At 35.8% G+C, this 288,358-nt stretch overlaps 3 protein-coding genes across 7 annotated transcripts in view; 2 read left to right on the top strand and 1 right to left on the bottom strand.

Moving 5' to 3' along the window:
- The window catches only part of LOC149790264 (uncharacterized), an 85,208-nt gene extending 5,520 nt beyond the window's left edge, over positions 1–79,688 (top strand). The window contains exons 3-17 of one of the 4 annotated variants that reach the window (XM_089972310.1): positions 27,027–27,168; positions 29,626–29,793; positions 31,579–31,663; positions 35,535–35,671; positions 37,080–37,183; positions 37,767–37,931; positions 41,171–41,416; positions 44,996–45,079; positions 50,067–50,164; positions 55,367–55,675; positions 57,214–57,265; positions 57,971–58,072; positions 61,610–61,938; positions 65,366–65,501; positions 69,008–79,688. In XM_089972310.1, coding sequence (XP_089828436.1) covers positions 27,027–27,168; positions 29,626–29,793; positions 31,579–31,663; positions 35,535–35,671; positions 37,080–37,183; positions 37,767–37,931; positions 41,171–41,416; positions 44,996–45,079; positions 50,067–50,164; positions 55,367–55,675; positions 57,214–57,265; positions 57,971–58,072; positions 61,610–61,938; positions 65,366–65,501; positions 69,008–69,394 — 2,544 coding nt within the window. In that variant the 3' untranslated portion in view covers positions 69,395–79,688. Of the gene's footprint in view, positions 1–27,026; positions 27,169–29,625; positions 29,794–31,578; positions 31,664–35,534; positions 35,672–37,079; positions 37,184–37,766; positions 37,932–41,170; positions 41,417–44,995; positions 45,089–50,066; positions 50,165–55,303; positions 55,676–57,213; positions 57,266–57,970; positions 58,073–61,609; positions 61,939–65,365; positions 65,502–69,007 lie in introns of all 4 variants that reach the window. The other 3 variants (XM_089972307.1, XM_089972308.1, XM_089972306.1) reach the window with 3 other exon arrangements.
- Positions 79,689–106,217: 26,529 nt separating this feature from the next.
- LOC149790263 (spermatogenesis-associated serine-rich protein 2-like) lies at positions 106,218–260,567 on the top strand. 2 transcript variants are annotated; one of them, XM_089972305.1, is made up of 16 exons: positions 106,218–106,544; positions 176,760–176,839; positions 182,368–182,476; positions 195,533–195,576; positions 200,196–200,337; positions 207,522–207,761; positions 212,652–212,744; positions 221,771–221,900; positions 224,973–225,031; positions 227,994–228,103; positions 229,306–229,386; positions 230,915–230,936; positions 234,831–234,956; positions 236,503–236,594; positions 238,109–238,202; positions 241,669–260,567. In XM_089972305.1, the coding sequence occupies exons 2-16, from the start codon at positions 176,804–176,806 to the stop codon at positions 242,013–242,015; spliced, it is 1,725 nt and encodes a 574-aa protein (XP_089828431.1). In that variant the 5' UTR covers positions 106,218–106,544; positions 176,760–176,803; the 3' UTR covers positions 242,016–260,567. The 2 variants fall into 2 exon arrangements, with proteins under 2 accessions (XP_089828431.1, XP_089828430.1); XM_089972304.1 differs by lacking the exon at positions 106,218–106,544 and adding an exon at positions 132,950–133,068.
- A 7,214-nt stretch (positions 260,568–267,781) lies between these two features.
- On the bottom strand, positions 267,782–285,561 carry LOC149790262 (eukaryotic translation initiation factor eIF1-like). The gene is made up of 4 exons (XM_089972303.1): positions 285,387–285,561; positions 280,121–280,287; positions 271,813–271,944; positions 267,782–268,074 (listed from the first exon to the last, which is right to left on the bottom strand). Exons 1-4 carry the CDS (start codon positions 285,421–285,423, stop codon positions 268,060–268,062), a joined length of 351 nt encoding a protein of 116 aa, XP_089828429.1. The 5' UTR covers positions 285,424–285,561; the 3' UTR covers positions 267,782–268,059.
- Positions 285,562–288,358: the final 2,797 nt, after the last annotated feature.

Genomic DNA, 288,358 nt, shown 5'->3' with positions numbered 1-288,358 from the left:
TGAGATGTCCACTTTGTTGTTGTTGACATTTCTGGTAATGGAGATAACCTTACAAGGCATTATTTCTTAATCTATCTTTCGTCGGATTTTTGGCCGCTCGCTTGTAATTAATATATTTACAAAGACTGACATCTGTGTGTGGATTGTAAGTAAAATTCCTCTTCTTTTCAGTCAGAATTAAATCCGTTTGAACACCCCTTCGTTAAATTTCTGATGCTTGTGTGGAAGGCAGCATCATGCTGCTATCAAAAGTGTAAAAAGTATTAATAATAAAAAACATCTTACTTATTGGTTTATTCAATAGGCAGGGAGGAACAAAATAGACCTAACGATGGCCAATTCCTTTTTAAAAATGTGCCCAGATAAAATGGTTTGCTGAAATTCAAAGGAAACAGATTCCCTTTGAATCATTGAGTGTTATGAAACATGCTCAGCAAATTAAAAAAATATCGGTCTAGATTATGCATCACAATTATTTGATGTTCCCGCCACAATAAGAAATGGGCATTTGTTTGGTTCTTCAAAGCTGTCCTTGGCGGTAACTTCTATAACACATGCACCCTTCATCAAAGAAAGCAGACTACAATCTTCAGTAAAAACTTTTTTTAAAAGGAAGTCTATACCAAACTTAAATAAAAGTAATGGAACAAGAAACACGTTTCAAAACACATGCTTTTGCCCCAACTTCCCCTAAAATTAAATGGTTTCTGCCTAATAAAGACTTGACTTCAGTGGATGTTCTGCAGGATCAAAGTAGTGGCTAATGTAAACACTGTAATAAAATATTAGCATCAGAAGATAATGTTAGTTTCAGCTTGGAAAAGGCGTGTTCCCATTAAACAAATTCATCTGACTCGTTGCATTGTATTTAACAGCTCCAATTATGGTCTTGTCATTAATAGCGCAAGTTTTTCCCTAATTAATCAGACCTCAGTGTATTGCTGAAATTAACAATAAGGCAGAAAATTTTCAAAATCTTAGATGCCCATGCTCAGAGATTTTAATTCCCAACAAATACACAGCATTCTGCTTGGATATCTTCACGTGTATCCAATTATTTGTTCATTCTTGTAAGGGAAAAAAATATAAAAACTATTCTTATCATCATAGAAAAGGTTGTATGGAAAGGATGTCAATAAAGTAATCGTTATAAATCGATCTAATTCTTATAATTATTTCGATGCAAATGTAAAATATGTAGTTTTGCGATTGTGACTGTTGTAGTGTTTGGCAAGCGAGCCCCCCAAGAAAACTTAAACATGCAAACTAATTTCTTTGAATAGTTTTTGCCGTGTTCTTTTATGTAGTTTATCCCCTTTGTAGTTTGTCACTGTGGTCAATTGAATAAAATGTGATACCATGTAATTTTTCTTTTAATTCGTTATCAGATTAATTAGGATCAATAACCCAAGTCACATTGTTAATGATGGGACCATAATTGGCACTGTTAAGCGAAATACACAAGATCCGATGGCTTCTAACTCACCTTTCCGAGGCAGAATTTGACTTCATCTTCTCATGCTAATATTTTATGACTGTGTTTACAATGGTCATTGCTTTGATTCTATAGAACATCTGCTGCAGTCAAGTCTTTATTAGGGAATGGCAAAAACCGAATGCTGACTGTTGATAACCAAAACTTACTAGCCCATCAGACTATTAACATTATGAACGTTACTAGTCCAACAGGAAATCTACTAGCCTCGGGCGAGTGGACTACCGCTAATTTCGAGGCTAGTCTAATGAATATTTGCATTTTCCAACGTGACTGGAACACGTTACTGTACCGTGAAAGTTTTCTTTTTTGCAGGGAAACAGTTTATGCTTACAAACACTACCAGCAGCTGTTTAAAATGCTAACGTTTACCAACTTGTGATGTACTGAAAAGTAAATGTGCTTTGTAATTTTTACGCGAGTTTGCTATGCGTTTCCACCGAATCAGTCTTTAATTTCATTGTGACTTGAACAGTCGATTATAGTAAGGTTGCTGTTGTAGATTTAACACCATTTCTAAGCACAAGATATACTATACATGGTGGCCAGTATAAATTCTGTGTAGGAAACACTCAGAAAGAACCACTGACCTATGAGAACCTAGTGGCAAGCTTTCTCACATACCCACATTGGTTAAACTCGACTTTAACCCACACAAACAGAGGTGAGATGGCAGTGTGCGCTTTATACCACCTGGGACCCCCTGAAATACAGTAGGATAAAAGCATCTAAGATTATGCTGAGCAGAAAATATGACACATTAATGTTTAGAAATTAAAGTTCTGAATTTGGCAATGGAATTGATAACAATCGCATGGGTTGAGTTGCATTAATTATAAGTTTTCAAATCAGGTCAAAATGTACATGCTTATTAAAATGTAATTGCATTATTTCACCAGATAAACAACCATTGTCCTTTAAAATGTGTAGAAATGTTCAGGTTAATTATTGATTAAATTGCAGTGATTTCTTTCTCTCAAATCTACATTCAGAGACGTTGCAAAAGTGCAGATTTTTCCATGATAAGATATTACATTTTTGCATTGACAATTTCTTTTGAATTCCTTTATTTACTGCTAGATTTTCTGGTCAAAAATATCTGTATTTGAAATATTAGAGGCTGGAAGGAGAAATGCTACTCCGTTGAGTTTAGTAAGAGATTTCATTATATGCTGATAAAATTTTGAGATAGAGGATAAAAGTAACATGAGGATTGTTTGCTAAACATCAGGGTTACAGCAGACTTCTCTTTTTTTTTCTCTCAGACAATTTCAAAGGGTATCGGAAGCTTGACAGTGCAGTTTGTCCTGCAGTGAAATATTTCCTTATCATACATGTACCAGAAATCCATGTTTGCAATTTATGGTTTACAAACTGCATTGAACAGAGTGAATTCGAATGTGTACAAGGTCACACAAGGGCTATATACTTTTACAATTGATAACTCCTATGATTTTGTTGCTGTTGGTTTACTACAGAAATATTTTTGAAGTAAGGAGGAATACTTGGAGAATACCGATAATTTATCTCCTGTATAGTCGTAAATCAAACAAAGCCAATTTTTTAAAATAAATTTTATTTAGAAACGCCCAGGGGACAATGTTGATCATGACACATGGTAGCATTTGTTTAAGTGAGCATGCAGTGTATACATTTAGTCTGTGATAAATAGACAAACATCACAAATACTCTGGAGGAATGTGTTTGTCAAGATCAAAAATTCAAAATGCTTTATACAATAATGTTTCATGCTTTTTTTAGGCATTATGTATTTGTTAATATTGTAGTTTCAGAATTAATTTGGGGGGGGGACTTTTTAAGGCAGCATGTATAAGGTTGTTGCATGCCATAGTCAAATCCCTGTCTCACTGGTCACAGCTGTATCAATGGAAAATGTGACATCATGACCTGTTTCCGCATCAGGACTGTTAAATTTAAACCATATTTTAACAAAATTTGACATCATTAATAGATCGTGTGTTACATACCTGTCTAGCCCCACTTGTCAAGGTCATAGTAAGGAAAATGCTGCTCCGGTCTTCTTGTCCTGGCTGTAGTTTTATAATTTCATAAAAATTTTAATTTGCCTGTCTATATATTGGGACTGGATGCTGTGCTTCTATTTTAAAATTAAAGAAAGCGGTATCCAGTAGCTTTTGAAGAAGAAAAAAACGAAATAATTTCATCATATTATACCATATGCACTTGGCTTACATGTTGACTCAAACTGTAAACTGCGCAGACCCAGATCAGCTGTTGCATAATATACTGGCAAATCTGAGTTGTGTGTGATTTTTTTTCTTTCTGTGAGTAATCGGTAGAACACAATGTGGACCCAGATCTGCCTGCTTATACAATTGCATATCCGGGTATATATGGCTTGCAGTTGCACTTGTCTATTAAGTACTACAGAGCTATATGGTCCATCACATTGTAAAGTAACACCCTCATGTCAAACTTGCCGATAAGAGAAATCCAGAAACTTGTTTACAACTTCAAAAGTGCATGATACATGTATATATATAAATGAAATGTTACCTGTATAACAGATAATAAGCAGATGGTGTGCCATTTTATAACATAACATGACCTGGTGTATCGCATACAGGTACCAATCTCAAAATAATAAATCTTTACATGAGAAATGCCTTAAGATGGTTTACAGTGCAGCATCGAGGAGGCATTGTGCCAGAAAACACATGCAGAACATAAACTAAATGATTTTACTTTGAATACTCCAAAAGGTTACTCAAGACCCCTAAATTGTTGTTTAATTATGTATAGGGGATACAGTAGTGTTTTCACAATGTTATGTCAGGAAGTAGAAAAAAAACCTTCAAATGGCTTCTCAAAAATGTAATGTTACTAAATAGACAGAAAGCATTGTTTCATCAACAATGGCACTATTAATAACAAGAGAAACGCATCTAATTATCTCAAAACGGCCTTCACACAATTTAAGTAAAATTGACAGAAAATGGTGCGTCTGTCACTTTCTTCACGGATTGTGATGATCACATTTTCATAATAGTATATACATGTTACAGACAATTGCACAAGTGTGATTATGATTTTTCCCACCATGATGCAGCATCACCTTCCATTTGTCCTCGGGTGAATTTTACAATTCATGGATCTGTCAGATCGATAAACTGCTGGCCAGATTTATATTTTGATTATGGTAAAGACTTACAGTTTTATATTGCTGAACCCCACAAAAATCTTTGTTCATTTTTTCATTTTTTTAAAAAATGGAAATTGCATCAGGTTATGTCTCTATCAGAATGCAATTACAGTAATGTTTGGTGGCTTGTGATAGGATTGGGGTCAGGAATTAGGCTTCAAGGGAGACAACTCTTATCAAGAATTTGATTATGTGCCATTTGACAGTTGTTGTTCTTGGCTTGTGGAACATTATTATCATGTGCTGACTGTTCTTAAAGACTTGCACTAATTCCGTTCCAATAGTAAACCTATACAAACACCATGATATTAAAAATTCAAACCTATATTTATCAAAATAGATGAAACCTGGATGTCAGCTTGTGTGGAGAGAAAAGGATATGAGCCTTGGAATTTTGGGGACCTACACGTGTTTGAAACATGTGCTTTCAATTCCACACTAAAGAGTTGGGTGCTAATTTCAGGAATAAGTGTTCCAAACTCGAGACAGTTCAAGGACTGAAATTCCATCAATAAAATGATGTCTATAAAATAAAAACCATTTACAACAAGAATAAGCTCTCAAAAGATTCTTTTTCCTAAAAGTAATTCGTGTTATTAACCAATCCTGGCCAGCCAAACCCATATATACTCTATTTTATGTTCACCCATTTCTATGCTGTTTCCCATTTTTCCATACAATTAGCACCATGTGTCCTTAAAGCCACTCCTTGAATTGTTTTAGAAAAAAAAGTACACCTGCATACTAATACATTTATTAATTGTTTATGGGGCCCCGAGTGGTCTAAAGTGCTCTCCTTTACGGATCACTGCCATCTCACCTGTCCGGGTGGGTTCGAGTCTCGAATTCAGCCAATGTGGGTATGTGAGAAAGCTTACCAGTAGCTTCTCATGGGTCGGTGGTTCTTTCCGTGGTTTTTCCTGGGGTCTTCCTCCACCATTAATACAGGCCGTCATGTATAGCCTATCGTGTGCTGAATAATGGCATTAAACCCTACAACAACAACGACAACAACATTAATTGTTTATAAATCCCACTTAAGTGTATAACAAGCAGTTGATTATTACAGTGTTTCAGAGAAAATACCAAACTTGTCCAGTACCTTGTCATGGGTTTGGATTTCAATGTGTTTTCTTTAATCCCATTTCTTGGCACATTCACGATTTTTCTTTCCTTCCTTTTTTTCAAATCTAGTTGACGAGTTATAGTACTTGGGAGACGAAAGAATGGTGCTGTATTGGGGATGGTAGTGAGGGGCACAAGTATCATAAATTTAATTTGCACAACAATTGTAAAAAATAAATTTTAAAAATTGGATAATTTTGTGGAATTATATGCTTTAGATCAATTGTTAATGAGGCAGCCGTAGGGGAAACACTGGCAGCTAAAGTCTTGAAAAATGAGTTAAAAACCGGAGTAGCCATTTCCACAGTTGGCTATTTCCGCTTATTGTTGCAGTGTCATTTTGAAAGAACCATGAATGCCATCTGCAGAACAATGTACGTATCAGTTTATGGAACAGTATACATATCAGTTTGTAACGATAAGGAGATTTACTGCACAATCCAATCCAAATGCAAATTTATTGCCTTTGTGTAATAGGATTATAAAATTAATAATTCAGGTCCATGATGTCTGAGCCATTTTATACAGCATTCCGTTATGAAATGTAACTTCTTGAGATAAAACATCGTCAGTGACAGGTAGTAAAATTTACTGTCTACCAGCAGTTTGGGAAAGCTGCGCAATTTTTATAAGACAAATAAAAGCTGTACAATTGTCTCCATTTAATACTCTTGAAAACACAATTCCCGACTTGGATAAATGTGTGTAATTTTGGTCCAAATGAACATAAATGAAAGGAAACAATAGATGAAAGCAATGATCACAATATATGAATGAATTTTATGAGCTGCTAACTAAAAACATAAATGCAACACAAGTAAAACACAAATCCCAAAGGAACAAAATGCCAGTCAGGGTTACCTTTTCTTGATGTGTCATGATGTCCAGTGTCACTAGCCTTGGTGCAAGTGCTGGTGATAATCAATAATTTGTGCATAAATCAATAAAACCATTTTGATTTAATGGGATGACAGTTGTTTTACTTTGATACACTTAATTGCCTTTAGTCAGTATAGCCTTTGGCGTGTAGTTTATATCTATTCCAATGAAATGCATCATTAAACTTACCTTGTATATGATACATTTGTCAGAATTGAACTCATGAAATGTCGTACAGTATATTTGATGCAGATTTGTCCCCAGTGAAATGACTAAATAAATCGACTTTATGTATTGCACATTTTTTTCCTCAAATTGAATAATGTTAAAATTGCACTCCAATTTAATTTTAAGCATCTAGTCCAAAGCTGTTAGTGTATTGCTGTAATCGTAATTGCTTGATTAATTATAGTCCATTCCAGCAATAAAAACAGTGCTATTGGGACTCCTTCCAATATAAACAGTGCTATTGGGACTCATTCCAATATAAACAGTGCTATTGGGACCCATCTGCCAATATAAACTATAATTTTGGGGCAAGTTTCATGTCTGTTTGAAATGATAATACTTGCTTCATTTAAAAACTGTCAAATAGAGTCATGTGATTAATGCACCACTAAGCTGTTTAAAGAACTTTGAAAGCCATGATTAAATCCTTGATGAATTGATGTTGTAAGCTTGCTGAATGTTTTTAAAAAATGCAATTATTGTGTAGTTATTCTCGTATCAGTTTCATGGTTTTGTGAATGTTTTTTTTTTTTTTACCAGTACTCTATATTATTGATTGGGCAAGGAATTTGTTTTCACACAAGACTCTGTCTCTATTAAGTAAGTAGTTGGTAGTAAACCTGCAAAGAAAATTTGAACCCTTTCCCTTCTCTCTCTCTCTCTCTTTCCCTCCCTCCCTCCTCCTTCTCTCCCCCACCCCATCCCAATGGATTTACAGAAGTTGTTCCAAAAAGCGGGAAGTATAAATTTACTGCTTAGAAAAAACTGTACCACATTTTTTCAATGGAGGCCACTACAGTAATTGTATCCTTGCTGATAGGTGTCATTAGATGGAGTTATATGCAAGACCAATTAGGAATAGTTTTTTTTATGTGCGTGTGAAAAGGCATCTTTTATAGTGCGGGCTACTCAAACCTAAGGCCAGTTTCAGTGTGTACCTGTAGATTTAACATACAGTGTTTTATATTATTGTTGAATCCAGTTAAAGAATATACATTTTATCAGATTTTTTTTTTGCTCGCAGGATTCATCGGTCAAAAATTATTTCCTTTTGCATTTTTTTAAATTAGGTTTGATAGGTGTTTTATATATATAATGATTAATATATATAATTTTGGAGGGTGGGCATAGCTGCCAACTGTCCCATTTTTTTCCTTATTTTTGGACCTGAATACGGGTCTATGCTTTATTTTGCAAACAATGTTGTTTTTTTTTTTTTTTTTTTAAAAATTATGTTAAACAATTCCTTGCAATTTTCAGTTTAAATCGGGCACTCGGCTCCATTCTAATAGAAATGTATCGCAATACAGTTCTACAGTATGATTATTTCCTTCGAAATCGAGGCTACAATGCCTGTCATTATCTGCCATATTGGATTTTGCAAACAGTTACCGCTGTCACTGTATCTTATCTTCGTAATATTCAACTTCTAACCATTTTAAATAGGAAAGCAGACTATTCAGAATTTTCTCCAGGAAAGACAAGAAAACAGAACTGGAAGGACAATTGTGCCATCTTGTTTAGATTTGTGAAGCCATCTTGTAAAGGAGAAAACTCTACGTTTTGCAAATTGTGTAATGTGATTTCGCTATTGGACATGGGGGTGCTCATGAAATAAAGAGCATGAAAAAGCTAATAAACATCAGCTTGTTGCATCATCATACACAACTCAGCCTGAACTTAGGACGTATATAAATTCTTGCAGTCGGACATCCAGAGAGAACCTTGATGTAATTTGATCGGAATTTCTTTTGGAAATTAACCTTCTTCTTTCAGTTACTAGTGTTGCTGGCGATTTATTTCGCACACGTTTTTCAGATAGTAAAATAGCAAAGGATTACTTGTATGCTAGAACAAAAACAGTTCAATAAGAAAATCACACAGAATTGAGATCATCAATGAAAGATGATACATTCAAATTGATATTGATTGGGGGGAAAATGTGGTGTGGAAAAGGCTACTATAAAAAGTCTGTGAGTGTGTTGCACTCTTGCACCTTCTGAATGGGCACCCAGATGGAACATGGTACAACACATGTATCTTTGACATTAAATAATTATGTAAAGCACTGTCCTACTTTACTGATGGTTGTATATGTTGTAAATAGTTGCACATGCATTAAAAAGTTTAAAATCAGTACAGTAGTCCCCCTCTTATAAGGCCACCGCCAATGCAGCAGGGAAGTGGCCTTATAATGCGGGTGGCCTTTCTAGATGGGGATGACAAATGCGAATAGTAAATACATATGAAAAAAGTCACAAGTACATTTAATTTTAAATATTTAATATTTTAATTAAAAAATCACATGCATGATGTGAAATAAATGTAAAACAAACTTTGTCATCATTTGCAAAAGAATGCTATGAATAACCATTGCTACAGTTTTAAAACTGTCTTTTTAATTATGTTACAGTTCACATCATGTCACTTTGTTGGTAACAATCTAAAAAACAAACCAGTCTCATCACATTAAAAATATCCTTGCTGTCATATCCCCTGCATATATCGTTTAGTCTTTTGTTCCAATCTTCGACAACTTCATTATTAACATCAGCTGATTTGCCGCTAATGACAGAACACTTGATATTGTGTCACACTTGAAATCTGTGCAACCATCCGTTACTTTGGGTAAAGTCGTCATATCCCAGTTCAACTGACAAAATTTTTGCTTTTTCTTGTCTTTCAAATCAGGATACAAACATCTGGCTCAAATAATCTTCCTTTCTCCGTCCATTTCACCTTTCCACTTCTGCAGAATTGTTTCATTATCTTTCACGATATTGTTTATCTGAGTCTTCCCGACGTTAGTTTTCTGCAAGGATCCTCGACGACACCCCCCCCCCCTCGTCAGTTGAATTACTTTCACGTTCTCCTCTAAACTGAGAATTTTTATTTTCCTCGATGACATGTTGATCTTTTTGCAGTAAGCTATTCATGTTGCCAACTACAATACTGATAAAACAATGTTGTATGCATCTAAACAAAAATTGCCGTGTGTTTTTAAAGGAAGTGATCTTGTCACGTGATTTGTTAGTCGCAGTCTGGTACCCTATTGTTTTTATACATTTCTTGAAACTAAGTGAGAGAAGCCAAAACGGCTTCGATATGTACCATTAACATCACGCAGATTTGACCTCGCGGCCGCTAGGATTCATGATTTTGACAATTATTGTCAGTAGTAATAGCCACCGATTACCAAAGTGAACAAGCTCAACATCTTACTAAGGGAAGCCATAAAGGCTATTAAACCATTTTCTTGCTGACTTGGGTATTGTACATCGATACTGCCACTTCTCATCTGTTACTACTGTTCGATAATTGTATTCTTAACAATTATCAGAGTGACTAAACCGGACATCTTATGATAACACAGCAGTAAGGCTAATTGGAGTACATGTACGTACTTTTTTGTATGGATTAAAATTTGAGTCTTTCTCAGTTTTTATGGAATAAATTTGGCTTCTCATGAGGCGTAAATGATATAATATTAACCTTAGTGGTAAATGTACTTTACTCAACACTTCTTTCAGTAACGAAAACCTGACATTGGGAAACAGAAATCGGATTACTTAACACACGTTATGAATACAATACTGGTTCTGGATACATATTCAAATAAAATGCGGCCGCTTGTGAGGGGTAAATTTTATGATTTTGCACTAATATGCTGGTCGCGTTAGCCGGGTGGCCTTTCGCGAGGGGTACTTTTGAACACAAACTCGTCGGTGCCAACGGATTCTGGCCGTAAGGAGCAGGTGGCCGCTGGTCAGGGGGGCCATTCAAGAGGGCGACTACTGTATTTGTTCCTGAAAATCAGTATTTTTGTCAAAAGCAGTCAGTATTTTTTTTATTCAGGGGTTGGCAGCTATGGGTGGGGGTATTATGGTTGGCAACATAAAAAGAACAGAAATTAGAATATTCCTTCTGACCAGGTGACTGCTTTATAAAGATGATCGAGACATATTACATGGATGCATACATATATACTTACGTACATATATACATTCACAACAGCAGCTGACTTTTTTCTTTTTTCTTGTAATTTCTGAGGTTACATGTTGATTGAACCGCTCCAGTGGCCTAGTGGTTAGACCATCAACCTCGGATTCGGCAGGTCGTGGGTATGCTCCCCAGCCGAGTCATACCAAAGACTTACAAAAATGGTATTAACAGCTGCCTTGCTTGGCGCTCAGCATTAAGAGGGCAGTGTTAGGACTGGTCCGCCTGGTGTCAGGATAATGCGACTGGGTGGGACATCATAGTGATATGACCGAAAAATTGTTAAAACTATGTTAAAAATCCAAACCACACACACACACACACACATGTTGATTGTTTTGTTAATTTTATTGTTTCGAACGCTTCCTTTTTTTGTCAAGGGGACCACATTAGACATCTTGGGGAACACTCTCAGCAGAGTGATGTACCTCTAAGGCCCCATCCCCATCTCGGATTTCATGATGTAGAGAAAAATTGACCAAGTCATGGATCACTGATTTCATGTGTGTATAGTAGGCGTTTTTGGTATATCCCCCACCCCATATCTTTGCCTAATTGTGTTTATGATTGGTTATATCCCCCACCCCATATCTTTGCCTAATTGCGTTTATGATTGGTTATATCCCCCACCCCATATCTTTGCCTAATTGCATTTATGATTGGTTATATCCCTCACCCCATATCTTTGCCTAATTGCGTTTATGATTGGTTTTATCCCCCACCCCATATCTTTGCCTAATTGCGTTTATGATTGGTTATATCCCCCACCCCATATCTTTAACTAATTGTGCTTATGATTGGTTATATCCCCCACCCCATATCTTTGCCTAATTGCGTTTATGATTGGATATATCCCCCACTCCATATCTTTGCCTAATTGCGTTTATGATTATGTATCTTTTCATCTCAAGATGATGGGTTTCTTGGAATAAGTATGATGTCCACAGAAGTGACAGGGCGGAGTTGTATGAATATTATGCCTTTCTAAATCTATTTTCCTCGGTAATTAGCGTTATATAGGTACATAAACATTCAGCTTTGTTGTTGTCTTCATGTCTCCATACCGTGTCCAGATTCCTTTCATTTCTCCTTGTAAATTCCACTCTGTATTTTATTTGGTTTCATTTTGTTGACAATTTTCCTTTTCTTTTTTCGCGTTCATATTTTTTACACTCGCTATAAATAAAACACCTGTTACCTATTACGCATAGGCCTGCCTGTTAACCCTTTACCTCATGCACGCATCTTTTGACGCCTCTTCTCCATTCGCATGGAAGTGCCTTTTGACGCTTCTACTCCATTCGCATAGAAGCGCCTTTTGACGCCTGGTGTAAACAGCAGCCATTTGAGATAGTTTTCATAGCGCCACCTTCGGGGGGGGGGGGAAACCCTCCTATTAGATACTACATTCATTTCTGTGAATGAAAATTATGTCAGATCATGTCGCTGTTTATGCACTGGTAGATATCTGCCATTTAAAGTAACTGGGTCATAATCTCCACTCTCCATGTGAATGGAGTAGAGGCATCCAAAGGTGCTTGCCTGAGGTAAAGGGATAATTGAATTTCTGTTCAACAACATTATAAAGGAATAATGCTTGCCATTTATGAGAAAATCCTTTTCCTATCAATTTCATGCAGGTTTGAGTCGATAATAAGTAATTTTAAATTTCTAGGCCTGCTGGTATGTTGCTACCGCATGGTGGCAAATTCCAAATTTTCTATATGCAGATACAATGACCCCAAACCTAAATGTCCCAATATTAAAAATGGGGTGGGAATATTCGGAGGAAACTTCCTTAGAAAACATACTGCTATTCGTTTTAAGCTAAATTTGTAGTCCAGATTGTTGAATCACATAGTTGAAATGAGAAATTGTTGTCCCTTGGATTATATATGGAAAAAAACATTATGAGCCATTGTATCAATACAGGTTTGGTGACTGGTTTAACAAATTACAAGAAGGCTAATTCATTTTACGGATAATTCAGTCCTTGTTTATACAAAAGTATATAATTTTGAAGGTCTTTGTCAAAATTTATATCGTCCCTTTTTAAAATGTTTTTTAAATTATGGCTTTTTAACCATTTCGTTTTAAGATTAGGTTTGAAAACTCTTGTTTGGGATTTTATTGACACATATAAATTCATGGCTAAACTCTTTCTTTACAAGACCAGATTCTAATTATTTGCGTTTATTGTTGGTTTTTTTGGGATACTGCTATAGGAAATGCTACTTTCTATGATATATATTTTTTTTGCTTTAGAATTGAAGGTTTGAAAGGAAACAAACCTATTTTATGTTCATTATGTTGTTCCCACTTAGCAACATAATGCAGCAAAATCAAGATGGAATTTTTATTCTGTAAATTGAAATGACTTTACATGCCAATTTATAGGAATATAATCCAACTTGTTTCGTGTGATACTTTTTGTCTTTTTGTATACGATCATCATTTCTATGACTTAGATGTTTTTGGAGAGTCTTGAAAGAGAACCATCTTTAGATTTAGAAAATGCATGTTTTATAATTTTAAATGTTCTTTATTTCCATTTAGTAATGATCATATGTAAACCTTGAAAAAATTAATTTCTTCCTGGAAATGACCTAGAAATTTAACCTATGATTCTGTTTTCTCAAGTAGTATGTATGCATGTCCAGATGGTCACCTTTACATATCGGTTATTGGTCACAATTGCCATTCCGATTTTCTTCTCTGCATCCTCCCCCACCCCACCCCACACTCCCAAAAAATTGCTATTGGAGAGTTGTGTAAATGATAACAACCACCTCAGTCACTAGCTAGCTGTGGTCAGTGGAACCATGTGTTTACTAATCAAGAATTGGTTTCTCCCTTCCATTGGTTTTATTTGCCCTAAAGCTATCACTGATGAAGAAGGTTGATCCTACCAGAGATAATTTCCATTTTTATTAGGGCCAGGGGACATCCATTACTAATTCAATTATGTATTATTAAGTTTTTGATTGTAAGAGTCGCCCAAGTTTTTGTATGCTACTTACGTAATAATAGTTACATAAGATTCTTTTCATGCCCTTTTTCCCACAGGCCTTTTACATAACCCAACTGTCTTTTGATGGCTTAGTTGAGCAGCCAGTTAATCCAAATATTGTTTGAAGCAGGAACAGCTGTTTCTAAGCCAAATTATACATGTTGGTTGAACAATGAGTCCTACCTCCATTTTACATTTATTATGTAACCTGTTTTGTGTAGGTGCACAAGGAAACTAACATTATACACTGTATTTGGTTAATGATTCTGTAATAATATCATTTATAGTTACTTTTAGGTTAAAGTTGGATTCGGTTATCATATGTGGAACGTAACTTTGGGAGAGAACGTGTACATGTATTTTGGGGTTTGTTGAATAGGACCTTGGTCAGGAAGCTTATAGATCTTTTATCAAGAGAGATAGTCTAATCCCATGAGGTCAGGGCTACTGCTGCATTCTGGGGATTTTAGAAGCATTCCTCTTTGGATAATATTCTCACTCCACATGCTTGTCATTTTTACCTGCATTGAATGGCACACCAGAGTGAGTGTATTTGTGCTTTGGTTCCAGTTATAGCATGCCAACAAATGGTCAAGTCACCATCCAGCTGGCAGTTATTCAGAGGAAATCTTGGAGTTTATAAGGCAATGCTTGTTAGATCTTAATCATGTTTGAAGATTTTACATGTTATTGTCTTTACACATTTTTAATATCTTTACATTTTATAATTTATCTTGTACTATAATGTATACATTTATCTGGAAAGTTTTAACTTGACCTTTAATTGGTAACAAACTACTGACAGCAGTGGTAAGTTCACTTGATAGCTTATCTTAAGCCATCAGACAGGCAAATTCAACACTCTTATAAGAGCTGCTTTTAAAATGTGTTGAGATGGGGGGGATAAAACTTACTTTAATTGGGTAATTCTTACTGGCTAATTATTGCATGGCTAATCAGAGATGGTCCTGGATTTTAAAGAGTTTTCTCCAAATAAAAATCGCCAATTTCAATATTTTGAAGCCAATTTTCAGAAAATGTCACCAGAACAAGAAGTGAATATTTTACCAAGTCTGTTAGTGTAATAGGCAATGAAAATTTAAAAAGATGGGATAGTTATTACTTTATTGACAACAAGCAATACAGTTATAATATTACAAAATAAATCATTACATGACTGTTTTGCACTATGTTATAGAATGTCACATGATGATCCACCGCAATTGTAGTAAGCCGCAAAGAAAGTGTTCCTCATGGCACTGATAATGGCATTTTTACTTGTACTAGTAACTGCTATCTTCGCTACTTCCATGGTCTTTGCATCCCGCAACACAGTGATAGGAATCGTCCTGGGCTTCACTAATGTCGCAAATTGCAACAAAAAAACCAACCTTATTGGCGACGAAATATATCATCTGGCAATTTTTTGGGCAACAGCCTTATTGGCTGTTTAATTTTTACATACAATCAAGGATTTGGAGTGGAGAAATTCAAAGGGACAGCGAAAAGAAGCCACAAACTTGGATACACAGTGCACTGGAATCTGTTTCTTAAATATATCCTTTGTTGCTATTGACAAACCTATCTTTACAGTGCATTGTTACATCATAATCCACCGTTGGCATCTGGTCTAAGTACTGTATGCTGTGATACAGTCATGCTACCGACTATACCTACAATTGACCAACCTCCAAAGATGCACACAGAAACAGCTACAATTAATTAAGCATGGCTAATCCTTCTGTTTATTTTTTTAAATATACAAATAAAATAATTTTGCTGAAACATCAAAGAAAACACACATCACACCACTGAAATACCGATTGCCATGTATAAATACAAAGCAAATGGAAAAAATCTAAATCGCATTTATATTATGTCAATAGTGCAACATTATCGTTGATAAACATAAATTAGTTGTTGCATGTTCATCATCTCATCCTAAGAGTAAGTTAATAAAATTAACAGCATTTGGGTTTAGTGCAAATTCATCAGACAACACAGTTGCTGAACCTGATGTTATACCTGGCAGTCCAACATCTACATGCAGTGATGGTAGTACTGTTTCAACTGTCAACTACTGTCATATGCCAAGGGTTTAGAACAACTGTCAACTACTGTCATATGCCAAGGGTTTAGAACAACTGTCAGCTACTGTAATATGCCAAGGGTTTAGAACAACTGTCAACTACTGTCATTTGTCCTTAATCAACAGTCCTGCAGCTTGTACAGCACTTAATTGAAGATGGGCCATGCAGGTTGTAAAATAATGTAGGACAGACTCCTATGCTGGGGAAAAGAGAGCCAACTGACTGTGTCTGTGCTGCCATTGATTTTTCAGCTCTCAGCATATTTGTGTAGTTTCTGCCTTGTGTCATTGGCGTCCTCGCTGTTGAGTGTTTGTGGTCAGGTTACTACCATATTGTCGCGTGTGTCACCATATGGTTAATTTCCTCTACCATGCTGGGTCCTACAGCTGCCCTGCCACTGGACATAGTTGCAAAAAAAAAAGTGGGCACTGGTCATCTAAAAGTGGACAACATAAAATGCTTCATGTGTCAAAATATGATGAGATTGTTTTTGTAGGGACTTGTCTGTGGTGTGTGGGCAGGAATAGGCAAAGGGTATAACATATGGTCAGTTTAATCTTGTGGATGTGTTTGGAAATTTTGTAGAGTTTTATGAAGGGTCAAGCTGGGATTTGTGCTGTGATCACATAAAGGTGATGCAGGGATTAGTGCTGTATTATTGTTGATATCATTCAAATTTTTATGGATTATTTCTTCATAAGTAGCAGTGGGTGAAAATATTCAGTGTGCAACACGTGGAGGTGTATAACAGGATTTTCATTGATTTATTGTGTGTGAGATTATTGATGTGCACATTAACCTTTAACAAACTGAATATTACTGATACAGTGGAACCTTTATTGAAAGACCACCCTTCTGCCATAAAATTGTGATCTCAAGACAGGTGGTCTCTCATAAAAGGGTTACATGAAGACAGGTTTTTACTGCACTTGAAAATATCATCTTTTTAACTTGATCATTGCACATATCTGTTTGATAGTATACATCAAAGCATTGTCATTCGTTACCACTCTATCTTTTGTACAGCTGTTCGTTCTAGAAGTTTCCCCCATTGGCTAGGTAAAAACCTGTGGTGTCTGCCAGAGATAGATTGATTCCCTTTACCAGTTTGGTTTAGAAAACGAAAAGATTATTACAGATTTCAAATTGATACTTTTAGAATTAATTTGATGCAATTATTTACTGGTGCCATAGGGGAAATTCTGACATTAAGCCTAGTATTTATTATTATTATTATTATTATTATTATTATATTATTATTTATTTATTTCTGGCTAAAACATTTTGGTTCAAGTACAGAAAAGGAGGTTTAGAACCAGTTTCATTCAAAACCTTTTCTTCATAGAAGATACTATAGTTGTACAGTAAGTTGATCTTAACAGTTTTTCTTAGCATACATGTTTGTAAATAATAGATAAATAAATAAATTCTGTATAGTTTTTCCAGAATGAGATGCCCATCTTATTGCCTGGCAGTAAATTAGTTTATTTTTACCAATGTGTCCCTCTGAGGGGGCCACCTTTTTTATAAGACCAGGTTTATAGTGTGGAAGGGTGACCTAGAGTGATCAAGGTTCACTTAAAGGGTGTTGTACGTTGTTACATGTGAATTGAAAAAGACGTTATAATGCGGAAGTGCTGTATTCAAATTCAGTGTTTTAGATGAATTGATTGTATGAAATTATTTTTTCACTGAGCTATTTTCTCCAAAACTAATAAATCTTTTTTTTTTTTTACATTATTCAAGTTTTGATACAACTTAATTAAGATCATAGGTTAAATATGAAATTGAATTATTTTTAAAATTTGAGCTAACAGAAATTAACAGTAGTGACATTTCAGGAAATGTCATGTGCCATTTTGTCAGTGTTCAGTTTGATAGAAGTCCCATGATAGCAGTCATGTGATAATAATGTCACCAGCTGTTAGATACATGTAGATAAGTCTTTACAACAGGTATATGCATGTTTGTTCAAGGTCATCACCACCCATCATCTAAAAAATTCACATATTTTAAAGCTGATCTGCTATTCTGATACTGCTAAAAGTTGGCCCTATTGAAGATAAAAATAAAAAGGTTCTTTCTTGTTCAGCTTACAGCCAACAATGTAACTGGTTTTGAAACGAGTTCAATATAGATGCCTCCTGATAAGGTCAGTAGAAGACGATATTCTGCCCATTTTATCTGGATGATAGGCAACCTGGCAGTATCTCTTATATGGGACCACGAAAATTGACCATTTTGAACAAGGCACACTGAAGTCAACTTACAAATTATTATAAATTACAAATATAGAAATCACTAGAAAGGCTGATATGCATTTTGTTTATTATAATCTGTTTATATATGTATTTTTTGTAACATTATCTTGAGATTCAGTAAATGTATTTCTACTTCCAAACTATATAAACAATAAATCTGCCATTATACCACTAAAAGACGGCAGCTGATGATGTCGATTGGGAACTATACACATCAAGTCGCTGCTATTCACTGAGACCATGGCTCCAGTTTCTAAAAACAACAATAAAAAGCTTGCTACAACTTGAAATTAACAGTGTCTGTTGCATATTATTAAGTTTGATTTTAGTGAGTCAAAGATATAATTGAAAGGAGCAGTGGCGATCTAATTTCTAAATTTTAATGTACTGAAGTATTGCCATTAATTTCTCAAACTAGAGGAAATGAATTTACTTTTATTGAAAGATTGATAAAGAAGAAAGCTGAGGTGACTATAAGGGTAGCAGGTGAGGTGAAGCAAAGCCTGAAAATTTTCATTAGGTCCTTGGCACTGGAGAACATTATTAAATAAAAAGCAAGGACTCTGTAGCAGTCCAGACAACTCAGACTTGGTAAATGAGATGGCATCATTATTTATTTACAAAAAGTGGCATTAATATATAGTTTACATGTTCTAGCTGCTTTTATTTGCTAGGCATTGGATTATATATACTGATTCAATGTCTTATCAATTAATGTGGGGAAAAGAGATAAAACACATTAAATTTTTGTATCTAGGTCATTCAGATGGGACATGATGCTACATGTCTGCGGCATGATGCCCCAGTGCTAGACATAACTATAAACTGCCACTGAAGACATCGTTGCAGTATGACTGAAAAATTGTTAAAGCTGTGATAAAAATCCAAATCACACATAGATACACACATGCAGCCTCACTTATAAGGTCAAAGAAGTCATTACTGTAAGGAACCACCGTATATGGAAATAGCTTTTGTGAAACCACAAAATGCCTGGATACTAGAGATGGTAATTGGCCCAGGGCTGTGGGTATCATATATCAATCAAAATTAGCATAACAAAGATTTCAGTTGACTATTGACCAGTTAACCTATCACCTAATGTCAGTAAAAATCAAGCCTGACTATATACCTTGGGACCACCGATCAGTACCATTGCCAGAAATGAGGGTATTACATTTATCACTGGCACCATTGTAAACTTGATGGATTGTTGATAGCATGGTTATAAAATAGAGACAGTCATGCATACAGTTATTTATAACTGATGTATGCAACATATAAATTATAAACACTTTATAAAATGATAATAATGCCCTTGTGTTAAGATCATTGGGATAAAGGTATCTAGTTAATGACTCCAGTATCCAGTCTGTTGTTTCTCCATGCACACAATATATGTGATTCTAGTTTTTTCTAATTAAAATTATATATATATATATATATATATATATATATATATATATATATATATATATATATATATATATATATAATATGTGGTATGCTAGTGGTTATGGTTATCTTTTCTCTGATGGTGTGTTAATTGCTGTTAACAGGAAGATCCAGGCTACAGCCTAATTGTTGGGACTCAAAAGGCTTGCCAAAATCAAGTATGGCAATTGGAAAGGCTCTGTTATATAACACGTCAGATCTTTATATCATGAATATTTTATCCAGTTTGTAAAAGTTCATTTCAGTTAAGCAGTTTTATTTATTTATGAAAGGTGTAAAAAGAAACGGATATGTTTTGGTCTTCTTCACATTAGTGAGAAAACAGGAAGAAAATGCACTTTTTTGACAGTAGCAGACAACAGTTTTGTTTCAAGTTGTTCATTTGCATGTATTTAGGTTAACAAAAAATAGGAGTCCCTCTGACAAAAGTTTCAGTCCCCATAAGCATGTTGGGCAAAGCTGAAGTGTCTTGATTTCAAGGTCACATGCATTACTTTTTCGGCTACACTCGGAAATGAACACAATAATGAAAGCTAAATTTGTTCATTTGATGTACTCTTGTTATAACCACATGTACAACATTTGGTCTTTATGCCTTTGAATTCAGCCATTGTAAATATCATCACATTTTCTTACTTGCATCCCAGCTATTGCATCACGTTCTTTTGATGTACTGTTATAATGACATGTACATATGAGGGCCTTTCAGCCACTGAATCCTACTAATGTAAATATCAGCACAGCAATGATCAATTGATGAGCACAATTTCCCACTCAATAGGTGGTTGAAGTAGGACTGGCAAGTCTTTGAATTTGCTGGCCAGCTATTGCATGCTGACGAAGGACTTCTAAGTAAGTGAATTTCTGCGTTCCAGATTACAAATTTGCATCCGAATGCACGTGATCAGGCATTTCCGAGTTCTGAGATTCTCATTATACATGGCACAAGTCATTTTGGGAGCAAGGTCATAAACTTTGTTTTAATTGTGTACTTGACACACAGGCCTTGGCCATTCTGTAAAGAAATAGAAATGCTAATGAGTGGGTGGCACTTTTTATTTTCTCAGCTGTCCATTGTTTGGGAGTTACTGTTGTGTGTTACAAGATCATACATTACAAATAAAATGGATTGACCATGTTACACTTCATCTACGCCAGCCAAGGTTCTGATATGTTAACCATGTCTACATCTTGGCAGATCTGACATATATTAGTGCTTTGTCCTAGTGACATCTCTTGGATTTCATTAGTTGCCTCCCTTAGTATGCAGTGGTGACTAACCAATAGCGTGTAACAGTGCAATAGTTTGGACTTGTGCCTACATTTGAAAGATCTAGAATTCTTGATGTGGTTTTTAGTTTGGATAAGCAAGTATGTGGTATGGACCTAAGTCTGTCATGCATTGGCCATGCATATTTCAGACCCACTTTCAATAAAACTTTGAAGATGCGCTTGCATTGCCGAAATCTTGGTCAATTTTGATGAATGAGATTCAGACACGATGAATTAATCTTGCATCTGATTGGCTGACCTTGTTGCCACTCTGGAGGCTTTATTTCTTATCTGGTTATGAACAGATTTGGAACAGAAGCTTATGCCATTAATAACTCAACTGAGTTTGATTAGGTATGCACTTGGCAATGGAAAAAAGCGTGCTTGCAAAACATGGTGTCCCAAGTTGTTGAGAGAGATCATGACATGAAAAGTTTAGATAGTTTTTAAAAACGTATGGAAGTGGTTGGAGAAAAAAAGCTGATGGAAATTTAGTTGGTTAGTTTATAAGAAAACTGAACACTAGAGTACTGGCATTTTGTGACTTCTGCAAGAAAGATCTGAAATATGGTGATTGCATTTGGAAGAGTTTGGAACAGCACCTAAAAAATCAGAAGCTGACCACCGAAAAATTGAAGCTTAGAAGGCATCTGAAAAAGGTGTAATTAATTACTACAAGAAGAAAGATTTCTTGCATGAGAGAACAGATGTATCCCTCTATCAGAATATGGGTGCTTTATGTCGGCAATACAAGCACCAGCTTTAAAGGCAAAAGGCTCTCATTGAGAAGGAAAAGAAACGATTGCACATTGAGCCAAAAAAGTCAGTGATGACAAAAACAAGGGCTAAAGAAATCTTTGCCAAAGCCACAAAAAGAGCTTGACTGGCATATCAACAGGTTGTGTCCAGTCGAGAAAAAAAAAGACAAGTGAATGTATGGGATTATTTTTATATAGTTCATGTACTTGGGTGCTCATTTTACAGATTTTTTATGAAAAGAGAAAAGTATAATATATTTGCTGCAAAAATTGAGAAATTATTGTGACTTAATTATAATGAGAACACTGACATGCACATGAAATAATTTCAGCATCAATAGTATTGGAGAACAAATTCATGTGACTCTAAATATTGTGAAATTATTGAAGTAAAGTTGACATTTTTGGCAAGTTTATTAGTTTTTCAAATGATTATTTTGGTTTATTTTATGATCATAAGTTGCAACAGGAACAGTACTTTATGAGTGTAAAATGCATTTGGGGGTGGGTGGGTCTTCAGATCCCCTCGAGACTCCATTGGGGTGGTAACACCCAAACATCCTTTAAAAAACTTTCTCTTTTTTTTATTTAAGACCAAAATCATGTCTGTGTAAAAACAGTAATTGCAACCTTATAGTAACAAATTAACAACTGCTTTGATTGCAGAAAACCTTTATTAGATGAAGTATTGGATAAAAAATTTATTTTGATTAGAAATGAATCAAGACTTTTTGAAGTATTTAGCAAAATTTATTTAGCTTTCCATTGGAAAAACAAAAATTAACTCGATTATCAATGATCGTGTGTGAAATTTTGGCGGGAGTTCCTATCATTAAAGTCCAGATTTTTGTTCCACTAATAATTATATGTGCAATATGAAGTTGCGATCTCCATTGAAAACATGTCATTTCTTAAGGGACTTTTTTTTTTTTGTTTCTCAAGATTATTTTGCATTAGATTACTAAACTTGAAAAGTCATCAAAATTACATCATCACTATTGAACAAGGACTTTGGCTGTCTGGGCATATTAAATATGTACACCATTCTTCTTCTCCATGAAGTCCAGAATTCTACAAACAGATGTACAAGGACTTTTCATTTTTCCACCAATTAGCCCCATTAATAAATACGTTATCACTATACACCCAAATAATAAACGTTTTTGTCAATCCATGGCTGCATTTCATTGACTAAAACAGACAGCAGTTTTATTAACAAACATTAATTTTTAATGTAGTCATTTAAGAATGTTATTTCCAGACATTGACTACCAGGAAGCTGTTGCTGTAGGATAAATAATGTACATGTATGTATGTATATCTTTCCTCAGAAGGTAGTGGTACGAAGAGTTGTATGAATGGGCAAACTTGATTTTTGCTGAGAAGGCTATTTAATATGAAACCGGATCTAGGAAATAGTAACTGATGCACTTCCTGGGGAAATCCTTGTTTCTAAAATTAGGTGTATAGATTTGATATCTTAATGTTTGTGAAGACAGTATATTTTAACAAAGCCACTACATATACAGTCAGCCCTAGTAGAGTATTGTTATTGTGTCGATTCAAATGAAAATTAATGGTAGTCATTACTGAAATTTGAAATTTGTGTAAAATACTCATGAAATTCTTAAATAGACACATGTTAATGAATTTATGGTAATAAGCCAATAATGGGATAAAGGTATTCATGAATTTTTTGTATGTACATGTATACTAGTTCCAATAGTTCAAGAAGTTTTACTTCATTTGTCAACAAGTCTGAAGTTTTGCTGTGCTGCAAAAATGGCATCTTAGTTAATGTGAATGCTAAGAAAACAAAGCTTTCTTAATTTTCCCTTCTGTAGTTTCAACACTGATCCGCACTGACGATGAACACTTTTTAGACAGTTGTTGAAAGCACTTTTGGTATTTTCACATATGATGTGTGATCCAGTTCATTTGGAGTTTCTTTGTTACATAGTTGGAGTACTTTTGTTGGGACAAAACGAGAACTTTCCGTCAAGTTTCATTTGGACTGCCTGTTTGCCTCATTTGGAATATTTGTGACCTGCATGTATCATCATGTGCCTATCCATTCAAGTATTTTGTCATCCACTGTCAGTTTGATATCTTGTCGGCCACTATTTAACCAGCAAGTGGGTCAAGTCCGACAGGTGACTGATTTATCACTTCTTATGTTGGCAATTCCACAGTGGAGATAAGCAACAAATGAATGTGAGGTGAATTAATGAAATAATACGATGACAGACTTGCTAGTGGAGAACCACCTTTATGCACTTTAATGTTTCTTACCAAGGGTTTTCGTTGAAGTGACCAAGTGTTCAGTTTATGCAGAAAGGTATATTGAAAGCTAGTGCCAACAGTCTAAAGGGAACAGAAACATTGTGTGGTAGATCATCATTTTATAGTGGGGGTGTTTTTATACATAGATGTTTCCAGGAGATGTATATTATTATGCTTCCAATTCCTGTGTTTTATGTGTTAAACGAAAGCTGGACTACTGGTATTATGAGACGGAGGAAGATATTGAAAATGAGGTAATTGCATTGTAATTATATATTTGTGTGTGCGTGCATGTGTCTTTATGTGTATGTCTGTATATATGCACACATACACAAACACCATGGAGCCTGAAATTCTTTTTGCTCATGCCAGATAAATGTTTCCGTAACATTAAAGTGGTAGCCAGATATTTGTGAAATGTAATATAGACAATTGGGGATTTGCAACATATGATCAACTAAGATATGACCAGTTGCAGCAACAACACAAAAGAAAACAACATAAACTTAATTTGCTATGGTGCCGATTTTAGTGTTATTCTTTCTTTCAGAAAACTTGAACACAAAGAATTTCACCCATCAATTTAGTCGCACAAAAAGCTGACTTAATGTTTTTTAAAAAACAAATCTTAACACATAATTAGCTAGCACTTCAGATCCTGTTTGACAGTCCAGTTTAATTTGATATGGTTCTAATGCCTAGCTACTTTTGCTAATTTGTTTTTATTTGCTTTGCTTGAGGGGCTGGGGGTGGTTTTACCTTTTTTATAGGACCTAGACCATGCATGTTTCTTTTTCTTGAGGACTTTTAAGTTTGACAAATCACCACACAGTACAGTTTTTAAAAAAATGGGAACTGAGGTGATGTTCATGGCAGTGACCCATGGGAAATTGTTGAATTATATGGTTTTGAAAAGTCTACATTAACTTTCATGCCACTTTTGTCTTGTGTTCAGAGTATACTCAAAAGTTATGTCAAACTCCAAACAAAAGATCCTGATCTGCTGTAGCATAATGCACCTGCTGATCACGTTGTATGTTGATTGTTCTCCTGGTTACTCCTAATGAACTGTACAGACCCAGATTTGCGTATTGTGTTGGCAGATCTGGGTTTGTGCAGTTTTGTAGTTGGACTTATCTCATAGGCAAGTATATATATTGCCTCAACAATTGTAACAGTGTGTTGACTGAACAATGTCTGACTTGTCAAGTTAGCAGATGGTCATTCTATATTTTACTTTCTTGGTCATGTCGTGCACTTTTTTTTCTTGAAAATATATTGAATTCCCCTTCATTGAATATGGTAAGGGCATAATATGTTAGCCTTATCTGTCCCTGTGCCTGATTTAGCAGCCATGGTAGCTTCGTGTTTGGTGTATCGAAAGTTGGTTCAGATCCTTCCATTAGATAGCCCAGGGTAGCTACTTTGGTGTACCCTTTGCCAAGGTACTTTACTTAAATTGACTTGGCACTAAATAATATAACCTTCTTGTGTTGTTGTGCCAGAAAACACAACAAAAAACAGATGAGCAAACCCTTCCAGTAAAGTTTTGCCATTAGATTACATGGGAGGGGAATTTATGTTACCAGATGAACAAAACCTTCCCAACAGAGTTTTGCAGTTAGATCACTAGGAGGGGCTTCAGTGTTCCATGAGAACATTTCAGGACATACCAGTCAGGAGTCAAGACAATCGTCAGACTCTTCTCAGAGGTAACACATTCCAAGCATTAATATATAAAAGTATAATTACGTTACATTTCATTACATAATTTATCTTATTACATTAGGATCCAACAAGAATGTGTCTGGAGCCAAGGGGTAATTCAGATGATGACCCTGAACTACCAGCTTTTGAACTGTGCTCCCATGCTACCAGAAAATAGGTGGTAAAGATAGAAAAATGTGCAGGCTTGTTCCTGACTGGGAAAAGGCCTTTAAATTTGCTGATCTCATATTTAGGAAAAATCTTCACTTTAATGCAAAAAAAGAATAAGTCAGCAAGGCATAACTACAGTTGTATACCTTAAGCTTTTGCATGAATGTTTGGTGGTTTTGGAACTCTTTTGTCTGTTGAGGTTCATTGTTTCAGTGGATCATTTGGGTGCATGTGTATAGTCAATCCTAGGTTGGTCAAGTAGAATGATTATCCCGTAGTAACCGAAATTTTTTTTTTAAAATAAGTCCCTTGTACCCCACCCCTTTTTTTCTTAAATATGAGTGACTAAATGATGACAATATATCCAGTTAGAGATAGTGACATGTTGTGACATTCAAATAATGCTTGCAATGATAATTATGGGGATCTATCAATAAAAGTTTTATGTTCATACATTAAAGTTATTTATCATGCATGATAAAATAAATGTCACATTACCCGTCCTCATGGGGCCCCGAGTGGTCTAAAGCACTCACCATTCCGGATCACTGCCATCTCACCTCTGTCTGCATTTGTTCAAGTCCAAGGCTCGACTAGCGTGGGTACATGGGAAAGCCTGCCAGTTGGTTCTCGTGGGTCGGTGGTTCTTCCCTGGGTTTTCCAGGGTTCTTCCTCCGCCAGCTATACTGGCCGCCATGTATAGCCTATCTTGTGCAGAAAAATGGCGCTTAACCCTAGAACAACAACAACCAGCCCTCATCATCTCAAAACAAAATCCATCCAACCACCACTAGGTTGGGAAGTCCATGATCAATGAGACTAAGCAAACGTATTCTTTGAAATTTTATGAACGGATTATTTTGTGTACTATACACAATCTCAAGTAAGATGCAATGTTTATGTAGAGGATAGGGAAACAACATAATTACAACCTAGAAATTTCTGTTTTGATTATTGATGTACCATGTTTTAAAGAAAGTTTAATTGGCCAATCCATTTTTTTTTTTTAAGGATTGTTACATCCTGTGAAATGTGGTGGCAGATGAAATTATGTTCATGGAAATAATCTGAACTATATAGATAATTAGTAGAGTTTGTTTCATTGATAGGTCACTGCAAAAAGTCCAGGCCTAAACCCAAATGCTACAGAATTTCTCAGTCACAAGACCCAGACTGCCGCATCTGCAGGAGCAGCATCAGCTGGAGTTGATGGCAGCCAATGGGAAACAGCTGGCCTCTTCAACAATACAGGTAAGGTTATAGTCTAAGTCATGGATGAATGATGAGGCAAGGTCAAGTCTGCTCAAAGAAATGATTTTTATATATAAAGGTCTGCATTATGTCATGACTTATACAACCTTGAAAGAATTAGATGGTTTGCTTTGAAAACTTCAAGGCAAAAAGCTTTTTCTTCAAAATTTCGCTAAATTGGTTGGAAAACTTCCAGGAATACATTCACTTTATACAGAATGTCTATGGCTTGAAAACTGTTTGAGGTCAAAGGATGTAATGTGGTTTACATGTACATCACTAGAAGATGTGTATCACAGTAGGGGTTACTGTCTTCAAGGTCAAGCTGACTATTCAGTATTGTATGTTTTCCATCACTCTTTTCTACTCCATAACTTCATAGCTGTTTGAGATAAGAGATTTATAAACTTTGCATAAATATATCATCACTGAAAGATGTGTTGCATACCTCATTGGGGGTCCTATCTTAAAGGTCACAGATCAATAGTTTATTTTCTGCTTTCAAGCTAGATGGCTCTTTAGGGCAAATGGATAAAGCTTACCTGATTGGGTGTCCTGTCTTCAAGGTCAGTAGTTAATATTTCACTTTCAAGCTTGAAAGCTTTTTAAGGTAAATGGATACAGTGTGGTTGACTTGTATATTGGTTTTATAAGATGTTCCATTGCACATTTGTAGTTTGAGGTTTTATCCTCATTGGCAGGGTCATTATTTTAAGGTTTCTTTTAGTCTGGGTTTTTATCTACAAGGTCAAGGTCACTTATTTATGATACCTGGTTGTTCCTAAATAATTATTCAGGTTTTCATGAATGAGTACAATACCTGACAACCTTTATGCAAAGTGAGAGGCAATACTAGTACCTGATAATTCTGTGTTTAAAATCTGTATACTATATTGCAAAAACGCAGAGTTGTTTTAATTTAATTGGAACAGATTGGATGAGAATTTTTTTCTTTCTTCATTTTTACCAATCCCATTTGCAGGGTTGCATTATTTGTGCTTAATTGAGAGACGAGTAATAAATCCCTTCACTGGGATTTCCTTGTCTCTGTGCTAACCCCAATATAGATATTATTGTTCATGGTGGGAGATATGATTGCCATCATCATGTGAAATACAAAAAAATCCCAGAATTAAATTAGGTTGAGAGATAGCAGAAATCCATTGAACTCCATTGGGTTTTGAACTGCAGTGTATGAAACTGGATTGGAGGTAATTAAAGTCCATATGCAATTTACAAACTTTTTATTTCAATATAATGTTTACCTTTATAGCATCAGACTCCAATACAACTTCAGACCTTTTTAAATGCACATTTTCCATATTTACTATGACAGTACATGATATTTTATTTTACTGTACTGAAAACTGGCCTAACTTGAAGAAAAAAAAAGAACTTCCTAAGTTATTGTTAGGGCTGGCATGGAAAATGGTTGGCAGGTCTGCAAGAAGAAAAATGGTTTATGCGCATTAAAATTAGTACTACCTGGGCAAACTTGGCTAGTTTGTACTTGATGATAAGATGTCACTAGAATTTTGGGTCAAAGCTCAAAGGATAATTTATGCACAAAAGTTTCAGTTCTCGTCCAAGTACCACCAAAGTTGGATAATGATCCTCGCATAGAAGGAAAAAAATGTAGTTTACCAAAACTGTCACTGATTTTGGACAAGGTCAGCCACTAGATACAATGCTTCATTACTGACAGCATAAAATGAAATTTTAAAGAAATTTAACAAGAACTCCCAAACAAAATGTATGCTAATTAAATATACATAACAGCTATACAAAAAACTAAAATAAATGGTACGTTTGGATTGAGGTACATAATTCCATGTTGAGAAAAAACATTAACCACTTTCAGTCATTTAAATGTGTGACAATGACGTAAGCAAGTTTTTGTTATTTTCCATGCATGTTCAGAAGCCGTGTGTATTCATTAATACCGCACATACCTGCAAGTTGGGTCCAACTGCCAACCCAGATCTGCCATCACATAATGCATCGTTAGATCAGAGTTTACATGTTTGTGCTACTGATCAAAGTTAACAAACTGAGTACATGCAGATGATTTGGTGTAGTGTGTGATGGCAGATCTGGGTCTGTGCATTTTCGCAGTTGGATCTGACATGTACCTTACCATATATAATAGGCATTGAGTCAGATTACTTTTTGTTTGCTGGGAGTCAAGATAATGGCAATAATTTAAAATAGCTTTTGCTGCATAAAAATAAAATATATTAATTTTGTATTTTGATCAATGGTTATTGCTTCCCACCCTTCTGGAAGAGGGAGGGGAAGCTACCCCTCTTTGTTTTTTTTTAGTTCTGCATGCATCATTTTGCACATAGATCTTTACTTAACCTGTTTTTATTAAATTATATAATAATAAGAATTCGATTTGGATGAAATGAGTAATAGTTAACATAAGTCCCATTCTTTATTGTATGTCTATTGCAGATTACCAGTATATGAATGGCGACCTGGGTGACAAAGTCAATGCTACAGGAACATTCTCACCTCCAGTGTCAGAAGAGTCAACACCCATTCCAATGCAGGAGACTGAATACACCACAGACTACAGTGACAATCAGGATATCGTTCCTGGTGAGACTGTGGCCATCACAGGTAATGGTCAGGAGTCAGAAATAGATGTTCTGTTAAGGTTCTGTGTTAGAGAATTGAAAGTTATATACATATGTTGATGTATCGAACTAAAGAAATGACGAAAACCGAGTGCGATCAGGGGATTGTTGAAAACCATGTTACCAGAACTGCTTAGTCTCAGCTGCTATCTAGTGTTCTTATAGACTTCATAGATTATTATTTTGGTCATTGGACTTTTTCCACTTAAAACTACGCCAAATTGTAGTCATATTGTTAATTTAATGGCAGCATCAATAAATCTTTTTTTCCAACTCGGGGAACATCAGTGCTTTATTAGTTGTAGCGTGACCAACTTGAATTTATTTTGGCTATTTCAAGTTCTGGGTTGACAAAGCTCTAACAATACAGTCATGTTAGATTGCAAGAGCAGAAATTCATTAAATGGGGGAGCTAACGGTTGAGGATATTAAAGACAATCTAAAACTGGAAAAAGCACAAGGCTATTTTTAATAGTATCCGACAAAAGTATGCCTAGATTTTGTCTGACAAAAGTATGCCTAGATTCATCAGTCAAAAGTTGCCTAGATCTGACAAAAGTGTGCCTAGTTTTCTCTGACAAAAGTTTCCAGTTCTTATCTGCTTCAGCCCCCGGTCAGCCATTACAATTCACTATCTAGAGTTGTCTAAACTGTCTCTCTACATAGTGTGCAGCTTATAATTCACTGATGACCTTAATTTAATCTGTTGAAAGTTTATATTAATAAAGCAATATTAAATTAACATTCTGTAGTAGTTGTGACCGACTAATCTTAAATGTGCTAAAATTTCCTTAGTTGCAATGTCAGCATTTTCACAGGCCCATACTGAAGTCAATACATGTATCTTTTTCAGACATGCTGTATAGATTACACACTTTTGCCACTTTTAATAGCAATAATTACTCTTATACCTCTTCAGGGATTGGCATATATACAGATTTGATCAGTCACATGCAACTATGTTATTAACAACTTTAAGCACTCTACACAAAGAGTATGCACAAGTCACAACAAATCAAATTGCCTTTAAGTCGTACAACGTCATTCAGAACCCATTCAGCAAATTTTAATTGCTACTTGGTTTACCCTGTTTATGTTTATGCTAACATAGTCTATAAATTTAACTTGCGGTCAGTTATGACTTGGCAATGTAATATCTTTTTTTTTCTCATTTAGTGGCAGCTGAAAATTGCTAGTTTTTCTGGGACTTGAACTGATGTTTGCAAAATTTAAGGGCTTTTTCTTTCCAGTCACATGGTATTTAGCATCATTTTATCTTTTGTAAATTCAGCAAAGTTTTGCTAAGAGGTGAATATGGAAAACGGGATGGATACTGAATGTCATCTTGACGTGTAAGCCAACACCCCACCCCCATTTTAGAGCTGCACAAGCGAATTTCTCATGGACCCTCCTATAAATTGATCAAATCCCTCTACTATATATGCATTTCTGGACTTAATTTGTTCTGCACTGTTGTCATAGACAAAAATCTAACAGTAAATATGGTAATAAATTATTTGGCTTTTCATGTAAAAAAAATATATAAAAAAATAGACATGATAAATAATATTTAATTATTAGATTGATCAAATAAGATCACACAATATTTGCCCACTTTTTTAGATGAAGGACACCAAAATTCCCCTTTTTGTCAAACCTGGCTGATGGACAGGGGCTGCTACTTAAGCGCATTCGCAAGCATGACAACGTGTTCTTATATTTATATCAGTTCATGAAGCAATCAATGTAATTGAATCTTGACTTTCAGATGGAGAAGCCCCTGTCGATGGGCCAATCCCAGATGATCAGTTACGACAGATGCTCAAGGCTCAGCTGGAATCCTACTTCTCCAGGTATGTTTTCTGTTGCAAGGTCAGCTTTAATTATTCCCCCACCATATTCACACGAGTTGTTGTTTTCATTAATTTCTTTCCTGCTTAGAAATGTGCAGCATACAGATTAAAAAAGAAAATTTTTGGTTTGAGACCTAATATGAAGAAGACTTGAATTGGGTTTGATTTTTGACCTTAATAAAAATTTAAGTGAGTTGTCACCTTTTTTTGACTTGGAATTTTGATCTTTGCATTATGAATTATTTCTGTTGAATAACATTTATAGGACAATGGAATGAAAACTAAGTGAAAATGTGGTTTAATATCAAGAAGATTTGAAGGTTTGGGGATTTGTTGGTGTTTTGTGGTACAGCATTGAAATCTATATTTTGCCAAGGCAAGGAGAGTCAAGTACCATGGCCAGGGACACTATAGCAGCCACTGCAGGATTGGAATGGGCTTCCCCTCTTCTGTTGCATGGTGAACATGCTGACCACTGTTTCTGTTTCATATAGACTTAGTCAAGAATGATTTTCACCTGTTTAATAATTAAAATTAGCCTTGTCAATTCTGCGACAGTTTCTTCAGTTGTACTTACTGTTAATAGTAACAACATCTTTTATGTGATTGCAGGTGTTTAAAAACTGGTTGCATAACAAATTTTTTGGAGAGCAATGCCAAAATAATTATAATGGGTATAGAAGCACTCTGTATAAGAATGTAATAAATATGAATATTTTATTCCATAGTTTGTAATTGACCTTTTTTTACACCCTGTATTTGATGGTGCATTTTACGCAATGACCCAGTCCATTAGCTTGTATGCCTGTGCATTAACTTACCTCTTCCTCATGACAACTCCAGTTCTGTTGCAACTGCCATCACCAACTGTACTGGTAAGTTCTGCTTGACAAAAGAAAGAAGCATATCAGATTAGATGTTAAACGTCAAAGTCACTGGCTTAAAGAAAGAATGTTTCTGCTCAGCAACATTAGTTCTACATTACAGATCTGGGCCAAAAGGTCAGAGGCTGGAGTCATTGTGGCTCAAAGAAAGGTAGTTGATGCATATTAACTTTTGTTCGTGAGGTTTTTACCCAATTTTTGTATGGCTTGCCTGGGTTAATAAAGATACCTTTCGATTTTGGAGTCAGAGGTAACAGTCGTTTCAAGTCAAATAAGAAAATAATGGTTTATGCATATTAGATCTGATTCATACCGTTTCCAAAGTGCGCCGTCATTGAGGCCGATTGGTCGGTAATTGCTTACAAAAAGAACTATAAACAGGTGGTGATTGTGCACATCACATTACTCTTATTTGTAAATTTGGTTATTTTGTGATCAGGTCTTAATTGTTACAATGTTAATGACACCTTCTTGAATAGTTTAAAACTACTTTGTGACCAGGACACATTCAGTTAATGATGAAGCACAGTATAAAAACTACTCAATGCTGTTTATTGAAGCCATGTAGTTTGCTGTCTTATAGTGAGACTGCCTTATACCGAAGTACATCATACATTACTGTCTCATTTTAGCACTATTGAAGCCACATAGTGTACCACCTTATAGTGAGACTGCCTTATACTGAAGTACATGATACATTACTGTCTCATTTTAACACTATTGAAGCCACATAGTATACCACCTTATAGTGAGACTGCCTTATAATGAAGTACATGATAAATTACTCCCTCATTGTAGCACTGTCCATTGGAGCAATGTAGTATAGTGCTTTATAGTGAAGTTAAGGATAAATTAATCTGGCGTTATAATACTTTCCATTGAGCGATGTAGTTTAATGTCTTGCCATGAAAGTGCTTGATTGTAAATTACATGATGCAGTACTCGTACATGCCAGCCATTACACTTTTTTTCACTAAATTACGCCTGACATGTAAAAATATTCTGATTACCTGTTTTTGGTATGTCCCCCTCCCAAAAAAATAATTTGTTTTATTTTTAATAACATCCCATTAATCTTTTAAACCATATTCTAGAAAAGACGACTTCTAAATAACTACGGCATAAGAGTACGCTTGCCTGTAGCCTTGCATGCACTTTCCTAACAGTTATGTTCTTTTTATAGCAGCTGCCCTATTTCCAAGAAACATGCTGGTTTTACTTTCAAACTTTGACCTTGGTTTCTATTTATAGCAGCTGTATGTCTGGTTTTCTAATTTTTAATCTTTGGCGATTCTTTGTTCTGCTTCATATCTGATAACAGAACCAGTCTGTAGGTATTTGATGCTAAAAGTCAAGTCAGATTTATTCTAGTAGATGTGTGTGTTAGAGCAAAAAGATTTTTCAAATAATTTCACAGATGAATTAGAAAAAGATGAATACATGAATTACACAATACAGCATTCCATTCTAGGGCAGCTTTATGCCCACTGCAGGCTGTGTGGAAAGGATTGTAATATTGATCATGATGGTAAAACAAAGAAACCTTTATTTAGCTTGTTTTACTAACTCCAATACTAAGATAACTTGTAACTTCTTTTTTAAAGCAGAACTAATAAATGCAGAGGCATTATTTACCGAGTTCTTAATAGAACATTGACTACCCCTAGCAGTAGAAGACTATGTTGGTCCTTTGTTAAACGAATGTTTCCTGATTCCAAAACTCCAGAAATATGCATCTGCAAGATCAAAATCATCTAATATTATTAGGTGTTTAACAGAAGATAATTCGCATAAAATTGCAGAAGCCATGAAAATTGGGCCATTTAGTATTGCAACAGATAGGTATAGTGATTATGATGACAAAAAGCTGTACCCAGTCTGTGTAAGAGTCTGTGACAATGAAAAGGGCAAAGCCAGAGTGCTCTTTTTTCATTACCAGAATTAACAGTAGATTCCACTGGAGAAATCATTTTTTATTTGCTTGATAATGCTTTCAATAAATATAAATTGGCAGAACTGTATGGGGTTTTCAGCAGATAAAGCGTAAGTGATTACTAGAATTCATAAAGGAATTGCATTCTATATTTTGAAAAATGTCTCCATCAGTGTACATATCAGGTCCCTGTCATTATGATGCACCATGCTGCAGGAAAGGCTGCTGAACAATTAGGAGAACTCCTGAAGTATGAAGTTTGCATTCTACCTAACAATGTACTTAATGCAAACAGAATTGATGTGCAGTGGCATCTATTTCCCAGTGAAAAGATCCAATAACTGGAAGATATATATTTCCTCTTTGTTAGGTTATTAAAGGAATATTGGTTCTTTACCATTCTAATGCTGACTGAGAGAGATTGTTTAGTATAATTTAGATCCAATTTCTGTAACCCAGCACTTTGATCTCTGTTGGTGTGCACGACATTCATAATCAAGCTGGTACAAAGTGTTTTGAAATGCAGTATGAGAGACTGTTGCTTTTTAAAGCTCAGAGTGCTATATATGAAAATTTGAAGCAGTAATTGATGTAACAGACCAGAAGGTGTAAATATATCATTTTGTATGAATGCTGATTGAATTTTCTTGTTATATGAGGATTACTCTTTTTCTGCTTGGATTACTCTTTTTGTCTACTTGGATTACACTTTTTCTTTTGCCAGGGATTGCCATGTATGAGTACTCCCTCACCTTATATTGAGACTGCCTTATAATGACGTACATCATAACAGTGCTTTGTCATTACAGCACTCCATTGAGCAGTGTAGTATACCACCTTAAAATGTGAATGCACATAACACCAGGCCAATGCAAAGAGTTAGCCTGGTCTTGCCATCACCGATTCCTCTGGCAAAGCAGGGTTTATGATTTTAATTTCAAAATACATGTATAGCATACATTGATGCCCTGTACTGCCAGCACACTATGCCATGATTTAACTGGATATTGAGTTTATGGAATACAGAATTAAATAGAGTAATCTTTCTTTACAGAGAGAACCTGTCTAGCGATACGTACATGCAGTCACAGATGGATGCGGATCAGTATGTCCCCATCACCACCGTTGCAAATCTGAGTCAGATTCAGCGTCTCACCTCTGATACACAGTTGATACTGGACATTCTACGAGGTAACTTGGATTAAAAGAAATATTTGTTTCTAAGCAATTTTTTATATGAAACCAGCCATAAGTTCAAAAGTCCCTGAATTGGTGCAGTAATGGAATCCAGGAGAGGGACTTTTGAAAAAATTTTGTATTTGTATGAAAGTCGGGCAGGTTTTGGGACCTTGAGCTTTGTGCCACTTGAGTCTGAACCTTGCCCAAAAATATTCTGACCAATTAAAACATTACATTTGCACATTTCAAGCAATATATCCAGATTCTGAAGAAACACTTGGCACTCAAACTGTTCAACAAAGTTTCATGATGAAGGGACTAGAGTTAATCACTGCTATGAATTAATTATATTTTTAATGCAAATTTCCACCAAAAAATTTATAGTTGGTGACCATTTTAGAGAGACAGTTTCTTTTTTTTCAAAGGTAACGAACTTTGTACATAGTTTTGAGCATAGTGTTAACTCATTAACCCCTGGCATCTCCTTTACACGTCAGGAGGTAGTAGCCTACTGCGAGCTCTGTAGCATCAGTGTCATATATGATGCACTAAAGTGGATCGTATTGTAGAAAGGTAGACAGATGTAGCTTCACAATAACAAATAATCTGGAGGTGCTAGTTGCACTACAAAATACAGTGGGAAAAACGTTTTAAAAAATTGTAGAACGAAAATTTCCCCACCAGAAATTTGCCCGTGATCAGGATCCAATTTTGTGTCTGGATTCTTGACCTTTTGACCTCAGGCAGACCAGTCTAAATGGCGCACAAACAGTGAACCTTTGCAAAAGTAAGATAAGATGGGCATTTAGAATAAAAAGTGGTCTCAATACAAAACTGATGGGTCTGATAAGCACAAAAAAAAACAACTTTTACCCTTCTGTGCATGTATGAGCAAAATGGCCAATGAAAAACGATGTTTCTAGCACAAGTAGACATTAGGTTAACCAGAAATCTCTTGGAAGTCTATGTATTAGGATGTATTGAGAAATAGCCCCCAAAATGTGTTTCCTACTAGCTTTTCATGCAAAATTTACAAAAACATTCAAGGGTTAATACTTCATCTTAGCCTAGTCAGCCCACCCAAATACTTCATCTTAGCCCAGTCAGCCCACCCAAATACTTCATCTTAGCCCAGTCAGCCCACCCGCCTACCTTTTATGGAAGAGCATGAAACTGCTATGCCAGTTTAGATTTGCGTTTGAATGAAAGAAAAGAAACACATCTACTGAACACTAAAGTCTGCATGCAGATAAAGTTACTGAATTTTATCCATTTTAACAATATACTTGTAGTTGTTAACAGTTGTATTGGCTGAACTGCTTGCAATCATAATGGAAATTATGCAAAGTAAATTTTCCGAAGTTAGAGTAATTCTCCCAGAATTGGTTTCTGTAACCTACTTTTTCTTTTTGCTGTCCAGAATGTAATAATGCACAAGTGGATGAGAAAGGAGAGAAAGTTCGGCCGAACCACAATCGATGTATTGTTATTTTGAGAGAGGTCCCAAATTCTACACCAATAGAGGTATGTACTCTTATGAACTTGACCTTGCAGTGACAAAGGTCATCAGAAATTGACGTTGAAATGACCAAGGTCATGTTCAGAGTGTAGTGTATAGTACATTGCAAGGGAAGTTCTTTAGTTTGGGAAATACTAAAAATAAAAATGATTTAGAAGTAGTGACACTATTTATTTATTTTTAATGTTTTTTTAAAAATGATATTGATTGTTTTTCCTAATTGAACCAAGTCATTTAGGAGATGATGATGATTCCCAACCACAAACAAGAAAGGGAATGAGATAATAAACAGCTGTTTTCATAACTTCGAATCACATTCTAGTAATTTATCTTCGAATCACATTCCGTTAATTTTTTATCTTTGATTCTGGATGACCGAGAGGTCATTTGCTGCATCAGTAAAGTAACCTCAATTCCAGTGCTTTGGGAATGGCACAGACTGCATCAGTAAAGTAACCTCAATTCCAGTGCTTTGGGAATGGCACAGACCTTAATTTTTTTTACCAAAGTTTCTACAGGAATAGGTAATCAGTTAATTGATCATTCCACCAAACAGAACAAGATTAGTACTTGCTTCTTTATCTGCAGGATGTGGAAAAGCTCTTCTCAGGTGAAGACTGCCCAAAATTTGTCAGCTGTGAGTTTGCCCACAATGACAACTGGTATGTGACCTTTGACTCTGATGCAAAAGCGCAGGTGGCCTACCAGTACCTAAGAGAGGTTGTCAAAACTTTCCTTGGAAAACCTATAATGGTAAGTGCTTTCTTTGCCTCGCTTGTACAACAAATAATTTAACGTATGTATTAGCATTTTTTTTTCTTCTCAAGGGTAGCATAAGTATTTAGTGTGTTTGAAACATAGTGATACAACTTGGCATTGTTCCTGGCCAAATAGGGTTCTGAAAGTGATCGTTGCTAGGCTTCTGATTGTAATTTTTCCTAGGCAGACCATTGCTCTTGTCTGAAATCACTCCTAGGTAAAAACTGTGTTCTGAGAGTAATTGTTGAAATAGTCCATTGATAAAAAATTGTATGCTTAGTACAAGTGTGGTGGAGTTCAGTCCTTGCTTTTGTACAGGCCAAGACATGTATTTTACTCAGTCATTTGTATTCATGTGTATCTCACAACATCCATGCATCCATCTGTCAGTTACTCAATCCACCATGTAACCTGACCACTATCAACACAGATGGCGGGAAAGTGGTTATATTGGATGAAGATGAGCATACAACAATGGAAGTTCTAAATCTTGAATTCCTTAAAATTGAGGTGGCAAGTGGGTGAAATATTATTTATGCTTCTGCCACTAGTAAGTATTGGGGCCTTTGGTGATCTGAAGTTATTGCCTTTACCGTTCACTGCCATCTCACCTATATCCACATGGGTTTGTGTCTCGGGCTTGGCCAATGTGGGTATGGGAGAAAGCTTGCCTACTGCTTTCTGTGGGTCATGGTTCTTACTAGCATTTTCCTGGGTTTTTCCTCAGCCATGGAGCCACTACAACTTCCTATCGGACAAGAAGTCACTAGTTCGTAGTGTAGGGTGGGGGACAAAGTGGCAGCAGTGTGCAACATTGATACAAGATAATAAAGTTTCCTAATTCCTTTATTGGGATTTAAATCATGATTTTATATTTTTCAAGTAAATGTGTATGCATTACTGTGTGCTTTCACCCAATCACTTACAGAAAGTTCATTAAGCCCTTTTAAGATTTAATTAACATCCAAAGATGCACTGCAGTCTCCAGTTTCTTAAATCTTTGTGTTTAAGGTTATTGCACCAAGTATTCAGCACTTTGAAGCAATTAGCCAATTCACCTGAATATCAAATGCTGTAGCTGTAGTTAATGACCTTTGTCTATAGCTTTGTTGTAACAATTAAGACTGGTTCAAGGTACAACCATCTGGTTTCATTACAGTTTATTTATGCACTAATTTAAGCATTTAATTAAACAGGGGTAAAGGTTTCTCCGAATGTGGAGGCATTTCTAACCACGCCTATAATCCTGACATGACGCTCTAAGTATTTTTGCTTTGGATTAAACATTCAGTGCAAGATTTCAATGGCAAAATAATTGGTCTCTCCTTCTCTTTATTGTTAGGTTCAATTTTAAAACCAGCTTTATATGAGAACTCAAACATTTTGTCCAGAATATTGTTGTCAGTTTATACAAATTCTAATTTCTCAGCAGTAGATACTGTGACATACATAAACTACTTGCCACTACTCATGATACTCGACCATTATCGATCGCTCCGGTGGCCTGGTGGTTAGAGCTAATGTGGGAGGCCATGGGTTCGATCCCCAGCCGAGTCATACCAAAGATTTTTTTAAAATTGGTACTCACAGCTGCCTCCCTTGGTGTTTAGCATTAAGTTAGTGTTAGGACTGGTCGGCCTGGTGTGAGGATAATGAGACTGGGTGTGACATCATGTTACATGTCTGCGGCATGATGCCCCAGTGCTAGACATCACTATAAACTGCGTCACTGCAGACATCATAGCAATAAGACTGCAAAATTGTTAAAGCTATGTTAAAATCCAAATCACACACACACACTCCACCATTATCTCCCAGCAGCCATTTTCACCCAGTATTAAAATTACAAACACTTATCAGCATTTTTTAATAGTTGTAAATGGTGGAAAGAATGAGTTAAATGTTAGGTGTAGGAATGTAAAAGCCATCAGAAGTTAAACATCGGGTAGAGTTTTTTTCAAATAATGGGGCATTTCTAACCATGCATGGAATCTTGATACAACTCCATGAGTTTTTGTCATTTTGTCTGAATTTTCAAAAATTTAAATCTCTCTCTCTCTCTCTCTCTCTCTCTCTCTCTCTCTCTCTCTCTCTCTCTCGTTCTCTCTCTCGTTCATTACTTGTGCTCATCATCTTCATCTGAGGAGTAATTGTCCAAGATATTGTTCACCTCAACTAATACTAATTTTTTTATCTACATACCATGAAATGCATATAAACTGCTCATCACACCATACAGTACACTCCCATTATCCACAGTGCCAAAAGTGTCCATTTTAACTAAGTGACTGAATTTCTTGAAATTATAAATGTGTGTTGGCATTTTAGAATAATTTAAAATGCATAGCATAAAAATATTCTGGATATTTTTATAAGTGGACTATTATTTTATATTTAAAGTATAAAAGTAGTATCAGGCTGTGTGTACGATACAGAATTTTATGTGTTTGATATGGAATAATTGATTGATGTCTTTATCACATGCCAGATCTTCCATGTAATATTAAATGGATATGTATTAAAATTAAATTCGTAACGTTCTCTATTAATATGTGAAAGATGCAACCATTTTATAAGAAGCGAGTTATTTTGTCGTGAATAATGAAAACACAATGTTAATATCATTTAAGTCGTACCAAGATTCTGTGGACTTTATATACATTACTTACTGACAGACACTACCAACATACCAATACAGTGAAAAAGTATTGTGGTACGTACCACCGGAAATATACTGTGCACCTCTAGTGATTAGGTACAATTTGGACACCATTAAATACCCCTCCATGATTATTTCTTATGTCCCATGACCTTGACCCCATAGAAAAGCCAATTGAAACCTGATGTCGGAGGAAATATGCAGTTACTTGTGAAGCCTGCCATATGCTTTGTTTTGCAAGAGGTGAATGTTTGAGTGCAGTTAGATTATAGTATTTGAACTTTTAATCTGCAGTTTATTTTCTTTGATCACGCTCTTGAAAAGGGGGGGGGGGCTTGATGCTGATATTTTGTTGTAAGAAGTTGACACATAGTGTGACCTAATGTATGCTGGAAAGTGATTGCAGACGTAAAGTAGGCCTTAAAAGTTTTTTATGAGTGCAAAACGACAAATTAGTATCATGTGATCATTTATATATCCAATCACCTTTTCAGAAAACTACATCTATTCATAACAGTTGGAATGATGTAGATGATGCAAGTGACGAAACAGAATTTTTCGTAATGTTTTTTAGGCAAGAATAAAGGCCAAGCCTCTGATCCGATCCACCTATGTCCCTCGAAACAAGCAGTACCATCAGTACCAGTTCCAGCACCACCATCAGCAGCCACCACATCCCCAGCAAGAACCAACCACGTCACAGTCCCAACAGGAGCAGGCTCAGCAACAGCAACAACCGCAGCAGCAACAACAGCCTTTCTCATATTCTCAACCATTTGCATTCATGCCCAGTGTCCCACAGTATATCAATAATCAACAGGTAGGCATTACTATTTACATACTTTCAACCACTTGCATTCACACCCAGTGTCTCACAGTATGTAAGAAATCAATAGGTAGGCTTTAGCATTAATTAACTATCAACCATTTGTATTCATGCCCAGTGTCCCACAGTATATCAGTAATCAACAGGTAGGCATTACTATTCACATACTTTCAACAGTGTTTCCCTTTACGCACATTTGTGCGTCAGGGACATACGCTTGAGAAAGTTGACGCACACATTTTGTAGCCATGAGGTTTTTTTACGCACGGGATTCACATAATGCAATCAGGATTTTTTATTTAATATCCAATGCATTGGACAAATGGTGGCATCGTGTATACTTCGAGCATAGGCATTGACTGGTTGCCCGCTTGTTTACTCCCTGTGTTGGGCTCCTCTATTCGTATAGCAGAGTGGAACACAGGGAACATACAAAATAAGGAACCAGACTAGCATAAGCAATGTTATGACAGAGTAGCTTCCCCTAATCTCGCATCCTCTCACATGATTTCCATTTAGCTCGGCAAGAAGTCATCTTGATGTTTAACCTCAATGCTTGTTGCACTAGAAAGTGATCTCCAGATTAAAATGTCGTGCACTAAAAATCATTAGCGAAGAAAATGAAAGAAGCAGAACACAAAAGATTAACTGGATCTAACTTTAATGAAAAATGGAGAAATAATTCCCTTGACTGGAATACGGCACATCCATTAGGATTACCGGTGTGACTTCTGATAGCGTTATTGCAAAGACTGCAGAAGTGAATAATCCTTTCGTGATAGGGTTTAAGAATTTTAACAGATCTGCTCTCGTTCACCACAGGATATCTGGAGAACACATTATAACCCAAGACATTCTTTCACAACAAAGAAATCAGTAAGCTTGCCGAGGCAGATGCGTTTATTTAGATTACACAGTCAGGGGGTCATTGCAGATTTTTTGGTTTTTAACTTTGCTGCAATAAAAGAAAGACCTTAAAGTTCAAGTGTAACTTATTAGAAACAAGATGAATCATTAGCCTCCTTCATTTTTGGATAAATTTGTTCTAAGACGAAGTACAATGAAACCGATTATAGTACACATTTTATGACAGGCAGTAAATTTGACTGCCATTCGGTTAAAAAGATTTATTAGGCTTTTTGTATTGGCTTGTATGTAATAAGATTATAAGGAGACTTAAAATTACGATTTAAAAGAAAAATTAACTAATAAAATTATTCTTTGAATGGACAATGCATTTGTTTGTTAACTGTGCATGTTGGTTTATTTGTATGTTTAGAGAGAGAGAGAGTATGTTGTGCAAGTTGCAGTATCCTATTTCAAGGTGAAAAAGTACGAGTTGGATGAAAATTTGTCAGTATGTTTTTTACCCCCACATTGTTTATTTGACCCCCAGTTCTGACACCAAGGGGTTTTTTTTACCCTCAGTTTTACACCCCTGGGGGATACACTACTTTCAACCATTTGCATTCATGCCCAGTTTCCTTGGTAGGTCAGTAATCAACGGGTAAGTGTTATCATTCTCATACTCTCAACCATTCCGATTTATGCCCCAAGGTATATCAGTAATCAACAGGTAGGTGTTACCATTATTGATCAGTAAAACCTGCGGCTGTTTATTCATTACATCCAAGGAACAGAATATTTTTGTTCTTTATAAATTGTGTCCTTTTCTGTTGAAGAATGTGATAAGCTTGCACAATTATAACTGATTCTGCCTTGGCGCTAAACATTGATCTGTTTTAATGGATGCTAAATATGGACTTCAAGGTGTTTCAAAATTTTGTAAGTATTCCAGATCACCCAGATCTGGACGTTTTCAATACATTGGGACCATTAAAAATGCACTACAAAAAGAAACTCCACAACCATTTTCTCCAGCCATTAGTTAGCATATCTAGTGTATGAAGATGTGTTCAGACATGATTTGTCTACGTTTTAAAGTGGAATTCCGCTTTTCACCTGTCTTGACTCAGATTTTTCTTGATATAGAACGTCTTTTTATATAATCTCCGATCCGGTTTTTTTTAAAATGGGTCTGACCAGTCCCATTCCGCAGTGACCCTTTTATTAGTTCTATATATTGGTTAGCACTTGACTCTTGTAAATAGTATTCTGATTGGTCAAAAGGTTTAAATTCATCCAATGAATCTTCATGTAATGGAAACTGATGGCAATGGAAAGAAGCATGCTTGCAAAAACATGGCATCCTGAGTTGTTGAGATAGAGCTTGACACGAAAAGTTTAGATAAAGGTTAAAAAAACGTATGGGAATGGCTGGAGCAAAAAGTTGACAGAAATTCATTTGGTCGGTTTTAAAAAAAACTGAATGCTTGAGGACTGGCATTTTGTGACCTCTGCAAGAAAGACCTGAATTACGGTGATTGCAGTTGGAAGAGTTTGGAACAGCACCTACAATAGAAGCTGTACAAGGAAAAATTGAAACTCAGAAGGCATCTGGAAAAAGTGCAATTATTGCTAGAAGAAGAAAGATTTCTTGCATGAGAGAACAAATGTAGCTCTGTCAGAATATGCGCACTGCATGTTGCCAATACAAGCAGCAGCTTGAAAGGAAAAGAGCTCATTGAGAAGGAAAAGAAGCGATTGCACATTGAGCCAAAGAAAGTTAGTGGTGACAAAAAAGGAAGGCTAAAGAAATCTTTGCCAAAGTCACAAAAAAGAGCTTGACTGGCATATCAACAGGTTGTGTCCAGTGGGGAAAAAGACATGTGAATGTATGGGATTATTATTATATAGTCAATGTTCTTGGGTGTTTATTTTAAAGATTTGTTACAGATTTTAAAGATTTGTTATAGAAAGAGAGAAGTATAATATATTTGCTGCAAAAATTGAATAATTATTGTGACTTACTTATGATGTGAAGACTGACATGCACATGAAATAACTAACAGTATTGGAGAACAATTTCATGTGACAATAAATATTGTGAAATTATTGAAGTCAAGTTGAACATTTTTGGTAAGTTTATTAGTTTTTCAAAAGATTATTTTTATTTAATTTATGATCATAAGTTGTACCGAGAACAGTTTTTTTTAATGAGTTTAAAATGTATTATTGCTTGCTGTCCCTTGATACCCAGGGCAGGACCCCCAAGCCCCCCTTTTAGCTTTTTTTATGGAACACCAAAATCGGTGTATTGTCGAGTTAATTGCATTGCAAAGACATCAAAGCACATTGGATATTAGGATTTGACTAAATTAAATAACAAGCTCTGGTAGCTATATTAATGCTTGTACATAGGCAGAATTATTTTTGTAGCAATAATCACTGGATCGTAGATGCAGAATAATGGTATAAAGTTAGAAAGATGCTTATTGCAGTCAGTTAAACTGGATGGAGCAAAATAACCAAACTTGGGCCAGAAATATTTGTCCAACCCCCACTTTCATGGATGTATTGTGATAATTCATGGGTTCGAGCATCCATTGGTCATGGCCCAGTAGGGAATACATGAATTTTGTCAAAATTTGGACAGTTATAATTCAAGACTTGATTGAATTTCATTGCTGTTACACACATCTTCTTGCATGCATTACATTTTCTCTTTTTCAGACAATCCCATTCTATCCACCCCCAAATTCACTGTTCCCAACCTGGCCAACAACAACCACTACCCCTATGTTGGACCCAAGTTTGGTAAGTCTTGTAAGTGAAAAGCTTTGAAACAGCTCCCTTTTTACCATATTCTTTGTTTTCGTTTGTTTAAATTTGTGCACGGCATGTATATTTTCTTCAGCATGCATGATTGCACAAATGCACACTAAATTTATGAATCCCCACCCACTCAGCTGCCATAAAAACATGGCATTGTAACAAAATCTGTTACTTTATTTAATATCAAGACAGCACAATTTTGTAATGGAAGTGTATGAATTCTGGATCAACTGCCATAATCTACTGCCTGCCAACTGTGCTAGTAATGGTTGTTCAACAGACAAAGTTTTTAGAATTTTTTGTATTGGTTTTGCTTCTGATGCAGGTCTTGTGCATACAAGGAAATGCCATTATGATAGTATTTCATTTCTGTTGCTGTGTCGATAATGCTACTACAAAGTTTTATTTCATTTTCATTACAAATTACTGTTAACACACATTTGTTGATACATACTATAACAGACCTGCCAGCCCTTATGATTTGGCCATAAGTCTTACGAAAATTACCCTAATAATATGGACTTGCATCATACAAGCAAAAACTACAGGAAAATGATCGTTGCTAAAAAAAAATCAAGATATTTTGTTTAACTGTGTGTTATTTGGATTCATATTAGAATTAGTTAGGGAACCAGATTAACTTTACAGCAGCACCCCAGACGCTTTAAACTTCACCTATTTGTTCATGTAAAGCATCTGCATGATCAAACTGTTGATTACATCATTTTTTTAAAAATGGCATCCTGAAAGTGATGCATGTTTAAGATGAAAGAAAAAATAAGCCTCTGGAAAAGTGTTAATAATCAACACAGAAGAATAAAAAGGAATATTCAGATTAATGTGAATAAAAGATGGAAAGGACAAATTACATTTATTGGACATCACTTGCCAATTTGAGTATGTCTCGTGGTGGGAGATATGATAGCCATTGTAATATGAAATGGAAAAAGAATTGCCAAGAATTATGTCAAGTTGAGAGATAGCAACAAGCCATTGAGTTGCAAAGGGTTTGGAACTAAAGTTTGTGCAACTGTACTAGCGGTAAAAAAGTCTGCGCATACTTTACAAACTTTTCAGTTGAATATAAGGTTATTGCTGTGTTGAACTGTTAAATATATTTTCCAGCTTTACAATAGCAGTTATTAATATTTTGTTACACTTTACTGAAACTGGTCAGTCTTATGGGGGAAAAAAATCAGCTGCCTGAGACAGACTCGTCAGGGTTGGCAAGTCTGCTATAAGGAGTATACTCACAGATACTGTCCCCCTTAATAAATATTTCCCCTTTTCCCTGCCCCCCAAAAAATGACCATGGGGTTGCCTCTATCCTCCCTCCCTGGAAAAATCCTGGAAAAATCACAGAACACATGTGATGGCTACCTATTTATTGGACTTTATTACAAAGAAAGGTACATATATATTAGTTCATGCAACTTTAATTATATTGTGCTATTTGCTATGGATGCTGAGCCAATATCTCCATTTTAGCATTCTCTGTGACTGTTCAGACTGTACATCTTCATTTTGGCATTCTCTGTGGCTGTTCAGACTACATCTTCATTATATCATTCTCTGTGGCTGTTCAGACTGTACATCTTCATTTTGGCATTCTCTGTGGCTGTTCAGACTGTACATCTTCATTATGGCATTCTTTGTGACTATTCAGACTACATCTTCATTATAGCATTCTCTGTGGCTGTTCAGACTACATCTTCATTATGGCATTCTCTGTGGCTGTTCAGACTGTACATCTTCATTATGGCATTCTTTGTGACTATTCAGACTACATCTTCATTATAGCATTCTCTGTGGCTGTTCAGACTACATCTTCATTATGGCATTCTTTGTGGCTATTCAGACTACATCTTCATTATGGCATTCTTTGTGGCTATTCAGACTGTACATCTTCATTATGGCATTCTTTGTGGCTATTCAGACTACATCTTCATTTTGGCATTCTCTGGCTGCTCAGACTGTACATCTTCATTTTGGCATTCTCTGGCTATTCAGACTGTACATCTTCATTATGGCTTTCTCTGGCTGTTCAGACTGTACATCTTCATTATGGCATTCACTGGCTGTTCAGACTGTACATCTTCATTATGGCATTCACTTTGGAAGCTTAGACTACCTTCATCATGGCATTCGCTATGGATGTGCAGACTACATATTCATTATGGCATTGACAGTATGCTTGGACTGGATTACATTTTCAGTATGTCACTGTGGATGCTTGAATTGAACTGCATGTTCATTATGTCACTATGGATGCTTGGATTGGATTGCATTATCGGTATGTCACTGGATGCTTGGATTGGATTGCATTTATAGTATGTCACTGGATGCTTGGATTGGATTGCATTATCTGTATGTCACTGGATGCTTGGATTGGATTTTCAGTATGTCACTATGGATGCTTGTATTGGATTGCATTATCGGTATGTCACTGGATGCTTGGATTGGATTGGATTTTCAGTATGTCACTATGGATGCTTGGATTGGATTGCATTATTGGTATGTCACTGGATGCTTGAATTGGATTGGATTTTCAGTATGTCACTATGGATGCTTGGATTGGATTGCATTATCGGTATGTCACTGGATGCTTGGATTGGATTGGATTGGATTTTCAGTATGTCACTATGGATGCTTGGATTGGATTGCATTATCGGTATGTCACTATGGATGCTTGGATTGGATTGCATTATCGGTATGTCACTGGATGCTTGGATTGGATTGGATTTTCAGTATGTCACTATGGATGCTTGGATTGGATTGCATTATCGGTATGTCACTATGGATGCTTGGATTGGATTGCATTATTGGTATGTCACTGGATGCTTGGATTGGATTGGATTTTCAGTATGTCACTATGGATGCTTGGATTGGATTGCATTATCGGTATGTCACTGGATGCTTGGATTGGATTGGATTTTCAGTATGTCACTGAATGCTTGGATTGGATTGGATTTTCAGTATGTCACTGTGAATGCTTGGATTGGATTGCATTATCGGTATGTCACTGGATGCTTGAATTGGATTGCATTTTCAGTATGTCACTGTGTATGCTTGGATTGGATTTGATTTTCAGTATGTCACTGAATGCTTGGATTGGATTGCATTATCGGTATGTCACTGGATGCTTGAATTGGATTGCATTTTCAGTATGTCACTGTGAATGCTTGGATTGGATTGGATTTTCAGTATGTCACTGGATGCTTGGATTGGATTGCATAATCGGTACGTCACTGGATGCTTGAATTGGATTGCATTTTCAGTATGTCACTGAATGCTTGGATTGGATTAGATTTTCAGTATGTCACTATGGATACTTGGATTGGATTACATTTTTGGTATGACGCTGTGGATGCTTGAATTGGATTGCATTTATAGTATGTTGCTGTGGATACTTGGATTGGATTTCATTTTCAGTATATTGCTGTGGATGCTTGGAACTGAATTACATTTTCAGTATGTCATTGTGGATGTTTGGATTGGATTGCATTTTCAGTATGTCACTTTGGATGCTAGGACTGGGTTACATTTTCAGTATATTGCTGTTGATGCTTGGAACTAAATTACATTTTCAGTATGTCACTGTGGATGCTTGGATTGGATTGCATTTTCAGTATGTCACTGTGTATGCTCGGATTGGATTGCATTTTTAGGATGTAGCTGTGGATGCAAGGACTAGATTTACTTGTCGCACATGCATGCTATAGCTGTTGTGGTGTTTTCACTGACATTCTTGCATGACTGGTTGTGTATGCACCGAATCAAACTTTTCTAAATATCTGATTTTGAATTCTTTACAAACTGTTTGGCCGAAAATATATAGAATTTGTAATAATGATGTATGTAATACAAACCACATTAATGTTTAGCTCTATGTTAAAAGAAAGTACTTACCAAATATGGCATAGGTACAGCCTCGACATTTCCTTTACTAATAACTTAATTGTTCTTTCATCTGAATCCAAAGATAAAATATTTAGCTTTGTGCATGCATTGAACTCAAGTTCATAGACTGTATATTTAACTCAAGTCCTTAAACTTTGCACAACATTACATGATCCAGGTATTGTGAAATTTATTGTTTTATCAGTGAAAAACATTGAGGTCCATCCAAGCGATCGTTTTAAATGGTGGGGGTTGTGCCAATAAAACATGTAGGATCCAAATGTGAAACAGTCACCCATAGATGCAGTTATGATTTTTTGTCATTTTCATATGAACTCTTGGGCCAGTCAAAGTACCCTGGTGTATATTTAAAAATGTACTGCCTTACCTGGGTACTGTGTATGTTTATATGAAATAGCCCTTAATCCAAACAGTTAGTCGAATGAGGTAGCGTAATTATTAGTCTAAGCAGTTAAAAATATGATTGGGTAGCATAAATGGGTAAATGGTCCATCTAAATGAATGGTCTAAATGTTCAGATTAAATGGTTAGCCTATATTATCAGTCTACATGATTAGTCACAATGATCAGCCTACTTGATTAGGTCAAATGGTCAGCATGAATGTTCTCTATAAATTGTACACTAGTTGAAATACTGTGAATTCATGTGGAGCTTAACTGCAGCAGTATTTGTCAAAAAAATGCAAAAAAGAGACTAGTGTTGTGGTCAGTTTGAACTGGTTGCTTTTTCGTCTCTAGGAGAATTACAAATTATGAAAAGATCTATGGGCGGTAACATTTCAAATTTTTGCCTTCAGATTAAGTATTTTGTGTGGATTTTTTATTTATTTTGATAAACTTCTGAAAGGACAGAAGACCACTTTTTATACAGTGGTGTTGAAAAAGAATGTGGTATTTTCTGTTGCCAAGTTTCAATGCAAACCATTTGAAAATAGTCAGAATATGTTATAGATGTGTTTTGTTAGTTACTAATAACATGAAACAGATTTTTTTTTGTTTTCATGTTGTTGTTTTTTTAAATAATAAAATAGTGCTTTCAATTCTGTAGGTGTTGGCAATGAATGGCTATCAAGCAACCAGCGTGAAGCTAAATCACCACAATTCTGGCAGTCGCCATCCTCCTTTTCCTAGTATCAGTAGAAACAGGTAGGTGCCTTTGATTTAATTTTGATAAAATACTGTTTTTTCCTGGTTGAGTTTCCGTTTATCTTTATCTTAACTGTTGCTTCTATATGAAGTCTTGGAATGTAACTATTTGCATGGAGATGTCCATTTATCAGGGAGACGGATTTAATATTTGTGATGCACAGAAATTGCATTGCATTAAGAAAACTGGACTTTGTAACATTTTATTTCTCCGTATGAAGATTCCTCTTTTTTTTTTCTCTTCAAATTTAGCATTCACTGCCATTCCTGCTAAAGATGTCGCAAAATGTTGGACACACGGTAGTCATAATGTTTGTCCATCTATCCAGCATTTGGTGCCAACTTTTGGGTAATTTTTTTTTAAAGAGCAATATCTCCTGTTTTCGTCAATAAATATAATTTTAGCCAGTCAACACCATACGAACCTGTATACAGATAATTAGAAAGATGGAGACAGGGCTGTTGCAACATGCACCATATCACACCAATTACAAGGGATTCATTTTACGGCAGAAATTACAACTGTACATACATCTTTGAACTACAGTGAAACCTCTCAAAAATCTTTTCCACACTGGAAGCCGCAGAAATTTAAATTTGACAACAGTTATTATCCCAGAACTTGAAGAAATATGGTGTGCTGAAACAATCTGGAAAAGTATTTTTCACTGTTGGTATATTAACTTAAAAATTGCATAAATCTGATTTTGGGATTTAAATGTGTAGTCTTTATCTTTGATGTTACATTTTACAGAAATCTAGCATCTTTATATTTAATATTTTATCTTCATGTGCTTTATGTTTGCATTGATTTGGTTAGGTTATATTCATAAAATTACTTGGCAATTCATTTTACTCTTCTTTTTTTTTCCAAACTTGAAAAACAAATTTAAGAGTTATGGTGGTATTCATGCCAGTTTCATATCGTTTATTTGACTTGTGCGTGAACAGTGAACTTCAACCAGAGTGCATACCCTCCACTGACAGTGAACATATTTCTGGCAAGTTTGCTGACTTTGCACTGCAAGACCCAAGATTTTCTGGGAAGTCCATTAGGGAACTTTATAATACTGCAGAAGCAGAGAAAATCATTTTGAGGGAATGCAGTTTAAGAAGAAAATTTTAACCCTCTATTTTTTTAGAATTTTTGCATTGTGTTACCTTTGTATATTTATTTTTTAAAGTATAAGAAATGATACATCTCAACATTTTTTTTTATATCCCGTAAGTATTTGATGTTTACATTAATTTGGAAGGGTTTATCTTTCTAAAGTACTTTTTACAATTATAGATCTGGATTTTTCGTTGGTACTGTATATCCATTTGTGTGCAAATGGGCTGTTAAAATGTTACATACCTACCTACCTACCCAGCCTTCCACCAAGCTAAGTTTAAAAATCATTGGACTCTCAATAATGGGGTTCTGGGTTAAACCCTTTACCTCATAGAGCATAGTGACAAAGTGCAGCGCGCTATAAATAGAACACCTGTTACCTGGTCGACAACATACGCATAGGCCCGCCTGTGAACTGTTAAGCAATGTAGTGTATGTTACGTTTAACAGCAGTTTTAACCATTTGACATTTTTGGTACACATCTATTATATGCGGAAAAATTTAAGAATAAAGTCCAATTGTTATAGCTGTGTAATTATTTTTCACGGAAGAATTTTTTATATGCTTTAAAATCAAGAGAGAACTCGTTCACTGTCATGTCAGTGAGGCCTCGTGACCAACCATAGCTGCCATTTCCCATACTCAAAATTTACATGTTTTTCATCTGCATCTACATCACTAAGTCCTATGAATTTGATAATCAGTAAAAACTAATTGCTGCCTACATCAATATCAGAGCCTTTGCCTAAGTTATTGAATCTTTCATAGTTGTGATTCTAATAGTGAACACTTCATAAATACTGAATGAAACCCTGCCTGTGAACTGTTAAGCAATGTAGTGTATGTTACGTTTAATAGCAATTTTAACCATTTTACATTTTTGGTACACATCTATTATATGTGGAACAATTTAAAATCAAGTTAGAACTTGTTCAATGTCATCTCAGTGAGGCCACATGACCAACCGTAGCTGCCATTTACGATACTCGAAATTCACAAGGCTTTCGTCTGCGTCTACATCACTAAGTCATCTGAATTTGATAATTTATAAAAACTAATTGCTGCCTACATCAATATCAGAACCTTTATTTAGCTAAGTTATTGAATCTTTCATGGTTGTGATTCTAATTGTGAAAACTTTGTACATACTGAATGAAATCCTTGACTGCCGTTTTGGAGAGTGGAGATTATGACCCAGTTACATTAAATAGCAGATATCGACCAGTGCATAAATGGCGACCACGTGATTTGACATACAGTGGAACCCCGCTATAACGCGATGATCGGGGTCCATAAAATCGGATCGCGTTAAAAGCGGGGTAGCGTTAATGCGGGGTTTCACAATATTTAACTTTTTTTCCGAGAACATATACGTGTATACATGTACAATGATCAAAAGTCGGCTTATCATCAGATGAATATTAACTGGAACGCATTAATTAAGATATATTCAAAATAATCGATGGCTAATATATGGCTAATATATTTATAGGTTATTACTGTGCATTAAAAACATTTACTAATTTTTATTTGTTTGAACGATAATACAGATTGACAGATTGACCGATAATACCAGACTATCGCTATATCATGAAAAGTGTATCAACACCTTATGCTACCGTGCCGTCGTGGCATGCAGTTCATCCATAATGGATGTAATTTAATTGAAAATCGTACAGATTTAAAATATTCAATAATTTTGTAATAGTCTGAATTCGTCGTGTAAAATATAGGATGAACAAAATATTGAAACCATTTACTTGCCGTCTGATATCGTACGGTCATTGCATGCAGCTATTCCCGGGTCTACATACGGTGTCTGTACAAATTTCATACCGCTAAAATTTTATCATATGCGACAACTGCAAGAATAATTAACAATCAACGCATGATTTCAGCGTGCAAATAACTTTTATTTCAGATTTTGTGAACATCAAAAGAAACATGTGAAAACTGCTAAATTAATCGTTGCGCAAAGTGCAAAGTCAGTGTGGTTCCAAATTTAAATTTCATCATTTCTTGAAAAATATATCCAATGACGTTTGCTTCTTTGCCGCGAACTTACTCGCCTTAAATTTGGAATCATCTCCATTGATACGGCGATCAAATTTCTCTGCTTGGGCTTTCAGAATTGGGCCAGAAATTGGAACACCTTCTGAGCGAGCTTGTACAAACCATTGGTACAAAGCTGAATCTAGGACATTGTCATTAGCTAACTTAACCCTTTTACGCTGTAAACCAGTTTCCTCTTCAAGAATGTTGGGTAGACTACGGAGCTTTCCTTCATCTGTTTTCCACCCTCGCAAAGTGGACTCGCTGATTCCTAGATCTCTGGCAAGCTGAGTTTGTTGTTTGCCCTTCTTTAGTTGATCTAGGGCATACAGTTTCTCTTTAGCAGAAAATGACTTGCGTTTTTGAACTTGCTTTTCCATAACAGTAAAATATTTTTTTATATAAGCAAACAACGTACACAGATAAAGCTCGGTAACTAAGTAATGAAGGCCTGCAATGGTTACGAATCACTTTTTATATAAAACAAAATTAAGCTGAACGGATGTACAATTTCATACCCTTTTAATTCACAGATAATAAAGTGGATATTATTTACTTTCAACTGTTTGTTGTTTGATCACACCGCCAAGCACAGCATACATGTTGGCGGCTTTCATCCTTTGATGTTTATTAAATTGTGCGACTCTTGTATCAACCACAGCTTTGTCTGCTGCTGGCTGTGATTGCAGTTAAATAAGAAGCCCATGTCGGCTATTGTTTGAGCAACGACTGTATACAGATTTCATGGAAGACAATCACAAAGACGATTTACTGGCTTTACTCATGGATCCGTAATAAGTAACACTTCGATAATGTTTACTTCGGCTTAACAATTCAAAAACCTAATTAAACCAGTTTTCTCTTCTAGAGTAGAATACGGAGCTTCACCACAACCTGTTCAAATTGATAAATTTCAGAAGCCAAGCGTTGTACACACTATTTCTCGTACGTTATATATATCGTATTATTTTAGAATTCATACAGGATCACTTCTCCAAAATCACTTAAAGAACCTGGATAAATTGTTAAGTTCCGATCGTTTATTATTAAAAGTCATACGCGAATTCTTCCACCAAATTATAATAATTGTTTTACACACTATTTCTCGTACGTTAAACAAATATTTTCACGGTCCGATAAAAATACACGTAAATGAATTTCAAATTTCAGGAACCATGCCACGATCATATTATTTTAAAAGTCACAACTAATCTCATGCCCAAAATGAAGTTAATTTCTTGTTTTGTTTTTTTTTTACTTTTCTGCAAATTTTTTTTCTCCATGTGTGAATGAATATACGAAATTTCGGGAGCCATGCTACGACCGCGTTATATCCGAATTCGCGTTATGGCGGGGCGCGTTATAGCGGGGTTCCACTGTAATTGTCATTCACAGAAATGTAGTATATAATAGTGGGGTTTTCCCCAAATGTGGCACTACGAAAACCAGTTCAAAATGGCTGATGTTTACAGCAGGCGTCAAAAGGCGCTTCCATGCGAATGGAGTAGAGGCGTCAAAAGACGCTTGCATGAGGTAAAGGGTTAATACTTCCCTGGACCAGATCGGGTTGGCTGCCTTGGGAAAGGCAGTTAGTTCCCATTTTCTTATGATTTTGCCATCAATATACGAATTGTGCCATTAACACGCACACACACACACATGAATTCTTTTGAAATGCATATCTTGTTGGTTTTTTTTGTGCTATTCCTTTTTTGCCTTTTTTTTTTGTTAGCATCTTATAACTGTTACATCTACATGCATGTACATCCATATTTCTGTTTGACTGACTGCCATTGTTAAGTTAACGAGATGTAGTTGTTGAAAGTTTTGATGCAGGTTCAACATGCTGCTTGTGGTTAGCGTCATGTTAAAACTGCTGAAATTTTGATCCTTGCCAATGCCTACGTAATACAGAGAAAATTTTTGAGCTTTTTTCTTCACAAATATGTGAAAGATCCACAATTATTTTCAGACCTCAAAGAATGCACAGACCAAACAGTAATCAAGACCGAAATGGTCATGATTCCCGTTTCAGCCATGAACGCCAACAGAGCAATAACAGTGGGGTTAACAATAGTCATAAAGCTAGTCCTCGGGGTACTGTTGACTCTGCCACTGCCTCGTCTCACCAGTCCACGTTCCATAATCGCAGGGGAGATAACTCACACTCTCACCTGAAGGGAGAAGACTCACATTCTCACTTGGTGCACTCTTCCTCGACAGCGGCCTCACCATCTCAACCTGGGACACCATCACCTGCATCGCAGCATTCTCATAATGATATCAATAGCAACAACAATAATAATAGACAGTCTTCCACAGAAACAGCTCCTCTGTCCCAAAGGTAAGCAAGGATGCAAGCGACTTGCATTGATCAGAATTACAATGTTTAAATTGTATCATAAGCTTTATAAGATGTAGATAGTTTTTTTAAAACACTGTTTTGAACTTGTGGATTTGGCATTTTCCACAAAATCCATGCTTGTACAGTTAAGCATAAACACTTCAAGTTCGACAGATACAGTTGTTTGGATTGTATGCATATGTATATGATCTGGTGAAATTTTTAGGCACTTATTGCAATTTTTCCTTTAATTTCCAATACATTTTAAATTTCTTTTGGATTTGGTCATCATTAACATCATTGCTTGTTAGTATAATTAAGAACTGCTTTAGGTGGGCAAATGAGATTAGCATAATTAAGCAAGAACTACTTGAGGTGGGCAAATTAGATTTGAAAGGCAAATTTGTGTTTATCTGTTGATTCAGAATTTGCTGCCATTGTGGAAGTTTTCCAGATTTTGTACCTATTTTTTACACCTGCCATAAGGTGGAGTTTCTGTTACTTATCAAGCAGATACCTATTGATTTCTTGCTCAACTGGTCACTGACAGAAAGTTAACTGATTTTAATGAAACAGCTCTTGTTGTTCTATACGAAGTGCCTTGATTAGACTTTATAAACAAAATACAGGAAAAACCCATTATAATGTGATTCGTTATAACGCAATCCCACTTATATCGCAATGTTATTCTTTGGACCCCGAGCATCTCTTTATAACGGGTTTTACATGTACCTGTAATATTTACATGACTGACATGTATTGAAATATTATTTACCACAGATTTTATTTTGAAATCTTTATACCCCTTAATCTGTACATGTATCCACAGTTTTTACTCCCTTGGGTTGATGGTTCTCACTTGGTTTAACTGGGTTCTTCCTGCATCAGCTATGTTGTTGTAGGGTTTACTGCCATTTTTCAGCACACGATAGGCTATACAGTATTAATGGTGGAGGAAGAACCCGGAAAGAACCACCGACCCATGAGAAGTTACTGGCAAGCTTTCTCACATACCCCCATTGGCCGAGCCCGTGACTCGAACCCACGCAGACAGAGGTGAGATGGCAATGATCCATAACAGACCGCGCTTTAGACCACTCGGGGCCCCTGCATCAGCTATACTGGCCACCATGTAGAGCTGATCTTGCTCTGAGGAATGGCATTAAATCTCAGAACAGGCCAATGTGGGTAAGTGAGAAAGCTATCCAGTAGCTTCTCGTGGGTCGGTGGTTCTTTCTGGAGTTTGCCCAGGTTCTTCCTCCACCATTTATACTGGCCGCCATGTATAGCCTATCATGTGCTGAAAAATGGCATTAAACCTCTTAACAACAATAAACCCCAAAACATCAGTTATGACTGGTAGAGGGTGCATGTGCACCCACAGACAAAAGCTAGCAAAACTGCTGGTTATGTCAGATGGGGTGGTGAGGGGGACCTCCTTAACTTCTGAATGACTTTTTCCAGACAATTTTTGACATTTCAAAATGTTTAAAGTTTCTATGGTTAATTCAGTTCTCCACATGATTTCTTTATTTCAGGAGAAGCTATAAAAGTCGCCGGAGGAGGGATGAAGAGGGTGTTAGACCTTCAGTAAGTCTCTTATAACACTGTCATCTTTTATTTCCTTTACTGCTTTGTACCCTTACAGAGTACTTGTTACAAGAGGGTGGTAAAGTAGCTCAGTTTGAAGACATTGGGTTGCAGATTAGATACCCACCCTGGTCAGTGGTCTCGTTGAATCCTTCTGAAAGAAATTGCATAGCTCTCATAGCCAATAAAGTGTTAAAAATGAGTTGAAAAATTAAAACTTTTGTATTACACACAGTTAACTCCTGCTTCCTTGGCATGATACAGCCATGAATGTATTAATAGTGCTATTAAGACACACCCCACCCCAAATCATTAAGCTGGATGATTTTATACATCTCTGTTGTAAGTATCACACTTACATAAAAAGACCTACATTTCACATTTTACTGACTGAAGTGAAGTTCTTGCATTTAGCTTATAACTGTTTCGATATGATCTTATGTAGGCCCTTCCAAATATGTTGTAGTGGGTGGAGCCCTTTGTGATTCGATATGATCTTATGTAGGCCCTTCCAAATATGTTGTAGTGGGTGGAGCCCTTTGTGATTCGATATGATCTTATGTAGGCCCTTCCAAATATGTTGTAGTGTGTGGAGCCCTTTGTGTTGCACCTATTGCTGCTAGCTCTATTATAAAAACTTTATTTACGGAGTTATAGTTGATTATCAGAACTTTCTTTTTTACGTATATCATTCTTCCATTGCAGCGGCTAAATTCCTCGCATTTATCAAGTCGGGAAGCTCGCAATGCACCAGATCAGCACTTTGACTATGAGCCAACCAGCTTCCCACCTCTTCCAGGGTCAAATGTAAGTAGTGACACGATTAAATAAAATTCATATCCCCACTTAAAGAAGTGACTGATGGGTTGGATTGGTGCTGTTTAACCATGTTATACATCTTCCAAGAGAGAACTACTGTTGCCACCCTTGAGGAGGTAACAGCTACTTCTCATGGGATTGATTGCTGTCCCACACACACATAAAAGGGGGAGGAGCAGAATCTATCATGAAGGGTTATAAGCATACAGGGCTGGATGTTCTCCCCCACCCTCAACTGTAGGAGGGAGGGGAAGTGCCATCCAAAGCAGTTTTACACCAGTGGAAGGTAGATACGGACCCTATTATGGAATATGGTTGACCCACCCACATCACCCTCCCCAGCCAACAGCTTTCAACCGCCCACCCCCTCTGGAAGGATCAATATTCTGGTCACCTGAAGCAAATAGTAATTCATGCACCCCATATAGGGTAATGCCTTGTTCTATTTACAGCTGCCTCAATAGGCACTCAGTGGAAGTATCAATATTCTAGTCACCTGAAGCAAATAGTAATTCATGCCATATAGGGTAACAATTCATTTAGTTTTCTCTCAACACTATCATTAATGTATGTTGATGTATCTACCATCAACTTATTGCATCATCTCCATACATAGATACTGAAAAATGTTTCAAGCAGTTTAAAATAGAGGGCCTAGAATTGATCCATGTGGTACTCGAGGGAAATTGTTACCCCCACCCAGCCCCCACCCCATCTGAGACAGTACCTCTAATTCAGTTTGTAATCTACCATTGAATAGGGGGAGAAAACAAGTGTTTTGCAACATTATACAGTAGTCCCTCTCTTGAACGGCACCCCTGACCAGCGGCCACTTCTTACAGCCAGAATCCCTTGGCACCAGCGAATTAGTATTCAAAAGTACCCCTCAGGAATGGCCACCCCTCTAATGTGACCAGCGGCCAGCATATTAGTACAAAAATGAAAAATGTTCTCCACAAGTAGCCACTTTTTTCTTCTCAAATGTATTCAGAACCAATTATTAATTCATCTCGTGACGTAACTAATCAGATTATCTCTATTGTCGATACATGTCTCCCATTGTCAAGTTTCCGTTACTGAAGGAAGTGTTGACTAAAGTACATATAACACTAAGATTAATATTATATCATTGTCAATAAAATCTGATGTTTACAGGAAATGGGCTCAATAATGTTATGATAGATTCTTGGGCTTGACACATCTGTCGAGTTCTTCTCTTTGATGATTAGGCCTACAACCAGATGTAATTTTCAAGATCATAACAGGGTCAGCATAGGCTAAAAATAGATTTTGTGCATTAATACCTACACAGAGATATTAACCTTGAACAAATCAGGGTACCAGACAAAGACTGAAAAATCATTTGACAGCACGATTATTGCTTCCTTTACGAAGAAGTTATTTCATCCACTTGACAAAAGTTTCGGCTACATAAAAATTAAATCGCATAAAATTAGAAACGTCTGTATAAATCATTACCAAACATTAACATGTCATCACGTAAGCGGAGACATATCATTTTAGAAGAAAGTCTGTTATTCTACTCGACGACATTGGGTGAGGAGGGACTTGCTGAACAATTTTATGTAGAAAAGACTATCATAAAACAATTTTATGTTTAAAAGACTAGAATAAACAATATTGTAACCGATAAGGAGGTTATTCAGCAGCAGTGGGAAAATGGAACAACTGTAATGAGAATTATGTATGGTTATGCATTGTGCATAGCAACAATACCTGCTCGCATATCGTGCTTAAGACAAGAATAAGAAATATTAATGTATATTCAGTTAAACTAAGTCTATTATTATAACAAGAAGAACCCGTTAATAATTAATGTTAATTTTAAATGAAGATATTAAGTGCAGATATTAAATGCTTTGAAGTATGTAGCTTTCTTACTACGTATATCACATACACTTCATAAATTTTTTTGTCCCCTTCTGGAAAGGCCACCTGTCTTATAAGGCCACTTTGCCAGTGCAGAAGTGGTGGCCATCTAAAAGGGGGATTGCTGTATTTTGATTTATGCTGTAAAACTATAATTAACAGTATCAAAAACTTTGGAATCTGCGATACAAATCTAATGTCCCAGCATCGGTGATCAGTGAAACAAGTGAATGCTTTTTTTGACATAAACAATTTGGATGAACGCTGTTTGGCACAGGTTAATTGGAATATTTTTTAAAAAGTAATAAAATGAACTGAAAACATTTTCTGCAAGTTTCCTTTTTAAAACATGGCCAGGACAGATCCTGGCCATTCATTTTTGACACTAAATTCATCTCCTGATTTGGGGGGGGGGTCACTCTTATTCTAATCATGGACATAAGTATTTGTGCCTGTATTTACATTTTTAAGAGCTTTCCCAACAAGTTATCAGTGCCAGTAGCTGTTGAATTAGACATTTATAATTTAATTTCTAACAATATCTACATTAAGAAAGTTAGTACATGAATGGATGAAGTTAGAAATCTTTTGGGTTGATGTGATGACTGTTGAACTTCATCGCTTTCAACATTATTCTAACACCCCAGTCATCTTTACATCCACTTTTTCTTCCTTTCTCATGTGGGAACTCCCTGGTTTAAATGTTTAAAAAAAATTGTTTCCTTTCTAGCTACCTCCATTAACATCCTTAGATCCTCACCTTCCTTAGTGTAGATCTTTTGTCTACTTGCGGGGGCCCCAAGTGGTCTAAAGCGCTCTCCGTTATGGATCACTGCCATCTCACCTCTGTCTGCATGGGTTCGAGTCTCGGATTCGGCTAATATGGGTATGGTAGAAAGCTTGCCAGTAGCTTCTCGTGGGTTGGTGGTTCTTTCCAGGGTTTTCCCGGGTTCTTCCTCCACCATTATTACTGGCCGCCATGTATAGCCTATCGTGTGCTGAAAAATGGCGTTAAACCCTACAACAACAGCAACAAATCTACTTGCGCGTAACATCCCAATAGGATCGATTTCGCTAACTAGCAAGTAATTTTTTAAAAAATATTCGGCCTGTTAAATGTTTTCAAGAGATCTTTCCAAATGTCGTTGGGTTTTTTTCCTAGATAAAGGAATGCAAGCAACTAGTTTTTTTTACTTAACAAAGGTTATTATCTTAAATATAGATGTGTATACAGAATGAGATACTTGTATTTTCCTTTGATTTAAAAAAAATAAATTATTTCAATTATGATAATTATCAAGATCTTGACAAACATTGTACCAGGATATGTTGTGACCCTCAAATTGAATCAATACATTTTACCTCACTGACCAGTCCTTTTATCCTAGAATTTTTATTCTTGGAGTTTTATTTTGTCCCTCAACTTTTGTGTCATCCTTTTTCTCTCTCTTGTGTAAAGGAAATGTTATTTGTAAACTTGAAGGTATTAATTGGCATTGTTGTTTGTGAATATTTTGTGAGGATTTCAGGCGCTTGAGAAATGATTGATTACACTTATACCTTTATTTAAGTGCTTGTTTTTCGCTTCCAGTTAAATTGACAAAAGTCATTCATGCCCCTCTTTTCTCTTTATAGAATAATGCTGCATCAGGGGATGTGTTCTCAAGTAAACTGTCCGATGTTGTGAAAGGCACTGCCAAGATACCTGTCAAGGACATTAAATTGATGACCATTACTGCTGTGACTACAGCTTCAAACTTGTCACCAGTCAGCACCAGCTGTACAGTAGCACCGTCAGTATCAACACAAGCCACTCTGACCGCCACTGCACCCAGTACAAGTACTGCCTCAAGTCGTAATTCTGTGTCTCCTTCCTTAAGCAGGAGCCCGAGTGTACCAACCTCAGCAGTGCCACCTGTTGCCTTGGATTCTCATCATCACCACACAAATTCTCCAGCACACAGGTAACTTTTTAATGTATGACAAAAACATGGAGACTTTACTTGTGTACATGCGGTGGAAATTATCAGAGAAAATATGACAGAGTTGATGAGTGAGATAAAAATAAACAGGAATGAAATTAAGATGGTGAATGCAATAAAAAATAAGAGCATATTTGATTTTAAAACCTTTGATGCTGTTAATGCTCGCAATGACAGCCTTGCTGGAATATTAAAACAATCCACACAAACTTTATAACCTTTTACCTGAATGACAGCAGATTGCTCTTTGTATTAATATTACTCCATCAAGAAAAAAATCAAATCGGTGTTAGGGTTACATGGCAATTCTTAAAAATTTGACAGGCTTTTGTCAGCATTAATTTAACACCCAAGTTTATTTTAAAAAGTAAAGCAATGGTATGATATTGATGCTGATCTGACCCATGGAATCTATGCCTGATAAGTATATGATTTTTAAAAAATTGACAAAAAAAATGACAAAGTTCATTTGCAAATATTTTTTTTAAGAGCATATTGATGGTGAAATGTACCATGATAAAGGTGTTTTGTACAGTTCATATAAATAGTGGAATGTCCCTTATTACAGGTGTTTTGTACAGTGGCTATTGATTGTGAAATGTACCTTGATACAGGTGTTTTGTACAGTGCATATTGATAGTGAAATATGCCTTGATACAAGTGTTTTGTACAGTGATATTGTTATTGACATTTATTTTGATACAGGTGTTTTGTACACTTAATATCAATATTTAAATGTGCCTTGATCCAGTTTTGGGTATCGATAGTGAAATGTACCTTGATACAGGCATTCTGTACAGTGGGTGTTGAAAGTGAAATGTACCTTGATACAAGATATTCGACATGTTACAGATTTCTGATTACAGAAAGGAAGGATAACGAGAAGAAAAATACAAAATCAAAGTAAACAGATTGATGGATGAATAATTTTTGTTAGGAGCAGAACAGAATTCAGAGCTTGTTATTTCTTTTACACACTTTTTGATAAATTTTGCTTTATAATGATTTGGAATCCCATGTGCATAATTGTATGGTATTCATAATTTCATGTTTATGTTTATTACCCACAGTTTAGGTAATACTCTTAACTTCAATAATGGATGTGTTAGAGTTGGTTCCCTTGAAATTTTAGTCAGATGACAGCCAGCAATCTTGCTGCCGTTCAGAATCATTGTACTTGGGGCACTCAATAAAGTAGGATCAAAGTCAGCTGCAGCCATTCATCATATTAGATTTTGGATTTATCTTTGAAAAAATTATTGATTATTCTATCTTGGATGAGTAGTATTTGTTTTGCAAAGTAAAATGACAAAAATGTCTTTATCTTAATGTGTTAGATATTCTTGAAATTTGAATAAAATAATGTTTTTAAAAAGTCATTGAATTATAAGTTTGCAGGAACCCTGTACTCACTGTGGACAAGAGTAGCACTAAATGATTTATCTTTTCATGCCTCAACATGAAAAAATAAATCATTTTGAGCTACTTGATCTTGCATTTAGTTTGATTTCTTTGACTTTTGTAGGTACAGTCATAAAAATTCATGAATATGTTTGTCTTGGAGTGTGAACAAGTATGAACATTGATGTTCATGATGGACTATACACAAGCATGAGCACTGGTCAACTTGGAGCGTGTACAGCCATGAACATTGAGGTTCAGCTTGGAGTGTGAACAGCCATGAACATTGAGGTTCAGCTTGGAGCATGTACAGCCATGGACATTGAGGTTCAGCTTGGAGAGTGTACAGCCATGAACATTGAGGTTCAGCTTGGAGCATGTACAGCCATGAACATTAATGTTCAGCTTGGATTGTGTACAGCCATGAACATTGAGGTTCAGCTTGGAGTGTGTACAGCCTTGAACATTAAGGTTCAGCTTGGAGTGTGTACAGCCATGAACATTGAGGTTCAGCTTGGAGCATGTACAGCCATAAACATTGAGGTTCAGCTTGGAGTGTGTACAGCCATGAACATTGAGGTTCAGCTTGGAGTTTGTACAGCCATGAACATTGAGGTTCAGCTTGGAGTGTGTACAGCCATGAACATTAAGGTTCAGCTTGGAGTTTGTACAGCCATGAATATTAATATTCAGCTTTGAGTGTGTACAGCCATGAACATTGTTGGTCAGCTTGGGGGGAGTACAGCCATGAACATTGGTGTTCAGCTTTGGGGCATGTACAGCCCTGAACATTGAGGTTCAGCTTTGAGCATGTTCAGCCATGAACATTGATGTTCAGCTTGGAGTGTGTACAGCCATGAACATTGAGGTTCAGCTTTGAGCGTGTACAGCCATGAACATTGAGGTTCAGCTTGGAGTGTGTACAGCCATGAACATTATTGTTCAGCTTTGAATGTTTACAGCCATGAACATTGAGGTTCAGCTTGGAAAGTACTACTAAAGTCGCAGTGCTAACATTTCTTACTCTAGCAAGGCCCCCTCCCCCACCCCCAGCTTAGAGATGAAGGAAAAGCTCAGTGTGACCTCCATTATGAATAGATGATTATATCTGCATGGGGGAAGGTCAGCCAAAAGTCTTCTTGTGATGTCTTGTTCATCCTTGATGAAAATGTCTCTGATCTTAAGTCGATCATGAACTTTTGGCAAGCATCTTGAAAACCTTTTTGCTGCTATTCCTCCATAATGTATGTTCATGTTGACATGGGGCTTTCACTGAAAAACCTCTAGTAATGCCTAGCTGGTCCAATATGAAAATGGTATACTTCATATATCCAGTATGGCCACTATGGTGGCCATTTTGAAAATCTTGCTCATTGCCAGATTGATAATTGTTGCTAAAAGATTTATAAAGTCTAGTTGGTCCTTAATGAAAATGGCAACTATCTGATGTCTAGTATGGCTGCCATGGCAACCAACTTTAAAATGTTTTAAATCTCCTCCCCCCCCCCCCCATAGATGATCATATCAAAACAATTTTTTCAACAATATGTATTATATGTCTGAATGTCATTGTTGCCCTTTTAACACTAAGCAATACTTCATATATTGTATAGGTCATCCTAAACGAAAATGGTGCTACTCAGACTTCAGATGTGAATATGGTCTCTTTGTGGATGTTTGGAAATTCTTTTAGTCAGAAAAGTCCCATCAAGGGATTCTTGTTCAAAGGTTGTAACTCAGTACTTGCCCAGAACAGTCTGGGTAAACTGCTTCATTATGTCCTTTGGAAAGACACTTAGCCTCCATTTCCTTAACATGATAATGCGAGTTGACAGTGCTGCTAAAACAAGCAACCAAACATTGTTAACAGGTTAAGAATTTCAAGTAAATACACTGGAGCACTGCTATTATGGAGGTTATATATGCTGTAGTGTTTGCAGTATTCTTTTTCTCCAGTCTTGTTCAAAGTATATTCACTAATTTTAATAATTTATTTCTCCACTACTAGGCCAGCTAAACCTACACCCACCCCAACAGAGGTTAAATCTGTGGAGACAACTCCGACTGCCACCAACACAACCTCATGTTCAAGTGTCATTTCCTCAGTGTCTTTCTCTGCTGCTAGCTCCACACAGGCCAAAGTGGTAAGTCCGTTTTCCGATTATATTCTTCTAGCTGTAATTGGTAATATTCCAAATGTACGTTTAATTCCATTTCAACCATGTATTGAGAAAACTGAATTTTTTTCAAATCGGTTTTAATGGTTTTGCAAAAAATAATTTCAAAATCATAATATAGAGTGCGAATCAGAAATAGAGCAATCGTTGGAGCAAGGATGCATGCCGATTTTCAATCAAAAGAAGCGGAAGCCAGCTGAGACGGGTAACCAGAGATGTATAGTATGTAGTTATTTTGCTTTGAATGTTACGTGCCATTGCGTACATGTTCTGACTTGTTACTCAGTTCAATTACCAAAGACTCATAAAAATGGTACTAACAACTGCCTCGCTTGGCATTCAGCATTAAGAGGTTAGTGTTAGGACTGGTCGTCCTGGTGTCGGGATAACGTGAAATTAAAAAATGCTAAGACAAAAATTTGTTTTATTATTGTAATGAATATTTTGCCGAGCATACCAGAAATCCATGAAAACATGCATCAGTTGTAAATGTCTGATTTATTGGAAAAGAACAGAATTTGGGAATTTTTCGCTTTAGGTCTTGCTTACATTTAACTGTTTGTCTTCACATTACTTGCCCGTGCTGAATGTAATAACTCGCTTTTTTCATGTTTCATTCATTTCTTACTAATAGTTTATCAGATTCTAAATTATATAATTAGCAGGTTTCATTCTGCAGAAATTGAGCCCCTTTTATTGTTAATTTACCTTTTTTTTTTACAAATGTGGCAAATTATCAGCCATATGTTACTTTGAACTGAAACTTGGCTGATAACTGCATTAGCCTTGAACACTTAAATTAGCAAACGTTTTTAACTGAAACGAATATGTACATGTTCTTGAGTATTATACATCATATATTAACTGTAATTAATGTGCCCCAAAAAAATAAAATCGGGCAGTTGTTTATGGTTTTTTGTCCAGAATAATAGAAATGTATATTTTTGCAAAAATGAAGTATGACTAAACATTTCAGGAACCTACAGCCCTCTGGTAGCAACACTGGTGCATAACACTAGCTTTGCTAAATACAGTTGTTTTCATTTCAGACCCAATTCTAGGAAAAGAAAATTATGAACAATTCACACAGCCATGTGAAAAAGAGGATAGTTTTTCTGAATATAGGATGGATTTATTGAAGAAACATTATTTTTCAGCCTGAATGAGTAGTTCAAATGGTATTAAAGCATGTTGTTGATTGCTGCTCATCCATTCATCTGTTTGCACACTTTCCTCCTAAACTCTTTGTAGAATTACCATGAAACTTGACATGCACATTTCTCCCATGATCTATTTGGTCCTAAATGGAAAATGCTAAGAGCAACCAGTTTGAATGCCACAGTGACCGTCTTGAAAATCTATTTCTTCTGAGTGGATGGTTAAATCAATCAACAAGGGGTTTTTACTACAAGGTTATTTGGTTCTACTTTACAAAAAAAATAATCTGGTTCTATCTAGTAGGGCAACTATAGTAGCAATCTTGAGAAAAAAATTATCACTGCCTGAACGTAAAATTGGCGTGGGGTTTTCACCAGAAAACTTCTTCCATTGTGTAGTTTCTCACAAGTGAAAACGCTTCCAATTGGACATAAGATATGGCCCCTATAGTGGATATTTTTTTGTATAGCTGCTCCTCCTGATTGGACAAAGGGTTCTCAGAGAAAGAAGAACCTGATGTTATGTTGGTCCTAAATGAAAATGGACAATTGTTCTAAGGGGCTTGCTGTTAAAGATCACCACTATGAGTCTTGACCTTGGCTAATGTGACGGTGTACTATATATATACTGGCTGAAAGGTAGACTCCAGCTGCAAGGAACATAGCCCCTAACAATCTGCATAGATCCAGATCTGCCCGTGCATTATGTAAGGGTGTAACAATATACCGATTTACCGGTAAATTGCGAAACAAAATGCCTGAAACGGTATATCGCGATACGAGTTTAGTAATACCTGTATACTGGTTTTATTTTCTTCACCAACATTACCCAGTCCATAACTAGCTTTGAGCACACCCAATGTCTTTTATTAGTCTTAACGTAGTTACCAAAATGGCGGCTTCTGTGTATGAGCTAGTAAAGAACCCAAGAGAGAAGAGTTCTGTTTGGAATAATTTTTCACTAAAAAGGGAGTTTAGCACTAATACAATTGACAAAACTGTCGCTGTGTGTAATATGTGCAAAACTGAAATCAAGCACACAGGCGGTACGACGAAACTCTCGACTCATTTACGGCGTCAACATCGATCATTACTTTCCATAAGTACTGTGCAACAGAGTGACACAACCTCTTAACGCAACAGCTGAAGGTTCCATTAAAAGTGTACATATTGTTTCAGATCGACAACCAAAGATTGCTGTTATGCTAGGTGCACAGACTAAATACAAATCTTCATCACGAAGGTCCACAGCTATCACTCGTACCATTGCTAGTTTCATCATTCATGATTTGTGGCCGTACAGTGATGTATCAAACAAAGGATTTTTAAACATGGCATCAGTGTTAAGTAATTAATCTCTCAGGTTCAGACTAAGAAAGGATGGGCATCACTGATATTATTAATTTACTATATTATTCATTTTTCTAATCAAAGTAGGATATTTATCAATGTGATAATTTGTGATTATGTGTTGTTTTTCGTGTTTATCCCTTGTCATGTTTTGTACTACAAGAAATGAATTGTTAGATCATTTTGATTTGAAGACTTTCTAATCAGGCAAAATAATTCTACAACTCTTTTCCAGTATTTTGTTTCTTGCTTGTAGAAGTTTTCACATGTTGATATATTTTTTATTTTCTAAACAAGTGATGTGATTATTACAGTTACTGGGTGTTTTGGTTGAATTAAATGCAAGGAAAGTACTCATTATTTCGGTACAAAATATACAATATCAACATTCCAGTCATAAATGCTATCAATGATCAATACGTATTGATACATATCGCAATACAGACATGCCATATTGCAATATATTGCAATACATATTTTCCTGGCAATACTCACCCCTAACATTATGTGACAGCTGATCATGGTCAGTGCCATTCACAGTTGGACTTGTAAGCAAGAATAGATGGTACTATATGGTTTCCTTATCTCTTTTTGCATCGCTTGTAATCTCTCTTTTTTATCTGGCATACGTTTACCAGCAGTTTGCTTCTTTACAAACTCACAAATCAGAAAGATTTCTTACAGTTCATAACTTAATCTATTTGGCTCATAATTGCCTTGTCTATTGTTTCACGATTACCGATTTGTTTTGGATAAATGAAATCAGCACGTGTTTATTCCAAATTACATTTTACTCGAAGTTATTGGATGAGACATAAATGACAGATCTTGGCAAACAAAGAACACGCATCAGTAAATCTGATAAAATATCCAAACCCAGTTTGATTGCAAGATTTGTGTTTTTGCAAAACCTTTGTTTATGAGAGATAAAACTTGCAGAATTCTAATGAAAATTTATCTTTTCAGGAGGAAAAGCCAATCAGACTTTCCTATGCTCAAATGGTTCAAAAGAGTAAACCCACAGAAAACTGTACTCCCAATGCGATGGCAGAAAAAAGTGGAACAGATGGAGAATCCAATAGTGGTTCTGAAAAAGGAGAGTCACCTCATCAGCAAGCAAATGTTAGCAAACCTAATCATACGCTGAAGGAACAGTCACAATCAACTCTAAAAACTGTGTCTACAAATGGACGCTCTGCTCCAAGCAAAGATTCCTATCGCAAGGATAGCGAGTCGCGTGAGCAGAGGTTTAGCAATGGCCGTCGTGCCAAAGAAAACCGTATGGAAATGAGAGAAAGGCGTGAAAGGCGTCGTGACAGAGAAAGGGATGGGCGACCTGGGACAACCAAATGAAGATTGAGAGTACTATAAATGGATTATTTAATTTTTCACAACTTTAATGATTGCAATGGAGGAAGCATTTGAGTATCTACAGGGAGGTTTTATATGTAATCAGCAGATCTCTACTTTCTGATGGAGTAGAGACTTTTTCAGATATTGGAAAGAAAGAAAAGTCAAAAAGCTTTTTGTGCTTTTTTGGAGGGCAAGAAATGTCTTCGTCGTCCAATTCAGAATGATGGAGAACCGACAGGCATTGTCTATGATAGGGTTTTGATGTGCAAAATTCATTTCAGTGCCTGTTGTTTTGATGCGAGCTCAACGGTTACAGAAAGCATAAGACTGGCTTTTTGCTTGTGGAGAAAGGAGTATGATTTTGCAGTCTAGACGTCAGACATTACAGCATTCCAATGAAAAATATGTACTCAAGGTTTATTATGGAGCTGAGAGAGATCCTTTTTTTTTTCAGCAGCTAGATGTCAGAATTGGCACTGGCTAATAAGTTTTCCTTGGCTGATGGTTGAAATTGTTAATTGGTATATGCATTCTAATGAAATATTTGCTGACGTGTATTTTGTTTGCATTTCAGACCATATCTATTTATTTAATAATGGCATTTATAACAAAAAAATTTCACATAGCTGACAGCGTTGATGTTGAAAGCTCTTCTAATTGGTTACCAACCCCAAATTTGCCTGTGATATTGCAATTCTGACAACATAAAAATTGATTACACACATGCACACATTCACGTTGATTCATGATTTATGTTCTGGAAAGTTGTATTAGTGAAATAATGGAGATTTTGTAGGTAGTTATAATATAGTTATTATAACACAAAATCCCAAAATGCATTAATAGATGACAGTCTGTGGGTTAAATTGATCGAGTGATCATAGGTGTGCATTTGACCATTTTAACGTTTTGCCACCTTAGAAATTTCAGAAACATTTCATCCAGTGTATTTTGTTACCAAATATCAAAAGTGAACAGAAATGGGACTCTATGCTTTTGTGCTAAATGTGTTGAAAGGAAAATTTAGAACATACTCCGGGACCCGTGATAAGGTTTATTTTCAGGGTTTACCACATCCATCTTCGTCACACATTCAGGACCCCAGCTGTCACAAGTACTAGTTTCCACTGCTTGTCACTTGTACCAGCTGTGAGTTCTTACAATCTAGAAGAACTTGCAAATGTCACAAGGTTTTACAGGAGCCAAAGTGGGTAAGGCATTGGACTAGAAGATCAGAATGGTGGGGTGCAGTTCCCACTGTTGGATAACCCATGTTCAGTCCTTAGACCTACATGCCTCTGCACAATACAGCCCTCAAATTCCATAAATAATAGTTCTATGCGAAAACCTGTGTATAACAAATCAAAATTTTCTGATCTGGAATAGAATGGGTTTGGAAACTATTGATGAAATGAGTATGTTGATAAGAGGGAACCAAAATGGTGTTGGAAATAAGTTAAACGAAAATGGGATGGATTTAATCTCCTCTGCCATTTATAACCCCCTGCAGCTGCCCCCATAAAACTGATGGCCTAGAGACGGATGTGGATATTGTAAACAAAATTCTGTTGGTTAATGTTACTCATCATGGGACTGCCAGATGTGTGATGAAGTGATAAATTGTGTAAACTCCAGTGAGGTTAGAGAGGGGAATCTCCAGATGGTCTGAGAAATGAAGGATATCTGCATAAGTTAAGAAAATAGAATAGTTGGCAAAATTTTCCAGTTTAATAATTTTGTTGTGTCATAAGAGTCGCATGAGTGACCATGCTATGAGGCCACTTTTTTTTAAAGGTATAAAGTGGTTCCATATGTGAGCAGATCTCGGTAGAAAAATTCCCTTGACATGTTTCAGTGAGGTTGTTCAGTTATGGTTTTGCGTAGGCTGTGATGATGTCCCGAACTAGAATATGTAAATAATAAACTGAATCAGTTATCAGTGGAACAAGTTGGATGGCCACATAACTTAATGATATAAATATTGAAACCGGATACTGTACATCATGTCACATTTTTTCATCATTTTAGCTTTAATTATGAGAATGCATACAGTCTTAAGGACATCTTACACGTGGATGATTTAATGTGTTGCTGATAGTGTTGGTGTTACCCTGGCATAAGCTGTTGGTGGTGATATCCCTGATGTAAACTGTTGGTGGTGATGTCCCTGACGTAACTGTTCTAGACCTGACAGGCAAAGACATGAAGTCAGATTTCGTTTGATATCTAAGTACATATTGGGGTCTGCTTGGTTTTATGGTCACTAATCGACTCGTAGCAGGGTACAACTAAAACTTGTCCTGTCTCATTCACTGTTGGACACCTTACACCAGTGTAGCATACAATACGTGTAAAATGCCAAGAACATAACATACAGTTTGTGTACAGTATGCAAATGCATTTGTATCCATTTCTGGTAAAGGTGCCTCAACAGATTTCTAACAGTGGTTACTGGAAGTCCCAATTATGGCAAACTGTATTAAAAAATGCGCATATTTTAAAGTTTGTAACAAACCCTATGTCATTTATAAAACTTGTTCATTTTTAACAGAATTTTGATATACTGATTAAAAATTAGAGAGCATCACTGAGACAGGACTTTGTCCGAGTTGCTTTGTTTGCCACTGTTAACATTTTCCATAATCCCATGGACAGCAGTGGTGATAATTAACCAATGTAACCAACTTAATGAGGAAGATCTGAAAACGTAAAACAAGGTAAATATTTTGGTAAACTAAGTAAATTTTGTTGGATTCATAGGGAAATGTATGGAGCCATCCAGCTTGTAGATGATATCGTTTCGTGGTGCTGACTGGGAGTTCAGTGTGACTGTTTTAATCTTTTCAAGCTTAATTTGTTGGATAAATGTTAGAGCTATAACATTGTTCTTTTGATTCCATCACTTGTATATAAAGAACTGTTTTACCAGTTTATTGTATCTGTACGTCAAGTTAAGTTGGACTGTTAAATTGCACACAATTTCATTTGTAAATTATTTTTTTCATAAGGAGTGAACTGAGTTGCTTACTCTATCATTTCATGCTGGGTTAGTTCTCATCCTAAATAAATTATGCATTGGTAATTGTAATGCATTCATCCTACATAAATTATGCATCGGTAATTTTAAAATTGACTCCCTGAATAAGTTATGTTCTGGTAATTGTAATATTGTCCACCTGAATGAGTTGATGATCATTTATCTGTACATTTTTTCATAGAGATTATTTGCAAGAGAAAATTAAGACTGCTTGTTTGATTTTTTGATATTTTTTTGCCAGTTAGTAATATAGCTTCAGTAAAGTTGCTGTATTTTCTTTAAATTTTTAACTTGTTATATTTGCAGTTTAGTATTGTTACACTGATATTCCTTGAAGAGTTGTTTTAATTCAGAGTTGTACCTTGTTTTCTTGGGTGTACTCACCCCACACATCCCCGTAAATTGACTTTTCTACCCCCCTGCCAATTCTTATGCACAGTTATACAAGTCCATTTTCAAAGAATAGGAAATGGGAGACTAATTGACGCAGGAGTTTGTAATTGGTTAGCATGGCAGGCTAAAGACAGGATGCGTCAGAGTTGTACCTTGTTCTCTTGGGTATACTCACCCCACCCATCGCCATAAATTGACTTTTCTAGCCCCCTGCCAATTCTTATGCACAGTTAAACAAGTCCATTTTCATAAAATAGGAAATGGAAGACTAATGGACGCAGGAGTTGGTAATTGGTTAGCATGACAGACTAAAGACAGGATGCAGATTGAGCTCCTTGCATTGGATCGGCTCACATGATGTGTCTTTGAGCAGGGCACTTTACTCAGATTGACCTGAACTCAGTGATCTGCTTGTGTTACTGAGCCATAAAACACCAGAACTTATACCAAACCATCTTGTATAGACAACTTTCAAAATTGTAACAGATGATGCTGTAACTTGTTATAAATATCGGGATCATCAGGTGATAAAACTAAACCTTATAATCTGTCTTACTGCTGGTCTGGAATAGATTTTGACTATCATTCTCTCACCAAATATATAAAATCTGAATTAAAACCAGTTTAGACTGTTTTAAGGGAACCAGTCCATTAGGGATAAAAGGGCTGCATCATTCACAATATCCAAATACCATTTTCTGTTTAGGAAAAGATGAAATGCACACAGGAAAACTAACTTAAGAGATCATAATTTCAAAATACAAGGGGTATGGAGAAGTTGGTTATTCTGAATCGTGAAAATGGTATGGGGTATAGAGAAGTTGGTTATTCTAAATCATGAAATGGCATGGTGTATAGAGAAGTTGGTTATTCTAAATCATGAAAATGGCAAGGGGTATGGAGAAATTGGTTATTCTAAATCATAAAAATGGCAAGGGGTATGGAGAAGTTGGTTATTCTGAATCAAAAATGGCAAGGGGTATGGAGAAGTTGGTTATTCTAAATCATGAAAATGGCAAGGGGTATGGAGAAGTTGGTTATTCTAAATCATAGTATGTAAACTTTATTTCATTTTTGTGAGTACAGTTTAACATGTTGGTGACAGTAATAATTTTGAAAATGACTTGTTTCAAGGCAACTTTTATGATAGTGAAATATTATTGCCAACAAAATTTTTTCACTTAAGTTGTGATTTACACCATGTGCTTTGCCATTTCATTCTAGAAAGCGGTTGAGTCCATTTTCAAAGCAAATGATTGTAAAACTTACAAATTACCCCTCATTCAATGGAAATGCTTCAGTTCCATAGGCCAGATTAAGAGCCGAAATGTTTATTTATTGTTTTGCCAGGTCATATATTCTAACATGTGTGACATTGTGTCATTTAACCAATATAAATCACAATTTCATTGTTTATGGATTCATTATTTATTTCTGTTACGACAAATTTTTGTTTTGCTTTGTTAGCATTTTCATGTTGGAACATAATTGCAAAATAAGGCTTTTTTCCATCATTAATGTGGGAAAATATCCAAAGCTGTCAAGGATCATTATGCAGTGATATTTTAATCCTATTTCTGTTCTGCATGTGTATATAGTGCACCCAAACTGTAAAACGAGATCTGAGATCTACCTTCTTCATGAGGCACTGGCTTGTAAGTATCGGTATTGATCCACACTATTCGTTCTGATTGTAAGAAGTAACTAAATTGCAACATGCATTTTCCAATCCTACCATAATTTTGGTCCTGGTCGTTTAATTTGTTGCCCTGGGCAACACAGTTTGTTTCAATTGCCAGGGCATGATACAGCCTTCATGTCTTGTGTGCCATACAATGCAAAACCAAAGAAATGAAGAAAAAAATTCATTCTGCTTAAAATTTTAAGCTAACCATATCAGCCTTTTCAGTTCATGCGTTATGATATTGGGAAATCTTGGACAACATTAGTTGGGTGTCAATTGTTCACAGCTTTATTTGATACATGGATTTAATAATTTGTAAAACTGTGTGTTCACCAAAAGTGTTGTGCAGAGTTCAGTTCCATTGATTGATACGTGTTCTTTGAATAACATAACTACATTGTTTATTTACTATGTTCTAGTTTATTATTTGCAATAGAAGTCCTGTTCTTCATGTTAGCAATCTCTCTCTGTCCCTCACCTTCGTAGGAATTTTAAGATTTAAGCCTATCGCTGTATAGCCTTTCTCGTGCTGAAAAATGGCATTAAACCCTATAACAACAACAGATCCCTGCCATTTCATGTCTGCATGGGTTTGAGACTTGGGCTCGGCCAATGTGGGTATGCAAGAAAGTGTGCCAGTGGGTTGATGATTCTTCTCATGGATCTTCCCAAGTTCTTCTTCCACTAAAGATTCTGGCCACCCATTATAGCCTATCATGTACTGAATAATGGTGTTGAATCCATAACATCTTGAATTATTTAAACTAATTCAGATGCAAGATTTCAGAGTAGTAGATAGATACAGCTGTTAAACATGTATAGTCTGCAACAATTTAACACACAAGAAACCTGAAACGGAGGCAATTCTAAGTTTGAGTGAGTACTCCAGTGAGTACTCCAAGAGACCTGAAACAGAGGCAATTCTAAGTTTGAGTGAGTACTCCAGTGAGTACTACAAGAGACCTGAAACAGGGGCAATTCTAAGTTTGAGTGAGTACTCCAAGAGACCTGGGACAGAGGCAATTCTAAGTTCCAGTGAGTACTCCATTGAGTACTCCAAGAGACATGGGACAGAGGCAATTCTAAGTTCCAGTGAGTACTCCAGTGGATGAATTTTGCACTGATGGCACATCAGCACAATAATTGCACAACAAACGAGAAGCTGAGTAAAGTCATTAAAAGGCCACGGAAATCCATAAAACTCCTGAACCTGGGATCTCATTTGAGCAAATGACAAAATACTTTAGAAATGTGGTTTCTGATTGGCTGTTGCTTAAAACTCTTTAAACAAAACCTCAGAATTGTATGATTGAAATTTTTCGGTAAGCAATCAGAAAGTACTTGAGAAAGGTCCATTATTATATGCAGAGTTGAAAATGGAGCATAAACTCTTGTTTCAAGTTCTGATTTAAACATGCACACACATACACTCAATAAAGAACTCAAGAGCATAAGGGAATGACTGCCTATATTTGAAGTTGGACTAGTGGTCTGAGGTGCTCTCCTTTACAGATCACTGATATTTAAACTCTCTAGGTTCAGGTCTTGGGTTCAGCCAAGTGGGTATGTGAGAAAGCGTGCTGGTAGCTTCCTACATGTTGGTGGTTCTTCCTGGGGTTTGCTCGGGCTTTTCCTCCACCAAAATATACTGGCTTTGATGTACAAGTCGATTGTGTTCTTAAAATTTTATTAAAGCCATAATGGGAAAAACATGGGTATAATGGAATAGATTTTTTTTTTTTTTTTACCATCAATTATCATCTTCAGATTTCTAAGAAAAGTAAGAAAATGGGGGGGGGGGATTATGGACAATTGATTTTTGTCTTGTAGGTGTCACTTTTCAGAAGGTGCTGTAGTTTTGCACGTTGTTGGCAGAGACATTAGTGTCAAGTTTTGTGTTTAGTTTCAGTCGTAAACGATATAAATATTATCCTGAAACTTAATAATAGCCTTCAGCTCATAACACAAAAAAGTAAGTCTTGGAGACCAGCATCAACAGAGCAGGGGAAATTTAGAATTTTGCAAAAGGGGGGGGGGGTCAGTTGTGGACATTTTAATTTTGTACTTTCTAACATGGGAATAGAATGTCTGTAAATTAAATAGTTTTGTGCTGTACATTCATACACATTTATATATAGAATTTCTGTGCCGAAAATAATGCGACAGATTTTATGTCAAGATGTTGTAACTCTGCTGCCTCAGCAAAACTGTCAAAATGCTTACACCGATTTAAAATGATCTCTAATAATGTGTAGCACACAAGTTCAAAGTATCCATGGTTACTAATTATAGTATCTATGGTTGCTAATTTAAATCTACTTTGCATTTTTTTCATATTTTTAATAATCAACATTATCAGACATGTGAAGAATCTTTAATCAGTCAATCTTTGTAAATTTTTTGTGTTTGAATATGACTAATTGTAGATAATTGTTGAATTTCATTATTTTCTTTGCGATTTCTGAATTTAATGCTATGTCACTTGTTTAAATGAATGGCGGATGTGATTCGTACGAGTAATTCTTTTCCTTTCATTTGTTAAAACAGTGCAGTGAATGAAAAATTAAGACGTTCTTGCATCAGTTTAGTACAAGTGTTTGTATGAATGAGAACGTTACTGATCATTTTGTAAAACTTGTTTTTGACAGGTGTTAGAAGGAAATTGTTTAAAATGTACTGTATATTCTCATATGTACATAGTCAAGCTGAAAACAACACAGACCCTTATCTGTCATCAGGGTTAATGTTTGTTCTACTAATTATGCAAAACATACTACATAGACCCAGACTTGCTAGTGAATTATGCAATGGCAGATTGGGTCTGTGCAGTTTGCAGTTGGACTCAACTTTTAAGCAAGGATATACGATATGATGAATGAATGCACATTTATTTTACTAGGCTTGTAAATATGCGGGGTCTAATAATCTATTTTTTTTTTAGGTTCCTTACTGTTTTATTTGATATATACATACAGTTACAGAACAGTCATATCAACTTTTTCCCTATAACTATTTAACACCATTTAACATGAATTTTTGCCATCCTTTCAAGGTATTGTGCAGTCCTTTGAATGATTGTCTGATATAACACATCAAAATATTCTTTATTTTTTCTTCTTTTTTTTTATTATATAAAGTCACTAAGTATGCATACAAGTTTTAAAAAATAGTGTAAATTCATTTCCTTTTGTAATAATTTTGAAGTTTTTGTGAAGCAGAATTTTTTTTGTTGGTACTTGAATTTGTTGATGGGGGAAGGTGTTCTATTGTTTCCACAAAAGGGTGATTGCTTATTGGGTCTTTAAATGCGTAAATCATGAAATCCATTATTTTCAAATGGCATCCCACACAAAAATATATTACCTGATGTGATTGAAATAAACAATCTGTTATATACCTAAATATGTAACCAAAATAGATTATTTGGTTTTCTTGATTTACTTTTTGTCACCTTTAAAATTTAAAGAAGAAATTTGTTTCCTCAATTTCTTATGTTCAGGCCTGGTATTGGAAAAACTATCGAAACTTGACTGTGCAACTTGACTTGCACATTATCTCTCCCTCCCCCCTACCCCAACAGATACAGTACTTGTTGCCATGAAATTGGAAGGGAAGGAGAACCAAGGTGCCGAAAGGTGTTCAGGTTATATGATTCTAACAGGATTTTGGCTTAGTTGTAGAAATGTTGAGAGTGAACTTTTAAGTTCATGATTTAAATGTTTGCATATTTAAGGATGGAGATAACTTTAATAAACAAATAGTTGCATACATTTGACTGCCTAGGAAATTCATTACACACCAAGTGTGTTGACCATGTTAATGTAGTGATCATATCCTGTCACCAATAGTTGTGCAATTGGTGAAAGTTTGTACAGTAGCTTGAAGACCTTGGACTGTGCTGTGAAAAGAGCATGAATTGCTTAAGTTCATTTGAATCTTAGCTGCCCTGAAGAAAGCTAATTAGCCTAAAACTTCATTACAAGTTACAGTAAAGCCTGTCTTGAGAGACCACTGCTATGCAAGACCACCTGTTTTGAGAGACCAGATCTCCATGCAGATTTAATGATTATATATTGCTGTGACCTATTGTGAGAGACCACCTGTATTGAGAAACCATTATGTTTTTGGCAGAAGGGTTGATTTTTCAAGAGGGGTGTTTTCATTTGCTGATAAATGAAGTTTCACCTACCCATCCAATTTCAGTCAAGTGTCAGATATGTAGCCTAACTGAGGGGCTTGCAGACTTAATTCTTTTGTATACATGACACAGGCTTTTAGAGGCATTTAGTAGCCTGGGTTGTGCAATCTTGCTTGTAATTATTTAAACACCCTTCAGCATGGTGCTGATTGCACCTAAACCCTGGCTGCTGCACAGTGTATACAGGTGGCAAATACACAAGACATTGGTAAAAAATGGTCTGTGTTCACTTTGTTCAGAGAAAACAACAAAAGGGAATTGCAAACGGGTAGAGATGTGGGTCTTGTATTTTTTTGTGTATCAGTGATTTTTTTCTCTCACTCATCTCTGATTTTCCATTAAAAAGAAAGGTTTCTAACTTGGCCAATGTTTTCCTCATACTTTCTGAGTGATATTGTTAAATTGATCCATTGCTGTACCATATGATATCCATAAAGGAAGAAGCAATAATGCATGCTTACCTCAGATAACAAGTTTAGTTCAAAGAAAAAGGTGCAGTTCAAATGTTCATGGTTATGAAAGGGAAACTGGAAAATTGAACGTACCAGTCATGTTGATGCAAGAGTGTGCCAACATAATAATGCAGTACTTGTTAACATTTTAGTAATTAAAAAGCATATGGAATGCATGAATAAGAAAATGAAATGTGTATATTTGTATTAATAGGTTCTTGTTCATTTTCAAAGTAAGTGACGTCTATTGTGTTCTTGAATCGCCAATAACATGCACAAATATTTCTCACTGCTGAACACCACAAAGACCTATACGCGTTTTTTTTTTGTCATGTGAAATTTGTTTTTGCCAACAAGACCTTTAAGTTTATTAAATATGTGTAAGTTAATTATAATTCAGATTGTGTTTGCATATAAATTAAAAGCACAAGAATGGTGTAAGTGGATATTTAAACAGATATTTTTTGTTTCGACCATGGCTATTCCATTACAATGTCTAAATTGAAAATAAATCAGTTTCTCAAAGGTCAGCAGTCTCATACATTTGTTCTTCTGCATATGGTTAGCTGGTATTATGACCCAGAAAACTTGTATTTGAAACAATGTGTTCAGTTCTTTCTCTCTCTCTCTCTCTCTCGGGCTGTAAAGTGTACACGGCTTAGTATAGTATAATTCCTCACGGTTTATACACAACACAAGAGGAACGGCTGCACGAATAAAGTAGTAGTGTGCGATGTGATGTGATGTGATTTGGATTTTTAACGTAACTTTAAAAAAATTTCAGTCATATCGCTACGATGTCTGCAATGTGGCAGTTTATAGTGATGTCTAGCACTGGGGCATTATGCCACAGACATGTAGCATGATGTCCCACCCAGTCACATTATCCTGACACCAGGTCGACCAGTCCTACCACTAACCTAACAATGCTGAGCGCCAAGCAAGGCAGCTGTTAGTACCATTTTTCTAAGTCTTTGGTATGACTCGGCTGGGGATCGGGTTGGATCTGCGTGTGTCTGCTGTTCGCCCATCCGTCAACATAAAACTACTTTGTCAATTTCGAGCAAACTAGCTTGGAGTGTTCCTTGGAACAAACTCGATCAAAATTGTTTTCAGTGTGGCTTATACAGCAATCAGGGGAGAAAAAAAATGTATTTTCGACTTCTTTCACAATAGCCAAGTTGATTAAACTTAGTGAGAATGTTCCGTAGAACTTGTTCTTAAAAATTCGGCTGTAGATGTCACTAGCAGTGGTATGGCGTCCATAACAACGTGGCAGAAACCTAAGTTTGACTTGTCCATGACGACAAAGCCAATTTTGTTGGTATATTTGGCAGTAGTAATCTACCATCCTTGCCTTAAGTTCTTTCATAAATTTTAAACAAATTAAAAAAAAAAAAAAACAATTAAAAAAACAGCCGGAGTATCATCAAATATGGCTGCAATTAGATGGACGACACGCACCTTAGTATCATAAGCGCCAATGGCGCTATTGAGACAATTGGGAATACGGGTCAGTAGCTAAATCCCTCTGTTGATTTATATCGTATTATTTATATGTCTTTCTTGCACACTAACTCCAGATGTTCCAAAAGCTTTTTTTTCTCTCCATCGTTCCATCACAGAAAGTTCTTGATACGGTTCATAGGTAATAAATCACATATCCATTACCCGTCTACTTTAAGGGAATAATATGCATATTCTGTTCGTGCTTTAGGCTCAACCATTTATCATATTTTTTTAAAGACTGGCACATGCGTACTAGCTATATTAAAGTATGCCTTGTCTCATTCCGCGTCAAAGAACGCACTCTGCAACTCGACTTCTCCATCAGGAATTAATAGACACTATAAAAACAAATTTAAATTGTATCAAACCTTAGCCATACCGGATTGTATTTCGGATGTAGATTGCCTGATAATTTTGACATCGTGCGCTGTCCAAATGGGGACGGATTCCTATAGGGTCATCCATCATAAATCATTGGGGTGATGTATATGTCACTGCTTTTTTTTAATATTAATCACTAACGATCAAGTCAGATTGATACAATGCAGCAGTGAAGACTTTTTCAAGAGTTAATCGGCATATATTATGGATGTAGCAAATTCGATATTAAAAAAGTGCCAAATGCAATCTTATGGAAGTGGTATTATATATATTTACCTGATTAATGCCATGAAATTAAAGTCCACATCATTGATCCACTTACTGTAAACAACGTTTAATGGTGCCAGGCATGTTTTTTTTTGGGTGGGGTGGGGGTGTCAAATGATATATACATGAACATGGCATTTGCTCAGTAGCCATGTCAAAATTTAAAATCACTGTAGCATCTATTGGCTCCATTGCGGATTTGTTGTGGTTCAAAATGATGGTCAAGAACGCAAATATCATATCTGGGACTCGACTTTTCCACAATACCGTGTTCCAGATTTCTCAGACCACAATAGTAGTACAGCATGTCAGGATTGAAGTCGAACGTAAACTTAATTTTGCGACATTTTCACCTCAAAATATCGTCCCTCAAAAGTCGTCAGACGAATTTACTCACGTCTTGTTGATTTTGATAAGAAGTTTATTTCCACCTGTAAATGGTGGTAGATTATATGGTTTCCAGCTATATAAAAAAAGGCGTTTATCGTGTGCAAAACTGCCTTGCATGTTTGTGGGCAAGAAGGAAAGACGTGGCAAGATTCGACAGTAATGAAACAGTAAGACAGGAAGAACTTTTGAGTAAATTAGGTAGACAACCATTCACTTTGCTTCCAAGCATGACAGACAAGAATAATATGGAAGGTCATTCCCTCAGTCAACTTTAATTACCTGTAATCAATCGCCCATCAAGACGTCAGGGTTTCTTTTCCTGACAAGTTTGTCAGTATACAACAAACAAGAGAAAAGAGACAATGTCGAAAAGTCTGTGACTTTCGTCAATACAGTAGCCTCGGCTTGCCACACGTCATCTGTTAGAGAAACATCTACAGGTCTAGCGAATACCGGTCATCCAGTGAAATCTGAAGATATGTTGTTCATGTTGCTTTTGTTGTTACTTGTTTGTGTTGAAATGAGTGAGGAATCCCTGGGTCATGTTATCTGAGGTTCTCACTGAGGTCTTTTGTTTAAAAAATTAAGACTGCTTTGCTTATCCCCAATACTCTCAGAAGACAATTCGATAAATACAGAAAGCTGGACAGATGTTTTTGTTTTGTGTATGCTGTGTCAAGTAGATTGAATAGTGTGTTAATGGCGTTTTCAGATATATGTTACCTATCAGGGTCAAAGATTTCTATCCCCAACGACGGCACACTCTGGTAAGTCTCAGAGGTGATCACAGCAGTCACACGAAGTCGCTCCGGGTGATTTCCTGTTAGTACCTCGCGTGAGAAAAACTTCCACCGGCGCCTCGCGATGGAAGCTACGCTTTTCAACCGTTTGCTAAATTTTCACTGCTTGTGAATCACTGGCCCGTTTTGGTTCTACCTCAACGATAGCCTCCTTTCATTATTTCCATATGTAGTCGTCATAAATTCTTCATTTTTTCTTCGAAAGCTGCCGAGTACAATATGATAGTCACCCAGACGAACGATGCTCGCGGCCGCGATTCCCGTAAATGGCATCTACAGCGTTACACACTGGCAAGTATGTTGTTTCTCTTCGCAATTTCATCTCGCAATTGCAGTTCCGCTTCAGTTATTTTTTTATTTTTTTTCGCGTTGAGAGTCTTGAGGTTCTACCGCAGTTCTATAAATAACGTCATCGCGCAACAAACAAGCGCCCTTCTAACCAGTTACCGTTATTCACTAGTACAACTGTCATGCAATCATAGAAAGTATGCTCTGATGAAATGTCCAGGTTCACACAGAGCTGTATAGAGTATGTTTTTGTTTTGTACAGTGAACAATCATTCAAGTTTTCGGTCCAAAACTGTTATACGGACAAGCACGTATTTGTTGACAATTAGTGTGGGCCTTCTTTTGCTGGTTGAATTATTGTTGGTGATTCAGTATAAATGACGAAGAATTTTATCGCTGAGCTTGTGTAGGTGACTATCACCTCAAAGTTGTAGAAGCAATCCATGGACGATTTTACATTTAATTTGCAATGATTCCAAGCTGGCTTCGAGTTGGAATCGGTACGTCGAGGTGGTCCCCAGTGGTCATTTCTTTCTGGCTCTCTCGTAGATTATATATGAGCGTATATGTGGGTCTGTTGCCGCTGTTGTCAAGCAGATCTCCGTCGACATGTGGCACAAAATCACCATCGATGTTGGCACGTACTCCTAGCAGATCCATCATCCTGTCGGTAAATTCGCAATATAGTCATTGCGCGGCTGTTCAGAATCTAATACGTATACGTATGGTAAACGTCTGAAATACAAACACTAACAACTGTTAAGTACCCTTCCGGACAGACATTGAGTATTTCAAACTGAATTTCGTCCACGGCAACTAATGATGCTGATATTGTCGATATGTGATAATGGTGACAAAAACCAAGATGCCGCTGACCATTTATGAACATTCCAGCGCACCCAAACATTTCAGCGAACCCACCCTTGCTTCTGCTTAAGACAAACAAGTATGATCCGGACTCAGTCACGTTTAAGATTTGACGTTTAGGTTTATCAAAGCTATTTTCAAAAGAAAGAAAAACAAATCAACCATTTAATAAGATTACGAGGTCGATTTTTTCTTCTTTCATCAATATTCCTTGACTTTGACTCCATAAAATTACTACACTTGTTGCTGAGGGTATGGTTGATAGTACATGGGCCGCCTTTTACATCAACATATTGTTTCGCTGCTGTATCGGGATCGTTGACATAGTTTTTGATATAGGCAACCGACAAACGAGAGTCTCAGATTCGCTGGTTCTCGGTGATTTCGGTCAGCTTTTTCGCGATGGTGACTCGCGGCTTTACAACAACGTCGCTGACGTCACATTGGAAGTTTAAAGTTTTTCGTTTGATTTTGGAAGATTACAAGCTCGGCCAAGTCGACGCGAAGAACAACCTTGTCGCTCCACTCGATCAAATCCGCATTTGTGCCAGATCTGGTCAATGTCAGATTGGCGCCGCAACGTAAATCAGCGCTCGCGAAACCGGAAATGTCAGCAGACATTTTGTATACGTTAAGCGTAGTTCGCGTCCCTCCAGTGCGCGAATTGGTTCACCGACGAGATGCCCTCGTTTTGGGTTCTACGTTCGAGTTTGAAAAGGCATAGTTGAATAAAACAGCAACCGAGAAGCTCAGCTTCCGCGTATGAACCCCAATTGAATGTCTAAGTCACCACGTAAACAACCAACAGCTTCACGTAGTGGTGGAAGCCAGTACTAGTCAATATAAAAAAGGTTTAGATGTCACCTCGTATATCACTGCATGAGTTCCAAGTCCTGTTGAGGAATCCACGTTCACCATTCCAGTTTCCCATTTGTAGGGGTTCATAGACGTAAATTCATCTCGAAGAAAGACTCATCGGAAGCGCTTGATTGGTTTTGTCCTCTTGAGTAAATCAAAACTGCTTAATGAACACGCGTATGCAGCCATCAACGGCCAGGCGACAAACAAAGACTTTGATGCAACGTTTGTCTTTCTGACCAAGGAGAAAGTCAAAGACCTTTTCCTTTTCTCGGGAACCGCCACCAAGGACCTTTTTGCCATGTTTTTTACGCTTCAGACGGCCCCAAACGTCCCGAGTCTCTTCTGCCAACGGCACTAGAATCGCCGCTAGGAATGGAAATATTCCACCACTGCTTTGCATTTGCGTCACCTCTGACTTTGTCAACTTTACAGTTACCTAGGTTTTGGTTTGTTTGGCTGCACTGAGTTGATTAGGTTGTGTTTTGATTAGCCACAATGGGGCATTTCCGACTATGTCTGTTGGAAAAAGTTAACAGCGTGACCCCACACTCATTTCTTATTGAGATCTTTTTTTTTTTTCTTCTTCTCGCAATCTGGTTGTCACTAAGACGAGCCTTAATTTCTTGGAATGATATTATTATTTGAAAACGCAACAGATTCAAATACAAGTTCATAAAAGCAATTAAGGGTTTTTCATTGGCGCTTCAAATACCCTCATTCAGACACCTGTTCCCTCGAACAACTGCATCTTATCAGAAAGAATCACAACAATACCTTCATAAATGGGGACCGGGTGCTGAGTTACACATGCATGAATGTGCGAATCGACCACATACAGCCTAACTAAGTCCAGTCCAGATGCTCCAACTGTAATAAATTGATTACAACGTGGTGAAATCATGCTAGGAAATCTGCAGACCTGTATCAATGTTTTCAAGCTAGTGCACGTACCATTGTTAGTAAAGTGAAGCAAAACCTTTTTCTATTGTTCTTGGTGACCGTTTAACCGCATATAAACTTCAGACACTCAAAAGTGGTCAAATATACTTGTACCAGTCTCCTGTCCGCCGTACACACGATATCTTGTCGAAACGACACAAACACGCGCCTTGATGTGCCAAAACCTTCTTGGGCAGTTACTGGCTACGAAAGCGGCTGCACGCTCCAGTCTGTGGCAGGCCTAAAGAAATGGCAGCACTGATGTGCGTCCGGAAGTCATAAACGATAACAAGCGCGTTTCAGCAGTCACTGAAGGGCTATCTCAAACATCGACTCTGTTAATTTCAACAACACAACTTTGCCATCATCGATACCATCAGCACGCCGAATCGCATCACAGTTGTTGTACTTTCGGTATAATATAACTCCAGAAATAGCCTTTAGAACGTTTCTACAAAACCCTAAATAGGAGGGTTTATGAAGTTGACTCGAAGCTGCATACATCCAAGGTTGAAGACTTCATACTCATCGTCGCCTGAATTATTTCGAGGTCGCCTACGTACATGCTTTTAATGATCCTCATGGTCAGACGTATCCTTGTGAAAAATCAATTACGGGCAATCGGATGTCACGTAATATGGCGAGTATGAAATTCGTCGATGCCAATGTCGACGTTGCTGAAACATCCTTTGATTATCTATTTAAAAAAAACTACCTATCAATGTAACAATAGCCATAATCAAACTCTTTAATAGGATATGGGGTAATGGTCAACTACCCACCAAATGGAAACAGGCCATAGTAATACCAATCCCCAAGCTAGGTAAAGATCCCAACAACATAAATGTGTACCGACCCATCTCCCTTACAAACAATATTTGCAAAATAATGGAGACAATAATCGCAAATAGGTTAAAACACCACCTAGAAATCAATAATCTACTCTCCATAAATCAATGTGGCTTTCGGAACAAACGGTCCACCACTGACCAATCTTCTCAGATTGGAAACAGACATCAAACTCGCTTTTAACGCACATAGGAAAACCGGTCGCAACCTCATAGCGGTTTTTCTAGACCTAGAAAAAGCGTCCGACCTAGTATGGACCAATGGACTAATGTCTAAATTAAACCAATTTGGAATAACTGTATGCTTGTTCAACTGGATTGGCGATTTCCTCACAGGCCGGAAAATTACCACAAGAATAGGCAACACCCATTCGGAAGAATTTTTACTTGAAAATGGAACACCGCAAGGCAGTGTAATAAGTCCCCGTCTATTTAACCTAATCGTAAACGACCTTGACCTCAATGCAGCCTCCACAAAAATAAACTTGTCACAATTTGCAGATGATAGTGGCATATGGAGGAATGGAAATCCTGCCAATAAAACAGTAGTTAAAGAAATCCAGCAGAGTCTATACAACATAGGGAGATGGGCGGACAAATGGGATTTCAAACTATCTCATGAAAGAAACTGTGGCAATCATATTCACCCCCAAACGAAATAACAACCTAGTCTATCCAAACTTCTATATACAAAATCAATTAATCAAATACGTAACAGTAGTAAAATTCCTAAGAATTTTCTTTGACAACCACTTCACATGGAAACAACACATTGAACAACTCACCCAGAATTGTAACAAAGATCTCAATTTACTCAGGAACATCACAGGGACCGACTAGGGATCCAACCAGGACCCCCCCCCCCCCACGATATATAAAACCCTAATTAGAACAAAACTGGATTACAGTTGCCAAGCATATAACTCGCCTAAGCAACCTGTACTACAAAATCTTGGCACTATCCAGAGAAAAGCCTTACTATTATGCACAGGAACACTCCCCTCGACATCGTTAGAAGAACTACAAACACTAACAGGAGAAGTACCCTTAAAATTACGTAGGCAAGAAGTGCTCCTCCGATACTCCCTTCGATTAGATACCCACCCAGACAACCAGCCCAACAAAATAGCTATAAACAAGTGTAAAGTTGTCTTCAAACCCAAAATCATACCCACCACACCAAATGGCAAAGTAATCCTTGAACTAAGAAAAAAGATACCTGTACTAAAATAACAGGTAACAAACAATACAGACTAGAACAAATCACCATGGTTACAAAAACCACCAAGGATTAACACTGAAGCTACCAAATTAGGCAATAAAGAAGGACAAGAAAGCTTACTAAAACCTGTACTGGTAAACGAAATCAACCAAAAATACCCGGACTATGTTAAAATATATACCGATGGATCAAAAACAAACAACCCACCAAGAACATCAGCAGCAATAGTCATCCCTGAATTAAATATACAAACGGGATCCAGATTACCTGACTATTGCTCCATTTACAACACTGAATTCTGGGTTATACTTGAATCACTATAATGGATCAAAGACAACCAAATACCTAAAACAGTCATTATAAGCGATTCCCTAAGCGTTATCAAATCGATCCAAAATCGCAATATACACTCTATGGAACAATTCCTCGACAGAGCATGCCAATTAATCGACGATATCACCACAGCACATCATTTAGTCGAGCTCATGTGGATACCGTCGCACATTGGAATCTCTGGCAACGAAACAGCAGACAAAGTTGCCCAAACCAAACTAGGAGATCAAAACTCTATCAAGCTTAACTATAGCTCTACAGAAGCACTAAGCTTCACACAACGTACATAGACCAAAAATGGCAAGATTTTTGGAACTCCTCCACTAAAGATAAAAAGCACCATGAAACCCCAAAAACCGTAGATAGGAACATACAGCTATCTAAGGGTACCTATTTAGAACAGAAAACAATAAACAGGATAATAACTTGAAAAACTAAACTAGCAAGCAGTTTTGGAAGGTTTACAGGACCCAAACCAGCAACCATTAACTGCTTTAACTGCCACACCACCGAAGATCTTCACCACGTATTCAATATATGCCCAAAATATCAACCCGCTAGGAAAATATTTATCAAAAACCAAAAAGAAATTGGATCACCACACACATACCCAGAGTCAATTGGACTCTAATAAAAACAAACAATCAGCATATAAAAATATAAATAAATTCATAGACTCAGCAGGACTTAGGAACAAAATATAATTACTATCCCCACAAAACCAAAAGACCCAGTAACTAGCTAAATAAATTTATAAGCCCCCACATAAAAACCCATAACATATCATTCAATTTTATAAAAAAATATTAAAAAATAATTCACTTACGAAGCACCTATCAAAAACTAAGGAAACCGCAAAATCAGATGTCCTAGATGTCCTTAACGAACCGAGTAATCAGTTAGGACTCCGGTCCTAGATGTCCTTAACGAACCGTGTAATCGGCTAGGACTCCGGTCTCTTGCTAAATAAAGTATAAATAACATTCAATCTCTAAAAACATTAATAAATAAATAACTTAAAGAGGCAATATTTAAAAACTTATAAATAACATAACGTAGGAAGCACACCACAAACACCTCGACCAGTAATACCATAATAACCTTGAAAATCTGTCTTCATGCATGATTTCTACTAACAACCTATATACACAGCATAGAACACACACACACACACACACACACACACACACACACACTTTTTTAGAACATTTTGAAGAAGAAAAAAAAAACGCAAGAAACACCAGGCAAATGTAACAAGAAACCAGCGATGTGAAGCAACCAGGACCGTTCCCGAGTTCTCCTTCCCACTAATGACAGCCAACCATTCAACTGTAAGAGACCTTTATGGACCCACAGATTGAGGCCAAACTATCAGGGTTCCTTGAACCCATACAAGCCTGGGGAGGTGGCACCATTCCCTTCCCCAGGAACAACTAGCAGGCTGCGGTGCAGTCAGAAAAAAGTGGCACATGCATAATTGTGCGCACGCCACTATAATAAAACTTTACAACAAAAAAATCATTATGTACACATTTTCTATAGATTTCCAAGAAGGCCTGGAGAAGAAAATACCGAGATGAGTCATGTACTTGTAGTACAATTTAGTCCTTTTGTTTAGGAACCTTCACCGCGTACAAATAATACCGAAAATCTCAAACGTTTTGATCTACCAACACAGGCGCGTCAATGTCGAACACAGTATTGGGCGCGTGTTTGAATTTTGTCATGATAAAACTTAACAAATTACCGGTTTAGTCTAATACGCTTTGTGGCCCATCCACATGCGTAATCCACTTTCCATTACCGTATTTCTGTCACTGAATTGGTGGTGGAATGATGAGCAGCTTCATCGACAACTTTAATACATGGATTTGATATTTTTGTCATGAACGAACGCATAATCGTCTTTGGTTGTACCCGCAGTGCTCAGGTTAGTAATCGTCCTAGTTTATCTCGAATGGATTTAAACGCTTGCGTTATAAGATTTTTGAACCGGTGAGCGTCAGCGCTAACGATTCGCATTGCAGTCCGTTGAGCAATCGGTATTGCGCGCGAGGTCAGACCCGCCAGCACCTTTGGAGCTCATGTGAACAATCTCTTTTAACATCATCACCGAGGCCAATTCCGTAATATGTGACGTGAATGGATTTTCTTTCGTTGATGACACTTCGCACGACATCGATCCAAAAACTATGTAGAATTCCTCTTGTTTGATTTGAATCATGAGTGTGACGCTCACATTATGTTTTTCAGCGACACGCTGAATCGTGGTGTAGATTTCACGAAGAATAGGAAGCCCCTCAGAACTCGACATCGATGTTGCATACATCATCAGTGTCTTCAATGAGATCATGCATCAACGTCCATGTTGTGGTCGGTGAACAACCGCTGAGAAAAAGATACGGCCTCGTTGATGACCTTTGTTACACTGTTGCAGGCTCAAACTGACGAAACGACGGTTTCCAATCTGTCCGCGAGTTCACTGACCTATTGTTAGTTTGCGATCGCACAATCAATGATCGGCAAATGTTGTGCTTTGTTGATTCCTTCACCAGCAACTTCTTCCGAATGCGGTCTCTCAACAATTTCTTGCAAATGCACTATCCTGCCTTGAGTTCTATATACTTTTATTTCACTGTCAAATTCCTCCCGCTCTTCGCCTGTTGCCGTACTTTTACTCAAAGATCTCCCGAAAAACCCATTTAGTCTAATGATCAGATACTGTCTTCTTTACACGTTTCTTATAATTTTATGTTCCACAATCTTACCAGTTACTGTACAAGGAAGCTGCAAATGGTACGATGTCCTCCTCCTGCTCCTCCTTGACCTTTTTAGCAACCTAGCTCGTTAAATATTTCAGACTATTTTATCTTTAACTTGCACTTGAGTGGGTGTGGAGGATATACCATTGTCTTATCAACACTTTGCTGGACACTCGAAATCTGGTCTGACATACGTTCATTGTCTGACCTGACAATTGTACCCTGGTTATCTTCAGTTCCAATTATCATGGCTGTTATTTCCACGACTTTCTTCACCTCTTCTGCGTTATCGCGTGTGGGTGGCGCTTTGAGTCAGGTATAACAGCGTTGAAACAATGAAATTACACGCAGGATTGCGTTGAGACTTGCGGCCACGATCCGGCATTAGTCGGTCGCAGTCACACGTTGTGTTTTACCGAAAAGTCCAAATAAATCTGTTGTTTCTTGCACCTATTGTTAAGTAGTTATGTGGCATTTGGGGGTCATATGGTTTTATATAGAGAAAATTGCGTCATATATATATATATATATATATATATATATATATATATATATATAGGATCAATGGGAATTTAACATAGGAATGGCACTTTACCCTTATTTGCCTTATTTTTCTTCCTTAAAATTACTTGATCTGATTCACGGTTGGCCTCGCAGCAGTTCCTCTCAGAGAAGGTATCTCTCATCTGGAAGGCGTCCCAATAATCCAAGTATTATCTCCTGTTCTTGCTCTTGCCGCTATCCGTATTGCACGGTCTCGCGTGAACTGCTTGAGCTACTTCATGGTAGGCACACTTATAATAGGAAACACGGTACTAATTCAACTCCAATAGTAAACATATAGAAACACCATCATATTCAAAATTCAATAACTTAATATTTCTGGGTGCTGATGATGAGACCTATAATTCTCCATGCACATCTAACCTTGGTGCAAGCTTATGTGTGGAGAACACCATATGAGCCGCGGAATTTTGTTTACATACATGTGCATGAAACACATGTTATTGATTCTGCACCAATGAATCAGGTACTACTTTCATTATTGAGTACTCCTGAGTCAAGCCTGTACAAATACTAAAATTGCATCAGTAGAAATTTGTCTATATGTTTTTAATTACGTATAGGATAAGCTCTCAAAAGATATTTTTACTAAAATTTTAATTTTCATTATTAACCAATTATGGACCACCAAACCCGTAAATACTCTATTATTTGTTCACCCATTTCTAGACTGGTTCACAGTTCTTCCGTATAATTAGTACCGTGTGTCCTAATACAACGAATCATTTATCAAACTGATTCTTGGGTAATGAATTTATTTTTGTAAAATTAATCTTACTTTATCAGGATCAGAAACATGGAGAATAACTTCTGCATCGCTCTGTCTTCTACTGAAGCTACTCTGAGGTTGCTCCCTCATAGATGGATTTACAACGCGTTGAAAGGAAGGAAGGAAGGAATGAAGGAAGGAAGGAAAACGAAAGAAAGAAAGAAAGAAAGAGAAATATTCTGATCTTTGCCCTCCACTTATATATGCTTTCTGCCTGGAGTATATTATTGATCACGCTTTCTCGGCAGTTGATTATTTTGGTTTTTGGACAGTGAGACAGGAGCAAAGTACAGAATAATTCCACTAGTTTATTGCTTATCCCAAATCTGGCAATAGACAAGATCTAAATTCTTAAATTTCCCTATACTCTAACTCAAAGCCTCAATCTAAAACGTTTGCTACTGGTTGAGAAGAACTACCATGGAGGATGTTTAAAGAAAGAATCATGTCGGCAGTTTGGCCATAAGAGCAGCCTAATGTATGTACGCACGTATGTATGTATGTATGTATGTATGTATGTATGTATGTATGTATGTATGTATGTATTTTTTCCTAGGGGAACATTATCAGTGAGGTTCTTAAATGAGTTTACACCAAGAAATCAAAGTCCATCCACTCTGTGAGTGTATTTGACCAAATACCAAGGCCTGTGATAACAGTGCCTGAATTGAGGTATTTAATGTTTAAAACACCATTTCCCTCAGTTTCCTGACCGCTTTTCATTTTCTTTGATAATTGGAAATAAGACCCTATGACCCTTGAAGTTGTTGAGCTATGGTTCTAGGTATGTGTAAACGGGGTTGGAACAATTCAGTCAACGAAGAGACTTGGTTACTTGTGATTGAATTTAGACCTATGTGCAGAAGATTATGTCTCTCCACCGTTGTAGACTTGATGCGCTTAGACGCGTATTTTAAAATGTCGGGACCGTTTAGCAAGCGCAAAAGTTTTTGGATTACTATGGCTGACGGCTGCGGATTTAGATGGTTCTGTTCTTCATTAGGTTGACCTTCTTAGGCTGGTTATCTAGACGAGTCATTTATTTCAATAACAGAAGCGGGATTCATCGTAAAAATGGATTACCCGTCGTTGGAATTCTTGAAATCTTTTCTTAATCGTTCAGATCTAGAACGTTCCAGAAGATCTAGGTAGTAAGCACTCATATAAGAGCTCCGGGATGGCCACAAACGACTTAAAGATAAATCCTCAAACTCCTTTTCAAAATCCACAGATAATCCATAGACAACACACGTAATACATAACCAAAATATCTTGGGATCAGTCTATTTTTTGTACCCATAGGAAAGCGCAGTAATTGGTTTTCTGTTTCTTTCCAGTCATTAAATTGACCATGTTTTATTCTAAGCACATTATTTATGATATTATTTATTTCGCGAATAATTCGTTTTACATTCCTCGTTAGAAAATACAGAGAAAGTGTTACAATTAAAACAATATCAACGATTTTCAATAAAATCCGCAAGGTTTGATAATTGCACCGCAAATGTATAATCTCCGTTAAACATCCAAAAACTGGAAAATTCCACATTTGTGGTCGGGTTGGAGATCTCGAGACTTACTGTGAATTTGCGTTATTTTGCGAAAAATCAAATTCATATCTGTACTTGAATTTGTGAATCGCAAAATGGTGCTATCGTTTCTGGATCATGGTAACTCTTCTTTGGCCTTTCAAATCGTGGTTTTTAGCAAGAACCAAATCCAGGAAAACTGGAACCGCACAAAAATTTTGCCATATCCAATGGCCTTTATAATTTTCATAGGCTTAGCAATGACCTTTCATCCCGATGACAGGCATCTTACACGAAATAATATCTCCAGGGTTTTAGCTTCAAGGCTAAAGTGATTGCAAATTAGTTGATCGTTAGCGTTACAACGAGCATTTTTACCTCTTTGGATTACTGTGGAATAGCTTCGGGAAGATGTCTTTCCTTACAACTAGTTCGATTTAATTGGCTTCTCTCTGCGTAACAATATTCGCCAGTTGGGCATAAAATGCAAGGACGAAGAGTTAAAATTTGCACTATTTTGTGCTTCCTTGCAAGTGCATTTGCAAACGAGCTCCTAATTTTGAGTCATTGGAAATCAGTCAACACTGTGTTCGCTATTGTGTATTCAAATATTATTCCCTGTCGCAGCAGCGGCCTCAGCGAGGTAGGAAGGGCGGGGGGGGGGGGGTGAACACTGTTTACATTTATTCTTACAAAATTTGCGTTTTAAATTTTTAAAAATCTGCTTTATGTTCAAAATAGGAATGCCTCTTTCGCAGATAAATCAAACCTTTATTTTATGAATATTTCACAGAATTTCACAGAATTTCTTCAGTAATAATGAAATTAGATTTTCGGGGCCGATTATCCTCATTTTCCACCGGACCTTCACATCCTTAAAAGCTCCGCTGGCTGTATTTTTTCAATGGATGACTTGGTTTAAGAAGACAAGGAAATCTGGTGTTTTGGGGTACTTTGTTGAGATAAGCTGGTGAGTTTTTTAAAGTCTTTTTTGAGAGATGCATGGGTTATCGTCGTCTCTGAAAAACAAATAACTCGAGTGCATGAAGGTTAAGAAGCACGCAGCAAAGGAGGATATATATATATATATATATATATATATATATATATATATATATATATATATAAAAGAATGAGAGAGAGAGAGACACACACACACACACACAGAGGCAGGGACTGACTCGCACTACTTGGTACCTGCAGGCCCGTCCCTAGAGTGTGCGGGGCCCAAGGCAGCAAGCTATGAGCGAGCGGCCCCAAGCAAAAAAATTGCATTGCGGAGTTGATTTCTTATAAGCGCGGAGCCCAAAGCGGTTGCCTCGTTCGTCTTGCCCAAGGGCTGGGCCTGGGTACTGGACTCGGAAATATCGCCAATCGGCACCCGAATAGGTCCATCACCTCTACCAGCAACGTCGCGAAACGGTACTGTGTAAGGGGTGACTCCAATACCGGATGCTCTTTACCACTCACTGACAGTCGATGATACACACAACAAATGCTTCAAGAGAATGAAGAGAAACATGTCGCAACATGTCGGACTCCCAACCTTCACCACAGTTCCACTCAGTTTGTTTCTGTCACCCCGCATGATTTGTTTATATCACCCGGCTCTTCCGTATAAAATGTGGATATCCCTTTCTCGATCTGACGATGACCAAAAAAGGTACAGTCAAAGAGTTTTGTCCTTCTCCACCTACTCCGTCAAAGGCGGCTTTTAAAATTCTCTTATCCGTCGATCTATATAATAACGAGACCAGCCATTGTTCAAACAACTATCCCACTCTATACTGCTTTGAAAGGGAGCTTCAGATTCAAGTATCAACGTGGCCTTTTTCCCATCGACGACTCAAGTCAAGTCTCCACCCAACTTTCTTTAAAGACACATACACCCTTTTCTTTTCTTTTTTTTTTTGGGGTGGGTGGGTGGGTGTGTTTTTCTGTGTTGTGTTGGGATTGGGGGTTGCGCAAATGTCCCAGGTGATGACAGTGATGGTGATGGCATGGGAATGTTAAAGCCTTTTTACGTATTGACTGGAGGTACTTCCTTGATATCTAACAGTGTGTTGCAATATCATAGCAATAGTAAGACCCAAACCCACCCACCCCTCGACCTATTTTTGACGGGTAAGATCGCAGTGGTCCCTGAATGCGAGCGGTCTTGTTGTATGCGCCTTTCTCCAAACTCATATGATCCCCCAAACTCTTGCAATAAGTGAGCGGATTGGAGTGTCCTCTAATTTTTATTGCTCTCTTCAAGTAGCAAAAATCATGGAACATGGCCTATAGAACTGAGCAGCGGAGTTTCTCATGAAGATAGATCAAACAACCTAAAATGCGTGTTTTCCATCAGAACCCAGAGAAGCTGAATCTACATGCCTGTCTTTATATGAAGTACACCTTCAGAAAGAAACGGTTCTCATAACAAGTGGTGTACACAATTGCAAGAAGAAGTAGACACACCTCTCTGAAAGCGTATTAGAAGATAGGGTTGGTTTTCTCTAAAGAGCCTTGTTGGAGAACATGGATGAGAGAGAGAGAGAGAGAGAGAGAGAGAGAGAGTTTTAAAGTCAAAGTGACAACAGAGAGAGATTGACTTTAATGGTGGGTGGTACTGTTACTAACGCAGAATAATAACTTAGAGGAACTGTAAATATATTAAAATGTTTTAGGGGGCGCTCACCAGTTAGTATGTACTTTTGAGAGAGTGACGTATGTACGGTAAAGTTGTTCGCATTTAAAACATGCACAGTGGAGAGAATGTTGGCATATCTCTATGCTACATTAATGTAATGTGGATGATATTTCTTTGGATATTGTACTTTTGGAAATTGTACATGATCTAAGCAGACTGCTTACTAAAATAACTGCTCCGTTGTACTAAAAAAATCAGCCTGAATTAGTCTAAAGTACACTATCCATAGCAGCTATTAAAATAGGGAAAATGAATTTTGCCAGATGACAATACCAGCTTCTGAAGTGCAATGAATGAATTACCAAATATATAAAATGTAAAAAAATGTTATCGGTTCTTTTGTATACAATTTACCTCTGAAGTTCAGGAAGTGAAAATGACCAAGTAGAGCTAGCACGTTTTTGAAAGGTGCACATCTGGAGTAATGCCAAGCTGTATACTCTATAACCCATATTAACCCATCAATCATACATCAAAATAAAGGGAATTAAACGTTCTTTGAATTATACCTAAGATATACAAGGTCTTTTTCAAATAGCCAGTATAACCAGTGGGGAAAGCCGGGGAAATTCTTTTTCTTTAAAATTCTAACTTTTATGCAAAATACGAAACCTTAGAGCGCCACCTTAATTACCTCTTGTTGGTTTATCATTTCCCTTAGTTTCTATTCCACATTGATTTTCATGCGCCGGTACGTTAATGGATAAGCGTTCGTGTGAATGGCGTAGACAACTACGTGTTTGTAGTGCTCTATTTTCATCATTAGAACCATATTTCATATTTAAATCATTAGTGTGTATTCTATTGATTTAGTCAATGTGAAGAAAACTAGAATCTAAAGATCAGAAAACAACCAACTTATCAATATGCAAAGGTGATTGTGAATAACCACAAAAGGAAGAGAACTACATTTTGTAGCGGACACACCCGGGAATATGAGCAGTTAATTCACTCCATCAATACGCAGCTGCCTTTTGTAGATTTTAACTCCGTTCAAAGGGCAAATATATGTATTTGCATGGGATATAAAACTTATAAATAGTATGTACGCTGTATCAGTGATATACCACTCGTTGCATAAATTTGTCAGTAAAAGGAAACTCAGCAAGCTTCGTTTCCTTTTAATGAAAAATGTATCCATTGATACAGCGCACATACTATATATACCGGTACTGAATACAGTGGACTATCCACTCATTCTATACTGAAGAAACATGAAATCATATCAGTCCAAGGGATTAGTGCTTTCATCATTAGAATAGCATTTAAACGCATCAGCATCCTAAATGGCGTCATCCAAGCATTAGACCTGGAGGTCTGAGACTACATTATCTTGATTTTACATTAGAGTCCTTTCATACCCAAGGACTTAGTTTGCCCTGGTGGGACGTTTAGCAGCAGCGCAACTAGTTACAAATCTGCTGCTTCATAGTGATGCAGATTACTCCACTTTCGCTGCATTTTGGGAGAGTGATTTTTTTTATTAAAAAAAACTTTGTAATTGATTGTTCTTTTTTTATATACAAAACCCAAACCGCGTTCATGCAAAATCATGTGCTAACCTTTCTCCGTATCTCACGCAACTCAAAGCTGCTTCACGTACATTAGGACATCCATCTTCGCTAGCCAATTTTATGAGATGATAACCCTATATACACCTTGGCGGATTGATCATATAGTTATGCCTTGTACTAACGACATCTATTGGATTTCATGTGTTGCCTTCCTTAGTATGTCATGCCTACTAACCAATAGCGTGGTGCATTGTACATCGGCTGAAAATGGTGGATGCAACTGACTTAAAAATGATTCTTTGTGTGTATGTCTATGTACCAGAGGGAAGCCATTACAGGTGTCTTTGAATGAAAGGTATTTCTGCAAACACGGACCAGCAGTGGAAAACTGTTTATTTATCAGTTCATCAAGATGTGTGCTCCCCTTGTCTCGATCATGCAGGAACAGTATTTAGATTTTAGCAACGTAAGTTTGAATAGATGCGTTGGCTCGCCGCCGCATCCAATAGAATTCACAGACCCGAAGCACAGAAATATCTGCGCGATACGCCAAGGTGTAGATAGGGTTATCACATCGAAACCGTGGCTAGCGAAGATGCAAGAGACCGGAGACATGACCATCTTTGAGGTAACTTGATCTAATTCCCTGCTTCTCGTATCTTAATGTATTATGATCGGGTCACGTATTTTAAGACAAAATATTTAAAAAGTAAAATATGTTTCTTCGGCAGTAGTTACCTAAAATATAATATGGCATACACACCCAAACCCTCCTGTATCTACTTCCTGGAATATCGTTTGCATTCGCTCCAGCAGTAACAGACGATTGACGGGATGACTCCATCCAAGGGGAAACTACTGTCGTCTGACTTCCACCTAGACATTTGGAATCAGGTTACAATTAGTACTTCCAGCGCAGTACCCACGAATGTAGTTCTAGTCTATTTTTAGAACATTTTATCCTCTCTCATTATGATGGTGATAAAAGAGTTATATTTATGCATTTTCTGGTAGGAATTTAAAGGTTTATTCTTGAGAGTATGAGCTCAGGTTGTGGTTTTCCGTGTGTATTTCGGCGACAGTGCACAGTAAGTAATAAGGCCTTGGTGATGATCCGGAAGTGAAATCTGTGTTCTGTTCACATGCTGCTCTGTTAACAGTCCAGCCTCTCAAAACAATGCAGGTCAACCTTTGACAAGAATTTCACCGTGAAGTCATCTTTGAAGGTATTTTAGATTAACATATGATTTGTATTGATAGTCACACAGTGGAAAGGTCAGTATTGAGAAATAAATGTGGAGGACATATAGTAAAATTGTGTTATATGTCCTGTCAATGCAGTATTGGAGTAAAGTTTTAATTGGTATAACATCTTTATTATTAATTATAGGAACATGAAATTTTAATATCTTATATATATTGACTTTGAAAATATACGAACTTAATGAAATGTTTTCAAAATTTAAAAAAAAAATCCCCCTAAAATGCACATATATAACATTTTTCGGAATGATATTAAATGTTATCAGCATGTATATATTCCTACACCATATACAAGCTACAATCTTGGATATTTGTCACATTTTGTAGGAGAAAATATCTTTGTAAGTCAAAATGAGACCTTCATTTAAAATACACGAAGACAAAATTATATTTTGTATTGGTCATTCAAACTATTTATTAGGGGTCCAAGCAGTTAATTTATGTGTTTGTGATCGGGTCACTTCCTAAAGAATACATATATGCCTGTATAGCCTTCAGTAATTGTTTATAAACATAGTTATACGGTATTTAGTGAGGGGACAGATATGAAAACTTTAAACTAGAACATACTCAAGTTCTCTACTAAATCATTTTAAACTGTCTGAGAATGAAATACAGGTGAAAGGGATAACATATACTTTCCCCAGGTATATTTACCATCGGATGTAAGAAAACAGCAAAATGATGTCAGTTGAACACAAAATGCATTCCATTTTATTGTTCAATTTGGTGAAGATATTCATTGGTGTAGTGCGGCATTGTGGCCTATATGATGGTATGGGAACTGTAATGATCCATCTTGCTTTATGCATTATTAATTACTAATATTTGTTAACTGACACTCTGAAGGTTACATAAGAAATATTAAAACAGATTATTTGAATTTAACATTGTACAACTGATCTTAACATGGTTACATATCCCACATGAACAAATATCCCTATATTTTAGAATGTTTGGGATCAAAAGTTCACATTCAGTACATCATATATGCTGACATTGTATCTACAGTGAATGTGAAAGGCACTATTATGGCTGTGCGCACTGAAAATATCCCAAAATGTTATTTTCATCATGAATATGCCTATGTATGGTATCATATTTCAATTTAGTACTTTGACAGAGTGCGGTATTGTAGCATCAGCAGATATCTGATTCCACTGAATCAATGAGCTTAATAATTGATAACCAACACTCTTAAAAATACACTATAAATGTGCAAACAGATCATTTGAATTATGTTTACACATTTGATCTTAACAAGTACATTGTATCTGTCCCACATAGGCAAATTTCCATCCTTGTTTACAAGTTCTGAGGACCAGAATTTCACATTTAGTTGATGATATAGGATTTATTGGTACCTATAGTTGATCTGTGTGACCACATTTGGCTGTATTCACTTGCAATATCCAAAATTGCTATTTCCCTCATGAATAATATTGCTCATAGTAATATATTTTAATTTAATACATTGTCACTTGACTTTACTGTATACTGGTATGTACTAATGTTTGTACCAATGATCAAACCTCACCGCCCCAAAATTTCCTTAAACTTTATGATACATAATCTACCTGATTAGTTATTTAACTTGTAAATGGCTAAATATGCTTCTAGAAACCTCATATATTTTAAGGATGAATTTATCACTTTAATACATGGACATTGCTTCACATTTCTGAGTGTCACTCTGTCAAGTTTAATATTTTTTCCGATGCTTGCATCCTTAATGTTATTTTGAAATCACCATAGATAATACATTTTAACTTCATTTACATAGATCTTACTGTTTTCTAGAATTAAGTGAAACATATTGTATCTTTTCAGATCTAGCCTGGTATTTGGAACAAAGTGTGAGTGCTGGATCAGCTTGGAAGCTCTCCAATAGTCCGGTGGTGATAGAAAGCTTTCATAAGGGCATGTGCAGTGTACTGCCATGAGTGACCAAGATTAGTTCATATCACCACACTGATATATAGCACCTCAAAGACATGGCTTAGGTCTTTATTAGAGAGATTAGCACTATTTTTCAGTAAAGTATAGCCTCCCTAGAAACTATTTTCCAATCCCATTGTCACCTTTTGTAGTTATCGACATTGAAATGGAATGCACTTTTGCTTTAAAAAAACATGGCAGTGGACTCATCAAAACTTTAAATCTGAGTGTGCTATTAGTTATACAAACAACTACCTAAGTACCTGACACAATAAATGTGGAACATAGCACCTGTCATTGTTTCTTTAGTGTGTATACCTGTATGCATCTGGACAGGCATATTGCGGTTTGCTGCCAAAATCACTATGAGCTATGTTGCTTCGCTACCCCTGGGAAAAATGTTATCAGTTGTACAGACCCAAACTACCATTTGTTTTAAATGCCATTAATTAGTCAACTTTGCTGTCTAAAATTTGTCAAACTGAGTTTCAAAACTTGTATGAAAATTTAATTTTTCAATAAAATTTAGTTTTTAGAATTTAAATATTTATTTAAATTGCAATATAAATTTAATTTATCAATATTTTAATTTAAATTTCAACACTTTTTCAGACAGGCCTTATCTTGTGTTACAATTAGTTTTTTACTGCATTGAAAAATTATTATAATTAAGGAAGATATAGCAAATTCAGTTTTGGTTTCTCAAGAGCACTTGGAGCAAAACTTGCACCCTGTGGAACACCAGCACTACATACTTTCTGACAGGTGTCACGTGTTTTGTTTGCAAGGAAATTCAAAAAGACTTCATGTATAAAGTTGAAATAGGTGCGGCATGCAAACATAAAAGTTTGACTAAAACTGGCATAAAAATGGGGCCTGTCAGGAATCAGGTCACAATTAGTACATCCAGTGCAGTAGCCACGAATGGAGTTCTAGTCTATTTTAAGAACATTTTTTCCTCTCTCATTTTGGTGGTGATAGAAGAGTTATATTCATGTATTTTTTTGTAGGGATTTAAAGATAATTGTTTATTCTTGAGAATATGAGCTCAGGGTATGGTTTTCCGTGTGTATTTCGGCGACAGTGCACAGTGAGTAATAAGGCCTTTGTGATATCCGGAAGTGAAATATGTGTTCTGTTTACATGCTGCTCTGTTGACAGTCCAGCCTCTCAAAAAAATGCAGGTCAACCTTTGACAAGAACTTCACCGTGAAGTCATCTTTGAAGGTATTTTAGATTAACATATGATTTGTATTGATAGTCACACAGTGGAAAGGTCAGTATTGAGAAATAAATGTGGAGAACATATTGTAAAATTAATTGTGTTTTACGTCGTATAGAAGGTTAGCACTTCTGTTGCTTACTTCAGTTGCTAAAACAAGCCAAAACACGTGGCGAACGTCTCTTTAAGCTTGATAGGGCTGGATTTGCGAGGTTGTGGTTGTACTCATAACAAATTATGCTTATATAAGTATTATAGAAGCAGCATATTTTACTCGGTAGAAAAATGCGAAGTGCCAATTTTCGTGGACAACCGAGGCTGCAACAGATCACCGATTTGAAAAACCAACGTACAATGGTCCTAATATCGTAGTAACAGTATCCCTGATAATATCCGCATATGTATGTACTGTCAAAACTGTCATTTTCTGCACAACCACGTGTACCCAATAAAATTACACGAATTCACATATACATATACATTTATACATATTTATTTCTGACCATAGAATCCGTATCCACTCGGATGCTTTTCAAAGGGTGTGTGTGTGTGTGTGTGTGTGTGTGTGTGATTTGGATTTTTAACGTAGCTTTTTAAGACAGCTTTAAAAAAAAATTGCAGTCATATCGCTACGATATCGGCACTGTGGCAGTTTATAGTGATGTCTAGCACTGGAGCATCATGCCGCATGTCTCACCTAGTCACATTACTCTGACACCAGACCGCCCAGTCCTAACACTAACCTCTTAATGCTGAGCGCCAAGCGAGACAGCTAGCTGCAAGTACCATTTTTTATAAGTCTTTGGCATGACTCAGCCGGTGTTCAAACCCGAGACCTCCCGCATCCGAGGCAGACCTCTAACCGCTTAGGCCACCGGAGCAGTCTGTTTCAAAGAGGCAACCATATTCGTGTAGAGATCTATTCAGGTACTGCTTGGACAAACTGAAGGACAACACACAGCCATCATCTAGTACTGGTGTTTCTGCTTCGTTGTCAGTCACACGTACCACTAGGCTAAACGACGAGAGAGAGAGAGAGAGAGAGAGAGTGAGTTTTGTCATCGGAAACATTTTGATATAAATTTTGTTAAAGCTTACACGTATAACTGCCATGATGCTTTCCAAACGCCATTGATCATTGCACCTCATGATATGTCGATAATCAAACAAACAGAAAAAAAATGTAAACCAGTCCCTACAGGACAATATTTTGTGAGAAAAACGACCATTGATGTTTTTAATTTTTTATTTATTTTACCATCAAATTTTGTAAAAGCTGCTGACGAGAAGTGGTAGCCGAAATGCACAATATATATTATGATTAGAGAGTATATGTCAGTTCCTTCCTTTCTTTTTGTTGGTGGGGAAAAGGACATGCTGATAATTTTAAACATGCTTTTTAGATAAGTTATTGGGTACATTTTTCAGTTGTAGCTTGGTATTACATGTGACCTCCTTATACATCACACAAAGTTTATCTCGTACTTAACTTTTATCCATTTGGGTTAGATCTAAGTCCAAATATACACTTGATATTGTCGGTCTACTTTGGGCTAGGTGTGCGACAAGGTGTGTACATTCGGACACAATGAACAGTTCTCAGCTAAAACCTCGACTTTACTTTATATTAAGTTTGTGCTTATATCGATTACGAATGTATCATTATTATATGTATTTTTAAGAAAGCTTTTAATGCGTTTCTTTCAACTCTTTTATCTCTCTGCAAAGAAAAGTGAAAGCAACCCATTTTGACACGGCATGTAAATGACAGATGTTTATATCACCACGAAGAGCATACGTGATGATAAAAGGTGATCCCACTGTTAGGGAGGTGTAACATCGAGTACATTTTCATCAGATTTTGTTGACGTGTATTATGCTCATTACTAATTTTGCTTTGTTTCGTTGTTGCTTTTGTTTTTTTTTTGGTTTGTATTTTGTTTTGGGGGTTTGGGGTCGCTCTTAAAGTTGTTATAGCTTAGCTTAATTTTATTTGTTATGCTTTGGTTTTCTTTAGGTTTTCTTGGTATGGTTTTGCAGTAGAGTTTACTTGTTTTTGTTTCAGTTCGTTTCGACACTGAATGGACAGTCACAAACCCTAACACGTATCGAAACCTGGGTTCAAACCCGGAGCCACAGAAGGGCAATATTGGAGAGGTGTCACTGCGTTTTAATAGCAGTCACAAGAAATACACATTACACTGTCATATGGACTGACGTATACCTACAGTGAACGACGATTTACAACCACAAAAAAAAAATTAAAAAGAGAGAAAAACGGGGATTTTATGCAGTCTCAGTATAAAGACTGGATGTTGACGGAAGACCATTTATTTATGTGAGCCATGTATGGACAACTCATAAACACAAACCATCAACGAGTGTCGCTCTTTAAAAAGACCCACTTTCATTTTCATTCTGTTCGTATTTATTTATTTATTTTTTTATTTAATAGTTAGATTGGGGATGCTACCATGCTATTTATTGTGCTATAATTTCCACTCTTTCAGGTCAGTGTGTCATTATACATGTCATTATACCTGTCGTGAGTCAGACGTGAGTGCATTATGAAACGGACGATCGCATTGGCAAGTCGCATGGAACGACTGTCAGTCGCCTGCCAGACTCGTAACATTATGATTACATCATTGCTTGTTGTATGATTACGTCTTCTGTTGCTTGGGGGGGGGGGTAGGCTACCGCTGCGTGTCCTTCGACAAGGCATATCACCCCAGTTACATCGGTGCTAAATAACCTACTTGTGTTGATGTGTTGCAAAAAACATCAAACACCAAATATACAAAATTTACAGTAAACTGCGGCATACTGTCATAAGTAATGAAAGTTCGCTGATGAAGTGGTTAGATAAAAGCGAAGAACAACCACTAGATCCATGTTCATGGAAGTACCGGGAATCCATCCCATGACCAAGTATACAGTTAAATACATAGCCAACTGCACCTTGTAAAAATCCTGCTTCCTATGTTTAAACTGCTCTAGACGCAGGTCGATAGATCGAGAGAGCATTGTCTTTCATACGTGTACGTTAATACGAGCATTGGAGCATGATTTTTATTTCATATTAGATCAAAGAAATGACGTAGCACATCTCTCACTGAGAGAGAGAGAGAGAGAGAGGCTGGGCTATATTATGCATGCTTCTAACTTCCGTCTACTCAATTCTTTAAGATACCTACCATTTAATATTTGGTGGAGTGAACGATGGGGTGGGTGGGTGCTGCTTGTGTTTTTGACAGAAAAATAAAACGCGACCCGCATATAACTTGAAAAAAATATACTCTTGTTTTGATTGTTGAAGAAAAAGTAAAAAAAAAGAACTGATCCTATTAGTTCAATAGAATATCTAACGAAACCGAAGTATTCTGGTTTGAAGGAAAATTCCCAAAAGACTACAGGGGTTTTAGTTTGCGCTTTGCAACGGCATGTGTGTCATGTGAATGAGCCCATCTACAGGATGTGTAATGTGTCATCAAGACGTTCTTACTAGGACATTATCCTTTTTTGTTTTCTTTTAACACAGGTGAACTCTAAACCATAATTTACTGACCGCCATTATACGAAAAAAAAAAAAATCAAACATTATCTGTCCACATTTTATGTTCCCACCGAACGATATGTTAGTATTTGGGAAATAAAAGTGTTGGAATGAAGCATTAACTAATGGCGTTTGTTACGTTGTTTAACTGGTTATTTATATTTTCGCATTAAGGACGGCAGCGTCTGTGCTTGCAGTAGACTTAATTGTTACCAGATGATGATGCAGTGTGCATCACTAACTTTTGGACAACACTGTACATGCACATGAAAGTTTGTACGATGGAACGAGGACTAGGTCAACTGAGGTAGTGTTAAGGTTCTTAATCGAGTTATTACTGTTAACAAGGAATTTATTTATATTGGATTTTATATTTTATAACAAAAATCTTAAAGTATGAGCCATTATCATGACCATTTTTGTTTTGTAGCGAAGAGGAGGCATTTAAAACCAGAGTTCAAGTATTGGTTGTTGATTTTAAAACCTTAATTTAATTATCTGTAATCTATTTTCCCTTCCTTGAGCCTCGTCAATTTTATCGCAAGCTGTTCCCTACATACGTACATAAGCTAAGATAGGATTGAGTTTTCAATTCAAAGTATTCCCTGAAATCAATAGTGTATTCACAATATAGAAATACAAACTCAGCGAAATCAAATACTTGTCGAATACATCTGGGGGATGCTTCGAGAAAAGTGAACTTGACAACCGCTGTCCCTCAAGTTTGGAAATACAGTACACTGAAGTGCCTGACGTAGAGTTTGGCAGTCACTAAATCTACAGACTATCGTCCCTTTTTATATAAGGTACCAGAAGGTTTTCCGGATTTTGAACATTGTGAATTTTATCCCCAACACGGATTCTACCAACAGGTAAATATTTTTTTTCTCTAACGTCCTATTTTCAGACATCCTGTTTCTTTATTTTTAATCTTTATTTTTTTATATTTTAATTTACTGTTTTGTTTATATTTATTTTTTTACAACTTCTATAAAACATCTGACCATTTTAATTCAAAACACAGATATCAGATACAATACGTATTATCCAAAGTGTCAGGAGTTTTATCTCCTTGCACTACGTTGGAACATTAATTTTCATAGCTCAGCAATTTGTACGCATCAGAGTGACTTGTGTCTTTACAGGGAACAAAATCGTATACATATGAATAAAACGCGTCCTATGTAATTTGCACAGTGTTCGAGTTCCTAAAAACCCATCTGTAAAGTCTGGGCGGTGCAATATACTAAATTTAAATTGATTTAGATGAAAAATAAAATACAGTGAAATCATTCATAGCGTATTTAAATGTTAGCAATTCTCTCGTTTTTGTTCAGTTATACGACGTTAAGTTTCAGAATTAAAGATTTTTTTTAAAAAATCTTTGAAACAGTTATATGTTTCGGTTTTTATTTTATTACCTGGAGCCAGAATATGTGTTCTACTTTCGCTTCAACGTTATTTTCATTCGAATGGTTTTATTGATGTCTTTCGTTACCAATCATTATCCGTTATGAGCTTTTATTGATCACTACAAAACAGACATTAAATGAATGAATGAAAAGAAGATAAGATATAGAAGGATGAATGAAGCATACATACATACATACATACATAGCGACAGATTGAAAGACAAACTGCAACTCAACGATGATGATATTTGGCTAGACATTTTCAATTTCGAAGGAGCAAAGTTCATTAAATTCTTTGTTTTCGGACAAATCGGACATCAAAACATAAAAAAGAAGAAAATAAAACGGTTACAACATTAATGGTGTGCTGTTGTCCAATCAGCAAAACGGCCAACGAAGACGTCTAAACTATTTCGAAAGCCAGTATTTGTCAGACTAGTTTCTAGCAGCCGAGCATAAAAAGCTTTCGAAAAATGACCCATCATACTTGCAATGATCCCTCGTAAAAATGAACGAATCTCCACCTAGATATAAGGATATATGTTTCTTGAAATCGTACCTTTGTTTCGTTTTACAAAAAAAAAAAATCCACATTGGTTGGAACAATTTTCGTAAGTACGTCAGTGTTTCCCTTTACCCTCATTTGCGCTTCAGAGATCCCCAAATTTTTAATTTGACCCCCAGTTTTGCTACCAAGGTGATTTTTGACTCTCAGTCTTGCACTCCTAGGGGATACACCGTACGTTGCGAAAATCATGAAAATTTGATGATAGTGTCAAAGTTATGAAGAGTTGGATTTGGACATGTACAATATCTTCTCTCTGTTTGCCCAACTCGGTTAGGCCGGCTCTTCTTTGGCCAACCGACGATTTACCTACCTTGCATGCGTGAGAATTGGTTACGCGTCTGTTAGGAATCTCATTTGCGCGATAATTGAATGACATATGCTATCATCGACCGAGTAGGTCAAACCCATTTAGGTTCCTTCAGAATATCTCGAGTTACGTTACCTTATAAATTTGCATACGTGTTGAATTTCACGATAAATTTACCCAAATTGACATGCGTCAAATAATTTCGATTATTCTTCAGAATGCCTCTTTGTATCGTCTATATTCGCTTATATGGAGAGTCCACCTTCAAACAACATGGACCATGATCTACCGTCGAATAATGCGTCGGCAGATAAGGGTTTGTGTTGTTTATTCTACTGTTTACTCGAAAACAAACATCGAAGACCCATTTCGCATTACACGACGACAGATCTTCAGCTGTGCAGTTTTCAGATGCAAACTAGCAGTAAGACAGTATATACGGTAATATAATTAGCACGTAATGAGGTGGTCTTCAACCCGCCAAGAATATAGGAAAGGCGATACGCGAGTAGCGAAAAATGAATGCTTTCTTGAAGATATGTAGGCGTTGCGTATGTGTTGTTTCTTTTTCAATTTTTTTTTTTTTTAAATGAAACCTTTGAACTTTCATCAACTTTAGACTTGCTTGGTTGTTTGTAAGGTATCTTTAACAGATTATGCTATATAGCCACAAGTTCATACAGAAGAACCTTTCCAATGGCAGCTGTTCCGGGCTGGCATGGATGAATTGAAAAATACAATTATAAAGAAATTGCCTCTAAATGTCTTTATCTGATTTATTCGTGGAAGAAAATAGGCAAGTTATGGGTTTTTTATAATTTAATTTGTACTTATTTGGATTGTGTATTAATCGTTTACAGGAGTATACTAGCAAATTTTTTGTGTCAACTAAGTTTTATTCTGATAATCAAATAACAACAAAAACAACAGCAGCAGCAATAACAACAATAATAATGATAACAATATAATTATAATCATCATCATGAAAGATCTCCAAAATGAAATCATACCTTTCCATATAATAATAATAATAATAATAATAATAATAGTGATAATAATAATAATAATGATAATAATGATAATACAAATGTCTAGGCCTCACACTATTGAACTTACTCAGAATGAGTTATCTATTTTTTAAATATTGAATTGTAACTAGGCCCAGTCTATCTCTCAGGCAATGTTAGTACGGTCCTATGAAACGTTGGAGAACATGGATGTGTGTGTGTGTGTGTGTGTGAGAGAGAGAGAGAGAGAGAATTGCACCACCTACTTGTCTGTGCATGCATGTATGTATGTATGTGTGTGTGTGTGTGTGTGTGTGTGTGTATGCTTGTTTGTATGTATGTTTGAGAGATTTCATAAATAGTGATATATTTTCTCATGATATTTTGTCAATAGACTGAAGAACAAGAAAATTTTATTTGAAAATAGTGACACGATGTATCACACCTTCGTCATTTGCAAAATCATTGATTATTCCTCGCAATATGTTGCTTTTGATCAATGTTATATATAGAGATGATGTACTGAAGCTGTATTCTCTCACAGACGCACATGCATACGCACACATATATTAACAAATACACTTATTCTTTTTGGTGTATTCGTGGAGGTAAATATCTGACAGAGACAGAGGGAGGGAGGGAGGGAGAGAGGGATAGAAAATCAACCTTGTTAATGCGTGTCAATACTTCCGGCTTCCTTAGAGAACGAAAACATTATGAAAGAATCGGCCTATCTATGCAAGCCAGCCCTATATATTGCTTTCCGTACGCCTTTGATAACTTGACTGGCCTTTCATTGAGGAAATCTTACCTAGGTCCTGTTCTGACGACGTTCCCAGCACGTTCCTTTATCTTTCTTAAGATTATGTGAACATGTTATGGTAACTGTATCACAGAAAGTTTTTCTCTATCTCTCTCTCTCTCACACAAACACACACACACACACACACACACACACACACACACGCACAAACTCTAATTCAGATATTAATTCTTTCTTATTTTTTCAGAGAGAGAGAGAGAGAGAGAGAGAGAAAATATACACACTGCTCGTTGTTAGCACGAAAACGTTGTTGACAAAAATTGTTTTTTGTATCCATAGAAATTTACAGATCTTCCAGCATTGATGTTTACTGAAAACTGACTTTGAAAAGAGAAAATTATTTCATTTTCTCGTCAATTTTTTTGCCCATACCCTGTCAGTTTTTAAAAAATCGCATTATGTGATCGTGTTCGTCGGTTAGTGCGAAATGCCTCGCACTCGTCTTTCATTTTGAAGAGAGAGAGTCTTTAATCGTGATGATTGATTGATTGGTTTTGTTTCGCTTGTTGGCTGCATTTTAATTTATATTTTTATGAAACAGTTCTGCAACCACAAGAAGGCTTGAATAGACTTATGTCTCTACAGACAACAAAATTAGCGTTGTTATTGTTAAAGAAAACTTGAAAGGCGTGGTCATTGCTCGCTCACCAAGGAGTTATACCTCATCCTCCTTGCATCCTCTTTGTTTCATACGATCTGGCCGGAGAAGGATGATGAAATTTCTTTCTTTCACCTTTTTTCTCATAAAAAAGAAGAAGGAACAAAATCTTACGTTTAAAAAAAAATATTCCAGTACAGTCGGTTTTGCGCGAACTGAACGCTCAGTCTCAGTTTGTCGGGTTCTTATGAGAGGTATGGACGGATTTTCAAAAACCAGGAGTTGCAATTATTGTGTGAGGTTCGCAGGGTCTTAAGGTTATTAGGTATTGATAGATTTTTTTTTAAAAACAGAGTTACGAGCTTCTTTCAGGTTTTTATATGTATTTTTCACGCAATACTATGCATGGGTAACCCTTTAATACATGCATATCGGAGTAATCAATATACCAAATGCCATTTTTTGTTGTGATTATTTTTTTCTCCCTAAACATAGGGGTTACTATAAAGATCATCGATCGATTACTTGCAGTAAAATGATCATCCTGTTAAAATTAAAACATTTATCCAATCATTTTAGATATACTTGAGTTACAGCAGCAGAGGGGGCGAACAGACCGACTTTGGGAGCGTCCAAAAACCGAAATAAGGCTTCTAACTAAAAATATTTCGAGCTGAACATTTGCTTGAAATAAATGATTGAGAACTCCGGTTAATTAGAAAACTCGCGAGATTACAAAAAAAATGAACCAACTTCAGGTCATGCGCCCCTCTGCTGCTATAATTAAATCATTATGTTATAATAAAATGGTACATCCGGAATCTCATACTGCAAGGATAGCTCGAGAACGATTAGAAGCAATCAAAAAATTTCTTCCTGTTAGAGATTCATTTAGAAAAAACTTGCAAAAACGTCAAAAAGCACAAGTTGAGTACGAAGAAGACATTGAAAAACTATTTAAACCCGTCACTACAGCTACTGAAAAAGCTTCAGCGGCTGTTGAAAAAACTATATGGGGAGATATTGAGGAGGAAGATGAGAAGAGGAAAAAGGGTATTTTTCCAGTATTAGAACAAACTGCAGCGCAGACTGAAAAAATAGCAGCGAGAACTAAAAAAACAAAAAGGATTTTACGAGACCTTCCTACTGACATAGCTGCAGCTCAACCTCCACCTGTCGATGAAGATATTGGAAAACTTCGTACTGAAGTCGCCGACGTGAGAAAAGAACTTGCATCTAAACCAACGGGTGGGGAAAACGCAGAATTGATTGCAAAATTTAACGAAGGGTTTGTTGAAGATATTAGAAATACTAAAAGAGAAAAAAATTACCCGAAATAATGTTATTTGGTATATTTAATAAATCTAATATTTTAAAACCCAGTCGTAAAAAAAGTGAGTAATGATGATCTTATTAGATGGATGTATCGCATATATAGAAACAAAAAACAAGCTAGAGGTCCAGAATTCAAAAATCTTGATAAAGAAGTAAAAGGACTTTATAGAGAGAGACTGGAACAACTAGAACAAGAACAACTCTCCCAGCAGGAACTTCCTCCACCGCAGCAGGAATTTTCATATCAATTTTCTCCACCGGTGCAGGTACCTTCATATCAGCTTCCTCCACCCTCACAACGTAAAATAATTTCTGCGCCAGTGATGACATTTACACCGGTAGATTCACCACGTGGATTTCGAAGTGATTCACCTGGCACACCTCAAGATGAACCTAAAACAGGATCTGGTTTATGTCCTAATAATATCCTCAATGATGTGTCACGGTTAGAAGTTCTCATAGGGGGAAAACGTGCCGGAAATAACTCAGCAGAAATTGTTAATGAAATATCTGATATTTGTCGAAGATTATTTCAAGGCGGTATTATGGATCGCAGCATTTATCGTTCCCTTATTGATGAAATTGCTGATGATTATCGCAGCGACTAAACAATTAATTAATCAGTATATAAAAATGATTACACTGGACAACAAATTTTTACAAAAGTCATGTTACTGAAATAAAATTAGTCAATTCTTATCAATTTTTATGTGCTGAACACGAATATGACAGTCAAATTGCAAAATTGGCTCTAGTTTTTTTGTAATCTGCAAGAAATTAATGTTTACATAACGAAATGCATTCCAATAGTAAAAGGTCAACTGTAATAGCCTACCTATAAAAAATCAAGTCATTGACTACATCTTAGATTTCTTCGCCTGTCTCTTGTACAGCTGTTCGGGAGCACCTCTGAGGAGTGTCCAGCAGTAGTCAGCCAGCATTGTAGTGGACCATTTTCCCTGGTATCTTTGTTCCATTGTTGCGATATCTTGATGAAAACGTTCGCTGTGTTCATCACTAACAATACCACAGTTGCTAGGAAAGAAATCCAAATGGGAATGAAGGAAGTGAATCTTTAGAGACATATTGCAGCCAAGTTTCTTATACTTCATCAACATGTCTTCTACTAGTTCCTTATAGTTTTCTGCCCTAACGTTTCCGAGGAAGTTTGTAGAAACTAGGCGAAAAGCATTCCATGCTTGTTTTGCGTCACCTTCCAGCAAGTTGTTGAACCGGTCATCTTTGAAAAGCTCTCGAATCTGAGGACCCACAAAAACTCCCTCTTTAATCTTTGCTTCGCTGAGTCGAGGGAATTTTTCATGCAGGTATCGGAATGCTGGCAAAGTCCGGTCAATGGCTTTCACGAAGTTCTTCATCAAACCTAGTTTGATGTGAAGGGGTGGTAGCAAGATTTTCTGAGCCTCAATCAGAGCTGGGTGTTGGATATTCTTCTCTCCAATGGCTACATTCTGCCTGTGAGTCCATTCCTTCCTCATGTAGTGCATTTCCCTTGCTCGGCTATCCCACTCGCATAAGAAACACATGTATTTTGTATATCCTTGCTGCAGTCCCATTAAAAGGGCAACTACCTTCAAATCACCACAGAGGTGCCAGCTGTACTTGTTATACTCAATGGAATTCAGTAGCTGCCTTAAGTTATCGTATGTCTCTTTCATGTGGACAGCATACGCTACTGGAATAGATGGAAGAATGTTTCCATTGTGCAAAAGCACAGCCTTGAGACTCAGTTTCGAAGAGTCCACAAATAGTCTCCATTCTTGTGGGTCATGAGTGATTTTTAAAGCATTCATGAGGCCCTCAATATTGGAACAGAATATCAGATTACTTTCCTTTCTGAAGAAAGGCTCCAATTGCTGGTGGCGCTTTCGATATGCAGTAATTGTGACATCTTCTTCTAGAAGATTCCATTGTTGGAGTCTTGATCCTAGCAATTCTGCCTTGTTCTTTGATAAGTCCAAATCACAAATCAGGTCATTTAGTTCTTCCTGTGTTATTCTGTGTGGGGTTGATGATGCACCACAGTGAAAATCTGGATCACTGCATGCTGATGGACCAGGAGAAGAACAGGTCGACTCACCTTTGTCTTCGTCAGATGAATCAAGAGAATATTCTGCTGGAGGTTCTGGAATAGGAAGTCCCTCACCATGTGGAACTGGTCTCAATGCAGACGGAATGTTTGGGTAGACTATTCTCGACTTCTTTCGCTTCGTTATTCCGCCGGAAAGAGGAGGAACCAAGCAGAAGTAACAGTCATTTAGGTGGTTGCTTGGCTCTCTCCACACCATTGGGACTGCAAACGGCATTGATGACCTTTTGCAATTCAACCACTGTGAAAGCTGTGTTGTACATGTAGCACAGCATATATGCGGAGCCCAAGGCTTGTCTTGGTCACCAACCTTGCATCCGAAGTAAAGATGATATGCCTTCTTCACTTGAGAATTGATACTTTTCTTCTGGTTGGCAAATGTCACTTCCCCACAAATATAGCAAAAATTGTCCGCGGTATTAACACACTTTCGAGGCATTACTGTTCTTTATTGTACGTAAATGGATAAAATAATAAGTTTTATGTAACAGTAGCTTGAACTGTCTCGCACAACGTCTAAAATATTTTAAATGCTGAACCTATCTGATTGGGCTTTATATAGTACACTGCTTACGTCAGCTTCAGCAGCCGCCTGGCATTAGTATAATAGGCCTACACATGTATAGTACACTGCTGACGTCAACTTACTTCAGCAGCCGCATGGCATTAGTATTGCATTGCATCAGAAAATGATGCAATCAACTGTGGATGATGTGAGCATGATGGTATTATGCAATGTTACATCATTATTCCGGATGTTGCTGCAGTCCTACTGGAGAAATTTACACAGTGAAACATAGAAAATGAGGTATATGAATATCTTCAAAACGAGAGCCAATACAAATTTTTCACGGTTATATTCGTGTTCGGCACACCAAAATACTACAGATTAGGGCCTTTTTAAGTCAGTAATGATTTCACTGTTGACCAGTGTTATACACACTGCTCAACGTGGACCGATCATGGTCAGGGTAGTAAACTCACGACTGCCAAATTACAAAGTAATTTACGGAGATGGACTTGGTGATGTTGTTCAGGGTCTATTTAGAAGGATGGCTCCAAAAGCAATACCGATTGCAAAACAATTAGGGATGAAGGCAATTGAGGCTGTTCTTGAAAAAGCTCCTGGTGCAATTGTCAATGCGTTCTCGGCGATCAAAGATAGACTAGCACGATTAATAAGACGAAAACAACAACCAGTAAAATTACCAAGTACCGAGGTTATGTCAGCAAATGTCAGTAAAATAATAAATCAATCCGCAAATCAAAAACTAGCGGAATTATCTGAAGAAGCAGAAAGAAATATAACAGCAAATTTAATAGCAGGAAGCGGTCTTCGTCGACGATGATAAGTTTTGATTACCATTTGGAAAAATGGTAATTACAATAAAATGTTTAAACGTATATCCGACCCAGCATTTGACATGGATGCACCGGTCCTCAAAGATGAATCGATACGTGATTATCAATTTTATTCCTATGACGCAAGACAACCAAATCAGGGGGGGGGGAGAATCGAATTACAGGTTCATGATACAAGTAGATATTTGTTAGCCGCTGAGGCGTTTATTGAAGTAGAAGGTAGACTTGTAACAAATGTTGTAGCTGATACGCCATATGATGCCAATTTGCGTGTTGGTTTTGTCAACGACGGGATTATGGCACTGTTTGATAGCGCCACATACATGATTGATGGAAAAAATATTGAATCAATTCAGAAGGATGTCGATGTTGCTACAACAATAATTGGTCTAGCGAGATATTCTGATGATTACAGAAGATCAGCTGGTCCAACAATGATGTTTGCTAAGGATATTACTAACCACGCTGATCATGTTCAGTATATTAAATTACGGACACCACAAAATACTGCATCTGATCCACAACCAGTTGCTGATGGTCCTGAATACGCAGCCAGACCGGGTGCTGCTTTTGATGTTATAAAAAGTGTTAAAGCGAATTACAACCTAGGATTTGCAACACGCCGAGCAGCGTTGTCAGGAGATAATAGAAATTTCTCATGTGCAATTCCACTGTCTCATATCTTTGGATTTTGCAGAAATGTTAGAAAGGTCATCTTTGGAGCTAAACATACAGTTGTGCTCGTAAGAAAAGGTGATGATAATGATGCATTCTGGCGAGGTGCTGGTGTTGCTGATGCTGGTAAAGTAAATATAACAAAACTTTCATTGTGGATGCCAGTAATGATTCCATCTATTGTTGAAGAACAAAAGTTAATATCTTTTATGGATCAAGGCGTTAAATCATTGCTATCATGGTTAACAGTAACCACAGATACTGCTCAAAGTTCTGTTAATGGTTTATTTACATGGAATATAGCATCACAGCAAGGTGTTTCTGCGCCACGACATATTTTTATTGCGCTGCAAGATAATGCTCGGACGAATAATCAGGAACATTCACATATGATATTTGACAACCTTGGAGTTAATGAAGTTTCCTTGCGGATAAATGGACATCAAGAACCGGCTGAGGATATATTGTTAAATTTTGATCAAAATCACGTAGCGCGTGCATATCATCGTTTGATGTCATTTATGGGACGTGATCAAAACGTGGATACCGGTTTGCAAATATCACAGTTAGATTTTACAAAACTGTATCAGATTTATTACTTTTCGTTGGAACATCTTGATTTATCCAAACAATCTGTCGTTGATATACACTTTCGAGCTCGTGTTACTAACCCTGCTCCTGATATAGCTGGTCCACCACTTATTCGCGGCACCTACAGAGCAATCGCGGTTATGCTCAGCGATAAAGCCATGTTACTTGAAGGTGGTAGTGGTCGAATGAGAGTCGTTGATGCACCAGTGGAAAATCTTTAATCACCATTTGGAGCGTGGCAAGTATTTATCATAAAATGCCATATCATCACGTTAGTGTCAGTCTGACTCCTGGTCAGATTAAAAACCTTCAATCAAATTCAGCAAAAAACTGCGGAATGAAAATATCACTAAAGCGAGATCAGATCACGGGTGGTCAAAATAAACTATCATTATCAGAACGCCAGCTTAAACATTTCAACGACGCTAAACAATCAAAAACAGGCGTCAAACTCAATCTCTCTGCGGGTGCGGTTAAAGATTCAATTAAAACAGGCGGTATTTTTCCACTCCTCGCAGCGTTACCAGCAATAATAGATGCTGCTGCCCCAGCTGTCGCAAAAGCAGCCGCGTTAGGTGCTGTTGGAACAGCTGCTGAAATGGCTCTAAAGAAAGCAACAGGAAAGGGATATAAAAAAAGGGACGCGGCTTAAGATTGCCAGGATCTCGGTGGGGGAGAGGTCTAAGGCTTCCACGTTAGACGCTCTAGCATCAACTTTTGATTTACTTGATGCTGCTAAACGATTAAAAATAAAAGCCTTTAGAGGTGTTTTTATGCGAGATCAATTGCCGGACCGACCAAACAAACTCGAAACAGGTATTATTAATCTCGACTCGAATTCAGGACCTAGTACTCATTGGGTATCATACGCGGTTGATCCACGTGGAATCGTTTATTTTGATTCATACTGGTTAGCTCCACCTGTTGAATTTATCAAGTATGTTGCACCACTTCACGCAAGAACCTCTGGTTCCAGAGTTTGGTATTCAACGCTACCCACACAAACAATGACAGATCCGCCAATATGCGGCCGTGAAGTAATTAATGTACTTAACGCTATATCAAAATCATCCAAACCGCCACATAAAGTCGTGCATGATTATACAAGCAACCGCTTCGTTGCGCGTAAAGCGTTTTAAACAGATCTTTAGATCTTTAGATCTTATATAATGGTTGATATTTACGGATGATCTTCTTCACGCGTTAAGAAAAAGTCCGATGACGTTGATCTGTCGAAGTACGCGACTAAGGATGACCTCGCTGATATTATGAACCTGGCTGGAGTTGACCCAGATGAGGTTGTTATTTTTCAGGATCGATACGGAAAACTAAAAACGAGCAATATCAAATGGAATGATATAATTCGACGAGTACTCGGCGCGGTCACGGATAATATACCCGTGTTTACTGACAGCGGCAGAATGAGGGATTCAAGTATATCGTTTACAACCATCAGAAATCAAATTACATCAAGTGTTGCTAATCGTGTAAGAAACACCGGCGACACAATGACGGGTGAACTCAGCATGAACGGAAATAAAATAGTAGTTTTAAGAGATCCAACATCCGACGAAGACGCAGCAACAAAAAAATACGTTGACGTCAACTACAACACCGTAGATCGTAAATTATCCACGTTGCGGGCCGAGTATGACGTTCACACAAACGCGTTTACAAATCTCCGTAGAAATTTTAGAAAAATTAATGAAACCGCAGAGGAATTCTTCGGCACTCCGTTGGTCGTTGACATAAAACTCGTTGATATCAAGACGAACATCGACACGATCAAACAAACACAGCAAAACATCGTAGCGGGGATTCCTGACATCGTTAATAAAACCAGTCTGATTAAAATCTCAGCCGGCATAACTCCCGGGCATATTACCAACATCGTATGCACGGTATCATCGGGATTTGCAACATGGTCGCAGCAAAATAAAACCATTAGATATGCCTCAACAGTCACTGGCGTGTACAGGCTGTCTGTGTTTAGTGCTGCAAAATTTGAAATATTTACAACGTATCCATGGCGTCATTCAACTGATAAGTTTTCCGGGGTTGTATCTGTTGTATTAAATAACGGAAACGAGGAAATATTTATTCTGGAAGCAGCTGATAAGAAATTAACCACAACATCTTTCTGGTGGTGTTTGGAATTTGTAGCTGAAACACCTCAACTGGTTACTGCATAAAATATAATGAGTACCTCAATCGATCTTCAAAAATTTAGGTACAATCAAGCGCGTGAATGGCAGACAGCGTTGAAAGATCGAGTTGAACAATATACAGTAAAAATAAAAAAAAGTATCAACGACGATTAGTTATCATCGACGTTGTTGTTTATTCAGTATCCGCTGTTGTTGCTGAAATAATATTATCCGCGGTAACAATGATGGCACCGGTAGCTGTGACTATTTGTATTTCAGCAGCAACAACGATTGCAGGTGTGCTTAATATCATTGCAAAAAAATATGTACTTGCACGAATGAAAAATTATCCGATTACAAGATAAAATTACGCATAGCAACTGTCGCATACACGAGGTTATCTTCGTTGTTATCAGCGAGTCTCAGTGATGGAATTATATCCGATTTTGAGTTTTCAATGATGATTAAAATATACAACTGCGCTGGTATTAAAGGTACGAGTATTAATAATGACGGAATTACTTCAGCAGATCGTGACGAACACAACCCCGCACAAGACCACGATGATCTCGCTAAGCTCGATTAATCCTGAATTTAACATCAATTTTCCAACTGCAATTCGCGCGAATGAAATTGCACTAGCGCAATTACGAGTATACTAAAGTTGGCCAAATATCATATCGAGATCATTTAATGGTACACCAGCAAATAATTCGCTTGTATTTGCTAATAAAAACAAACCAGATGGAACACCTGACTGGGCTGTTGTTGGAATACCAACTGGCAGTTATGAGGTCGAACAAATCAATGATGAATTTGCGGGTAGAATAAAATCAATAACAGGAAAATAAGCAAAAATATCAATTAATGTTCATGAAACAACACTGTCTTCTGCAATCGAAATAAACTCGCCTGATTATACCGTTGATATTTATCAGTCCACGATAAGATCCGTACTAGGTTGGCCTGATATTGCGCCAGAATATCATGGACCACCAGAACCAAGGTTAAATGATTTTATCACAGATGAAACAAAGTTTATAATAACTCCAGAATACAGAGAGAAATTTCCATGGAATAGAGCCGGTGATGCGTATCGGGTTTATAATTTCGGTGATGATATAACCTATATGAATGTTTTTAGATTGTATTCTAATTCCATTAATTCTGAGATCCAACAATCAATTGACAAAATACAAGATTTGTTTTTGTCGTTATTACAACATTATTCCGAGGATATAAAAGAACAAATTATTGAGTCAATACAGCATCTAAATCAAGTAGGATCAGATCTCAATTATATTAATGATATTTTTGTTGAAGCAGTACTTAAACATGCTGTTTCCTTCCCCCGTCCTAGAAGACCATTTCTTAATCATTATACAATATCAGAAAAAGAGTATGAAGGACCGGGTAATCTCGAATTTATAGTACCAAAATATAAAAAGGATAAAATAGACAGAATTATCAACGAAAACGTTCCTAAAATAATCGATGCATGGAAAAAAATAGCTCCACCCGAGCATATCCTCAGATATAATAATGATCCACACGGCCGCGGTAGACACGTATCTCCGGGAATCGTTAATATAACATCGACAATCGCAGTCAATCTTGTTTGTGACGTAATCGAAGGCAGTTATCAAATAGATCTTGGAAAATCAAATCAGGCTCAACAAGGATACATCCTATACACGTTCACACCAGAAGTTTCCCATGGGGATTTGATCGTGCAAGTACCAACCAATCCTGTTTATCTACGTACACATAATCAGTATTTATCACGAATAAATTTCAAACTCACAGACCACATAGGACGATTAATTGACCTGCGTGGGGAGGAATTGATTGTCAATCTATATTTGAAATCGTAGATCTTTGATTTTAAAGATCCAGTAAATATTATATAATGTACCAGCACGTGATGGTTTTTATACATGACAAAGAAGTACTTGAAAACGCCATCAGAACAGCGTTTTTACAACCTCCAAACACAGAGCAATTTAACGTTAATTTAGTTATTGATGAATACGGAAATGAGGATTTCTTATTAACACAAGAACAGTTAGATGAGCTCTTTCGAGAACATATTGTCGCGATCATTTGTAACAGAGATCAGATTCTAAATTATGCACACTCCTGTATTAAATTCGATCAACTTAAAAAAATAATATTTCAAAATAAATAAAATATTTCAAAATAAATAAAATATTTCTGAATGATAATAAAATATTTTTATTACTGATATGGTGATTGGTACAAAATAATCAGATTGTGTGTGTCTGATACTTAAAATCGTGTAAACTAATCAGATTGTTGATTCTGATGGGGTAAATTATACAAATCAATTAGTTATTATAATCTGAAACAATTCATTCAGAAAAGAAATATTTTATTATTATTCTGAAATATTTTATTTTTATGAATTCGATCAGATTGTGTGTTTGGTACTCAAATTGATCAGCTTTGCAAAAAAAATATTCTGAAATATGTTTTTATTCAGAAATATTTTATTTTTTATACAAATCAATTAATTTTTTAATTCTGATGGGTATTTAGGTACTCAAAATTAACAAAATCGATTGGTTTGTTAATTCTGATGGGTATTTAGGTACTCAAATCGATTGGTTTTGCAAAAAATACTACCAAAAAATATTTTATTATTATTCAGAAATATTTTATTTTATTTTATCATAGATCTTCCAACATTTGTTATTTTTAGTCGATTTTGTCAAATTACAGTCAAACCTCAAGCGGTTCTATCGATAAATCGTTAAAATCCTCATTTTTTCCAAAATTACTAGAAAAATTAACAAATATCGCATGAAAAATCTCATTTTTTGAGCTAATTTTACTGATTTTTAACGATTTATCGATAGAATCGCTTGAGGTTTGACTGTAATTTGACAAATTTTCCTTGACAAATCGACTAAAAATGTTGAAATATTTTATTTTTTTCTGAAAATTTGATCATTTTACATAGTTCTGAGTACCAACTAGCCCATCAAAATTACGAAATTGATTGGTTTGCATGATTCTAAGTACCAACTAGCCCATCAATTTCAGAAAAAATAAAATGTTTCAGAATAAATATAATCTCAGAAAAAAATATATAATATTTCAGAATAAATATAATCTCAGAATAATATTTCTGATCAAAGATCTACACGTGGTCAGGCCAGTCATTTTCATTTTCACCAGAATTATTACTCGCTAACATAATTTTTCTTAATAGTCTTATGCGAGTACTAATGGTTTTCTTTTCCTCGTACTCGTGGGATAACAGCGATCTAATTTTTTCTACTGCGGCAGAGAGAGGAACGAATTCCTTCACCTGATTATCTTCTACAGTAGCTAGCGACTGGAACATCGCCGCCTGAATCCGTTTCATGAACTTATATTCAGATGATAGTGCGTGTATTCCTTGGTTTTTACGTTCTTGTAAAATTTCAAAATCAGAAACTATTTTTTCAGGATTTAGTTCATCGGATATATTAATTCCATCTTTTTCCAATTTTTTTAATAGCAACAATTACATCATTAATATTTTCGTAGTTCATTATTTAGTATATATATATTCAAAATAAAAAAAAATATTTCCCCTATGAACATCTATTCGAGTCTTTTAGCAAGTTCAGGGAGGGGAAAGGACAGTACAACCCAAGAACTCGTAGCTTGCCACCGCATTCTACCAAGTTCAACGGGCACACGAAATACTACCCTCTACGAGAGCCCCTAACCCGTCAAACAACGGCCTAGAGGCCCAAGAGGGAGGACGGCACAAACATATATTATGAATAAACTTCTATTCGAGTGTTTTAGCAAGTTCAGTAAATATGCAATGAATGAACTAAGGACGGCACAAACATATATTATGAATGAACCTCTATTCGAGTCTTTTAGCAGGTTCATTAAGTATGAAATGAAATGAAATATATGTAATGTAATGTAATGAAATGAAATGAGATGAAATGAAATGAGGCCATTTTCTATGCTCAACAGAACCACCCCCACCCCCAATAATCAGCCATGGGTGATACAAAACATGTATCAACCACCGGTGATATGTGGTTTGGAGGGTTTTGTTGAGCGTAGGGGGGCTGGTGGCGCCCCAATCAATTGTAAAAATCTCTAATATGCGTAACCACCGACGGTTGTCAGTCATGGGTTTCGATCCTGCAGCCTCGACCATCACGGCCAGATGCATTACCAATTGAGCTATCGAATTCATCTGACCATATATGTTTCAAAGTTTATTATATAGCTACGTAAATATTTCTGAATAGATTGTAAATTTCTATATTTCTGAATAGATTGTAAATTTCTGTATATATTGTAAATTTCTGTATTTCTGAATAGATTGTAAATTTCTGCATTATAAACAGTGGTCATGAATAGATTGTAAATTTCTGTATTATAAACAGTGGTCATTGTTATTGTTATTGTTATTGTGGGGTTTAACGCCATTTTTCAGCACACGATAGGCTATACATGGCGGCCAGTATTAATGATGGAGGAAGAACCCAGGAAAACCCCGGAAAGAACCACCGACCCACGAGAAGCTACCGGCAAGCTTTCTCACATACCTACATTGGCTGAATCCTAGACTCGAACCGCCGCAGAGGTGAGATGGCAGTGATCCGTAACGAAGAGCGCTTTAGACCACTCGACCACTCGGGGCCCCAACAGTGGTCATAAATAGATTGTAAATTTCTGTATTATAAAAAGTGGTCATAAATTGATTGTAAATTTCTGTATTATAAACAGTGGTTATGAATACTTGTGCATTAAAAACAGCGGTTTCTGTCAAGATCTTGCACTAACAATTACCACGGCACCACCACCTACAGATCGGTTTAAATACTTGTGCAATTCTGAACAGATTGTAAATATCTGCATTAAAAACAGCGTGTTGTGACTCGATTTTCTCATCACAGGTTTAAAAATAATTCGTGATGAAAAATATGTTTATTTTTAGTTAGAAACTATAAATATCTTTCTTTGGTTACTACGTAGACCAATTACGACCATAAAAATCGGAAATTTACGAAGAAAACTATATATTACAGAAGTAATCTCCCTTTTGCTTAATTAAAAATTCAGTAGTATACGATTATACAATACTGGGTCCCCCCCAAAATATATATAATTCGAGGTAATGATGATAGTTTATTTCATTAACAATATTGGAAGGTGATTTTCTGCTTATATTTTTTTGAGAAAGTGGATTTGTATATATTTTCCGCGACAAAACGTACTGAAGGCATGCAGATATCAAAGTATTTCGAAGCCGCGTTCATTGATTGAAATATAATTTCTTCGCCAGTTTATGTATTTGTAGACTTTACCGCCCTCCTTACAATTGTTTTACATCTCCCAGTGTTACCATGTGTTAAGTTCTCGCTCTGTGTAACAGCTCGAGGATTGGATAAACTACTATTTTGAGGGTTTGCGTCAATATGATCGATCACAAGACCGTCTTTGATCAATCCGTTGAAACACTCGAAAATAAATCTATGACAGCGATAATGCTTCTTCCCAGCAGTAAATATGAGATAACCATGATTATTAATACAACCAACTGGTTTTTTCAACCTGCAATTTCTGATGATGCCATCAATATTTGATTCGTAGTTTGTTATTGTAGGATGTGGGACAAATTCATTTTGCTCCATATATACAATGATAGCATTTGTTTAAATCATAATTTGTCTGAAAACTTAGTTAGATAATCCTCCACGGATTTTATAGCTCCGTCACTAACGTTATTTTTTTGGTCATAATATCTTTTAAGCTCTCTGTATCGTTTACCACCACAACACGCACACAACTGTGTTTCTCCTCGCACTCCAGCACCACATCGCAGACATGGTATTGGTCCTAAGCTTCCACGGTTAACGCACTGCATGTGTTGTCCGCAGAATTCCTTTTTACAGGATTTATTACAACAAGTCAATGAACCCACCATGAGCCATTTGCATTGAGACATTGTATACATAATATTTTAATTTAAATATTTGTTTGAAATATAATATGAACGAATTCGATAGATTATCCCGAATAAAACCCTTGAGCGGAGATAAATTTAATCTCGACAGAATATCCTCTAACCTACCGATGCAAGATCTAGTTGATCCGAAAAACAAGGGTTTGATTGATAAAATTCACGACGCCAAGAAAGAATTTCACACAGATCGTGCATCTCATGTCTGGTCAACGTTCAAGATTATACGCAACAAAAATATCATTAACGCTATGATGAACGACAAACGAGCAGCAATTATCATTAACTATCTTGATAATCGCAAATATCTTTTCAGAATAAAATTTGTCGTGTTGACAGAAACAGATGATTGGATTATCAATGACAAATATGATCCTGTCCAAGGTAATAAAAAAACTGTCTTACTAAGTAAAGATTCCAAACCAGGTCTATTGACAGGTATTGACAAACCGTATTATGAACAAGCATATCCTGTGACAGCGGTTATTTATGGAATCTATGTGATAAATGAAAAACCCAGCGTTGATAAACTAGCGCCGATGAAATTTTCAAAAATAAATTGTGTGGCTGAACGAGTAACAGAACATTTTACCGTTTCGACTCGTGGAAACGGTCTAACGGATAAAAGACGTAAAATAATAAACACGTGGGGAGAAATGGTTAAAGATACCGGTGCGTCTATCAAAGATGTCGCTGAGTTAGGAAAACAATTAAAATTTCCAATAACCGTAGCGACGATAACAGGTGAGATTTTGTATGAATCAAAATATAGATCAAAAGGAGCTTCGATCGAAATTATTGATCATAAAGCACACGCGTGGACTAACGCAGTAACAATATTTCCACGAGATCGAACTGTTAAGTGTTATCCCGGAGACATGTTTGATTTTTTTTTAACGAAATAAGTAAAAACGATCCTGTGTCAGTATGGTTATTTCAGTCTTGCGTGGATGAAAAAAATCAATTTGATCAGTTTGTGAGACCAAATGGTGTTATTTATCGAACAGATCTTCTTCACGAGAAAATGAAAAATCTTGCACTGCAATATACTGATGATACTGACGAACTATTGAGCAACTGTTTTACTGTTCCGTCAGTTGCGTCTCATTTTGCTAGAAAGAAAAATTCGTGGAAACCAACTAGGTTTGATTTTCTCAATGACATAGTACTGAGTTGTGTCGAATATGGACACGGCGGACTATGTAATACTAAATACAATCATAGAGATGTTATTTCAGTTGATATGGTCGCGTGTTATCCCGGAAGTTTTCTTGGATACGGAGATTGTTCTGCGTATTTTGAGCGATTCGGTCATCCGACTCACGAAATGACGCGAGTATCGATAAATGGACCATTACCGGATTTTGACCTAACTGGATTTGCTCGTATCGAGTCATTCGAAATGTCTAAAGGACTTCATCCAATTTGTTATGTTTGGTTTGGAAAACATTTTTCAGAAAAAATGTGGACACCAATAGTGTTATTACGGTATATGCTTGATTGTGCGATATTAATATCGCTGACGATCAGCGAAGCAATTATATCATACCGGAAACAAACCGAAGTTTGGTTACCACATTCGGATGAAACCGATTCAAAGGATCTTGGTAGAAAAATAATTGGCAAGTTTACCCAAGGAGGAGCATATGATCACAGACGACATTGTACAAGATTGATCATGGACGATGCTGAGTTAGATTTTATAATCGCTGATACAACGAACAAGAACACGTTTATAAGTCGAGAAACAGTTTTCTTGTCAAATGGAAATAAAATAGGTACAATTGTGAGCTACATGGACGGTGAGGCACCGCAGTATACTCATTTAAGATCATCGATGCTCGCGTATGTTTCAATAAATCTATTATCGATGATAAATAAGGTTTCTACACTCGCTGTCAGAGTTGCTACTGATTCGTTTTATATAAGTAAAAAACATTCAATACTGTTAGAAAAATTAAACATAGGCACTTATGCATCGTGGGGTTCGCTGAGAATAAAAAAGGAATATATGCTCGATTATTCCGAATCCGCTGATGTTGCGGTTAAAGATATTTACTGTAAAAAATATCAATCGTCGACAACTTCGTTGTTACCATCGATATACGATCCAATAACTAGACACAAAACGGTTTATCTAAACGGACCTGGCAGTTCTGGTAAAACCACTCGAGCTATCGAACTATTTCAGAATTCAGATATGACTGTGCTAACACCTACACACAGACTAGCGCGAGAGATGAAACAACGAGGAGTACAATCATGTACTTATCACAGCTTTTTCCGATGGAAGGGTGATACATGGACATCTTTAAGGATGGGCGAGAAATACATTCCAAGGATTATAATATGGGATGAAATATGTACTGTACCGCTAGAAACACTAAAAACATTTCTTGATTGGTTATTAACAAGAAATACTGCTGTGATAATGTGCGGCGATCACGGTCAACCACCACCCGTAGCTGGACCATCTCCACATGGATGGCTGAAAAATTTTGTCGATTATTACGAAGAAGTATCTAATGATCATAGAGCACTTGATGCAGCGTTGAAGGAATTAAAAAAATTAATCAGACTACAACCGAATAAAATTCAGTGTGAAGTAATACGCGAGATAATTTCAGAAACACCCATGAAAGACTTTTTACGAGCGAGGAGACCAAACGATTTGATAGTTGCAAGTAGAAAGATAGTTCGTGATACACTTCAGCGGGAGTTGTTTCAGTTACAACGAGAAAAGTTTCCAACGTTCCCAGTTCCGTTATGTTATCGACCAGCAGATACGCGACGGCAAAATATTGACGTTGATATACCAGGACACTTGATAGAGTCAAGGAAACAGAATCTTGTACTAAATGATATTATCACAGTTGATGTTGATGTTGTTGAAGATGCTCTACGTGCTGATAAATTCCCGTGGACGCTTGGATACGCAATGACAATTCATTCATCTCAGGGATTAACTATTACTGATACAGTTGTTTGGATCGTTGATGATCGTATCGAATGGTCGAACTTGGTTTATCTTGCAGTGTCTCGATCCTAGAACAAGATATCGTATTGGACTTGATAAAATATTTGGATAAATTAATAGCAGCAGAGGGGCGCATGACCTCAAGTTGGTTCATTTTTTTTGTAATCTCGCGGATTTTCTAATTAACCGGAGTTCTCGATCATTTATTTCAAGCAAATGTTCAGCTCGAAATATTTTTAGTTAGAAGCCTTATTTCGGTTTTTGGACGCTCCCAAATCGGTCTGCTCGCCCCCTCTGCTGCTGTTACCGTAATCAGTCATGAAAAGTTATCTCCCTTAGTCTGATTATTTAGGACTCAATGTACGATATTATCTGGCAAAGTAGGTACATTTCGCGGAAACGCTTCGAGATCTCCAAACTCTGTTGCTCGAATTTGAGAGAGCAGGTCGTCTGCATAACTCACTTAATGGGGTTCTCCAGTATGCTCTTTCCACTAACGCGAAATTTAAACTCTCACTTGCGTAATTCAACTAAGTAGTAAGCCAGCAGGTAATATATCTCGTAAAAACATTTCGCGTTCTCAAATGTCGAATACGCTGTCTCGAGAGACAATAGGAAAATATGCCTGAATCACGCTATCTCATATCTGAGACAGCAGAAATCACGAATTTATACGAGAAACCAGTGGGTCCATTGCGTGGAAAATATTCGCGATCTCGATTATTACGCGAACCCGACTCATCGTAAGTGATCTATGTACATTTTACTGGTGTAATCTAGCTCTCGATCACGCGCAATTCACATCGCCAAATTTAAACTCCCACTAAGAGCAATCTAACTAACCGGTAGGCCAACAGGGTCATAACATGAAAATAGTTGGCGAAAACATTTCGAGTTCTTGAGCTCCAGTGTACTATCTCGAAATCATCCTATCCCCCTCCCCACCTCCCCCAAAAAACCCACAACAAAAATCCAACGAACATGTTGGAATCACATTATCACATACTCGAGACAGCAGGTATACATGTTCACGAACCTCGAATATATATACAAAAAGAAAGACAAATTTCCCTCATTGTCTAAAAATCGAAACGGTCATTTCAATATGCATACAAGTATGCCAACAAAATCCCATCACTGTAGGATAAACAGTTTTTGTGATATCTTCTTAAAATGGATTCACCGAGTTTTTGTTATAGGGTCTAAGTCCAAAATATATGTAAAAATGTACTAAACATAGACATTAACAGTTCGAAATTATAACCAGGTCATCTGTATGCGTATTTTGCATACCTACAAAATTCGTTGATGGTAGGTCAAATAATTTTTGTGGCATCTTTCAAAGTTTGATTCGGGACTGACGGACAGAGTCGAACCAATATGCGCCAACCCCATCTACTTCCGCAACAGATGCATGATACAATAATTAGGTGGCAAAAGTAGGATCATATGCAACAATTTGCAAGATGTTTAAGTCATATATAAAAATTAAGTTAATTACTTGCTTTCTTCACATATAACAATCTCCACAACACACACAAAAATCCAAAACATTCCGTAATAGAAATCGTATGCCCCCAAAATTAACTTGTCGCTGTTTTTCGATTCTTAGGTATGTCGCATCTGAAATCCGAACGTCAAAGCCAGGCTCTCAATGGGGAAAGGGCAGATTTAACAAATCCTTTTTTTCTCTCAATCCGTTAAGATAAAACAGAAGATGGACACAGTTTTCATCACAGACTTTTTTCTTCAAAACTGTAAAGATGACAATCATATTTTCAAAGATGTAAATTGGAAAGCTGGAATAGTTTTCAATCTTTACAGCCTCAATCTTTCAATTTTTAGTGCTGAAAAGATTGAAAGTGAAAGCGCTTTCCATCGTTTCATCGTCCATCTTTCAAATTTCAGAATATTTTTGTTATAACTTTGAATCTGTCAATAAATTTAATGCCGATCGAAAGGACATAAACATATTTATATGAAACGATATGCATCTGCACGTGCAGGACATAGGACACGTGCAGATAGAAGTGTTTGTCGCAACATAGGTCAATTAAATTGAAGTAAAAATGTCTGAAAAGGAGAACAATTTGAGAACAATTCAGCTACTGAGCAAGAGCCCATACTGTAAAATCCTGACCCTTTTAAGGCCGACGTGAAGATTTTGGATGTAATACTCTGTCATGTAAAACTTTGAGGTAGATTCATCGTATGAAAGATGATCGCGAATCCATAAAGATGACCCATGTTCTGAAAGACCGTTGTCTTTGATTGGTAAGCAGCAAGTGTCGGCTGTGAAGAGGTAATTGATGAATATGCTCGATACACAGTAAAAGATATTTATATTATCATTAAATTCGTCAGATGTTTTCAATATACAGATGAATCAATGAAAGCTCAGAAGTATTTCAGAAAACAGACTAGGATTGAATAGACAATCAGATACTCGCCAAATATGAAAAGAGGGACTATAAGCTTTTGAATGACATTGTCACAGTTTACGAAACAGGAACTTAAATTCTTGAACCAGGCTCGAGAAATAATCAAGTTTAGATAGCTGATAATGAGCAGAGACACAAATCGCTCGAAGTTGTCAAACTGTCAAAATTTTAAATACATATGATGTATTTTTTAAATTTTTTTTTATTTTTGTTTTGGGGGTGTGTTTTCTTACGCAAAAGGACCAGGTCTTTCTAGGTACTTGTGTCTGACTCAGCTTGTATCACTGGACATTTGTATTCCTCCAAGGTGTTGCCAAAGCTGTGGAACACCACCGAAGCACCTGTCCGTGTACTGGTACCATCCATCTACTCTTAGACAAATCAACACCGATTAAATGATATACTTCTGCAGGAGCACAGCATCCAAACTTTGCCAAAATTTACAATTAACCCAAAGAATAGCGGTAACGTTTTAAAAACATCTATAGAAAGTTCAAAGAAGAATTCTTTCGAATCGAAGATTGTTGAGGCTCCGGGTGGCCGAGTGATCAAAAGCACTCGCCTTTACAGATCACTGCCATCTCACCTCTGTCCTTGTGTGTTGGAGTCTCGGACCCGGCCAATGTGGGTAAGTGAGAAAGCTGCCAGTAGCTTCCCGTGGGTCGCTGGGTCTTACCAGGGTTGTCGCGGGTTCTTCCTCGACCAGTTATTTTGGCCGCCATATATATCTTGCGCCGAGAATAGCGTTTAATATGCTGCTTATTTAATATTTCTCATAAGAGTTTTAAATTTAAATTTCAGATTCTTGGAGACTTCCAAATGTTATTCCAAGTACACACACACACACACACACACACACACACACACATATATATATATATATATATATATATATATATATATATATATATATATATATATATATATATATATATATATATATATATATATATTACAGAACAAAACAAATGTTTAAAACCATCGTCCCGTATCAATAAGCTCTGTTTTGAGTAAAGTACTTTAAACGTCTGTATCTGTTTTGTACATTTATATTGCTTGCATTATTTAAATTATATCAAATCAATTAGGTTTTACACTTGGTGACTTTCCTCGGTTATTAAATATTTATTATAGGATTTGCTTAGCTTTGGATCAAGGAAACATAGTTGGATCTGCTTTGTTCGATACAAGTAAAGTATTTAATCGTATTTTATTTTATAACTCATTAGTAAACTTAGAAATAGTGGCATTCATTGTACGTAACTGGCGTGAATGGAAAAGAAAAGATCATATCATTACGTGTATATATATATATATATATATATATATATATATATATATATATATATATATATATATATATATATATATATATATATATTCGTTCGTGGAAAATGCTAGTGATATACTTGAAATTGTAAATTTGGATATTCTAAAAATACATAACTATTGCCGACAGAGATGGTGACTTTTTTTGTCCATACAAAACATAACAAGTACTTAAGACACGAAAACATAATCCAAATAATCTTCCTGTACTTCAGCTGGCTGCCAAAAGTATCCAAGAAGTATCCGAACATAAATATGCAAGTATTATATCGTCTATTAACGCCACTTGACCTACTCATGTCATTCATTTGTCAGAAAAAGTCTGGAAGAAAGCGAACGATCTGAAAAGTTGAAACATAGTGTACATCGGTTGTTCTTGGGGGTGGGGGAAGACAGCAAAGAAAGTAGTTCTTATTTGACTATGCTGATTGGATCCAGGCTCGTAGTTAGCAAGTAAAGAACTATTGGACAAAAGAGGAAGCCGTCAGAAGACTGTCCTGGACAACTTTACGCAGAAAGTAGCGGAAGATCCTAAATTCTTGACGTTGCGCGCATACACTAAATAATTTGATTAAAATGGTGTTGCTCGCAAATCTGGCGAGATATTATAGCCCTGGTTGATGGCAACGAGTCATATACACCACTCGGACTCTAGATGCTTTTCAGCCGCCACTCTGCAGAACTAACCCGTATCAAATTCATTTCTGGTCTTGTACAATTAAAACGAGCAATACTATACCAGTGTAAATAATATGTAACCCATATGTTCAAAATGTCGAAATTTATCTGATCTGGACTATATTAAACCCGTTATTTCATCAATCCGATTAAAATTAGATCTCCGTACGTAGGACAGTGGATGTGAGACTTTAATCAGACTGGTAATTGCATCGTGTTAATACGCTGTTGATCATGTGGTTTAAGCTTAACATCGAGATCGAGAACCGACTTCAGTAGTTTAAATAACGATTTATTTTATATCATCTTTCCAGCAACGGGAAGTGTACGTGCGAGAGTATCGAAGCATCAGAACATGTTCTTTTAGAATTCTATAAATATACAACTCTAATATTTTGTGATCTTTTCACATTACAGTGAAAACTTTAGTTTTGACCAAGGCCAAGTACTCTGGTGAACTTATTAAACATATTTTGGCGGTGAAAAACTTCATAAAATTATCGATACACTTTTCTGATTAATACATGGACTGATGGATCACAAACTCACGTATACTTTTTTCTTATTAGACAGCGCTCGGACAAGAACTACATATAATAATATTGATTATGTAGATATTTATATATTAGTGATCTATCCACTTGATATCGTAGGTTAAATACTGATTTTGTTCGAAACTCTTTTGTAATAGGATATACTGTTTTCTACTAAAACCTCCGATATTGCATTGCTCTTGAATATATGTGCGAATATGTTTTCTTGAATAAATACTGTTCGAACTGAATTTTGTTCCTTTGCCCGTAATCATCTTTTATTCGTTTCTTTTATTTATTTTCACAAAACCAGTGTATATCCATATCTTTTGAGGTTAATTACTGTCACACGCGTGCAGATGTACTCATAAAGCTGACAAGCAAGAGGCATTCGGCTGACCTCAGGATCGTTCGGTTAAATCCGAAGTAAATAAAAGAAGGTGCATTTCCGGCAGACGAGAAGTTACTGACAGAATGGCAAAGAAAAACGTTGTCAGAAATGGTAAATATTCCGTATATGTTCAGGTTTGCAGACATCATTAACATTCTTCCGACTGGAATGTTTTAAATTTGTTAGCTCGTTGTTACTTGCTGAGTGATTTCTATCAATACGAAGTCTGTGAACTTAACGTGTTACTGGATTTAGCTTGCTGACCTCGTTCAGTGGGAAACACGTTTTGCAGTGGCTGAACGATTCGCATGTTCAGCATTGTTACTAATTGTCACTTAACACTGATGACGTGTTCTAAACAGCTGCTAACTTGTTTGTTTTAATATATTTTTTTATTGTAAGTATAAAAAAATGATCCCCGAAGTTCTTGAAACGGGCTGTTGTAAAGTTGGTTAACGTTCATATAGCGGTAATTTTTTTGGAGAGTTTAGCATAGTTAACCGTCATCGAATTTAGTAGCATTATTTCAAACAACATTCTTGATTCGTGTACATTTTCCCATTGTGGTATCCAATGATTCTTTATTCTTTTTTAACCTGTTTAAACGGGACACACCCAGTGTACAAAAACTTAGTTCAAATTGGCGGGTATAACTGTCATAAGGTAAACCAGTCCAGTGACCGCACCCGAAGGGTTCAGATCCGTAGTATTGCACAGCGACATAAATGATGGGAAATAATTATCCGTTTAATTGCTTTTTTTTTTGTTTTGTTTAAACAAAGATACAATTTTACCATTCCGGAGTATTTATGGGCGATTTTGTACAGAACATTATATCATTCTAATGTCAGCCTATTATTTAGCACATATTTGTCTTGTCATTAGTTGTATTCCTCTTACCAATCATTCAGTAAGGAAAGCAGTGATGCATATAGGATCCCAACAGAGGGGGACACTGTTCCCCCTCCCTGCAAATCGGGGGGAGGGGAGGCGCATGGATAGTGCTATAAAATGAGGTAATATTTGTTGCTTCAGCAATTTTGCCACTTAAGTTTACAGTCTGCACTTTAATATTATATTCTCTTTGTATTAATGCAATAAAAGTTTTATCATGTGTTAAAATAACTAGTGAGAGAATTAACATTTTTAAATATCTAGTTAACGATTCAAATTATGTACTTGTATAAATGTACTCTTTGTCATTATTTCATCCACACAAAAGTAAAATCTTATCATAGGGGTGATACTACATTTTCTGCGTGGCATATTTTGACCAAATTATGTGGGTGACTTGCATAGGAATCCCTCTGACACCTCCACCCGCTGTTCTAATTTTTAGCTTGAGAGGCTGAGTAGATCTTACAGATATTGAAGAAGTGGCATGCTCTGGTGACCCTTGGGAGTTGCCAACCCATTTAATTTTAGTAACCAGTCAGATAAAGCTTTGGATTTACTGTTAGGGCAGTTATCACTAGAAAAATGTTCCATATGACGTTTTTCATTAAGTGTAAAAGTTGTAATTTAAGTAACAAATAGAAAGGTTGGCAAATCATTACCTTATATCTGTCCATCAGTTCTTCATTATATCAGAAATTCTGAGTTGAATCAGTTTAGTATTGTTTAGTATTGTTTAGTATGAACTAGATAAAACATAGAGTTGAAAAAAAAATCAGGGTGGATGAACAGGTGGGCAGTGTCACTAACAAAGTCACATAATATTTTTTTAACCAAATGTTCACAATCTTAAAGCTGCATAACCTTTTATCTTGGTAAATCTTGCACAGAGGTCCACAAAATTACACTTTTTACGAACTGCTTCACTAGCCTTGTGGTTAGAGTGCCTGCCTTGGATGCAGGAGGTCATGGGTTCGATCCCCGGCCGAGTCATACCAAAGACTTACAAAAATGGTACTAACAGCTGCCTTGCTTGGCGCTCAGCATTAAGTGGTTAGTGTTAGGACTGGTTGGCCTGGTGTCAGGATAATGTGACTGGGTGGGGACATCATGCTCCATGTATGCAGCATGATGCCACAGTGCTAGATATCACTATAAACTGTTATGCTGCAGACATTGCAGTGATATGACTGAAATTTTTTTAAAGCTACGTTTAATACAAATCCAAATCCAACATTTTTAGGTTTTAGATTGCAAGGTAACATTTTTTACTATAAAATATATATGCTATTTCACTTATGTTCAGGTTTTTATTTATATGTTAGTATATTCATAAAGTTTATATTTTAGCTGTTGTGGACCAGTTAGTGAAAAAATGAGACAGTTTCATTACCATATTCAGAGCTCCATATAGGCCTTTTGGAGTGAAGGACTCCTTCTCCAGAGATTTAGGGTCCTCATAATATCAAAGGGAGTCCATTCCTGGACATAAAATCATGAACACAACATTAAAGGGAAATTAAGTTTAGTAAGTCTTGACTGTATGAACTATCTTATTTGCCATAATGTAAACTTTATCTTTTACATTTTTTACAAATATTGTTTTTTCTTCTGTTCATGTATTGATTGTTGTTAACTGAGTGAACCAAGGGGACACTTTAACCACCACAAACTACCAGTGTTCCCCATAAATTTAACAACTTCCCTTAATTTATCAGGATCATTATGGAGAGACAGAGGTACTAAAAATGTCATTATTTCTGTTGCCAATAAGGATCTTTACAATTGGTTGGTAAAACAGGATTCAGAAAACTGAGGAATTATTGACTGTGTAGATGATGCAGCCTTAGAACATTGAGTGTCCAAGACTAGCATTTAAAGGTCCACGATGTGCTAGAAACACTACCAAAGAGAACTCTGCATATTTATCAGATGATCAATCAATCTATCCATTACATGCCATAATTACAGAAAACTATATTAAAAATGTACATTTATTTTTGCTACTTACCAGGATCTGTGGTTAAATTTCTTGTCACAAATCGGCTAAATCCATGTGGATTAATAATTGGTAGGAGAGCATGGACGCAAAACACACTGATAAATTATTTAATCATAACACTCACTTCAACTGGTTTATGTGTCTGTCTTTTGCTGAATGGTCGTTACGACCACAAATGAAGAATGCTGTAATATATCACTAATTCTTTTTTTTTAAATTTGTAAAGTTCTGTTGATTTGTCCGTTTCTGGTGCAACATGTTAAAGTTTGACAGAATCCCACTTCTTTAAAATTTGTCAGTCATATAACATCTATGAGTAACATCAATATCTGGCACCATTTTCCTTTTTCAATTTAGACTGGACCACTAGGTATGGGTGTATCAAAATATTATGAATGTGTGACACATGGTTTCATATTCAAGAAACCCCTCTGTTTTCTTGGAACCGTTTCATGTACATTTAATATAAATAGAAAATAAGGAAATTAAATGGAGGGCTAATGATGGATGAATGTGCAGCAGCCAATAGTTACAGCTCCTGATGTCATTGATCTGAACTTTGAAATTTTTTTTTTTTTTTTTTTTTAAATTGTACCTGCTTGCCCATTTATATACCCAGATTATTAGCAACTTGCGGTACCTGTTTAGATCTTTAATAATACCTCAATCAATACATTCTCAAAGACAACAAAGTAGGTAAAATGTAATTGGAGAACCAGTACTGTATTCTCAGTGTGGTTGTTCATTCCAATTCAACAGAAAAATGAGAAATACATTAGAATTTTGGTTCTGTTACAATAAATAAACTCTATGGACATGTAAAATTTGTTGATTTCAGCATGAATATTCTCTGAAAAAGCACATAAATGTGTGTGCAAGGCACTATATTGCTCTTTGTCGCATTACTTATTTTAATAAGCTGCTTTTGTTGTTGTCCTAAATGTTGCTCATAGGATCATAAGGGGGAAGCAGACACTGTCTTCTGTTCTGTGAATTTTCAGGACACATAATTTTGGAGGGACAGATGAACCAATTAGTATGTGAGGTACTAATAGTGTTATAAAATGTTTGCTTTGACAGTTTGCCACCATAGCTTTGTAATCTGTACTGTTTGGCCAAAGGGGAACTGCTCAATATTTGCTGAAGACTACATTAGTAATGTTGGCGCCCCGAGTGGTCTAAAGCGCTCTTCATTATGGATCACTGCCATCTCACCTCTGTCTGCGTGGGTTCGAGTCTCGGATTCGGCTAATGTGGGTATGTGAGAAAGCTGGCCAGTAGCTTCTCGTGGGTCGGTGGTTCTTTTGGGGTTTTTCCCCCGAGTTCTTCCTCCACCATTAATACTGGCTGCCATGTGTAGCCTATCATGTGCTGAAAAATGGCGTTAAACCCTACAACATCAACAACAATTAGTAACGTTACAGATCTGTTAAAAAGTTCATAAGTTAACCTGTTGGTGAACAATTAAAATGTTTTTGGTAATCCCTTGCTTAGTTTATACCATTGAAATTGTATTTGTATTGAAAAGCCAATAGTGTGTTCATATTTAACAAGATTTTCAGCTGAATATCATGAATGGCCAGTTGAACTTTGTATTCAAAGTGTTGCCTGTTGCACATTCATAACTATTATATTCGACTCTCCTGAATGCCTGTCTTTTTTTTTTATAAAATTGCTTGACCATTGTATTTGCACCAAATTTGAAACACTTGACAAGATTTGATGAAGTTTGAACTTTTTTAAACCGCCTTTTTAGAGGTTTATATGGTCTGCACCTGAAACTTTCACCGTTTCTGACTATAGCAAAGACCACTGAACAATTTTGTTCTCAAAAGAAAAGTTGGTCAGTGGTTACCGGTTTGAACAAATTTGGCATAAATTACAGTTGTTTTGCATCATAAAGCCATACAGTTTACTAGTGCCTCAGTTACAATGCAAGTACAGGGGTTTCACAGTTGCAACGGAGTTACTGGTCATAGTGCCTAAAATTACCTCCCTTAGCTCCAATGCACATGCCCACAAAAAAAATTTCAGTTCCGGATAGTTCATCGTTCTACACTTGGTTAGCGATACATAAAGTCAACAAAGGAGGGAATCTTAGTTGTACTACAGATCATTATGGTTAAACCAATGAATCAGCTATATATGTCAAACATCTTTTGTTCATACTAGGAGAATAATTATAGTCATTAAATCAGATAATTATTATCAGTGTCCATACTTACATTATATCAGAGAATTAAATAATATTTACTTTCCATACTTAAATGATATCAAATAATTAAATTAAATACACTGTCCATTCCTATAATATAGATTTATTATCCATAATTTCAGATACATTTCTAGGAACATTTCACTTTGCTCAGATTTTAAACATTTATTGCATATTTTTGGCTATATAACTTTTAACGAAAACCATCTCAACAATTTGAAATTTTCATATGTTGATATATCCTTCTGTCTCATTTACTTTCGCAAGGCAAATGGTTCATTTATAACACGAGTTAAGAAAGTTATAACACAAGTTCGATAAGAAAATTATAACACGAAATCGATATGTCAGCTGATTTGTAATGCTGAATATTTTAAACCATACAAGTTTTTTTAATATATATATGTAAATGGAACTCCGTATTTTAATGTATTCAGAGGAAATTAACAAAGCAATAATTACATTAGCTATCATAATGATAAAGGAGTTTAATTAATGCAGACGGAATATTTATTCATATTTGGGTGTAAATATCATACAATATTCAGATTAAATAACATGCCCAATGATGTTTTTTTTTTTCGTTTCATTTTCTTTTTGACTTTTGAAACTTCAGGTATTAGACAGTACATGCAATAACTTTCAGCATGATTTTTCTTTGCTTGTTTTGCTTATGCTGACACGTAATAACTCTCAAATTTGATGGGGTCTTTAGACAACATTTCTGTTTGCCACCAGCAAATTCATCTAGAACAGCCTTCTTAAAATTAGTTTAATTCTGTTTAACTTTCCTTGTATGAAATATGTAAGTTTTAAAGATCCAATTATTTTACAGATTCCGTCCTATTTGGTTCGCCTTTTAAATCAATATTGATCCATGTTAGCAAATGTAAAATTGCAAATTTTATGATTTAAAAAAGAGACTGCTTGTAAGAACATGCTCTACAATTTAAAAATAAATTGATACTCACAAATGTCATATTTGTTGTCTTTATCTGTCAGTCATTCTTTCTATCTTAGCATCATTTTATACTTGTTTTTAACCAGACGTATGTTTATGTAATATAAGAACATGCATTGATTCGAGGATATACATACCCATGCACCAGATGAAAGGAGACAGACAGGCAGATAATTGAGAGCCACAAATGTCCTATACATACATAGTGTGTCTAACATTGATATTTCTCCAAATTGTACACTTTTGCACAATAAAATAATACAAACTAGAGCATAAGGATAGTAATGGAAAGAAAATAAAGTTCTGAAATGGGCAGAGAATATTTATTTGAAAGCTGGGAGCAGCGCAAGTTAGAGAAGAAAAAAAACAGAAAGATGTAAAAACAATTGATAAAATATTGATAGAATTTCTTTTTAACCCTTTACCTCATAAAGCATAGTTACAAAGTGCAGCGTGCTATAAATAGAACACCTGTTACCTGGTCGACTCCATACGCATAGGCCTGCCTGTGAACTGTTAAGCAATGTAGTGTATATTAGGTTTAACAGCAATTTTACATTTTTGGTACACATCTGTTATATGTGAAAAAATTTAAGAGCAAAGTTTGATTGTTATAGCTGTGTAATTATTTTTCACGGAAGAATTTTTTTATATGCTTTAAAATCTTGAGAGAACTTGTTCACCGTCATGTCAGTGAGGCCGCATGACCAGCCATAGCTGCCATTTCTCATACTCGAAATTTACAAGTTTTTTGTCTGCATCTATATCACTAAGTTATCTGAATTTGATAATTTATAAAAAATAATTGCTGCCTACATCAATATCAGAGCCTTTATCTAAGTTATTGAATCTTTCATAGTTGTGATTCTAATCGTGAAAACTTTGTAAGTAATGAATGAAATCTGCGACGTCCATTTTGGAGAGTGGAGATTACGACCCAGTTACTTTAAATAGCAGATATCGACCAGAGCATAAACAGTGACCACGTGATCTGACGTAATTGTCATTTGCAGAAATGAATGTAGTATCTAATGGGGGAGGGGTTTCCCCGAAGGTGACGCTACAAAAACCAGCTCAAAATGGCTGCTGTTTACAGCAGGCATCAAAAGGCGCTTCCATGCGAATGGAGTAGAGGCGTCTAAAGACGCTTGCATGAGGTAAAGGGTTAAGATAGTGAGATATCGATCCTGCTTGCATAATGTGAGTGGTCTATCACATTTTCTTGATATACATCTGCCATCTTAATTGACTGAACTATCCGGAAGTGAGCTGCACCGAGATATGCCCTTTGGTGTTTTCAAGGGGAGATACTAACCGTGAAACCCCCAATACCCATGAATACCATTCATTTGACTTAGATTTGTTTATGTAATTTCTTTGACATAATTGAAACCCAATGACAGTGTTTATATTAGTCTAAAGATTATTAAACAAATGTTTCTTTGTTTGCATGCACTATTGTCACATGGACTTTTTTGAGTATCCCTTGGTGCAAGGCAGTTTACTTTTATGACTCCTGTGAGCATAAGTATTCCACCATATAACAATTAAAGCATTCACAATTCAGACAACCGAGGATAAGATGTACTCACCAGCAGTATGAGTCCAGCTGAAAACTACACTGACCCAGATCTGATGTTGCATAATGCCCAGGTAGATCTGGGTCTGTGCAGTTTGTTAGGAGTAGTCAGTAGAACAAACAACGTAGACCTTGGTCAGCTGGTGCATTATGCAAAAGCAGGTAACAGTCTGTTTCTAGTTGGGCTCAACTTATAAGTGGGTATATTTAGTAAATACAAGGGGTTATATCATGCTGAGGCAAAGAAATGATTTGCCTAGAGCCAGCCAGCATGGGTTGATGTAAGGCATAATGTACACCCTCCCCTGCACCATTCTGACCATAAATACAATATACTAATCAATGAGTCGCCATGGCTTTGTGAGAATAGACATATTTGATATTATGTGTAAAAATATTGAGTTAAAACGAGCTTAAAGAAACAAGGTTCTTTTATTTACATAACATTTAGACTGAATGGAATCAAATTTTGTTTTCTTTACCACTGAAGTGTAAATATCCGTTGGTTTAATAGTAACTTAGTGGATACAAACTTTTCAGTAAAGTTAAATGTAAATGGATTCAGAAAGTTGTCCTGTGAAGATTTTCCATTCTTCACATTTAAATGGATGAAAGGGTTGGCTTTTTAAACTTGTTTGTTTTTAAATTTTGGCTATCCAGCTTCGAGAGAGCACTTGAGATGAAATACATAGGATTACTACTCTGCTGTCTTTAGCACTTGATTGTGACATAGTCTACCAAATAAAATGTTCATGTTTTGTATACTGACATACTAGGGAATGAATGTGGATCAATTATGTTAACTAGGCAGAAATACATGCAGATTATACTATATTTGTTTGTGTGAAACATAATTTCAACTGAAAAAACTGGACCAGATCTACCAGCGTATAACAAATAGATGGCAGATCTGGGTATATACAGTTAGCTGTGTGTTACACGCACATGATGCTTGTGTGAAATGTGCATTCAGCTACAGTGTGTAGATCTGGACTGGCTGGCACATAAGATACTAGTAGTTGAGGGCCTGCTTTATAATTCTCTCTACTTGTAAATTCATCTAAAAAAATCTAAACCCTGATCTACCAGCACATAATGAAACATTGCCAGGAAAATATGGGTATACAGTTGGTTTTGTGTTATACATACATTAATACTACTGCCATACAAAGAATATGAGGCATTTGCACTTTTCAAAGATACTGTTAATGCATGGTTTTGTAAATGTGCTGACTCATGAATTAGCTGGAATAGCTACATGTTATGTCAAAGTTTGCTGTAGGAGTGAAACATTTATAAAAAGCAGCAGGTCTTGGAGAGACTTGGGTGTCTACATTACTTCCTTTCAAGAAAACAAGGTGATTGTGTTTGTGTGTGTGTGTGTGTATATATATATATATATATATATATATATATATATATATATATATGTCCCCAAAGAATTGTGAACTGCAGTCAGATATTTTATCAACAGAGATGTTTCTAGTCAGTTCCTCATGCCTTTCACCACCAACCGTCTCCATAACTTAATTCTATTATACAAAAGTGTTGTCTTTTAGTTGAATTTCTGAATCATTAGATATGTATACAAAATCCTTCTTGGGTTTTCCTAAAATGTGGCTTGAAATGCATTTGTCAGTTTTAATTTTCCATGTCAGCTGTACTGATAAAATAAGCTATAATTAAGTACATTTCAGTAGGGATTTTGTGACCTTTTTCTTTCCTCTTTCTATGACTTGGCTCTTGGAGATCCCTCTTTATTGATGAAATCAAAATGGCCTGTTCTCAAACTTGGTTGAGGTAGGGAACCATTTAATCCCCTGGTGGGGGTTACTTTGAGGCTTGCTGATCATAAAGTAAAGTCTACACTGAGAGGTTAAATTGTGTGTGTCCAGTTGATGTGATTAAACTGGTATCTATGCATTTGCTTCAGGATGATGGAGTTGAGTCAGTTTCTGTATAAAAATATTTTTGTTAATGTTTGAGGAAAGACTGAACAGAATGTTTTGAAATAAGTTTTAAATCATAAAGTGTGTATGTGGTTTGCTTCAGTATTTACATTGTATATTTTCGAAAAATGGGATCCTTTAGAAACCTATTCTAGTGTAAACTTGGTACAAGAAAATGGGTATTTATTTCATGCTAAATATGTTTTGATATGTCATCCTGTCAAGTCAAGTTAAAAATTTAATCTTTCTTTGATAATATTTAGTTTAATTTGATGGTCAGACAATAGTTGTTTAGTAATGTCACTATTGTTACAAGTCTATGCGCTTAAAATAAGGACCGCTCCGGTGGCCTAGTGGTTAGAGCGTCCGCCTCAGAAGCGTAAGGTCGTGGGTTCAAAACCCAGCAGAGTCATACCAAAGACTTACAAAAATGGTACTAACAGCTGCCTCGCGAGACGCTCAGCCTGGTGTCAGGATAATGTGACTGGGTGGGACATCATACTACATGTCTGCGGCATGATGCCCAAAAATTGTTAAAGCTACGTTAAAAATCCTAATCACACACATCACACTCTTAAAATAAGTAACAGAAAAGAGTGAAGACAACAAGCTTTGTAAAATTTAACAATTTATTTCCCAAGAATACAAAGGCAAAAATGAGAAAAAAAGGAACTTACTACATTGCGAATCAAATCCAAAAAATAATCCAAGAATTAAAGACACAAGTCCTAGTAATTAAAAGTCCTGAATAAAACTCAGTTCAAGTCCTGAAATGATCCAAAATGTAAGACGATGATGTGTCTGTTATGGCCTGCAAAGTGCTGATGTATCAACAGTCTCTTGTTGAATCACAGAAATATTATTCCAGGTTTGAATTCAGTATAAATTCCATGTGTTTATCCAAGAATTTTATCAGAGCACTTTTGAATTCAGTAATTTGAAGAAATGAAAATTCAGCCCAAACTGGTCACAATATAATACAACTTAAAAGTCCAGATGTTAAAGCACGACTGGCAAAATCCTCAGTCACAAGGTAACACATGTATAGTTCTCTGCTTGACTTCAGGTCACAGTTAGCATTTTCTAAAAACAACCATTACCTAATGGAAAATAACCTCATAGAATGATCTGATGAGCCTTGGTTTTTTTTACAACACAATGGCCTATAATATTCACTTAGGAATCTCCAAAACCCTGACTCTGATCAACATATGTCTCCTCTTTTGTTTACCTGAATAATAATCCTGATAATAAGCTCATACACATAGAGAATACTGAAGCTATTATTAGTTGTTTACATAAATGAAGTTAAAAAAAAGGTCAATCAGGTCGAGCAGAAATTAACTCAGTTTTGGACATTGTCAAGTCCAGCAAACAATGTTACATTACAATAACATGTAATGAAATAAAAAATATTAAAACTAACAGACAAACAATTAAATGAAATATACATAACACTTTGTCCAATTTAGAGTGAGTTTGAATACTCAATCATGACTGTAGACACTAATTTGATGATTGAACTTTTATATCCTAATATTTACAAAAGCCCAAAGGTAGTTTCACTCCTTCTACAATGTACATTTTGATTATAAGGTAAGGTCAGTGCCCTTGTATGAGTTTAAGCTGAACAACTATTTATCAAGTCTGAAATGTATTTCTTAGCATTATTAATATTTCATAAGGATATTAAGTGGAGGACAAGGTTTTGTATGCTGGAAGCAGTTTTGTTATTATGTAGAGTGAGGCCGATGGGACCTGAAACTTTTCAAGTCACATTTGGTGTATTGGTCCATTCATATGCTGGTCCATCAATTGGTTTCCCTTCTTAACTCAGCTGATGCCATTTGAGAAAACTATATTTTGCATGATGTTTTACAATGATCACTTTGTTTTATTTTTAGTGATGGCACATTAAAACAGGCAAGGCTATATAATGCCAAGCCAGTTAGAGTAAAATGCCTTGCCTAGAGACACACCATTACAAATGGCTCAAGTTGGTCTAATCAGGAATCAAACCTGTAACCTTTGGCTTGATAGTCAAGGGATGCAGACCACTGGCATTGCCGCTACAGGGATTATATTAGAGGACAACAAATTTCTAAGCTTCCAGATGTGGCTCCTGTGGTGGGTGTGATTGGTGTTGGTGGATTTCATATCTGATAATAAAAATGTTGACTTTTGTGACAGATTTAGATAGTGCACTCATATTTGGTATGATTGATGAGAGTATGATTGATGAAAAAGAACATTAGAGTTGGCTAGTGTCAAAACATGCCATGGATCGCCTTACATCATCTCTCATTAAGGAGAGGAATAGCTGTATGTGCTTGTGTATAAATCAGATTCAGGATAGACCCAGATAGTCCATTTGATGACCCATAAGCAATGGTACATCTGAGTCACTGCGCTTTGCAGTTGGAACCTGCTTATGCTTGAATAGATTTGGTACTTCATGTACATTATTACTCCACTGATAAGCCGAGGCTCTCTTGCCTGGTAAATATAGTTAACTCCTGTCTTATAAGTACAGTTACCAGTCTGAAAGAAGTCATGTAATGAAATGTTGCATATTATGTAGCACATTGCAAGGCTTCTTTTTCATATATATATATATATATATATATATATATATATATATATATATATATATATATCAACATGAGCTTTCAGATTTTCACTCACAACTCTTGACCTTCCAATTAACTGTAAAACAAGATGACATCCAATGGAAAACTCTTATAGGATATTTAAGTTTTCCATTGGATGTTATCTTGTTTTACAGTTAATTGGAAGGTCAAGAGTTGTGGGTGGAAATCTGAAAGCTCATGTTGAAGATGTATCAACCAAAATTATCACATATGCTTGTACATTCCTTCCTATTGGCTGGAGATATTTGGTCTCAGTCCTAAACGACTCCAGTGTCAAATTTCTTTGTGATACTAATGACTGTAGATGCAGAGTACAAAAGTAAACCCATTTGGCCACTAAATACATGTATTTCAGGATTTAACATAACAGAATCAGACAGCTCTTGTTCCTTTTTTTGATTATGCACTCTTGCCATTCTCTACCCCATATATTAATTATAACTTCATTTTTATTAATTGTGGAAGTTTTAAAAGTTAAGTTAGCATGAAGTGGTTCTTGACTATAAAGCCCTTCAGCATATACCGCTGCAAAGAGGGGCTCGGATCATTGCTTAATATTTACCTGTCATACATGTATATAATGACTACAAGGGAGGACTCTTTTTTTCCTTTTTCTCACGCGATCCATTTAAGAATAAACAGTCATTTCAAGCTACATTTTGCATAGCTTAATAAATTTGGTACTGATGTTTAGCACAGACATTCGACTTTATGCATATCCAAAGTTTGGCTTACTATCGTACCCTTAACAAATGCCAGACTATTTTGCCACGCTACTGCTCGATATGGCTGTGATCACGTCCGATTAATATGCAAGTGAAATCCCTCTGAATGGAATACTGTCCTCTCATTGATTAAAAGAAATTGATGTCCTGCATTTATTTATAACTTAATTTCAGTTGGCCAATGAGATGGTAGTATTCCATTCAGTGCGTTGTTCTTGCATATTAAGTGGGCTTGATGTATCTATAGACATGGGACCCATTTGTTTGAATTTTGTTTTATCATTACTGCTGGAATTTATCTCCTGGATGCGGGTAATTAACTCTGCACTTCTTATTTCATGTTCATTGTTGTATTTTTTCATTTTTCACAGCGAAATTGAGCTGACTTTTTGCTTGAACCTTTTTGAGATACTGAAGTTTCTCAGCTGTCCTATATACCTCAATTGGATTCACTCCCTCCGGTGGTCTAGTGGTTAGAGCATCCACCTCGGATGCGGGAGGTCGTGAGTTCGATCCCCAGCTGAGTCATACCAAAGACTTACAAAAATGGTACTTGCAGCTGCCTCACTTTCCACTCAGCATTAAGGAGGTTAGTGTTAGGACTGGTCGGCCTAGTGTCAGGATAATGTGACTGGGTGGGACATCATGATACATGTCTGAGGCAGGATGCCCCAGTGATAGACATCACTATAAACTGCCGCACTGCAGAGATTGTAGTGATATGACTGAAAAATTGTTAAAGCTACATTAAAAATCCAAATCACACACACACACGCACACTATTGGATTGATGGCCATATTCAGTTTTTAAAATGGACAACACTTTTTTTTTGGTTCCTAGTAGTGAGGGATCACTGCAGGTGCCAAAACAAGGGATTAAAACAAGGACTGAGGGACTGCAAATGTTCTTGCTGAAAAATCAACTTTCTAATTATTGTACATTTTTTCAAACAATTTTAATGATTTAATTGCATTTAATCTGTTATATACTTCGAACTTTTACAAGTTGTTAATATTAGGTTCTTGTCTTTTAATAAAATTCTTAGAACCTAAAAGTAATTCATACTAAGGACTTCTCTGTTAATAAAAATTCTTAGAACTATTTAAAGTAATGAATATTTGGGACCTGGCTTGTCTTTAATAAATTTTTTTACATGCCCACTCTTGATCCCATTTTAATGTCCTGCAAGCTCTGCTTATCTAATGAACAGAATATTGCAATGCATGTGGGGGGCCCCGATTGGCTGAGTGGTCTGCGTGGGTTCGAGTCTCAGATTCGGCCAATGTGGGTGTGTGAGAAAGCCTGCCAGTAGCTTCTCGTGGGTCGGTGGTTCTTTCTGGGGTTTTCCCGGGTTCTTCCTCCACCATTAATGCTGGCCGCCATGTATACCCTATCGTGTGCTGAAAAATGGCATTAAACCCCACAACAACAACAACAGCAGCAATGCATGTGAACTTGCAGAACTAGTATACAAATTTGAAGAAGAAAAACATTTTTATGGTAAATTTGCAATAAAATGGTTTTGTTTACCAATATTACAAATGACTTTATCTAACTTAATGCTTCATTTTGTGGTGTAGGTGTTCTTTTTTGACGGTGTTTATTGATTTCTTTGGGTTGACTGACCATGTTGTTATAGCCTGGATCTGGCAAATATTAAACATGAAATTAATGTATAAAAGAAATGGAGATTTGAGCCGAGATACATAATAGAACAACACGAGCCCAATGTATACGGATTATAACAATCTAATTAGATCAACAAAATAAAATTGTACAAAACTAATTGTAGGATGCACCTCTGCTTGAAAAATGACTTAAAGTTTTGCAATGCAGTTAGCAGTTCCATTTTACTTAGATACAGCAAGTTTCATTTTAAGTGAGAAAAATGAACGCAAGCACCTGAATGGAGATGAACCACAAATGGTCATTTGCAAAACACAATTGCCACAAACGAAACTATGCAAAAGAAATTATTTGTGTAATCTGATGGTATTCTTTGAAGAAAACTCCATAAAAACATCAGCTCAGAAACAAATTTAAAGGTTGTAAAGGCAAATTTTTGTCAGAATATTAACTAGAAAGGCAGTTTTCATTGTAAGTATTGAATTGTTGCTTGTTGGGCTTTAATGGCACTTTTTAACACGTTATTGACTACAATGGGAGGTAAGTGCCTTACCCAAGGGTACACAGCTGACCTAAGCTGGCATGATCAGGTATCGTATCTGTGGTCCTTTTTCCAGCTGAACTACCATGACTCCCTAAATATTGAAATGCATGCATTCTGATTATTTGTTTGTGTGAATTTATAATACAGGATGTTAAATATATTAATGTCAGCAAGCACATTGTGTGTGATTGTATGTGTGTATGAGTGTATGTGTGAGTGCATGTAAGTGTATGTTAGTGTGTGTATAGATATATGCAAATTTGCAAGAACTTTAGATACATTCTTGTCATTTGAATATTTACAGATATTGTGGGATCTAAAGAAGCCATATTCTGAGTCTGTAAATCTAAGGAGTTTCAGGAATATTTGGCCAGTGTTGTGACATTAAGTTCTCTGATATTATATTCCTGATCTGTTCACTAATGATATCACAGTAGAATATGTCAGGGGAGAGCGGGTTCTATTCATAACCAGGCCACAGTTCAGTGTTAATTGATCTGCTTCCAGAGCCCAGTATTTCCAAGCATTCTTAGGCCTAGCTTAAAATGAGCTTTATTTCTTATTGATGATAATGACAGTGTGGTTTTCAGGTTCTTTCTCTCCAGCAGGGAAAGGTACAGTTCAGATGTTACATGAATGCCTTAGAATTGGTTGCTGACTTTCATTGTCAGCACTGATGCAGAATATGTTAAATTCATTTTATATGTGGTACCAATTTTGGGGAAAACAGTGGGACACCTGTATCAGTCAGAAGTGTAACTATGAATTGAAGTACATTATTATTATTATTATTATTATTATTATTATTATTATTATTATTATACATTTGGTTAAACAACAGAATGGACCCATCTCAGCACACATACATATTAACACTGATGAATGTAGAGTATTGTCTGTCATACCTGGATGGAACAGTGAGCTGACAGTATCATACCTGGATGGGACAGTGGGTTAACAGTATTATAACTGGAAGGGATGGTGGGCTAACAGTATCATAACTGGCAGGGAAATTGGGCTAACAGTATTATAATGAGAAGGGACATTGGGCTTGCATTATCATACCTGGATGGGATAGTATTAAAACTGGAAGGGACAGTGGGAGGGACATCATCATGTCTGGGAGAGACAATGGGATAATAGCATTATGCCAGGAAGGGGTAGTGGGATAACAGTATCAAAAACCTTGGCAGGACACTGAGACAGGACTGGAAGAAATACCCTGTCAGGGTTTCAAATATACGGTAGCAAGTAGCAAATTTTGCTACCTGTTTTTTTTATAAATTTCTTCATATGGTAAACATTCTGGTCAAACATGCCACCATGTATGGACTATCATAAGTTGAAAAAAGGCATTAAACCCCAGACAGCAACATTTTTTGAAAGAATGTCCTGTGATGTTATTTTTGATACTTGGTTTGCAGTTGACTGGATTAAAAATTAGGCACCTATAATTTTCTGCATGCTATGCTCTACCCAATACTAATCTTGTCTGTCGGAGATGCTTTAGGGGTGGGATGAAGTCTGCTGTGCAAATAAAATTTAATGCCACTTACCCATAATTTTAGGCAAATATATAAATGAAAAATTTGTATTTTATTAAAAATGCATTTATGTATTTTCATAAAAAGTAAACCATATATGCCAGAAAATTTCCATACTTTTGGAATTTATCTGCCTCTGGAGATTGTCCGTGATATTTGTATCAAGTTATAGGTTCCACCTAAAAATTTTTATCGTTTTATTAGGTCTGTGATAATTAATTGATAAATGTTTGGATTTTTCTGCTTTTATTGTAATTCATTCATCTTTATATATGCATTCCCATCAGATTTCATTTGAAGAACCAATTTCTGTCAGCCACGCTAGGGCTAGCTTAGTCGTTGCATTGCATTTAATGGAACACTTTTTGGCTTGGAGCATTTCATCCATCAAAGTACATGGCCTTAATTGTAAGGATATTATGCTTTTTGCTTTTAATGTTTAATTTGATATAATTTTTAAAGAATTTTACTTTCAAACTTTTATCATTTTTGTTTATGTTTGTTTGAAGGGTAAAAGCTTCATAAAGCTTTTTGTGCAATTTATATTCACATTTGTAAATAAAATCATCACTATATAGCCATTATTGTGCTGATGTGCCACTAAACTGAACTGTGCTGTGTACTCAAAGGTACAAAGAATAGTTTGTTGCTAATGATGAAGCACCTTGTATGTTAGGTAACCTTTTGACCTCAAATTGTATTTCATCTCATGCTGTCATGTTTTAGAGGGAAATACATGTGCAGCACTTTTATTTCCCATTAATAGCTGTAATGTAGGCCCTCTTACTGCACTTGTCCTACTATAGGACCAATTATAAGATATCCTTGGGTTGTAAACAAAATGCTTACAAATAGTACTTACAGGATGGGGTACATGTCAGGGTATCATTATTTTCATGATAATGGACATTTATGTTTAACTTATTTGAACCCTTTTCTAAATGGAAATTTGAAAACATTATTTGTTACATTATGGAGAGGAAATGGTAGCTAAGTGCCTTTTCCATATACATACTGAAGCAGCTGACCTGGCTTGGCCCATGTGGCTGACCCTTGGATTACAAGTCCAGTGCCCAAATAAGGCTTCAAGGTTTCCATTAGATGTAATTCTAGGTTGGCACAAAACCTGGCCCAGAAATAATTAACATGTGTCGTATGTCCAGATTTAAATCCTTTATTTGGTCAGTTTCAAGTTTTAAGTCCAACTGATATTTTAGCTGGTCAGACCTGATCTCTGGATTATAAACAAATTTATTAATCTAAGTTCTGTTAATGGAACCAAGGCTAGATGTTGTATTGATTTTGAGGCTGATCACAGGAATTAATAGGTGTTTACTAGAAATCTGAAAATTTCTGCAAAAATAAGAGTTTTGATGAGAAAAGATCTTTACATGGTTTTCACAGGGTAGGCAATAGATTTTTTTAAATAACGTTAAGAAATCCCAAATCCCATTAATGTGTCATATAATGCAAGAAGTATGCAAAAGGTTTATTTTTTATTACACTTACATTTGCCTTGGTAAACCACTTAACCTCTTATCATGATCACTTACAGCAAAACTTGACTACATATTCTTTGTAACTGGATGAAGCCAGATTGGGATTGGATTTAGCAAAGACAGCGAAATCAATTTTATGAATGAGGTGTTTATGTAGGCCAAAAAATGTGGTTTTAAAATTGGAGTAGGTAGGTAGGTTTTTTTTTTTAAATGTTACATTATATATATCATAATAACTAGTATATATAATGTACTAAGCCCATCAGGTACTGGGTCAATTAGATCAATACATTTTGTGATAATTTTGTTTTACATTTTTTTTTTTTTTACTCTGTAGGAAAAAGTGCTAGGGTCAGCAAAGAACATTAGAGATGGTCGACTGACTGGAAACACATTTTTGGGTTGATAATATCGTATAAATGACAGGTGAATGACTCTAATAACATGCTGGTGTACATTAAGTCCAATGACGGATTTACAGAATGATGTGCACCTAGTTAAACAGTTGATATTAGTAAGCGATATTGTTCCTAACTGGAACTAGTCAGAACATATTACTTCAGCAAGTAATTAAACAAGAATCAACACATGGAACTTAGAAACAAATATGACTGATATGAGGATCTATCATTATGGATGATCAGTGTGTAGAATTTACGCAACCATGAATAAGGTTTCATTCTGTCACCAGTGGTGATCAAAGTAGAATATACACAATCATGGTGGCCCCGATTGGCTGAGTGGTCTAAAGCGCTTACTGTTCTAGATCACTGCCATATCATCTCTGTGTGAGTTCAAGTCTCTGGCTTGGCTGAAGTAGGTGTGTGTGAAAACTTGCCACTAGCTTCTCGTGGGTCAGTGATTTTTTCAGAGGTTTTCCAGGTTTACTCATTGCCATGTACAACTTATCTTGTGCTGAAAAATGGCATTGAACCGCACAACAACAACAACAACACAGCCATAAATAAGATACGATTTTGTTACCAAGGGTGATCAAATTATAGAATTTGTACAGAAATTTAACAATATTTTATCAATCACCAAGGATACCATAGCATAAAATTTGTACAAAAATATGAATAATGTTTCATCTACTAGTAGGATATATGTATTGACACTGATATTGTATATTGATTCAAAAATAAAATGTGTGCATGTCATGTAGTCCAGTTGATGATCATGTTTTTCCAAGTTCCACAGCTCTTGTGGAAGTGTCAAGGAGCCACTATGCATGGCTTGCTCCTCCATATCTGCTGAAGGATTCCCCAAGAGCCTCCCTATTCCCTGCAGACCTATTGGTCCCTCACTGCAAGTAAACCAATACCATCCTCTGACCATGACAGCAGCTTACTCAAAACCCCAAAGACTTCTATGACTCCCCATCTAAAATCAGCTAAGAATATAATGACTAGGGCCAAGAGACATGGTTAAGTATGATGCAATTATGCATGCATGCACATGAATTCACTTCATAACATATTAAATAGTTTAATCAGCACTACTGTACAAGATTATTATTACTATAATCATATTTGTATATGAATATCACACAAAAATAATCTCACTGAGTTATAAGAAGTTGAACATTACTGATCCTTTAATACATGCAGCATATAAATGAATTCATTTTGTTTGTGCAGCTGTAAAATGGCTAACTTTAAACAGACTATAGTCTAACTGATCTGACTGAAAGTTTAGAATAAATTCTGGAACATCAAATATATCAATCAATTCTTCTATCACATAGCATGGATATAAAAAAAATTTAAATGTAATTTTGTATTTTTTTACATGCATCTACAGCTGAAGATTGCTCACTAAAAGTGGACAGCTTCCTGTTAAACTCATTGTGATGATACGGTCACATTTGGCTCTGAGTACCCTGGCGATGGTGAAATAATCAAGTTTCTCACTGCAAGCACTTTGCTTGTGCAGTCTTGGGCAAACTGAACTTAGTATTCGAAATAGCTAATGATGATATCAGATCACTCTTGGGTAACGCTGTATACTATAACAAAACCCTAGTACATTTTTTTCATATAAAATGCATAGACATGTGTACACATATGCAGATTCACACACTGAGAGTGAATATGTGTGCATTTGATAGCCAAAGTTCAACATTCTTGTGTCAATTATCAACTACATTTGCCTTCTTGTCAACGTAGAAAACATTGCAAATGATGTTGGCTGTCTTACACAGAGGTACTTGGCACCAACATGATATAAAATAACAAGTTTTATAAACATTCTCATACATATGTTTCATAAAGATTCTCGTACATTGTATAAAAAAATACAAGAAGAAAGGATTTTGTATACAAACTCAAAAAATCATCAATTTACACCTACCTGTGATTACATCCATATTGATATTTGCATTTTCAGTGACAATTGAAGGTAACCTAAGCATTATTTTAATATGGAGAAATTTAGCAGTGATCAATCACTCATCTGTACAAGTTGGACCTGTGGTAAATTGGAATTATGAGTCAGAGAATGTTACGTTTTGTGCGATATAGTGTTTCATCAGTGTTGTGTTCAGGCATTGAGATCTTTCAAGGCAACAATTTTATTGATGCAGTGTGTCATGGTAAAGTGAAAACACAAGCAGATTTCCATTTCACAAAAAAAGTTGTGCTTGCTTACATTCAGACAAAGCATTTTAAGTGTTTCTGCTCATTTCCACAAAGTTTAACAATGCGTGCCGTTGTAACCTATTTAGAGAGCACAGTTTAAGTGAGGTCATGTGTAATAACCATCCAACCAATCAAGAAGATTGAGTTTGATCTATGCTCTTGAGTAGTTCTCAAGAAATAGAGGTTTGAGTAAAAATAACTGAGCACAAAAATTTGTGAAAATTGCAGTGATGCTTGGAATTCTTGTTTCAAATGCAAAAGGTATATTTTTTGTGTGAAAGTAATGGAATACTTATATCTGCTGACAACTTTGATTTGGTGTGAGAATGTACACTGCTGCTATAAAGCTGCTTAATCTTGGAAGTATCTTGCAAAACAACACTGATATTTTCTGGCTGTTAACTTTCCACATATTTAAAGCCATTTTATATCAACCTATTTTAAAACGTGGGAGAGCTCATTGAAAAGTAAAACTTAAAATGACATCTAGATTGCCAAAGACTGTCAAGAAACCATTAAGTAATGCTGTGTTAGGTGCAAAACTCAAACCTTGTCTCATTATATATTTATCACAGGGACCATGCATTAGGAGGTTTTAAAACTTGCTGTCTTCACACCGAGCATATTATTTTCATGGTTTTAGTCCATTTAATAAGCATCAAGCTTGCATCAGGTGACAGTGGATCTGTTGAAAGTAATGTAACGGATAAGTGTAGTGTTGAGTAAAGTGATGGCAGGGAGGATGAATGCTTGGAACAAATTTTCTAAGCTTTTATTCTGTTATATATACACACCACATGAGAAAGGCCTATCCGGAAATGATTTTTGTAATTTCATTTAATCATCATTGCACTGTGCTTAAAATTTTGTTTTGTTGTTGCTGTGAATTTCATTAGGTGAAACCTTGTTGTAGCTAGAACACACATATGAAGTTGTTAACAAGGTGCAATGTACATGTATCTGCATACTAGAGAGTTAACTCCCTTTGTTTTTGTTTAAGGTACAAGGGATGGTTGTTTTACACAAATTATATTGAATGCTGCATCCACCTACCAGGACATAAAATTAATTTATAAAAAGCTCAATGCTTGTGAGGTCACAATGGTCCATTTTGGGTAGGCATAATAAAACAAAGCATAAGAATGTTAGTCCTTTGACCTTCCAAGTCAATAGCTATTATAGCAAAAGTTTATGTATCCCAACCCCAAATTTATACCTGCTTTTTTTATTTTTGACACCAACTGATGCTTGCAGTGTAAACACAGGCCTGTTTCCTAGGTGATAATTTTGATACACAGCTTGATGCTATAAAAAATAATTGCCATACAGGCCATTTTTGATATATTCTACTTGCCCGGAACCCATGTGAATACTGCTGTAGGTGGCTAGCTCTTCTTCCTAGTCTACCATTCGTCTTTCATTTGTGTAGACTGCAAAGTACTATGGGAGGTGCATATGCATCAAACAGTTTCAAGAAAAAGACATAAACCCCAAACAGCCAATTCACATTTATATCCATGTTTTAATTATTAAGCAATAGTAACTTAAAAAGTCGCAACATAACCCAAGTTAAGAAAATTAGTGGGGGACAATTTGTCATGATCCCCTGCCATTTTGAGAGGTCTTCACTGTGATGGTACATCTTTTGGTTGTGATGTATAATGCACATGTAAGATCCGTTTTTGAGGCTTGTTTAAGTCACACAGTTAAGTAATAAGACACCAAGCAAGCATAGTGGCAAGTTCCAAGGAAATTGTGCTGTTCTAGACAAATTTTAGCAGCTGCTGTACTCCCATCAGGCATGCTGATATTAAAACTCTTAGTTAGGCCTAAAAGAAAATACATGTAGCTTTGTTTTTGGTAGACTGTCTGACCCAATTTCTGCCTGCTGGCTCTATATATTTTTCCATCCATTTAAAAAAGTATGAATACATAATTTTATTTAAAAATTAGAAGAAAAAAAAGTATTTGACATAACATTAAGATGCTTGTTATTTTTCTAAATATTTTGAGGCCTCTGAAATAAACTAGAAAGCATGAGGATTAGCTAATTATAGCTTGCTCTCCATTTACAGCAGTTGGTTTAAAATGCCAATTATTTACATACATGTAATTATAATGAAAGCTTATATTGAACCATCAAATAATGTATTGTGAAGTAATACTGACAAGGACTTTTTTGAAGGAATACAGTTTTGATGTGCAGCAGTGTTCACTTACGTAAGGGGAGGGGAGAAGAGTTAATAATTTTTCCAATAATGGAAGGGATTCATTCTGGACTATTCCTTTCCATTATGACCCAGGTCCCTGTGGAAAAAGGGAGGAAAAAATCTTCCTTGACTGACCAGCCAAATGTTTTTTAACAATTAAACCAGAAACATATTATTTTTAGGTCTTATGAAATTTTTTAAAGCAAGATTTTACCAGAAAGAGAGTTTATACTTTTTGCTTCTGTGGGTAGCCTGATAAATCACCCAGCTCCCAGCTGATAAGGAGGGCCCTGATATTTTATCTTCTTGTACTTAACTGCACATGTATTTGCAAGGCTTTACTGTCTTAACATCTTGTGCAGTTCATTCTTATATTTGTTTTAACTTTGTTGGCACTACATAGTCACTTTTCTGCTGAGGTGCCATAAAACATCATTACATACATACACATATGCTCTTTTTGGACAATAAGTACTCAACTGCATATTTGACCTATCACTTCAGCTGGTGGGGAGGGGAGTGGCGGTGGGCTGAGTGGTCTAAAGAACTCACCTTTACGAATCACTTCCATCTTACCTCTGTCTGCATAGTTTTGAGTCTCGGGCTCGGCCAATATGTGTATGTGTGAAAGTTTGCCAGTAGCTTCCTGTAGGCCAGTATTTCTTACTGTAGTTTTCTGTTTCTTATTCCAAACGTTTTATAGGCCACCATGTATACCTTAACCTAAACAATATCAATATATCATGGCTTACTAAAGCCATTTTATGCTAAATTTGTTAAACATATATTCATCGCTTTTTATTGATAGATGGCTTTTGATATGCACTGTGTTGAGGATGTTTTGAGACATTTTTAAAAAACGTTTTTGAGTAGAGTTATATGATAAACTCTAGATCTCGAAAATGATGCAAGCAGTATGCATGTTACAATTTTGAAATGGTAAATTACACAACATTTATGGGTATTTAAATTACAACCATCAAAATATTTACTAATATAGAAAAAAGTTTAGTTTCAAACCCTGTTCTCTAAAGGACATTAAATATATATCATAATCTGTACAATTTATAACTGTTTCAGTTGTTTTAACGGTTGTCTTCTTGAAACAAATAATGGCAAAACAGTTTTAATGTAGACCAGTTTCCTGCAGATATTATTATTAACCATGTTGTTCAATTAACCTAATTACTTTTCAAGGACATTTGCATTGGCCTTGGACTTATAAATTGGAGTGCCATTACTGCTGTACAAAAACTGACAATCAAGCCAAGGACAAAGTTAATACGTCATGTAGCAGTTCTTCTTGATATCTTTGATCAAAGTTAAAAGATTATGTCTGGATATTATTGTCTCAGTGCTAACTATAGCGAAGACATAGCAGTAACTGATATACTACTCAGTAATCGGAGTAGCATCATCATAGATCTATTTTCGTTTTAAAAGCAGTTGGGGTATTTTTCTCTGAGAAGGCCAGCTTGATATATTTGTCCATTGGTATAAGGTAGGCATATTATCAAAGCTGTCCTTCTAAATGCAATAGAACCCGTCTTGAAAGACTACCCCTTCTGCCAAAAAATTGTGGTCTCTCAAGACAGATGGTCTCTCATTACAGGTCATAATACTATATAATTAATCAATCTCTGTTTTGAGGACCTGGTTTCTCAAGATAGGTGGTCTTTCATAGCAATGGTCTTTCAAGACAGGTTGTACTGTTGCCAAAATATTTGAAAATGAGGGTTGGTTTATTGTCAGGCATGTGCTTATTGGGTACATAGAGCATATATAGATTCCTTGTTAATTTATTGATTTTTTTAAATAATCTGGGTTGTGTCACTAACTTTGCATACCTTGCTGTCTATTAATTTCTGAACAGCTCTGTGTCAGGTATGTACTTTTTACCATGAGCTTTATGTACTTAACACAAGCTGATATTAAAGTATTTTAATGACTTATTTACTTGTAGCACATTTGTCAATATTTGGCATGTTATTTCAAGAGTATGTATTTGTTAATATATGGAATGTTACTTGGTATATAGCCTGCCTCGGATGTGGGAGGTCGTGGGTTCGATCTCCAGCCAAGTCATACCAAAGACTTATGTAAATGGTACTAACAGCTGCCTCGCTTGGCACTCAGCATTAAGTGGTTAGTGTTAGGAGTGGTTGGCCTGGTGTCAGGATAATGTGACTGGGTGGGACATCATGTCTGTGGCATGATGCCCCAGCGCTAGACATCACTAAAAACTGCCACACTGCAGACATCGTGCAAAAATTGTTAAAGCTACATTAAAAATCCAAATCCAAATCACACACACACCTGGTATATAGCACAGCCTATATGTAATGGCATCTGTAAAGGTCATGTTTTGTCAGATTTTAGGTAAGTAATGTTTGTGGTCAAATGCCATTAAATGTATTTTGTTCAGCACATCCAGTTAATCATTTGTTTTGTTAAGTAGTATGTGTGTTTGACTTGGATCTTTAACATAGCTTTGCAAAATTGTCAGTCATATCACTATGATGTCTACAGTGTGGCAGTTTATATGATGTATAGCACTGGGACATTAGACATGTAGCATCATGTCCCACCCAGTCACACCAGGCTGGCCAGGCATAACACTAACCTTGTAATGCTGAGTGCCAAGTGAGGCAGCTGCTAATAATACCATTTTTATAAGTCTTTGTTATGACCCATTTGGGGTTTGAACCCACAACCTCCCACATCCAAAGCAAATGCTTTAACCCCTTACATCACCAGAGTGGTCGGTTTGTTAAGTGGAAAATAGTAGATAAGTTATGCTTTTAAATAAACAACTTTCTACCCTGTAAGGAAAATGTCATATAGTTTCAATGAAGACTGGTGGTATATTTACTGTTTTTAGCATGACCTCAATGTTGCCACTTGTAATGCAATCATTATCATTGCCTATCTCAATCAATAAGGCGAAAAAATCTTGTTTCCTATTGGACTGGTGTTAAAATTAGGGTAGGTAGGACATTTGAGAATTTTTTTAAATATATATTTAATGTGATTTAGGATGGTTGGATTTTTTTTCTTGATTTCTTTTCCTTGATTATTTTTGTGTAACATTGGGAAAAAAGTGCTGTGGTCAGTTGTGAGAAACAAATGGTTGGCCAACCCCCCCCAAAAATCTCCATTTTTTTGTATATTTAATAATGTCAATTTACTTTCATTACACAAGTTGTAAATTGACGACTACAAATCTATATACTTCCAAATCTGAACAATCATTTTGTCATTATGTGTTTTTATGGGGGGCCAGAGTGGCCGAGTGGTCTAAAGTGCTCTCCATTACAGATCACTGCCATCTCACCTCTGTCTGTGTGGGTTCGAGTCTTGGATTCGGATAATGTGAGAATGCTTGCCAGTAGCTTCTCGAGGGTTGGTGGTTCTTTCTGGAGATTTCCCGGGTTCTTCCTCCACCATTAATATTGGTCGCCATGTATAGCCTATCGTGTACTGAAAAATGGCGTTAAACCCTACAACAACAACAATAACAACCATGTTTTTATTTGTCATTGAATAGAAGAGCAACTACTTTGAGGATTGCCATGAAACTTTACATGCATCCATTCCAAGGTCAAGTTGCTCACAAAATTAAAGACAATAAAAATGTCTTTTTTTAACATTAACTTTGTTTAAATGTTTCTTTGACTAGCATCACAGTAAATAATGCTTTTTCTGACTTGTCAAAGAAAGTGATATAAAAGTTACACAGTACAGTTTTTCTTTCTGGAAATGAGAATTGCTTTTCAAACCTAATGATTTTTTTGACAATGAATGATACATTCTTCAGGTGGACAATTACACAATGATTTGTCCAGTTCATTCATTATTCTTTTTGAAAGAGAATAATATAATGTTCATTATTTTCTATGAAGATTAATATTTTTGTGTGATTTATTGTCACTTTAAATACTTTTTTTGCCATTCATTGTCATTTTACTGATGAAGTCTTTCTTCACCATGTACATTTTTTTTGCGAAATATTAAAGCTATAAAGAAAGCAGCGGTCTCGTCAATGTTTCTTTATTCATTGGATGAATGATAGAAGATTCTTTGTCAAATATTTTTATATCGTGGACGTGAGATGAAAAGTCTTTTACTGATGTTTGTTGAAACTTTACAAGTGGAAGCATAAAAGATGATTTTTTTACAAAAGTGATCAGGCGTCAATTTGAACTCCAGGTTAATCATTATTTTCTTGTCAACTTCTTGTACCCGGTATGTGCAATCTACAGGCTGGAGTTACTTGGTTTTATCTGTGTTTTTCACACAATAGGGTGTTGCTCATCTGGCTGTGGCTTGGAGGAAGTTGAATATGCCAGGTGTACACCATTGTGAATATCTCTTTATTGTTGATTGGAACAATTCAGTGTCACACACTTGACCATGCCAGCCTCCATTGGAGCAGTAACAATTGACAGCAAAATAATGCATTTTGGTATGTCGTCAAATTGGCATGCTGGAAATCCCAATTCAACAGTAGGTAAAATATTGTGTAAAAATCTTCCTCTGTCAGCAGTATGATTTGATGACTCGTGTGATATGAAAAATTCAGATATTTTCAGTGCATGGGAGTTCATTAAATATACCTCTGTTGTATATACTCTGAACTTAACCTTTAAATTATTTGCAGTCGGGAGTGCCCTGTTACCCATCTGAGAGATTGGTCACAAGTAATTTGTGTTTTTTTTTTCTTCCTGTTATCTAGAGAACATTTTTGTGTTATTCATAAGTGCCACCTATTGAAAATGTTTTCACTCCTGCAGCTTGCAAACCTGCCACCCACCCACTTCACTTATAACAGCTGCTGAAACTTTTGGGTTTGGGGTCAGCAAATTTAACGATTTTTATGAATGGCTCTTACTATTGACATTATGTATAATTGTACCATTGCTAATATTAGCTCAGTGGGAACACTGATTAAGATTGAGATAAAGATTGTTACAATAAGTAAGTAAAACAGATACCAACAAAGTTTTGAAAGCTCTGATGGCCTAGTGGTTAGAGCATCAGATGCAAGAGGTTGTTGGGTTGAACCCCGGCCAAGTCATACCAAAGACTTATAAAAATGGAACAAAAAGCTACCTTGTTAGGCACTTGTCATTAAGAGGTTAGTGTTAGGAATGGTCGGCCTTGTGTCAGGATAATGTGACTGGGTGGGACATAATGCTATTATGTCTGCGGCATGATGCCCCAGTGCTAGACATTACTATAAACTGCAGACATCATAGTGAATTTTTTCTAAAGCTATGATAAGATTCCAAAACACATACACCCCTACACACACACAGGTTCATGTTCTGATGACCTTCAGCAGCATTTAAATTAAAGAACTGGATTTTGTATTTTGGAGAGTTACCACTCTAAAACAATCTATTCTGAATAACATTTTTCACTTTAATAAATGGGAAAGCTACAGTCTTATTTATGAATCGAAAGTTATAGAACAGAACTTGGTTTTTTTCATATTTGTCATATCTCCAATAGGTTAGTGATCTTGATTTCAATTACATTGGTTTTTTTTTTTTTGAAAACTTAAAATCTTTTATGAAAAACAGGGGTCATCTTTTCATTGAATAAGCCTACTAACAATGAAATTTGCCACAATGATCTAAATGTATGGGATGGACTTCTACAGAGATTCAGGATGACAGAAGCTGGGTCTCATAAATAGATTTTTTAAATATTCTTTACATTGCTTTTTTAAATTGTCATCTTATGTCAACAAGTAATAGATTATACTCGGAAACAAGTTGATTTCACTACATGTCCTCGGGGGTGGAAAGTATGCCTCATTGATTATGATTGGTAAAATTATCTAAATCCCAGTATAAAAAATAATAAATAGCTAAAAAGTCAATTATTGTTTAATAATTAAAAACATTTGCAATATACTCTTGAAAATAATGTTCTAATTAATTGTTTTTAAAAATAATAAAAATGGTAGACTTAGGCCCCAGTCCCAAATATCCTTTAACATGTTTACTAAACTCTCAAAATATGTTAGTAAATAATTCATAGCCTGTCATGTATTTGTATGTATATTCCATGTTACCAGTCAAATCCAGTTGCATATACCCAGATCTGTTGCATAATATGCCAGCAATCTTATGTACTTTTTTAAAGGAAATATCTGTAGAACAAGCAGCATTAACCCAGATCTGCTTGTTCAATATGTGATAGCAAATCAGGGTCTGTGCTGTTTGTAATTGGATCTTGCTTATAAGTGAGTATATATGGTACATGAGGTTAGTTTTATTATCCCAACACTTTAGCTCTCTGTCTGTAACCACATCTTGACCACTGAGTGGAAATTCACCCAACTTGATGCATGTACATTGTAAGTGCAGTGAACATGGAGAGTGGTATGATTTTTATGCATCTCTTTGGGGGCATTTAGGATAGGGTCAAGGCAAAGTTTTCACAAACTTGCAATTACTGTGAATTTTTGTATTTTTTTTTACATTTACTTAACCAAATTGTACATGCATATTGAGGGGGTGCAAATGTAATACAGATAATAGATTTTAGGGTACAACTCCAGGGGTCACTATAAATGGGAAGGCGGCACATGAAAAAAAGTGCAGCAATTTGGCACAGTGAGTCTGCACAATAGTTTCAATTTATTACATATGGCTAACAAAACTTCATGGGAGAATCACATGAACTGAATTAAACAGAAGTGATATGTTTTAAAAACATATTTTGTGAAATTAAAAACCTGCAGTGGGAGAGCGTGCAAGTTTATGGTCACAAATTTGTAGGTTTAGTGTACTAGGACACCCTAATTTTACTCTGCCTGTTTGTATTTTCTTTTTCTTCTTTTGACTTATCCTGTCACTTATGTAATTATTTCACAACATTTATTGTATGTTAATTGTGTTGTCAAAATGGCATAGTAAAATTAGACAATTACCAAACATTGCAAGTTGTCCTCAGAGGGGTTTTAGTGTAATTGCATTATTGTATCTTCCTTCTGTGGCCTTATAAAATTTTTTCACCCATTGTAGTTGTGGACTACAGAGTTTTTTCTTTCTTCTCTCAAGATATTATCATTGAAATTGTTCAATAAAACCTGACCTTGAACAATACTTGAAGAACCACAAAATTGTATTCTTCATACGTAGATATGCTCTTGTGGAAGCTTATTGTGATGATAAATAAAATAAAAGGACTGACCGTTTTAATTAATTTGGTCATATGTAAGACTAAGAGAAGGGACTTGTGTTGCATTATATGGGCACATATCACTTGTTTGAAAATATCCATTAAAGGTTACATTGTTTTTTTATACTATAGTTTGCTTTTTCGTTATGTTTTTATCAACTTTTTGTTTTTCCTGTCACCATAGTGATCTACATGCATGGTTAGCACAAAAACTGGATTCATTCATTTCAGAGTTTGGGATGAGGTCAGTGTAACAGGTGCTAAAGTAAAGATCTCCATTGCTTAACCAAATTGATTAATCCAAACAACACTCATATTCAAGGCAATAACAACAGAATGCACTTATAATTTGGGTAATTTCAACAGGTTAAAAGTCATCTTGATAGGAACACTCCAACAATGTCATAAACAGCCTCCTCATCCCGTTTATTTACATAAGAGAAGAGTTTAGTCCCATGGTAATTTTTGGGCACTGTGCTCTCCTGATTCATTCTCTTCTACACACACACATTTTGCACAGGGTCAAACTCATTAAAGCACATACAAAATTTTGGGACTAATTTTAATTTGAACTCAGAAAGTTAAGTATTAATATACATCACATGCTTAGTTGTAGGTTCTGTGAAAACCATGATATTCTGGGTGTATTTTAGCAGCTGCTTCACTCCCACCAGGCATGTTTGATTAGATGAGACTATTTTTATAGAGTTTTGATCAAAAGAAATGAGAGGTGCTTATTAATGCATGTTCATATGTTAAGTCAAAAAATATTAGACCAGTTTTATGCAACTGGTCTGTATATTGATCAAAGTGACTTTAGTGAAAGTACTTCTAAGCGAGCCAATTGTACATTTTACGGTAGAAAAAATTGACTTGTATGAAATTGGGAAAGAGTAAATAATAATACATGATGTACATATTTATGTTAAGTATATCTTGTACAGTGATTACTCACAATTATTTTTATCACATCCTTGTTGGTAAGGTGGTTCATGTATACAAAAAACAGAACAGGTTTGGATGACAGGTAGATTTGCTAATCATAAACATTCATAAACATTCATTTAACGTTGTAACTTCCTTATTCAAGCTGACTACACAATGCTTGTGCTGTCACACCATTTAAAATTGAGTTCATTCACATGTCTAAGGTCTAATTGATAGAAAGCCAGTATACATTGATGTGATTGGTAGTGCTACAGGTACATGAATCTGTATTTATAAGTCTGTTTGTATTGTTAAAGTTTTAACTCAGATTGACGATTACTGTAAAAACTCTAATAATCACCCAGTGATCTTTTGATGACAAAATAATTTTGAAGAGTGTGGTTTGTTGTTATTGGATCAACTTGCATGCCGGTTGAAATTGATAACAGTATATGTGTAAATAAAATTAAAATAAAATAGTGTACAAGATTGAATTAACAGAAATGTTTTTTTTTTTCAGTGTGGCATTAGACATTGATAACATTATGACCAAGAAATTTTAACAATATTGTAACAAATTCTTAATCTAGTGTTAAGTATGGTAACCTCATATATCGCTGGACCTAGTTCAAATCCTCCTTTTTTCCCTTCAGTTGTATATAAAAAAAGTTGTACTGTTTTACCTTGAATTAGAAAAGTCAGTTATGTTACTACTGATATTTTCTGTGTGAATGTACACAAAACAATTAAGAACATAAATGATAAACCACTCACATTGTGGTTGTACCTTCTAAACCCTGGCCAAGTCAAACCGCAGACATGAAGCATTAAGAGGTTAATGTTATTACTGGTTGGCTTGGTCTCAGGATAATGTGACTGGGTGAGACATGATGCTTCATGTCTGCAGTGTGATGCCCAGTGTAGACATCATTTAAAACTGTCACACTGCAGACATCATAGGAATATGACTGAAAAATTGTTAAAGCTATGTTAAAACACCAAATCACACACACGTTTTGATCAGTCATTCACCATCTTGATAAGCTACATGTGTTAGGCTCTGTTCGACTAAACTAATTAACAGAATAAGCAAAACCAGCAATTGCTGTTGTTGTAGGTTTTAACGCCACTTTTCAGCACACAGTAGGCTGTGCATGGTGGCCAGTATAAATGGTGGAGGAAGAACCCCGGGAAGAACCACCGACCCACAAGAAGCTACTGGCAAGCTTTCTCACATACCCACATTAGCTGAATCCTAGACTTGAACCCACACAGACAGAGGTGAGATGGCAGTGATCCATAACAGAGAGTGCTTTAGACCACTTGGCCACTCAGGGCTCCCGGCAAGTACTGTAAAATTCAGCAAATAATTTATTGCCCTGGAATACAAAGTGAATACATGTACATGTATTTAAAAAGGACCTTAAATTATTGTGAATTAAATTTCAAATAATCGTAAAAGAACTATCACAAGTGCAAAAGTTCAGTGTTCCATTGCTTCTAGTGCTAGTTGTTCTTATTATTCTACTCAGTGATTACAGTACAGTGTAATTATACAGTTCTAGTGCAACAGCAGATAATCAGCAAGAATGACCACCATTTCTGCCAGAAAGTATGATCTCAAGAGGTGACCTTTCATAACCAGTCATAACATTATATAATCAGTAGATCTGTCCATTCTGTGTCTGGTCTCTCAGAATAGGTAGTCTCTCACTGCAATGGTCTTTCAAGACAGGTTTTACTGAATTTAAAGTAAATTTTAAAATCTAAAACAGTTCAGTTATAAAAGAAGAATGTAGAGATGTCATGAGAAAGAAATAGCCGTAAGCTAGACTGTTCTTAATTCAGTTTCTGAGTGGTAAATGTAGGACTAACTACTGAGCTAAACTATCCTTTGAGCATTGAAAACTTAGCACGTACATGTATGCCATTCTTAATTTTGCCTAATTGATTATGATAGATCATTTGGTGGTATTGTGCCATTGAATTGTACCAATGATTATCACTTGATGTTATTTTTGCAACTCAAGTAGAAATGTGGATTTTTTTCTACAGCATATATTCTTAAAGAAAATACACAGATGGGAGTTGCCTAACATTATGCAGATTATAAAGAAACCTGGTTTGCAACTCCTTGTAATGGCATCTAATAATGTATATAACATCTTTAATTTATAGCTGCACAAATTGGTTATCACCCATTCATAGCGCACAGCTTATATTTTCATTATATATTCAGAAATTTTATATCTGAAAAGTGATCATTACAAAAGTAAATTATAGATCCATTGGTGTGAAATTCAGTTATAACTGTGAAATCTGACGATATGAAAGCTCTATTGTTGCGATTCATTGTATTCCTCATGTAACAGATTTGAACGTGTCTTCAGTTATGTGATTATTATTTATATTTGATTTTAGATAGGAGCATGTAATTGAAATTTTTTTGAGTTGAAGTAATGAGATAAACTTGATATGCTGCATCATATTCATGACTGGATGGTTTTGTTTTTTTTTGGTGTTTTATGGCATGCCAAATCAGGTTGGTATTTTAGTAACGAGGCTGTTGAAGTAAAGGGCCATGCACTGCTGTAGTGACAGGCTGATCTAGTGATTCGAGCTCACACCTGGTAAAGAGTCTGGTATGTTACACACTGAGCTGTTATCGTTCCTCCTTTATTTACTCATCTCTTATGACATTCAGGAAGGAACATTGGACCTGTTACTTATCTTAGGACCCCCTCCACTAATTATTAATTGAGCGGGGCACCATTCACATGTAGCAGAACTAGTGATACTTACTTTTCTAAAGTACTTTGACATAGGGCTATTAGTTGTATTATCAGTGTGGCTTTATCTTTTGTAATTTGTGAAGACTTGTAAAAGTACATTCAACTTCTACATATATTTTGGATTGCTTCAGTGGCCTAAGTAGTTTGAGCATCCACTTTGAACCCCAGAGAAGTCATAACAAAGACTTGTACAATGGTACCAGCAGCTGACTCACTTGATGTTCAGCATTAAGAGGTGAGTGTTAGGACTGGTAGGCCTGGTGTCAGGATAATGTGACTGGGTGGGATATCATGCAACATGTCTGCGGCATGATGCCCCAGTGCTAGACATCACTATAAACTGGCACATTGCAGACATCATATTGATATGACTGAAAAGTTGTTAAAGCTACGTTAAAAATCCAAATCACACTTGCACAAACTTTTTGATTTTGTGAAGCAAGTCAAAATTTTGTGTGTCTACCAGTGCAAGACTGTTGGTGAGTTAGCTTTTACCGGTATAATGCTTTGGGATATATTTATTTCAAAAAGTCCCAATATCACTGAAGAAGGACATGTGTATCACTGTATAAATGGTGCACAAAATATTTAAAATTACTTATTCATTGACCATAATATCTTTTGGTAATGAATTAGCGGTCTGAGCCCATGCCTGTAGATTGGCAGAATTGAAAAATTTTTGAAGCACCATTAAAAATCCAAATCACGCATATACAATTGTAATGTGATTCTAAGGGATGAATACAACATATTAATATTTGAATAAAAATTCCGTCTTTCATACAGAAGAGATAATGCAAGAAGTATGATTCTGTAATTGAGTTGTTGTTACAAAAGAGTACGTGTAAGAAATTATTTATTAAAGCTCCTCAGAATTTCATTTTCTGTTGCGTTAATGACATACCATATGTACTCGCTTATAAGTCTAGTAAACTATAAACAACAAAGATCCTATTCTGCCGTAGCATAGTGTGCCTGCAGATCTGGTCTGTTTTGTTTGTTCTGCAGATTGTTTTGTTTGTTCTGCTGATTACTCCTATCAAACTGAAGAGACTCAGATCTGCTTACACATTATGCAACAGTAGATTTTGGTCTGTGCAATTTAGGGTTGGACTCGACTTACAAGCAAGTATATATGGTAGAATATGAAGGTTCATCTGAAACCTAAAACTTGGTCAAGTGCAGGAAAAGCCTTTTTTAATAAATTGTCCTGTTCTTTTCTTGTGATGGAGAGCTGAACTGGTTTCTTATTGTATTCTTTAAGAGGTATGAAGGAAATAATATTCTCATGTTTTCTTTCACAATTTTGAGAATCAGACAGCATACTTGTATAAGTGTGTGTGTGTGTGTTTGTATGGGTATGATATATGTTTGCTTATAAGTTGAATCAAACTGCAGTCAACATAGATCATGTTCTGAAATTGCATAATGCACCTGCAGACCACTGCAGGTTAATGTTTTGTTTTTCTACTGATTATTCCTAACAAACTGCATAGACTCAAATCGGTTAGTGCATTTGCTTTTGGACCCAACTTATAGGCAGGTGTATATGATACACATCAGTAGGTCTTCAACATCATGGCCATAATTCTTATTTCAGGAATCTTGTTTTGACCAAGCATGCATTGAGTTCGCATCTTGGGAAGAAAACTTGCTGCTATAAAAGGTTGCTGTAACCTACTTAACACAATATTCACATTTGCCTACAACAGTACATTTGTCAAAATCCACCACCATGTTTATCAAAACCTCCAGAGTAATACATGATCAAATCCTCTCCTTGTTCACAGTGAACTCTTTCAGATCAAAGTACCTATATTACAGACAGTTCCAAATACAGGTAAAACCCATTACCAGTATAATGCGATGCTTTGCAGACCTGCCAACTCTTACGATTTTGCCGTAATTCTTAGAAAATTACCCGTAAAATATGGACTTACAGCATACTAGCAAAAAGTATATAAAATGATCGTTGCCAAAAAATCTGGATAATTGATTAATCAGTGTTTTATTTGGGTCTGGGTTTCATCTTAGAATTAGTGAAATTAGGGAACCAGACTAACTTTACAGCAGCACTGCAGACGCTTTAATCTGCACCTGTTTGTCGAAGAGTCTGCATGATCAAACTGTTCATTATAGAATTTTTAAAAATGGTGTGAAGAAAGTGATATATGTTTAAGACGAAAGGGAAAATAAGCTTCTTGAAAAGTGTTAATGATCAAACAGAAGAATAAAATGGAGTATTAAGATTTTTATGAATAAAAGCTGGAAAGGACACAATTACATTTTTTGGACATCACATGCCAATTGGAGTATGTCTTGTGGCAGGAGATATGATTGCCGTTGTCATGTGAAATGGAAAAGAATTTCCAAGAATTATGTCAAGCTTAGAGATAGCAACAAGCCATTGAGCTGCATAGGGTTTGGAACTAGACTCAGAGTTTGTAGTGATAAATAAAGTCTATGTGTACTTGATAAACTTTACACTTGAACATAATGTTTATTGTCGATGCATCAAATTTTTAATTGTTTTCCAGCTTTACAATAGCAGTTATTGATATTTTGTTACAGTTTACTGAAAACTGGTCAATCTTACTGAAACAAATCAACTGCCTTACTGAGACGGACTCGTCAGGGTTGGCAGGTCTGGCTTGGGGAATAACATCACAATATAAGTGGAATCGCAGTGACAAATTCTCGGAAAATGTCAAACTAGCTACTTGTTACTTCCTCCAAACATTAAACAGTGCCTACTGTATTCAAAAATCTTTTAACTTGTCTGAATTTGATACCTTTATTTTCGTTAACAAATATAACATTGCAATATGTTTTAGAAAATTTCAGAAGTTAAGGCAACATTAAAAGCAGTGCTGGGATTTAAAAATCCGATATGGATAAAAATAATCAGCTTTTCTGAGAGCACATGTTTAGGATGTTAAAAAGAGAGGTCACCTAAAATTAAAAATTGGAATCCATGCTGCCATCGCATTATAAGCAAAATCACATTATAATGAATTGCATTATAATGGGGTTTACCTGTATTGAGACAAAGATGGTAACCCATGGTGACATCTCAAACCAGTTACCAGATAACAGTCTATTTTGACCACAGAAATAGCAGCCATTTTTTTTAATTATTATTTGATTTTCAGACTGGTTGTCAAAATAATTTTTATGTTGGCTGAGAGTTTATTGGACACCCAAGTTTCAAAGCTAATGAAAACTCAGTGATCTGTAAAGGCAAACGACTTAGACCGCTCGGCCAGCTGTGACTCCTTGAAGTCAAATGGTTAAATATCACACGCTTGTCTTCATAGTGAAAAACTGGAAATGTTGACATGAGAATGTAACAGTGTACTTTTATGATATGTAATAAAGAATATTTGTATGAAGTTGTATAATATAGTGCTTGTTATAGCTTGGAAGAGGACACCTAGCTGTTAGATTTACACAGTTTGATGAGGGAAATAAAATTCTGTGAGAGTTGAGGTTTTGTTGCATATATTTCAATATAATTATAGAAAGGACTAAATAAATTACCCTGGAAAAAATTACAATACTTCAGTCATTGTCCTTGTAGGGAGTTGCGGTGGCTCAGCATTTAGCATGCTGGACTCGTGACCAAAAGGGTGGGGGTTTGAATAGTACCATCAAAGTAGCCAGAGTCAGCTGTTGTGTGTGTCGATGAGTAATGCACTTGACTCCATTTGTCTTGGCACTGAATAACCTATGTGTGTTGCTGTGTCATAAATCACCAAACCAATTGTACCTTTAAGCTGCAAACCATTGCATGGCCACCAAAATTTAACACCATATACAGCCTGCTTTTCTCAGTGCAGGATAGGCTAAACATGGTGACCAGTATAACTGGCGGAGGAAGAACCCATAAAACATGGCAAGAGCCACTGAAACAACAGAAAGCTTCTGGCATGCTTTCTCACATAGGTGTACTCAAATTCCTTGGGCCTGAAACTGGTCAGAGGTGAGATGGCAGTAATATGTAAAGGTGAGTGCTTCACACCTCTTGGCCATTGGGGCTAATGCAGTCGTAAGTATTACATATAACAAAATCCTGATCAGTCATGCATTATGCAACAGCAGTAGATCAGGTGTACACTGTCAACTTCCAGTCACAAGTACTGTAGATAGCATAGACCCTGATCTCATGCGTTTACATGTAAAGCAATACATCAGGTGTACACTGTCAACTTCCAGTCACAAGTAATACAGATAGCATAGAACTTGATCTCTCATGTGTTATACATGGAAAGCAATACATCAGGTGTACACTGTCAACTTCAGTCACAAGTAATAAATTTAGCATAGACCCTGATCTCTCATGCGTTATACATGTAAAGATGTAAAGCAATGCATCAGGTGTTACCGTGTACACTGTCACTTCAGTCACAGGTAACACAAATAGATACTGGTCTGGTCATGCATCATACATGCACAGCAGTACATCAGGTGTACACCGTTAACTTGCAGTCACAAGTAATATTGATAGCATAAACCCTGATCTCTCTTGCATTATACATGTAAAGCAGTACATCAGGTGTAAACTGCTGCATTCATAAGTAACACAGGTATTGATCTGGATCTGGTCATACATTATAACACAGGCCTTTGAAAATCTTTAGTAAGAAAATGGTGGAGGTGGGAGCAGAGAATGGAAATCACACAAAAACATGCGTGTATATATGTGTTTGTTTGTCTCTCTTTCTTTCTCTCTCTCCCTCTCTTTCTTTCTCTGTCTCTGTCTCTCTATCTCTCTTTATATATATATATATATATATATATATATATATATATATATTGTTGGCAACATAATCTTTTGGTCTGTATGGGTGCAGTATTATACTTTGCCCATTTTCTCGATGCCACTCAAAATAGTTTTACAAAACATAATTAAACTATAAGTATGAATGCTAATCTGTCACTGGGATGTTGCATATGTAGGTATGTCTATTCCCCAGTAATGAGCAAGGTGTGCAGATTTGTCGACTTTTGGGGACACTGCCAGTTTTGGGTGCCACTGATGGTTCATAACTGGCAATAACAATTCTTCCAGGTTTACAGTACTCTGGAGGAATTGTGAGGACATAACAATGGGGTAAATATGGTACCCTGTTATGTCACTATCTTTTATGGCTTGTCAGGTCCTACTGCTTTCAAGAGTTTACCTCTAAATTGATGTGTCCCTGTAATCTATACTACCCTTCACAGCTCAAGTTTATCAACAGTTACAATCCTTTTTCAGAAAATTTGTGTTCATAACAGCTGATTAGTGATGAACCAGCAAGTGAATTCTCTGTATGTAGACTATCACCACTTTCTGTTAATTGATTTCACTGAATTTAATACTCAGCTAATGAGAACCGATTATAATGTGGTTTCACATGATGAAACAACACATATTTTGTTTGGTCATCCTATTAATATTGTTAGAATATACCTCTGTACACATGTACAAGGAAGCCTAATTTTTAATGTATGACTTTATGAACAACAGTATATGGGAAACATTTGAAAAAAGCCCTGATCCGTGCTTGTGTTCTGACAGCCTTTTATTTGTATGTATACAAAATATTTTTTATCTTTTTTTTTTATTTTTTTATATTTTTTTCTGGACATTGCTTTATTTGAGCCCTACTGACTGATTTCAGCCATGTTTGTTTTGGCCCTTTATGTTGACAAGACTGAATTAGTTCTGTTTTCCACTTTGATGTAGAGGAGTTACATCCTTGGATAGCCATGTCTCTAACATTGGTTTCTGCTGCATATTTTTATCCAGGATTGTTGGATTTCAACCAAGTTTGGCATGTGGCTTTGTATTGATGAGACATTGGATGAATTTTGATTTCCTGCATTCTGTGATATGATTTACAGGACTTGTGTTCCCTGATTGCCTATTCTCCTAATGTTGGTATCTAAAGCATAACTTTTCACGATGTGTTGTTGAATGTCGACCATGTTTGGCATGTAGCGTTATGTTGATGATGCCTTGAATGAGATTGGTTTCCATCATTTTGAGACTTCATTTACAGTTGTGGCCCCTGATTGGCTGTTTCCAGATTTTGTATTGATGAGGTTGTACTGGTATAGTTTTCAGAGGTATGCTTCCCTCGAGATCAATTGTAACTTTACAGTATCACTAATCAGTAAATTAACTCATTAACCCGTGGAGGTTTTTGTTGTTTTCGCCTGAAATGCGAGTAGGAAACACATTTTGGGGGCTATTTCTGAATACAATGACTTCCAAGAGATTTTCCATTAGTCTAATGCCTAATTGTGTTAGAAACATCATTTTCCATTGGTTATTTTGCTCGTGCATGAGCAGAAGAGTAAAATTTGGAGTTCGTATCGAGACTATTCTTTATTCCAAATGCCCACCTTATCCTGCTTTTTGCAAAGGTTCACCTGTCTGTGTGTGGTTCAGACCGGTCTGCCTTAGATCTGAGGCCAGAAAGTCCAAAATCCAGATACAAAATCGGTTTCTGACCACAAACAAATTTGGGGGGGGGGGGAAACAGGTTAAAAAAATTAGGTTTTCCTATTTTATTTTGTCGTGCACCTAAAATGACCATATTATTTGGTATCATTGTAGAGCTACATCTGTCTACCTTTCTATAACACCACCAACTTTAGTGTATCTTACATGACCTTGATGCTACAGAGCTCAGCAGTAGTCTACTACCTCCTGCCATGTAAACGTGGCGCCAGGGGTTAATGAGTTAATAGTCCATTGGTGTGAGCCTACCATGGCAAAAGCTTGATCACTTTGGCATCCATTTACAAGTTTTCCATCTCTCCATCCACACCATAAATTACGGTCAATGTATAAACTTTTTTGTGTTTTTAGGATGTAAATTTAATGGCTAACAAGCCTTTCAATCAATATATGTAGAGAACATGTGCAGGAAGAAGACCTGAATTACTGGTAAAATATTGATGTAAGTTGGTTGATGTTTAACAACAGGTCAGTATCTCACAGTCTATTTGAAAAACAGTTATAATAATTATCCCCAGGTGTTCAGTGATGTATGGGAATATTGTGGCAGTCAGCATTCCTGTACATACATGTATGGTCATACTTGTATAGTGTCTCTAAACAGCTGCATCATTTAAGGTAGACAAATAAATAAAAGTTTGTTTAGTGATAGCCCCATGAGTATGTGTGTCTGTGTGATTTGGATTTTTAACTTGTGGTTATAAAGTGTGCCAACTCCTAGGGAATTAGATTACACTTATGGGAGTTGGGGATAACCGGTAAATTTCAAATAAGGTAAGAGTTGTTGTTTCACCTTTCTGTATATGGCATATAATATTGAACAGTGACCCATTTGACTTGGACCATTGGGTGATGCCCAAGGATCTTTCCCAACCCCTCAAGGACTTAGTTCCCAGGATGTAACTTAAAAACTATTGAGACTCTGACCCTATAGCCATATATAGATTTTATGGGCATGGAAAAACAAAATTATACATGAAGCTAACTTTTACCTCAGAGTCCTTCTCTACCTCCAGTGATTTAGCTATGGGTAATAAATGGGAAACTACTGACAACCCCATCCTGAAATCATTTAATACACTTATTGGACTTGACAAGACAGATTATACATACAATTGACATGAACCATTATCTACTATATATACTCATGTATAAGCCGAATAATTTTGGAAAAAATAAAGGCCTGGAAGTGGGGGGTGGTGGTGTTTCAGCTTATCCGCGGGCCAATATGTAAATTTGATAAGTTTTTAGGTATTTTTGTTGACTACTGTAATGGCTGTAAATCTTGGGACACAAAACGATATTTTTTTCTGTGTCCTAAGACATAGGCGTGTAAAAAAAGGTAATCTTCGGTGACCTGACAATTATTAAACTGTTATAAAGTACTATAATTGATTTTGTTATTATTTTGTATGTGCATATTTTCTGATGTCTCCAACATGAAGTTAAATAAAGGTAAATACAGACTTCATAATTCGCGGGCTGGTTGAATTTACCAGGGAGACCATGCTGAACTATAATGTACAGTACTTACACAGTGCAAAGCGTGCATAGCGTCACTTAAATCCATACTTATTCCCAAACATAGATGCAGATTTTGCCTCATTCATTGTTTGGACCAAATTGTTTTCTTCCAGATAACATTTCAGCTAGTCCTTAATAGCTGTTTCATTTACGTTGAATCGTGCACTCACGAGTTACTCATTTTCAATGATATAAGCGATCCTACAAATTGAGGTAATATTTTTAAAAAGGTACACACATTTGTTTGTACAAGGCACATATCCATCAAAATTTACATGTTCACGAAGAGTGGTAATAATAAAGGCTATAATTCTCATAGAGATCAACTAAGATCAGCATTAATCAATTTTAGTTTTGTTTTAGCTGAACAAACTTAACTTTCCACACAATGGAAAGCTTGATGTTTCACTGTCTTCTATGTTGATAGTCAGCGAATTTGTCTTTCCTTTTGAGACAGCAGTACAGGCCAGTTAATCATTAAAATCCTGAAACTGGCTTGTGATAAGAGGGAATTTTGACCTGTAACTATACCAGTTTAACATTGGTATATAAGGTATAAAAAAGTTAGTTGTTCATTCGTGTAAGTTTCTTTCGTGGGAATGGAGCTGTAGCATATGGAGTTAGAGCATTCGTAGTGATCATTCTTGGGATTGAAATTAATTGTGGAAGATTTTATTGTTGTGGCTTATTTTTGTTATTCTGGTTTATTTTTATTATTTTTTTATTATTATAGAGGTAAAAAAAATCATTAATTTATGTGAATAATGTTTAAACTTAACATTCTATTTAGTGAAGAAGCTAATTCTTTATGCTAAAATAATAATTTTGTCACAACAGTAATTCATAGGTGATACAACAGAACCTGTAGGACTTGTTTAGAAGAAATAAAAATCGAAGACATAATGCAATAATCAGGAGTTCTCAGCAAAAATTGGAAGATGTTATGACATCGGGAGGTAGGCATGGAGCGACCCCAAAAATCGGGAGTTTTTTTTCTCCTGGTGTTAAGTTGACAGGCATGGTGTAAGGTCGCTTACATCAAAGCAAACTACAACTCAGCTTTTACGGTATTGGCATAATTTTCAAAGCATTATTTCCAAAACTTTAAAAGAAAACAGAAAATTAAATAAATTATTTTTCAAACAAGTTTATACCATTTCTTTTTAATAATCATGCATGGCAACCTCGAGATAGGTATACATGTAATTTGTTTAAATTCAAGTGTGCCTAAATAAATGCATTTAGAACTTACCTCATGCATCTTGAGATGCCTCGGAGTTGTAAGTTGGCTTATACGTGGGTCATGCACTTTTTAGTGTTTATACCTGTTCAGTTTTGGGGTCGGCTTATATGCGAACGGGCTTATACGCGAGTATATATGGTAGTTGTATAAAGTGGATATGAAAGAGTTAACAAGTGACAAAATGTAGATATGCTGAAATGCTATGGAATATGATGTGATGACTAGAAAAGAATATATTTAGAATTTGTTGTGGACAGCATGGGGGAATGGAGGTGTGTGAACTTGGATATAATTGGATATTATTATTATAAATATGTGATGACCTGAAGTGACAAGTGCTGAGCTATTTACCCACATGCAAGCATACATGCAACTTTCTGTATGATAAATGTATGCAAGATTATATTTTGCCAAGGTAACTGTTCATTTGCTCAGAGATGCACCATAGTAGCTGACCCTCCTTGACACAGGCAAGATTCAAACCTGCACCCTGTAGGTCACAAGTCTGCCATGTTAGACACTTGCATCCAATGTACAATACAATAATTCTGATCAGTTTTTCATTATTGCAGATAACCAAGGAACAATCCACTTTGATACTCGTACCAAGACCGTTATGGCAGAGGTTGTGCAAGACAACATCAAGGAGAAGGTAAAAATAGTAAAAACTATCCAATGTATAGGTGTGTAAAAGGAAATTCTTAAAGAAAGGGTCATAATTTAAGAGCAGGAATATGGCTGTGAAAAAGAATTGGCTTAGTCTAGTACCATCAAAGAATAATGAGTCCAAATGTGGCATTCCCAGTTCTACATAATTGCTAATGGATGATCATGAGGCAACACATTTTTTTTCTCCTGAATCCTGAAATTGATTTGTGCATCTAATTGAACCATTGTTTGCCCAATACTTGAAAGACTTATTATATAATATATAACCAATCATTACAATTTTTAAAAAAATAAAAACTACCTGCTCTAATTTTAAAACCAGTGCAAAAGGAAACACATGGGGGTGGGGGGCATATGCCCATACAATTTTTAATGGTCATAATTAGATGACCTGATTGCATTTTCAGGTCACTGCAGCATATTTTCAATTTTCTTTTACACATTTTTGGAACTTTATGCTTTGGACAAAGACCTTGTTAGCCAGGATCATTTCAGATACTTGATAGGTATGATTGTATTAATATGTAGGAAATCTGATTAAATATTCAGGCTATTTCACAAGTTTTCTAGTTCTGTAGACATTTTGTAACATTTTGGATGTTTTTTAATTAAATAATTTAATGCACAATTAAGCTAAAATCACTTTAGGTAGAAAAATCAATTTGTAAACATTTGTATTCAGATGTAGATGACCTGCCAGTGTAGAAATTTTTCAAGTTGTTTCTGCTGAATTTTTTGGTCTGCATTGGGGGCAAAATTATATACAAATACAGATCTGTTTTTAGGAAAACTGGTGATAGACCAGAAGAGCTTATGGATTATCTGTTTTTCTGTTGTCTGTTTGTCCATTGATGTAATTTTGGTATCACTACACCTAAACTACTTTTTTAGATTTCTATGAAACTTTCCATACACTTTCCATCCATTCTTACACTCTCCCTCGATAACTTGTGCACAACGGGGTCCACAAACATATACCGCACTATAAATGAGGGCGCGAGTTACTGAGGGACCTCCAAAAATTAAAAAATCCACTTAGAGAAAACCGGAGGGGGGGGGGGCAATGTTAGAAAACTGGGCTGTTTAATGACTGGATCCTCATTTTACAGTCATGTCGATAATAATTGTTAATAATGCACTTTATCTAATGAAGTTGTTTGTTATCCTGTATAAATAACATTTATTTTCAAAATGTCCAACATATTTAAGATCGTTTTAACTGGTTTCAACAACCATCACTTGAATGTGAAAACATCTGTGTGTTACGTCACTGGTTTTTGTTTTGTTGATTAGTCTGGTTCCTGGAGTGGTATTTAATAGTATACTGCCAAGTTGGAGTCATTGTAGCAGGGAACTAGACTAACCAAACAAGATTCCTTTTTGTCTCTCAAAAACTAGAGACATCTTTTTGTGAGACAATCGTCTACATCGAAACTCAATTTTTATATTGTTCACTTAGTACAGTATCGATGTCATGATTTCATTGAAAGTAATTGTGAAACTTCTTATTGTCCTTTAGGATATATGTAAGTGCCAGTTCGGGAAGTCTCTAAAACTCGCTTTCCTACAGTGGTCTGTATCTGTAAAACCAAGCTCTTTATTTTACGAAGTATTCATTTTGCTTGGTTGCCCTCCTATCTTTGATCAGTTATGAATGAGTCTGTTAATTTAAGGTAGTTTATGTTACATACACAGTAACATTTATAACAGTGTTCGATTGATCGAATGTAGTGTGAGTTCACATGACATATGACATGGACCACTAGATTTTAAGCATTTAGGATTTACATGCCTTTTACCTTTTCTTTTATTCCACCTTCTTTATTTGATTCAAAAGACATAATAAATGTCATGATACAAATACTTCTACAAATCAGTTATCAAAACATGGTCGGCACTTAATTAGGTTCTTTGAGAAATGCTTGTGGACATGGCTGTTACGGTAGATTGCCACATTTTATGTTTAAATACACACTGCATTTATGATGATTACACTTATGAGAAATAAAAAGACGGAATTAAAACACATTAATAACAATTATTTAAATGGCATTGAAATATTAATGTACTGCCTACAACTAGATGTAAGTGACATTATCATTGATTGAAATTTCCTTGAATTTCTTTAATTACGATGTACTAAGAACGTCGTTTGGAACAAAATGAAACAAATTATATGACTTACTATTAAAAGTTAATAATTTAAAAATGTTGATTATAATTTCCAGGTCCTACCTACCATTTTCGACCATAAAACATGCGATATATCAGCATTTCAGTTACCAATTTTGATCGCGATTTTCTTCAAGTTCATGAAATAGGGATACATTTTTACATTAACCCCTAGCGACGACTTAACAGGGCAGGAGGTAGTAGCCTACTGCCAAGCTCTGTTACGTCATGGTCATGCATGATACACTAAAGTGGGTGGTATTATAGAAAGGTAGACAGATGTAGCTCAACATTGATGCCAAATAATCTGGAATATCTAGTTGCACTACAAAATACAGATAATAAAACCTCATTTTTTTGGACCCGACTTTTTTCTACCCAGAATTCGCTTGTGATCGGAATCCGAGTTTGTGTCCGGATTTTAGACTTTTTGGTCTCAGATCTAAGGCAAACCAGTATGAACTGCAAACAGACAGATGAGCCTTTGCAAAAAGTAGGGTAAGATATGCATTTGGAATAAAGAGTGGTCTCCATACAAAAATAATGGCTTCATTTAGCAAAAAACAAAAGAAAGAAAAAAGAACTTTTACCCTTCTGCACATGCGTGAGTCAACTAGCCAATGAAAAACGATGTTTCTAACACAACTAGGCAGTATGTTATTGAAAGATGACCGGGGGTTTGGTGTTTTCGAGTCTATTCAGAAATAGCTTTCAAAATGTGTTTCCTACTCTATTTTCAGGTGAAAATGACAAAAAGGTCCAGGGGTTAATGTGTTAAAGGAAGAAATGGTCTTTACTTGAATTCCTACTTTACAAAAATTCCCAGTAAAATATTAGTCCTTTCATGGGACTCTTGTTCATATTTCTTGTATCCCTGGGTCTAAATTGTGGGTTAGAAACAAAAATATAACCCACTGGTATGCATTAAAGGGATAAAATACCCATTTAATTATTTTACCATTTATAAATACTTCGTAGACTTGCATTACATTTGCACTCTCATTTTTGCTCAAGTATATGGTGATGCTTTATAGTTTTGTATTTTGCATAAGGGTAGACATTTAAAGAGAAAGAATTTCCCAGATTTCTTCCCTAGTTATACTGGCTACTTAAAAAAGACTTTGTATGTATATCATGGGTATTTTACAAGAATGTTGAAATGTAATTATTTTGGTTTTGGTTTTTAGTTATGTGTAATTTTGAGTACAGCTTGGCCATAGTTCAGATGTGCATCTCTTAAGACAGCTAGGTCTGCTTGGTCATTTTTACCTCCAGGATTGAGAGTTTACTTGTAAAAAAAAGAGCAGACAATTTTTGTTTAAAGATTTTGTAATTCATTTATTGCAATTTCAGAATTTGGTATTGTGTGGTCAGGCAAAATTTGTTTCCCCTATTTGAATAACTGCTTTAGAGAGTGTACCTTGGACTGCTTCAGGCTTATTTTTCAGACCCTCAAAAGCAGTCATTTTGGTTTGCTTTTTGCTTAGATCATGTACAGTTTCCACAAGTTAAATATCCAAAGAAATTTTAGCCACAGCACATGAAAGTAACAATAACGTATGCCAACATTCTCTCAGTTGTGCATGTTGCAAATGCAAACAACTTAACTTACATCAGTCTAAGAAGTTCATACCATCAGTGTGCCCCATAAGGAATTTGTTTTAAATTTATTTCATTCTGATTTACCTCCCTTGGTACTTAGTGCAGCATAGACGGCATGTTCTTTTTAACACATTAACCCCTGGAGCTATTTGACATTTTCACCTGAAAATCGTGTAGGAAACACATTTTGAAAGCTATTTCTGAATAGACTTGAAAACACCAAATCCCCGGTCATCTTTCAATAACATACTACCTAGTTGTGTTAGAAACAACGTTTTTCATTGGCTATTTGACTTGCGCATGAGCAGAAGGGTAAAAGTTGTTCCCTTTTTTTTTTTGCTAAACAGAGCCATTATTTTTGTATCAAAAGGCTCATCTGTCTGTTTGCAGTTCATACTGGTTTGCCTTAGATCTGAGACCAAAAAGTCTAAAATCTGGACACAAAATCGGATTCTGACCATGGGCGAATTTTGGGTAGAAAAAAGTCAGGTCCAAAAAATGAGGGTTTTTTTTAATCTGTAGTTTGTAGTACAACTAGATATTCCAGATTATTTGGTATTATTGTAGAGCTACATCTGTCTACCTTGTTATAATACCACCCACTTTAGTGTATCATGCATGACCATGATGCTACAGAGCTCGGCAGTAGGCTACTACCTCCTGCCCCGTTAAGTTGTCGCTAGGGGTTAATTTATTAAAAGCAATTGTAAATATTTTTGTTTTCTTAATGTAAAAGGAAAAGTTTATTTATTTGTATTGAACCATGTAATGAACTATGCGGTGATCAATTTCATTTATTGTACCTGAAAACAAATTTGACATCTGCTGCTGTTACTATGTTGTTGTCTGTCAACAGACTTCCATGTATCAGTACTTATTTTTGGAATAACTGATAATGTACATGTACATATTTAGCAGTTGTGTTAGCCAACAAAAACTTGCATGCATCTAATCAGAGCAACTGATACATACCATAGGTACTTGATAATATCCTGGGTCACCAGCCTAACACCAGAAAATAGATAACCAATCCTGCCACATCATGCAGAGATAGAATTTTCTTTCATTTGGCAATAACCCGAATATGAACAATAATGAATACATGTACCATGTGTGCGTAATGAAAATGCCATATTGTATTTAAATAATGATGTCCTTCAAATTGTCTGTGATGATGCCAGATATTATCTTCTAGCAATAGTATTACATAGATTCCCAATGGTATCACCATGTATTTGACCTTGACATTCAGAGATGGGTTAAAATGACATCAGGACCTACTGAGAATCACATTTGAGTGTTAAATTTTTCTTGACAGGTCATTTGGATGGGTCAACAGACATGGAAATACTGTTTAAGAGTGAAAATTACTGTCATGTGTAGAAATTCCTAAATCATGTAAGTGTGAAATACTGAATTAGTGATTAAAGCCTCATATTTGTAACATTCTGAAATGTTGATCAACAATTAGTTACATGTAAAATTTTAACATTATCACTGCCATAATCTAAATTATTGTACCTTCCCTTGCCTCCTGTTTGGCCCTGTGATGTCTTTTTTTTTACAGGGATACTCATTTTTATAGAATTAAGAATAAATATTATAGGTCTCACTGGAACAAAAGGTTAAAGGTCAAGGTTACATGGATCACTTACTGGAGCCTGTGGAGAAGTTATATGGTAGTGGAGAAACAGCATATTTAATTTTGATTTTAATTTGTTTGGGTCTGATTTGCAGGTGTTTGCTGTTAGAGAGGTCGTACCAGGGAAGAGTAACAATGAGATCATCCTTGTGTTACAGTACTATGATTACAATGTAGAGAAAGCAATTCAGGCTTATTTGGAGGGTGAGTATGTCAAACAAAAACACAAATATAACCAGTCCTTGAGTATTGTTTGTTGATTAACCAAGATAATAGCCACTCTTTGGACACTTATTTTGCTGATTCAGCAATATTTAGCTACACTTTGGATCTTGTTTTGCTGATTTAGCAACATATAGCCATTCTTTGGATCTTGTTTTGCTGATTTATCGACATATAGCCACTCTGGACAATTACTTTGCTAAGTCACTGAAATATATCCACTCTTCAGATCTTGTTTAGCTGCAGTCACTTATCATGAAAAAGCATATAAAAAAAAAAGACTGAAGGAAAGAATATAAGTAAACTGTGATTTGAACTTGGTGCACCTGTGTGTCAGGTGACTTGGCTTTCGGCTAGACCAAGCCATTGACAAAATGACAGACTCAGATCTGGGTCATAATGTTACTGATGACTACAGAGAGCAGTAGCAAAATTTTGTTTGATATATCACTCACAAAAGTGAATTATCTAAATTATTTCTTTTGGAAAATGCGCTAATTCATTAGCATAAAGTTTATTACACGACTTGGAGTTATGGCATAATGAATGACCTATTCAGCTTAGGTTGGGGGGGGGGGGGCGGGGGGTCCTTCCTATCTGTATATCCAGTTGTTAGCACTATTGGTCATGGACCAGAAGAGCTGAAGGCCTCTTATTCATCCCAAGTGATAGTTGGTCCTAAATGAAAATGGTGGCACTCAGACATCAAATATGCCCCCAAGATTGCTATCTTGAGAATCTTATTTCTACATGACCTGAACCTGAACAGAAGGCTATATCAGTATGGGATTTTTGCCAACTAGCTTTCTTATCATTTGAAAATAGTCTCATATCAGTGTGACCATCATGGCAGCCATTTAAATCATATTTTTACTCCTCCGGGGTTTACATCCAATGACTTATAACAATATACAGCTGGCCTTAAATGGTACTGATCATTCATGCAATATGGCCACCATAACATCCATCTTGAAAACACTAATTGCTACTTAATGGATTTGTCATATTGACATGCAGTTTCACCAGGAGACTGTATGATGCCTAGTTAATTTTAATTGATAATGGTGCTGATCTGATGTCAGATATGTGCAGGTTCTGCTGCTCTGGGAAATTGGGGAAAAAGTAGGAGAAAGATTAGGCTTGCTTTTGACTGGGAGAAGCCCTTAAACTTTCCAAATATTGATGAAATTTGGGGGAAAACCCATGAATTTTCAACTGCCTCTTGATGACATAAAATATACATAATTGAGTTGTAATTAATATGATTATGACTTAAATTTATCGAATTCCTAGCAGAATTTTTGGAAATTGCACAACCTTTTAGTCAGTTGAGATACAGTTGCCGGACGTAACAGATACTGAAATTGCACACTTTTTAAAATGTATTTCTGGTCAGCCGACAGTCTCATTTTTTTTTACCAACCCTAGCACTTTTTTTCCCCTGAGGGTTATCTCCCCCCCCCCCATTAGTTCATGTATCTAGTCTAGCTCAGTATTTGATGTGCTTAGTACATTATATATACTAATCATTATCATGTATATAATGTTTTTTAAAAAATACCTACCTACCTACCCTAATTTTAAAACAGTGCAGAACGAAGACATATTTTTTCTTTGGCCTTAGATAAATCAATGTTTTGGAAAACTTGTTGAAATACGTGGAAAGAAACATGACAAACAACTCGTTAAAACAAGCATCAGAACATTCTGTTCATCATTCGAGAGTGGCAAGCTTATATAGAACAAATTGCAGAGAGGAAGTAGTATTGTTTCACTTGTACATGTAACATGTAAACTGTACATGTCAATCAATGATGCATATTCCAGTGAAGGTTGAATTTTGACCGTAGTGCATACCTTAACAGTTTCTACTGCCAGTTGAACCTGTTTTCATAAAGTGCAGAAACTTCCACCCTGTGAGAGAAATGTTTTTTTTTAATGTGAATTCTTGTGAGAGACTTTTTGAAGGTGTACCACCAGAGGAAATCTTGGATTTGTTCAATGACTGGTTTATATAAGAAATGTTCTCTTTATAGTTTTAATATTTTATGTTTATATTTATTTTATATTTTAAAAACCTTCAATGACAGGTTTATATAAGAAATGTTCACTACATTTTTAATATTTTTATGTTTTTATTTTTTATTTATATACCTTCAATGACTGGTTTATATAAGAAATGTTTGCTGTCTATTTTTAATAGTTTGTTTTTATTGTTTAATTTATATCCATTTTAAAGATTTTAACATTATTAACATGCATCATTTATCTTTTTGGACCTCTGTACATGTTTATATTTATTTTGGAATGGTTTATCTCTTTTTTTGTTGTTGAAACATTTACCTTTATCACTTTATAGCTAGAATTGTTTTTGCCTGCTGTTAAACCCTGTACATACAGATAGCTAGGTTACCTTGATCTTGCAGACAACGCTATTGTTGACGGTTAGTCCTGGTCATGTGACAGGTTATTTTAATTGAGCTACCTGTATAGCATGGATATGAAAGCAAAAATTGAATAAAGTCTTTATGCTGACATAAAATTTGAAGCTTTTGTTCTCAGCCCTCTTAGTACCAGAGTACTATTTGGCCTGTTGAATGAGGTGGACACAATGAGAAATTTGCCCCACCTTTTAATAACCAGAAATTTGATTCTTTTATGTTAACCCTCTGAATTCCTTAAGCTGTTCAGGTTCATGTTGCTGAAATCAATCAAGCTTTATCAAAGGAAAAGCAATAGATAACAGGAATTGTGAAATATGACCTCTCCACTTAAAGAAGTGAAACTTCATTTGTTATGTATTAATTACGGGGCCATTATAAGATATTTGAATCGTGAATTTTTAAAGAATTACTCTTTGTTTTGTCAGTATGCTTGTCGTCCATCAGATATCATGGATCAGTCTAAACTTGTATTATGAGAAAAGCCAAACCAGACTTTACCAAATGAGGACTGTTGATTTCTGATGGTCATAAACCAAAAGAGCTTATGTGATATTCCATTGTCCGTTATCTATTATCCACTTGCCCCATTGTACAAGATTTTTAAAAAAAAATCTTTTCCTCCTAAACTACTTGTGTGTTTGCAGTGAATCTTTATACAAACATTCATCCCATGGTCTAGTTTGGATCTAAATGAAAATGGTGCTGCTCAGACACCCAATATGGCCACTACAGTGGTCATTTTGAAGATCTTGTTACTACTGTATTTTGGTGTGAATGATGTGCACCCAAATGTTAACTCAGAATGAGGAGGGGAATGTAGTTCTTCCATATCATGTGCATGTGATTCAATAATTTTAAAATTGTGATAATATTGCCAAGTTTTTATAGTGTAACAGCGTGTTGGCCACATAAAAGTAAATAATTTGTAAATGTACATGTACATAGACAAAGCAAAGTGACTACCAGTATGTTTAGCATATCAAAGCTTTGGTGATTACCTTGAAAGACCATGCTGAGCGAATGAAGCATGCTGTCAGTTAAATATTGCTCACTTCATTGTAACAAAGAACCAAGCTTATTTTCTGAAGAAAAGTTAATAAATTGCAAATTTACCCTGACAGATGCATTGTAACTATGTTTAGCATATCAAGCTTAGCTGGCGCTGATTACCAAACTGAGCCAGTGAAGACCTAATCACTGTATAGTTGCAAAGATACACAGGAGACTATGATCTAAATTAATTAATCACTGTATAGTTGCAAAGATACACAGGAGACTATGGTCTAAATTAATTAATCATTTTGTTTCATGATGTGTCAACGTTACCATAACAGACTAAATATAGTTACAAAAAAATATGTTCCCTGAATGTGCCTCTGATGAAAACATTATCACTGCTTGAATTCAGTATATTATATTTCAATTCAGCCAAGAACAAATGAAGGAAAAAAATATATTTGTTCCACTGCCATGCGATACTTTGCACAGCTTTAGAACAACATGTTAGCAGTCATTTTGTAGATATATTTCCAGGTGCAGCATAGAACAAACTGCTACACAGTAATGTGAAATGAAACGAGTTTATTAACATAAGCATTCAAGGAAGAAGACTGTCACTGTTTGTAAGCATTATTTATTTCTTTAATGCGGCTAGTATTGGTAAGCAATTCAATTGCAATGCAACATGCAGTGGATTTAGTGACACATGTATGCAGCTATGGTGTCTTCATCATTCTATCAGATTGACCTGGAAAAACCCTGTTCTTTTAGATCTTCTATAAAGCTCGCATCCCTGACTGAAAATAAGAAAATTAGGCAGAAAAACTGGACATTATACACAGCTAAATACAATACTGTTAGATTTTACAGTCCTTACAACATGGGGTTTTTCACAGAAAGACTTCTTATGATGTCATTGTTGATCATGATGAGTTCACGCAATGCTATTCTGATGTCCAATATGTATGTCATGGGAGCCATTTTTAAAATTTTGTTTTTGCTATTCCATCTTAATTAAAAGTCATAATGAAGTAGAAGTTTTTTGCCAGGAGACTTCTAATGATGACTATTACATTAAGGTCCTAAATGTTGTTGTTGTTGTTGTTGTAGGGTTTAACGCCATTTTTCAGCACACGATAGGCTATACATGGCGGCCAGTATTAATGGTGGCGGAAGAACCCGGGAAAATCCCAGAAAGAACCACCGACCCACGAGAAGCTACTGGCAAGCTTTCTCACATACCCACATTTGCCGAATTGGAGACTCGAACCCACGCAGACAGAGGTGAGATGGCAGTGATCCGTAACAGGGAGCGCTTAGACCACTCGGCCACTCGGGGCCCCAGGTCCTAAATGAGAATGGTTCTGCTTGTATGTGCAGTATAATTGTGCCAGTAGCCATGCTGAAAATTTTTATATCACTACTTCTAAATGGATGGTATTGACATCTTCTAGATGGTCCTAAATAAAAATTGTGCCAATACGAGATCCAATGTATCCACCACAGCAGCCAACTTGAAACACTTGTTTTTGATAGTAGAAATTTATAACCTGTCACTATTATCCGGGATGAAATTCACCTCCTCAGAACTCAGGATTCCAACCTCCCAAGGAACATTCTAGAAACCTCAAATAGTTGATCCAGATCCAGGTTGACAACCTCATTATCAGCTCAAGAAGGATACTCTTTTCCTCTGATGCCTGTAATACCAGGAGGTCTTCAGTTCACTCTTGGATTAGCCTTCATTTATGTGTTAAATATATTTTTTGGGCAAATTGTGTTCGTTTTCCATTTTAACAGTGATTTTATCTCCAGAGTCCTTGCATAAATTAATTGTGAAATTAGCTTACATGATAGTTTTGGGAACTTTTATTCTGTCACATCCATCTTGCGGTGCTTTTGTCTGTTCATCCCCATTGTCTTGTGCAGTGCCAAGGTAAGTAATTCCTCAAGGAGGCTGTCCCAGAATACTGTTTTTGTACTTGCTTTGGTGATACTTGTTAAATTTTTGTCTAGGCTAGATACTTAACCCTGAAGTCTTGATTCCCCTTTGTTCATCAGTTTTGAAAATTATTTATTAATTAATAATATTGTTTTGTGCTCAGTTGTGGAAATTGATTAGTTAATAGGTACTTGCTTAGGTATTGAAATACTTTTTTGTCAATGCTTCATCAGTACATTTTTGAATAAGTTCTTGCATAGGTGGTACACATTTAATTGTTGAATCAAATAATTTTTTTGCTCTGTTTCAAAATATCACTCACTTAAGCTGGGTAGATTTGCATAATTTTTCCGTCAGAGAGGATCAGGCTTCAGCAAGCAGTACATGCTTTTCTTTTCAGGAATATAAAAAAGATGCAGGAAAATGGGGGGTGCTTAAAGGCCACATGGGATTCTCAACACACGTGTTTGTTTTGTATGAACGGACCATTGCCTATTCTATTGTCTATAAACTGATGATATTTGAGATCTGGCAGAGATTCAGTGCATCATTGCCCTTCTGCCTATAGTCTTGATGCCTGGAGAGTATGGGATCCTTACTTCCTCTATTCCAGCAGAATATGTGATTTATCTCTTCTCTGAGAAGAGTACTGCCCCATTGGGACAATTTTGTTACAAATCCCATGGAACTCACCATACGACTCCTCGGTCCACTGTGGAACCAGTCACTCTCAGGTATATATGAGATCTATGTTTCATGAAGTTGAGAGACATAAAGTCATGGAACTCTTGTTGGATAGGCACTCCTCAATTCCAGGAGTTTCTGATCTGTCTTTCGTGAAGTCAAGAGACATACAGCTCCTGAAGAGACCCTTGTGTATCCCAGAGAAGGGAAAGCAGTGATATCGATCTAAATTAGTTGATGGAGTCCTCTTTGTTAGATCATCGCCTGAACAGTCAGTGCTCTTCAAGTACTTAAGCTTGACATAAATGGTCATTAAACTACATTTTGATTGACACATTAGACCCGGGAACAAATTTTTTTTGTTGTACTTTTAACTTTGCATTCATTAAGAAAGTTTTAGAAGTGCAGGTTTAAAATATGGGCCTTGTACAAAAAAAAACAAATGGCTGACTTCCCAAATGGTTCATCTTCAAATGATGATTTCATTTGGTAAATACTGTACTGGTGGCTGATCGCAATGATGACAATGGTTTTTAAAGATTTGAAGCATATCAGATTATTGGAACTGGAAAAGTGTTACTGGAATTCAAGTGAATGATTTTAAATCTGAAAATGATATTGAAATGATATTGAATTTAAGTCCAGTGTGCATTCAGGATGAAAAAGAACAAACAGCATGCCAATCAAACCACAATTGTTAGGTTTTAAAGATAAAATTTAGAAAAGGCAGAATATCAAGCCTACTTAAAATACAGGCAATTTAAAATAAAGGGCAAACTTATCATTTCTTTCCTCAAACGATTCAGCCCATATGGACCTTGCACTACAAAACTATATATATAGCATTTTTTAAGATAATTTGAATAAATAAGAATCTAAAAAGAAATTAAAAAGTAAGGATGTTCATGGGATCAAAGGACCTCACTCTGAACAAGAAGACTTTGGCATTGATGGGCTTAAAATCCTAGTACAGCATTATGGAACATAAAAAATCTGGCATATTCAAGTCATCAAAGCACTGATTCAGGAAAGTGAAAATTTGGTGAGCTCACATTTTCAAAAAATTGTTTTGGAGAAGAGATATCAGAAAGACAATACCTATTGTACCTAACAACCATAAAGAACAGTTTCCAAACTTGTTCAAATTGCCTAAGCTAACTGTGTATATGCCCTTTTAATACAGCAGACTGAAAGGGGTTCTCAGCACAGAACAATATTCATACACATGAAAAAACCATCAGGAGATTAATGCTCATTCAGCTACAGAAGACATCTTTTGTAGATTTTGATTTCAAAAGAACTTTAACACATTAACCCCTAGCGACGACTTTACGGGGCAGGAGGTAGTAGCCTACTGCCGAAGTCTGTAGCGTCATGGTCATGCATGATACACTAAAGTGGGTGGTATTATAGAAAGGTAGACAGATGTAGCTCTACAATGATACCAAATAATCTGGAATATCTAGTTGCACTACAAAATACAGATAATAAAACCTCATTTTTTGTACCCAACTTTTTTTTACGCAAAATTCGCCCGTGGTCGGAATCCAATTTTGTGCCCGATTTTAGACTTTTTGGTCTCAGATCTAAGGCAAACTGGTATGAACAGCTAACAGACAGATGAGCCTTTGCAAAAAGTAGGATAAGATGGGCATTTGGAATAAAGAGTGGTCTCCGTACAAAAATAATGGCTCCGTTTAGCACAAAAAAAAAAAAAAGGAGTTAAACTTTTACCCTTCTGCTCATGCGCGAGTCAAATAGCCAACAAAAAATGATGTTTCTAACACAACTAGGCAGTACGTTATTGAAAGATGACCGGGGATTTGGTGTTTTCAAGTCTATTCAGAAATAGCTTTCAAAATGTGTTTCCTACTCGATTTTCAGTCAAAAATGGCAAAAATCTCCAGGGGTTAATGTGTTAATAGAATGGAGAAGACAGAGAGATGGATAATTGAGTGCTAAATAAATATTGAACTAGAGCTGTTTCTCCCCTCCCTTTTTTTTTCCTGCTCCACATTTTTTAATGACAAGGGGGGAGCTCCCCTGTTATGATAAAATCCTAACAGCATCACTGTAGTTGGTCCTTTATAAAAATGATACTGATCTGAACTATGGCCATCATATCTGCCAGCTGTTCATTCAGAACTGATGGCAGTATTAGCATTGTGTTTTCACACAATATTAAATTTCTTATATTTGGTTGGTCCTAAATGGCCAATGATACCATTTTGCATCAAATTTGGCTGCCATGGTGATCATCTTAAAATAGTGTTACCTCTTCCCTGCTTGAATAAATGGATGCCTTATTGGTAAGGGTTTCTCACTAGAATTATTCTAATGATGTCAACCTGGTTCTAAATGAAACTGCTAGACTAGTTAGTTTGAAAATATTTTTATCATTAAAAAAATATTGTACGTTTAATCGCTAAGCCATTAAATAGAAGAAATGTTCTTGTCTTGAATTCCAGGAAATTCATTTTGGACAGCAGTATCAGTCCCTATTGAGGTACTCTTGTGCACTGGTTCTTCTGGTTCACCAGGAGGCCAAATTTATGAGTTAACCAGTAAGATGAGCAGATAATAATGATATAGGAAACTGTTTTCATTGAGGAACAGGAGTCCAGTGGTTTAATTCCTTCAAGTGCTCCATTTCAAAGAAATGCACTGCACAGAACTCATACAAATAAATTTTTGTGATTTTTTTATAAAAAAAATTAATGCAGTGAAAAATAAACGTCTGTTGTGAAAGACCTAATTCTATCAAACTTTTAAGAAGATAATTGATGGAGCTGTTAAGTATCTGCACTAGCTGCTGCTGCACTGAACCAGTTGTCAACAAGTTCGTCTTTTTTCTTTGTGAAGTTTTTTTTTTAAACTAGAAGTGGAAAGTATTAAGATGTACATTAAGGTATATTTTGTCTTTGTACCCTGCAAAAATACTGCTCAGAATGTTTCACAAATAACTATTAAGCAGTAACTGGTTCTTTTTGGCAGCATGGCAGCCCTGCAAACAATTTTGGTGAATATTAATGTAATTCATATAAAGCAATCATTATAGCATGGGAACATTTGCAACTTCTTTGTCCATGTTAATGTGACTTTGCTAGTTAGTTTTACAATGTTTGTAAGTGTAAATATATAAGATACCAGTAAGAGCCTTATCAGAAAACATTTATTTAAGCTGCAGAAAGAAAATAATTTAAAATCCAGATTGTGTTATGTTGTTATGTGTACTGGTTAAAATGCTTGTTTCTATATAATGACTAGTGTTCTTTGCCAGCTGTTTTGAATTAAACTTTGAGGATGGTTTTTGCATGGGGTAGGGAAGATCCCAATTGATTTCAGGGTCAGAAAAGTCCAAAGTGACCTAGACATAAAGAACAATGGATACCTCATATAATAGCATTTGTTCTTCATGATAAAATCTAAAACAGACTTTGTGGATGGCTTACACTTGGGACAAGGAAGAAGTCCATTGATTTGGCAGTCAAAAAAGTCAAAGATCAAGGTCATTGTGGCTCAAAGAAAATTGGATTTTGCTGATGTTTGTTTCAGTGCAAGGTCCTTGACCAAGGGATGGGGGCGGGGGGCTCACACTTAGGCAATAAAGAAATGTTTAGATTTTGAGATCTGCAAGGCAGAGGTCATAGTCCTGGTGAGTCTAATAAGAAAAGAATCATTTCTGCACAGAAGTTTTAGTTCAAGGCCACATGCCTTGACCAAACATTCCTGGTTGTTGAGAACCAGTTAGTCATTAATCTTTGGAGTGATTAACAAGTGGTACTAGTTCTGAATAGAAGACCATTAAATCTTTGTAGAATGTGGTATTCTTGGTACTTTTATGTAAAAATAAAACTGGTTGGTTCAGGCACCATTCACAATTATCATAGAAAAATAACTGCTTTGTCTAGGTTGAACCAATTACTCTTGTCAGCAGTAACAGCTACCACTGTAGATTCCTTTAGGAAAAGACCATTCAGCTTTCTTATTGGGTTATGGGAGCCTAGGATTTTCTGCCCAGCCTGGATTTCTTTTATCTCGAGATAGTTGTCCCCACCCCCTCCAAGTAATATTCCCACCGTCAGTTAAATGGTTGGCCTCTTTAAGCACTTGACAAGCAGTTTGGCTTCTGCTTAATCAGCTGTGTGAAAATATATTGTGTGTTTTTTGTAGCATGTGTTAATATTTTTTATAATGGGTAAACACTTATTTCTGGCTGGTTAATAGCAACAGAGCAGATTTTGTTGAGGAACAGTGCTGAAATTATCTTTTCCCACAGATTGTATGTGCAGATGTTATTGTTTTTTTCTTTAGCTGGTGGTACCACAGTGTTAATTAATAGAAATATCTTCATATGACATGTTGCCTTGTGGTCATTGACAATATCCAGACCTGACCTGGATTAAAGGAGACCCCAGTATCCTGAACTAGACCCAATGCATATCAATCCAGATTATGTATCATCATACTAATAAGTTGAAATGTGCACTGATCAGCAAAGTTTTTCTTAATTCCTGACATGAGATGGTGGGATTTCCAACACCAATGCATTTTACAGATCATGCTTTGTTTCATTTCTGTGCAGTTAATTAACAGAACAAAATTTCAGATGTTCAGATGCTTGCAAGATATTTCCACATCATCTAAACCCTTGACACGTGTACATGTAGCTAGCTGAAACCACTCTGCTAATGGGTTTGATGAAACTAAAAGAAATTGATCCAGTTATGTTAGAATTTAAGTTTCTTGAATGTTTTTCTTTCTTATCCCAGCATGTAGCCATAATGAAGTCACAAAATCAAATAACTTACAGGTGATAAGGAGTTCTCTCAGTGATCAGTTTGTTTCACTTGTTACAGCAGTATCTCTTTCATTTAGAAAAGGACACTTGTTCAAAGTACAGTTTTGATTAGCTGCATACATGTATACCAAGGGACTGTAGAATGAAGTGGGTATATGACCTGTGGTGGTCATAAAAGATGTTGGTTCAAATACAGGCATTCAAACACATTTTTAAAACATTTTTTTGTCATTTGAAAAATTATAAAAAGTGTAGAGTATAAGAAAGGAATAGAATTTATTGCTTAATTTGTTATCGTGATGCTTTTTTTAAATTTTTTTCACTAACGATAATTGCCAGAAATGTTGGTGAGCTTAAAGTGTCACAAGCCCAACATATTCATTGAGTATGCTTGCGTGGAGGCATATTTATCCCAAATGGCTCATTCACTTAAGCAGACAGTGTCACAGTTGCATGAAGAAATATGAGAAATATTAATCTTAAAAAGATGTACAATATTGACAAATATTTTACTTTTCATCTTGCTTCCATAAAGTAGATGAGAGCTGTTATGCAATCCTAGCTGTTGGAATTGGTGTTAGCATTAGCACATATAAAACTGTACATAACTTGATAAGTGCAGCCATATGCATATCAACTATTTGTCCTTCACAGGTTCTAAGCAACAGTGTGGAGTTGGGTTCATAGCACTTGCTCCCACTTTGGAGGGGCTAAGGGAGCTAACTTTGTGCATGTAAAGTTTTGTACATTCTTGGTTTAGTTCTTGCAATTTAGCTGGGTTTTTTGGGCAGTCTGTATACATACTGGGAGTGTAATAATTAATCAATACCTATTTTCTGCTCCATATTGTTTGTGAAGATATACTATATCAACATCTATACTACTGCTGGACTATTCCATTAAATATTTCAGCAGGAATGTGGCAGTAAATCAATGTATTAACACTGTGGCTTGAAAGTGATGCATCATGACATACATGCATCAAAGTTGAGAAAAGAAAGAACTTCAAAGACCTTTACATCTCATCAGTTGAGTAATAATTATCCATCTGCTTTTTATTCGTTATCAAAATGAGTCCACCATTCTGCAACAGAAACTATTGTACCAGTCTCAGTGAGAAAAAATTATATGGATTTTTAGATTGCTTGGCAGTAAGGTCAAGTTAACTTGTGGTATGGTCCTTTGTCCATTGGTCCCCAGGTGGTCATGGCCATTTGTCCATTGGTTCTCAGGTGGTCATGGTCCTTTGTCCAGTGGTCCCCAGGTGGTCATGGTCCTATGTCCACTGGTCCCCTGGTGGCCATGGTCCCCAGGTGGCTATGGTCCTTTGTACATTGGTCCCCAGATGGTCAAGTGGTTTAATGCACTTGCCTTCATAGGTCACTCAAATCTCTTCTTTGTCTGCATGGATTTGAGTGTTAGCCTGGCCAACATGGTGGGTATATGAGTAAGCTTGTTAGGGAATTTAACATGTGTAATGAGAAGGCCCAGCTGTTCTTCTATTCAGAATCACAAAACATGTATTTCAAAAAGCATATAAGTTTTAATTCAGTGATGAAATCAGATTTGAAAACACATGTTACATTTAGGAATATATAATGTGAAATGTAAGAGATACACGTATATGGTATTGTTTTGTTTCATTTCGTCTCGTGTATTGATCTGTGTATCTGCAAAAGTATCGATGCATTGATACATAAATTGTTTCACCCATAACATCAGTTATCTCCGACATACATCACCAGAATTATTTGTTGTAAATATGATGAATTCTAACACAATAACAAATAAAATTACTTTTCTGATTTTCAAAATTCACAGCATTAAAATTATTGATATACTATTATGCCAAGACTCTCCCTGCAATGTAGTGCCTGGAGAGTCGCATTTTCGGTGTTTGTTCAACAAAACTTTCCAAAAAGTGTGTTCAGATAGGATTATGAGGACAGTAGTCTTGGTTTGACATATCTTATTTTACAGGTTTCTGCTAATGTGTTGTCAGTAAAACTTGAATTCTTACACTAAGCATGCTGAACATTCTTAAGTCAAATGAAGGAGAACTGTTTTCATGAGATTTACTAGATTGTAGAAATTGTAGTCGCCGTACAGTATTATCGTTTGCCTTACCTTGCTGTGTTGGTCATTTGAAGTCTTACTTTTCATTGTAGATGATGCAAAGGCAGCTTTAACGGAGTGGCACTACAGCAGTAAGGTGAGTAAATTCATAAATCCTACAGCAGATTCAGAAGTTTAGCCTAATGATTATTTACTTGTGAATTTGTTTATTATTTACATTTATTTAGTCTCACCAGCATAAGCACATGCTTAAATGTATGATTCACTAAAGTGTATTAAATGCTAGAAGTACATCATGGAATATATGCCTTCATTAGAATGATAAAGTCAGAAAAAAAAAACAGCAGAAGGTTAGTATTGATAATATTCATACTGTTTTGTAGTGAGTTCTTTTTATACTGTTACCATATTTATGAAGGGGCTCTATTGTGTTGTTCCTGATGTCCATTTGTCCTTCTCCTCAGGTTTCACCTGTCAAAGAGTTTTATTCATTAATTTTAGAAGGACTTAATAGAATGAAATAGAATTTGGTATGAGACTTTACATTAGAATACAGGGGCCCCGAGTGGCCGAGTGGCCTAAAGCACTCAATGTTCCAGATCACTGCCATCTCACCTCTGTCTGCGTGGGTTCGAGTCCAATGCTCAGCCAGCGTGGGTACGTGGGATAGCCTGCCAGTAGCTTCTCATGGGTCAGTGGTTCTTCCCTGGGTTTTCCAGGGTTCTTACTCCACCAGTTATACTGGCCGCCATGTATAACCTATCTTGTGCTGAAAAATGGCGTTAAACCCTAGAACAACAACAACAACATTAGAATACCCATGTCAAATTAAATTTTCATATTTTTTTTTTTCTGCCAGACCTTGCATGATGTACATCTTGGGGAAAATTGTTTGTCTGTCTGTCTGTTTGTCTGTTAGCAAAGGTTTGTTGTTGCTACTCATCATGAACTACTTGGATGATTACCTTGAAACTTTGCACATTCATCCCATGGTCTATCTGAATAAAAAGGGTGGTGTTCGAATGTCAAATATGGCCACTACAGTGGCCGTCTTGAAAATATTATTATTGCTTCTTCTCCTGAATGGATGGTCGTATCAGCATGGGGTTTTCATTGAAAAACTTATAATAATGTCTGAGTCCACAATAAAAAACAGTGCTAACTTGACTTACAATAACAGCCATCATGGCACTGTCTTAAAAATAGTGTTATCAAAACTCGAACAAAGAGTCGTATTAATGTGCAGTTTTTACCAGAAGACTTTTTATTATGTCCAGTAGGTCTTTAATGAAAATGGTGAAAATCTGAAATCAAATTTGGCCACCAAAGCAGCCATCTTCCATATCTTGAAGATATTGTTATCTCTACTCCTGTCAAGATAAATGGCTATATCAGCATCAGGTTTTCACCCAGAGACATCCTCTAATTCTTTTTCTTAATGATTACATGTTATGTAATTGACTTTTGTCTAAAATCAAGTTAAAATCAAGTTAATGGTCTGCCTATCTAGTGACATTGATTTTGTAAACAACATAATACATATAAAATATTTCTCAATGATTATTGATTAAATATTCAGATCATTATTAACAGTAAACTTGTTTACTTCAGTTTGAGTTATAGATAATCTTGATTCTGACCTTAAAGGTTTAAGAAATGAAATTTCCTTCAAGATGACAGTATTTCCAGAAAATGATAATTGCAATGTAAATCAAGTGGAGGGGTATATAAATTTGTTTACTTTTGGATTACTCATTCCTAACTTAACATCTGAAGTGGAATCAGTCTTATTGTTGTATTCACTTTTTAATTTGGGTGGATTTATTTACTTTAATTATTCACTGGAATTACAAAGTGCTCATTAATGCTTCTTGAACTAAATCATTAATTTGGAATTGTAGTGAATTCAGTAGAAGATATTTTGGATTATATTATTATGCTGCATCTAAAGGCTGTTAATATATCACCACATTCCAGGCCACTGGCACATTAGCACATTCAAGACTACATGCAAATCGATGCATTCCATGTAGGAATTTATTCGGAACACCACTGGAATTCAATTGAAAATCTATACATTTGAATTTGTGATGGGACTTTAGGACTGTTTTGGTGTTTAATCCGCAGTATAAGTTCTTTTTTAAATTTTTGGTTTGTATGCTTGTGAAATGAATTATTTGTTGAATTTTACAAAACTTGTTGGCTTTCACTCTTTTCTGTTATTTTGTTTTAGACCATCTAGTTTTAATATGTGAAACTGTTGTCACTACTCCCCCTAAATGTATGATCATTTTTATGAAATGGGCTTTTTACCAAAAGACTTCTAATGGCATCTACTTTATCTTAAATGGAAATGGTATCCAGCTAAAATTCAATATGTATACCATGAGTCACTTCAAGAGATTCTTGGAATCATTCAATTACTTTATTACTATTTTAACTGTCGACATTTTATCATGTGTCATACACCTGTTGGATTGTTTCATGAATACCATTTGCAAACTTTTGCATACATTTTTATGGAAGCATTCACAAGAGGATTATATCAGTGAAATTAATAAAATTTCTAAGAAAATGGATAAACATCCACACAAATTAATTTCTTTCATAATCTGGAAACTGCACAATTCAGTCACAACTAAAAATTTAGGTTTACAGTTACTAAGTAAGGTGGGGGCCCCGAGTGGCCGAGTGATCTAAAGCGCTGTCCGTTATGGATCACTGCCATCTCACCTCTGTCTGCATTGGTTCGAGTCTAGGATTCGGCCAATGTGGGTATGTGAGAAAGCTTGCCAGTAGCTTCTCGTGGGTTGGTGGTTCTTCCCGGGGTTTTCCCAGGTTCTTCCTCCACCATTAATACTGGCCACCATGCATAGCCACACAACAACAACAACTAAGTAAGGTAGATACAAATTCATGTTTCAATAAAGAACCAGCATCCAGTTTTGTAGCTTTGTATGAAAAAGTAGATAGCAAGAGAAATATATCACTTGTATGGCCCGAATTTTCGGCACTGTTCACATATTTATGAGTGGTGGCTGAGGAAGGCAGGTCACTTTTAAGCAGATTCAGTATAATTACAGTGCATAATGCAAAATTTCAAAGTCACATGTCCAGCAGGATGAGTAGTGAATTGAAAATCTGTCAAGTCCTAGGTTGTCTCAAAACCTGGTTTTTATTACCTATGTCAAAAATAAATTTTTGTAATAAAGTTCAGTATGTAAGATTTACAGTTCATTATACTGCATGACTTGGCATCAAAGCATTGTGCAGACAGTGTTCAAAAAATCTTTGCAATAACTGGGGCCCAGCTTGACAAAGACTTGTAGTAGTCATTTTGTCTGACCTTCTAGTTTAGTTTCTGCAATATAATTTTAGGATATTAACCTAATATGATATGCAGCTTTAAATTGACCTTTTTTGAGTTTGGCCTTAATTGCTTAACTATCTTTTTCTGCAAATTAAGTTTACCAAAGACTGTTGGATTTCAGCTAAATCCAGCATGCAGCTTTATCTTGAGGAGACCTTGACTGAGTTTGATGGCTGTTATTTCACAATATCATTTGCAAAAGTTGTAATCCCTGATGGCCTGTCATGGCTGGATTCTGCAATATAATTTTACCAAACTATGTTGGATTTCAGCCAGATTTGGATATTGGCTTTGTATTGATAAGACCTTGAATGAACTTAGTTTCTAGTGTTTCATAATATTTACAGGAGGTATGCTCTCTGATTGTCCATTCTCCTGGCTATCATTTCAATGACATTATCAGTTCCAACAGAATTTGATATTGGGCTTTATGTTGATGGGATCTTGATTTTCAGTGTTCCTTAACATCCATTAGGAGATTTGTGGTACCTGATTTCCCATGCATGTAACTTTGGTTATTGTAGCATAACTTTACTGAGATTTTTGGATTTCAACCAAATTTAGCATGCACCTTTGTATTGATGAGACATTAAATTGGTTGGATTTAAATGTAGAGTAGTTTTGACCCTGACTGACCATCTTTCTCTGGTTTTTAGCATGGATTGTAGGCATACCACTTCATAATGACAAGTCGTGGAGCGAGTTTCATTTGTAGCATGTCACTTTATTGTGATTTAAGAAGATTTATGGCTTCTGATTGTCTCTATCCATCAGACTTAAGTTTTTACAGCATTATTTAAGCAAGGGTTGTTGAATTTTAGCCAAATTTAGCATGCGGCTTGATATAATGAGACTTTTGAATGAGTTTTAATATCCAGCATTCCATGTTGTCAGTTAGAAGTGTTTTATGACCCCTAATTTCTCATTCTTCTTATTTCTGTTTATACAGTATTAATTTACTAAAGATTGTTGAATTTTAACCAAGTTACTTGTTATGCATGTTTATACTGATTTTACTTTGAATGGGTTGGATTTTCAGTATTTCCAAGTCATCATTTAGAGTTGTGACCACTGATTTTCCATTTCCCATTTTCCTAAATTTGGTTCCTGACATAAGTTCTTCTGTGTTAGGCCTGCTGAGGAAATTATAGTGAGTGGGTCCCTTTGCGATGCATCCCCTCATCACTAATTGCTATAGTTAATTGTATGAATGGCTTTCAAGGAGAATTAATTACACAGACACACTTGCATATTCACACATGCACTTGTGAACACACACTCATGCAGCCACACTTTCAAACTTATGATTGCCTATTGACCTAAAAAAAAAACACATTTGTATAGTGCTTGTTTTCAGTTCATCAGTTTTTTTTTTATATCTTCAGCCTGCAACTAAGAAGAAGAAGAATAAGAAGAAGTCTCCACAGAGACCTCTTTCTGAGTCTGGGTCAGTGACCACTCCTAAGGTCAATGGGGTGGTCAATGGGGACAGCATGGAGCCCTATGTGAATGGGGATCTTGACCCTGGTAAGTTGACATTCTTTTGGTATGTTCGCTTGAATTTGATGCAAACTGTTCTTGTTTTGATCCTCAGCAACAGTTGCTTTCCTCAAATCTCATTATTATCTTACCAGTGACTCTTGTCCGAGTTATCTCTGATTCTTCCAACCCCATTTTTTTATATTTGTATATTTATGTTGGGTGTAGTGTCAGAGCCAATTGCATATAGAAAAGTTGGAATTTGCCAAGAACGTGCAGAGTCTGTATAGGGTAACCACTTATTAGCCAGCCTAGTAAACTTGAACGACCTTTCATTTAGCCATAACTGCATAAAATTGATAGGAAGATGCAGCATAACATTTATTCTGTCTTTAAGTCCCCTACCGACAAGACAAAACTACACTGTAGATGAAATTTGACTAGGAGATCACCATTTGCATTGCAAGTCACCCAAATTTCTAACCTACATGTCCTTGACATCAGATGTCCAACAGTTACATGATATTAACAATAACCCTTCCCAGTTTTGTTGTAGGAAAACAAATTAAAAACTTAAAATAAAAGTCATGTAAAGTACACAAACTTCACAGCTACTTATTCTTGGAACAACAACCAAAATCCTGTCACAGTTGCGGCAACCAATTTTCAAAACATGTCGCCATTTTCATAATAGAGTTTTGTCCGTTTATCTCAACATTCTCGGGATAAAGGTAATATTGTCAACATAAGCGGATGTTTAGACAAGTAACCGGGGTGGGGGTGCTGAATATAAATTGATTTTTGTTTTTGTTGTTGTAGGGTTTAACGCCATTTTTCAGCATGATAGGCTATACATGGCGGCCAGTATTAATGGTGGAGGAAGAACCCAGGAAAAACCCCAGTAAGAACCACCGACCCACGAGAAGCTACTGGCAAGCTTTCTCACATACCCACATTGGCTGAATCCAAGACTACAATCTACGCAGACAGAGGTGAGATGGCAGTGATCCGTAACGGAGAGCGCTTTAGACCACTCGGCCACTCAGGGACCCGAATATAAATTGAAATTAAGCAGTCAAGTGACATGTTTAATAAGTGACCTGTTGTCAGTGACTAGGATTTGCACACAGAGAGAAAAAACAATAATGGAAATTTTTATTAAAAGACGACAAGTAGTCTGAAATATACTTGTATAGTGACAACTTATATTTGTGTAGTACACTCCACATGTTAAATAATGTACATGTATGTGAAAAATTCATGAATTTGAGTATTAGATCCTATGTTAGAAAATTCACGTATCAGTCAGATCCCTGTTAGAACATACAGCGTGTGTGTGTGTGTGTGTGTATATATATATATATATATATATATATATATATATATATTTATATATACCGTATATACTCGCGTATAAGCTGACCCCCCCAAACTGAATTGGTAAAATTGTTATAAAGTGCATGACCCACGTATAAGCTGACCCATAATTTCTAGACACCGGTACATCACAAGATGCACAAAGTGAGTTCTGAATACGTTTATTTAGGCAAATCACATTATTAAATAAAATGAAAGTAAGAAAAGCTAATTTATATGTTGAAATAAAAACAATTCAAAAGTGTTGAGTCTTAATGGAAATTTAATTAATTCTCATTCTAAAATCATGAATTATAAAAGTTCTATCACTTTTAGAATCCTTCAAAATCTGGCTCTGTATCAGACTCGCCAAACAGTTCACGAAACTCGGCTTCTGTTACAGGCGTGCTTTCATCATATACGTCGTCATTGTCATCATGGTCATCTGATAGTGTGTCGTTCTCCTTCTCGCTCTTCTCGTCATTGTCGGATTGAAATATAGCATCATCCTCTGTTCCATCCATGACATTGCTGATACAGCACTTCCTGAATGATTTTGCAAAATTTTCCAATGGAATTGAGTCCCACGCTTCTTTTACCCACTTGGCGACCAAATCGATGTCGGGCCTCATTAAATTCTTGCCTTTTGTCATTTTCACAGCCCCTGAACAAACCCATTCTGCCTTAAACTTTCGTAACTTGTCCTTAATAGGTTTGTTAAGGCAGACATCAAGAGGTTGTAACACTGATGTTAAACCTCCTGGTATCACAGCCAGTGTTGTTTTCATTTTCTTTGTGGCCTTTTTTACTTCATCGGTCTTCTGTGCACGAAACATATCCCATACAAGCATTGAAGGTTTCCGAAGAATTGCACCTGGTCTCTTGTATATAGTGGTAGTATACTATTTATATACCTTATCCTGTAATTATTTCTATGTGTGGTTGGTTATCAATTTGTATTTGATAATTATTTATCATTGTTGTTTATTTGTGTGTGTTTTTTAAACTACTGGTAGTGTGATTCAATTGATAAAAATATGATTGGTTTCAGTGTGGACATTATTCAAGTATTGTGACAGTTTATAACTTTGAGCAGAAACCATGTCTACTACCATATCTGATTAAACAATACATCTGAGAGTCGGCATGTATTAGTAAAGTCATTGGCATTGTGCAACAAAACAAACCTATTATCACCGAGGCATTTACACATATTAAGCATATGGTAGCTATTGTACAACAGTCTACCGCTAACAAACCACTTTGCTTTACAAACAACTAAACAACAGTAGTATATAAACTGTGGCTGCCAATTACTTCTAAAACACCTGTCAAAGAGACCCCACAAATTATATTGTTTTACAGTTATTCACACTGACTCGTATATTGCCCTGTTATTTACCCTTCCTAAGTGTGCGCGCAACAAACCCCTATGGAGCCTCTCGCTATTGTTCCTTTAAGACTATCGTACATGTATTTCTACTCTCGATCAAAATGTTTGTCGTATATACCTTCAGTATCGCAATTCTTTTATTTTTTTATGTAGATTCTTTTCATACTTACACTGAAATAAGCTAGCGTGCATTTGCACGATACCGTAGAGTTTAATGATTACTGATTAGCTGAGGGTTAAATACTTAACTGGAGATTACTAATATGGCGGTTCTTTTGGAAAATACACGTACCACCGTGGCTCAAATAACACGTATGGCTGCATTTTCTGGTGGATGGACATCTGTCAAATAGACGTCAAGTACGTTAAAACATGTTTTTCATTCATTATCCTACCACTTAAGTTAGAAAAAAAATATTTGTTTCACTTCACGACAGAACAAATCTTATGAGCCATGTGGCATCATTAGGCATGTGATCTCATCTTCGGCAATCGACAGAAACAATAAATACTGGAAATCGAGGGGAAAAAGCGTAAAAAATTTCAGACTTGGACCTTGGCCCGCAGATAAGCCAACCCCCCTTCTTCCAGGCCTTATTTTTTCCCTAAATTTTTCGGCTTATATGCGAGTATATACGGTATATAAATGGTATTTCTCTTTTGATCTATATCCCATTGTCAACAAACAAACAATTCACTTTGATATTCATTATCATAGTTGCACATGGCTGTATGTTTGTTTATATGCTACATGTGCTTGAATTTAAATTGGCCCATAATTTGGTCAGCCAGAGACAACTACCACGATGCAGAGGTTACCGAGAGGATGAGGCTATTCAAAGGGAAATTAAAATATGAACAAATTAAAAAGTTTAACACACATTTTTGCAGTATGTCCCACCTTCATTTAACATGATGGCCAGGTATCTATTGTTGGAACTTTAATTTGGGTTTTTTACAACACCATTGGTTGCGATCATAAACATAACAGTTCTGTTGCAAACAGGCATAATAAGTATGTTCCAGTCACTATCAAAAATGAAACAGTGCTTTTATTTAAGTGTGATGATGACTTCCTTTGATCAAAGGTCTGCAGCTTGCTTTGATGAAGATGCATGTGTTTGTGAAGGCACCACTAAAGGCCCTCTTTGAAGGATCAAACAAAATGCCCATTTGTTATTGCTGCGGCACATCAAATAATTGTAGACCATTAAGATGTAATTTCTTTTTTCATTTGCTTAATATCTATACAGAACGATCGTTTGCATTAAAGGTAATCAGTTTTCTGTACAGTTTCAGCAAACCTATTTTTTTTGGTACATTTTTCAAAAAAGAAAAAAAGATTGCTGTCATTTGGTTGATTGTAGTTGTTCAGAGGTGGTCAGTTGTAGCTAGTCAGATAGCATGACTACTTAGTTATCTTACGGCATGCAGTCGTACTAAGGCCAGACATAGCATAAGCAGATTACACTGGTCAACAGTGAAATCATTACTGACTTGAAAAGGCCCTAATCTGTAGTATTTTGGTGTGCCGAACACGAATATAACCGTGAAAAATTTGTATTGGCTCTCGTTTTGAAGATATTCATATACCTCATTTTCTATGTTTCACTGTGTAAATTTCTCCAGTAGGACTGCAGCAACATCCGGAATAATGATGTAACATTGCATAATACCATCATGCTCACATCATCCACAGTTGATTGCATCATTTTCTGATGCAATGCAATACTAATGCCATGCGGCTGCTGAAGTAAGTTGACGTCAGCAGTGTACTATACATGTGTAGGCCTATTATACTAATGCCAGGCGGCTGCTGAAGCTGACATAAGCAGTGTACTATATAAAGCCCAATCAGATAGGTTCAACATTTAAAATATTTTAGACGTTGTGCGAGACAGTTCAAGCTACTGTTACATAAAACTTATTATTTTATCCATTTACGTACAATAAAGAACAGTAATGCCTCGAAAGTGTGTTAATACCGCGGACAATTTTTGCTATATTTGTGGGGAAGTGACATTTGCCAACCAGAAGAAAAGTATCAATTCTCAAGTGAAGAAGGCATATCATCTTTACTTCGGATGCAAGGTTGGTGACCAAGACAAGCCTTGGGCTCCGCATATATGCTGTGCTACATGTACAACACAGCTTTCACAGTGGTTGAATTGCAAAAGGTCATCAATGCCGTTTGCAGTCCCAGTGGTGTGGAGAGAGCCAAGCAACCACCTAAATGACTGTTACTTCTGCTTGGTTCCTCCTCTTTCCGGCGGAATAACGAAGCGAAAGAAGTCGAGAATAGTCTACCCAAACATTCCGTCTGCATTGAGACCAGTTCCACATGGTGAGGGACTTCCTATTCCAGAACCTCCAGCAGAATATTCTCTTGATTCATCTGACGAAGACAAAGGTGAGTCGACCTGTTCTTCTCCTGGTCCATCAGCATGCAGTGATCCAGATTTTCACTGTGGTGCATCATCAACCCCACACAGAATAACACAGGAAGAACTAAATGACCTGATTCGTGATTTGGACTTATCAAAGAACAAGGCAGAATTGCTAGGATCAAGACTCCAACAATGGAATCTTCTAGAAGAAGATGTCACAATTACTGCATATCGAAAGCGCCACCAGCAATTGGAGCCTTTCTTCAGAAAGGAAAGTAATCTGATATTCTGTTCCGATATTGAGGGCCTCATGAATGCTTTAAAAATCACTCATGACCCACAAGAATGGAGACTATTTGTGGACTCTTCGAAACTGAGTCTCAAGGCTGTGCTTTTGCACAATGGAAACATTCTTCCATCTATTCCAGTAGCGTATGCTGTCCACATGAAAGAGACATACGATAACTTAAGGCAGCTACTGAATTCCATTGAGTATAACAAGTACAGCTGGCACCTCTGTGGTGATTTGAAGGTAGTTGCCCTTTTAATGGGACTGCAGCAAGGATATACAAAATACATGTGTTTCTTATGCGAGTGGGATAGCCGAGCAAGGGAAATGCACTACATGAGGAAGGAATGGACTCACAGGCAGAATGTAGCCATTGGAGAGAAGAATATCCAACACCCAGCTCTGGTTGAGGCTCAGAAAATCTTGCTACCACCCCTTCACATCAAACTAGGTTTGATGAAGAACTTCGTGAAAGCCATTGACCGGACTTTGCCAGCATTCCGATACCTGCATGAAAAATTCCCTCGACTCAGCGAAGCAAAGATTAAAGAGGGAGTTTTTGTGGGTCCTCAGATTCGAGAGCTTTTCAAAGATGACCGGTTCAACAACTTGCTGGAAGGTGACGCGAAACAAGCATGGAATGCTTTTCGCCTAGTTTCTACAAACTTCCTCGGAAATGTTAGGGCAGAAAACTATAAGGAACTAGTAGAAGACATGTTGATGAAGTATAAGAAACTTGGCTGCAATATGTCTCTGAAGATTCACTTCCTTCATTCCCATTTGGATTTCTTTCCTAGCAACTGTGGTATTGTTAGTGATGAACACGGCGAACGTTTTCATCAAGATATCGCAACAATGGAACAAAGATACCAGGGAAAATGGTCCACTACAATGCTGGCTGACTACTGCTGGACACTCCTCAGAGATGCTTCCGAACAGCTGTACAAGAGACAGGCGAAGAAATCTAAGATGTAGTCAATGACTTGATTTTTTATAGGTAGGCTATTACAGTTGACCTTTTACTATTGGAATGCATTTCGTTATGTAAACATTAATTTCTTGCAGATTACAAAAAAACTAGAGCCAATTTTGCAATTTGACTGTCATATTCGTGTTCAGCACATAAAAATTGATAAGAATTGACTAATTTTATTTCAGTAACATGACTTTTGTCAAAATTTGTTGTCCAGTGTTATGGTATAATAATGCTGTATTAGGGTGATTTGTCAATATGAACAAAGCATTTGTTTATGTAACAATGGTTTCCAGTGCAATTTTATATCCAAGTTTGCAACTTCCTCAAAATTGAAATAGTGTCAATATCTTTTGAAATCCAGGGAATCACTTACCGGATTCAGACAGAGAACACAAAACTGTAATTAGTTATTTTAATCCGTCATAGATTAGGTTGTTGACAATAATCAGTGTGACCATCCACACTTTTATCCTGCAGGTGGCATTTTCATAATAGACCTTATGGCTGTACATTCATGAAACTTGTTAAGTGCATATTCTGACTCAACTTTTGATAATAAATCATGAGCAAGTTAACAGATTTTATGGATTTGAAAGTTAAAAGTTATCTAATGTAAGCATGTTGCTAGACAGGAAAGAAATATTTGAATTTGAGTGTGCATTCAACTTGTGAAGTCTGATGAATATGGGGCCAGGATCCTTATTTGGAAGTTTTACTTAGTACAGCCTCCTAAAGCAGAGGACTGGTCTTTGATACACTGGCCTCAAATGGAAATAGATGCTAATATGAGTAATGGGTGAATTCCATTAATCAGTTTATTGACCATTTCAGAGGATGTTGTCCGCAATGTGCAGTCCTTAAATGGGGATTATCAAGGACCAATTATCGAGAAATCCCAGGCAGCACAGCAAACATATAAAGAAGCACCATCTGTGATAAGCAGTGATAGTCGTACAACACAATCACCATCATTGGACATCGAAGAAAGGGAACCAACCCCACAACCACAATCACAACGTCCACAACAACAGTATCAACTCTCCCATACTAATAGACAAACAGCTCACCCAGGTAACAGGATTTTTCCTCATTTCCCTTGTTTATGGTATAGGTGGCCTCTTAGTCAGGTTAAGTACCCCCCCCCCCCCCAATCTGCTTTCATGGTGAAGGACATTCGAGTTCTGTTGCATGACTTGAGTGTAAGAATTTACATTATATTAGACAGCACCACCTCCAGTTGTGACAGTTATAGATTATTTGTTTTTAAATTCCAGTTTTTACATTCAGTATGTGTCAGTTCAGTAGCGTATAAACCGTTCGCATATAAGCGGACCAACCAAACTGAATAGGTATAAACACTAAAAAATGTATGACCCGCATATAAGTCTGACCCACACGTCTGCGACAGCATCACTGGATGCATGAGGTAAGTTCTAAAAGCATTTATATGGACAAACTTATATCTCCAAAAATTATATGTAAATAACTTGGGTTGACATGAAAGTTCAGAAATAATGCTTCAAAAAGTATGTTAGTACCATAAAAACTGAGTTGTAGTTTGTTTTGATGTAAGCGACCTTACACCCAGTTTTACAAAACTATGGTAATCATGATAATATAATTGAGTGACAGGCAGTTACTAGGGCTGTCAACGGGTACTCGGGTACCCGGATACCCGACCGTATTGAAAAACCCGGGTATTGAAACGTAAACGTGGGTACCCGTAAAAAAAAATTGCCACACTCGCCAACCACTTCAAACAGGTGTGACAGCTATGGCTTTAATTAGAAACCAGATCCCTGCTTAATATAAATAAACAATACATCAGAGAGTCTGTTTGGATTAATAAAATTCATTGGCATTGTGCAACATGACAAACCGTTATCCCCGAGGCATTATATACCAAGGTTAAAACATAGCATTGTTCTACAGGTAATAAACCTCTTTGTAGACGATAATTATTGATTGTGGGTGCTAAATAATCGGTACATTGCGTGCTCTTTTAATGAAATCCAGATGGATACCTTTGATTTCCGAACACACATGTCGAAGAAATCCCACAATTTATATTATGAACAATTATCACCTAGACACCTTGAAATCTTCGTAATGCCTCAAAGTAATCTTTGAGCAGCTCGTTGTTTTTCTAGTTGACTAGCTCTGCTAATTTTGAAAGTTAGCCATCATACATATACCAATATTTCTACTTTCGATACTACTACGTTTTTGTCATAACTATCTTAAGAATTATAATTCCAAAATAATATCACTTCTGCGACTGCGTGGTCACGTGGTATAACTGGGGCATAATAGCCCTATTTGTTATTGCCATTTTAGAAGAGCTTCATGTGTCGAACAAAACAGTTATTATAGCGACTCTTAGTAATATTATTTTTGTATTTAAATACATTTTTAAGAAAGAGTAATGGGCAAAGGTTCTAAAGTGTGGGCGCATGCTGAACGACTAAATGATAATAATGCTCGTTGCAAGTTGTGTGAACTGGTGCTTTCTGCAAAAGGTGGAAACACAAGTACTTTGCGGAAACATCTTGTTGGAACACATCACATCGACGTTGATAAGAATGAGAGCGCAAATAGTACTCCGAGCATTGCTTCATTCTTGGTCAGAAAACCAAACTGTGTAGTGAATACAGTTTGTGGTCTTCTCTCTCTCTCTCTCTCTCTCACTCACACACACACACACACACACACACACACACAAAGACGGTTTTAACGCATTACTCTTGACATGTGGTAAAGCTGCTTTACACGCATGCGTGGGTAATTCAAATCTGCGGTCAAAAGCCGATGAATAAACGTGATCTGTTCTAACAAGGGCTTGTACTTTAAAAAAGGTGAGTGTTCTAAAGGATTTAACGCGGCTGATCACAGTGATCATTAAAAGTTGGATTGTACCTACCATCTGTGTACAAAGGTCATTCTAAATAAATTTATTAATTAATAGCTTGCGGTCAGATCATTCGCAGCTACATCGGTGCGGACGCATCAGACCGAGTAGTGCATTACACGGTTAGCCTCTATCGCCATACAAAATATTAAAGAAATGGGGATAACAATTAGTTGGTCTACGCTTGTACATGTCATTCATGTGCTAACGGGTGCCCGGGTACCCGTTAAATTTCGCAACAGGTACCCGGGTTGGTTTTTCGTGATTTTTGACAGCCCTAGCAGTTACACATCAAAGTACTTATAGTTGCTGGTTAATATTCCCTCAAACCAAGCCAGTTTAAGGATTTTAATGATTATCTGGCATGTTTTAATCTCAGAAAACAAAATTATAAACAGTTATAAACAAAGGAGACGCTGGAACAATTAGCTTTTCATTGTGTGGAAAATTATGATTTTGTTCAGCCAAAACCCAAAAGTAAAATAGATTGATGATGATCTTAGTTGGTCTGTATTCAAAATTGTGGCCTTTGTTATTACCATTCTTTCATAACATGTAACAGTTATGCTGGTTTTGTGCCTTGAACAATTGAATGTGTGTACCTTTTCATAAAGATTACCTCAATTTGTAGCATCGCCTACATAATTAAAAGAGAGTAACTCCCGAGTGAGTGGATCAACATAAATGAAACAGCTATTACCAACTATCCAAAAAGTTATCTGGAAGAATGCAGTTTGGTTGAAACAATGAAAAAAGCAAACTCTGCATCTAAATATGTTTGGGAATAAACAAGTAATAAAAAAAATGCTAAGCATGATATGCACTGTGTTAGTACTGTACATTCTAGTACAGCCTGATCTCCTGGGCAAACTCGAACTGGCCCGGGAATTATGAAGTCTTTATTTACCTTTATTTAATTTTGTGTTGGAGAAATCAGAAAATATGCACATGCAAAATAATAACAAAATGCAATCATAGTAGTTTATAACAGTTTAATAAATGTTAAGACACAGAAAATGTACTTTTTTACATGCATATACGTCTTAGGACACTGAAAAAAAATATTTTCATGTCCGAAAATTTACAGCCATTATGGTGTTCAATAAAAAAAATCTTAAAAACTTGTCAGGTTTAGACCTTGGCCTGCAGATGAGCCGACATCCATTCTTCCAGGCCTTTATTTTTGCGAAAATTATTCGGTTTATACATGAGTATATATGGTAATTATTGTTTTCTTTATGGTAATTAATAATTGTATGAATGTTTAAATACTTAAAAGTTGTGGAATCTCCCAGTCAAATCTCATTCCCATCAAGTCTGTGAGATTATCTTTTCATGGATGGCAGCCCTAGATTTAGTATCAAGTTCTTTAGAGCTTAATTGTGGCCCAAGATGCTGATTGAGGATTTTACTGGGTATTTTTTACCTTCATCTTCATTTTTTGTTTGTTTACATTTTTAACAATTTTTAAATCTTTGTATTTTTTACTTTACTAGACTACTTGTTTACTTTTATTCAGGTTGTTCTTCCCGATGATTTTAGCTTGATTTTTTTACCTTACTATTTTTATTACTTAATTATCATTATTGTTCTGGTGAGCCATTAAACCATATACCTGCATATATACCTCTCTTCCTATAAAAGGTCTATACTTCTGTTACACCTCCTTTCATGTATAAGATCTGTACTTCTGTTACACCTCCCTTCCTGTATAAGGTCTGTACTTCTGTTACACCTCCCTTCCTGTATAAGATCTGTACTTCTGTTACACCTCCCTTCCTGTATAAGGTCTGTACTTCTGTTACACCTCCCTTCCTGTATAAGGTCTGTACTTCTATTACACCTCCCTTCCTATATAAGGTCCGTACTTCTATATACCTCCCTTCCTATATAAGGTCTGTACTTCTATTACACCTCCCTTCCTGTATAAGGTCTGTACTTCTATTACACCTCCCTTCCTGTATAAGGTCTGTACTTCTATTACACCTCCCTTCCTTTATAAGGTCTGTACTTCTATTACACCTCCCTTCCTGTATAAGGTCTGTACTTCTATTACACCTCCCTTCCTGTATAAGGTCTGTACTTCTATTACACCTCCCTTCCTGTATAAGGTCTGTACTTCTATTACACCTCCCTTCCTGTATAAGGTCTGTACTTCTATTACACCTCTCTTCCTGTATAAGGTCTGTACTTCTATTACACCTCCCTTCCTGTATAAGGTCTGTACATCTATTACACCTCCCTTCCTGTATAAGGTCTGTACTTCCTATTACACCTCCCTTCCAATATAAGGTCTGTACTTCTATTACACCTATGGTAAAAGATTTAGAATGTCAGCCCAACTTCATGCTCGTTCATTCCAAACCATAGACAAAGATACAAGCTATGGAAGATACAAGCTCTGAATCCATAGACAAAGATAAAAGCTCAGAGTCCATAGACAAAGATACAGTGTCAGAGTCCATTGACAAAGATGCAGTGTCAGAGTTCATTGACAAAGATACAATGTCAGAGTCCATAGGCAAAGATGCAATGTCCAAATTCATGGACAAAGATACAGTGTCAGAGTCCATAGACAAAGATGCAATGTCAGAGTCCATAGGCAAAGATACAATGTCCAAATTCATGGACAAAGATACAGTGTCAGAGTCCACAGACAAAGATGCAGTGTCAGAGTCCATAGACAAAGATACAATGTCCAAATTCATGGACAAAGATACAGTGTCAGAGTCCATAGACAAAGATGCAAGATCTGAGTCATGTTCTTGAAGCCTAAGCACAAACTTGATGTTAAATTTTTTATTTTTACTGAAATGGAATTAAAATCATTTTAGGAGTTTAGAATTGTGCCCTTTCTTCCTGCTATTGTCATTCAAAATTACAGAGATAGATTTATATACAGCATCATGCATCTTTTTTTAAAACCACGTATGTTCTGTGGATAAAACCTACAACTTAAGAGGTGTTAAGCAGACGTATTGCCAGTGTCCGGTCCAGTTACCATCATCAATCATTTTCATATACTTTTATTTGTTTATTTTTGTTTCTTCCAGGATCTCACTCTCATCACCATGGCAACAGAAGTAGAACTTCAAGTACCTCCTCTACGGGAGAAAAAAGTGCCACTAAAAAGACCGCCCATTCTGGTAACAATATAACAGTATATCTTCTGTGTCACATCTTGGTTTGTCTTGGGGACATTTTATGTATCCTGGTCCATAATGATCCAAGAATGGGATTTGTTAAATATATGTGGACACTGGCAGTTTGAGGTGGGGAGAATGACCCTTGGGCTCATTCATAATGCAGTGCACACTTTCTGTGTGTTCTCATTTGTATGATACATATATATGATAGGGGCCATTGTTAATGGGTCATAGGCTATCCTGAGGGTTTTTCTCTCTCACTCTCTCTCTCTGTCTTGCAAAAAAAGTGTATTTACTTGGCCTCTTCAACAATCAAAACCCAAATGTCAAAACAACAAATCATTTTTTTTATTCCTGAGCAGTGCTAAAAAAAAATCTGATAGCCTGCTGCCTTGGTCCCTCTAAATTTAGATGAGGCTCATCCTGTATTTTAAGTGAGGTGCCCATCAGGCTTGTTGAAAATTTGTTAATTTGCCAGTGAAAACTTTGAGCTGATGATGTGTAAATGTATTTTCAAGATGTTGACATATCTGCCATAACACGACACAGTCTAAATCAGATCACATTTGTCCTACGTGAAATTGAGATATGATTTTAATCAAACTGAAGGATGGTGTATCATGCTAAAAATATGTTGTTGTTCCCCCAATAACCCTGACTCTGTTGTGTTTCGAGATAACATAATTTCAGTAATCTTCAGTAAAAAGAAAACACTTTCAGCATATGCCTATTACAGGTAGCATGTATAAAAGGTAAACAGTCATGATTGGAGCTGATGTAAAACTATCCCTTGGCAGTTTAATAGGGACAATTAAAGGCAAAGGTCAGGTATAAACCACCATTTCACATATTACTTAATTGGCTCACAATAGCTTGTGAGATGTGTTTGAAGGCAGCATTGGGTGAGCCCATTGTGCTAATTTGCATAGGTAGGATCAGGAAGTGGAACAAACCAGTAGAGGTAAATCAAAGAGATGCCAGATGCATGTACAAGAACAAAAGTTATTACATATTATTGCCTTGAATGAGAACATTTAAACCATGTTTATTATATTTTTGAAAAGTTTGTGAACAGCTGCAATGTTTCGTCTGTCCATATTGGCCTTTACGCCAGAAATGTTCTCGCTTACTTCTGTGCTGAATGTGCAGCAATCACATGATCTCGTTGACAGTTATATTCTTTGTTTAGTGCCTCATAGTTTCCTTTCTCAAGTAGCTGTTTTGATTTCTGTTGCTCATCCATGTATTAGTATGACTGATTGTACTCTTCACACTGTGGAGGAAAGATATCACTCAGTCGATCTCTGTTCTCGTTTGTATGTTACATGTGATGGGTGCCATTGATAACGGTTAATAGGAACTCCTGAGACCTGACTAGGGCAAAAAAGTTGCATTTTATGTGTAAAACTTTGTCTTGCATTAGCAGAAAAATGATGTTCAAGTCACCCTTTATTGCTGACTATGTGGTTGGAGTAGTTATGAATGCACTCAAAAGTGTCTCAGTTGAGGAGGTCACAATGTTAATTTTGTAGTTTGAATGAGCCAGTAATTGGTAGGAAACTCCACTCCAACATTGCATCTTGCACCTGACCATCAGAAATTATCAGATTAGAGTTGTAATCTGCAATACTACTGCCAGTAAATCTCTGAGCCTTAGTGTAACTACCATGAGTGCAACTTAATTAGGCAATTGTTCTCCAGAACAGCCCCCCTCTGCAACACGTATGGTTTCACCAGTAATTATTCAGTGGGCACTTCAAAAAGGAATCATAGAGAAATTATAAACATCAACATGTACTGTTTATTTCATTTACATAAGACCCAAAACGAACAACTGCTGCACTAACTTCAGCCATGAGACTAGGTGTCTTCTGTGTGCCAAGTCATCTATGTGTAAAGAGACTTGGAGAAAACAAAAAGTCAGATAACAATTTGTAGTTTTAGTTATAAAATTGACATGAAGAAACAAAAACTGTTCCCAGAGCAGTATTTTACAGGAACATGCAGAAATAATTATACACCACTAATAGTAGTGGTATTGGACAATGTATTTAACTTTTCAGTTACATGCACAAAAATAGAGAAAGCTAACCTGAAGCTTTCGTCCTTACCCTAAGGACATCATTAGCAGACTGATGAGTTCTCTACTGACTGTCAACAAGCTCACTGGCCAGGGCAAACATTGTGGCAGTGCCGTGATCTCAGACAAGCTTGAACTTGATCTTCGATGTTCATTAAATCTCGCTTTCAGTGTTCTTTCCATTTCTCCAATATAGTCATGATTGCACTGACTTTCACCCTGTCCTTCACACTTAATGTGATAGATAAGTCCACAAATATCCCTGTTATTAGACTTATCCTGGGGGTGAACTTGCATCTGTCTTAGCCTAGGTCCAGTATGGTTTGAAACATGAAATAATTTTGTGTCATTGGAACATGCACTTCAGGCAAATTGAAGTCCCTTTTACATATGGTAGGATGATGTTGCTTTTCGAAACTATTTTCCCAGTTGGTCTGCTTTCCATGGTGTTGTCATTCGGAGTAGCATTTAGCCTGTTGGAAACCTTAATCGCCCATTCCAGATGATGACACCTCTTGAGGGCAGCAGTAACATCATCCAGTTCTTGTTTTAAATCTGTTGGATCAGATGTCACAACTTGTGTTCTGTGATGTAATGTTCTGACCACCCCAAGTTTCTGGTCTAATGGGTGGTACGAGTCAAAATCATGGTACTGGTTGGTATGTGTAAGTTTACAATAAACAGTAATTTTCAATGTGCTGTCATTGTTTCTGATGGTGTTTGTGTCCAGTAAGGATAATCTGCCATTTCATTCATTTTAGATGGTGAATTTAATATCCAGATCAATGCTATTAATGTGATCTGTGAATTCCGTCACATATTCTACATTCTGCTTATTGTGTGTGTGTGTGTGTCGCCAACATATCTTTACCACCAACACAGGGGATGGGGAGCAGTGATAAGTGTTAACTACTTAAAGTGTTCCATATATAAATTACACACAAAGGGGAAACTGGTGAACCCATAGCAGTTAATTGTATGTGAAGGTAGAAAGTACCATTATACACAAAGTATGTGCACTTCAAAACACAACACCAACAGTCTTGTAACTCATTGTTTTGACAGTGGTGTCCTTTTTGCAAGGGTACGGTCTGAAGATAATCTGTCATTAATAGCTAAAAAAGCCTTACCAACCGGTACACTAGTAACTAAGGCACTCACATCGTATGAGGCCAATACTTTGTCCTCCGACACACTCTTGTCCTTAATGAGGCTTGCAAAATGTTATTGATATGATGTTCAGTATTTCCAACTAATGGTGCTAAAAGTAGCTTTAAAACATTTTCTGTCGTATCGCTACGATGTCTGCAGTGTGGCAGTTTATAGTGATGTCTAGCACTGGGGTATCATGCTGCAGACATGTAGCATGATGTCCCACTCAGTCGCATTATCCTGACACCAGGCCGACATGTCCTAACACTAACCTCTTAATGCTGAGCGCCAAGCGAGGTAGCTGTTAGTACCAATTTTGTAAGTCTTTGGTATGACTTGACTGGGGATCGAACCCACGACCTCCCGCATCCGAGGTGGACGCTGTAACCAATATGCCAGTGGAGCAGTTACAGACACTTATGGAAAACCTCATAAGCAGTTTATACAATTAATTGTAGGCGCTTTACGTTTTGGTTGATTAAATTTGTTTCTGAATGAAGTAAAGCAGATGATTCGTGGACTGCCACGTTAACCTTTTTGATACAATGTTTCAGATTTAGGCTAGCTATGCAGTAGACACAAGAAAGGGTCCATACAAATAACATACAAGTGACAAGGGATAAATTGTCTTCTTTAGCTGGTAATTAGAATGGCAAAAAAATATACTTACAGTTTTACATATTGAATTTCCTCAAAATGTACTTTCTTAGTTCTGCCATGTCATAGGTTCTCAATCTTGATTACACATTTTGAAATCGTACTGTAATTTTGATTATAAGTGCAATTACATCATCCTTACTGCTCTCAAAATGAAATAAGCATTAAATACCATAGCGTCTTTTTGATAATTGCATTGGAAAGACTTAATATTTTTTCCACATTATGATTTTAAACATTCAGTGACAGAAACAGAAACACATTTGCAGATGTCAACACACTTCTCCGTCACTTCTTCAGTCAGATGTATTTCATGTAGAATTGTCACCTATAAATCCAGTCCATAATCACAAAATTTCATAGAATCAACAAAAATACCAAAATCTATTCCTTCCAGATCAAATGGAAAAGTTGTTGCAATGCTCATTCATTCACAATATGACTCCCAATTTCAATTTTAACTAGGCACTTCATTTTCTTTCGAAAGTTATGTCGAGACGCGAAATTCTAATTTATCTCGGCCGATTTATATGTGCAGTAATGTTGTTGCTGTATAATAATGAATCTGCCCTTGTGTATTTACTTTGGAATATGGCATATAATTCAGTTACTTTGTTTCTTGTAGTGTAGTTTGTTAATATAATTAAGCATTAGGTAGAATAAGAAAATGAGCATATAATAAAAAGGTTACTGCATTTGTATAGGAAAATATGAACTCGTTTTGTAGGATGGATATACTGCACTTCCAAGGTTGTGCACTATTTACATCTGAACATTTGTTCATATTTTTCCATACAAATGCAGTAACCTATAATTATTGCTACTCCTTCTGGAAGGATAGTAATATTTGCATGAGGTTTTTGTTACGAAGTCTTGTTGGTTCATATGAAAATAGTGTTGATTAGATCTCCAAATAAGTCCATCATGGTGACCATGTTAAAAATCTTGTTGCTATTTCTTTTGGATGGTTGGTCATATTGACGTGTTTATGCCCAAAGACATCTAGAAATGGTCCTAAATTAAAATCATGCTGCTCCAACCACCAATATGATTGCCATAACCACCATCTAGAAAATTTTCTTATCACTAACTCATTAGTTGATGGTCGTATCAACATGGAGTTTTTCCTGAAAGATTTTAATAATGTCTTGTTGGTCCCTGATGAAAATGGTGCTGATCTGACATCCAGTATGACTACCTTTTAAGCCTTCTTATAATTTTAATCACTACTAATCATGAACGGATGGTCAATTAGACATAGGGCTTTCACCAGATTACTTAATTGTCAAGATCCAGTATGGCCACTATAGCAGCCAACTTTGAAATATTGTGATTGTTGGGGAGTGCTCACCAGTTAATACGTACTTTTGAGAGAGTGACAAATGTAAGGTGAAGTAGTTGGCATTTAAAACATGCACAATGGAGAGAATGTTGGCATACCTCTATGCTACATTAATGTGGATGATATTTCTTTGGATATTGTACTTTTGGAAATTTTACATGATTTAAGCACACTGCTAACTAAAATGACTGCTCCCTTGTGTTAAAAAATCAGCCTGAATTAGTCTAAAGTACACTATACATAGCAGCTATTAAAATAGGGATAATGAATTTTGACGATACCAGCTTCTGAAAGTGCAATGAATGAATTACCAAATATATAAAATGTAAAAAAAAGTTATCGGCTCATTTTTTTTATACAATTTATCTCTGAAGTTCAGGAAGTGAAAATGACCAAGTAGAGCTAGCACTTTTTTGAAAGGTGCACATCTGAAGTAAGGCCAAGCTGTATACTCTATAACCCATAGTACACCCATCAATTGTACACCAAAATAAAGGGAATTAAAGGTTCTTTGAATTATACCTAAGATATACAAGATCTTTTTTAAATAGCCAGTATAACCAGTGAGGAAAGCCGGGGGAAATTCTTTTTCTTTAAAATCCTAACCATATGCAAAATAATAAACTGTAGAGTGTCACCTGTTATACCTCCAGAATTGATGGTCATATTGACATAGGGTTTTTACCAACTTACATTCTCAGTTCTTACATCATCTAGTTAGCCCTGAACACATACCTCAGTATCTATACACACATCCATGTCATGCCTACACACAGATATGTATATGTTAACTTTATACACATACATGCCATATCTGCATACAAATATGTATGTGCATGTCTTACATATACACATGCATGCATATCCATGTCATACCTACACACATATGTATATGTATGCCATACATTCACATCCATATGTACATGTATACCATACGTTCACATACATACATACATACATACATACGTTCACATACATTCATACATACATACATACACACATACATCCATGCCATGCCATGCCATGCATTCACATGCATGCACATCCATGCCATGCATACACATACATGCCATGCATACACATACATGTGCATCCATGCCATGCATACAGATACATGCACATCCATGCCATGCATACACACATTCACATCCATGCCATGCATACACATACATGCACATCCATGCCATGCATACATATACATGCACATCCATGCCATGCATACACACATTCACATCCATGCCATGCATACACATACATTCACATCCATGCCATGCATACACATACATGCACATCCATGCCATGCATACACATACATGCACATCCATGCCATGCATACACACATTCACATCCATGCCATGCATACACACATTCACATCCATGCCATGCATACACATACATTCACATCCATGCCATGCATACACATACATGCACATCCATGCCATGCATACACACATTCACATCCATGCCATGCACTAAACATACATTCACATCCATGCCATGCATACACATACATGCACATCAATGCCATGCATACAGACATGCACATCCATGCCATGCATACACAGACATTCACATCCATGCCATGCATACATGTACATGCACATCCATGCCATCCATACATATACATGCACATCCATGTCATGCATACACAGGCATTCACATTGATGCCATACATACACATTGATGCCATACGTGCAAATTGATGCCATACATGCACATTGATGCCATACATGCGCATTGATGCCATGCATACACATCTGTGCCATACATTCACATCCATGCCATACATATACATATGCGCACATCTTTGCCATACACATCTGTGTCATACTTTAACATCCATACCATACATATACATACATTCACATCTATGCCATACATTCACATCTGTGCAATACATATACATACATGCACATCTTTGCCATACACATCTGTCATATATTCACATCCATACCATACATATACATGCATTCACATCTATGCCATACATGTACATACATTCATATGCATGTTATACTTACACATACATTCACATTCATGCCATACATATACATAGAGTCACGTCTGTGCCATACATATACAAACATTGACATCAATGCCATACATATACATACATTCACATCGATGCCATACATACACATACACTCACATCCATGCCATACATGTACATACAGTCACGTTTGTGCCATACATATACATACATTGGCATCAGTGCCATACATATACATGCGTTCACATTGATGCCATACATACACATACACTCACATCCATGCCATGCATATACATACAGTCACGTCTGTGCCATACATATACAAACATTGACATCGATGCCATACATATACATACATTCACATCTATGCTATACATATATGAACATTCACATCGATGCCATACATACACATCCATGTCATACATTCACAATCATGCCCTACATAGACATCCATGCCATATATTGACATCCATGCTATACATACACATCCATGCCATACATACACATTTATGCCATACATACACATATATTCACATCTATGCCATACATGCACACCCATACTATACATGCATATCTAAGCCATACATTCACATCTATGCCATACATATACATACATTCACATCTGTGCCATACATACACATCCATGTCATGCATTCCCATCCATGCCATACATACACATCTATGCCATAGATACACATTTATGCCATACTTAGACATACATGCTATACATGCACATCTATGCCATACATGCACATCCATGCCATAGATACACATTTATGCCATACATACATGCTCATCTATGCCATACATGCACATTGATGCCATACATACACATACATTCACATCCATGCCATACATACACATACATTCACATCCATGCCATTCCAACACATAAATATGTATATGAGTGCATCACGTACATACATACATGCATGCATGCATGCATACATACATACATACATACATACATACATACATACATACATACATACATATCTATGCCATACATTCACATTCATGCCATACATACACATACATTCACTTCCATGACATACACACATACATTCACATATATGCCATACATACAGATACATGCACATCCATGCCCTACAAACATCCATGCCATACATACACATACATGCCATGCATATACATACATGCACATCTAGGGGCCCTGAGTGGTCTAAAGTGCTCTCCATTACGGATCACTGCCATCTCACCTCTGCGCCGGTTTGAGTCTTAGATTCAGCCAGTGTGGGTATGTGAGAAAGCTTGCCGGTAGCTTCTCGTGGGTTGGTGGTTCTTTCCAGGGTTTTCCCGGGTTCTTCCTCCACCATTAATACTGGCCACCATGTATAGCCTATTGTGTGCTGAAAAATGGCATTAAAACCCAACAACACCAACAACAACATGCACATCTATGCAATACATACACATCCATGCCATACCTACACAAATATGTATATGCATGGCATACATATACACATACATACATACACATCCATGCCAATGTACACATCCCTAGTCCTGGTCAACACAAAAATGAAAATGTATTTCATCAGACAGTTTCAGTGTTTGAGTGAAGCAGTTACAGGCTAAATAAGTACAAGATTAAAAGAGATTCAGTTCTTTAACTCCTGTTTCATTTGAGAGTAGTAAAAAATATAAAGAACACTTGCCTTTTGCATAAAATTATCCAGTAAACTGCACTTGATGGACTTTTTTCTCTCAGAAGAAAAGAGCTTGTATTAACAGACATTTTGATGTTTTTCATCAATCTTGCAATGTTTATATCTCTTTTGTAGGTTTGGAGAAGTCAATCAAGGATTTACATCGCCAGACTGTCTCTTTAGAACGGCTAAAGCTGTTGCTTAACAGTGAGACTGACAAAGCTACTAAAAGGATCAAGGTTGTTTTTGATGAGCTCAGAAACGGGTATGTACATCACTTTTGTTGAATATGAGGCTGTATGTACTCACTTGTATATTCAATCCAACTGCAGCTGCACATACCCATATCTGCCCTTGCATAATGCTCCAGCAGATCTAGGTCTATGCAGTTTGTTAGGATTAGAACCAACAACATAAGCCCAAACATTATGCTGTGTTGTTTGCAGTTGGACTGGACTTAAAAGCAAGTATGTATGATGATACATGCATATAGCTGCAAAGAGTACTGACTCAGATCTACTGTTGCATATATTGCTGGAAGATCAGCATCTATGCTGTTGTATGAAATCCTTAATGAAGCCAATGGCATAGAATCTGATCTGCGATTGCATTATGGGACAGCAGATCAGAGTCCACACTTTTTGGCTGTTAGGCTTGCATTATACAGTGATAAATATGGTAGTTAATGAACAGTATAAAACAGATCTTAGTGCTGTGTCCACCTTGGTAGAAATTTGAAATAGCAATTACTTTGACATATGTGTACGTGTGTGTATATCCATCTATACATACATTGATCCATCCACACCCTAGATCTGGTGTCAGCAATCCATGGCACATGTGCCAATGGTGGCATGCCAGACTCTTTGGAGAGGTATGTATGTGTATATCTTTCTATACATCTATCCGTCCATACCCTAGATCTGGTGACAGCAACCTTTGGCACATGTGCCAACAGTATTGCACAAGACTGTTTGGAAAGGTACAAATTTTTGTTCTGTATAATATTGTACTTACTAAGTTAAAGGGACAAATATGACTTGGCATGCAGCACTGTACAATTGAGCAGAATTCTAAAAAGTTTTTACTGCCTCCTTATGTTAAGGTCATTGTTATAGTTTTTAAAGTTAAACTTAATATTAAAATTTTGTACTGAGTAGCTAATATATAGTGGCTGCAGAAATTGAGGCTTGTGTTTTTTAACACTTATTATTCTTCTACATATTTTTCAACATTGGTGTAATATTAGTCACACTTGTCATAAAAACTCCAGAAATACAAAACTTTGAACATGGGTGCATACTCTGTTTTATAGACGTTTGCACCAATTTAATTTTTTTCACATTCCGGTTATTTGATCAGCTGAATTTAGTAGACTATCTTAGAAGAATAGCTTGTAAAAGTTGTTAGAATCTCAGTTATAGAACTAGGTATATAAAACAAATGCTTGTGATCTAATGCCAGTACCACCAATGCTGCTCCAGTGGCAAAGTGGTTAGAGCGTCTGCCTTGGATGCAGGAGGTTGTGGGTTCAATCCCCTGCCGAGTCATACCAAAGACTTACACGAATGGTACTACCAGCTGCCTCGCTTGATGCTCAGCATTAAGAGGTTAGTGTTAGGACTGGTCAGCCTGGTGTCAAGATAATGGGACTGGGTGGGTCATCATGCTACAGGTCTGCAGCATGATGCCCCAGTGCTAGACATTACTATAAAACTGTTACACTGCATACATCAGTGACATAACTGAAAAATTGTTAAAGCTACGTTAAAATCCAAAACACACAGTGCCAGTACAGTTTTAGGTGAAGAAAGAAAAGATTTTGTTCTTCATATTCCTATAACTAAAAATTCCTTTCAAATTCATTATTGTGTTTTTGACCTGTGTCAAATTCAATTGATACTTGGAGAATATGATTAATACGATGTTGTTTGAAATGTTTGATGCCTTGGTATATTCAATGAGAAATTGAAGTTTGGTACCATGACAAATTTTATATTGCAGTATTTCTGAATACTGTGCAATACTACAATGTACAATGGTATACCAGTTATTTTAGAGATCAGCAATTTCGATCAGGGACCTGAGATTGGGGGTGGGGTTGGTGTGAATTTCACGCTCGCATGTAGCTGGAAAATTTGATCTTGCTTTGATTTATTGCAAAATAAAACAATATTAGATCCATTATATTATTTGAAAAAATAAAATTAGCTTTAAATTGAATAAAATATCTTGACTCGTAAGAAAATTACAGGAGCGACTCTCCAGAAAGTAAATGGTCAGTACCAAATAGTAGTATGTTTATGTTAAATTGTTGTAGAAGTTTTTACCAAAAACCTAATATGGGATGCTTACACTAAAGCTGAAACCCTGTGAAAGACGATGTGCTGACTGATAATTAGAGTTTGCTGATAACAATAGGAAGTGTTGACATTAAAGCCTACAATTGACTAGCTACACTACTGAGAGAAACTTTGAAATTGATACCAACACCAAGACAAGATATTTATCAGAGGGGGCCATTAAACATTAAACATGCTGACTCAATATAAAAAAAAGAAATTATGTAGTAGTCAAACAGGTAAAAATTTTAGTATGATTTTTGGACTAGAAAGGAATATATTAGCATATGCTAATACTTAACTAAAAGAAATCCATTTTTTAAATATTTTTTTTCAAAAATCTTAATTGTATTTAAAAAGTTAAGAGATTTGGCCTGAATATCTTTCACACCATCCTATTTGGCTGTCATGTTGGCATAAATGACGTCAAATGTGTGAGGAAAAGGTTCATAAATATAATTATGTATGTAACATTTTAAATTAATTTGTTACAAATAAAACTGTTTTGTAAAATTAAGAAATTTTGGAATTATTTTGTCATGAAAAATGAAATCTTGCTCTTAGTATCTTTAAATATGTAACAAGATCACTTAGGGATTTCCATGCAATACCTTCCTGATGGAAACTACCAAAGTACCAATACAGTGAAAAAGCACCTTGGTATGTACCACTGGAAGAAAATACTGCAGTAAAATAGTATACAGGCAATACTGTGCATCTGTTCTAAATACCAATTATCAATCAGTCAGTGTTGAAATGAACATTGTTGATAACCATACTTATTAGTACTTAACACATTAATTTACATTGATATGGCAAGTTACATTGTACCATGACAGTAGGTAGGCATATGGCAAATTACACATACCTTGACAGTCTGTAGTTATATATATATATATATATATATATATATATATATATATATATATATATATATATATATAATGCAACAACAAAAATGGTATGCTCTGTGATCTTGGTTTTTTATTTTGCAGTTTAAACAATCGAGAGAATGAACTGAATGCTGAAATGGAAGAAGTAAAACGAACTGCTAGTAAGACTTCACGACTACAAAGTGACAACATCAACTGCAAATAGTATTACTACTGCCAATGCTGTTGTTGTTGTGTCTCGTGCTACTAAATCATTACAAAGATTCTTCTGTATATGTTCATTTATCAGTAATCATATGACAGAATATATTAAAATATATTTGTTTGGCTTTGTATCTGTCATTGTAAGTTTGACTGTTACCATTTTCTATAAGTCCTTGTTTTGTATCATAGGGTAATTCATAGCTTGAAGAAATTGGTGGATTTTGTTGCTGGACCAATGTTAGTAGGAAGTGAGAAACTATTCTGCAACACTGTCATTCATCCCTTTGACCTTAGGGTCAATGTCACGTTTAAAAAAGATTAGTTGATCTGTTTGGTTAAAGTTTCTCAGGTTGCTTATATTTTTGACTCCTTGATTGATTTTAATGATACTTTGGATGAACCATTATGAAGCTACAATGAATCATGTGATGGCAAGCTCATTCAGCCTTTTTACAGCAGTGCTTATATCGCGGGTTCAGTATGCAGGCCCAGGCCTTCTTGTTTATTAAATCCAATTGATTTTATTAAATTAACAATTTATGAAACAATATCATGCTGAGAGTCAGTTATAATTTTGTGGTGCTCCTGTTTTCTTTGTTTTCATGGATAATCTAGATTTAAAATCACAATGAAATATGAAAGAAGCTTATATTCAAAATCCCCCTTGCTTCTACTGCATCTGACAGTACAGTATTACTCTTCTGTTTGCTTGTTATACTACCAGCAAGACTTACTGTGCTGATATAATGTTTTTTGAAAGATGAGGAACAATGGAAATTTGTTACCGTTTAATTTGCGTGCAATATTTTTATATACTTGAAAGCTCTGTAATTATGTAATAACTATGAAGATATAGTAATGAATGAAAAATTATGGATTTTGTCTGTCTTATTATGTAATTTATAATAAATTATTCTCACTGATATATTATGCAAAACACTGAAACTAGGAAATGTTTCATAAACATGACAGCATGAAAGTTCAAGAAAATTAAATGTCAATCGCACTAAGATCCTTTTTAAGCATGTGAATTTCTGAATATTAGCCTCTATTTATCAATGAAAATACTCAACATTATGTATGGATCATGAAGTAAGGTATTATCAACTGTTGGACACTGTTCCATGGAAGAAATATATTATTGTGGAAGCAGTTACTGTGACTGTCTGAAATACTAGCCATTTTGTAAGTAAACAAAAATGTTTTAACAGCATTTTAAATTTTGTTAATTGGACCGCTCCGGTGTCCTAATGGTTAGAGTCTGCCTCACATGCAGGAGGTTGCAGGTTCAAACTATGAGTCATACCAAGGACTTATTAAAAAATGGTACTATTAGCTACCTTGCTAGGCGCTGTGCATTAAGAGGTTAGTGAGTGTGTGATTGGATTTTTAATGTGACTGGGTGTGGCATCATGCTACATGTCTGCGTCATGATGCCCCAGTGCTAGACAGGACTTTAAACTGACACACTGCAGACACTGTAGCAATATGACTGAAAAATTGTTAAAGCTATGTTAAAGATCCAAATCACACACATGCACACACAGTTTTGCTAATTACAAGTACTCATCACTATTCCATCGAGTTCAAGAGCACATTGATATAACTAAACATGTTTCAGGCATATAACTGCTGAATAAGGAAGGAGCAGACAAGTCTCAAAGCCCATTCTAATCATGTCCCTTCAAGGTGACACTTTGTCATCTGTGAAGATGATGAACTCTGTGTGAATTGGTTTATGTGTATATGGTTTCATGTTAGTCAAGACCTTACCTGAGAGTACATCTCCACTGTCCTGCCATTCATTTGATTGAGCAATAGCTTGGGCCCTGATGTGTAAATGGAAGGAGGGGGGTTACATGCAGCTGGTACAAAAGTGGTGGGACCCAGGATAGCTCAGTTGGTAGAGTGTTGGACTTATAATCTATTGGTAGTGGGTTCAGTACCTGCCCAGGCCAATGTGAATTGGCTCCCTTGGTGTGTCATTGAAAAAGGCACTTAGCTCCCTTTTCTTTGGTATGATAAAGCCAATAAAGTGTTAGAAATGCTGTTAAAATCCATGTAAACAACGCAAAAAACCCCCATAAAACAGTAGTTTTTGATCAAGTTTTTCATTAAATGAGACAGCAACCTCTCCCAGCTGTATACTTTAGAAACATCAATGAGTGTTACTCTTCTGACTAGTGTCAGCAGCTTTTTGATAGTTGAGAGAGTGAAACACAATTTCAACAGATCTGTTTTGAAATGGAAAAAATGGAAATTTTGTTTAGAAAAACTTGGTATGATGTCATTAGCTTTGCTTTACTGCATGATCCCCAATTGTCAAGAACTTTGTTTTAATAGATGTCTTTAAGAACAAACAAAAAAAACAACGTAATGCAGTCTTAATAAAAAGCAATGGAATTACACATGAAAAAAGGATGTTGGCATCTTGCTGATTTAGATATTCACATTTATGCAAAGTGTTATTAGCATTTTATAACTTATCTAATTAACCTAATTACTACAGTAGGCATTAAACCTGTTTGCTTGAAAATGTATGAAATTGAATTTGATTTTATCTGTCATAGAGATGAATATATCACTGATCAGTATTCTGTCATGTTTATTTTTGCTTTGTTTTTATTTTCTTTAAATGACAAGGCCACTGAATTAGAACTTATGAATATACACTTTTTAACCAAACCACAAAATTTAATACCAAAGAATTCATTATGATTCACAATATAAGATAAACTGCATGGAGCAAATGCCATATTGGAGTAAGCAGCAAATTACACGTCAATTTCACACTTATGATAAGGTACTATGTGAATGTATATGTATGTTTGGCATGTATGTGAATGTGTGTGTGTAAATGTTGTTTCATACATATTATTTTTGGCAGATAAAAGATTGTGTTTTGTGCTTGTTATTTAGGTGAAATCTTCCAGATGAGGCAAAAGCTGGCAGCAGAGTTGAAGATGAAGACTGACAGATCAGAACGGATGACTGAACAGCAGTTAGCAGAACTGCGGGCTGAGATAAAGGTTTGAGGACCTTTTATCATCATTTTGAAACTCATCTTTGTTGTTATATTTTCGTTGGCTTAGATTGTGACATGACGGAGAGATGTGGCTTACACTGTATTTGTGATCGCTACTACAGGAGTAGCAATGTTTAGGTTCTTTTTTTAAAGTCTTGCTTTAAATGTATGCAAGTCAGATGGGCAGTGGCAGGGGCATATCATAACGGTAAGACATTCATCGTATGAGTTGGTATTGGCCAAAACCTCAAAAAGAAATGATTTGCAGAGATTAACTTGGTGAAGTAGTTTATCATTAAAAATTTATAACTTGCAGATACTCGTGTTGTTCAGTTGCCCTTATATTACACAGATCTGTGCACCCTCCGTATTTTTCTGTATTTAGTACGGGAAAAAATATCAAATACGGAAATAAGACTTCAAGAGCTAAATCCTATTTCATGCGAGGTAAAATGCAGAAAATTTGTATTTGGCAAGTACAAAAGAAAAAGAAAAGAAAGAAGTATGAAAGTAAAGCAAAAGCAACCTGCCGTAGTTAGCTCTCAGCCTCTGTAGTAAATAGAAGGGTCATGTGCGAAATGCTCTGCAACGGCACATGTGTAAAGTTTCTTTGTTATTGCATCTGTAGTGTAAACAGCATCATGGCAGAGTCAGGTTTGGGAAATGTATTTGAAAGGGTATCTATGAGGAAGAGAGTGACTAAAGAAGAATTAACTTAATCAAAGACATGTTGGGTTTGGAATTGTGGTTTATGAAACTATTGGATGTAATTAAAGTTCAAGTAAACTTGACAAAATTTTTAGTTGAACAAAATGTTTACCATTAGTGAGTCATTCTTGAATCACACTTCTGGATTTTTAAACACGTTTTCCAGAAAGACAATAGTAGTTACATTATATTTTGTTACACCTTCATGAAAGTGGGTCCAACTTAAAGAAAACAATCAACTGCCCAACTGGGAAGGACTTGTTATTAGGGTTGACATGTCTGGGGGCTACCAATTGCTCATGACGTTCATATTTACATGCATATACAGTAACTTTAAAGGAATAACCATAGTGCAACAATTTGTAAAATGTTGTAAACAGAAGCTGAGTGGAGTCTTCTTGCTTTATAATGCTTATTTGGCATTGAATGTGTTGAAGACGGTTACTGATTTAAGTTTAGAGGGTATTGCAGTGACGTTTATACCTCCTATACTTCCAGCATTTTGTAACAGACAGGAAGATAGATGAGGATTTAGGAAGGACAACCAGATTTTTATATGACTCTGACCACTTAATAGAGGTAAGTTTAACATTTACATTTTTTTTATATGAATATGGAAGTGGTATTGTAAAGTTTTTCTGTCGATCCCATACGTGGCATATATATGTCAGTGGCATATATCATTTGGTTTTCCTGTTGATCTGTGCATATGCACATCAGCTATAAAAATAGTCAGCAATTAATCAGGTTCTCACACAAACATCCATGGATATAGCTGTGAGAGTAGATTGACATTTTTCCTTTTGAATAAAAGAAGGCATATTGCATTCTTGGTGATTACACTGGAACAGAATTCAAGTGTACGACTAAAACACAAATGAAATGAACAGTATATCAGGGTTATGTTTGATTATGATATTCCTTATGTTCAACAAATAAGGGTACAATCTTTGGGCATATTGATGAATAAAAATGGGATTTATGCCTGTCCCCGCAATAAAAGTAGATGCACAAGTTATCCAGGTGTTAGTTGAGGGAGCAGTGCACATGGAAACAAATGATATTAGCGTTTACTTGTTATGAGAGACAGATGAGCACACTTTATTTCCGTTATGTGCATTGAACCACAGATGCACAAAACACAACTGTGTGCATTCTCCTGATTTATAGGTAATACAGGACCATATGTGTACCTTACTCCGTTATTTTCAAGGAATGCACATGCTGCATATCAATTGCATTCGTTTCTTTCCAACTACTCCTGGAGCTAATATGTTTGGACAAGTATACCTGCTTAATGTTAGGAATATGTGCATTAAAAGTATGACTTATAGTGAATAGCAAAGCAATTATTCCTATAGTAATTAATGTATTGGTAGAGAGATGTATGCATATAGGAAAAAAATATTCAACATGGTTTAATACTTAATTGCAATTGAAATCATATAGTACATAAACAAAATCCAACAGTTTGCAAAAGTTTTTAAAGCATTTGAATGGTAGGAAACTAATTTAAAGACATTTTATAGACCTGTCACCAACAGTACTGTACTTAATAGTTCAGTCTGTGATCCGAATGCTGTGAATGAGGAAAATGAAGAAAAAGGGCTTCCATAACAGTTGGCAGCGTCGGAGATGCTCCGTAGAGCCATGTACATCTCATGTGTCTGGCCAGGCATGGGCATGAGTGACAACATAAAAACAAAATAAAAACAAAACAATGTTGCATGCATTGCTGTATAGTGGGGTGAACCTATATCAACATTTTCATTCACTTATAGCAGACAAATGTTGATTACCTGTCGAGTTTCAATGAGTACATTAGTTGCATAATTAACAGAGTTCACAAGTTTATCCAATCATTTTTAAAATAACAATTTTTCCAAACTTTTCAAATAAAAATCTTATAAATATGTTGCAATCCCTTCAATAGGAACTGCTTGAAAAGAAGATACAAGCACATGGAAATGCAAATTAATGTCACTCATACTTCTGGCAACATGAGTTCCATATTTTTTGTCTTCTATAAACATGTCACATTTTTCATAAGTGAAAAATTTCATATTTATGAATGTTGAAAAAAGTAATATCTTAATTTTCTTTTCAGGAAATAAAGAAATTTGGTGAAAGTAAGTATTGAATATGCACAATAAACACACAATAAATTACCCGGAGGGTTCTTGTCTATATGAGCTAATTTTTCTGCCAAGAGTTAATATGCTTTGATATATAACTGTCTTTAGATTTACACTTTATGTGCAGGAAATAAAAAACCAATTATACAGTATGAATCCTTGACTACTCTTCCATTATCTTTCATTTGGCACAATATTGCTAGGGTGTTCTGGTGGCTCAGATGTTAGCCTGCCAGATTTGCGAAGTAATGGGTGCAGGTTCAAATCCTACCATCGGACCAGTCAGGGTCAGGTACTTTGGTGTGTCCTTGGGCAATTGTCTCAGCTCTAAATAACTTACTTGTGTTGCTGTGCCATAAAGCACTACACCAAAGCAAACCTAACCATATGGCTAGGAATTTCGTGATGTGCCCTTAAACCATAATACATGCAATATTTGTTTTTTCCTTCCTGCATATGTTGCACAGTTTTACTTGCATCATGTACATACTACTCTCTTGAAGATAATATGATTTGCCAATAGACATTTAATTGCTTGGCAGATACGTTGCTCACTCCATATCTAATATGTCATCATTGCTGCTTTCACTGTATGTAAGAAATCAGCTGAGTCCATGTGTAATAAATCATGTTTGTTCAGGCTGTGTGTAACACATCATTTCTGCATGTAAGAAATCGTATCTGCTCAGTCCATATGTAATAATGTCTGCTCCCACTGTACAAGAAATCATCTCTGCTCAGTCCATATGTAATAATGTCTGCTCACACTGTACAAGAAATCATCTCTGCTCAGTCCATATGTAATAATGTCTGCTCACACTGTACAAGAAATCATCTCTGCTAAGTCCATATGAAATATGTCATGTCTGTTCAGTCCATATGTATCACATCATTTCTGCTCACTCTGTAAGAAATCTTGCCTACACAGTCAGTATGTAAGACAATGTCATACATGGTTAGTCCATATATGTAATGTATTGTCGTGTCAGCTCATTCAGTATGTAACACGGTTATATTTGCAGTCTTTAACAAATTATCATTTCTGTTCAAACTTTGTGCAACTTATTATCATGTCTTCTCAGTCTCTATGTGACACATTCTTGTGTTACCTTGGTGTGTATATGTGTATATGTATATATATATATATATCACAGTAATGCAATATTGAATGATAGATCACATCTTTGTCAGTATTAGAAAATCTATTATCACAAGACATGATCTAGCAGTCAAGCTCAAAATTACTCTGATAATTATATCTTTGTTATATACCTAGCACTTTGAAGATAAATTAATAAAATCTCCAAATGTAACTGATAAAAAGAAATTGCTTAACATTTTAACCTGCCTGACATGAACTTAATCTTAAGTCACAAACCATATTTCATTTATTTGAACAGCTGATATGTGCATGAATTTCATTTTCATGAAAGAAGCATGTGCAATAAAGTCACATATTTTCGTCATTGTCACTGTTAATAACTCTAGTTCTTTGAAGCATGAGGACAGCAATTATTGTGCTGTTGTCAAAATTTGCATCAAATAGGCTATCGGTTGAATAACTAGGAATGTTTGTATCTGAAGCCTAGTATAAACATGATTGAACCATATCTAGGGGGACATTGTGAGAAGTCAGATGGGGACTTGGCATGGGAATGAAAGCATTATTTTAACAGTTAATTACAGTGGATGGGACAAAATATTGGCACTTGATGATACAGATTGTTAAAAAGAATGCTAATCATTTCATTCATATGTCAAGCGAGGCCACCGGTTAGTTATTCACACTTGTTCAGTATTAACCAGGAACAATGAGGAAAAGTAGTTCTAGCCTTGTTAGAGAGTAAAGCAATAATGGAATCTGAAAACAACAGTACTGTTTTTCTTATTTTTGGATTTGACAGTAGAATTCTGGCTTATTCCATAGGTAGATAATTGATAAGTGCATAATAAATTATCATATTGGCTCTGTATCTTGAAACACATCATCATGTCTAAGGCAGTATCATGTCTGCTCAGCCTGTACATAACACATCATCATGTCTAAGGAAGTATCATGTCTGCTCAGCCTGTACATAACACATGTCATGTCTGTGTGTAATACATTGTCTTTGACCTCAGAACTAGCCCAAATTTAAGTCCAAAATTTGGGAATGCAGCGATTAAACTTGTCAAAATTACACTGTATTATACCATTGGATACTGAAAGATGAGGAAGGTTTGTCTGAACTAGAATCTTACAATATAAGATGAAACTAAATTCTTTTTTTTTCAAGAATGAGCCCAAAAAAAGATTTCAGAATTATAAAAACTGTTCTCAAAATTCCACAAACATTACTGATAATTCTTTATCGCATAGTGTCTATAACTGTGTAGGCTGTTGATATACATGTGCCAAAGCCACACAGTGCAGTGTGCTATAAATTTAACACCTGTTGTATAAACAACTCTGTGCAAATAGGCCCTCCTGTACAATTTATAGTTGTGTAGCACATGTTAAGTTCAACCTAAATTGTAACTATTTTTATCACTTTATCCCTTTATTTGTAATCAATATAAAGTTTTAATATTAAATTCAGATCTTTATAATTGTATTAAAAAAACTTTTACTCAAAAAATTATTTTATGGGTTGCCATGCTTTTTTGAGTGGGTCGCAAAGATCAACCTTAATAATGTGAAATTTCCTACCCAAGCGGTTGTTTTTAGCATTTGATGGATGACACATTAACACCACAAACCTAACCTGAGTCACTGCCCCATAAAGGATAATGGATGCATTTTGATAACTTCACCATATTTTAATATTCATTGTGTATTTAATCACTTGTGCATCAACTGTGCACATAAATTACAAAATTAACCATTCCTTGACAAGTTGTAAGAAATTTCCAAAACCCTTGTTAACTGATTAACTCCTGGCACCTCTTTTACATGTCAGGATGTCATTTAAGATACATTAAAAGTGAGTGGTATTATAGAAAGGTAGACAGATGTAGCTCTACAATGAGACCAAATAATCTGGACTTTCTTGTTGCACTACAAAATAATGAGGGGAAAAACCACATTTTTTGGACCCATTTTTTTTTCCCACCAAAATTTCGCCAGTGGTTACAATTCGACACTTTGGCTTCAGATCTAAGGTAGACCAGTCTGAACTGCTCATGGACAGTTCAGCCTTTGCAAAAAGTAGAATAAGATGAGCATTTGGAATAAAAAGTGGTCTGGATATGAAAATGATGGGTCTGTTAAGCAAAGAAAACCTCACAACTTTTACCCTTCTGCTCATACACAAGCAAAATAACCAGTGAAAAACAAAACAACATTTCTAACACAACTAGGCATTATGTTAACCGGAAATCTCTTGGAAGTCAATGTATTGGGATGTATTCAGAAATAGCCCTCAAAATGTTTCCTACTCGCATTTCAGGTGAAAATGACAAAAACCTCCAGGGGTTAACGAGTTAGTATCACTGCTCTAGAATTACTGGTTTATTGTCTGTTTTTACTAGTTTGTTGTCTGTTTTTATCACTAAATCATCTGAATTTGATAAATTATCAAAAAATCATTGTGGTCTACATTGATATCAGAACCAGTATGTCACTTGATGAAAACTCTTTATTGTCAAAGTTTTAATCATCTAAACTCGTAAAAGTGCTGAATGAAGGGTGAGGTAAAGGGTTAAGTGCAAAAGAACTAACATTCCAACTTGTGAAATTTTTTGAATGAATAAGATGTTTAATGATACCCCATTTAAATCTTCCAATATTTCATTCTGATGGTCTGTTAATTGTTTTAAATAAGTGAAAATAATTTTAGTTTTAAAATAAGTGAAAATAATTGTAATTTTTTTTAAACTGTGCATGTACACTTCTAATTCTCTTTGTAGTTGTGCCTATTAAATGTGCCTACATGATGCATGATCCGTCCACATCTGAGGAAGCCAGCACCAACCAAACAGAAACGAGGAAAGAACCTTCGCCTAGACCAAAACGTGTCTCTCCTAAACCCTCAGGTAATTATGGGGACCAAAAGAACAAAATTTGCCTTTCACAAAGGCATTAATTGTCAGGGGTGAGCTATCATGACTTGGGACCAGAAGGGTAATGGAATTTGAGTCCTACCGCAGTCATTACATTGCACCTTAATTTAGTCAAGGCATTTCATCTTTGTGTCTAATTCACTGCAGCTGCAGATTAGTACAAGCTTCTGAAGAGTGTTAATCTTTGATGGACTGACTTCCAAGCAAAGAGGAGAGTCTTTCAGTATCTTTTTTTTATATTTGAAAATGTCCACTCTGAGCGACTACCAAACTAGGGGAGAATTAACCTTGATTTTTTTTTTTTTTGTTTTTTTTTGTTGAGATTCTAGAAGTTTTAACTTGTCAGTTTTATTGCTTGTGTTGTCACGTGCAGCATATGTATCATAATGCAGAGATACCAGAAGTTCTGGATTTTGCTTTTGAATATTCTCCATTCTGTATTAATGAAGTTGGAATATCTGAATTTATTGGGCTACAGTGTTGAACAGGAGTAGAGAGAAAAGTACTGTAACACCAGAATGATTAACTGTATGTATAATATAGTTTCACAGTGATAAAACACAGAATGTAATTGACAGAAACCAGTTGACTAGACTAAAATTTGGTAAAATATGAAGAGAAAACGAAGATGGAGATAATTTGCAAGGTCAATGTTTTGGCTAGAAATGTTGACAGAGTTTAGAGTTCTGGAATTGAAGGAATAGATGCACTATTTATTCTCATTAGACCTTAATTGTTACTAACTGTAAAGGTATGTATTGATTCATAGGATTATGCAACATGATCATTCTGAAGTTTGTTACTTTTAATGAATATTTACCCTTTCTTGCGGGGCCCTCAGTGGCCAAGTGATCTGAAGCACTCACCATTACGGATCACTGCCATCTCACCTCTGTCTTCATGGGTTCGAGTCACCGGTTTGGCCAATGTGGGTATGTGAGAAAGCATACAAGTAGCTTCTTGTGGGTCAGTGGTTCTTTCCAGGGTTTTCTCGAGTTCTTCCTCCACCATTTATGCTGGACGCCATGTGTAGCCTATCTTGTGCTGAAAACCCAACAACAACAACCCATTCTTGCTGGGCTGCCTGTATTTTCAAAAATTGATGCTAGAATTCCAGTTAGGCATAATGAAGGACTGGCAGTAGTGTTAATGAGATGAATTTGTAAAATTTTAGATTATAGCTTCTATATTTTTGGTATGTAACATATCCATGATGAATAGGGTATATTTCGAACTCACTTTGCTGATGTTCATGTCTTGTATTGTCATCAGTGTATCAATGATGACTTGCTACACAACTTGAGTATTTACCTTTGAAAAGGATTTGTTTCAAACTTGGTTTGCAAGCTCGTGTCATTTTTGATCTCCCAATAAATGAAGTCGTGAATGTCATTATGAAGTAATCTTGGATTAGTTATTAGCAAAATTTGTTTATACATTTTTAGATGATCTGACATTTGGTTAGCTGAGCTATTACCAGGTTAATTATTTCATTTTTCTTTTTTTCTTCTTTTTTTAGAAAAGCCTAATCAGTTGCAACATGTAGACCCCAAAGAAGCACAGGAAATTGCGGATCTTCAACGAAAACTTAAAGCTTCACTCCAATTAACAGTAAGTTTGTTTCTGAAGAAATATTTTTTACAATTAAACATTAACTGCAGTAAAATAAAGAGTCCTTCATTAATATTCTTCAAATTTATGAATGTTTATTAGGCACTACAGTTATGAAATTACAGCCCTCCCGTTCTAATACAGTTGTCAGGGTCTAGGGTCTGTAGCTGCCAATCGTGTTTTGTACCAAACAGCGATATAGTGAAAATAATTGAAAATTATATGAGTGTACTTTTGTGTTGGAGGTGGGGTGTAAACAAAGTATAAGTATACTGTTTATGTAAATTAGATGGGTATTTTTTCCACTGCATGGTATTTATACATTTAATTTTGTCCAAAAACAATGATTTGAAAAGGAAATGAAGATGTACCAAGCTTCTGGTTGGTTTCATTCATCTTAGATTGTCATACCAATCATATGCTACGTGGGTTCGAGTCTCAGATTCGGCCAATGTGGGTATGTGAGAAAGCTTGCCAGTAGCTTCTCATTGGTCGATGGTTCTTTCCAGGGTTTTCCTGGGATCTTCCTACTCCATTAATATTGGCCGCCATGTATAGCCGTGTGCTGAAAAATGGCGTTAAACCCTACAACAAGAACAACAACAACCAATCATATGAGTAAAATTTGAACAGTGATGTGAAACTAACCAAAACATAATAAATATACTTGCCAATTATAATTTCTTTATTTAAGTATAAAATGATTTAAATTGCTGGAAAAAGATCGCTTGCTATACAGAAATGATTAAATTCAGGTTGCATTTGAGACCAATGTATCATGATGTTAAAAGCTTGATTCCTTTTTAAGTAAGAGCTGACAATGATTTTTTCACCAGTTCTACACATTTTAGAATTAAAAATCTATCTGTAAAACATGCACTGAGTAATGTTGTCATGTATTTTTGTAGCAATTCCAAAACAGAACTAGCAAAATAACAAACAAAAAATCAACTTTTGTCAGAAACAAACATGTTTGTTCACAAAAAGAACTAATCCAAATAGAATACGCACTGTTGACTCAACATGATGTGATGGTGCTGGCTTTAAATCCCAAAGCATGCTCATTTAAATCTATCAGACTTCGTCTTCTGTGCCTTGCACCTGAAATGAGCATCCCTGTGACCTTTCTGGAACAAACCAATTACTCGTAACACTATCAAGGTCTGATTACTTTGCTGATCTAGTGTTTTGCATTTTAGACATGCATAATTTTGGGTGTGCGGTACAATATTTGATGTTGCCTGAATACTGTTGTGGCTCATTGGAGATTTCATAAATTTGGATATGGGTCTATAGCATTTCTACATTGTATTTGGAATTGCATTATAGCAAAGCACATTATAATGGCGTTTCGCTTTAAACGAATGATTATATGATGTAAATGGTGTAATTGAATTGTGCAATATACATTTTGTGAATTTTAGGTCCACATGACATACATTTTGATAACCTATCTTTTTGTATGTTACATTTTTCCTTCCTTCATTTACATTATTCACATTATTTTTTCTCAGGGTATACCTGTAGAAATGTATCCTGAACCAGAAGTGACCTCTGTCTCAACTGACCAGCAGATTAACACAACTAGTAATAGCCGGCCTAGTACAGGTAAAAGCTTTATTTCTTATTTAAGAAAAGAGGGTAACTGCAAAGAGTTTAACCCCTGCCCTCTTCCCCCCCCCCCCCCCAGTCTTTTAATTGAATAATTAGTCAAATGTGCCTACTAGAGTGGCAATTTTTGATAGTTTTTTTGACATTTTTTCTAGAATGTGTGAAAATAAAAATAGAGGTCTTACAGGATTTTAGTACATTACTGGTTTACTTTCTGGATCAATTATTGCAGATACCAGATGTAATACATAACAGATATATTCACTTATAAGTCCAACTGCAAACAACCCAACCACTAGATGTTCTGTCACATAATTAGGGTTACACCTCCCAGCAGGTATCCCAGCACTCGGGGTACCCACCTGTTGATAAAAACCTGGATAATAAAATAAGCCATCTGGTACCTGTTGACATTTTAAAAAATGCCTCCCAGTTCAGATTGATGAGTATATCTAGTGACATCAGGAGTGAGGATTTTACTGTGTGACCGTTGGCTTTTTTGCATTTATCCAACTTAGACCTGTCTGTGTTCTTTATTTTCTATTTATTGTAACTATATGAAGCATTTAAAAACAAAAGATGTGTTTCTTTAATTTGAAACCATGTGTCACAGATTCATTATATTCTGATACTCAGATTTTCTATACTTAACAAAATGGAATAAAATGTTAAGAGAAATGGGCTTTATTGATGTGACTTATGGATGTTATATGACTAAAGAATGTTAGAGGATAGGGATTTTGTTCAACTTAGAAACATATTGGATCAAGAAAAGGAGCACTTTACAAATTTGGAATATAACATTCTGATAGTACACATCATCATGCTCGTTGCAGAAATTGTGTAATTGTCTTTATGACCATTCATGTTTGACATGTTGACTAGTTAAAGTGCATGTTGTATTTAAATAATTTATCCATTTGTTTAGTGTTTGTATTCTCGTACTAATCTACATGGATTTATCTGATTTGTGACAAGAATTTTCACTAAGTGCAGATCCAGGTAAGTAGCAGAAATAAAAGTATGTTTTTCATACAGTTTCCTGTAAATATGGCAATTAATGTATAGAACAATCTCTTTTTGCCACTTATATTAGTAATGATTATGCTTATACCTCTCAGGGGGGTGGCATGTATGAACCTACAACAAAGCAGTTCAGGTTCACATTTAATACTATTTCCCTTTGATCAGATACTCAGCTAGCCAGTCATTAGGATTGACGGGAACCCCATATATGTTTACTAAAATTTTGACAGCTCTGCTCGGGGTCTATATTGTTCGTTCTGCTGATTTCTCCTAACAACTGCATTGACTGAGATTGGAAGGCACAGTATATGATGATGGATCTGGGTCTGTGGAATAGAGGAATACATGTCTATCAGTGTTTAAGTTGCTTAAATAATGCCTTGCTCTTTTGAAATTTTTTATTAGAGTACAGAGAAGCAAATTTGCATTAATTAAGACAGTTGTCTCATGTGATTGCATTGGTTGAAACTCAACAAAATATAATCTGATATGTAACTTACATGTCATGTACTCTGGGGTCAAACTAGACGTATTCTAGGGAGAAGTGACTTCTGTCGGACAGATATGGGAGGACTGAGAGCAAAGCAAGAATCACTGTGTGTGTGTGTGTGTGTGTGTGTGTGTGTTTCTTTCTTATCTGAGTTATGCCTTTTTCTTAGTAATCATTTAACATTGGTTTTAAGCAAACAAAAACTTTTTAAGTTGCAAGTTTCTGTGTTGTATGCATATTATGGACAATTTTTTAAAGTGTATAAAATTATCATAGACATACACACTATGTTAATACTTGAAAATGTGTGGAGGGGGAGAGATACATTCAGTGTATTTTGGCCATATGATTTTAAAAGAAGCTATATGTTGTAATTAATTTTAACGGACTGAAGTAATGAAAGTGCTTATTCAACTGCTGCTTGAACAATTATTTTTTACTTTCTGAAAGTTCACTATAAAATGGCTGTCAAACAGATTTGTAAATTAGTATTGAAAATACCCCTATAGCATGTACATGAGAGCTAATGCACAGTTGTTGTTTTTTTACCTTTCTTTCGTCTTAATTTCAGTATTGTCAATAAAACATTAATATAGCTATTCAGAGACATCACACTGAAGCATTAAGGTCGGTGTATGATCTAGATCATTCTTTCCAATATAATCGTTCATTATCTAGGTTTATTACAGATGTCATCTTTGGATACCATGCATTGGTTAAATAGTATTTGTTTCAGTTTTGGGGGGTATTTTTACAAACATGAGTAAAGTTAGAAAACAACCGTGATCGTACAGTGCTTTTTGAATTCCACAGCATAACATTATCCCATATGTTTCTGACCTAGGTCATTACGTTTTAAGGCTAAATCTACACATAATATTTAGACTTTGTTTTAAATGAATTGTATATTTTCATTAATCCATTTTCCCGGTAATTTGAACAGCATACAGTCTATTGATGTGGTATTTTCTACGCAGTAATCTCTGCCATAATAGGTTCACATATGGTTTCGAACTGGTTTTAATAAGAAAATAAAGCAAACACAGCAATTAAAATCTTAATTTTAGAAAGCATTCTTCCTCAATTATATTTTTAAACACAAATTTCTTTTTCAATATTGGTGTTTGAGTTTCAACACTGAAGTTGGTATGTTTTTCATCATCAAATGGTATGTCTGACTTGTGAAAATTGGACAGTGATAACTTGCTCGGTAAAGTCAGTCAAATATTTAAACTCATTTTGAATAAGAAATAGTTTGTTTATTGCTACAATTGGTACCAACACTGCATACAGTATATTTTTCCTTGGGCAGCAACGCAACACTGTCAGAACTACCCGACTTTGATGAGGGAGCATCTCAGAAGTGTAAAACGGCTGTCACTCATTGTACATAAAAAAACCTCACAGGACAGAGTCATTTTCATTTTCCTAACAGAAGGATAGCACTTTTTTTTAGCAGCTTAGTGGCCAACTTTACCTGTTACTGGCATATTTCGTGTTTGATGGAGTTATTTCATAATTAATTTATTTGAAGTTAGAGACCCATCTTTGTCTTCACTTGACTGCCCTCTAGTTACAAAAGTCATGTAATATTTTTCCCTTCAAATCACACCCAACCCCACCCAGTTAATAGAGCTCTTTCTCTCCTGTCAGCTTATCCATCCATCTTCCATTTTCCATACATCCATTATGACCTGATAGAAATGTGTGGGTACCAAAATTGTGCACTTCCAATCTTTTGACCTAGGTGTATTGTTTCTGTTTTGCACCAGTGTTTGTTGGACATCATTCTTTGCCAGTTATTATTGATTGTATTTAGTAATTTTCATGAATGTTTTATTTGCAGAAATCTGATTCATTGTGAATAAAGCAAAACAGCGGTTTGACCTTACTGTAAAATAAATAGAAAATAAAGTAGACTTTATTTTCATTTTTATTTTCTTACAGTTGGCAGCCAACGCGGTGGAAGAGGTCAGAATAGACGAGGTAGAAATTTTGGTCGACAGGATCGATGGGTAGGTGGTGGTGACAGAAGAGGTGAAGGTCAAGGTCAAGTTCCTCCACAGAATTATCCACAGGGTTCTGACAGGGGAGAGAGAGTCGTTCTGATTGGTAGAAGCACCCGGAATCAGAACCAGTCTCGTCCACCATGGTCAGGTGGACGAGGGCGTGGAGGAGGCGGTTATAGAGGAAGAGGAGGAAACTCTGGCAGACCTAGGAACCCAATATCTGACTCGGGAACAAATGTAGAGTCTAGTCAATCGCAGGCAAGCAACATGACAGCATCTGAATGAAAATTGACAGTGATAGTCACATGACTGGTCTTTTTTTATGTCCACAGAAATTGCACAAATATACAGTTGTTTTCTCCTTTATCCCTAATTGAAAATGTAATTACATTAAAGGTTTATTTTTGACTATTTCATAAGGAATGTGAGAGTTGAATACAAGGCTATCAGAAAAGCAACATGACAACAGAGTATGTCTGATTAACAGATGTAGTCGTATAATATAATTGTTTACATTTTTGTTCTGTTTTTGTCTACATTGGAGGAGTTGAAAGCTGTGATCCCTTTCCTAAAATATCTGCAAGTGAAGGCGTTTTTTTTTTTACAATTGAATAAATGTTGAAAGTTTTATATCACTAAGCAGAGGTATTACTAACATGGAGGATCTATTTTAGTTAGGTTCAGTTGAAAGAAAAAGTCAAAAAGTTTGTGTTTTTATCACTAAACAATCACTGTCTGTCCTGGTGGCTTTGTATAATCCTCACTCAAAAAAAAATTTAAATTTCATATTAAAAGGGGCAGTAACAGTACATGTGTTGCATAATTGAGAACTTTGTTAATTTAGGATCATTTTCCTTTTAATTATATGATTTCCCCTGGCATGTTCTGTTCTTTAAATTAATAGAGATATGTTTTCACTTTTCTTTCAGATATTTTTTTTCTTAAACTTGATGGGTAAAACTTGGATTCCCCCATCAAAAAATAATTCACTTCTAGTTTTCAGATTTTTGTATGTATTATCAGTCTGATTAAAGTTTGTCAAAAGTTGTTTAAAATTGGTGATGCCTGTAATCTACAATTTGGATTAGTTTTTATGTAAAAGAAATTTTGTCAGAAAAGTGTCCACTTTGTAAGGTGATGAAAACAATAGACTGATTAATAACACTGGAGTTGATACAGATTTTTATATGTATTATCAGTCTGATTAAAGTTTGTCAAAAGTTGTTTAAAATTGGTGATGCCTGTAATCTACATTTGGATTAGTTTTTATGTAAAAGAAATTTTGTCAGAAAAGTGTCCACTTTGTAAGGTGATGAAAACAATAGACTGATTAATAACACTGCATTTCATACAAAGATAGATGAGCATTGTTTGTTTTTTTACACTTCACTTAACATATAATGGGCATTATCAGCAATGGAAAATGTTTGCATTATTTTTTAGCAGTCTCAGAATGAAAACAGTAAAATGAATCCTGTCAGAATTTATTACCTTGTACATTACAATCTCCTGATATCAGAATTTGATAAAAATATGACTCAAATGTTTTTAAAATATGCAATATTTTGGACAAAATGATCAGTTTTGCTTAAAAATGCCAGCAAGATGATGTCCTTTTTTCTTTTAATGAGAACTTTATTCTGCATTGTTATAGTCCATACTATTTGCTTTTAGTTCTGAATGAAATTCTAACCTGCAAAGAAGATGAAGCTAAGAATAGATAACTTTCTGTTGCGTAACAGGTTATGACTTCATGGCTTTTGACCTTATCTCAAGGCCTTCATTAAAGGAATTGACTTCTGGATTGAAGTCACGTGATCAGCTAAAGGTAGATCAGATGACAAAATCTTTCTGTACAAGGGTGGAAGGTCCAATCCGGAGTCACAGTTCAGCATGAGCTCCCCCTCTATAATTTCAGTTGCTTATTTTTCTCCTCAGGGTATTATTCTCTCTACCAAGTATTCAGACTGGATTGGAACTTACACTGTTGTCATGTGTCAGCATTTATTTTGATCACATGACTCCAATCCAGAAGTTATTCCTCTGATAAGGTCAAAAGCTAAGGAGTCATGACCTATTCCACAACAGAAATGTATCTATTCTTAGTTTCATTGACTGCAAATGGCTGTAGCAGGTAACAAGTTTCATTCTAGAATGTAGATAAATGTATATATATTTTGCATCTATTTCTTTTTGTCTTTTTACTGTCCCCTATAATCTCTGTCTGCAAGAATAGATCCATGCGCTTATGTTATAATGCTAACCTTCTGTAATGCACAGGATTCTTGAGGGATAAAATCTACGTGTGAAATTAATATCGGTAAAGTTGTTTTTCTTTAAAAATCTGTTAAATTATTAACAATGCAAGTACAACATCTGTGAAATTTATTAGCTGCAAAATAGCTCAGCATCAGTAAATGACATACAAAACAAGGTTTACAGTACTTGAAATTTGCACTGTTGAGAAAAAATATGCAATTGTGCAATTCTTGTTCTGTTCCATGCTGTCGAATGTAAACTCCACTATAGCAGTATTTACTCTCGCGTTCTAATTCATTGACCACTAAAATTGTTGATAGAAGCATGGATATTCATTTTTATTATATGATCAAGTTTGCAGCTAGATTTGTTGATAGAAGCATGGATATTCGTTTTTATTATATGATCAAGTTTGCAGCCAGATTTGTTGCATTGGTGAATAATTAAAAGATATTTTTGTATGAAAAAACATGTATATGATGATCTATCATTAATTTCTTGCATCTGCCCAAAATGCTTTTGTGTATGGCTGAAATGGAAAAATAATCAATTATATGGTAAATTTTTAGGTACATGGAATTATTTTGAAGGTTGTAATAAATTTGATTGCCTCTTGTGAGAATGACATGAGAAAAGGCATAGTTAGGTCTGCATGAAAAATAACAATGAATCTGTCCTTGGTTTTTGCTTTTTTTTGCAGGTTTTATTGTAAAATATTTTTCATTCAGGCCTTCAAATTGTGTTATTGTTTGTATATTTTCATGTTAAGTGTTCTGCTAGGTTTAAGTAGAAATTCTTAATAAAAAATCATTCATTATGTAAAGAATAAAAAAAATAAACAAATTGTACCAACTGTATTAAGTAAAAAAAAAGTGTGTACAATACTTTCATCATCTGCAGCAGTTGGTATTAGCCATTGCACCAACATTAAGTTAATAGTTACTAAAAATATAACTGGGTAATGTATGGTTTTAGCTTTTTTTTATCTTTTAGGATAGTAATTATAATCAGTTGATTTAAAAATAATGACAAGGAAAACATATTGAAATTTTTATTTCAAAATTCCCAGATAAATATGCCATAGTTTGTTCTAAAGATTCAGTGCATGCCAGCTATAATCTCTCACATTTTCAAGAGATTTTATTTGAATATTATGGCCCATAAAGTATAATACTGACTGTACCAGCAGTGTCAGAGGCCTTGCTGACACAAGTATGACAGTGCATGCTATTGGAGGCTTTCTAGTGATTGTTATTAATTTTGTAATAGCAGTAATTTTCTTCTTTAAGTAATGTCTGCAATGCCTGGTCTTCATATATATCTATAATCTTAATGCCATGTGAAAGATATTATTGATGGCCAGTAAAGTAATCCCAAAATGTGATATGTGAAGAAATTATATAAAATCCTGTAAATCACTGTATATTTGGGCACATGCATTTTGCAAAATATTTAACACTTGTAATTAACAAATGATAGGTAGAAATTATGAAATATCATTAAAGCTGCTATAGCACTTGCCTGTATTTAAGGACCACCTGTATATAAATTCCAGATTCTATAGATTCTGTTACATCATTGTATATTAAGACCAACCACTCATGAAGATTACTTCAGGAGGGTACTTGTGATGTCATTAGACACAAATTTGTGACATAAAATTGTTTTGAGTATTTAATTTACAAAAGAGTCAAAAGAGCAATTTGGTATGTCAGATTTTTGTGCCAAATTTGCCGAGATCAATTTCATATTTGATCATATATCAGTTCACATTACTGGCCAACTGAAATCTGCAGCATTTTCATATAAAGGTTAGGGAAAAGACGAGATGGTATTATCCAACTTTACGCAGAGCAGTTAGTATTAATTGTTCTGTAAAATTACAAACAAGTTGGAAATGATTATTTATTATTTGACTTGAAAATACATTACCTATCCAATTCAATCATTAAATTACAGCAAAGAAAGAGTTTTTACTAATGATACGAAACGCATTCTTTGGGGGGTTTTTTAATGACGTAATTTTGATGCTACAGATATCTTCTGTAAAATATGGCAGATGTTGTGAACAGATGTTGAAAATCCCAATTACATATTTTACACAAAATTGCATACATAATGGCAAGCAAACTTGTTCATTTGGAACTCCTGAGATGTTGATATTGTAAGATTAGATGTATCCAGAAGACTTGATTTTGAGACAAGTTTTGGTTGTCAACCAGTGAGAAGACCTTGGCATTCTTTCATCATCTGTTGCAGAACTCCTCATGACTGCCTTACAAACTGAGGAAATAAAGTTTGTTTCTTGAAAGGAATTGTGTGTCAGAGCTGCGTCTCAAATTCATGAACACATCAGAGGTTTGGGTATAATTGTTGAATAGCTCCGAATAATTTATGAAGTTATACAAAAGTATAATGCATATCAGGAACAGTTAATTGATAAGTAAGATTGAAATTTCCAAAGAATTGTTGCAGTAGAATTGGTGTTTTACTTCACTTGCTCAGATCCATAAAAGTACAGTAATGAGACGGTTGAATGGAATATGTCACAGATAGTCGAGATGTCTGATTTTTCCCAGTAATTAAATGAATTTGTCTCATTCATCTGCAGTGTTATAAATTTGTGAATATCAGATGTGGATCTTATTATTTTACATATATATATATATATATATATATATATATATATATATATATATATATATATATATATCTTTAACTTCAACATTTGCAGGGCTATATGGACTTGCGTTTGCAAGTTTCTTTGTCGTTTTAGTGTCGGGGAGAAAGTGACTGAGATTGATGTACCTCTAAGTTGACTTATTTCATCAATAATGAAGACTAAAGTTTAAATGTTATGAAAATACATATTCCTTGGTATAATTTGAATGAACATTGAAAATTCAGTGTTTAACCATTCCTTGGTATAATTGGAATGAACATTGAAAATTCATGTTTGACCATTCCTTGGTATAATTGGAATGCACATTGAAAATTCAGTGTTAACCCATTCTTCAGTTTAGCTCTTAAAATTATGTATAAAACATAAAATTTTGTTGCAGTGCTGCAGGTAATTCCAACAGGATTAAGGGACATCATATATAAATTTATAATTTGTCTTGGATAGATTCATTTATTTCAAATTCCAGAACAGCATTTAGGTCTAATACCTATGCATTTTTTAATAGTGGACTAGTGTTACATGCTTTGTACATAGTAGCAAGAAGTTTCGTTAAGACTGAATGCTACCCTTATGTCGGCTTCTTAAATGTGGATAGGTATTGTTTTTCCATTAAATCATCAACAATTTTAAGCTTTTTGTTGCATCGGAATATTATATAGTGGAAAAGAAAACAAATATTGTACCATTTTTTTGTGGGACTGGAAAATCATTGTAAATACCATTGTTGCAGTTCAGTTACTTTGTGCAATTAAAAAAAAAAATATTCTACTTGAAACTGGTTTGAAGTTTAAAATTTAAGTGCTGTCTTTTGTTTCCATAATCTTATCTTATGAAAAATTTAAAAAGACTGCATTCATCATGGGTAGTAATCTAATTTTGTTGATATTCTTACTCTGTCTTAGCAATATATTGGAATGCATAGTTGACATCGCAAAATAATTATTTTTTAGAATGTAATTTACTTGGGAATATGCCATTCTAGCCTGTTATGCTGCTAGTTCTTAAAAAAAAAGACATGCAAATAAATCCAGTGTACTTCAGTGAATTCTAGTGTAAGGTATGTATTTTCTGTATATATTAGGCCAGTTGTAGGCAATGTAAATGGTGGAGGTGATGACATTGTTTCCTGCAGGGCTTGATGCTGATTGATGCTAATATTATGCTAGATTGGAACTTCGCTATAACGTGATAATTGGGGTCCAAAAAATTGGATTGTGTTAATATCAGGGTCGTGTTAATGCAGGGTTTTACAATATGTCACATATACGTATATTCATGTCTAATGTATGTGATGAATAGGGTATCAACACCATTTACTATCGTGCCATTGTGGCATGCAGCATCCATAGTGCATGTAATTCCATTAAAAATTGTACACAGATTTACAATATTTAATAATTTTGTCCCAGATCATTGTGTCTGAATTCAACATCTAATATACAGCATGAACGGAGTATTAACACCATTTACTTGCCATTTGATATCGTACCATCAGGGCTTGCAATTAATCCATTTTACATGTAATTCCATTGCAGAATTTGCATACATATTTAAACTATTCAGTAATTTTGTCACAGATTGTTATGTGTCTGAATTCAATAAGAAAATTAACAGCAAAATTAGGTTAAGAATGACATAGCATGTGTACAGTTCATTATGTTCCAGGGTCTATGAACGGTGTCTGTACAGATTTCATGCTGCTGAAATTTTCTTCTTTGCATTTTTCTGTACATTTATCCATTGCAAATTTCCAATAATGGTCTCTTGTACACCCATTTGTTTGAACGTCTACAGCAAGAACAATTAATAATCAACACATGCTTTCAGCATGCATATAACTTTTACTTCAGATTTTGTGAATATTGAAAGAAACATGTGAAAACTACTTTACTAATCATTGCACAAAGTGCAGAGAATGATTTGCGTTGGTGAACTTGCTTTTCTATAACGTTTAAATATTTTTATAAAAGAATAGGAAATTAATAGTGAGTTCATAAACAAACACCATACACTTTTAAAACCAGAGAACAGAGTGCAGTAGGCCTGCAATGGTCACAAGTCACTTTTATTAAAAAAATTAAGCTGAATGCATGTACAATTTCATACCCTTTCAGTTTCCAGCTAATAAAACAGACATTATATACTGGTCAACTGATTACATCTAATAACACTGCCAAGCCCAGCAAACATGTTGGCGGCTTTCATTTTTTGATGGTATTTTAATTTGTAAGAATCTGTTATCAACTGCTGAAATAATTGAAGACAATAAAAGGACGACTTACTTACTGGCTTTACTCTTGGATCAGTAAGAAATAACATTTCCAGTAATGTTTATTTTGGCATAACACTTTAAGAACCCGGTGAAATTGTTAAATTTCAGAAGCAATGCCACGATCATATTATATTAAAATTCATACACGAACTCTTCCTCAAAATTTTAATAAACGTTTTACACACTATTTCACGTAATTGGAACAAAAAATATTTTATCACATGCAAATGAATATATAAAATTTTAGGAGCCATGCCACAACCGTGTTATATCTGAATTTGCGTTATGGTGAGGTTATATTGCAGAGCATTTTTATTGGTGAATATTACAATTTGAAAAGTATAAAGAGTTTATTTGTAGCCATGCGATGTTTATTTTTTTGTTGGTGTGTAAAGTTTCTTGAAGTCTTTAATTTTTTCAATTGCTGCTATCAGATTAAACTTTATACAGTATTACCACCGGAAAGTTTGTACCCAGATATGTTAGGATTCCTTCTTGCTTCCTCATCAGGGTGTGATTTGCAAGCAGCACATAGTTCAAGCTCAGAAAAAGTTTTATTTTTCATAACCTGCATGATTGTATTCTGCCAACTTGTGCCTATTTTGTTCATATGCTTATGACACAATGGGATTTATTTTATAAAGCTTGAAATGTCAACATTCCACCATTGGAATAGTTTTATTTAAGGTTTCCATAGGCATCTAAAGTCTTGCAGTTTCTTACCTTTAAAAAAAACAGTGTTTACCTTCATTTGTGGCTACTCTTTTATTTGCAAAATACTAGCAATATTGCAAGCTTCATTGCATTATCAGTCTGGAATGAAAGAAAGTAAAATGAGTCCATTGTCTTTTTCACTTTGCACCATGAAATGCCCAAATTATTTATGTCAATATTTTCATTCAGGGTGCATAAAATTTGTAATATTTGCATAGAAATTGTCATTCAGTATCTCAGGATATTATTTTTTTAAATTTAAAAAAAAAAATTTGTACAAGGAAGCCATCATATCAATGAATGTGCATTCATTTCTTCTGTCTGGTGATGTTCAAGCCATGAGCGTTGATTTTAAGATTCAGCCACATGCATCTTCATTTAAAAGAGACCATAAATGAATGTGTTCTCCTTAGTATTATTTTTCATTGATTCGCACAAATTTGACGCACATGTTGATAATTTGTAGATGCTTAGAATGAGTCGTCTTTATAAATGATTCATACTTTGTTGGGTCTTTAAAAGCTAATCCACAATTAATATTAAATTCATGTTTATGCTCACAAGACTGCTATAGCCACATCTGCCATTGTACAATCCACCAGGAGATCTGGGCCTAGTTGTTAGGAAAAAATCAGTGGTAGAAGCAGTAAAGACTTTGACCTGCTGGTACATTATGTGACAATAGATTTGGGTTTATGTTGTTTGCAGTTTGGACTCGACTTACAAAGAATATATGAAGTGTCATACCTTGGCGTTGTCTTATACCATACTGTGCAATACAGTTTTTATCCGAGTTATATTGGTGTGCCACACATGTAACACAATGCATAGAAATTTCTGTTGTAATATTATTTTTAGACCGGGATTTTACACTTAGTCTTGTGCTATTGGAACTTAACTGCTGAATTGTAGAGATCATATTGTGAAAAAAGATGGAATGCACGTTTACTTGTTTTTTTTCTCATAATTATTGCACATTATGCCATGCTAGAAAACATTAATCCGGTAATTGTGTTAGATTATTTCCTATGTCTAGCCATATCTATGAAACTTGTTATACTTGTACAAATAGCATATATTGCAAACATATATAGTATTATGTCTCATTTTTTGTATGTATTGGTTAAGTGTTGTAATAAAATGAACCTTTTTGCTTGTTATTTTGAATATGCAAATTGATGTGTGTGTGTCTGTGTGAATACATTCATGTGAGTGTATCAGTGTATTCAGATAGTATTACCATGTGTAAGAAATGCGTAGATTTATTGATGGTAAAAAAAATCTTTTATGGAGAATGAACTCAACCATGAGGATCTCTGAATATATATGCATGTTATATTCTACATATAATCCAGATAGGCTAGAGAAAAGTAGGTCATTTATTACTCATTTTCATGTTTTGAAATATAGAATATATGTTGATTTTTTTTCTTGTTATGATATCGCAAAATACTGTTCACTGAATAAATAGCAGAAGACTCTTGGGTCAGAATGTCAGTATATCTTGTCCTTTATAGCCCACCTGTAAAAAATGAATACACCTGAGAATGTTATATCATTAAGGTTCTTGACAGTTTCTTTGTGAACAATTTTCAGTTGGTACATCACTGCCATAGGAAATATCATTTATTATGTTTTCAAGAACTCTTCCTTCTGATGTTGGTAATATTTTCTACAGTTGTTATATATGTTAGGAATTTAAGGTATTCATGCTTCAGGTAGATAACAAAATTGTCAAATTTGGACAAAAAATGCATTTCCTGCAATTATGAAATAATTTTGAAATTGTTCACCCCAGTGTTACACCTGTTTGCAAAAAAATGGTAGATTGAAATGCAGTGTTACTGACTACTGACATCAGGGTGTATGCTACGGGCAGTTCAGACAATATATTCACCCCATTGCCTGGTATTTTGCCCAAACATGTAGAAATAGTCACCCTATTGCCTGACATTTTTTCTCAAACATTGCTTAGATGTAAAGTTGACTTTACCCTTTTTTTGAGTCCTCAGACATACACAGGTACCTAATTGTCATTGATTGCTTTTGAATTATTATTTCAGCATAAACTTTTGTTGTTTTCAGTTAAAAAGGCAATTTTTAAAAATCTGTTTAAATTGAGTATCTTTACACTTTTTATAAACATTTTGGTCTTTATTATTTTCTGTTCAAAAACAATTTGAAAGTTTAAACATAGTACATGTATCTACATGATCATTTTTAAAAAAAAAAAAACTTGTGTCAGCTTAATGATTATTCAGTGTCTGAAATTTCTGCTGAAAACTTGCACAAAATGGTTGATGAAGTGTGTTAAAATCCATTGCATTTGTGGTGAAGTTGCAAGAAAATAGTCAAGGCTGATTTGATTGATAATAAAGGTAAAATAAGTTTTTTTCTTCATATTTCATCATGTAAAAGAAGGATGATTGGGTATCTGCCTCCTTATTTCACTCTGAATTTAATTTGTTTCAAGGTTGGTCTTTTGCATAAACAAAGTCCTCAAAGAATTTTGAAGAATCAAAATGTAAGAAAAATTTAATGTTTTCATAAAGTGTTAAGATTATTTTGTTTGTTTTTATGTTTGATTCAGAGGATTAGTAAAATGTAATGTCTGTATTGTGTGACCCTTTTAAGCATTCAAAATTTTGACCTACCTACACTTATTCTCTCTACCACTTTGTCCCTTTTTGGGGGGAAGAACAGGGTGGAGATGTAACTTAGCCCTAAAATTTGTGTCCATCATGGATACTGTGTGAATTTGTTATTTTTCTTTGGCATAATTTGTTTTGAGTGTTTTTGTGAGAAGAAAACAACTTTTTTATATTCCTGATCATAATGAATATTTGGCATTTTAATTTTCGTTATCGGAATTTATTGTTTGTGGAAAAATATGTGCCAATTGTTATATTAGAATCTATCACCATTATGTTATAAAATAACTTGCTGTTTTAAACTACCTTCAGGAGAGGGGATCAAGAAAACAATTCCCCATAAAGTCATCTCCTTCAGAAGGAAAATTAAATTCAAGCATTGAAGTTAGGTTGTTTGTTTTGCAGACCAATCTGAATGTAAAATTATTGAGTGAGAAAAGAATTTAGGATTTCCAAAAACCTGTGAAATTTGATATTTTAGGTCAATCTGATAAATGACTGATCTTTGAGTGATGTGAAGAACTTGTTATGGAAATTAAGTTGTGTGAAATATTTATCAACAAAGTTTAACTCCTCATCAAGTACCATAGAGTCTCTATAGGACTGAAGGGACCTAGCAAAGAGACACGGTTATAGTCACAAAAATTTCATATAATTGCAGAGATTTGTCTTACAGAATACTTCGCTATATAACACCTTGTTCTATTCAGAACAATTTTTATTTGCTATTTTACATAAATATAAATGATAAAGGACAATATACATGATCCCTTGAGTGTCTGTTATAGACATGTACCTGTTAAATCTGTTGTCCTTTTAGTGTCTATTATAGACAGGTAATTAATTTGAGGTCCCATGAGTGTCTGTTCCAGGTAGGTGTCATTGAAATTTGTGATCCCTTGAGTGTCCATTATAGAGAGACATCACGGAAATTTGTGGTACCTTGAATGCCCATCATACCTGTCAGGTAAATTTGATTGTCCCTTACAGAACCATATCCATTACATTTAAACATTTTCTTGGGCCTTCAGTACAGGTTTAGGCAATTCATTCCAAAGTTTCACTAGATTTCTCCAAATTTATCCTTAGATCAGGATTTGAATTGACATAAAAGCTTCTCTTGCACTTTTGAGATATACATCAGATGTAGAGATGATATAAAGGATGAAAAGTGACTAAATTTAATGGATTGTTCAGCTCGGGATATTTATTTGTTGTTTATTTGTTGATAAATGTAAAATATAAATTTAAAATATAAAAAAGAAGTTGAGGAATTTCTCAAATTTAAGAAAAATCTTTTTCAACTTTTTCTCAGCTGTAAAGCTCAACTCTTTGAAATAGATTATAGCTTTTATGACTGCATTTGAACTCCTGATGCCAGTTCAGTATTCATTGAAATATTCACTATTACGAATGAAGCTTTTAATGAGATATTTAACAATATCAATTTGAGAAAGAACATTAAATATATTAAGTGAAATTGTGGCCTTATTTTAAATTTTTGGAGCTCAGGTCTACAAGTTTGTTACTGTGTAGCAAAGTTAGAATCATTGATTGCTGGTCCTTTTCATTTCTGAGGTACATGTAATCTAGAATCATACTTGATTATGCGGTTTTCAGCTTGAGCTTGAGTTTCTTTGCTCAGTATTGTGAAACTGCTTGAGTTTGACTCAAACTCAAATTTACCTTTGACACAAGTCTTTTTTGGTAAAATTGGTGCGAAATAAATTATACATACATAGCAGACATCTGTATTGAAATGTAATTCTACTTTGCATATTGCTTCAGTTTCAGTATGTTTATCGTCCTCTGCATTTTCAGAAAAAAGTAGGGGACATAGTATAAGCGTTGTGCAATAATTTTAAAACTGTTTAAGGTACGGATTCAACGTGGTATACTTGTACATCATCACAAGAAAATATGTTGTATACTGCATGTGAGGTGCTATCCTAAAGGCCAAGGGTACAGTTCAATATTTTTGGTTTTCATGACATTTTCCCATCTGTTAGATCAAGACATGTAGAATGGCATACTTGTACATACTAGGTATTTGAGATAACACATTTGATTTTTCTTCATTGTCAAGGTCACATCAATAGTTGACATTTTCATCCATTCCTTATTTTTTAATTACTCTTTAATACTTTGTACTCTACATCAGTGCTAGGTGTCAGATACCATATTATTTTCAGAGTCTAGATTATGGCTCGATATATTCTTGTAATCTAGTTCACTTTACCCTCTTCTCTATCCTATGGTTTAGTTGGTCCTAAATGAAAATGATGCCGATCTGACGTCCAGTAGTGCCACCAAAGTGATCATCTTGAAATCATTTTGCTACTTCTTTTTGTCAATATGGGGTTTTCACAAAAAGACTTCTTAAAAAGTCTGGATGGTCCTGATTGAAAATGGCCTGCATCTAACTCCCAAGATGGCAACCAAGACAACCATCTCGAAAATCCTATCACCACTTCACCTGAATGGATGATTATATCAGAATGGGGTTTTCATTAAAAGACTTCTTATGATGTTTAGTTGGGTCCCAGCTAATGTCCAGTGACTACCACACTGGTCATCTTGAAAACCTTTTTATCACTACTCCTCCTGAATGGATGGTCACGTCAACATGGGGTTTCATGAAAGACATATGAGGTCTAACTGGTGCTAAGTAAAAATGATGCCGATCTGACATCTTGAAAATCTTCTTATTATTACTCCTTGTGATTGGATGGGTGTATCAGCATTGGGTTTTGATTGTATGGTTGTATCAGCATTGGGTTTTCAGTATAAGGCTTCTTGTGATAAAATAACAGCAATGTGACATCCAATGTAAACACTACTGTAGCCAACTCAAAAACCTTATAATAACTCTTCTAGAACAGAAAGTCATATTGATGTAGGGTTTACACCAGATTCTTGTGTCCATTTTGTCTTAAATGAAAATTGTGTCCATTTTATGTCCTTTATGACAACCATCTTGAAAATCATGGAATTGCTACTCCTGAAAGGATGGTCATATCTTGAAAATATTATCTCTTCAAATGGATGTCTATATCACCATGGTGCTTTCACCATTTGACTTCTTATAGTTGGTCCTAAAAGTAAATGGTGCTGGTCGTAAATCAGTTATGGCTGCCATGATGACTCTCAAAAATCTACTACCCATGAATGGATGATCATTATGACATGGGGTTTTCACCCAAAGATATCCACTTTGTCCAAAATGAAAATGGTGCCAAGCTGGCATCCAATATCTGTACCACAGCAGCTAATTTGTAAATCTTTTTAATGCTGAAGGATATCATAGATGGATTCAGCACTAGGTAGTTAAAACAAGAAATGATCTTGTCTCAAATTCCTGGTAATTCTTTTTGCACCGTAGAATGGCACTTTCTTTGAGGAGCCCATTTATTGTGAATGATCATAAATTGAGATAAATTGTACCTTCAAGTTGATCAGTTTAATAAATACATGTCATGTAGATTTGTGGGACTTGATATCCATTCTGAGGGGGAGGACACTAAAGTCGTTTAATCTGTACTCTGGTTATCCAGATGTCATTGTGTACTAACATATTTATACTTGCATTCTTGCAAGTGATTTTGTAATTTATCATAGCCATTGATCAGGGTGAAAGGGATGGTAACAAAACTTTTAGGGTACAGAGTTTCACAGCACCTGTTGATGCCAAGTGGATGTAGTTAACTGTAGTTCAGAAAGGTCACCCTGACATGTGTTTGAAATCACAAATTCTCTGTTGTTGATTTGCAACATGTAGTTCAATTTCTGGGATACTGTTGCTTTTATTAACTTTAAAATTGTATGGTGCATTCAAATATGGGGAAAACCATTTTCAGCAGTAGATCACAATGAACTAGTTTTCATTCTTCAATGGTTGCAATAGTCATGCATCAGGAAAGTCAGTGAGGCATGGTAAATTGGGGGAGGAAGAGATGGCTAGATATTAAAACCAACATGGTTGAGCTTCTGGTAAGATGCACCATGCATTTGTATAGTAAATGCAGTAGTTAAGAATTAGTGACATTTATTTCTATACATATTGTTATATGTAGATAATTAATTAAGGCCAAGTTACCATGGTGCCAAGTCAGTTTAAGTATGTTTGTTCTTGAAATCTGTTGTAATAGAAAAAGAAAGCTATGCATTCACTTTTTAATGGGATTTGACAGTGCTGTTTAAATTCTTTAGCCAACAAGCACAAATGAACTGAGCATCTTAGCTGCCAAAAACAAACTCCTTTTATTTTACAGGAGAAACATTTGGCTGCTATTAAAAAGGGAGAAAATTTTAAACAAAATATAATTTGTATGGTATTGTCATTAGTATGAAACAAATTGATGAGTTTTAAGTTTTTGTAAATAAGAGCATCTTTTATCAGAGGTGGAAAGGGCAGAGGCACTGTTCTTATGATGCACTAGTTGTTTGCAACCACTGCCTTTTTTTAAAACCCAATCACTCCACCCAAAATATAGTGACCTGAGTGGGACATATCATTTATACAACATAGAAAACTAAGAAATTGCCCATCCAGCAGGCCCAAAGCTTTTGAACAGGTTAAAGCTTTAGAAATTTCACATCTTCTGCAAGGGTAATAGGGGTAGGAGGGAAGGAATGCGAGGGCCTAGTACATAATTTAGTGCACAGAGGCCTGGGTGTGGTAAAGGGGGTGGGTGAAAGAACTTATATTGTACTGACTGGTAGAAAATGGAAACCTAGCTGACATCTGCAAGGACCCAGATCTGCTGTGGCCTAATGCACCATAATATAGGGACTTGTCTGCTTTGGAATAATGTACCAGAATATAGGGACTTGCCTTCTGTGGCCTAATGCACCAGAATGTAGGGACTTGTCTGCTGTGGCCTAATGTCCCAGAATCTAGGGACTTGTCTTATGTGCTTAATGTGTCAGAATATAGGGATTTGTCTTATGTGCCTAATGTGTCAGAATATAGGGATTTGTCTTATGTGCCTAATGTGTCAGAATCTAGGGTCTTGTCTTATGTGCCTAATGTGTCAGAATATAGGGATTTGTCTTATGTGCCTAATGTGTCAGAATCTAGGGACTTGTCTTATGTGCTTAATGTCTCAGAATATAGGGATTTGTCTTATGTGCCTAATGTGTCAGAATATAGGGATTTGTCTTATGTGCCTAATGTGTCAGAATCTAGGGATTTGTCTGCTTTGGAATAATGTACCATAATATAGGGAGTTGTCTGCTGTGACTTAATGTGCCATAATATATGGCCTGGTCTGCTTGGGGTCTGAGCTATTCACTTAAATTGACTTTCGGGAGAGGGGCTGATATCACCTATTCATTTAAAGCTGCAATTATCTGCATTCAAATTTGTCTGCACACATCGGTGTACATGTTATACACTTACCGGTATTTCTCGTGGCAGTGCAGCTACCATTGGCTGAAGGGGTCTTTTAGTGACATGTAGATTATATCTCCTGAGCAAATCATGTTTGGTGACTTAAAAATCCACCTGAAATAGCACAACCATCTGTCATGTGGCCATTTTGAATTTCGCGCTCAATATGGCTGTTACCAATTACCGGTATGAGTCTAAAGTGTACACGGGTTTGTTCTGGAATGATTTGCATGCAGAAAAATCGCATATTTTAATGAACAGGTGACATCAGACCCACAGTATCATCCATCAGTATCAACACCGATTTGTGGGGTTGATTTATCAGACTAGAGTATATCCTGCAGTGTTATTCCAAGACCACTTGCAGGCTAATTAGTTGCCTGTCAGTGTTGTACGTTGCTTCATCTGAGGACCCCATTCTACAAGCGATAAAGAGAAAGAGAGCAGGGTGGGGTATATATATATATATATATATATATATATATATATACATACATACATACACACACTGGTGCATTGAAAAGTGTGATAAAAAAAAGGGGATGAATAATACCAAGTTGATGACAAAATGCACACGTACGAAGGGGCAAATTCAACATCGTCTTAAAACAGACTATGAGCTAGGGACAGTGTAGCTTGGCTCTTTTGGTGTTTTAAGGTATAGCAGATCTGGGTTTAGATTGTGTGCAGTGGTTTTCTATTTTACATGTGTAGTTAGAACATCTAGTCATTTTCATTTAAGCATATATATATATATATATATATATATATATAGCATAACATTTTATGTTGATTTTTCAACTTTAATTTTTTAGGCCTTGGCAGTTAATCATTCCCGTCATTTTTTCCCCAAAACCACTCAAAATTTCCTTACCATATGTTATCAGTTACAAGTTGAGTCCATCTGCAGTCAACTTAGACCCTGTAATTGTCTACACAAATTTACAATGGCAGATCGGGGTCTGTATAGTTTGCAGTTTGAATCAACTTAAAAGTGAGTGTATATGGTAATGAAATCTTATCTGAAATCTGTAGTTTTATTTAATAATGAAAATTACTATTAAAATTGGTATTGTACTGCAGTAAATGTGAATGAAATAGAACTATAAATGTGTGATTTAATTTATAGCTGTACTTGTCAAAGAACTGAGAACTTATGCCATGGTGTGTCATCCGTTAGGACAAGTTTGGTATTGCCATTCATTCCAGGATCTAGCTGGTCCCAAGTTACAATAGTGCCCCTTGGATATCTAATATGACCACCACAGAAAGAACAAATGGTAAAATCAAGATGATATTTCATTCGAGGACTAATTATGGTGTCTATTTGGTCCTAATAAAAATTATTTTGACCTGATATCCAACATGGTTGCCATCTTGAAAACGTAATCATTCTTCCAAGCTTCAGGTCATATTGACATGGTTTTCAGCTAAAAGACTTCTTATGATGTTTAAGTTGGTCTTGAGTAAAAATAGTGCTGATCAAATTTCCAACTATTGTCACCATGGTATCCGTCTTAAAACACTGCTACTTGTTGTGGATGACTGTCCATGAATCGTGTAGGATTTTCACTAAAACACTATGGAGATCATTTGGTCCTATGAATCGTGTAGGATTTTCACTGAAAAACTGGAGATCTTTTGGTCCTATGAATCGTGTAGGATTTTCACTAAAAGACTATGGAGATCATTTGGTCCTATGAATCGTGTAGGATTTTCACTAAAAGAAAATGGTGCTGATGTCACATTCAGCATAGCCACCATGTGGTTATTGGTACTTTTTATCAACATGGGGTTGCCACTAAAATACTTGTTTATAACTGGTTCTAAATTAAAATGGTTTAAGTCAGGCCTCCAAAATGTCTGCCATCTTGTTAAATCTTATCACTAACTTCCGAATGGATAGTCATAGCATCACTAAAAAGACTTATCAAGACATAATGCTAGGTTTCAAGATCAAAGGCCATGACAGAATTTTGTACTGCACTTAAGTTAACCTGTGAAGGCAGGAGTAAGAAATATTTTGGTATCAAATGTGATGTTTTCAAGTTATTCAAGAATATCCGAGATAGGTTTCAGTATTCAGCAGTTAGAAAGAAAACAAGGACCTTTTTAGCCAGTAGAGCTTCAAGCCCTTGGGGTTTATTATTTTTTTAAAGGGATTAAAATAAATTAAAATGTTTAATTCTTTTAGTGAGGAGACGGGTAAAAGTAACAGTGCCTAAAAATATCCAGTACATCAAGGTGTTGACGTTATGACATGACAAATGAAAATTCGTTTTGTTAACCTTTTCACAAGCTATAATATTTAGTGAATTGATGCAACTTTTTGTACTGAAGAGACTCATTTTACACTTACTAGTCACACAAAGAATTGAAATGTGTTTCTCCTGTTTTTTTAAGCCAACTTTGGTGGAAGCTTGGTATGGAGATCATTATTGCATCTGTAAAAATGTGTCCAAAATTAACTTTTCTGTTTAAAGATTTTTTTCTTTTATTTCAATACCATTTTATCCCATCCTTTTTGGATGTGGAATATAGCTCAGGGGCAGGCTCCACATGCAGGTCATGGCTTGCTTCTTGTGTCACAAATGAGAATGTAAACAGTCGTACATCTTTTCTGATCAATTGCATGTTGGGAAGTTGATTGAAAGGTTATTATATCACAGTATTTTCTTGAAATACATCATGTTGTCATGGGTTGGGTATCACATGTTACACAGTTAATTAATAGTTTGATGATGTTTTTGCCTCTTTTTTGAATAATTTTAACATTGATGTGCTACATACAAATCACTTGGTGTGTGATCATTGTTCATTACAGTAAAATATAATCTTGTGATGCAAAATGTTTATATTTAGAAAACACTGTTGAGTTTTACTTTCCCCCCCCCCCCACTCCATCTACATTATCTAACCAGTCAAAGAAAAATACATTCATTAAGTTCTGCATGCATCAAGTTACCATTTCTTGTCCCAACCGTCTTTCCACTAAATGTCACAATCATTGCAACTGAGATAACATTTAGTTCTTCCTTAACATATATTTAATCTCTGGCACTGTGCAGCAAAAATTGTTGAGATTATGGCATGACCCAAGTTTGTCACTTTCCCAACAAATAATACAAATGTATTGCAGAATGTAAACTAGTGAAAAAAATGAGGGAATCCAAGGGGGGTGTCCATACTGCTAGGTAGACTAATTAACCTGTAAATGGACTTAGATGTTTATCCCATTCATCACTCTGAAGCCACAGTGGCTCAGAGGTCAGTGTGCTGGAATTGCGCCAAGAAAGAGGATTTAAATACTGTCCATACCTAATTAGATCAGCTGACATGGCATATCCCAGGGCAAGGCACTTTGCCCCATTTTGCCTTGGCAGGATATAACCATTGTGTTCATGTTTCAGTTTGGTACATGCATCTGTACACATGTAAAGCAAAGTGTACACAGCATGTGCTCTCATTGTTGCATTGTCGTGAAAGAAAAAAAAATGTATGAATAAAATATACTAGACCCAGTTTGAGTGTAACAGTACTTATATTTTGAGCCCACCTCAAGGGTCGCATAAACTAAAACCCACTTGACAATTTGAGTGGATATTGGTGGTGAAATATGGGGTGGATGCTGGTGGCAAGACAGTCAAGGACGATACTGGTGGTAAGATTGTGCGGATACTGGTTGTAAGACAAGTCTGTGTGGATACTGGTGGGTGGTAAGACTGGGTGGATACTGGTGAGTGGCAAGACAGTCTGGGTGGATACATGTGGCAAGATAATGTTAACAGTTCCAAGTTAAAAAGATTGTTACAGTAGATAAAGAAAGGTTTTGGGCGTAGATGACAATTTAAGCCAGTCAAGTTTATATGCTGGACTGGTAATATGGCAGTATCATGAACAAGTTTTAACAACCAGCCCTCTGTAACCAATGGTCAAAGGACCCACTTTACATTTTTGGGATGGCACTACATGTTGCAATAAAACATCGATTCAAACAGATAGAACCCAACCCTCAGCCAAACCAGGTGTGCATGTACATCTCAGAACTTAATATTCAACGCTTACAATGATTAAAAGTAAGAGAGATATGGGTTTTAACGCAGAAACTGCTTGTGAATTGGAGTCCAGTTTAATGATCACTATTTAGATCTTGACATGGCATTAAGCTGGTGAACAAATACCAATGGATCTTGACCAAGCATAGTATGAAATATATTTCAACCTCATCTTCAGTTAAATAATCAATGTCACATAGGGTTTAACTTTAAAATCAGAGCTGGTAGTTAGAGGTGCCACTTTAACAGGACGACTTAAACCAAAGTTGGGAGAAGATGGGCATTTGAGAGCCATAAATCATCTAAACGATACCAGAAATACTGGATATCCAATTCACAGAGGTGCAAGGTTACACGGCTGAAATGCAAATAGTAAATTTGTGCTAGAGAGAATAAGTTGGGAGAGAGAGCAATCAGGACCCATAACTCTTCAAAACAAGAACTTTTTAACATTTACAATTAAACTCTTCTGGGTCTTGTCAATATAAAGCTGCAACCAAATAAAAACAAACTTTGCAAAACATTTATGGGGAAACTCAAGTTGGTCAGGGCCCATAACTCTTGTAAACAATATTCTGAAATGCTACAAGTCAGACTGGAGGAAGTCGTATGCCAAATATGGTTCAGATCCAAGTGATTTTGGGGAAGTTATCTTGCAGAAGAAAAACAAATGTAAGAAGAATGAGCAATCAGGGGTCACAACTCTTGAAACAAGACTAATACATATAAAACATATTCAAGTCTAGAAGACACTGTTCAGACCAACTGGCATCAGAATATGAAAAATGGTCCTTGAGCTATGCCTGTTACAACCATGTGATGATATGCAATCTATTTTCAAGGAGTACAGTTTTTTCCAAAACGGAATTGAGATGAAATCCATAAAAGGTACATCATCTTGAAAGTTCACACCAGATTACATTAGAGACGGTTATGCTGAATGTTTTGCAAGCTATGCTGGCTACATCTGCTGTTTTTAAATGACAATATTGTTATCTATTTAATGATTGTAACTCATCTGACTTAAGGCCCTCTAATATGTACAAAGTATTCTCAGTTGTAAAGTATCCACATGCAAGTTCCATCTCAAAAGCAAGTACATGTAAACATACCTACAAAGACAACAAAAATACATTGTTTCATCCCTTTAATAACTTTAATTTTTAAAACTAAAAGCAAAATTTCAAGTATACACAACAGCTGATGATCACTTCTGTGTAGGTATATCGAGTTAGTCTGAAAAAAATGTGGCATGTAGTCCAGTTTATATCAGTACCAACAGTCATAAAATAAGATTCTGTACAAAAGCACTCGTACATGGAAACCACCGACTTTGCATTTTGCATATACATTTACACATACTTGTATAAACATGTTAAAATTCCTGACAGTGATATTACAGTGAATCCCAGAAATGTATCTCTTAAAACGAGTTCCTCATAATGACTGGTGCTCTACTGGCAAACAAAATGAATGCAAAATCAGGCCGTTTCTTCTTTTTGAACTAATAGACATTGAAATAATCTCTGGTATTCTGGAGCAATGACAAGATATTCAAGTTTGCATCATATTTGATACAATATTGGCACTACCTATATTTATGATCAATTAGACATCAAAAAGTCTTTTGGTGAAAATCCTATGTCATATGACCAATCATTTGGGAGGACTAGTTATAACAATTTCCAAAACTCGAATGTATCTTGTGGAAAAGGAACAAGGTACTAAATAATAAATTATGCTCATCAAAAAGAAAACCTTCCAAAGATGCATCTTTATGTATTTGTTTGTTCACATGTACCAGATGGAACCCAGTTATGTACAAGTTTTGCATGACTACACTTGTTAGAAGCAACAGCCTCAGGCCAATAAATAAAGTTGGCGAGACAAAACCTATGCGAGTCGAATCTTGGGCCAAGAGACAATAAGGAACTGATGAAACCTTCCAAAGATGCATCTTTACGTAGTTCATGTACCAGATGGAACCCAGTTATGTACAAGTTTTGCATGACTACACTTGTTAGAAGGTTAGAAGCAACAGCTTCAGGCTAATAAATAAAGTCGGTCAGACAAAACCTATGCAAGTCGAATCTTGGGCCAAGAGACAATAAGGAACTGATGAAACCTTCCAAAGATGCATCTTTATGTATTTGTTTGTTCATGTACCAGATGGAACCCAGTTATGTACAAATTTTGCATGACTACACTTGTGAGAAGGTTAGAAGCAACAGCTTCAGGCCAATAACTATACAATAAAGTCAGCGAGACAAAACCTATGCAAGTCAAATCTTAGGCCAAGAGACAATGTAAACTCCATATTGCTTCAGAATATATTGAATGGTTCCCAGTTCATGCTGGTTACATGGATCTGCTGTTGTGATTGTAAAAGCTTTAGTTTGGTTTGTTGGTTTTAACTGGCATGGCAATAACTATGTAATGATTGGAACCAAGCAGACAAAACCTTTAAAAGGTGTATCTGCATATTAAATTGGCAGTTAACCTACCAAATGGCATCCAAGGATATGTAAAAGTTTCCAAGATATACTGGTTACAAGTAACATCCCATATGAAGATATTAATATAATTGTAAAGGGCACATTTAGATCTGTGAAGTAATGTACAAACCAAATTATCAGAATTTTGGTATATGAATACTGTCAAAACCTTTTTGTTTCTTTGCACTTCTCAATAAATATAACACAGACAAAATGAAGTTCTTTAAAATGATCAGATCTGCAAGTGTCGTATGCTGGACACCTGCAGATAAGGCACATATATCTTAACAGAGAAGTGACAGTGATTTAAAAAGAAACAATTCTGATACCAAGTAATCAACATACTGTAAAATCCTGTATGTATTTTTCCTACTGGTACCTATGCCAATTTGATTGGTGTACCAGCAGTTCTTATTCATATTCTTTAGTTACTCTCGAGATATCGGGCCTGAATGGATAAACTTTGTCATACAATTTTGAGGTTGTTTCATAATTTATTTTAGATGGTTGTGTACTTGTGGAAGATGAACCCTCTTCTGGAAGACTCTTTTCTGCAATTGTGAGCAGGTTAGTGGTTGCTGTGAAGGAAGCACTTGATTAGATCCTTTAAACAGTAGAAGATATTTTATGATAAAGGGCATTAATTCATCAACTGTTGGTAATATATAAAGCGCAAAAGGGTTTGTGCAAGATGGGTCTTGCATTTGTTGACAACCAATCGAAAATGGTCAGGCTGGAGTCCCCAAACAGTTACTTGGCAAAAAATATGAAGAGTTACAAGAAACATTTGAATGAGATTGTCACTGGTGATAAAACGTGGATTAACTTTCTGAACCTGACTCTAGTGAAAATATTAAAGTTTGGTTTATGGAAAGAAGCTAATACCACAAACTGATTAAAGTAGTCACACTGTCAAGAGTTTCATATGCATTACTTTTCAATAAAAAAGGCCTGGTCATCCAGTAATCTGTGCCCAACTGTTAGTGTCACTGGACATTTTCATTTCTTACGTTTCCAAATGTTTTGGAATACTCCTGAACCGAGGATTCATTCTACATGACAACATTGCATAAATCTGCCTTGCAACAGACTTCCTGATGGAACACAGCATCTGAACTTTGACATATTATTCATAATGCTGAGTTTGCTCCAAGTGATTTCTTACTGAATCCCATCATTAAAGATCTGCATAGGGGACAATTTAAAAGCTGCCATGCAGTCATCTTTGCTTGCCAAGGTTCCAATGTGATAGACCTATCTTCACCTTGGCATATCAAGCAGATATTTATGTGCTTCAGGTCTGTAAATTTCATTGGATGCAGCAGCAGGCCACTGCATCCAATCAAAATTAAGTTATTCAAATTTGAACTATGTTCCTATATGATCACAAGAAGGGAAGCATACAAAACTTGAATGGACTAATAAATGAGCAATTGTCTGTTTTCTAGTGTATAAAACAACGTAGCCAAAGTGTATACAAAGTGTCATTTATCAACTGGATAATCAGAGTAAGAAAGTGTACAGAGTTCATGGGTAGTAATGTGGAGGGATGCACTGATGTTATCATACATGCAGGACCGTATTGCTAAAATCAAGCTTAATATTTCAATTTATTATACAAAAAAATGCTTCAAAGCAAAACCTGAACAAATACAAGTGGATGTTGACAAATTTTTGTATGACAATTCATCTTAGCCATGTTATCAATTAGATTATCAGCACTCCAAGATCTAGAGTTTGTTGTCTTTGACTTTCAATTATTTAATTGTAAAGAACTGGGAACTGAAAGAACAGGAATTGATTTTGACCAAACTCTGTCTCTTGATGTATTTCGGAGATAAGCCAATTAAAAAATTAAAACATGTTAGCCATTTATGACATCAAGGGTTAGGGTCAAAGGTCACTACTTTGATTTTTACATACCAAAGTTTCAATATTACTAATTAGATGCAAGTTCACCACATTAGTATGCAGGGTTCTCGATCATCATCCAAAATCACAACAAGCACATATTCCACTTCTGATAAGAATCAGATCAGACATACAGCCTCCAGAGAGGGAACAAAGTCTGCCAATCTGATGCCAGATTACCACATTAAATTGCATGGATCTATAGTACAAGTCACACGGATCATGTAGGCATACAAGACCAACTATTTCAGTAATGGGTGTCATTTGTTAGAATTTGATTCTACATACCTTTAAGTGGCAAGTATTCACTTCATTTGTATTTGTATAAATCTTTATTCCTTTGGAAGGTCCATATAACAAAATCAATGTTAATATACACATATATATTTGGATGAAATGAACCAAAAGGTGTGATCCAGTTCAATCCGGTCTGGATGTCGATCTCTGATGTCACAATGAAAGCTACACATATTGATAAACAAATTCAAACTACCCTACCCTTGATTGTCATCATTCCATCGACATGCCCTTATTATGACCAAAGTTTGGTACATGACCATCATTGTAAAAGTCCATAGCAATGGATAATCTTCGTTTGTAAGTTTCTTGGAGATAGCGCATTCAATAATCGGGATTGAACAGACTTTGGTTAAAGAAAATAAGTGTTAAGTTTTTAAAGAACAATTTATATTTAATTTAAAATGAGTAAAATCGCATACATGACCCATGAGACTTGTACTTAGCTCATTATCAAAATCCCTCCAAGATCTTGATGACACAAGCCCAAACTTCAAATCTGAAAAAAATCAGACATCAGAAATATGGCTTCCAGAGTTGGATTTAGCTCAGAAAATTAGATGCATAATCACCCAATTTAGAATGCGTGGATCTTGCTCATTATCCGTGCCCAAGATTTCGATGATATGAACCAATCTTACCCGTTTGATTTAAATTGGATCAAAAGTGTGGTCTCCAGAGTGGTAACAAATTAGTGTGGAAAAAAAAAAAAAAAAAAAAAAAAACGATGCACGCAGGGTCATACCAAATTTCAGCTGGCCTTATGGTGAACTGAACTAAAAAGGACAAAACAGAATTCTCATTAAATATTTTTTTTTATGCCACTAATTTAAAATACACATGACAATTGTTGCAAACAGTCTATTTCAGCAAACATACTGCACAATTTGCATGCCATCTTGTAACATGAGAAATTTGTTTACAATTCTATTAAGGCATGAAACTGTTTCACAATGTATAAATTCTTCTAACCGTAATGGGAAAAATAAAATCAAGATTTATTAAATGAATATTCGAAATAATGAATGAAGGCCATAACAAAACTTGTACACTTAACCAACTTCCTTTCTAGACATCAAATTTTTTAGAAAGATTAACATTATCTTTTTTATTTGTTTTAAAAGACCGATTCTGAACCACTTGCTGTTGGTTTGTTTTGTGTTGTTTATATGTTAAAGTAGTTGTGTCATTACTCAATAATGTATTTCAAATATTGTGCAGAAAAGTAACCACAATGCCCAAAATAGTTGCACTTGACCATTAATGTGTGGTCTGATATTAATGTCATTTCTTTGCCAAACGAATTAAACATGTACAACCAATATCTAAAAATTCTTTATTAAATCAATAAATACACGCTTGATGAAAATTCATCCAGTCCTGTTTTGTTGTCTTGAATAAGCTGCAAACATGATGTTCTCAATTTTCTCTGAACTGTCTGTATGATTATTTGCTACCACTGAAATGATCTCAATCACTAGTGAAACACATAAAATGTATTAGACGGAAATATAATGAAGATCAGAATGTGTCAAGTGTTTTTTCATGACTGGTAGCAAATAAGCAGCATAAGAAATCCTGGCCTTTTTCTTCCCACATGCTAGAAACCATGGACCTGAAAAGTAAAATAAAAAATAAGTCAATTCAATGAATTACTGTCCCCAACAAACATGGTTTGATCACAAAATATGAAATACATAGCTTGTACAGCCCTGGGCACTTTTTTTCTTCCACTAAGGACTTATCAAAAGATATCAAGAAGTTTATTTGTCTCAGAGATGACAACAGTCTGAATGAAAATTGCAAATGTAATTAGTATCCTAGTACAGCCAATTAGTATCCTACCACCTGACACAAAATGACTAGTTTCATGCAACATTTTATCTGCTCAATTTTATCACATTTAATTTGTGTACATGTGATTTGGATTTTTTATATACATGTAGCTTTAAAAAATTTCCAGTCATATCACTATGATGTCTGCAGTGTGGCAGTTTACAGTGATGTCTAGCACTGGGGCATCACACCGCAGACATGCAGCATCATGTCTTGCCTGACACCAGGCTGACCTCTTAACCCTTTAACTAACAACTGCCGCATCTAAGCGTCACCTGTAAATAGCTTCTGAATCCTAATGACGCATATATGCAGTGTCAGTAAGCCTAGTGTGGCTGATGTGCGTGACTGCTATGTTAACTAAACAATAATTGGTTGAAATTACAGTTTACATATTTTTGATTATCATAACCAATGAGTGGACTGTTTACTCAACATTTTGATAAAAGTGTGAAAGCCGAGTGGTTAAATTTAGACACTGTTGAGGCTTTTCTGCACTTTAAGAAACAGTTGTAGTTGAGAAAAACAAAGATGGATTCCAATTCAGATATGAGCAACTTTAAAGGGTTCAGTGCAAGCGATATCAAAGAGTTTAATGGATCAGATATTGATGTTAGTCCCATTTCAACACCAGGCGCAAGTGATTTTCTAATCGGATTGACGAGGTGGACAGTCTTACTTGCACAATGGTGCTCCAGATCAATGATTTTGATTCTCATGTTGGTTCAACAATCAAGCTTTGGCTAAGCAATGAGAACAATTTTTTTCTCTAAGTTTTCCCCCGAATGTCTGGTGGAAAAGCTTGTGAAAGAAACAAACGATTATGTCAAGAATATGGGGGACCAAAAGCAAGACCTGAGGCTGAAATGGTATGAAATCAGCATCACCGAGATGTGGGAACAGTCTGGAATATAATCGCCATTTATGTCTGGATAATGACTATTTTGAGAGGTATGACTCTAAACTTTGTAATATAAAGTGGAAATATATGAATAACAGTATCTATACAAGGTAAGCCGTTTTTTATTTCACTGAAATCCAGCAAAAACTAACAAAATAATGAATATAAATGTAACCATGTTTTCATTGTCAGTTTCTGTATTCAGCCATGGAACCAGCCTTAGTAGTCTCAGCAACTGATATGATAACACTCAGCAGTAGTAAAACTGCACAACAGCTGTAGAAGCTAAAGGATTAATGCTGAGCACCAAGCATGGCAGATGTAAGTAACGTTTTTATTATAAGTTTGTTATAAGTGCCTGTATCAGATTCTAGCAGATTCTTATTGTTAGTAGTGACACCAGAACATTATTCCCAGCATTCTGGATAATTGATACCAGAGACTGTCAACAGGTTCAGTACTGTTGTTTATCTTCCCATGGCTATCTAAGCCTGGATAAGGCACAAATGTTAATTTAATTAGGATCCCTTTTCTCTAGCCCTTACTAAAACAAGAGCAGAGTGACAGAGCAGGCAGTTTTTAATTGGGCTTGGTACTGTAAGCAACAATGGGTTTTAGCTTTATTTTACATGAAGTTGTAGGACCCTTACTTGGTGTTTGTGTGTCCTTTGAACCCGAATGTAACAAAGTCTTTGATCTGACTCAGTTGGAGTTCAAACCTCCTGCATCTCAGTCGGATGCTCTAACCACTAGGCCACCAGAGTGGTCCCATTTATCTAATTTACTATCCTGAATTTTAAAAGTGACTTTATTCAGTCTTGCTGTTTAGTATTCCCTCATATAAATGAAAATATGCTTTTCACAAATTCAAGCATTTCAAGAAATTCAAGGAATATTCAGGATAAAATAAGCATCTTTGATATTCAAGCAACTATGAAAACAACCCCTCAAATCTTGTGACTTTTCAATATAAACAATGCACAAATGACATCTAACTACAGCCTGTAAGATATATCCATAAAATTACTTGACACTGAAATGAACCAAGCTACATTCAACCACTTCAAAGGACACTGAAGTACAGAAATCTGGAACAAAATCCGTTTTTAAACAAAAGCAGTGTAAACAGAAAATTATATGCCCAACTCGTGACGTTATGGAGAATTTAGTTTATACAACCAATGGAATATTTTGAAAAGGACTTTTTTTTACATATTACTCGATGTTGTATATATACATATACATACACACACGTACACAAAATAATATCTGTACATTTTAAATTTTATCTTCCTGAATCCTATTATTTGCTTGGAAAGGATTGTCTTCTAAATTTTTCTTCAATTTATTTTCACATTTCTCACATTGGCAGTATATTGTGTTCAGGTGTCGTAAAACATGTAATTGTCCAAATGCAAGCCATAATGTACTCTAATCACTGTACATGTCTTATTTATTTTGGTGACCTTAACCTTTGACAAGAAAACTGACTGTTGTTGCTTAACCAAAATGCAAACCATCCCAAATGTTAGGTCGATGATGCAAATTTTTTGTGCAGAAACAAACTGGTGACACATGGCTGACCAGTCCTAGCACTAACCTCTTCATGCAAAGCACCAAGCAAGGCAGCTGTTGGTATTTTTTTTATTTAAGACTTTGGCATGACTCGACTGGGTTATGAACCCGCAACCTCCGCATCCAAGGCGGATACTCTAACCACAAGGTCATTGGGACAGTCCTGAAATATAGCTCAATAAATACGACATAAAATGCAATGCTTTGCTTAATAGGGTGCTGAAGGTGGACAGGAAATTCCCAAGGTCACTAGAGCATCTGCATACACAGGTGCATATCAGATCTCAGCAATGATTTTGACAAGATTGATATCACAGAAATGGATCTATACGCAACTTCTTTATTTCAACTCGAGGACAATAAAATTTGTGAATGTAATATTGTTTAGCAGATTGGCATCATATGTAAAAACATAACATGCCTTACAGGCCTTAATGCAATCAAGTTTCATTAATTTCTTTTCAAAATATATCCAGCCATTTTAAAGGTTTTCCACTTGAAGCAATAGAAGACATATTTCGTCAAAAGGCTTTTATAAACCTCAACACAGCAAACATCAATAGATATAAAACAACAAACATACTTCACTTGGCTTCCAGCAGGGTTCATAAAGAATTCTTAATGATAAATTCAAAGACTTCCCCCTAACTTTCAAAGACCATTAAGCATAGATTTGCAAGACCTATTTCACTAACATTTTGTATACAAGTTATGTTATATGAGAAAACAAGGAATGCAAATACTACAACATTGTTTAATGATGAAATGATACTGAAAAGGTCATCAACAGAAAGAAACCAGGAAAACTAGACTACATCCGAATCTAACAACCTCGGACAACTTTGTGATTATGGAAAGAAAGTAAAATGTTTGGGTTTATTTCAATTTTCAAAGACTTTTAAAGATCTCAAGGTAATCTGTTCAATTTTCCCAAACTTTCAAGGCCTTGAAAATGCTACCTCATTTTTCCTGAACTCTACTCTAAAATACTGTATGAACCCTGTCTAGCCAGGTCAACTATATAAAATTAAACAAGATTACCTTCAACTGCTCCGGTCTGGCCAATCCCACCTTCTTGAGGAATTCACTTATGTTTTGCCTCTGGTCACCCTGAAACTGAATGACCTCGCCATACTCCGGGTGTTCCACTACCGTACCATTGCAGGCAAATTCCTTGTAAAAAAATAAAGAAAATGGAATTGGAGTCTTCAGTAGTACTGTTAATATAGTTTGCTGCTTCTAAATGGGAGCTAATTTATGTGCAAAAGGTGGAAGAAATTTGGTTTCTGATTGTACAAGACTTGGTATCTAGGCCTAAAGACTAGTTGCATTTGAGGATAGTTTGATTTGGTACTAATGAGACAATTTTGTATTTACATTTTAATCATGGTTCATTTCAGAAGCTGCTTCACCATGAGGGTTTTTGAACTGTAAGGTCTAAATGCTACCAATGTTTAAGTTGCCAAGCAAATATTGTTATCCGAGAATTTCAATACCCTAAGGCCTCAGCACCTTATAACCTTCAAACTGTTGCTTTGCCATAAAACGTCAAGCTTTTCATCGATTTTTAAAATATAATCCACACAGCCATGGGGCAAAAAAAAAGTGTTTCTGGTCGGCCAACCATCCCCTTTTTGATTTTATGACCATGACACTTTTTACCCTCAGGGCAACCCCCACCCCGGCAAATAATCCTGAAATTGATTTGTGCATCTAAATGAGCCAGTTTTACCCAGTGCACCTTTCCACAATAACCTGCGCACAAAGGGGTCCAAAAAGAAAGACAACGCCATAAGTAAGGGTTACAGAGGGACATCCCCCACAAATAAACAATGCCATCCCGAAAGGTATTCAGAAAACTGAGGGTGTTGCAGGTGGGGGAACTGTTGTGTTTAATGACTGAATCCTCGTTTTATAATCTCAGAGAGACTTTCAATAAAGTGCTTTTTTTGAATGAAGTTGTTCGTTATTCTGCATAAATAAGAATTATTTTCAAGATGCTCAACACCTGAAAGATTGTTAATATTATTCCAACTGGTTTCAACAACTACCACGTTTATGTGAAAACATTTGTATATTACATCATTGCTTTTTCTTGTTGTTGATTAGTCTGGTTCCCTGCGTGGTATGTATTAATAAAGTGTGAAGGAGAGAATCTACAAAGCAGCGAACCTGACTAACTATCGATACAAAGTGGAACCCCAGATGTAACGCCATACTGGGGTCCAAAAAATTGGATCACATTCATGCGGGGTTTTACAGTATTTTACTTTTTTCATAGAACAATGCACTGGCACATATACATGTGTTAATGTAAATAATCGGGGTATTATCTGATGAATATTAAATGGAATGCAGAAATAGACTTATTCAAAATAATGGAAGGATAATATATTTATGGGTTATTAATCTGCGTTAAATAGTTTAAGTAATTTGTATTGGTTTGTCCGATAATACACTTTGATCAATAATGCCCCGACTGAAGTTATATCATGAACAGGGTATCGACATCGTTTACTATTGTGCCATGCAGTTCATCGATAATGCATGTAATTCCAATGAAAAATTGCACACAGATTTAAAATATTCAATAATTTTGTCACAGATCATTGTGTCTGAATTCAACATCTAATATATAGCATGAATGGACTATTAATGCAGTTTACTTGCCATCTCATACTGTATCATCGGGGGTTGCAATTAATCCATTATATATGTAATTCCATTGCAAAAATTTCATACATATTTAAACTATTCAATAATTTTGTCACAGTACATTATATGTCTAACTTCTATGGGAAAAATTAACAGCAAAATTAGGTTAAGAAAGATGAAGCATGTGTATGGTTCATTACGTTCCATGGTCTATGAACAGTGTCTGTACAAATTTCATACTGCTAAAATTTTCTCATATGTATTTCCATGTATATTTATTCATTGCAAATTGCCAATAATTAATGCCTGTATGCCTATTCATTTGAACGAATACAGCAAGAATAATTAACAATCAACACATGCTTTCAGCGTGCATAGAACTTTTACTTCAGATTTTGTGAATATCGAAAGAAACGTGTGAAAACTACTATACTATCATTGCGCAAAGTGCAGAGAACGACTTGCATTTGTGATCTTGCTTTTCTATAAAGGTAAAATATTGTTATAAAAAATAGGAAATTAAGAACGAGTTCATAAGCAAATACCATACCCATGTAAACCAGAGAACTAAGTGCAGTAGGCCTGCAATGGTCACGAGTCACTTTTATAAACAAAAGCTGAACGCATGTACAATTTCATACCTTTTCAATTTCCAGCTAATAAAGTGGACATTATTTACTGGTCAACTGCTTGCATCTAATAACACTGCCAAGCCCAGCAAACATGTTGGTGGCTTTCGTTTTTTGGATGTTTTTGAAATTGTGAGAATCTTTTATCAACCATCGCATGGTCTGCTGCTTGGTTGTGTATGCAGTTAAAGAAGAAACACATTGGCTATTGTTTGAGCAATGATTGTATACAGAATTATTGTTGTTGTTGTTGTGGGGTTTAACGCCATTTTTCAGCACGATAGGCTTGTATACAGAATTAATTGAAGACAATCACAAAAAAGATGATTTAGTGGCTTTACTCTTGGATCAGTAATAAGTAACATTTCCGATCATGTTTATACTGGCATAACACTTCAAGAACCTAGCGAAATTGTCAAATTTCAGAAGCTTTGCCACTATCATATTATATTCAAATTCATATGCAAACTCTTCCCTAAAATGATAATAAACGTTTTACACACTATTTCTCGTACTTAATATCTGTTCCAGGTACGAGAAAAATACACGTACATGTATTTAAAATTTCAGGAACCACGGCGTGATAATATTTTATTCAAATTCATATGCAATCTCTTTCCCAAACTGATAATACATTTTTTATATAGTATTTCAGATACTTTGAACAAAACTAATTTTCATGTGCGAATGAATATACAAAATTTCAGTTGCCACGAATGCACGTAATTGTGGGGCATGCTATGGCAGAGTCCCACTGTACCACAAAACCAGACTGCTTTTTTTTTATAAAAACTGTCCTCTGTTTGGTCAGACAATTGTCTATCTTGAAACATAATTTTTGTATGATTCAACTATTATAATATTGATGCATTGATTTTACTGCAATTTGTTATTGTTGCAGGATTTAATGCCATTTTTCAGCAACGATAGGCTATACATGGCGGCCAGTATTAATGGTGGAGGAAGAACCCGGGAAAACCCTGGAAAGAACCACCGACCCACAAGAAGCTACTGGCAAGCTTTCTCACACACACACATTGGCTGAAAACGAGACTCGAACCCACGCAGACAGAGGTGAGATGGCAGTGATCCATAACAGAAAGCACTTTAGACCACTCGGGGGCCCCCACTGCAAGTAATAGTGAAACTTCTTGACATCGTTGAGTATATATCTAAGTGCCAATTCAGAGATTCTCTGAAACTTGTTTCTCCACATTGGTCCATATACGTTAAAAAAGCTATTTATTTTACGAAGTATTCATTTCACTTAGTTGTTTTGCTAGCTTTTGATCACATTTATGATTGAGTATTTTAATTTTATTAACCAATTACGTTTATAAGTGTTCGCTTGATCAACTGAAACAAGTACACTTGACATACGACTTTGGAAGCTAGGTCTTAAGCATGTAGGATTTTCACGCATTCCAACTTTTCACTTATTCCATCTCCTTTAGTTGATACAAAGGATGCAGTTAACTTTAATCCATTAAACAATACAACAAAAACTTGCGCAAGTCAGATATCAAAACAGTTGGCACTTAATCAGGTCCTTAGAGAAATTTATATACAAGAGGACACAGTGTATTTATGATGATTACATTAAAAAAAAAAAAAAAAGATAGAAATAAAACACAAATGTTACTTGAAAAAAAATTATTAATTGGTTTTATTTATGAAAGTATTGCTTCCACTATGCGCGAGCTTTTCATTGATCTAAGTTTCAATGAATATCGTTATTTATGGTGTACTAAGAATGTCGGAAAGAAAATATAACAAATTATATGACTTGTTATTAAAAGTTGATAATTTTATAATGTTGATTAAATTTTCCATGGCCTACCTATCATTTTCAGTTACCAATTTTGATCGCAATTTCCTTCAAATTCAACAAATGGGACCAATTATAGGGTATTTTCTGGTTTAAAAAACGGGATCCACACCTGATCCAGCTTTATAAGTGGCAGGGGTCACATTACCAGATGAAGTGGGTGAAAAAGTCACCAGAAACATGTAAAAATTTGTCTTCTTCTGTAAGGAAAGCAAAAAAGACTTCGCCCTCTGATTTTGTAAAATGAGTGGCTGGAACTTATGCCTTTTGAGATGCCCCCTTGCTGTACCCAGGAAGTTCTGGCAGTGTTGTGACATTGCTTAAAGGTGAATGTATTTATGCGGTGTTAATACCAATTAGCCTACAACGACAAATAAACTCTTGCACATCCACAGGTGTATTTTAATAGCTAACTGACCACTAACACTTTCCAGAGCAGGATATCACGGCTTGATTTCATGAATTTGGGCCTACTGTACTATGATTAAAATATACCAAATTCTGTTTCAAAATTTAAACATCGTTATGTACATAGTAATTTGCTTTTATTTTAGAAATGGAGACTTTATTGGTAGTGTTGCATTATTTTCTTTATAATATCAGTTTGAAACCATAAGTGAACCTGTAATTCCAGACATGAATGCATCCATGATACACCACTTCATTAGAATGTCTGTATTCATAAATAATTGGGATAATTGATTCAGGAAAACATATAATTTAATGAAAACAAAGTTTAAATTTGTGATAGAAAATTTAGTCTAAATACTGAATCATTTAAGTCAGACACATGGTTCAATGCTATGCTGTGGAATTTGAAAAATATTATGTATTGTCAATGTTGTTTTCTGACTACTCATGTTCATGAAAATATGAAAACTAAATACAGTATTGAAGCAAATACTATTTAACCAATGCATATCGGTACTACCAGTACGTAGCCAAATAATAAAACCATAAACATGCAGTCCTATTAATGGGTTGTTGTGATGAAACTAGAAAGTGAGCAGTTATATTAAGAAAATCCCTCTTTCTAAAAATAGATGCACTCACATGGCACAATATGCGTTCTTGGATGTATTTCAGTTGGGGAAAAAAAAAAGATTAAAAAAAAGAGTACAGTTCAGTTAAATATTGACTTTTATGCTTCAACGTGTTGTCTCAGGGTTCTTACCGAATCCTGAATGATAAATTCAAAAAGTTTTCCCAAACTTTCAAAGACCACAGAGATTTCCAAGACCTATATTCACTAACATTTTATGTTATATGAGAAAACAAGGAATGCAAAATACTACAATATTGTTTAATGATGAAATGAAACTGAAAAGGTCATCAAAAGAAAGAAACCAGGAAAACTTGACATCCGAATCTAACAACCTCTGACAATTTTATTTGTGATTATGGAAAGAAAGTAAAATATTTGGATTTATTTCAAATTTCGAAAGACTTTTAAAGACATCAGGGTAATCTGCTCAATTTTCCCCAACTTTAAAGGCCTTGAAAATGCTACCTCATTTTCCCCAAACTGTCAAAGGACTTCATTTGTGTTCTAGCACACTTTGAAACAACCCCATACAACATGTACATTGGTACATGTTCTAATGGTTTCAAGGTATGCTAGGAATCTTTTGGACTGCAATTTTACCTCAAAACTGTTAGAAACTAAAATAAAATAATTAAGGCGTAGTTAAGTATTTCTACAGACTTGCAATTACAAGACTTGTTACTGCTGTTAAGTTAAAATTAATTACAATGTATGCTGTGCTTTTTCAAGCCATATGGCCAAAATACACTGCTTTACCTGAATCCGCACATTTAAGACTACAAATTTCAATACAATGAGTATAAATATAACAAGTTTTATACACGTACACAAAGTGTTGATCATAAACATTTAACATATATATCGTTTCTTGCTTTGGTCCGACTGCTCCATAAAATTCTGGCCTAGCTTGACCCCTGAGTGGGTTGGTGAGTTATCTGGGTGCAAATTATCAAGGGAGTAGTGTACTTGTAACCAGGGCTCATGCTACCAGGACAAGTGGGCGACTAAGTCGCATACAAAGTGTAAACTTTGCCTTCTTCTGTAAGTAAAGTGAAAACAACTTTGCCCTGTGATTATTTTTTTAGAGGAACATTGAATGACCATCCCTTCTGAGCTGTCCCTCGCCTTGGCCAGGTTAGTTCCAGTGTTATATATAGCTCAAGGTGAAATGTATACTTCAAGCCATCAAACAGTTGTTGCTGATATCAATTACTCTGCAAAAAAAACTTGCACATTCACAGGCATGTGTTTGGATAGCTGATCAACCATTAACCATTTCCCAAGTTAGCAACTATAACTGCAGAATTTCCGCAAGTTATTGTTTGATGATAAAAACACACAAACTTGTCTTTCGAAACTTAAATTTATGTAAGTAGCAATTTGAGTTTTAAGAATTGAATCAGTAACATGAATATTTTAAATGCCGCATTTATACTATCTTCTTGATTAAAAAAAATCTGTTTGGAACCATAATGGCAGACATAACTGTTCTGGGAAGTATTGTTTTATTAGATTGTCTCTTTGCTAACCATTGGGCAAATATATTCAGAAAAATATACAATTTGTAAGAAAAGGGACTAGATATCATGATATTAAAGATTTAGCTTGAAAATGCAATTATGTAGATCATAAATGTACAGGACAATGCCATGATGTGGAATTCGACAAGACGGTGTAAGGTCAAGGTCATATTCCGAGTTTACTCATTTTTGTGAGTGACAATACAACAAAAAAAAAAAAAGACCAAAGAAAATACTATTTAAGCAATGCCTAATGTTACACCAAGTAGACAAAGAATAAAACCTTACATTTACAATCCTATCATTGGACTGTTGTAATTGTAATGAAGCTAGAATGTGAGTGGTTACATTAAGAGAAGCCATCTTTGTAAAAAGAGATCCACTTGTATGTTGGCGGTGTCAACTGGGTTGGAAAAAAAAAAAGATTTAGCTCATATACTGATTTTAGTTCTTCAATGTTGTCAATGAACAGGCACTGTAAAGTTTTCTTCGCAACCAAGAAATTAAGATGAACAGTATGTTCTAAAAGACATGCATTTTCTGTCATGTACATGGTGAAGGGCTTGTTTCAAACAAGTTAAGAAATCTTTTCACAGGGTTTCCCTTTACCCTTATTTGCACTTCAGAGACCCCCAAATTTTTAATTTGACCCCCAGATGATTTTTGACTCTCAGTCTTGCACCCCTAGGGGTTACACTGCTTTTCAAATGCCATTTTATAATGTTGTTGTTGTGGGGTTTAACGTGATTTTTCAGCACACGATAGGCTATGTATGCCGGCCAGTATTAATGGTGGTGGTGGTTGTTCTATGGTTTAATGCCATTTTTCAGCACAAAATAGGCTATACATGGCGGCCAGTATAACTGGTGGAGGAAGAACCCTGGGAAGAACCCCCAACCCACGAGAAGCTACTCGCTGGCTTTCCCATGTACCCACGCTAGCCGAGCCTTGGACTCAAACCCACGCAGACAAGAGGTGAGATGGCTGTGATCCAGAACGGAGAGCACTTTAGACTACTTGGTGCCCCCATTTTATAATGAACTTTCAGAAAGTAAAAAGCAAAAAAAAATACTTGATTAAAGGTAGCTGAGTATTAGCATTTGTACTAACTTACAATTACAATACTGTAATCTAGTTACTCAGTTAAAATTCATTACAATGTATAGCTTCTGTTGTTCTCTCTTTGTAAGTCATATTGCCAAAATACACTGAATATGAATATGATAATTTTTAAACATGCACCAAATGTGTTTACAATATAGACAAAACTCTGAAAATGTTCTACTTAAAATAAAGTATTGCTTAAAACTAAAACCAATGTTAAATGCAAAATGGGAAACAGATGGCATAATACAAATAAGAGAATAAAAACACACACACACACACAGATATATATATATATATATATATATATATATATATATATATATATATATATATATATATATATATATAGTGCGTGTCACGCTTTGCTCCCACTTCATCCTGTTCTGTCCAAAAGGAGAAGTCACTGCTCCCTAAAAATTCAAGTCTAGCTTGATCCCATGTGTAACACTTAGTACATGATATATATTACCCCATATGTTAATAATAAAACCCTACCTACATACCTACATTAAATTTAAAACCAGTGCAATACAAAACACACCTCTTATTTGTGGGCCTGACATACCTTTTTACAAATTCTGACTATCTTCTTTAAATCATAATCTGTTGACAGACCCTGGACAGTGGTCAGTGTTTTACGTCCATTTCGCTGCTGAATTCGAATGTGAATTAGGCCCTCCTGAATGCCGGCCCCTACCTCATCTGACTGGTCATTGAAAGGATCAGTTGACCCTAAAGAAAACAAATAAATATTTGCATTGCCAAGTTCAACAAATCTTTTGTCATAATAGTTTGGACAAGGGCAGACATGCACAAGTTTTGAAGAAACAGAACTAATAATTTACAAATGTGAAGTAGAGATCATTTTACGAAAATAATGCTACAAGGTGTGAGAATATTTGCATAAACACTATGCATTACATCTTTTCATAAAGGACACCCATGCCAGCAAGAACAGTAACTCTTCCTGACATGAGTGTATATACAAAATGTAATTAGTGTCAACAATACGACACAAATCGAGTTCAAAAGCACACGAAAACTTCATTTTATGAAAAGCAGGCGTTTATATCAAGAAATCAGATTATACAAATGTGTTGTCATTTGTTAAACTCAATACCTTAAAAATAATTGCTACAACTTTTGGTGTGTAATGTATTTTAAAGGTTAGACTTTGACTTGCATTAAGGGCAATACTAATTCTATATAGTGATAGTTATTATGATGTGTGATTGTGATCAGCTCGACATTATAACTGTCAGATCATCTGCTCTAAGTAGGATTCTTATCTAGGCACACTGCTATCTAAATTGAAAAATTACATGTTGTGTATAGTTGAAAAGAGGTAATATTTAAACTATTTTGAATAAAAGAAAACCAATTTGTGCCATTCCTTGTGAATATCAATCTGAACGAATACTGTTATTATAAAGAACAGAAAACCGACCTGCAGCATTTCTCTATTTAAAAAAGCAAAACATAATCATAAATATTTCCTGACAACAAATTCAGTAGCAGTTCCTTCTCTATCATTTCAAACTTTAAAACTATGCCATCAACTGTTCAATATTATCAGAATTATCAGAGCCTCCCTTGGAAATAGTTTTCTTTGCACCCTGAAATTTGCAAAATGTAAAAAGTTGGAACCACTTTTCAGCCATAAAAGCCATTTTATGTAATGATGCAGTGACTTAAATATGCGTAATATTATTTGTTGTGATGACAGATTCTAGTGACTGAACCCACTCTTGATCTGCAGTAGAAATAGGGGCAACAAGTAACCTGGCAGCTGCCTCAAATGCAGATGGATATAAATCTGTTTTTCAGAGCTAGATTAGCCATATTCATTGTGCTGTTATAGACTTGTTTTATAAAGTAAATTTTTCATTTTTTTCATTGATATAAGCGACTTTGGGCCCTTCACATTTGACGACTGGCATCCTTGTAGTGGCATCTGGTATTACTTGGTTAACTTCAGACCACAAAACATGTTATCTAAGTAAACAATCCCTAAAACACTAAGCAGACCCAAGTGCATCTCTCAGTTTGCAATAAACATAAATCAGCAACATGTACAAATGGCACAGAATCATTTTGCCAACCTGTTCAACAATACAGTATATCCTTCAGTCATTCATTATTTCCTACTAATCACAATTAATTGCTTCTCAAAACCAACTGACAGCTTGCAGTTAGCTGTAATCATGTTCAAATAACGTCTTACTCATCTTCTACCAACATGATCCACCGACTGCTGCAGATAGTGAAAATTTAGTGGCCTGACTTGCCTATATCAACGAAAAATTAAAAATTTACTTCACAAAAATTTGTCGCCAGCTACTTTACCCAGTCAGTAAAAAAGTGCCACTTTCAAAATTCTTTCACATTTGGCAACAAATGCGAAACTTAGTGGAGGCAGTGATCATTAAGAACGATTAGTAAAAATATCAACTTTGGGATATTCAAAATTTAATGATGCAGCACTCGCAATTTACACCACTGAAATATGGATTACTGTAATGAAAATTTATCTCAGACCTTGTCCAATACGTCAATCTTAAAAAGAAATGCTTCTGTCTTATCAAAACTAAATTCTAAAATGACAACTGTGGTTTTAAAAATGTTATAAATAACTGCAGGACATCATTTTCTTTTAACCAAGGAGAGGACATTATTCCATTCAGCAGGATTTCACTTGCATATTAAGCGGGCGTGATCATCACCATGTCAAACAGTAGAGTGGGAAAGTGGTCTGGCATTCCTTAACCATTTACCTCATAGAGCATAATGGCAAAGCGCTATAAATAGAACACGTTACCTAGTTGACCGCATACGCATAGCCTGCCTGTGAACTGTTAAGCAATGTAGTGTATGTTACGTTTAACAGCAATTTTAACCATTTTACCTTTTTGTTACACATCTACTATATGTGGAAAAATGTAAGAGCAAAGTCCGATTGTTACAGCTGTGCAATTATTTTTCACTGAATAATTTTTTATGTGCTTTAAAATCTTGAGAGAACTCGTTCACTGTCATATCAGCGAGGCTGCATGACCAACTGTAGCTGCCATTTCCCATACACAAAATTTACATGTCATTATAGAAATAGTTGTAAAATCTTGTTTACCTTTCTTATCCAATATTTTCGTTAAGATCATCTGCCATATTAGTTCAAATAATGACTACTTCCGTTCTCAGCCTCGTTTGTTTGTGTGCCATATAAGAACACTGAGGCCTTATTTGGAAACATAAACAGATCATAGTGAAAATATGGCATGGTTTGAGTCGGAAATTATGTGCATTAAAAGTAAATACAATTTATCGGTGACCTTGAAATTCCACAAAGGAGTCATTATGCGACACTTGATTGATAATAACAGTGTAGAGTAGCCAAATATGGTCTGGTAAGCCTTATATAGAAATGCGGTCATGGCGAGAGTCTCGCAGTATCTGTCATGGCAGACACGGTGAGGTTACTGTAAAAATGCCAATTTATTTTATCGTGTAAGGGCTTAATAAATTCAAAATAAACCTAACATCTTTCACAACATGATTATACTTATATAGTAGATTCCTACACTATTTGTTTTTCTCGCTTTAGTGATGATTTTTTTCTTTGTTCCATTACATGATATGTGATCAGTTCGTAGCCTCAACCACAACAAATCAAGTTGAGGCTACGACATCATACTAGAGAAAAGACTAGTACTAATATTAGTACCTTTACTCCTACCTCATGGACAGGGTAATAACATGAGCATATATGTGTCAATGGAGCAAGCTGGGTGTGATTCACACCTGGCGCTCTTTTAGCCCAATAATAACAATTTGAACATATTCCTTGAATACAATCCAATAAATTGAGTAGTCCTCTTATTTAATACCGGAATATGGAAAATCATTGTAGAAATAGTTGTAAAATCTCGTTTACCTTTTTTATTCTATATTTTTGTTTAAATCGTCTGCCATATTAGTTCAAATAATGATTACTTCCGTTCTCAGCCTCGTTTGTGTGCCATATCAGGACATTGAGGCCTTTTTTGGAAATGTAAACAAATCGTAGTAAAAATTTGGTGCGGTATGAGTCAGAAATTCTGCACATTAAAAGTAAATATGGTTTATCAGCTACTTTGAAATTCCACCAAGAAGCGATTATTTGCCACCTGATTGATAATAACATAGCGCAGAATATCCAAATATGGTCTGGCAAGCCTTATGTAGAAAAGGGGTCATGGCGAGAGTCTCGCGTTATCTGTCATGGAGACAGGATAAGGTTAGAGTAACCATGCCAATTTATTTTATCGTGTAAGGGCTTAATAAATTCAAAATAAGCCAAACTTCTCTCACAACATGATTATACTTATGTAGTAGATTTCTACACTGTTTTTCAGACTTTGGTGATGATTTATTTTTCTCCATTACATGATATGGGATCAGTTCGTAGCCTCAACCACAACAAATCAAGTTGAGGCTACGACATCGTAGCTAGAGAAAAGACATAAGGGTAAGTTAAGACAAAAACATTACATCTTTACTTTGTAGAAAACATAGGTGCTCGAAGCGAGCCTGATATTAAGAAAAAAAAAAACAATAATCTAAAGGGAAAAAATTATACAGAGTGACAAAAATACCTTAGTTTACCCCGATGACCCGTTCTGACATAGGACCTTCTCTATCGTAACATGTAAGAGAGAAGGTACGGAACTTCCAAACACTTTGCTCCACCCATGACCCAGGATTTCCTTCTGCTTTTTCCGTCTTTAAAGGCACGCGACCATACTATATGGCTTGTCTTACTTCTGAGATATTTTTCTATCCATCAAGCCATCATTGACTTTTCTGCGTTGTACCAAACTGATGTTAAGGGCTCCAAAACGTGCGATTTTCACGAAGTTTTCCTTTGTGGACACTTCCGTGCTCATCTGAAAACCGGTGACAAAAGCGATATGGAAAATGTTTTCAACTCTATGGTGCACCCCTTCTTGAATTACAGAACAGCGGTAGATGCAAAAGTAAGTTTTTACTTACCATTAACTCGATTCAACTTTAGGAATCCTGTTCCATGCAAGTATTCTACATTGTCTTTTTCACTGCACAACACATCGTGTACATGGATCTCTATTTTCAAAATAGGCGGCATTAACGTCAACGCCGAAATATGATTGGCTCAAAACGTTATTCTTATTATCATAGGAGCACGGAAGTGTCCACAAAGGAAAACTTCGCAAAAATCGCACGTTTCGGAGCCCGTAACTTCAGTTTGGTACAACGCAAAAAAGTCAATGATGGCTTGATGGATAGAAAAATATATCAGGAATAAAACAAGTTATATAGTATGGACGTACGCCTTTACAGACGGAAATAGAAGGAAATCGAGGGTCATAGGTGGAGCGAAGTATTTGGAAGTTCCGTACCTTCTCTTTTATATATTATGATAGAGAGGGTCCTATGTTAGAACGGGTCATCGGGGTAATCTAAGGTATTTTTATCACTCTGTATGATTTTTTTTTTCATTTAGATTATTATTTTTTCTTAACGTCAAGCACCTGTGACACTCCATAAAATAAATTACGGGTGATGTGTCTTACGTTGTAGGACTACCATCATCCATGACACCGAATTGTTTCAAATTAGTATTTTAACCCATAATGCCTTTTGGAAATTACTCTTATTGAGATATATAACATTTTACTAAAATATCTGTGAAACTTAAGCCAAATAATACGAGCTTAGATTCCATTCAAAAAATATCTCGACTACCAAAACTTGTTTACATATGTTTTTGCGCAGTAGCCCACATATTCACCAACAATTTTCCCCCATACACTTACCAGTTAATGAACCCAAATTCTTATCGATACTTGTCATCAAGTTACTAGTGTAATACGACTCCAAAAAGAAACTTAAAATCCCTTTGTAGGTGCGGATGAAGACGGATATTTCTTGTGATAGACTCACTACTACTCAACGAAAATGGCTAACCGGAAATAAGAAATGTCACGTGACGTCATCAAAACAAAAGCGTCGCACTTCCCACCTGTTTACGGTACATTTTGTATCGGTTGATGCAAAGATAAATGCCGATTCATTTATCATTTTGTTTGTACTGAAAACACTCATTTACAAAAGAAGGTGACTGTTCTCCTCACGGTTAATCAAACCTGTAAAGTTTACATAAGCATTATTGATTAATCCATTATTATATAACATGTTTCGATTAAATACTTCTTGCACAATAACAACAGGCGTTACAAAGCCATAGAAGATCACACGTAAAAACGCTAATATGGGTCCGACTTAGTTGTGGGCCGACTATGTTATGCGGAGATTTCTTACATAATTACATTTATATATGCCGAATCTGTCCTAAGCCGAATGCGTTAAAGGCCAAGAAGTAGCCGTCCCCACAGGGCCGGATTAAGGCATTTGGGGGCTCTGGGTACAGCCAACACAGAGGCCATATATATCCTGCCTTGTCCATCGATGTGGTTACAGTACTATTAACAACACTTCCTGTGAAATCAGACGATAATATACGGGGCCCATTGAGACTCGTGGGCCCTGCCACGTTGCCCACTTTTCCCTATGGTTAATCTGGACCTGCGTCCCCCACCCCGATAGTGTGTGTTGTTGCAAGTTAGTAATTTTTTTTCCGTTTTGGTTCCTGGTTCTGTACAAATACTTTTGGGCTGGTAAATTGTCATAATATTGCCGCCAATGAAATACATCTAACAAATCCGTCGACAATAGGCACTGTCTGCCTACCCAACCACGATCCCCATTTCTCACGTGTTTATTATCGTATTTTACAGTATGGAACACCCGTGAAGGATAACACTTTCTCACATTCCTATATGTGTGCGACTTTCATAAACAGTAATTGCAACACGTACTGAAACGAAAAGTGGTAGACGTTTAAGTGTCTTGCAAACAAGCTGTCTCGCACTGATAGCCATGTCGTCTTTAGTCCAATTTCGAGTCGAAAAGCCATTGTTGCAATTGTTATTTAATTTATTATGTTAAACTTCATATTCTCAGTATTATTTCCAGTGGGTAAACCAATTGTACCCCAAAGTTGAATCCAGAGGCGTAGCTGGGGGGGGGGGGGGCAGGGGGGTACATATGTCCCCGGGCGCCAAGGTACAGGTGCGCCAAAATGAGGCTTACAACGTTACATTATAATAAGTAAACAAGGGTAATATTCAAAAATGTGATTAAACGGGGAGGGGGCAGGGGCGCCAATTTTATAGTTCGTCCCCGGGCGCAAAATATCATAGCTACGCCTCTGGTTGAATCGATGTCTATTTTATTATGAGGGGCTCCGAGTAGCCAAGTGGTTTAACGCGCTCTCGGTTACGGATCACTGCCATCTCACCTATGTCTGCGTGGGTTCGAGTCTCGGATTCAGCCAATGTGAGTATGTGAGAAAGCTTGTCAGTAGCTTATCGTGGGTCGGTGGTTCTTTCTGGGGTTTTCCCGGGTTCTTCTTCCACCATTAATACTAGCCGCCATGAATAGCCTATCGTGTGCTGAAAAATGGCGTTAAACCCTACAACAACAACAACAACTATTTTATGTTTTTTTCTGTCTGCTAATTTTGGGGATAAGAGTGGGCACTTGCATCACCGCGTACTCTATCCGCAGTACAAATTTCGTACGCTATCTATTTTCGTTCCAAAAACCGATTCAACCAATGTTTTTGACAGCCAAAATGTGTTTAAACATTTTTAAAGTTTAAACAGAAATTGTCGCTGTAAACCTAACGTTTTATTGTTGGGTAAGGAACTGATTTTCAGTGGATGTTTTGCTGTTTGAAAGTTACATTGTTATTTACAATACAGTATTTCAACATTGATCCTCAGTTTTCTTTCAGAAATGTAAATAAAATAATCATCCATTACGCCTCAGTGTAGGATAGGAAATTTCCACTCTGAGGATCATATTTTCCCGAGGCTTTGCCGAGTGTCTGACGCAAACTTTTGATCCCGATTGTGAATTTTTCCTATCCTAGTGCGTGGATACCATGACTGAGACGACCAGACTGAGATAACTAGAGTGAGATAAGAAAAGTAAGGTTAGCAAAACAGCTAGATTTCTCTGTCGCATGGGGTAGAATAATGTATATGCTTAGTGTATATTTTCACTGCCGCTGTGTACCAACTTTCGAAATGACCGATCACACGGCAGTAGTGAATGGGGGCACCCTACGTACAATGGGAATTAGCATTAAAAACCACCCTGGGCAAATCTACGTACAATGGAAATTTAACATGGAGAAAAATCGTGGGCAAATCTACGTACAAGGGGAATTAACATGGGAATAAACTGTGGGCCACTTTACGTACAAGGGGAATTTAACATGGGGAATAGAGTTTGGGCTTGTTTAGGGACAAGGGGAATTGAACATGGGATTTTTTTTTTTTTTTTTTTTTAAAAATTTTTTTAAAAAAAGGGGTAGGCAATGGAAAGGCTATCTCTTTTCGAGAAATATGGGGGCCCTGAAAAGGGCCTTTGGGTTTTCTTCTTCTAATTTCTTCTTTTTCTCCACCAAGTTCTTATTTTATCTCCTACACTCTTCTTCCCTTTCTTTTTTTTCTTCTCCTCCTCTTCTTTCTTCTTCTCTTCCTCCTCTTCTTTCTTCCTCTTCTCATTTTCTTCTTCTTTTTCAATTTTTTCGTTCCATGTTCTTATTCTTATCTTTTCCTCTTCATCCTCCTTCTCCTCCTTTATTTCCTTCATCACACCACTAATCTTGTCCTTTGCTTTTCTTAAGTTGTTAATTTCCATCTTTACACGATGGGGA

Source organism: Sinohyriopsis cumingii, chromosome 10 (assembly GCF_028554795.1).
Source record: "Sinohyriopsis cumingii isolate HCF-2022 chromosome 10, ASM2855479v2, whole genome shotgun sequence".
NCBI classification, from domain to species: Eukaryota; Metazoa; Mollusca; class Bivalvia; order Unionida; family Unionidae; genus Sinohyriopsis; species Sinohyriopsis cumingii.
Note: the sequence above shows the minus strand (reverse complement) of the source record. Positions and strands in the feature narration are given on the sequence as shown.

What these genes read in the sequence shown, in the direction of transcription:
- LOC149790263 (XM_089972304.1), top strand. Translation starts at nt 133,041, where the DNA reads ATGGCAAAGAAAAACGTTGTCAGAAATG. An exon ending in AATTCAGGCTTATTTGGAGG is followed by an intron (nt 182,477 to 195,532) that starts GTGAGTATGTCA and finishes TTTTCATTGTAG; the next exon opens with ATGATGCAAAGGCAGCTTTA. An exon ending in AGTGGCACTACAGCAGTAAG is followed by an intron (nt 195,577 to 200,195) that starts GTGAGTAAATTC and finishes TTATATCTTCAG; the next exon opens with CCTGCAACTAAGAAGAAGAA.
- LOC149790262 (XM_089972303.1), bottom strand. Translation starts at nt 285,423, where the DNA reads ATGACAAGTATCGATAAGAATTTGGGTTCATTAACTG. An exon ending in GAATTTGGGTTCATTAACTG is followed by an intron (nt 280,288 to 285,386) that starts GTAAGTGTATGG and finishes TGTTTTCTTTAG; the next exon opens with GGTCAACTGATCCTTTCAAT. An exon ending in TAGTCAGAATTTGTAAAAAG is followed by an intron (nt 271,945 to 280,120) that starts GTATGTCAGGCC and finishes TTTTTTTACAAG; the next exon opens with GAATTTGCCTGCAATGGTAC.